The 256,877-nt window shown below is 39.7% G+C and overlaps 5 protein-coding genes across 8 annotated transcripts; 2 read left to right on the top strand and 3 right to left on the bottom strand.

The window, feature by feature from the left end:
- Nucleotides 1–35,483: 35,483 nt before the first annotated feature.
- CIMIP6 (ciliary microtubule inner protein 6) lies at nucleotides 35,484–46,186 on the bottom strand (the record flags this gene model as incomplete). The annotated part of the gene is made up of 5 exons (XM_083378257.1): nucleotides 35,484–36,325; nucleotides 38,019–38,134; nucleotides 43,247–43,400; nucleotides 44,428–44,638; nucleotides 46,182–46,186. 5 exons carry the CDS (start codon nucleotides 46,184–46,186, stop codon nucleotides 35,939–35,941), a joined length of 873 nt encoding a protein of 290 aa, XP_083234383.1. The 3' UTR covers nucleotides 35,484–35,938.
- A 17,525-nt stretch (nucleotides 46,187–63,711) lies between these two features.
- Nucleotides 63,712–138,511, bottom strand: ACYP2 (acylphosphatase 2). Of its 3 annotated transcripts, none has more exons than XM_083363047.1 (5): nucleotides 138,447–138,511; nucleotides 121,354–121,370; nucleotides 116,193–116,302; nucleotides 75,589–75,621; nucleotides 63,712–64,530 (listed from the first exon to the last, which is right to left on the bottom strand). In XM_083363047.1, exons 2-5 carry the CDS (start codon nucleotides 121,354–121,356, stop codon nucleotides 64,416–64,418), a joined length of 261 nt encoding a protein of 86 aa, XP_083219173.1. In that variant the 5' UTR covers nucleotides 121,357–121,370; nucleotides 138,447–138,511; the 3' UTR covers nucleotides 63,712–64,415. The 3 variants fall into 3 exon arrangements, with proteins under 3 accessions (XP_083219173.1, XP_083219171.1, XP_083219172.1); XM_083363045.1 differs by lacking the exon at nucleotides 138,447–138,511 and adding an exon at nucleotides 123,453–123,593; XM_083363046.1 differs by lacking the exons at nucleotides 75,589–75,621; nucleotides 138,447–138,511 and adding an exon at nucleotides 123,453–123,593.
- A 2,205-nt stretch (nucleotides 138,512–140,716) lies between these two features.
- Nucleotides 140,717–236,052, top strand: PSME4 (proteasome activator subunit 4). Of its 2 annotated transcripts, XM_083373171.1 has the most exons (48): nucleotides 140,981–141,230; nucleotides 153,220–153,360; nucleotides 155,179–155,295; nucleotides 156,783–156,842; nucleotides 160,371–160,415; nucleotides 161,189–161,338; nucleotides 163,488–163,551; nucleotides 164,625–164,699; nucleotides 165,883–166,005; nucleotides 168,140–168,232; nucleotides 171,095–171,360; nucleotides 172,387–172,573; nucleotides 174,247–174,336; nucleotides 174,707–174,771; nucleotides 175,508–175,658; nucleotides 180,146–180,244; nucleotides 180,509–180,578; nucleotides 182,095–182,162; nucleotides 184,048–184,263; nucleotides 186,444–186,601; nucleotides 192,484–192,579; nucleotides 193,062–193,117; nucleotides 194,645–194,701; nucleotides 195,137–195,192; nucleotides 195,280–195,378; nucleotides 195,529–195,591; nucleotides 195,697–195,792; nucleotides 197,118–197,249; nucleotides 199,645–199,854; nucleotides 201,579–201,715; nucleotides 202,040–202,093; nucleotides 202,726–202,855; nucleotides 203,639–203,720; nucleotides 205,629–205,782; nucleotides 206,110–206,179; nucleotides 208,036–208,161; nucleotides 210,161–210,313; nucleotides 213,298–213,402; nucleotides 213,975–214,066; nucleotides 216,308–216,439; nucleotides 216,609–216,817; nucleotides 216,971–217,056; nucleotides 218,726–218,854; nucleotides 220,765–220,920; nucleotides 230,790–230,952; nucleotides 231,825–231,958; nucleotides 232,641–232,779; nucleotides 234,847–236,052. In XM_083373171.1, exons 1-47 carry the CDS (start codon nucleotides 141,004–141,006, stop codon nucleotides 232,773–232,775), a joined length of 5,577 nt encoding a protein of 1,858 aa, XP_083229297.1. In that variant the 5' UTR covers nucleotides 140,981–141,003; the 3' UTR covers nucleotides 232,776–232,779; nucleotides 234,847–236,052. The 2 variants fall into 2 exon arrangements, with proteins under 2 accessions (XP_083229298.1, XP_083229297.1); XM_083373172.1 differs by lacking the exon at nucleotides 156,783–156,842 and having other exon boundaries at nucleotides 140,717–141,230; nucleotides 232,641–236,052.
- A 3,365-nt stretch (nucleotides 236,053–239,417) lies between these two features.
- On the top strand, nucleotides 239,418–244,834 carry GPR75 (G protein-coupled receptor 75). The gene is made up of 2 exons (XM_083348376.1): nucleotides 239,418–239,855; nucleotides 242,552–244,834. The coding sequence occupies exon 2, from the start codon at nucleotides 242,624–242,626 to the stop codon at nucleotides 244,268–244,270; it is 1,647 nt and encodes a 548-aa protein (XP_083204502.1). The 5' UTR covers nucleotides 239,418–239,855; nucleotides 242,552–242,623; the 3' UTR covers nucleotides 244,271–244,834.
- A 5,270-nt stretch (nucleotides 244,835–250,104) lies between these two features.
- On the bottom strand, nucleotides 250,105–252,252 carry LOC310649586 (toll-like receptor 2; the record flags this gene model as incomplete). Its single annotated transcript, XM_083378123.1, has 1 exon — nucleotides 250,105–252,252. One exon carries the CDS (start codon nucleotides 252,250–252,252, stop codon nucleotides 250,105–250,107), a length of 2,148 nt encoding a protein of 715 aa, XP_083234249.1.
- Between the last annotated feature and the right edge of the window lie 4,625 nt (nucleotides 252,253–256,877).

Here is a 256,877-nt window from a genome sequence, read left to right as displayed (position 1 = left end):
GAAGTCCCGCAATGCAGCCAACTCGGGCTCCGACATGGAATACAAACGCCCCACTGGGAGAGGCGCATCAGGAACTAGATCAATGGAACAGTCGTAGGGCCTGTGCGGGGGTAATTGGTCCGCCTCTGACTCGCTGAACACATCAGCAAAGTCGGACAGTTCGGGAGGCAAAGAATCCCCTGAGGAACCCTCCACCTGGCCGGCACAGATATGGCGGGTGTGGTCCACGCACTGCAAACTTGGGAAGGTGACCAAGTTCTGAGACCAATAGATCTGTGGATCATGCGCCCGGAGCCATGCCAGTCCCAGGACCACGGGGAAGTGCAGTTCCGAAGTGACGTAGAACTGAATGGCCTCCACATGGGTACTGATGGCCATACACACGGGTTGCGTGGCGGCCGTAATAGGCCCGGACAGGAGCACTCGACCATCGATGGTCTCCACAAGCATGGGCGGATCCACTGGACACTGGGGAACAGCCCATTTGGCCACGAAGGCCGAGTCCATAAAGTTAGTGGTAGCCCCAGAGTCAATTAAGGCATGGACCGGAATCCCCTCTGGCTTGCCAGGAAGGATCAGACGTGCCTCCAAAATCAAATGCCGTGGAGGTTCACAGGCACCGTCAGAACGGCGTCGCTCGGCGTGGTCGTTGTGGGTCGCCCGATCTATCACACCGTCTAAATCGGGCTCGGGCCGTTTCCCGACAGCAAAGTAGAAGACTTTCTCGGGGCAGGCTTGGTCACTGATGCCCGCTGACGCTTCCTCGGGCAAGAAGCAGCCAAATGTCCAGGGTCCCCACAGTAAAAACACAACCCCCCCGATCGTCGTCTGTCCATTTCTGTCACTGAGAGACGGGACCTGGCGGCACCCAGCTCCATTGGCTCCTCCCTCTGGACTGGGGGCACACGCTCAACAGGAGCGGCAGGGGTCTGTGGGGTGGCACGGCGACTCTTTCGCTGCTGCAGCCGGGCATCGATCCACAGACAAAGATGGATCAGCCCATTCAGGTCTGAGGGAATGTCCACGCGGGCCAGCTCATCCAACATCTCCTCTGACAAGCCATCCTGAAAGGCATCCACGAGCGCAGCCTCATTCCAGGCGGAATCCTGGCTAAGCAGCCGGAAATCGCTGATATAGGCCTGTAGGGGGCGCTGACCCTGCCTCAAAGCTTTCAGACGTCGGGTGGCAGTCTGCGCCTTAATCGGGTCCTCGTACATGAGGCGCATATGGTCACAAAACCCCCCAAAGTTATCCAACAAAGGGCTAGGCTGTGCCAACAGAGGCGTGCCCCAACGAGCTGCATCTCCCGACAGAAGGCTCAACACGAATCCCACCTTATCTCGGTCAGTGGGGAAATCAGCTGCTCTCACGCTGATAAAAAGCTGGCATTGTCCCAGGAAGGCAGGAAACAGTTCTGGATTGCCAGCAAATTTATCCGGCATAGCTATCTGACATTTCCTCCTGGGTGGGGGTGCAGCATGTACCTGAGCTTGCAGTTGAGCCACCTGAGCTGCCAGCAAAGTGAGTTGCTGGGTGAGCTGAGCATTCTCGGCAAGAAGCTGCTCCATCGTAGTAGTAAGGGGTGGGAGGCTGAAAGCAAACTGTTCTGAACCAGCCCTCTTCTGGCCTTGTAGTAAGGCAAACCCCTATTCAGATAGAAGAGACTGGAGAGCGTTCAAGGCTAAAAGGCGTCTGCCAAGATTTATTACGCAATTAACAAAAACACTAGAGCTTGTCTCCTCAAGCGGAAGAGTTGCTTTCAGCAACCAGCCCCTCCCCAAACACTCCTTTTATTGAGAGCTCAGGGTGTGGTCTCCCTGTGCCTCCTCCCGAGGAGTCCCACAGCCTTTCTTTGTTTGTTCCTGCTCGACTGCCTCCTGCGTCGGGCGTCCTTGAACAGGGCCAGCTGTGGGTCATCATCCTCCGCACTATCGGGCTCACGCAGCTGAGAAGAGGTCCCCGGCTGAGGGCTCTGCAAAGCCTCCAAACCATCATCAGCCGGTTCGTCTCCCTCCTCCCCCTCATCTGAGTCATCCGATACATCGGAGCCGGCTGTCGGACCCACAGGCTGGCCCTGAGTCACAACACTTTTATTCTTTTGCAATAACACCGCTCCGACTGCCACATCACTGGCGTCTGCCTGAATTATGAAGGACTCCCCTGGGCAAGGGTGCTTTAGGACTGGTTCATCTGCAAATAGTTTTTTTAAATTCTCAAAAGCTTTCTGACAACTCATAGCCTATGCTAGCAGCTGACCAGGTCTCGGTTTTCCCCCTCCCTTGCCTGTTTTGAGTAGTTCTGTAAGAGGTAGAACAATCTTGGCAAAAGAGGGAATAAATTGACGGTAGAAGTTGGCAAACCCTAGGAAGCTCTGGAGCTATTTGCGGGTTTTGGGGTTTTTTACTTTGGCTGGGTCCATTTCGATACCCTCATTGGAGATTCTATAGCCAAGATAATCTAATCGGGTTTAGTGAAATTCACATTTCAACAATTTGACATAAAGTTTGGCATTCAATAGTTTCTTTAACACTTCTCTGACCAGTTTTGTGTGGTCGGTCACATTCGTGTTGTATATCAGGATGTCATCAAGGTATACTAGGACCCCTTTGTATAGGTTTTCATGTAGGACCTCATTGATCAACTGCATAAATACGACTGGGGCCCCCTGCAGTCCAAATGGCATGACTTTGAATTGGTAGCTCCCCAAGGGGCAGTTGAAGGGTGTCTTCCACTCATCCGAGTATTCAATCTCAGCTGACCTGGCTGCTCCAAGGCTCCTGGAGTCTCTGCTGGGCTTAATCCACTCTGACGACCAGACAAATTCTCCTGGTTGTTTGGATCTAGCTCCCAGCTGGGATGATTGCTGAAACTGTTTCCCTGCCGGCTTCTTCACTGGCCCTTCCCCCACTGGGGTGGCTGCTGGTTCCAGGGAGCTGGCTTCAGGCAATTTTACTCCCTCCATTATGGGATCTTCCCCAACTCTTTGCCAGACTGCCTCCGAAGCTTGGAGACAGCGACGGGAGGTCAGGACTCCCTAATTAGTTTAAAAAGTAGTGTGGATTCCAGCTTGATGTCAAGTTTCCAATGTATGGGCTTTTCAAGTGACTCTGAGGCATTGTTTACCTTAAAAGTCCTTTATTAGCCTAATACACTGGCAAATGCTTGCTCAAAAGAAGCTGGAATCTGAAATCTCCGCCCCTTGCACAATATATTAAAACACAATTCTCCACCTTTCTAATTTTGTCATTAATCATATTCTCCAATTAATTTAAAGAATCAGTTTCCCTTCCCACCAAAACCTTATCTTCTTAGTGAGAGAAATAGCCTTGAAAGTGCATTCCTACTCATTCCCCCTCCTAACCTTAAACTAAAGCAATACACTAGTCTTAAAGCAATACACAAGTTTAACATATGAAACGGCTACTTCTTCATCTCTTGTCAAGCAATAACATTAGATGTTAGCAGCGTTGACACCTACCATAGGGAAAAATACAAGTTTTACTTGATGTTACAAAATATCATAAAATTTATGCCACAGAATAAAGTCATGTTTTCATTAATAGATTTTTTTTTCAAAAATGCATGTCACACTTTCCATCAAGAATAAATTTTATTTTAAGGAATTTGTGCAGAGGACAACATTCTTTGGCCATTGAAATATTATTTAAAGGATGAGTGACAACTGCTACGAAGAATGGGATTGTGACTGTAGTTGAGATTTGCTTAGTTTTGGTTTCCACCTGTTGCACTCACAAAAGCCTTTGATCTACGTATTAGTTTTAATGCACACTGGAGATCATGTATGCCTCTAAGACCTCATCCAAGGTCTCTGTAGTCAAGTTGCATTAATTGGTGGATGTTAGTAGGCTTTGGATGAAGTTCATAAATATTCAAGGTCATGTTTGCATGAAATATACAAGCATAGGAGTGCTAAGAATGGAAAATGCCTATTCAGGACTATCAAACTAGGGACAGATAAATAGTTCCATTGACTGGTTCAAAAATTGAAGGGGAAGATTTCTTAAATATTTCAGTATATAATGTATTGTGTGTACCAAATGGCACTTTTACTCTATATTATGAAAGATACTTTTTTGTAAGAATCAGCACAGAGCAAGTAGGATAAAAGGTTACTTTTCCACTTTATGGTTATTGCTGTAACAAGCTTTTATGCTCACATTAAAACTGGGAAGACTTCAGCTGAAATAATAAACAAGCAAATGAATCTGGCAGGATATAGTGGTGATAATTTAAAAATGACATAATTAGATCTAAAAAGAATATGAAAACACAGGAAAAAAGATTATCTCCCACTTTCCACACTTTTAATGGCAGAAATTAATTGCCCGACAGATACCACCTGATTATTTTAAAAAGAATTTGACAGTACTAATGTATTTGTTTGCCCAGCAACATTATTTTGCATAGAACATTTTGACTGCAGTAAATAATGCTGTATAAATGATGTGAACAAAAGGCTGCTTGGTCACATGTTTTGGCAACTGTCTTCATCGTGAAGTTATCCTAGAGAACTTGGCTGGAGATTTATTGATTGCATTGCACGAGGTTGAGCAATGGACTAACTTGGCATTAGGTAATGATTGAGATTTTTTTCAAAATCATAATTAAAGAGCTGCAGTTTTATGTTTGGAGCTTTAACGAAAGGAATCCTGTTTGTAATGGTTTGAGGAATGAGAAAAAAGAATCTATAGATCTTGGTAATTCTCTATGTTTTTTATTTGTGTGCAGGAATAAGAGTTCTAACAACAGTCAAGTAAGGAAGTATTGATATCTCAAGAGAGCATCATGAAGAAATTAACCCCACCTGTGGTATATTACAATGAGATTTTATAATTTAATGCTGAATCATGTGACTCAGAGAGCCCCACTTGTGGCTAGCTTTCTTCTTGGATTCCTGGACTTCATCTGAGATGGATCCTGGCTTGCCAGCAACAAACCAGCTTTTTTTATCAAAGTCAAAGAATTCTTTGCTTTTTTGAAGCAAAAAACACTGTCCACCCCTTGCCTCTGAGACATTGGAGGAATCCTTACCTAACTTCTTCCCTTTTTAGATATTTTGCCAAGCTTCAAATTGAAAGGGGGGGTGATGGGGAGGGAGTTGCAAGCCTGCTGGCGCCAATAATGTCTGTTCCTCTGTATTTGCACACTGTCTCTGGCTACAGGTTCATGGAACAGCCAGTGTTTGTCATTCAGGGAGCAGCTGCTGCCCTGAGCAAGGAAGGAAGCACCAGTCTTGGACTTTGAAGCAATTTTGTTCCCTTACAACTCGGGAAAAGAAGGGCTCTTTCAGCCTGGAACAGGGTTTCAGACTTGATCTTTAGCCAGTCTACTGAGCACAGAGAAGTATTTTAATTCAGATGACTGCATTTTTACCCTTGCTGCCTGCTCCAACTTTTCTACTTCCTTAGCCCTCAAGGTGAAAAAGTCAAGAGCTGAAGTACACATTCAGAATAATTGGCCTTTCATCTTTGCTACAAATTACATAGAACATAGGACAATAGGGTTGGAAGGGAACTTGGAGGTCTTCTAGCCCAACAGATAGTGTCCAATATGGGATGCAACCCCAGTTGCATTAAAATAATGGCCCAAATACACCATGGCAGCAGTTTTATTCTGCAGTATCCCTAGGACCCCAACCCTTTACTGAATCTCATCCACAGCCAGTGAATAAGAAAGAGTTAAATCTTCATTAGCAGTGCCAGTATTAAGTGTTTTCCTCTTATTCTGACATAATAGAAGGGCAATCTCTGTTGACTTCAGTTACCTATTACTTGAAAGAGTACAGGTAGTCCTCAACTTATAACAGTTCATTTTAGTGACCGTTCAAAGTTACACTGAAGAAAGTGATATGACCATTTTGCACACTTAAGACTACCACAGCATCCTTATGGTCACATGATCCAAATTAAAATGCTTGGCAACCGACTCATATTTATGATGGTTACAGTGTCCCGGGGTCATGTGATCACCTTTTGTGATCTTCTGACAAGCAAAGCCAATGAGAAAGCCAGATTCATTTAACAACTGCCTTAATTTATCAACTGCAGTGATTCACTTAACAACTGTGGCAAGAAAGGTCATAAAATGTGGCAAAACTCACTTAACAAATGTCTCTTAGCAACAGTCATGTTGGACTCAATTGTGGTCATAAGTCAAGGACTGCCTGCAACTAACAGTGACTGGAAACAGAAATAATAGAAGCAAGGGACAGCAGTGAGAGCAGCTAATTTCATGATATGATTTTCTACCAATTCAGAGATTGGGATGAAGGGATAGAAATAGATAAACCAAGACAAAGGCATCAGTTCCCTCTCTTCAGTTATTCATTGGATCAGTCAGAAAATGATTTCCATGCCTCTTTATCTTGGCTTATATAAATAAGTCCATGTTAATCTTACCACTACTGTCCTACTGTGTTCCTCCATGATGGTGGTGGTAGATGCTTCTGGGAGGGATGAGTGAAGAATGTCAGGAGTGCAAGCCAAGAGTATACTGTATATTCCAAGCAGGGTCAACCAAGGCATGTCATCTCAGCTGCCCAGCTAAAGCAAGCAAGCATCTATATTGGGAAGCAGCAATATAGGAAGATGTCAGAGGCAGATTATCAATTTTGTGGCAATAGCAAGGACATCAAGTCATAGTAAGCCACTGCTGTATTTTTACCCCCCCAAAAAACCCACATGGATAAAAAATATCACATATATTGACAATAGTCATGGGTGATGGGCTGAGAGAGTGAGCATGATTGCCCAAAGTCACCCAGCCAGCCTTCATGCCTAAGGTAGTATTAGAACTCACAGCCCCCTAGTTTCTAGGCTAGCACATTAATCACTACTTCAAATAGGGCAGGAAAATCAGTCAAGGTTTTAACTAAGCTATGTCAGCAAATCTGGAGAATGACACAGTGGCCCACTGTGAGAGACTTAACAGGGTGTGGAAAATATTATACAATATCCTTAATTTCACATGCTAGTAAAATAATCTAATCATCTAATCTAATCATCTAATGCAGATTAGAGCTCTACATGGAAAAAGAGATGCCAGATGTTCAAGCTGGATTTAGAAAAGGCCGAGGAACACAAGACGTAATTGCTTCTGCATGCTGGATAATTGAAAAAGCTGAAGAATACCAAAAAGAGGTTACTATGTGCTTCACCAATTATAGAAAATTCGTTATGTAGATTACCTCAAACTGTGGAATATGGTCAGAAAAATGAGAATTGCAGAACATCTTATTGTCCTCATGAAAACTTACTATATATATAGGTTAGAAAGACACAGTACAAACAGAACATGGTGGAACATATTGGCTCCAGGTTGGCAAAAGAATGTAACAAGGCTGCATATTCTCCCCTTATTTATTCAACCTGCATGTGAAATACATATGTCGGGTACCTGGATTGGAAGAAAATGAGCATGGTTTTAAAACTGAAAGAAGAAACATCCATAACTTGCACTATGCTGGTGACACTGTCCTGATACCCAAAAATGAAAAGGATCTGCAAGCCCTAAAACTAAAAGTCAAAGAGCTCAGGGAAAAATGTTCACCACCTTGAGTTATTTATAAAAATAATAAAGGTAGGATACAAACAAAGAAATAAAAAATAAATAAAATTAAATATAAGGAAGATTAAATTAAGGACAACAAATAGAACAACCAAGCTTAGAATTGACAATGAAGGTACTGAAGCGATGAATAGTCTTTTAGGAACAACCATCAATAGTAAAGGAACAAGCAATGAAGAAATATGCTGCAGTCTAGCACTTGATAGAGCAGCTATGAAGATCTTAGAAAAGATATTCAAATGCATGGGTCCCAAACCTCCGGTCTATGGAGTGGCACCGGGCCACGGCATGCCAGAAACCAGGCCGTGAAAACAAGCGAAGCCCCATCTGCAAGATGCAGGCAGCACACAAAATCACACCCCCTCAGGTCCGCAGAAAAACCTCTCTCCACGGAACTGGTCCCTGGGGTGCTCAAATATGTTTAGACATACAAAGCTCAGAATCATGCAAGCCATGGTGGCTCAGTGGCTTTAATGACACTGGAGATGTCTCTGTTCCAATGGTTTGAGCCCTAGCACTGCGTGGCAGAGTGAGCTCCCATAACTTGCCTCAGCTTTTGCCCATCTAGCAGTTTGAAAGCATGTTCTATGCAAGTAGATAAATAGGTACCACTTCAGTGGCGAGATGAGCTGTTGCTCCATGCAGACAATCAGATTCTTGCCAGCTTCCCATTTGCAACACCTGTTTGTGAGGAGGCTCTGGTGGAGGAAAGGGTGCCTTGGATGACACTGCAAGAAGATCCGTTCGTCTTTCTTGTGCAAAACTAGCTCACCCTCCTGTGGTACACCTTGGGAAGCTTGCAAGCATGTCCCACAACAGAGTTAGTAAATTGGAGCCAAACTCTGCGTTAATATTGTAGTCTCCTGGCTAATGTAACAATGCCATACACTAATAATATGCAGGCCATGGTATTTCCTGTGACTTCTATGGAAGTGAAAATTAAATTTTAAAGAGGCAGGATAGGAAAAGTATTGATGCTTTTAAATTTTGGTGTTGGAAAGGACTGAGAATATTATGAACAGTCAAGAAAACAAACTGATGGATCAACAAACATCTCAATCCAGAGTTCTCACTTTCAGAACAAATGATGGGACTCAAATTACCCTACTTTGGACACATAATGCGAAGACCCTGATCTCTGGAAAAGGCTCTAATACTGGGAGAGGAAGAAGGAAAGAGAAGAAAGAGGATGAGCAGCAGCAAGCTGGATGGGCTGTTACAGAGGTGATGAATGCACAATTGGGAGACATGAAAGAACAGGTCAGGGGTAGATTATCTTGGAAAAAAAGATGTGGCTACTAGGACAAGAAATAACTTAATAATACATAATCAATTAAATATTAGTCTTTTTAATGAAAGTGTTAATAGATGAAAATATTGTCTGCCCACTGAATTGCAATGCTTGAAGAGAACAAGCCTGTTCTCTGCCCATTAACAAGCTGGAACCCATGTCTACTCTATCAAGGGCTGTTTCCAGGCCAGGGAGTCAAAAGGACACTGGTTTTTTTGTGCAGTAGCAGTGACAAATCCCATTGTCCTCAACTGCTTCTGAAGAGAGATACTTTCATAACTCTTGCCTTGCTACAGTTCGATTGACCAGTTAGTTCCTCTACAGCTGCTTGGTAACCTTGGAGATCTGGAAGTCATATTTCTAGTTAAAGAGGTTATTTAATTAGTTGTTTCTCTTTAGTTTTGGGAAAATATAATTTCTCACAGAAATTGATTTGGTAGCTAGAAATTTATTGTGGCCAGAATGGGAATACTAATTAGCATTTGTTTTTTGGGGGGTACTTTTATTTAAGCTGTAAAGAAAGCTGCAATAAATCTAGTGATTTTTCAAGGGAAAGGAAAGAATTAGTTACACAATGGCTGTTTTCATGCTTACCTATGGTTAATTCTGGTTGCTTAATTAACCAATTTGTATAAACCACAAGGGTTAAGTTTGCAGCATATACTAATCTAAAATGTGGTTATGTACAGTAGCTCTCTGTTCTTTGCATTGTATGGTAGTGTGAAATTTCTGTATAGCAATGTTGGGACTTCAATTCTCAGAAATCCCCAACCACACATGTTGAAGTTGCCAAGTTTGACAAACACGTTTCCATAGAGTATTTGCTTTAAATATGCAACAAGTCCCAGATTCTCTTCTTGGGGTAATAGGTTTCTCACTCTCTTTGCAGTATCACTGATAAAATAGACAATAAAAGCTCATTGGACCAGAGTCCTGGTAATATATGGGATGTTAAAAATCTCTCAGCAATGTTGGTCTTCTCTAAATCAAGAAACTTATTTTCTCTCCTTAGCACTGTATTTGTGTTTAGGCTACCAAATCTGGGCAAAAAGCATTGTATGGCCACTAAATTGCAATAAGGAAAAACAGAAAACTCCAATTCTTTACTGCCATCTGAAGCCATCCAGAGTTTTGCAGCCAAATATGGTAAGCCTGCTCTTGCTAACTTTTATATACATCTGTACAGTCTTGCAAAGTTGTATCTTCAGATAATGCAGCTTTTCTAATACTTCCAGAGGTCTGGAAATAACAATTTCAATCAATATTGTTTGTTTATATATCTAGAAAATTTAAATGCCACCCACTCCCTGAGTCATTTTGAGTGCTTACAAAAATATAGTACAAAAATAAACACAGTAAATTATGAAAACAAGAAAAATAATACAAATTCTTAGCATGAAAACATTAAAACACTCCTGTATTTATAGGCCTGGAATAAGTATTTTCTTAGAGCCTTCCTAAATTGTAGGATTTGTAAATTGTAACAAAGGCTGTTGTAGCAAGACCTGAAGGGGATGTCAAAGTAGGGAAGATGTTTATTGTAGCATCAAAGTCCACGTCCTGCCCCTTTTGAATATGTATTGTTATGATGTCATTCTTGTATGCAGGGGTGGGCTTGGTTCAAAGTGACCATCATCCTGCAGATCCCAATGGGGACTTGCTCCCCTTCCAGAGACAATTCATTCCATAATGTGGGCCCACCACAGAATATCAACATGTTTGGAAGATACCCATTTGAAAGATGCTGGAATAATAGATAAAGATGGAGAAAAGTCATACTAATGAAGAGTTCCTATTGGAATCCACATTATTTGGGATAAGAGATACTGGAAGGGCAACATTTCATAGGGATGAGATATAAAACATAGTAGGTTTATTTATGTATTTACCTTTATTTTGGATGCAATTAATTTGTAACAGTTGGACATGCAGTTGGACACAATCTAATGCAGATATCCCACTGCTAACCCCAGTAGCCAAAGTAAGGCTGAAACAAATTAAAATTTTCAATATTGATAATTGGCCATGTTTAAAGCTTATGTTGGCAGGTTCATACAACCTGTTCAGTTAAAATATTGTTGCCTATTTTTTTTCTCTAAGCATAGTTAACTTAAGATTCAATGTGTTATATAAGAACCCAGCCAATTTTGTTAATTCAGTAAACAATGATTTAATTAACCATGAATTAATAAGTTCCATGAACACTACTTTGAAACCTTAATCTTTGGGAAGCTAAATTTAACTTTTACCCACTTTTGGCAATGTCCAATTGTACACTGTGCTTTACTCAGCATTATATCTGACTCCAATCATCTTCAGCTTGTTTCCCCTTGTTCGACTTTTTCCATGGGCAAGGAACCCTCATAGGAAAAATGTTCTCCACTCCTGCCATAGATAACAACATTCCTGCTCATCCAGAATTTTCCTATTAGGCTAAGGTTATGCTTCCTTCCAGTATTATAACTATGAAGTTAAGATCATTATGACCATACAGTACACAGATTTATGAGATATGACATGGAGAGTCCAGGTAAAGCAATTATATTTCATAGTAGGCAGCTCTGTGTGGTGCCACTCCTTGGAAATGATTTTAGAACCTTTGCATAGAAGCTATAATCCTTGAAACCTCCTCATTCTCTTGAAGTCTTCAGCAATCATGTTATCAGTAGTCAAACTAGTGAGATAACACATCATTTAAGTAAACTCACTTTTAAAGTCAAGTTTAACTTTTGATGACTTCATAGGGACATTCATATGGTGTTCTTGGTAATAATTTTGAAGAATTTTGCTACTGCTGCCTTCTAGGATGCATTTTTCAGCCTCACGATCTAGTCTACAAATCTGGGAATAACTGGTGGATCTTATCCAAGTATTAATCATGGTTGAGTCTGCTTAGCCTTTAGAATTAATGTCATTAACTGAGCTTAGTGATATTTACCCTGTATAAAAGAGGCTCTGTATGCTTCTTCTTGGTAAGTACTGATAACTTCCTTTTGCTTGGTCAAAACTTTTGATTTGCCTTTGAACAAATAAACAAATCAGAGCTTAATGTTGATGTAGAGCCTATAAGCTTGTAATGATAAGTTATATAAGTAGCAGTGACTGCTTTGCTTAGTTGTAAAAAGTCCTAATCCTACTGAAATGAGCAGTTGGAACATTCATATGGGCAGCATTGTCCTTGCTGCATACTGCTGCCTGAATGAGGAAAGTTGAACAGGAAGGAAGACATTAAAGCCTCTCCCATTAACCTAGAGCACAAAATGTCCCCTTTTCTCTCATCCTAGCTTCTTTGAAGAATTTTTTAGTCCACACAGATCAGTAACCCAGCTGGAGAGTTTACTCAGCTGCTTCTGAGGTAATGCCTTTTGTCTGAGTTGCTACAATGCTTTTTAAATGTTAGGAAAAGTCACTGCACATATTGGATAGTGATGTGTAGAGTTCAGGCATCAGACATTGAGGACTTGTCAGAGATTTATTAAAGTGAATTGTTCTAAAATGCCGTGGCATGGCTGGGAGAAATTTCAGTACAGCTCTGAACCCTTCTAGAGGAAAAAAGTAATAATATTGTCTAGTTCTGGCTTATTAAGTCGAACATCTAGTCAGGGAGAAGATTCTTAGTAAAATATAACATATAGGCAGGAAAAACAACATAAAAGAGCCCTTTGTGGTATGAGATCAGGTTACCTGTGGAACTGTCTTGTCGCAATCTGTCTCACCCAATCGGGCAAGGAAGGTATGTTGCAGATGTCACCAGTTAAAGAATTTCAATTGGCAGAATCCAGGAAGGGAGCCTTCTCTGCCATTGCTCCAGCCCTATGGAACATTTTGCCCCCAGAGCTGAAGTGGGCCCCCATTCTTCTGACTTTTCAGAAGAGTTCAAGGCTTGACTCTATCAATTGTCATAAGGGTTTAAGTGTAGTTTGTAGTCCTGAGGGTGATTGATGGCTTTGAGAGTGCTCATACCACCTCTTTAACTTTTACATTTCTAACCTCTATTTTTAACTTTTAATTCTTTTTTAATTTTATATTTTTTATATTTTCTGACATGCAACTAAGTTACTATTTGGCAGTGGTTGCTTTTCACATGGCAAGTATTTAGCAAGAAACAAAATGTGAGTTTTCCTACATTCAGAATCTATCAAAGGAGGAGAAGCATTTTGAGTGCCAGCATCCATGAACTATGGCTTTTTATGAGAGCATTTTAACCATTCACATTCCAAGTGGAAACTCTGAGATACTGTGTATCTCTTTGTTACTAAAAAAAAAAGCCCTGACCAATTTTCTCCAATCTAGTGTCCTCTGGATACATTGCAGAAATTGTAAACCTCTATATTTCAGGGATAACAGAATGCAGAAAGCTCCATCAGCCTCTGGACAATAATACAGGCTTTATTCCAGTTTAATGTCTGTATGCTGCCTCTTTTATTTCTGCTGACAAATAATTTCAGCTGCATCAGCTGTCACACAATTACTTGCATGCCATTGTGCTGGTTGTTGATTTAATTATCCCCCCCTCTCACACACACCCCCCCCAGTTCATAACAGGACACTCCTAGCTGATCCTCAGTTCAGTCACTGGTTAATGCAAGTGGGGGCTTTTTCTTTAAAGATTCCTTTGCATAATAGATTTTTAGAGTTCCTGGAAGATTGCCTCGTACAAACATCCTCCTTAATGTAGTTGAGGGAGCTTTAGTCATGAGAAATGAAGGACAAGATTAATGTTGATGGAAATTAGCAACTAAGTCAGACAAAGGAAGTTCTTCATCTCCAGAGGAATACTCCCCTAGTTACTATTTAGTGGAATACTCAGCTTAGTCACTTTCTTGGACAACTTTCTCCTCTTAATGTTTGCAAGATTTGTTCTGCCCTTTTGTTTCAAGACTGGGAGGAAGCACCCTTCCCCAAATATTTGTTTACATTTATTTGTGCACCATATTGTTTTCAGAAAAACTAAGCGGATTTGTAGTCATCAAGACTTTTAAACAGTTTTCCATGGGAAATATAATCTAGTCTTCATTTGTACTTTTCTCTAATACAAATATTTGTCTTTATTTTCCACAGATACTTTCTTTTTGTTTTGTTTTGTTTCAGAGAAGTTTTTTTTTTTAGTCCAGTTCAGGGAACTGGTTTTTATCTATAAATGGACGTTTTATGACATGAAGACTCATCTTCCAATTAAATCTGCTTAGCCTCCTGAGATTTGTGATGAGTCCTATTTTTAGGGAGCCAATGGTTATCGGGGAAAGTCTGCTGTTGGTCTGCTAAAATTATGGAAACACTGTGCAAAGGCTATCTCCTGCTGCAGCTTCCGTATAAATCTGCCAAATGTTTGGTTAAGTAGCTTCTGAAAATCAGTATTATAGTTGAGCTTTCAAAAGCCAAAATAATTTTTAAAATGATCCAGTTACACACACACACATAAAAAACGACCAGATGTATTTTTAGGGACCCATTTTAACAAAGGTTTATTAATGTGGAAAGACTTCATACACAGAGATTTCTGTTATTTGTATGATTATCATTATGCAAATTATTCTATTTGCTTAAGGGTGTCATTATGCAAATGCCCATATGTCATTTGACTTCATTTATGTCAGTTAAATAATGATGTCACAAACCCAGACATATATGGGATCAGTTATATTAGTGTTTCTTAACCTTGGCAACTTTAAGATATGTGGGCTTCACTCTCAGGATATTAGTTCCCAGGTGGTAGGTTTATTTTTACTTATTCTTACAAGCCTATGTTATCCACTGTACCTAAAATGGCAGACTAGTTTAGGGAACACAGCAGAGATTAATTTGAGAGGCTGACTGGACTGCATGGATTTTAAGCAAGCAAAGGGCAGAACCAAATCGAGCTATTCATTTTTTAAAAATTTCTGAAATCCTTTTGTACACTTATTTTACTTTTTGTATATATAATTTTATTGACAATTTCAAATACAAGAATAAGTCTAATACAAACTAAATGGAATGAAAAAATATAATAGAAAATTGAGAAAACCTGAAGGTGCAAAAAAATAGCAACCAGAAAAATAGAAAAGTAAAAAAAATACACAGAAGAGGCTTCCAATCTCCTATATAGCAGTTATAAGTACAATTATAAATTGTTTCTCTAAAGTTTATTTATTTATTTATTTATAATGAGACTTGTATGCCGCCCTATCTCCCGAAGGACTCAGGGCAGCTAACAACAATAAAATACAAATGAATACAAATATTAAAAAAGAATTAAATTGTGTCAAAGTCCCACTAAAACCAATAAAAACATTTAAAATCATAATTAAAAACCCCATTATCATCTGTCCAGTTCGGCCTGTTGGAAAAGATATGTCTTAAGGTCACAGCAAAAGGACCGAAGGTCTGGGGCCATCCGGAGCTCCCGGGGGAGTTGATTCCACCAAGCAGGTGCCCCTACAGAGAAGGCCCTCCCTCTGGGGGTGGCCAGCCGACATTGTCTGGCCGACAGCACCCAGAGGAGGCCCTCTCTGTGTGAGTGCACAGGACGATGGGAAAATGTTCCTGGCAGCAGACGGTCCTGCAAATATCCCGGGCCTAAGCCATGTAGGGCTTTATAGGTAAGAACCAGCACCTTGAATCTCACCCGGAGAGCAACCGGTAGCCAACGCAGCTCACGCAGGAGGGGTGTAATATGGGAGTATTGGGATGCTCCCATCACAACCCACGTGGCTGCATTCTGCACCAGCTGAAGCCTCCGGGTGGTCTTCAAGGGCAGCCCCATGTAGAGAGCATTGCAGTAATCTACCTGGGAGGTGATTACATTGTGGGTCTCTTCTTTCTATATCTATTTAATCATCAAAACCATTAATCATAAGGGTTTTTTATGCAAAGAGTCCATAAAGAGTTTCTGGTCACTACTAAACATAGATATTATCTTTTTTCTAATGAAACAGGTCACTTTGGCCATTTCTGTGAGTTGTGTCAACTTCAACCATTTGTCTGTTGTAGGGGTTGCCAACTTGTTCCATCTTTGTGTATACAATAATCTTGCTACAGTTAACATGTATAAAAACAATGTTCCATGCCTTTTTTCTAACTGCTTATCTATCAATCCCAAGAGGAAAAGTTGTAGTTTTAGCTGAATGTTAATCTTTGAAATTCTCTGAATGTATGTATTTGAACCCAAAATTTTCTAGGTTTTTTTCCCCCCACTGGCTTTCTGACACCACACAGCAGGCTTGTACAGAATTCTCTTGCCAAAAGTCTGAACTGATTACTTCAGAAATCTTTCAAAATCAGTCTAAGGGCTACACAAAATTAAATTGAGGCAGCTGTTTGCTCATAGACTAATAATAAGGCTGCTTCTGTCCTAAGGGGTCTCTTAAGGTGTCGCCCCCTCCCATCAGCTACTCCTTCCCCCAAAACTATGAGATGATATTGATGGAAGAGAATATTTGATGATATTCTTACTCAAAGTATCATAATATACTTGGATTACTAATCAGATTTAAGAAGGCAAGGGTGGATTGACAGCAAGCTGAGGGAATTATCAGCCAGAAGAATCTATGGCAGCCCTGCTCCCATTGTACCAAAATAACATTACCCAACCCTGAAACCAGCCAATATGAGGACTATTACTTTTAGCATTCTCAGCAACAGTCATCATGGCTGGGGAATTCTGGGAAGTGAAGTCCACACACCTGGCTGATACCCAGATGGGAAGTCTGTGTAAGATTTTCAAGTATGTAAAGTGTTATGTACTGGGCTCTTGTGAAATACCACATGGGTTGCTGGAGCAGCTAACGGCTCTCCAGCAACCCAGACTACAAGTCTCCTGTGCTGCAATTGGCTATCTCCAGGTGGCAATGGTTGATTCAAACCTATTGGCTGCCACCTAGGGGCTAGACTATATATTGTGGCTAGTTGCAGGCATTTTCCCAGTACAGTTCCAGCACGAAATAAACAATGAGTTACCCTGTACTCCGTTCCACATCTTCATTCCTGCGCCAAAAACCCGCTATTTAACAGTGGCAATGAAGGTGGGATCCTGCTTCACTGAGTAAAGAGCTGAAGTCTTCGAGGGAAAGGCAGCACACGCCGGAGGGAAGAGGCATTTCCCCCCCCTCAAGGTCGGCTAGCAACTACACTAGCGACCTCGTGCTCAGTGGACTCATTCCCTGAGCTTGAAGCAGGATCTGGAAGAATGCAGGAACCAGCAAGAAAGAATGCCAAAGGTTGGCAAATTGCGAGAATTCGACGTGAAACACCCGGAGGAATGGCCATCATATTTATCGCAAGTAGAAAACTACCTCAGAGCCAATCAGATCACGGAAGAAGGACCGAAGGCTGCAACGCTACTCTGCGTGTGCGGCCCAGCTACCTTTGATTTAGCCAAGAACCTTTTTGCACTGATGCCAATCGAAGCAGTCTCCTACGCAGATCTCAAAAAGAAGCTAACCAGGCACTTTCAGCCCAAGATGTCTGAAATGGCTTGGCAGTTCAAGTTTGACCAAAGAGTGCAGCTTCCCAGGGAGTCAGTTTCAGAGTTCATAGCGGGCCTAAGGCAGGCCGCACGCCTATGCAAATTTTCAAATTTAGAAGAGCAACCATGAGACTGGCTTGTCTGCGGCTTACAGGACAGAACTCTTCAACAGAGACTATTTGCTAGGCCAAATTTAATGTTTTCTGAAGCACAAGATGAGGTGATGGCCGACAAAGCTGCCGGGGGCACAGTTCAAGCAGTACAGCCCACCAGATCGACAAAGTTCAAAGAAACGGTCCACTGTGAGGACGCCAAATGCACCAAAGAACTCTCTGAGGAAGAAGAACCTGAAATCAACCGACTCCAAAAGCAACCCAACGGGCTGCACTGCAACAGCCATCCGCAAGAGGACAATTACAAGGCAGTCCTTTTACCGAGATGTAAGGGGTGTGGTGGCAACCATCTTCGCGCCAACTGCAGATTTTGTTCAGCCACGTGTAGAGCTTGCGGGAGGACTGGCCACATCGCGGTGGTTTGCAGAGCCCGCCAGAGAGACCGGCCACCCAAACATCAGTCAGAAGAACTGACTAGGAGAGGTACTGGGGCCCAGGGTCCAGTTAGTGTGGGATTTTTCAGAAGCCATAGAAGCGTATGCCACACTGGGGCTTGATGCCCCCTCAAACCCAAACTTAAGCTCATGGTAGAGCTACAAGGAGTTCCATGTAAGATGGAATTGGACACTGGCTCTGCAGTCTCAATCATTTCTCAAGACACTTTTAACTTCGTGTGTAGGCGCAGTAACAATTAGGCCAAACTAAGACACTCAGATATAATCCTAATGGATTTTCAAAATGTTCACGTTAAAGTCAAGGGAGAAGCCACCTTGTTGGTAAAGTTTAAAGGGTTTTTGGGTCACCTGGATGTAATAGTAGTAGGGGGCCAGAGAACGAATCTAATTGGACTCGAGTGGTTTGAAGCCTTAGGTATTCAGATTACTGGCATAAACCAGACACAAACTGCAGACCTTGTGTCAGTGTGCGAGGAATACGCGGATGTTTTTGATTCAACCCTTGGAACATACACAGGCCTGCCTATCTCATTTAAGCTTGATCCCAATGTAGTTCCAATCAGGGTTAAGTCTTGTAGGATCCCCTTTGCCTTAAAACATAAAATTGATTCCAAAATTGATAAGCTTGTAGAGCAGGGTGTGTTATAGCCTGTTGATGGTGGGGAGTGGGAAACTCCTATAGTCACTCCACTTAAAGCTAATGGGGAAATCGCATTTGTGCTGACTATAAATGTACTCTAAATAAAGCCCTCAAGCAAAACACTTACCCGGTTCCAGTGGTCAACCATATTTTAGCCTCCTTGCAAGGGGGGTACTATTTTTGCTAAACTTGATTTAGCACAAGCCTATCAGTAATTGTCGGTTGATGAGGCCACAGCCGCAGCTCAAACGATCGTGACTCACAGGGGGGCTTTCAAAGTTAAACATTTACAGTTTGGAGTCAGTTTGCACCGGGTATTTTTCAGGGAATCATGGAGCGTACACTCAAGGGTATTCAGGGCATCTGCCCTTATTTTGATGATGTTCTTATTGCAGGGGATTCCCCAGAAGTGTTGGCCAGTAGGCTCAGGGCTGTTTCACAGAGGCTTCGTGAAGCAGACCTCAAATTAAAAAAGAACAAGTGTAGTATTGGGGTTTCTTCAACAGAATTCCTGGGTTTCTGAATTGATGCTAACGGCATTCACCCCGCTGATTCTAAAATGAAGGCCATTAAAATGGCTCCTAGGCCCAAATCGAAAGGAGAGCTACAAACATTCTTGGGTCTCCTAAACTTTTATCAAACATTTCTACCTCATAAGGCTGCAATAGCAGAGCCCCTACACAGGCTTCTTGATAAGAAAGCTCCATGGAAATGGACTAACTTACACGAAAAAAGTTTCCAGGAATTGAAAGCACTATTGTCAGAAAAGTCCACTGTAACTCAATACAAAGAGTCTAAACCTGTATGTCTTGCATGTGATGCATCTGCCTATGGGGTGGGGGCAGTTTTAAGTCACATAGAAAAAAATGAGACACAGGTTCCTATAGCATTTTACTCAAGGACATTGTCTTCTGCTGAGCGCAACTATGCTCAGATTGACAAAGAGGCCCCAGCCATCGTTGCTGGAATAAAAAAAATTCCATGACTATTTATATGACAGGGATTTCATGGTCTACACTGACCACAAACCTCTGTTGGGACTTTTTACAATGGACAAACAAACCCCCCACATACTATCTCCAAGAATGTTGAGGTGGTCTATTTTCCTATCTGCATACAATTTTAAATTAATTCACAAACCGGGCAAGGAAATGGGCCATGCTGATGGCCTCAGCAGACTACCACTGCCACTAATGGATCCAGCTCCAGCTCCAGCTCCAGCTCCTGCTGCTAGAATATTGTCCATACAGGACATACCTGAGTTTCCCCTCCATGCAGGGGACATTGCTGCTGAAACTGCCACAGATAAAATACTTAGTAGAGTGTTGTCATGGGTATACACGGGCTGGTTGGAAAAAAGTCCAGGCTCAGAATTTCAAAGCTATTTTGTCAGGAGGCATGAGTTATCTGCACATAAAGAGTGCATTTTATGGGGAAACAGAGTCATAATTCCCACTTCCCTAAGAGTCAGGGTTTTACAATCATTACATGAAGGCCATCCAGGCATTGTCAGAATGAAAGCTTTAGCTAGAAGCTACCTCTGGTGGCTTGGCTTTGATAAGGCCATTGAGGCTCAAGTCCATGGTTGTTATACATGTCAGCAATCTAGGCCTGAAATGCCACAGGCTCCAGTTCACAGGTGGGAAGAAATGCACACTCCCTGGTCTAGGGTTCACGTAGACTACGCTGGGCCCTTTCAGGGGCAGCTCTTCCTGATAGTAGTGGATAGCCACTCAAAATGGCTGGAAGTAATTCCAGTTCCTAATATGACTACTGCTAGGACCATCCAGGTGCTGAAAAAAATCTTTGCCACACATGGGTTGCCTAATGTCTTAGTTTCAGACAATGGGGCCCAATTCACTGCTGCTGAATTTCAGGCCTTTCTTAGAGCTAATCTCACCATACATGCAATGTCTGCGCCTTTTCATCTATCTTCTAATGGTCAAGCTGAACGCATGGTGAGGAGAATGAAGGAAGCACTCAAGCGCATTGTTATAGGTGACTGGCATCACAGATTGGCAGATTTTTTTTTACTCTGCCAGCATTCTAAGCCCTACACTGCTACAGGCAAAAGTCCTGCAGAACTACGTTGGGGGAGGCGTTTGATTACTAAACTGGACAGGTTGCATCCAGATAGAGTGGCAGCAGAAGCCTCTCGACCAAAACCCCTGAGGGGGCTGCAAATGGGCAATTGGGTTTGGGCCAGGAACTATGGTCATGGGAATCTGTGGGTTCCTGGTCAAATCACCAAGGCATCCGGACCCCTATTTTATGAAGTGGGGTTGGAGGGAGGGTGATGTTGTGATTCAGGGTCAGCCTGTGGGTTCGGCAGTTGGGTCGGACGACTCAGAGGAGGAGGGGGGTGTTGAAGACCTTGCTGAGGGGGTTGAAGATCTTGCTGATGAGAGCCCTCAGCCAGGCCCCTCCCACTTGGTCACCACGGAGACCCAGCTGTGTGAGCCTGACAGTGTGGATGAAGATGACCCACAGCTGTCCCTGTTCAAGGACACCCAACGCAGGAGGCAGTCAATTAGGAGTAAACAGAGGAAGGCAATGGGGCTTCTCGGAAGGAGGCACAGAGAAGCCATGCCCTGAACTCTATATAAGGGGAATGTGTGGGAGGGCTGGTTTGCTGAAGGCAACCGCTTGGATAGTTCATGTTTCTTAAAGCTCCTGTTTCTTGGTTTGTCTTGTTCCGTTTGTTTTTGTGGTAATAAATTTGGCAGGCGTAATTCCAGCCTCTTGCCTTCTTGTAAAAGGGGTTGTCCCTGCCTTTTCTGTAGGGCCGGTAGCAGGCTGGTACAGAACAGTTTGCCTTCAGCCTCCCACCCCTTACTATTATTATGGAGCAGCTACGTGCTGAGAATGCCCAGCTCACCCAGCAACTCACTTTGCTGGCAGCTCAGGTGGCTCAACTGCAAGCTCAGGTTCATGCTGCACCCCCACCATCACCCCCACCCAGGAGAAAATGCCAAGTTGCGATGCCGGATAAATTTACAGGCAATCCAGAACTGTTTCCTGCTTTCCTGGGGCAATGGCAGCTCTTTATCAGCGTGAGAGCAGCTGATTTCCCCACTGACCGGGATAAGGTGGGGTTTGTGTTAAGCCTTCTTTCGGGTGATGCAGCTCATTGGGGCACGCCTCTGTTGGCTCAACCTAGCCCATTGTTGGACAACTTTGTGGGGTTTTGTGATCATATGCGTCTGATGTATGAGGATCCTATTAAGACGCAGACTGCTACTCGACGCCTGAAAGCTCTGAGGCAGGGTCAACGCCCCCTACAGGGCTATATCAGTGATTTCCGGCTGCTTAGCCAGGATTCCGCCTGAAATGAGGCTGTGCTGGTGGATGCCTTCCAGGATGGATTGTCGGAGGAGATGTTGGATGAGCTGGCCCGTGTGGATATTCCCTCAGACCTGAATGGGCTGATCCATCTCTGCCTGCGGATCGATGCTCGGTTGCAGCAGCGAAGGAGTCGCCGTGCCACCCCACAGACCCCTGCAGCCCCTGTTGTGCGTGATCCCCCAGTTCAAAGGGAGGAGCCAATGGAGCTGGGTGCCGCCAGGTCTCGTCTATCGGTGACTGAAATGAACAGATGACGATCGGGGGGGTTGTGTTTTTACTGTGGGGACCCTGGGCATTTGGCTGCTTTTTGCCCAAAGAAGCGACAGCGGGCATCAGTGACCGAGTTTGCCCCGAGAAAGTCCCCTACTTTTCTGTCGGGAAATGCCCCGAGCCCGATCTAGATGGTGTGATAGATTGGGCGTCCCACAACAACACTGAGCGACGTCTTTCCGATGCTGCCTGTGGACCTCCACGGCATCTGATATTGGAGGCACATCTGATCCTTCCTGGCAAGCCAGAGGGGATTCCAGTCCATGCCCTAATTGACTCTGGGGCCACCACAAATTTTATGGACTCAGCATTTGTGGCCAAATGGGCTGTTCCCCAGTGCCCGGTGGATCTGCCCATGTTAGTGGAGACTATCGATGGTCGAGTGCTCCTGTCTGGGCCAATTATGGCCACCACGCAACCATTATATATGGCCATCAGTTCCCATGTGGAGGCCATCCAGTTCTATATCACCTCAGATCTGCATTTCCCCGTGGTCTTGGGACTGGCGTGGCTCCGGGCGCATGACCCACAGATCTATTGGTCACAGAACTTGGTCACCTTCCCAAGCTTGCAGTGCGTGGACCACTCCCGCCATATCTGTGCTGGCCAGGTGGAGGGTTCCCCAGGGGTTTCCTTGCCTCCCGAACTGTCCGACTTTGCTGATGTGTTCAGCGAGACAGAGGCGGATCAATTACCCCCGCACAGGCCCTCTGACTGCCCCATTGATTTAGTCCCTGATGCGCCTCTCCCAGTGGGGCGTTTGTACTCCATGTCGGACCCCGAGTTGGCTGCATTGAGGGACTTTCTGGAGAAGAATTTGGCTCGCGGTTTCATCCGGCCCTCGTCCTCGCCAGTGTCTGCACCCGTGCTCTTCGTGAAAAAGAAGTCGGGCAAATTGCGGCTTTGCTGCGATTATAGGAAACTCAACGCCATCACGGTGCGCAATCGTTACCCGCTGCTCCTCATCCCCAAACTCTTGGACCGACTCCGGGAGGCTAAGATCGTCACGAAACTGGACCTGCGTGGAGCTTACAACCTCGTCAGGGTTCGACCGGGTGATGAGTGGAAGACGGCGTTTGGTACTCGCTATGGACATTTCGAGTACACGGTGATGCCGTTTGGCCTGACCAACGCCCCTGCTGTGTTTCAGCATTTCATGAACGACATTTTCCGGGATTTGTTGGATCAGTTTGTAGTGATCTACTTGGATGACATCCTGATTTACACCCCGTCGTGTGAGGTGCACCATCAGCATCTCCATCAGGTCCTGCAGCGACTCCGAGAACATCGGCTGTTTGCCAAGTTGGAGAAGTGCCAGTTCTACCGGGTGACCATCGATTTCCTGGGTCACCGCATTTCTCCTGAGGGCATCGCCATGGAGCTGAGTAAGGTTGAGTCTTTGCAGAGTTGGCAACCCCCGCGTCGCGTGAAGGATGTTCAGCGACTTCTTGGGTTCGCCAACTATTACCGAACTTTCATCCCTGGGTTTGCTGCCTTGACAGCCCCCCTCACCCGGCTCCTGCAAAAGAAGACTCGGTTCCAGTGGAACGCTCCAGAACAACGGGCTTTCCAGACTTTGAAGGAAGCCTTCATGAAGGAGCCCATCTTGAAGCATCCTGACCCGCAACGGCCATTCGTCGTGGAGGCGGACGCCTCCGACATTGCCATTGGGGCGGTGTTACTCCAGGCAACAACGCCCAGCAGTACCCTCTTCCCTTGTGCGTACCATTCACGAAAACTGAACCCTTCAGAACGCAATTATACAATCTGGGAGAAGGAGCTGCTGGCCATCAAAGTGGCATTCGAGGCCTGGAGGCATCATCTGGAGGGAGCGCAGCATCAAATCGAGGTCCGGATGGAGAATTTGGAAAGCCTGCAGACCGCTTGGAATTTGAACCAACACCAGATCCGGTGGTCTCTTTTCTTTGTGAGGTTTGACTTCCGGGTTCGGTACATACCTAGCGGGCACAATCAAAGAGCGGATGCTCTGTCCAGGAAGCCCGAATATTCCTGAGTGGAAGACAAGCTTCTGCCCAGGACAGTGGTCCCTGTCGAGTCTTTTGCAGTGGTGCGGGAGCCGGTTGATATACAGGCTCGGATCCGGGAGGCACAGCAGCAGGAGGTGTGGGTGGCTCAGTGGAAGGAGGAGGTGGGGCCAGATTCTCCTTGGACGGTCACGGATGGACTCTTGTATTATCGTGACCGGCTCTACGTTCTGGGAGGGCCACTCAGGGGACTCATCCTCAGCCAGTGTCACGATAACCCGGCGGCGGGGCATTTTGGCCTGTTAAAGACCCTGAACCTGGTCTCCCGTACCTTCTGGTGGCCCTGAGTCTGACACGACGTCCAGTCCTATGTTACCTCCTGCATCCCATGCCGGCAGGCCAAGTCAGCGACAGGGGCCCCGCCTTGATTACTGCAGCCTTTGCCGACACCCAAAAGACCCTGGGGGGCTGTGTCCATGGACTTTCTGACGGATTTACCCCCATCCTCTGGTTTTACGACAGTGTATGTGGTGGTGGACATGCTGACCAAGATGGCGCACTTCATCCCCTGTTGCGGCTTACCGTCAGCCCGCACCACTAGTCGTATGTTCATTCAGCAGGTGTTTCGGCTGCACGGCCTCCCTGATAGAGTCGTCTCTGATAGGGGGGCCCAGTTTACAGCCTGCTTCTGGCAGGAGTTGATGCATGCATTGGATATCAAGATTTGCCTCTCGTCCGCGCATCATCCTCAAACTGATGGGGGAACCGAGAAGGTCATTGGTATCCTGGAACAATATCTGCGCTGCTACATCAATCTGCAGCAAAACAATTGGGTGGACTATCTGGCCATAGCTGAGTTTGCATTTAACAATTCGCAGCACACCTCTACACAGATGACACCGTTCTTGGCCAATGTGGGATATCACCCCCGGTTTTTCCCCCTTTCTCCCATGGACTCACCGGAGCCGGCAGCGAACGACTTCATGGCAGAGTTACAGGCGATCCATCGATTGGTGTGACGTCAGTTAGAGAAGGCCAAGGCCGATTACAAAAGGTTTGCTGATCGGTCAAGACGGGATTACACCTCCACTATCGGTGGGAGATCGGGTCTGGTTGTCCACCAGGAACCTACTGTCAACACGGCCGGTGAGAAAGTTAGATCACCGATATTTAGGACCGTTCCCAGTCGAGGCTGTCATCAATCCGGTCGCCTATCGCTTAACTCTGCCACGTTCCCTGCGTGTGCACCCAGTCTTTCATTGGTCTCTGTTGGTCCCCGAGCAACAGGCCTGTCCACTCTGCCAAGCGGAAACTCCCCCATCAGGACCTCGTGATGGAGGCAGCACCCCCGAGTACGAGGTCGCCAGTATCAGGGATTCCCGTTGGCTGAAAGGTCGTTTCCAGTACCTGATTGAATGGAAAGGTTACGGACCAGAGGACTTCACCTGGGAAGACGCGACCGCCGTTCATGCCCCTGCGTTGGTGACCGCTTTTCATGAACAATTTCCATCCCGACTGCATCCGGATTGGCAGACCCGGGGGAAGGGCCCTGCGGTGCGGGATAGTGTTGTGATTCAGGGTCAGCCTGTGGGTTCGGCAGTTGGGTCGGACGACTCAGAGGAGGAGGGGGGTGTTGAAGACCTTGCTGAGGGGGTTGAAGATCTTGCTGATGAGACCCCTCAGCCAGGCCCCTCCCACTTGGTCACCACGGAGACCCAGCTGTGTGAGCCTGACAGTGTGGATGAAGATGACCCACAGCTGTCCCTGTTCAAGGACGCCCAACGCAGGAGGCAGTCAATTAGGAGTAAACAGAGGAAGGCAATGGGGCTCCTCGGAAGGAGGCACAGAGAAGCCATGCCCTGAACTCTAAATAAGGGGAATGTGTGGGAGGGCTGGTTTGCTGAAGGCAACCGCTTGGATAGTTCATGTTTCTTAAAGCTCCTGTTTCTTGGTTTGTCTTGTTCCGTTTGTTTTTGTGGTAATAAATATGGCAGGCATAATTCCAGCCTCTTGCCTTCTTGTAAAAGGGGTTGTCCCTGCCTTTTCTGCAGGGCCGGTAGCAGGCTGGTACAGAACAGGTGAGTTGTCAGACGACACATTGATCAGCTCAGGAAACGGTTTCCAGAATGGCCACTAAGTGAGGACTGTGTCATAAGTCCCTCCCAAGGTCCTCAAACTTGCGGCCAAGCCAGCCCTCACATGGACTACCAGGACTTTTCCTTCTTAACTGAGGTGGAACCAGAGGGAGAACTGGGGAGCTCTGGAGTGCAACATGGACCCCCTGAAGGAGCAAGCCAACCGAACTTCAGCAACTGTTGTGCCTACTCTGCCAAACAGTCTGACTTTGGGGTGGGCCAACCTGGAGAGGCCAGCCAGTGCATTGAATCCCCTTGACTCAGGAGCACAAAGGGACACAAGTCTACCGAGCCCACTGGGTAAGCTGGTAGACCACAAAGTGATGGGAACTCCGAGACGTTCCTCTAGGGCATACAAGCCTCCTTCATATCTTGCAGATTACGTTGTAAAATAAAGAGCTATATATTGTTGTAAATCCTGTTGCCACTAGACTACAGAAACTAGTGCTATGATGTAACTGTCTAATAGTGCAAATTGTGAAGCCTGTTCATTGAGACGTTGTTTAATCTCATTGTAACCTACATTATTTTTTTATTATTTTTATTATTATTATCACTTTTACTTTAGTGTGTTGGATAATGAGTCTTGACAATTGTTGAGACTAATTGGTGTTATTATGGTCTGATCTAAGAGGGGAGGGGTGTTATGTACTGGGCTCTTGTGAAATACCACGTGGGTTGCGGGAGCAGCTAACGGCTCTCCAGCAACCCAGACTACAAGTCTCCTGTGCTGCAATTGGCTATCTCCAGGTGGCAATGGTTGATTCAAACCTATTGGCTGCCACCTAGGGGCTAGACTATATATTGCGGCTAGTTGCAGGTATTTCCCCAGTACAGTTCCAGCATGAAATAAACAATGAGTTACCCTGTACTCCATTCCGTGTCTTCATTCCTGTGCCAAAGAACCCGCTATTTAACATAAAGTGTTCCAGTTTATGTATGATGCACCAAGCCAGACTGTTGCTCACCTCCCTGGCCCCGTGTCACATTAGTATTTCTTCAGGCTAAATTTTTCCTATCCTTCCTATATCACATTGCTATAATTGGGGGTTAAATCCGGAACTTTTTGAAGTATCCACTCTTCCCAGTTACCATATCATCTCCATTTTTTGTAGCAGAATAGAACAGGGAATGGAGCAACTAGGCTCTGGCTCTTGGATTCAAAAAATTATTGCAAAGGCTTCAAAGAAAGTTGGGATTTGTATGCCATAAACAAGTTTCTATACCTTGTTGAATAAAAGCATGACTGAAGAATGCAAAACCGATAAATGAATTTATTAATATGTGAATCTGTATGAACTCTGATCTACTATCAAATGGAGATAGAGTTAGTTCTATTAAAAGATATTATCTACTATTTTTGGTTATGGTCCTGATATCTGAAAATGCCTTTTTCTGAAAAGTTCACACAGTGTTGTGACTCAGGGCCAGCCTGTGGGTCCGGCAGCCGGCTCAGATGTATCGGATGACTCAGATGACGGGGAGGAGGAGTGTGTGGGAGACGAACTGGCTGATGATGGCTTGGAGGCTTGGAAGAGCCCCCAGCCGGGGCCCTCTTCTCAGCTGCGTGAGCCCGATAGTGCGGAGGATGATGACCCACAGCTGGCCCTGTTCAAGGACGCCCGACGCAGGAGGCAGTCGAGCAGGACCAAGCAGAGAAAGGCTGCGGGTCTCCTCGGGAGGAGGCAGAGGGAGGCCACGCCCTGAACTCTAAATAAAAGGAGTGTTTGGGGAAGGGCTGGTTGCTGAAAGCAACCCTTCCGTTTGAGGATTCAAGTTCCAGTGTTTTGTTTCTTGTTCCGTTGTTTGAGTAATAAATCTTGGCAGACGCTTTTCAGCCTCAGACGCTCTCCAGTCTCTACTGTTTGAATAGGGGTTTGCCTTATTACAAGGCCGGTAGCAGGCTGGTTCAGAACACACAGCTCTCTTTCTCCTGCTTTTTCAAAGGCAGATTTTTCATTCAATGATGCTTTGAAGCAAACAACTGGTGTAACAGTGTGGCTGTTCTCTGAACTGCTTTACTAATATATTGTTACTGGTTGTTATTAACATTATTACATACATTAAACTGCTTGTTTGTATTATCCTCTGGGACAGCTTAGTGACCTAGTCACTTGTTCCTTTCTGGTAAAGGCCTGGCAGCTTAATCCAATCTCCCAGCATGGGAGAAAGCAAAATCCTAGCCGAGTGAAAATTCAGGATGGAATCAGCAAATGCCGCTTGGGGTGTGTGTGAAAGCCCTAATAAGCAGGCATATACCGTACATAGAATGAAGGCTACTGCTAAGCTTGTAAGCCGCCCTGAGTCTTCGGAGAAGGGCGGGCTATAAATGGAATTAAAAAAAAAATACTCAAACTGTTGTGTATGTAAATAGTTAGCAATAAGCCATGAAAGATATTGCAAACACAGTGCAGCTTTGCAAGGTTTAAAGCGGGAAAATAAGGTGCAATCATTGGACGCCACAACCAAGGAGCGGGAAAACAGACAGTTTGTATTGGTTACAGTTCAAACGCTTTCTCTATAAAAGGGTTGCAACATTTGACATTTGACAGTTGACTTTGTGTATTCAATAAACTCGTTCAGTGTTAACCACTCTGAGTCCTCGTCAATTCGAACCAAACAACTGGCGACGAAGGTGGGATCGACAGAAGACCAGAGATTAGGAAGAATTGTCGTGAAGGCGGCAAAGTCTGAGCGAGTCACAGTCAACCGAGCGGCCGCGGCAGAATAGGAAAAAAAAATTCTCCGAATGGCGCAAATCGGGTCATTGAAGGAATTTGACCCTAACTTCCCCGAAGATTGGGAAGAATATATTGGTCAGGTCGAAGGATTCCTGTTAGTGAACGGAATCACCGACGACCGAAAAAAAGCGGCGGCACTTTTGACAATTTGCGGCACACCGGTCTACAGAGTCGCTGTCGGGCTGTGCCAGCCACAACCAGTCTCCAGCGTGCCCTATGCCGACCTCCTTGCAAAACTAAAGGTGCACTTTACTCCCCGAAGGTCCGAACTTTTTTGGCGGCGCATCTTCGAGAAGAGAAATCAGAGACCGGGGGAATCCATACAGAAATTCGTCGCTGCCGTTAGGGAAGCCGCAGTTCGTTGCAAATACGATAATTTAGAAATTAGGATTCGGGACAGAGTTGTGCTAGGCTTACGCGATGAACAATTACAAAACAGAATAATCGCCAAACCTACTGGCGATTTACAGGAAGTGCTCGACGAACTCCTAACGTATGAGTCTACCGGGTATCGCGACCCCCCCCGCAGTAGCATGGCGACAGCACCTGAAATTAACCAAGAGGGCTATGTGGACTGCGGGGAGGTGGATCAGCAGTGGGAGGAAGAGATCGCCGAAGTCTCCAGGCGATTTGGGAAGATGGCACCCAGACAACTTAGAAGCGAAGGGCCCGAACCCGGCCGCCGGCAACAACCCGCAACACCGCAGAGACCACCGACCGGGGCACAACGACCGTGGCGGGACACCGCAACCAGACCGCGCGACAACGACACCCAGAACCGATGCGGCAGCTGTGGCGGCAACCATCCCCGCGCTTCCTGCCGATTCCGCACCGCCAAGTGCAGGGCTTGTGGCAAGACCGGCCACATCCAGGCCATCTGCAGAAACCGCGTCCGGGACTCCCGTCTGAATGAAGTCGATGTGTGGCCAGAGGGTATGGTAACCCCCAATGCTAGTGGCAAGGAGACCCCTAGATCCCGGGCGAAATTTTCAAACCCAGGGGAGGTGGCCCGAGTCAATCGGAAAAGGCAGGGAAGGGGGCACAATTTTCCGGACGGAAAATTAAAAATCACAGTCCTTCTGCAAGGGGTTCCTTGCAGAATGGAAATCGACTCTGGGGCTTCAGTGTCGATAATTTCCACTGAAACCCTGAAAAAAATTGAACAACTAAGTGGAAAAAGAATTCCACTTAGCCCAACAAATATTCAATTAATGGACTTCCAAAAAAGTCCAATAATCGTAAAGGGAAAGACCAGCCTTAGAGTTAATTTTAAGGGATTTAAGGGGGTCTTAGATGTGGTAGTTACGGAGGGGAATAGGACTAGCTTAATAGGGCTTAATTGGTTTCCTGCCCTGGGAATTTGGATAGGGGGAATAAATTCTGTGATTAAAAATAAGACCCTCGAATCCGTCTGCAAAGAATTTGCAGACGTATTCGATGGATCTCTAGGCAAGTACAAAGGGCCCCCCATTAATTTTAACCTAGACCCCTCAGTAAATCCAATCAGGCTAAAGGCCCGGAGGGTACCTTTTGCCTTAAAAGAAAAAATCGAGGCCGAGCTCGACCGGCTTGTAGGCCTCGGAGTTTTAGAACCCGTTGAGGGCGGTTTATGGGAGACGCCGATCGTCACACCCCTCAAACCCAATGGGGATGTGAGGATCTGCGCCGACTATAAAGCGACCCTCAACATTGGAATGAAAAAGCATGCTTACCCGGTCCCGACGGTGAAGCAGGTCCTCGCCACGATCCAGGACGCCGCCATCTTCGCCAAGCTCGACTTGGCGCATGCGTACTTACAGTTGACTGTTTCCAAAGAGGCTGCAGAGGCGCAAACAATTGTTACCCACAAGGGGGCGTTCCGAGTCCACAGACTGCAATTTGGGATTGCAGCTGCTCCAGGCATCTTCCAAGAAGTGATGGAGAGGACCTTAAAGGGCATACCTGGAGTATGCCCTTACTTTGATGATGTCCTAATAGCTGGTAAAGATGAAGGAATGTTAGTAGAGCGGCTGGAACAGGTACTGGGTAGATTTAGAAAGGCTGGATTAAAATTAAAAAAGGAAAAATGTAGCATAGGGGTTAAATCCACTGATTTTTTGGGGTTCAGGATTGACAAAAGCGGGGTCCACCCTACCCCTGAAAAAATTAAAGCAATAAAAGGGGCTCCTGAACCAAGGAACAAGGCTGAGCTACAGGCCTTCCTAGGCTTGGTAAATTTTTATCACACTTTTGTGCCACATAAGGCTGCCATTGCAGAACCACTGCACAGGCTTTTAGATAAGAAGACCCCTTGGCATTGGCAAGACAAGCACAAAGTGAGTTTCCAGACCTTAAAAGATATCCTTTCCAGTAGCTCAACTGTAACCCACTTTATAGAAAATAGACCAATCTACCTGGCGTGCGATGCTTCGCCTTATGGCGTCGGGGCAGTAATCAGCCATTTAGACACCCAGGGAATGCAAAGACCCATTGCTTACTACTCCCGCACACTAACCAAGGCAGAGCGGAACTATGCTCAAATTGACCGGGAAGCTTTAGCCATAGTGGCAGGAGTTAAAAAGTTCCACGACTACCTGTATGGCAGGAACTTTACAATCCTGACAGACCACAAACCCCTGCTGGGACTGTTTACCACAGATAAACAGACTCCCCAAATTATGTCTCCCAGGATGCTGAGATGGTCCATTTTCCTCTCAGCATATTCATTTTCCCTCCAATACCGACCAGGTAAAGACATGGGTCATGCAGACGCTCTTAGCAGATTGCCCCTTAGCACAACAGAGGAGGACCCTGCCCCAGTGGGACAAGTAATGTCCCTACAAGATATTCCTGATCTGCCCCTAACTGCTAAAGACATAGCGGAGGCAACCAATAAGGACCCCATCTTAAGGAGAGTAATGGCCTGGGTTATGAGCGGTTGGCCCAACGCCAACCCAGACGTAAAATACAGTCCATTTTTCCGAAGGAAGGATGAACTATCAGTTCATATGGGTTGCTTACTTTGGGGAACTCGTGTAGTAATCCCAGGAATCCACAAATCAGCTATTCTATTTGAATTGCATGAAGGACACCCTGGAATAGTAAGGATGAAGGCCTTAGCTAGGAGTCACTTGTGGTGGCCAGGATTGGACCAAGACATTGAGGAATGCGTTGCCAATTGCCATCTGTGCCAACGTTCCAGGCCTGAACAACAACACATCCGCACACATAAATGGGAGTTAGCTAGGAATCCTTGGTCCAGGATTCATATTGACTTCGCTGGACCTTTCCAGGGGTTAACGTTCCTTGTAGTGGTCGACAGCTACTCTAGATGGCTAGAAGTAGTACCGGTCAGTTCAGTAACGGCAGGCAGAACAATACAGGCATTAAGGGGCCTCTTTGCCACTCATGGGTTGCCGGATTTAATAGTGTCTGATAACGGGCCACAATTCACATCTATTGAATTTCAGGATTTCCTCAAGGCCAACTCGATTAAGCATAAGACTTCTGCACCCTTCCACCCCTCCACCAACGGATTGGCTGAAAGGAACGTGAGGACCACGAAGGACGCGCTTAAAAGAATTATTCGAGGTGACTGGCATCAGAGACTAGCTGAGTTCTTGTTGGCCCAACACACAACCCCTTGTTCGGCTACAGGGAAAAGTCCAGCTGAAATGAGGTGGGGAAGAAAAATCTTGACCAAGTTGGACAGACTACACCCCGACCGACTCCAACCAAACATTGAATTTGACATTCCTAACAGAACATTTGAAGTGGGGGACTTGATTTGGGCCAGGAACTACGCCCAAGGGGATAAGTGGATTCCTGGGGTGGTAACTGAAATCTTAGGTCCCTTATCATACATCATTGAGGGGGAAGGGAATAGGGTCTGTAAAAGACACATAGACCAGCTGAGGAAAAGATCTAGTGGGTGTGTGCCAGCTGAGGGGGACCAAAGCTCAGTTAGGGCAAACAGTACAGATAACATTAGGCCTGAAAGTGGTGTAGTGGTGGGGCAAGATGACATATTTCCAGATGCCCATCAACAACAATTCAGTCTAATTGATTGGGAAATACCCCTGCGAAGTAGGCCAGTGACAACTGAATCCCAAACACAACCTAATACACAAGGCAGTACATCTGAAGCCAGTAACCCTGAGCCCAGGTCCAGTAGTAACCAGCATAGTAACCAGCAGCCAAGCAGTCAACCAGGAAAAGGGGCCCCTAGCAGCCAAAGTAACAGATACCCTTCTAGAATACATAGGCCACCAAAATACCTAAAGGACTTTGTAAAGAAATGACACCAACTGGGGGGTAAGGGGTGTTGTGTATGTAAATAGTTAGCAATAAGCCATGAAAGATATTGCAAACACAGTGCAGCTTTGCAAGGTTTAAAGCGGGAAAATAAGGTGCAATCATTGGACGCCACAACCAAGGAGCGGGAAAACAGACAGTTTGTATTGGTTACAGTTCAAACGCTTTCTCTATAAAAGGGTTGCAACATTTGACATTTGACAGTTGACTTTGTGTATTCAATAAACTCGTTCAGTGTTAACCACTCTGAGTCCTCGTCAATTCGAACCAAACACAAACAGCTCTTTCACATTCAGGTTTTAGTTTGCATTTGGCTACTACAAATCCTTGTTCCACTGAGAGGAATTTTGCTTTGTGACCAGGAGTTTTCTTACCTCCACAGAAAACTCCATTGGTCTTCAAATGTATTCCCTGAGATGAGGAAACCAAAGGGAAGAATATTAAATATGGCATTTAGATCTGCATCAAGATGTATTGTGTGTCTTCTGCTGCAAATAGTTTCCACTAACTCAGAGAATCTCTGGATCTGTGTCATAGGTAGTAGTCAATATTCCTGTTATTCTAAACAGCTGTCATCTGTCTTTGTCTGAAGGAGATAGCTTTGTGAAGTGACATTACTGTCAAAGCATCCTATTCTAATAACTTATCAGGAGGAAGGGTTGGCAGAAAGACAGAGCTCCATATGGCTACTAACTCGGGTGATTGTTGCTGAATCATAAATAAATACATAAATAACACAAAATAAGTACAAAGCTACATCTTCTTTCAAATAGTTGAAGGCTCATTTGTAATTTAAAAATATGTGGAAGGATACCTGTCGGATCAAACTACTGAATTCTTTCCTGAACAGACTACTGGTTTGTAGTAGATAGTACAAGATTTTTTTTTAAGATTCTGTATGCTTAACCTTGGCCACCTTATTTTAATTATAGTGTACTCTGGATTTTCAAGGATACCTGATTCCATCCCTTACTGAGCTTCTGCAATTACGAAAATTGCTACCAAGCACAAATATAACTATATCATATTTTTATACAGGAAAATGCTGTTTGGATTAAGATTTGGGTTAACTCTTACCAAGTATATCAATCATACATTGAAAATGATGAAAATGATCAAAGGACATTCCTTTTTTCCTCTATGTGTGTATAAACATAAAATATGCATAACTGTAAGCAGTATTGTAAAGAGACAAATACATACAGAGTATATACATGTAGCATAATGGGCAGTAGAAGCCCTAAGCCTCTGAATTTCTAATAGTGTGCATGAACAAATGAAAGGTATTACTTTTATAGATTATTTATAAACTTTTACAAAGAATTTGTCTGACCACTGTTAATATAATTTTACCTGATCCCAATTAGGTATTTTTAAAGCCCATCTAAAAAGACCACTGGAAAGTTTTTGCAAAAATTGCTAAAAGAATTATATATACTGTTATGTACTGGGCTTTTGGAATATCACCACGTGCATTGCTGGAGAACTAACGGTTCTCCAGCAACTCAGAGACAGGACATCTCCGGTCCTGTAATTGGTCAACTTTGGGCGGCAAACATGGGTTCAGTCCTATTGGTTGCTACCATAGGGTCTGGCTATATATTGAGGCAGGGTGACTCCAATTTCTCAGTACAGTTTCTGCTTAAATAAAGAATGAGTTTTTCTGTACTCATCTGTGTGTCTTCGTTCCTGCTCATCAGAGCCCACAACATAATATATACTATATGGCATCATAGTAAGGTAATGACTGGGATAAATTTATAAATATTTTTAAAACTAGTCTGTTGATGTGACTGGAGATCAAATCCATTTCAGGAAAATATTTTAGCAAATGTAAAGGTTGTTATAAAGATGTTCTTCCTGGCTTCACTGAACAATGGAACATAGCTTTTATTCTTGTGAACTTTAGCTGTCACATTTCCTACAAAAATAGCAGTTGCTTCTATTAATCACAGAATGACACCATCAAGCATCAAAAAAATCATATTTCTTGCACGAAAATATAATAGCCTTGCATTTTTAAGGATATGTAGTTTACAAACATTAGATGGACTCCTAACATGCAACACCTTAATAAACAATCCAGAATGCTATTGCAAAATATGGCAAATATCAAGATTGTTTTCATACCTAACTTTATTAGTGGTTAATGAACTCAGAACTGGAATTCTTAATTAGATATGAAATAATTTTCAAGAAAATAATTTTGCATAAGGGTATGCATAACACCACACCCGTAACTATTTTTGATTAGAAAAACAAAAAAGTCTGGATAGTGGATATTGCAGTACTGTAACTGGAGAAAGAACTGGAGAAAAATCACAAAGTACAAAGACCTGCAAACAAGTAGAGGTATTGTGGCAAAAGAAACAAAGACAGTTTTAATAGTAAAAAGACTTGATAGGTGGATAAAAATGCCAAATCCTATCTATTCATTTGACTGAGTGAGTGACAAACTATAATAATTACACAAGTGGAAGAAAGTAAAAGATTCATAGGGCATATTGTGGACATCTAATTTTTATAGTCATAAAAACAGACTGCATTACAATTATTCTTTTGAACAATTTGCTGGTGTCAGTCTATGTTTGGTAGCATTGAAATTACACCATGCAGACTCCTATCATCCAGAGAATTCTAGACTACTTGAGTGCCAGGTATTGATTGTGCAGCTTCAGAAAGAGGAGGTAACGGGCTCTGTGGTTTACTAAGGGAAATTGTTTTCGATGGGCTACAGGTATCATCCACTTTGTCAGTTTGAGGAAGCTCAGAGCTCTCCTGGTCCATTTCTGGAGTTCTGTGGTCTGCCTTGGTTTCCAAATTCATTGCTGATTTTGATAAGTGTGCATCAGAATGTGACGATATCTTCTGGGCATCTAATGAATCAACATGGGCTGAGGTTACACCATTTTCTACTGGGGCTCCTTTTTCTGATTTGAGGTCCTCCAGTAAGTCTGACTCCTGTATAGAAGGCATTATCTTTCCGTCTGTTTTTTTCTCTGTCAAAACAATTGTGCCCTGTTTCTAAAAAAGAAAAACAATGTAGATATTAACTGGGGGAACCTAAGTGGAGAGGTACAGCTAGAAGCAGAATTAATTTATAAGTTCAAGTTTTGGAACAACATCCTTCTTGTCTCCTCTGGCCTGCACTACATTTTTCTTAGGACTTAAAGCCATTGCATCTTTGGATCTGCAAAATCTGGGAAGGGTAAAACAACATGTGAAAAGAAAAATGCACCTCCCATATTGGACTTTCCTTCTCCTCAGTTCCAGGGTTCTCTTGCTCACAGCATGTGTGGCTCACTTCTTATTTTTGTTGGGCACTAAATTTCATTTTTTGCTATGTCCATATGGATACAATTCTAAACTGTTTGCTTTTGCACAAGGAAAAAATTATGACTGGTTCCCAAAAACTTTGACCATTACAGTCACAGGAGAACAATAGCATTCTTTTTTTAAAAAAAGAAAAGAGAAGAAAAATAGAATAAAAAACTAATAAAAGAAATTGGATTCAACTTCTCATAGATTGCCTCAGATGAAAAATTATTTAAAATGTTGTTGGTTTGAATATTAATCTTCTGATTTGCCTAATTGATTGTTGCCCCTATTTTCTTCAGTTCGATTGAATCTCCCCGATCTTTCTTTCTGGTGACTCTTGACCTCTTTCTTATCTATTTCTTCTTCATCTCAATTTTTGAAATAGTTCCTAGCATACAACCTCCTGATCTATGGTTTTGTATCATACTTCAGTTGTAATCCCGCCATATCAGTCCTGGGTGTTAAATATTATAGGTACCCAGAAGTACATTTCTCAACTTAGTTTTCAGCATTCTGTCACACTTCAGTAAAACCAGTGGGAAAAAAGCCAGGTTAGAAGTATGCAGAGTAGACTGAGCAGGCCTCTTAAAGGCTGGAGTCTTTAGGTGTGACACTCAGATTTAGCACCACTATTGCTTTTTAATGGTCATTTTAAAAAAATCAAGGATGTTTTTATAATATATCCAAAGAAATTATTAGAAATTTGATTTTAAAAGGCAATAGATTTGCTTTAAAAGTCATAAAACTGAATATAAAAACACTTTTATTGGTATTATGTTTTAAAATTAAAGCATGTTTTTAATGCAACTGGAAAATTTTAGATTTAATTGTTTTATAAGCAAAGGATTTATTTCTCTTTAGCTGAAAGGCAAAGTGGTTACACCATTTTGGAAGTTGAATTTTTTTTTAAAAAAAAAGTTTGGAATTGCGGATAGATAGTCCAGTTGGGCAGAGTACTACTGAATTCACTGAGACATGTTTCAGGTAAATGCAGCATTAAGGCATAATGTAATGTGATTCAGACCGATTATTGTTTGATTGGCTGCAAGAGGAATTGGTGTTGCTTTTGAAGCAAAGACAACAAGGGTGGAGACTTGCATGATAGAATTGATTGTTGTCCCCCAGTGTTAGCAACTCCCTATCTTTAGTTTGTTGCTGTTTTGCCCAAGGATCTTGATTAAGGCAATGAAATCACAATACACCAACCTCAGTGCTTGTACTAAAATCATGGGGCCACAGAGACATCAGGTATAGTAATTACAAATGTCCAGATAGCTGTAACGTTAACATGAGTGAATACATTCCCTGGAGCTCAAACAATGTACTGGAGACTTTGGAATAAACACATCCCTATGGTTTCCTGATTAATGTGAATAGCACAGGATGCACATTGCTTTACCTTTCCTTGATAGGGGATGCAGGGAGTTGTTCTGGCATTATAGTTACATTTGAAAGTGAGCTGCTCTTGGAAAATTCTCGGAAGGCGACTCGGCAGTTGAGGAGATGCAAGTGGAACTGTGATTAAAACAACAACCACAGCAGAAAAATCATCACATATATGGTGGGAATTAAATATATCATATAGTTTTAGATAAATGTATAATAACATATATGAGATGCATCAATCACACACAATAGAATAAAGGACCCCCCTGTGTCCTTTCTGATGTTTTGAGGCGGCTCCCATCCTCCTGACTCCTCCTGATTATTGTCGCCAGGAATTCTCTCCGGTGCCCTTGGTCTCAGCTGGTCTAGTTGTCTTCTCCACTGGAGTCCCCCCTCCACCCTTACGACATATGAGAGAGGCCCAGTTTTGTCCACCACCTCCCCAGGTACCCATGGGTGGCCTGCGCTGTAGTTCCTTGCTCATATGGCATCTCCCAGGGTGAAACTTCTGTTATGAGTTTGGGTTCCGACATCTGCTGCCACTCTATCTGGATGCAGTCTGTCTAGAGTGGTTATGAGATGCCTACCCCAACGGAGCTCAGCTGGGCTCTTGCTGGTTGCAGTCCAAGGTGTGGAGTGTTGGTGGAACAGGAATGTGGCCAGCTGATGCTTCCAGTCCCCCTGGATGATGCGTTTGAGGGTGTCCTTCGTGATGCACACAAAATGTTCTGCCAACCCATTACTGGCCGGGTGGAATGGAGCAGAGGTGACATGCCTAATCCCCAAGATCCTCAGGAACACCTGGAAATCCGATGAGGTAAATTGTGTCCCATTATTGGATACTATTACATCGGGGAGACCATGAGTTGCAAAGAGTCCCCTGAGCACCTGGATGGTCCCAGTCGTAGTCATATTCCCCACAGGCACCACCTCTAGCCACTTAGAGTGACTGTCTACCACCACTAGAAATGAATGGCCCTGGAAGGGTCCGGCATAGTCAATATGCACTCTGGACCAGGGTGTGTGTGTCTCCTCCCGTTTGTGGACTGGAGCATGGGGTTGCTCAGATCGTGACCTCTGGCAAGTGTAGCACCCGCCACTAACTCCTCTATTTCTTTATCTAGGCCTGGCCACCAGAGGTAGCTTCTGGCCAGAGCCTTCATCCTTACAATCCCTGGGTGGCCCTCATGCAGCGAGAGCAGAAGCCTTTTCCTTAACCCCTGGGGTATGATTACCTGGCCTCCCCACAATAGGCAGCCCTTGTGGGTAGACAGTTCGTGTCTTCTGGAGAAAAATGCTGAGAACTTCTGGCCTGGTGATTTGTCCTGCCACCCCGTGCTTACCCATGAGTGGACCTGGCTCAGTACCTTGTCTTTGGGTGTCTCTACCGCAATGTCCCTGGCACTGAGGGAACATTCTGGCAGATCATGAATGGCCAATATTTGAGCTGCAGGTGCTGGTTCTGGTTCTGTGTCTTTTAAAGGAAGCCTGCTAAGGCCGTCAGCATGGCCCATTTCCTTGCCGGGCTTATGAACTAATTTGCATGAGTATGCCAATAGGAAGATGGACCAATACAGCATTCTGGGTGACAGAATCTGTGGCGTTTGCTTGTCAGTGGTGAACAGACCAAGCAATGGCTTGTGGTTTGTGAAAATGGTGAAATCCCTCCCATATAGGTAGTCATGGAATTTCTTAACTCCAGCGACTACTGCCAGAGCCTCCTTGTCTATTTGTGCATAGTTCCTTTCAGCTGCTGACAGGGTCCTGGAATAATATGCAATGGGGGCCTGAGTTCCATCCTTTTCTAGGTGACTAAGCACAGCCCCTACCCCATAGGGGGATGCATCACATGCAATGCAGACAGGTTTGGTCTCCACAAAATGTGTGATTGTAGCATTGCTTGCCAATAGGTCTTTCAGTGCTTTGAATGCAACTGTACGTGCCTGAGACCAGCTCCATGGTGTCTGTTTATCTAATAGTCTATGTAGGGGCTCTGCAATTGATGCCTTATGGGGCAAGAAGGCATGATAGAAATTGAGCAGTCCCAGGAAGGCCTGCAATTCTGCCTTATTTTTGGGGGGTGGAGCTTCCTTAATTGCTCTTACCTTGGATGCTGCTGGGTGGACCCCTTTAGCATCAATTCTGAACCCCAGGAATTCAGTTTCAGTCACCCCAATTCTGCATTTGTCCCGCTTTAGTTTTAAGCCAGCAGCCCTGAACCTGCCTAGGACAGCATGCAGCCATTCTGCCAGAACGTCCTCAGAGTCTCCTGCGATGAGGACGTCGTCGAAATATGGGCAAACCCCTGGTATACCCTTAAGGGTTCGCTCCATCACCTCCTGGAAAATCCCAGGAGCTACACTAACGCCAAATTGCAGCCGGTCTACCCAGAACGCCTCCTTGTGGGTTACAGTGGTTTGCGCCTCTGCGGTCTCTGGGTCGACTGGTAATTGTTGATAAGCCTGAGGTAGATCCAATTTTGAAAATATGGAACCACCTTGCAGGGAGGTGAGGCTGCTGCTGACTGTGGGTACTGGGTATGAGTGTGCGCTTAAAGCTTTATTGATTGTTCCCTTGTAGTCTGCGCAGATCCTCACTTCCCCATTTGCCTTGAGAGGCATGACGATGGGGGTCTCCCACTTGGCTCCCTCTACCGGGGTTAATACCCCCTGGTCGTTTATTGGTGTATTCTGGAAATCAGTGAGGGTCAGTCTGGATGCCCTCAAGGGGGCCCTCTGGCCACTCCGACTGCAAACTGCCTTAAACGTTTCGCTGGAGATAATGGATACGGCTGAGCCGGAGTCCAGTTCCATCCTACACAGAACTCCTTGCAACCTCACCACCAGCTTTATTTTGGGGGTGATGGATTGCTGTCCCCGTTTGGCAGATGACCGCCTTGCCCTCTGTGTGACTGATGGAAAGTGCTCGGCGCAGTCCCCCAGTACCTGTTGCTGCCTGGAACTCCGCCTCCACCTCATGTAGGTTGTCCCGGTTCTTGCTTCGGCAAACAGACACTATGTGTCCAGTCTTGCCGCATGCCCAGCACTTGGCTGACTTGAAACGGCAGGTAGACCGGGGGTGATGTCCTCCGCAGCTCAAGCACTGGGTAGACCGGAGACTGCTGGCTCCGCAGCCAGAACACTGGGTAGACCGGGGATGACTGGTTCCGCAGCCGAAGTGCTGGGTAGACTGGGGGTGATTGGCTCTGCAGTTGGAATACTGCATAGACCAGGGGTTGCTGGCTCCGCACCTGCATTCCAGGCATCTTTGTTCCACCATTGTCAGTCGCAGACCCCTCGTGGTGCCTCGCTTAGTGATAGCCGGCAATGTTCTGCGGTGGATCATGTCAACTTCCGTCGCTGATCCCTCGTCCCCGCTGCAACCGCTCACCTGGTGCAGAGCTCCTCTGGGGCTGCTGCTGTGAGTCTCCTTCTGCTCCAGCGTTGATGAAATTTTTGGTGCACGTGGCCGATTGCGGATTTCTTCCGATGCCTATTGCCTCTCAGAACAGGATCCCACCTTCGTCGCCAGTGTTAAGTCATGGGATCGCAGGAATGACGAGACAGCCAGGGCGTGTGTGTAGCAGACCTTTATTTAGCTGGGTGAGTTCCACTGAGGAACGGGTTTACCTGGCATGCTTTTATACCTGCCCAGGTGAATGTCAGCCAATGGATTCAAACCTGGGCTTCCCGCCACTGCAGGTAACCAATCTCTTTAAACCCTGGCTTCCCGCTGGTACGGTTATAGCCCGGAGCTGTCAACCCTGTTTGAACCAGGCTTTCCCGCCAATTGCGGTTATAGCCTGGAGCTGTCCAGCTCCATGCCTCCTGCTGTGCTGTCAGCTCATGTATGTTAGCTGCATACACTACAGTTAGTATTTTAGAATGCCTGAAAACATTTTTATTTCTGCTTGAATTATAATTAATTATTAAGTTGTACTTGAAAAAAATTAGCAGCTACTGATTATTTGAAATATATGCAAAAAGCAGCTAAATATATCCCATCATACAACTTTTTGAAAACTGATGCTGTTTTCTAGTAATGATGAAATTTCAAATGTCTTAGGTTATATGCTTAAAGCTAGGTTTTTGGGAAGGAGCTATATAATAAACTTGTAAAGCTGTTTTACAATGAGGCAGTCTATTACACTGTGTCATATCTGTATCCCAATTAGTCCAGTATTTGGTTCTTTTGGTGGTTGTTCAGATAATCCTGGGAAGCAGGATATGAACATATTTATTGACAGATATAGGATAGCTTTGTTACGCTTGATACATTGTTTTTCTATTTTATACAGTGCACATTTGTACATTCAGAAAGTAATGCCTCTTGAGACTCAATTGGCATGTGTTACAATGATATCACTACCAGTACCATACAGAGTAATTTATTTGAACAACATGGTTCAAAATAAGCTTTATAATATATGATAAAGGAAACAGATGTTTTGCCTGTGAAATGGTGACAGTGGCTAAATGGGAACAGAGGAAGAATATACAGTACAGGACAATGAGCAACTGCTGATTCGATTATGGGAATTTAGCTTTATATACTACTTTTCTTGTTGTTAGTAGCGAAGTTGTGTCCAACCCATTGCGACCTCATGGACAATGTTCCTCCATGCCTTCCTGTCCTCTACCATCTTCTGGAGTCCATTTAAGCTCACGCCTACTGCTTCAGTGACTCCATCCAGTCACCTCATTCTGTCGTCCCTTTCTTCTATTGCCCTCAATCTTTCCCAGCATTAGGCTCTTCTCCAGTAAGTCCTTCCTTTTCATTAGGTGGCCAAAGTATTTGAGTTTCAACTTCAGGATCTGGCCTTCTAAAGAGCAGTCAGGGTTGATCTCCTCTAGGACTGACCGGTTTCATCACCTTGCAGTCCAAGGGACTCACAGGAGTCTTCTCCAGCACCATAGTTCAAAGGCCTCAATTCTTTGGCGCTCAGCCTTTCTTATGGTCCAACTTTCACAGCCATACATTGCAACTAGGAAAACCATGGCCTTGACTATATACACTTTGTTGGCAGGGTGACGTCTCTGTATACTACTCTAGTATACAGCAAATATGTTCAGCAATTGTCAGAAAAAAGAAACCTCTAACAAGCAATATTAAATATCAGCTGGCCATCTTTGATTCTGATCATATCAGGCCAATCTAATTGCTTTCTTTACTTTTCATAATAGTAAAATTACTCTTTTTTGATAACAGTAGAGTCCACTCCTTCTACCACGATAGACTTACCTATTCCATACGAAGGCTGTAACTTAGAGGGATGCTTAACAGGCCGAGACAAAATACAGTTTGGCTTCTGGAAATCATTCCTGTGAGTGCTCTGCTTGTCATAAGGTGGTTTAGGACCCTGAACAGTGGGCTCAAAGGTCGGCCACCAATGAGACTTCACAAGCAATAAAAAGAAATGAGTTAATCAATATCACAGTTACAGAGAAACAAGAGTTGAGATCCCCAGGAAGAAGCTGTTATGTCAATTATTTAAACCAGGTTTGGGGAACAATACTAAAGATTAACTTACCAGTACAGGGTTAAGTGCTCTCCCCTTCTCGCTCCCATCACAGAAAGAGGTAAGATACATTCTTTTTTTCATTTTTAAACTAAGTCAGAATGATTAGAAACTGGGAGACTGTGAGGTCTGCTCCTCCCTTAGGCATGGAAAGTTGCTGAGTAACTTTGGGTCAGTTGCTCTCTCTTTCATCCCAACCACCTCACTGGATTGTTATTCTGAGAGAAAGGAGCATTGTGTACACTGATTTGAGCGAGAAATATAAATGGGAATATAAATTAATAATAGGGATGCGGTGGCTCAGTGGGTTAGGACGCTGAGCTTGTCGATCAGAAGGTCGGCAGTTTGGCGGGTCAAATCCCGAGTGCTGCGTAACAGAGCACCTGTTACTCGTCCCAGCTTCTGCCAACCTAGCAGTTCGAAAGCACGTAAAAAATGCAAGTAGAAAAATAGGGACCACTACGGTGGGAAGGTAACAGCGTTCCGTGCGCCTTTGGCATCTAGTCATGCTGGCCACATGACTCCACGGAGACGTCCGCTGGCTCTTCGGCTTTGAAACGGAGATGAGCACCAGCCCCTAGAGTCGGAAATGACTAGCACGCATGTGCGGGGGAACCTTTACCTTTACCTTTTATAAATTAATAAACAGAAAACTAAAAAACTAAAACAAATTAGAATCAGCAAAGGCTACTTTCACAAATCCTTCTTAAACTTGCCACCATTTGTCCTGATTTGAATGCAATGGCAAATTATGCCTTGTTTTAAATACTGAATGGTTTAAATTTTGTTCTTACAGCTACACTGAAGCATTGAAAGGTGTGTGTGCTGGCGTCCAGGTTTCGCCTGGTATCATTTGTATGAGTTGGGCTTCAATTTCATTTTACAATAGTTAAACAGTGAGCACCTGTTTTGTTTTTGTATCCTCTGTTTCCATATACAATACTGGCTCATTTATAAACTTGGTATGCATTCTAAGTAGCTTTGCATGTTGTGGTTGAGGATTATTGCGCCATTCCAATAAGTATCTTTCTTGTTTCTTTGGTGTACATTCAATCTTGTCTAGAATATTATTTCTTTCTGGGACTTGAAGGTTAAATATTCTGAATGTATCTGGGCTAAAAATAAGAAAATGTGGAAGAAGAAAAAGAGGAGGAAGAAAAGAAAGATGAGAATAAAAGTTAAGGTTAAGGTTCGGGAACGCTTGTTCTCTGATAATAAAGACAATACATTATTCATCTGATGTACACATTTAAGAATGCAGGAAAGTATATACCTTCGCTCCTTCCGACGTGACCTAAAAACATATTTATTTGAACAAGCCGGCCTGGTCTGATGGGTTTAGGGGTATTTTAACGTTTTGTATTAATCTATTGAATTGGGCTATTGTATTTAATATTTCTTTTAATTTTTATATATTGTATTTTATTGTATTGCCCTGTACACCGCCCTGAGTCCTTCGGGAGAAGGGCGGTATAAAAATTAAATTATTATTATTATTATTATTATTATTATTATTATTATTATTATTATTATTAGTAGTAGTAGTAGTAGTAGTAGTAGTAGTAGTATTAGTATTATTATTAGTAATTATTATTATTATTATTATTATTATTATTATTAATTATTATTATATGGAAGGATTAATCAAAGTAACTTCTCCACATTTATCACTGTGTTTGGGAGTTATAGTCAAAAACTTCTAGAGGATACTCAGTACAAAAGACTGTTACCCAAGTCCTTTAATTAGAGATACTGTAGATTTAATCTGGAAGTTCTGCATACTATAGAAATGAATTAATACTAAAGAATGAAATTCAACCTTTTGCTTTTCTTGTTGAATTTCTAGTACTGTAATATACTACGATCCCATGAAAAGCATCAATGTGCAGTCACATGGTCAAGGCAGATTTGGTATGAAAGTTCCCAAAGTGATAATTTCTATTTATTACTTTTTTATTTCTTAAAAGCAGATGAAGTGGTGAAACTGAAATAAAGAAAAGGGCAATCTTTTTTTAAAAAACAGGAAACTTTTGTCCATGCTAGTTCGCTCACTTAAATTACTGCCCTGTTGAAACCGATAATAACTTTTGGCCAGGAAAATACAGATCCAAAAAATGGAATGGGGGAAGGTTTAAAAATAAGCTACTCCCACAGCACTTTAATTCAATTTGGCTCATTGGTATGACTCAAATCATTAGTTCGATACAATCACAGACATCATGCTTTTTAGGCATGCTTCCATAATTACCATGTCATGTTAATTACTGTAGTTGAGTATGAAAAATGTATAGTTGCCCTTTCTCTTTAATAATACCGGTAAAAAAATGTATTGGTTAAATTTCCCAACTGAGAAATTTCCTGACAGTTAGAACAATTAATCAGTAGAATGACTTGCCTCCAGAAATTTTTAGAATCCACAAACAGGATCTGTTTTGGGGCAGTCTAAACTCATCTAGTACCAAACACAATTAAGTACAGAACCAGAGGGGCTCAAAATCCAAAGCCACTCAGTCTTATTAGGATTCAATTGAAGTCTTTTGTTCCCTATCCAGATGCTCACAGACTCCAGACATTGGATAGGACATCCATAGCATTGCTTGATTGGCCAGGGTTGGAGATGTACAATTGGATATCATCAGCATATTCATGATACCTCACCCCATGGTGATGCATGAGTTCATCCAGCGGTCTCATATAGATATTAAATAGAAATCGGAAGACCACCGACCCATGTGGCACCCCACATATCATGGGCTGAGGGTGAAATCTCTTCTCCCCAATCACCATCAACTGGAACCAATCCTGTATAAAGGAGGTGAACCAGCACAGTACAGTACCACCTATCCCCATTTTTCAGTGGAGGTCCAGAAGAATAACACGATCAATAGTATGGAAAGCTGACAGGTCAAGTAATGCAAGGATAGATGCATAGCCACCATCCTGCCCATGCCAGAGATCATCCAAAAGTGCAACCAATACCATTTCCATACGCTATCCAGGTGGTGAACCTTGAGTGAAAAGGATCCAGATAACCTGCTTAATTAGTTATTTAATGAATTGAGTCTCCTGTAATTATTCTAGACCATTTTGGGGGCACATCTCAGAATTCTAGGAGTTGAAGTCTACACATCTTAAAATTTGCCAAGTTAGAAAAACACTGTTCTAGATATAGTCGATAACATTCCCCTGATATCATTGGTACAATCAGAAGTGCCAGCAATGCTAGAGGCAAGGTTTGATGTTAGCAATTTCAAGCCTCATAGCTCTTAGTTATTCACAGTTCCAGTGCACAACTGCCAGCAGGACTGTCACCTTTTGAGCAACAAGATATCAGAAATATCCTTGCGTCATTCATTAGAAGCGGCTGTTCAGAAAATCCTTCTTATAAAATGAGCCTGGCTGTCTCCATTCAACATTCCTCCTCCCTCCCCCGCCCCCATATTTCATATTCCCAAGCTTTTACTCTCTCTGTATCTCCTTCCCTCCCTTTCCTATCAACTACAGCCTCTTACCTCCAGCCTTATTAATGACTTCCTGGGAACATTCCAGACATAACCATCCCCCTACTATTCTTAGACTCATGATCTTATCAACAGCCTCTGACACAGTAGGGCAACTCAGCATCTTCATCAGCTAGGCATATATAGGGTTTGGCCTGACTCTCTTCCTCTAATTGCTTTTATCGCTTCCCAACCAATTCTCCTCAAACACTCTCCCCAACTTTCTTAAGATAAGGTCTGGCATCCATCTCCAGTCCTGATTATCTGAAAGCTCAGATGATCCCTCCCACCTTGCAATGGCTGTTAGTGAGTCCCCCTTTCCTGGCAGCTTCCAGACGTGGTAGACTAGAAATCTGACCAATCCCCCAGCATGACCATGCTGGCTAGGGGCAATAGGTCTTGTAGTCCAGCACCTGCAAAGCACTATGTTAGAAAGTCTACTTTTGATTTATGTATTTTCCATAACACAGGGAAGGCCAATCACAAGGCAATTTGGGGCACTTTCAAAGGAAGAAGCTGAAATGATTTTATGATGAAATTTAGTTATTTTTCCCCCATGACTGTGCCTGCAAAAGCCACTTCACCTGTCTGATTTCTGCCTCACTTGGTTTCCTTTTACCACCAATAAATGCTGCTGTGTTTGGTTTGTTTGATAAAGCAATAAATTGTATTCTGCTGCTTCTCCGCAAACCCAATAAACCTTGGAGAAGTATAGGTTCCCACAAACTAGGATAAAGATCCTGATTTTTCAGAGCACTGTATTTTGAGGCAGAGATACCAGACAACCCACTCACTAATGGTGGTACTTCTGGAAGACCCAAATCAGAACACTTACTATTGGGACAGCGGTGCTCTTTTCCTAAACCTGGTCTCTATCATCCGATTCATGAGGATGGCCCAACAGGGTGGGGGAGAGAGAGATAAGTGGGAGGAAGGGATCCAATATACAGTTCCCTGCAGAATGGCAGGGCCTGTAGTTTCAAATTGTAGCCCCAAGCTTTCACGTTAAGTGGTTGCTTAGTGACCAAGCCCCAATGGGAGGCAGAGAAAGAATGTAAAGGGCGGAGTCTAAGCAACAGACAACCTACCTTGGCCAAGTTTGAATAGTGCCACATGGTTGAAGGAGGAAAGGAATACACAGCTGCTTTGAGTGCACACGCCTCTATTCAACATTAAACTTTAATAGACTAATTTCTGAACAGCTCAACACAGAACTGCAGTGTAACAGGCAGCACAGTGGCACGTATTGTTAGTAGTGGGAGTAAAATAATATTCACTGTGGTTTTCCTGTAATACATCTTTACATTTTTTTCCATAAATGCTTGTTTTATTTTATGTAGGTTAGGTTTTGGATTTTACGACAATATTTGGTTTGAATTGTTTTCAACAGTTTATCAAGAGATGGGATGGGATACAAATCTTATCTGCAAACACATTTGCCTTAGTTTACTGATTTATAAAATCATAAGAGTTGGAAAGGACACTAGTCCAATTCTAGCCCAACCCCATACTCAGTGAGGAATTAGTCCTTGCTTTTTGAATTCCATACTGTTTATGTTGGCCTAAAAACATCCAAGGTTTTAAATACCACAACTGGAATCCCTGCTATGAGGTCCTGTGAAACTCTGAGCTTCTGAATGACTATCACTAAGTGTTGTATTTTATGATTTATGATGATTGTATTTTATGTATTTTATTATTATGATCATGATTTATCAATTGTTGCTTGTATGTATACTGAGAGCTTATGCACTGGAGACAAATTCTTTGTGTGTTCAATCACACTTGGCCAACAAAGAATTCTATTTCTATTTCTATTTCCTGGCCTCTCATTTTTTTCTGATTTCTTGAAGCCAATGGTTGGCTGCATTTTCTGTTCTGAATTTTTGCTACCTTCCCCTTTTGTTGTAGCTTAACACTGTTCTGATGAGACTGGTCAGGTGCTTGTCTGAGGTACCTAAAACATCTGAAAGAAACAATGCATTATAGTATTATACGTAGATGGCATGGAAACAAAGATGAAGTATGAAGAAGACTCAGAAAATCAAACCTTAAATTTTTAGACTAAAACATGCTGAAACTGTTTTTTTTAAAGTATTTATTATGTCTAGTCAGACAGGAATGACTACTTGAAAAAAGAAATGTAGAAAACAAAAAAAGCTTTCAGGTCACTGTAGAAGAAATACGATCTGAGACTTTACCAGAAGAAAAAGGCACATTGTGGTACACAAAACAGGAGAGTGGATCCTGAAAGCAGAGAGAATACAGTATGGCTTTTATCTAAGACAAAACAGACTGTGACTTATTTTTACAAAGAACAAAAAGAAACTTATGCAGGCTGGACCCTTCAAATGTAAAAGTTTGCTGTCTGCTAAAAGGCAATGATCAGAGATGAGACAGAGTAACTAACCTTTGAGGCTCCTGAAATCCTCAACAATTATCATTGCAGGAGCAAGCAATATAGCAAAGTGCCTACCTCAAGCACTGTAACGAGATTTGGGCTCCAAATTTTAAGACAAATTCAGACAAATAAAAATAGCTTCTGAAAAAAGGAACAAGTATGATCAGGGGACAAGAAATTCAGCACTACAAAGGCAGATTGAAGGAACTAGGGCTACTTACCCTTGAGAAGGCTGAGTGGAAGATAATTAGAAGATACAACAGAGAGCCAGGTTTTTTTGTAGTGGTTAAGGAGCAAAATTAGAAAATGAGAGGCCATGAGTTCTAATCCCACCTTAGCCATTAAAACCAGCTTGGGTACCTTGGACTAGTCACTTTCTCTCAGCCTATCTCACCTGACAGGGTTGTTATTGTGAGGAAATAGGAGGAGGAAGATATGTTGGATATGTTCAATGTCTTGAGTTATTTGTACAAATAATAAAGGTGGAATACAAACGAACAAATAAATAGCTAGCACTTTTTGAATATTAGATAGTTGTTACATAGCATTTGTTAAGATCTGTTTTCTATTGTTCTAAATTGCAGGACATCCAGTACTATATTTAAACTACAGAACAGTAGCATAGCAGATTCTGCATGAACATTACAATTTTTTCCATCAATAAAATAAGTTCAATGAAGGAACCAGATATTTAAAGGAGCATGAGCTCTCCCTTATTGGATATATTCAAGCAGATTGAATAGTCATTTGTCGGAGATACTTTACCTTGGAGTTGTGCATTGAGCAAGCAGTTGGACATGAGAGACTAAATACCCTTTCCAACTCTATGATCTGAAACAATTTTTTCCTTCAGAATTTGTTTTTAATTCCCTAGAAGTGGCTCCTAACCTTTTTGGCACCAAGGATGAGTTTTGTGGAAGACAATTTTTCCACAGATGGGGTGGTGGTGGTTAGGGTTAGAGTTGCTTGTTCAGCTGCCGCACACCTCCAACTGTGTGGCCTAGTTCCTAACAAGCCACAGACTAGTATCAATTTATGTCTTGGGGATTGGGGATCCCTGTCCTGAAACATAGTTGCTAATTTTTTCTTGCCTAGGTAATCTCTCCCACTCTCTCTCTCTCTTTTGCATGCCTGGTTGCAGGGATCCCTTTTAGTATTATGCTGTTAGGGAACATATTTATCATATACCAAATGGACTGTGTACACAGAAATCTAGGAAATCCTCAATGCTTAATGGAAATATTGAAGTAATTATATTTATTTGTCACAGCCCCAGCTATAAGTTTCATTGTAGTTAGAAGAATGATTAAAATAAATATGAATACATATTCTCTCTGAGCTACCTTAAAATGAATTTGATTCCTCCTTTAGATATTAGAAGACTATTGAAGCAAGGCAAAGATTGCTGAGTACTTGGCTGAGCTATAAAATGGTCAGTGACATCAGACTTAAAAGAAAGCCTCATAAATCTTCGCCAGACTTGAATAAAAAGAAATCTCAGTATCTTGGTTCACTTTGTTTAAACTTGATTATTTCCACATATACTGTGATCTAAGCATAATTATGATTTATTTTATATTATGGAGCAATAGAAAACTCATTTTCCAAAGTTCAAACAATGTGCAACAATATTGCACCATTCATGCAAATATAGGGCAGTTCTAAACATGGTCAATTGTTGCTCATTGTTGCAACTTGACTGTTGTAATGCTTTCTACATGGGGTGAGGTTAGAAAGAATGTGTATGTTGTATCAGGAAAGCATAACTGAAGTGCCAGGTTTTTCTATGGGCTTTTTTTTGGGCATTGGGTTTATTGTTTTTATTATGCATATGTGGTCTTGTTTTGATTGTAAGCCACCCATAGTTTGGTTTAAGATAAGCGCTGTACACATGTTTTAAATAGATAAATGGGGCCACATTTGAGGGCTGCCCAGAAAATAAGACGGTGAGGCTACTAATAGGTAAACTGTTATTGAGAATTTTGGACAGTGCTTAAAGATCCATCTTAAGTGTTTTCCCCCCTTCATGGATTACTGCCTTGTCGTGGCGAAGGGGCTTGCGTAATTCAATGAAGCTATGAGCTATGCCGTGCAGGGCCACCCAAGACGGACAGGTCATAACAGAGAGTTCTGACAAAACGTGATCCACTGGAGAAGGAAATGGCAAACCACTCCAGTATCTTTGCCATGAAAACCCTATGGACAGTTCCAAAAGGCAAAACGATATGACGCTGGAAGATGAGCCCCTCAGGTCGGAAGGCGTCCAATATGCTACTGGGGAAGAGCAGAGGGCTAGTACTAGTAGCACCAGAAAGAATGAAGCGACTGGGCCAAAGCCGAAAGGACGCTCAGCTGTGGATGTGTCTGGTGGTGAAAGGAAAGTCCGATGCTGTAAAGATTTTTTCTCCATAGGAACCTGGAATGTAAGATCCATGAATCAAGGAAAGCTGGACGTGGTCAAACAAGAGATGACAGGACTAAACATCGACATCTTAGCTATCAGCGAACTAAAATGGACAGGAATGGGTGAATTTAATTCAGATGACCATCAGGTATACTACTGCGGGCAAGAATCCCTCAGAAGAAATGGAGTAGCCTTCATAGTCAATAAAAGAGTAGGAAAAGCAATACTGGGATACAATCCTCAAAATGACAGAATGATCTCAGTTCGAATCCAAGGCAAACCATTCAATATCACAGTAGTCCAAGTGTATGCCCCAACCACCGGTGCTGAAGAGGATGAAATTAACCGGTTCTACGAAGCCCTACAGCACCTTATAGAACTAACACCAAAAAAATGATGTTCTTATCATCATGGGGGATTGGAATGCTAAAGTAGGAAGCCAAAAGATAACCGGAATAACAGGCAAGTTTGGCCTTGGAGTACAAAATGAAGCAGGGCACAGGTTGATAGAATTTTGTCAAGAGAATACGATGGTCATAGCAAACACTCTTTTCCAACAACCCAAGAGACGGCTTTAAACATGGACATCACCAGATGGTCAACACAGAAATCAGATTGACTATATGCTCTGCAGCCAAAGATGGAGAAGCTCTATACAGTCAGTAAAAACAATGCCAGGAGCTGACTGTGGCTCAGACCATGAGCTTCTTGTTGCAAAGTTTAGGCTTAAATTAAAGAAAGTAGGGAAAAGCGCTAGGCCAGTCAGGTATGAATTAAATCATATCCCTGTTGAATATACAGTAGAGGTGACAAATAGATTTAAGGAATTAGATCTGATAGACAGAGTGCCTAAAGAACTATGGACAGAGGTTCGCAACATTGTATAAGAGGTAGCAACCAAAACCATCCCAAAGAAAAAGAAATGCAAGAAAGCAAAATGGCTGTCTGAGGAAGCTTTGCAAATAGCTGAGGAAAGGAGGGAAGCAAAAGGCAAGGGAGAAAAAGAAAGATATGCCCAATTAAATGCAGAATTCCAAAGAATAGCTAGAAGAGATAAGAATGCCTTCTTAAATGAACAATGCAAAGAAATAGAAGAAAACAATAGAATAGGGAGGACCAGAGATCTTTTCAAGAAAATTGGAGAGATGAAGGGAACGTTTCATGCAAAAATGGGCATGATAAAGGACCAAAATGGCAGGGACCTAACAGAGGCGGAAGAGATTAAGAAGAGGTGGCAAAACCACACAGAAGAACTATACAAGAATGAGCTTAACGTCCCTGATAATCACAATGAGGTGGTCACTGACCTCAAGCCAGACATCCTAGAATGTGAAGTGAAGTGGGCCTTAGAAAAGCTGAGCAACAACAAAGCTAGTGGAGGTGACAGTATTCCAGCTGAGCTATTCAAAATCTTAAAAGACGATGCAGTAAAAGTGCTACACTCAATTTGCCAGCAAATTTGGAAAACTCAACAGTGGCCACAGGATTGGAAAAGATCAGTTTACATTCCAATTCCAAAGAAAGGCAGTGCCAAAGAATGTTCAAACTATCGCACCATTGCACTCATTTCTCATGCTAGTAAAGTTATGCTTAAAATCCTACAAGCTAGACTCCAGCAGTATGTGGATCGAGAACTACCAGAAGTACAGGCAGGATTTCGAAGAGGCAGAAGAACTAGAGATCAAATTGCCAACATACGCTTGATCATGGAGAAAGCTAGAGAGTTCCAGAAAAACATCTACTTCTGCTTCATTGACTATGCTAAAGCCTTTGATTGTGTGGATCATAACAAACTGTGGCAAGTCCTTAAAGAGATGGGCGTACTCTTATTTGTCTCTCGAGAAACCTATATGCGGGCCAAGAAGCAACAGTGAGAACTGGACACGGAACCACTGATTGGTTCAAAATTGGGAAAGGAGTCCGGCAAGGCTGTATACTGTCGCCTTGCCTATTTAACTTATATGCAGAGCACATCATGAGAAAGGCAGGGCTAGATGAATCAAAAGTTGGAATTAAGATTGCCGGAAGAAACATCAACAACCTAAGATATGCAGATGATACCACTCTAATGGCAGAAAGTGAAGAGGAACTAAAGTGCCTCTTGTTGCGAGTGAAGAAGGAGAGTGCAAAACTTGGGTTGAAACTAAACATTAAGAAAACCAAGATCATGGCATCTGGCCCTCTCAATTCCTGGCAAATAGATGGGGAAGAAATGGAGGTAGTGACAGATTTTATTTTCCTGGGCTCCAAGATCACTGCAGATGGGGACTGTAGCCAAGAAATTAAAAGACGTTTGCTCCTTGGGAGGAAAGCCATGGCAAATCTAGACAGCACACTAAAAAGCAGAGATATCACCCTGTCAACAAAAGTGCGTATAGTCAAGGCTATGGTCTTCCCAGTTGCAATGTATGGCAGTGAAAGTTGGACCATAAGAAAGGCTGAGCGCCAAAGAATTGAAGCCTTTGAACTATGGTGCTGGAGAAGACTCCTGCGAGTCCCTTGGACTGCAAGGCGATCAAACCGGTCAGTCCTAGAGGAGATCAACCCTGACTGCTCTTTAGAAGGCCAGATCCTGAAGCTAAAACTCAAATACTTTGGCCACCTAATGAGAAGGAAGGACTCACTGGAGAAGAGCCTAATGCTGGGAAAGATTGAGGGCAATAGAAGAAGGGGACGACAGAGAATGAGGTGGCTGGATGGAGTCACTGAAGCAGTAGGCGTGAGCCTAAATGGACTCCAGAAGATGGTAGAGGACAGGAAGGCCTGGAGGAACGTTGTCCATAGGGTCGTGATGGGTCGGACACGACTTCGCAACTAACAACAACAAAAAGTGTTTTCCAAACTTGGCACTTTTAGGGTGTGGACTTCAGCCCCCCAGAACTCCCCAGCCAGCTAGCAGCAACAATTAAGAGGCCCTCCAGCCAATTGTAGAGCTCTGGCACTGGGTTGGGTTGACTTTCCCTCCCCTGATGTTCAGTTGTAATATATTCTCACACCAGTGCTGCTCCCACCTCCCTGAACAGAGAAAATTTTAATGATGGTAGATGCCTCTTCAGAAAAAAACCCTATATAAGGAGTTTTGCTTTACATTTTTGCTTTGCATCACCTGCCAGCTACTTGGCTTCCATGATACTGACATGGTGGCATGGTACAAGAAAGGGGCCTAAATGCCTATTTGCTTGTGTACCAGCATTCATTTACTCACCATGTGTGACAAGCCATCTGTTAACTCTCAATCCCTGTGCTTTGACTTGTAAACCTTACAACCCTAACTTTGAACCTGGATTGACTGGTGAATCCACTACAAGCTTGATCCTTGGACTTCACCTAACTTTCCTCCTATGTGCCACCTTGATTTGGAACACTTGTAAGCCAAACGCTGAATTTTTTGGAGAATCTCATTTCTATATTGTAAGTGTGTGTGCTTGTAAGCCTCATTTAGTAAAAAAGAACAAAACCACACCTTTGTATATTTGTGTATGGTTGGCCTGGAACAGGATACCTGTCTATTTAAGAGTACCTGCTAGTCTAGAAGTATCAGTCCTTCAGGGTAGATCAGACTGAAAAACCAAAGCTATGAATGCTAATACTACTTTTATTACAGGGTAACAGGCACAGAATCTTGCAAATCTGAACATGCTCTCCTAGGGAGGCTCAAGTCCGAGATATTTTCTCAAATTACATTTCTGTTTTGGACTCAAGTTGCTTTTATCTGACCATTGTCTTGGTTGTGGTGCTTCCTCCTATTCTTCACAATTATTCCTACAGTTCAGTCACATAGAGCAATTAAAACCCATCACAGACCAGGCAACACATTTAATTGTTTTACAATTGTCTCCCCTTGTTTTGTTCCTTATTCTCAGTTGGTAGAGTCTCTTCAAGCAACTCTCATCCAACTCTCTAACACACACAATATCCCAACAAAACTCCTCCTTCATTGCCTACAAAACTGATAACCTTTGCCAAACATCATCTGAAAGATAAGAAATGGCAAGAGGAGGGGGGGGTTTGGGGGGAGGGGAGAATAGGACTAGTGCAGGGGTCAGCAACCTGAAACAGTGAACGAGCCACTCGGAACCGGTTCCCTCACAAAAGGAAAAACTGGGTGCAAAAAATGTGTGCGCATGCGTGTACATGCGCGCATGTGCAGAACAGGGTTTGACTGAAGAGTGGAGCCAAGCGAGATATGCACCTACCCTGCATATTTGAATTGATTGGTTGAACGTTTTTAGTCCCACTTTTTTTTTCGGGACTGCACATGGCAGAGGACTGGGAGCCACAGGAGACGGCTGAAAGAGCCGCATGTGGCTCCGGAGCTGCGGGTTGCAGACCTGTGGACTAGTGAAATCCAACGTAGAAGTCTACCAAAACAATAAAAGCCTCCTGGATTACTTTGAGCTACCACCTAACCAGAATTCCCTATTATATTGTGGGCAAAAGTTGGAGGAGAAATGATACATACACCAACCTGAGCTCCTAGAAGAAAGACAAGTAATAAATATAACAAATAATTAAGTAATTAGGACTTTCAGTACAGTTTGTATATTTTTAAATTATCAACCTCTTTTCACCACCTGCTTCCAAATTGCCTGTGGGATCTTGTTGTGTAACAACGGACAAATGTTCATAAACGTGTATACAGGCAAATAGATAAAAGGAGAGGAAAGCCAATATATTTCTATTTCTCCTGTAACAAAAATCAGTTGTTTGTTTAGGCCCAAATCCAGAGGAGCCTGGGGTTATGAATAGGATGAGGACTCAATTATTGATAAGTTTACAATTAGAAGAAAAGAGCCCTGAGTAGCTAATAATTGTCTGTGATCAGCTATTGGATTAAAAACAACTTTCACTGGCTGACACTCCTTGTGAGTCCTAGATTTACAGCCATAGGCATTGCTCAACACCTCTCACTTGATGTCTAAATAGATCTGTAAATAGTAAAAATAGCCCTGATCAATCCCAGGCACATTTTGAAATGGGATGAGAAAGACAGAAAGGCTGGTGTTTTGGAAGACTTCTAAATATCTTTAGGCCTTTACAAACCTATTTTATGCTTTGTTTTGTCAACAAGATTTGTGACTTAGATAGGATAGATTTAATAGAGAGTTTGTAATCTAATTGTTTTCTTGTTTTCTGATGGATTATCACTTATTATCAAAACATTGTTATTAAAAGGTGTATTTTATGGAAATGTCTGGAAATTGTCACTACACTTTTATTCTTTCTTTTAAAAATAAAACAGAATTACAAGAATGCAGTTTTTGTGGAATAATGGTGAGGAAGTGGTGAGTACTTAACCTATTTTAATTTTATGTAAAAATTTGTCTCTTCCAAGATTATTAAAAATACCACTTTTTTCTACCCTGAATTCTATTTATATATTTATAGCAGTAAATATAACAGCTAAATGTTTGTGTGGGAACAGCAACCCAGGAGTGGTTTTAAATGTTCCGCTGGCCTTCAATTCAGAATCATGGCTTTTTTCACTTTGGAAAATATTACATCTCTGCTACATGTAATTGTCCAAGTTGGTTCCTTAAAACAGCCAAATTTTGTGTAGGGTGAGAAATTGATATCATCAAAGAGAAAGGTTTTTTTTAAAAAAAACTGCATTAGTGAAGCCTTATAAAAGTGAAGTGTGTTTTCTCACATTTCTCCAGGGCAGATACAATATATAAAGTAAATATACTACAACAGGCTATAGTGTCTTGAATTTCATGTGATTTTACGCTTTAAATGCCCAGTCTATATGGTTTCAGAAATAGCCTTGAATAGGAATTCCTGAATTTCTGGAGCTAGTAGCACATAGCCACACTTTTATGATTAGCATAACCCAGAGGTCCTGAACCTTTTGGGCACCAGGGACCAGTTCCATGGAGAGAGGTTTTTCCATGGACCGGAGGGTACGTGGTTTTGTGTGCTGCCTGCATCCCGCAGATGGGGCTTTTCTTGTTTGTGTGGACTGGTTGCTGGCATGCCGCGGCCTGGTACTGGTCCATGGACCAGGGGTTGGGGACCCCTGGCATAAGCAACAAAATAGTGAAATAGTAGAAAGTATAAAAATATGTTCTCTATTTTATGAAAATCTGTGAAAATGGAGAACATATTTCCTGCCCACCTAGCAATTTGAAAGCATGCAAATATGAGTAGATAAATAGGTACCACAAAAGTGTCTTCAGACAATGCTGGCTTCCTCGGCTAAAAAACAGAGATGAGCCCTGCTCTCTAGAGTTGGACACCACCAGACAAGGGAAACCTTTTACCTTTAAATGTTTTACCTTTATATTTACTTTTAGAGAACATATGCTTACTTGTTTGTATAGTCTTCAGCATCCATTTCTTTATTTCAAAATATAAACCATTGGACTTTATTATTGTATGAACCTTGAAAATGGGTTGAGATGTGAGACACCTTCTTACAAAATGAAAAGTAAGGTGTGGGTGGGAGTGAATGGCTGCAGCACAATGCATGCTTTGGAAGTGTGCCCACCAGCTCAGAAAAAATAAATTGGTGAGCTGCAGGGTAAAGAACATCCCAAGAAGCCCAAGGAGATAGTGTGGATCAGCTTTTAGAGTTTTCCTGTGCTGCTGGTTGTGGAACTTTAGTATTTATGTCTATAAACTGTCAAGTGTGGTTGGACAAAGGCTTTGCAAGAGGTGCTTTGCCCTCTGCAGAAGAACCAATGAGGCTTCCTTTTTTTAAACTTTCAAAGTAGTCACATCTTTTATTTTCATGCTCACATCTGGGAAAGCACTATTTCTGAATGCCTTACAAACCCACATTGGCCAAAGCATAGTGGCATAATCAGGGCTTTTCAACCAGTGGTACGGGTACCACCTGTGGTACATTGGCACCTGGCAGGTGGTACGTGACCATCCTAGAGAAGTGGTAGCGGAGGGGAGGGGAGGAATGAGTTGAACTGGTGGCAGCACCACACAAGCCTGAGCGAGAGATGGCTGGAGCTGCAGGGCTGTCAGGGCTCAGTGGAAGCGCCAGGATCAGTGCCAGTCTCCACCTGGAGCTCGGCACTGATCCTGGTGCTTCTGCTAAGCCCAGAAGAAGCACCAATCAGCTGGAATGTTGCAGCATCTCCAGGGTCTTGTGATTTACATTCAGATGCTTGGCAACTGATTCATATTTATGATGGTCACAGTGTCCCAGGGTCATGTGAAGTGACCAAAACCTGCTGCAACCAGCCAGGATGAAATCTATGTGAGAATACATGTTTTTCTCACTATAGAAAGCTGAATAACATGTTAAGATCCAGCCAAGCTATTCTGCTGCAATTGAACAAAATTAGTAGATTGACTAGATTTTAAAAAATTAATGTGATGGGTACTAGATTTAAAAATTCAGAGCACACAAGGGAAAGTACAGAAGTTATGGTTACATGTTTTGAACACTTTTAGAAGATTAAACTAGTTTTTTTTCTATCAGCTGTTTCTGGATATGTGAAAAGATTGCAGATTCTCTAACAAATTGCAGAATTTGCTAGCTAAGAAATTTGCAAATAGTAATACAATAGTTCTGCAAAACACCAGGCTGGCAGAGGTTGAGCTTGGTAGACTTTTGTAGGTTAATTCCATCAATTCCATCAGTTATTATCCATGATCACAGCATGGCTTTCTTCTTTGGAAGCATATGCTTCAGTAATGGGAAGCTGTTGGCTCTACACATGGATTACCCATTGTGGCTGGGCAATGCTGGAGACAGATTTGCTGAAGCCATTGAATCCTGGTGGTATTCTTCAGTTGGGTTATATATTCTAAAGCATCACTAAAGATGTTAGGTTAGGACATCTCTGTCATGTAAAAGCTTTGCCTTTAATGTGCGCTAATGTATTTAGCAGCATTAGATAAATGACTGTTTAATTAAATACAATAGCCAACACAGTAAAGGTTGTTGCATAACCATATAGTACTAATCTGTATTACAAACCAAAGCACTATAATAAGGGGGGAGGGGGGAACAATTGCCCATAATATTCTAGAACGAGACTTAATCTTATTACACTCTTTCCACAATGTCAGTATTGGTACAGCTGAGTGATCTTAAAATTATAGGCAAGAGCTCCATAACAAAGGCATCAGGTATTTTAAAAAGTCAAGATGGTGACTATAGCCATACAACTGAAGCCCTGGCCTGTTTTCCCCCCTTTTTATTATATTGTTATAAATCTTTATACATTATATTGTTTCAATAATTACCCTATACTTATTATTGCATTGATGGCATACAGCATTGCAATTCTGACTAAAGAAAATTGTGCAGTTCTATCTATAAAAGCTTTTTTCCAGTGCAGCTTTATATGACTGACAACAATGTTGAATATTATTTCATACATGAGCAATTCCTCCCTGGCTCCCCTTCACTTGGATGTCACTGTTTTTTCAAGAGAGAAAAGGCTAATTGATTGGGATTTTACAATGAAGGTGTCACTGCTGAGGAACCTTTGCTCAAAAGAAATGTAGGTAAAGGTAAAGGTTCCCCCACACATGCATGCTAATCGTTTCCAACTCTAGGGGCCGGTGCTCATCTCAGTTTCAAAGTCGAAGAGCCAGCGTTTGTCCGAGGACTTCTCTGTGGTCATGTGGCCGGCATGACTAGACGCCAAAGGCGCATGGAACGCTGTTACCTTCCCACCATAGTGGTCCCTATTTTTCTACTTGCATTTTTTTATGTGCTTTCGAACTGCTAGGTTGGCAGAAGCTGGGACGAGTAACAGGCGCTCACTGTTACGCGGCACTTGGGATTCGACCTGCCAAACTGCCGACCTTTTGATCAACAAGCTCAGCGTCCTAACCCACTGAGCCACCGCATCCCTTATCAAAAGAAATGTAGCTGGGGTCTAATTTTATACTTTTTAGCAGTAGCTAAAATTTGTGATGACAAATGTTATATTTCTAGGTCTAACTGCATAATTGGCTACTTCTGTTTTCATTTTTAAAAATGTTTTCCTTCAACGTATCACTATATTGAAAGTTTAATAATTTGAAAAAAATATTAAAAGCAAAATTAAAACATTTTAAATCCACAGACATTTATTTCTGCTTATAATAAAAGGTATGTTGGGTATGTTTGCCAGCTTGAGCTATTTCTAAAATAATAAAGGTGAGATACAAATAAATAATAAATTCCAGCATGTGGATAAAGTTTTTATGTGTTTGTTCGTTTTATCATTGATATTCTATTTAAGATTTTAACCTGGCATCAAAACAACCTTTTCAACCATATAACAGATGCATCTAAAATTGCCAGCCTGGTTGGTGGAGTCAGTCCATTGCCTGAAGCAACCACTGTGAAGTTGCTTTCAGTAATGGAGATCAATCATGTAGAGAGGCTGGGCAGAAATGAATCAGCAGCTGATACCTGGCAGGCCTTATTGCTAAACACTGGTTTCCTTTCTCTCCCTGTCCCCATTCCCTATAAATCTAGCATGCTGGCAGTTGGTCCTTATAAATTACAAGTGATCATTTTTCTCTATCATGTTTAACACTGTTTCTCAACATTGGTAAGTTTTAGGATTTCAAGTCCTAAAAATCCCCAGCTGGCATGGGAGTTGATGTCCATAAATATTAAAGTTGTTAAGGTCAAGAAACACTGGTGTATTATAAGACATATTTAAATTATAGAATTATTGGGCAAAATTGTTTTGGGATGTGTTCCACTTACTTACAGTTTACAATAAGAGAGACACAAAGAGTTGTGTGTGTGTGTGTGTGTGTGTGTGTGTGTGTGTGTGTATTGTTAAAAATATAGAGACAAAAGGGAGATTTTTAAAAAAAGTGAAAAGAAGGATAAGACGTAGCCTCTTTCTGCAGAGATTACAAGGAACCAATGCAAAATAATTCTTCTTTGACACTACTGAATAATGCTGAGAGGTCCAACAAAAACAAAAGGGAATTCTCCTTAGTTAATCCCTGGTATAAATCATCCATCAATGCTACTCAGGGTCGTTTATGTCTCTTCATCCAATCTCAAATTAACATTGAAAGGATCCAATTAATCTTCATTATCAAATAAAGCTTGGGGCTTACTTGTTATTAATGATTCTGAAATACTGTTTGGAAAAATACTGTTATTGAATACTGTATTCAATAGACCTTTGGAAGCTTAAGATCGAATTAAACATCCCTGAAGAAAGTACCTATCTCCTATACAGTCTAGTTTTTTTTGTGGCAGATTTTCATCACAATTCACAAGGGTCCAACAAACAAGCAGTTCACCTTACTCCTCCAAGAGATTTATCCTATATTCAGTTAAACAAGAATGAACTCATTCATAAAAACTGAGTAAGTGTCCAACTCATTTACCACTCCAATGAATACACTCTTAATGAATATGAGCTGTTTCATCGGTAAAATGTTTTGGCATATGCCCTGGTCTGCTAGATCTAGGGCATTGACAGTTTTAATCCATTTCTGCATGGATGTTCTGAATGGATCCATTTCTATTCTTGATGTTGGTCTTTGCCTCCCTTTTTCCTGAATCATACATTGATTTCCTATATTACTGCCCATTAATTTTCGTGAAATTTAGCTTCCATGAAATTCTAGCTCTTTACATCATTTTAGAAATTTTTATTCCACTGGTCCCAACCATTTCCTGAAAAACGTTTAGCATCAGGACAGCAGCTTTCTGCATATTGCTTCTTCTGGGTATACTGGATGGGTGGATATTAAACAGGGAGATGCTGTACTAGAATTTCTGATTCATCGGTTTTGAAAGTTTGCTTGGATATGGAATGAGTTTAAATATACAAACATGACAAGTGAAAAAATGAGATCCATAAAATAATCTTCCTGTGTATTTTACCTAACATTTGCAACACAAAGATACCTGTGGGATTCTGCACAAATCTTACATTATCTTTTTATCTCCTATAACAAACAAGCAAAACAGAATGAGGGGGAAAAAACTTTTTTTGAGCAGCTCCGTGTGTCTCTTTATTATTGTTCATATTCATTATGGCCCAAGAGAAAATACAGACTGTTTCCCAGCAGAAACATATTCTGGCTAATGAACAAGACCTACACATGATCTTTGCCATTTTGCATTTCAGATTTACGAGGGTTGTTCTTAAGGAGTTTAACAAAGGATGTTTGTAGATGATCACAAAAGCTGTGTGTGTTTGGAATTATAACAACTTACTAAGCTGGTAAGAACTTGAATAAAAGAACCAATTAAAATTAATCTGGTTATGGAAAAAATACCCATCCTCATACACATGGAAGGCCTTTTCAAGTGCCCATTTGAATTAGCAATGAATTCATGCTTTATTAATGAGTCAGATCAATAGTTTCCTCGGAATATCTGCTTAGATTATAAGTATAAATGTCAGTAGTTTTGCATATTTGCAATTTACCAATATCGTTGGCTCAAGTGAAAATAAAGATCCATTGTTATTCTATTCTGCCTTGATATTTGAAGGAGCAAACCTAGAGTCAATGATCATATACAATGCCATGGAAAATGCTCAGTTTTTATCTCCATCTTTTTTCCATTATCACACTGAGAATACCTCACAGAAGCAACTGGGAAATGCTCCTCTCACTTGGATTAAAAATAATTTTCTCAGACTTTATTTTCCTTTCACTGGGCACATTTAAGTATTTCCTAAGCTGGGGGATGTCAGAGGTTGGCATCACAAGCACTTGTCAAAGCTCACACCTCTTCAAGTAGCTGTTTCTTGACTTTCAGATTATCCTGACTACAGTATCTGTTCTTCTAATCTGCTTTGCCTCAATACAACAGTAAGGCAAAGAAAGGAAGCTCAATAATAATAATAAAAAACATTAGTAAGAAGGCCAAAGGCATGGAATTCCCCCCCCACCCACACACATGTAGACGGTGCCAACCTGAAAACAGAAGAAGCAAGGAGTGGAGCAACACAGAGGAAATAGCTCCACCCTGACAAGAGTTAAACTAATTTTATGGCACTCAAAATTTATTTCAGCACAGCTACCTCATGTGCAAAAATACAACCAACAATCTTTTCAAAATTTAATGTGACAGATTTGGTATTTTCCATCTAGGAATAAAGATGACAGATAGCTTCTGATTGGACTACTGTAGGGAGAGGAAAGCTCATTGGCCAGAGAACTAGATAAGGTTTTTAAAAATGTTTTAATTTGTTGTAAAACATTTGGTTTAGAGTGTCCAGAATTAAATATTTAAGGTTTAATAAATTATTTCACTGAATGTAGTCATATACAGTATATTAGTTTTAAGATGTAAATCATTCCACCCTTACATTTGGGGCAGATCCTTAAAGCTGCAGGCATATATACAGTACAGTATAATTATCTGGACTAACCCTGTTGGATACAGAAAGAGTCACTTCCAAATAAACATGCACATGATAGCAAAACAACATGCCTAATAATACCCAAATTGGTATCTGTAAACTATCTGTAAAGGAAAAAAAAGTTTAACCAAGTAATACTTTTTTCTGCCTTAACACACCACATAAACATTTGGCCAGAATGTAAATATGATAATTGTTATATTTTCCTAATTTGCTTTAGGGAGACTTAGAATGTTTGATGCAATGGTGGAAGTAAGATAATTTTATGATTTGCTTTTATTAGTATCTTGTGGTGAATCCAGAGAATTCAAGTTTTGAAATTTCCTTTTCATTAGAAAAATTTGTCCGGTCAATGCGTGAGCTAGGACTTCCAACGCTGGTCAACCAAGCTTTCCTGCAAAGGGAAAAAATAGTAGAGGAATCAGAGTAATACAATATTGTTCTTGCTTCTGCTGTTGTATTTTGGTATTGTATGTTCTTGAAGGTGTGGCAAAGCAAAGAAAGACAGTGTTGCAGAAAGTCAGAGAGGATTTTCTCCATTTTATGGATGTTGAGGACCAAGGTTCTTAAAAACAAAAAAGAATTCACAGGAATCCTATACAGATATTAGGCTATGTTGATATGGCCTAAGTCAGCAAATGAATTCCATAGCAGCATAAGTTATTGGATTTACTTCTTCATAGTACTTCTAAACGAATTTTTATTTTTGCAATTTGCACGATTTAGAATTATATATGAAAGTTTACGTGACCATGTTTTCTCATTCCCCTTCTATATAATACCTTTTAATCTGTAGTGCTAGTGGCTAGTAAACCTGGAAGTGTACATAATCAGATCCCTAGTATCTATTCACTACCATACTCAGGTTCATATGTAAATTACACTTTATTCCTGAACTGGAATATTAATGACCCTAACTTCTAAAATAAGCCCAATATGTTAATGATGAATCATAATTTTAATGAATCTATGGATTTTATTTTAGGGTTAGCAAAGAAACAAAAGAACAGGAACAAAAACAAATTATTGTTATGATCTGAAATAGTTGGAAGGCTCAGCATGTGATATCTTGATCAAAATGTCAGTAATATTTAAAAACATGTTACCCAGGCTATGAACCAGTACTGGTCGGTGGCTCTTTGGCAACCAGGCTAGGCAAGCAGCGGGCGAGCACGCAAATCTTCATTTGTGCATTTGTGGGAGCTACGATTGCGCATGTGAAACCATCCCCTCCCCCCACTCTTGCCGTTGCTGCCTGTCCGGATGAGCCAGAAAGACTGGGGACCACTGCCTTATGGGAAACACAACTGCTGTATCGTAAACCTGCTACAGTGTTGGTTTAACTATCAATAGAAGGGTTTACCTTTTCAAATTATCTAGATTCATCCATACCTTAGATCAGTGTTTTTAAACCCTGGCAATTTTAAGATGTGTGGACTTCAACTCCCAGAATTCTCAGACTGGGGAATTCCAGGAGTTGAAGTCCATGCATCTTAAAGTTCCAAGGTTGAAAAACCTTGCCTTAGATCAGGGGTGTCAAACTGCCAGCCTGCAGGCCAGATGCGTCATGCAGAAGCCCTGCCCACCTCATTGCCGGCAATGGCAAAACCATCCCGATATGTTGTGCAACGTCTTGTGACGTAGTGAGTTTGACATTTGTGCCTTAGATTTTACCCAAGATTTCAATGCTCTCAAGCCTTGCCAGAATTGTTTGCCCATTTTTAGAGAAGCCTCAAGAAGCAGTTTGAAAGGAATCTGTGCTTACCTGCTAAAGTACAATGTAGGTATAGTATAGGTAGTCCTCTACTTACAATCAAAATCGATCTCAAAATTTGTTGTAAAGTGAGTTTTCCCTCATTTTATGACATTTGTTGCCACGGTTGTTAAGGTAATCACTGAAGTTGTTAAGTCAGTAACACAGATGTTATGTGAATCTGGCTTCACATTGATTTTGTTTGTCAAAAGATTGAAAAGGTCAATCAATCAGAATAGAGTTGGAAGAGGCCTTCAAGGTCTTCTAGTCCAACTGCCTGCTCAATCAGGAGACCCTATACCACTTCAGACAAGTGACTGTCCAGTCTCTTCTTAAAAACCTTCAGTGATTAAGCACCCATAACTTCTGATGGCAAGCTATTCCACTGGTTAATTGTCCTCACTGTTAGGAAGTTTCTCCTTAATTCCAGGTTGCTTTTCTCTTTGATTAGTTTGTATCCATTGTTTCTTGTCTTGCCCTCTGGTGCTTTGGAAAATAAGCTGACCCCCTCCTCTTTGTGGCAATCTCTCAACTACTGCTATCATATCCCCCTAGTCCTTCTTTTCTCTAGACTAGACAAACACAACTCCTGCAACCATTCTTCATATGTTTTTGTCTCCAGGCCCTTAATCATCTTACTTGTTCTTCTTTGCATTTTTCCCCCAAACTCTTAACATCTTTTTTGTAATGTGGTGACCAAAACTGGATGCAGTATTCCAGGGGTGGACTTACTAAGGCTTTATAAAGCGGTACTTTATCTCTGTGCATTCCCACAGAGAGGGCCTCCTCAGGGTGCCTCCATTCAGAGAATGTCGGCTGGTGGCCCCCAGGGGGAGGGCCTTCTCTGTGGGCGCTCCGGCTTTATGGAACCAGCTGCCGGTTGAGCTCCGGACGGCACCAGACCTTCGCTCCTTCCGGCGCGGTCTGAAGACCCATTTATTTGAACAAGCTGGCCTGGCCTGATGGGGGATGTCAGGGTTTTTAATGGGTTTTTATATTGCTACTGTTTTCTCTGGGCGATTATTTAATTCTCTTTTAATTTTTGTATTTTCTATTTATATGTGCCCTGTTCACCGCCCTGAGTCCTTCGGGAGAAGGGCGGTATACAAATTTAATAAATGAAATGAAATGAATGAATACCCCTTCATGGATTATTGCCTTGTCGTGGCGAAGGAGCTTGCGTAATTCAATGAAGCTATGAGCTATGTCATGCAGGGCCACCCAAGATGGACAGGTCATAGCAGAGAGTTCTGACAAAATGTGATCCACTGGAGAAGGAAATGGCAACCCACTCCAGTATCTTTGCCATGAAAACCCTATGGACAGTACCAAAAGGCAAAATGATATGATGCTGGAAGATGAGCCCCTCAGGTTGGAAGGTGTCCAATATGCTACTGGGGAAGAGCAGAGGGCTAGTACTAGTAGCACCAGAAAGAATGAAGCAACTGGGCCAAAGCCGAAAGGATGCTCAGCTGTGGATGTATCTGGTGGTGAAAGGAAAGTCCGATGCTGTAAAGATTTTTTCTCCATAGGAACCTAGAATGTAAGATCCATGAATCAAGGCAAGCTGGATGTGGTCAAACAAGAGATGATAAGACTGAACATTGACATCTTAGGAAACAGCAAACTAAAATGGACAGGAATGGGTGAATTTAATTCAGATGACCATCAGGTATACTACTGCGGGCAAGAATCCCTCAGAAGAAATGGAGTACCCTTCATAGTCAATAAAAGAGTAGGAAAAGGAATACTGGGATACAATCCCCAAAATGACAAAATGATCTCAGTTTGAATTCAAGGCAAACCATTCAATATCACAGTAGTCCAGGTCTATGCCCCAACCACCGGTGCTGAAGAGGATGAAATTGACCGGTTCTATGAAGCCCTACAGCACCTTATAGAACACCAAAAAATTATGTCCTTATCATCATGGGGGACTGGAATGCTAAAGTAGGAAGCCAAAAGATAACCGGAATAACAGGCAAGTTTGGCCTTGGAGTACAAAATGAAGCAGGGCACAGGCTGATAGAATTTTGTCAAGAGAATACGATGGTCATAGCAGAAAAGCACTAGGCCACTCAGGTATGAATTAAATCATACCCCTGTTGAATATATAGTAGAGGTGACAAATAGATTTAATGAATTTGATCTGATAGACAGAGTACCTGAAGAACTATGAACAGAGGTTCGCAACATTGTACAAGAGGTAGCAACTAAAACCATCCCAAAGAAAAAGAAATGCAAGAAAGCAAAATGGCTGTCTGAGGAAGCTTTGCAAATAGCTGAGGAAAGGAGGGAAGCGAAAGGCAAGGGAGAAAAAGAAAGATACGCCCAGTTGAATGCAGAATTCCAGAGAATAGCTAGAAGAGATAAGAATGCCTTCTTAAATGAACAGTGCAAAGAAATAGAAGAAAATAATAGAATAGGGAGGACCAGAGATCTTTTCAAGAAAATTGGAGAGATGAAGGGAACGTTTCATGCAAAAATGGGCATGATAAAGGACCAAAATGGCAGGGACCTAACAGAGGCAGAAGAAGAGGTGGCAAAATTACACAGAAGAACTATACAAGAATGTGCTTAACATCCCTGATAACTACGATGAGGTGGTCACTGACCTTGAGCCAGACATCCTAGAATGTGAAGTGAAGTGGGCCTTAGGAAAACTGAGCAACAACAAAGCTAGTGGAGGTGACAGTATTCCAGCTGAGCTATTCAAAATCTTAAAAGACGATGCAGTAAAAGTGCTACACTCCATTTGCCAGCAAATTTGGAAAACTCAACAGTGGCCACAGGATTGGAAAAGATCAATTTACATTCCAATTCCAAAGAAAGGCAGTGCCAAATAATGCTCAAACTATCACACCATTGCACTCATTTCACATGCTAGTAAAGTTATGCTTAAAATCCTACAAGCTAGACTCCAGCAGTATGTGGATCAAGAACTACCAGAAGTACAGGCAGGATTTTGATGAGGCAGAGGAACTAGAGATCAAATTGCCAACATACGCTTGATCATGGAGAAAGAAAAACATCTACTTCTGCTTCATTGACTATGCTAAAGCCTTTGATTGTGTGGATCACAACAAACTGTGGCAAGTTCTTAAAGAGATGGGAGTACCAGACCATCTTATTTGTCTCTTGAGAAACCTATATGCAGGTCAAGAAGCAACAGTGAGAACTGGACACGGAACCATTGATTGGTTCAAAATTGGGAAAGGAGTCCAGCAAGGCTGTATACTATCGCCCTGCCTGTTTAACTTATTTGCAGAGCACATCATGAGAAAGGCAGGGCTAGATGATCAAAAGTTGGAATTAAGATTTCTGAGTCACAGCAACAACAACAACATAGAACAACAACAACATACCTCACTGCTTATATTAGATTATTATTACAGCCAACCTGTAATCATATGAGAAATTTAGGTAACTGTTTTATTTCAAGTGCCTCTCCTCTAAGCGTCATGTCTGTGCTTGATTCTGCCTGAACTTCCAAGCCCTTGTAAAATTTAAGTAGCTATTGAAGGGAGAGAAGAATTAAATAGCCATGTAAAAGGAAAGAACAGAAAATATACATCCTTTGATTCGCAATATATCCACCCACTATAGGTTCAATATACGTAGATCTATAACATTTTTTGAGAACTTCAGTAAGATTATGCCCTACAGTCAATTATTTCATAATTCTGGAATTTAATTTAGTTTTTATTCAGTCTGAGACAGAGAACAGACCAAGAGTTGAACTTTGGAACTGAAAACATCTGACAGAAAAAGAACAAGGAGTTCATATTCAGGAATCCAGCACTGTGGTATCCTGCGATGCTAGTGAAAAATAAGAAAAACTGAAAGTACTTTTAAAGCATTGAGTAGAATAGAAAAAGAGAAAGCGTATTTAAAACCTCATGCCACATGAAGGAGTTATGCATATTACAAGCTTTGTATAAAAGTTACTCAGATTCCCATGGATAAACTGAGCTATGTTCTTGGTAAATGGATTATAAATGGGTTTGTTTGCTTGCTCCACTTTATTTTCTGCAGTGCAATTCATGTTCTATGATAGAAAATGATTTCTTTTTTTTCAAGATTTGTAATATGTAACCAACACATTCAAGGACTCCTGATGTGATTATTTTAAAAAGGGGAAATAAAATGCATAGCTTTACAAGCCCGTGCTTACAGAAATGTACTGAGTATTGTGTCACACACTCTAGCATACCAGAACATTAACATCCAGGAAGACCAGTTGACAAGCATAGAATATGACTATGTAATTAACTGAATTAAGGAGTAGAAAGGTTCAATCTTTTCACAGAATGTACCACTTTTAGGACATGACAATATTTGAGTACCACCAGTGCTTAGCAGTGGGTTAGGACACTGACCTTGTCGATCAGAAGGTCGGCAGTTTGGCGGGTCGAATCCCGAGTGCCGCGTAACAGAGTGAGCGCCTGTTACTCGTCCCAGCTTCTGCCAACCTAGCAGTTCGAAAGCAGAACTGCAAGTAGAAAAATAGGGACCACTATGGTGGGAAGGTAACAGTGTTCCGTGTGCTTTTGGCGTCTAGTCATGCCGGCCACATGACCACGGAGACGTCCTCGGACAAGCGCTGGCTCTTCGGCTTTGAAACGGAGATGAGCACTGGCCTCTAGAGTTGGAAACGACTAGCACGCATGTGCGGGGGAACCTTTACCTTTACCTTTAGTGCTTAGCAAGTTGTCAAAAACTTGATGACTAAAAAAAAAAAGGGGGGGACTTGGATTTTACTGATTAGATTCATTTGTTGTTATAGAAATGGCTAGTTTATAATGTTATGGAAAAGTAAAAAGTTGAAGTTCGGTGTTAATGCTTCCTTCTACTGCAACAGAGGAAGTCAGAAGTCAATGCCTTTTCTTTTTTCCTTCTCCCCCTCACTTTCCCCCCTTTTCCTCCCCATAGTGTCCTGCTATTTGCTTTTGTATTTTTGTATTTTATTCTGTAATAAAATGTTACAAACTGTAAAATAAGAAAAAGAAAAAATACCAGTTTTAATTTCTTAGGTGGCAGTTCCTTTGATGAATCACTTTCCCTTTGCACTGAAAAATGTATGACAAATTTATCTGTATTTATTAATATGCGCCACTACCTTGGTGGGTAGCTGGCTGGTGGGCCCTCTCTCCCTCTCCTCTCTCTTCTTCTTCCCTGCCTCCCTCCTTCCACAGTGTAGTAAGAATGCACACATCCCCTAGTCCCTTCACTGTACCCCTAAAGACACAGGAATAAGCACAAAGCAAGAAAGACTCACAAAAGCCTCCCAGAATTAAAAAAACACACTAACTCCGGGTTCTTTTTTCTTCAAATTGAATAAACTGATTAACGCCTGAGGCTTTTTTTTAACGATGTTCAGGCTCCGGCAATTGCAAAAAGAGATAACCTTAAATTAAGCATGTTTAGCTTCAAAGAAAACTTGCTGGCCTTTGTGAAACGGACTAAAATATTCCAATAACAAAAGCACACAAATCGAGCCTCTGAATTACAAAACGCTGTAAAAACTGTATAAAAATCTTTATGGTAATCCATTCAAGCTGCCACTGGCTTTTGAAATAAACCAACCTCCGTTCCGACATGCTCGTCTCCCAGCTTTTTATTTCATCAGCGCTGATTGCATTCTCCTGGCTGAAGAAAACAAACCAGGGGACCTTTTCTTCCAGCAACAACTTCTTCCCTGTCTCTTTCCTCTCTGCCTGCTGAGCTCTCCTTCCACAGCTTCTTCTCCATAACCCTTCTCTTTTCCTGCCGCCTTTTTTCCCCTTACCCGCCAAAACCACCTCCTTTTATATCCTCTCCTCTCCCCCACTTCACCTCCAGCTACTGCTTCCAGAAGCACCAATCAGCTGGAGCCCTGCAGCAATCCTGGGGCTTCTGCTGAGCCCCAACAGTCCTGCAGCTCCGGCTGCCTCTCCCTCAGGCTTATGTCACTTCAGCTCATTCCCCTCCCCACTACACTTATCTAGGTGGGTTGCGTACCACCTGCCACTGGTGGTCTGCGTACCACTGGTTGAAAAGCCCTGCTCTAATTATCAGCTAAAACAATGGACAGCTCTTCATAGGTTATGCAATGCATGAGAAAGCTATAGCCACAGTGACAAATGACTACTTGTTTCTTTTTAAAAAGCCCCTGTGTTTTTCTTGCTATATTCATTTGTTGGCTTCTATTTCTCCTTTCTTGCCTCTTCTTTTTTTTGACAGTCTTCAGATATTTGAAATTTTCTTTCACAATTCTCTTGAATTTTTACTTGTTTAGGCTAAACATACTGAGCTAGACTTATCATCATCCTGTTACTTTTCCTGAAACTTTGTTTGTTAATGTCCTTAAAAACATGTTACTTCTTTACTCCAGGTAGAATCTGTCCCTTTTTCACAGGCTAATCAGGAGGTGATGTTGGGGATACCTATTCTTTGGGAAATCAAGTGCCAGGAGATGACTTCCTTAATGGTAGTCCCTCACTATGGAAGAGCTTGTCCCCTGATATTAGATGAGCTCTATCTTTTTATTCTTTAGGAAATTGATTATTTTAAAATGAAGGCACAGAATCACTTAATGGATATAGATCATACTATCTTTAATTTAAGAGATGGCATTTATGCATTTGATTTTTTTTCAGAGACAGACGCCTGGGTGTAATACAGTAATTGAATTTTTAGCATATTATGTTTGCATGTACGTGGACTTGTAAAAATCTATTTCCCTGGAATACCAAGATATTGGTATAAAACTGATATGCCTATTCTTATTCTTCAGCAATAAAAAATACACTATTCTGGGCTATCTCTCTTGAACACTGTTACAAAAATAAAAGCTTATAAAGTATGATCTAAATTTATGTTTGAATTTCAACTACAGTACAAGCTTCTCAACCTCTGACCCTATTTTAAAGCCCAAGGAAGACGTAAAAGAAAAAAAACCCACTTTGGTGTGAAATCTATTTTAAATACTAAGATATTGGAATGAAAATTATATTCTTTAAAGTGGGGGAAGGAGTATGCAAAATACTCTGCTAGATAAACTAAACTCCAGTAAGTTTTATTCTGTTTGAATGGGCCTCGTGGAAAGCTTTTGCAGGAGTTAACTATCAGAAGGAAGAAAAGAAATAAATATTAATCTGCATGTGTTTAGCATGAGTATGTTGGTGAAACAGAGGCATTACTGATATAAAGCAAGCCCCAGCATTTTTCAGTGAAGTCCTGTAATTCAGTAGCAATTTTGCATGAGTATATATGGTTAACTTTCTTGTCCCAGAACTTAAATTCAGGATTCAATTTTAAATGTACAGTATTCAGGAAAAGCATCCTCTATTTACAATTTCTAATGATGACTGGCCAAAGGACAACAGGCATGCTATCCTTTTATTTTATTGGGTTTGATTCTTTTCCATTGGACAGGAAGCCTGCATGCACACAAATAAATAGGGTGGTGGCCTCTAGAATTCTGTGGCCCACAGTGATCAACCTGATACATTTAGTAAGTTCATAAGCATGGACAGCTGATAATTTTCTTCCACTACTGCCCACTGACAGCTAGTATTTAAGACATGGTGATGATGTGGCAGACAATTATCAAAATTGCCAATCACTGATAGCGTAATGTTCCCATTCAGTCCCTTCACAAAACCAGCTAAATTAAGGTACTACCACATCCATTGTCAACGAATTCATAGTTTAATATAAAGATATGCTATCTCACAGAACTAAAAAGGGAAGCAGACAAGGAACATGGTACATTCACATGACTTCCCATGCCTGGTGGGAAAAATTACAACCACAGGAACTGGCAAAGAGCCTGCAGTTAAAAAGAGTTCTCTGGATAAACTTTCAGTGTTGCAGTTTTAATTTAGTACAGTTTTGTTGGGTATGGCTCAAAGGAACAGGGAAGAACTCTGATATTTTTATGTTCTTTAGTCTAAACGTTCTGACCCTTTTACATGCACATCTGCTTTTCTTTATGTTTCATGTTGAATTATTTCAAAGTACTCTGAAGAGTGAGGTCCCCTGGGATTTTTTTTTAAGTGTTTGGATCTGTAGGACTAAAAGTACATAGAAGACATTGCTTTGCCAGAGCTTTTGCTCTGTGGAGTTCAAGCATCAAGCAATTACGCTGAATATATTCCAGGAAGACAAAAGACATAATGTATCCTATATCCAGTGCTTTTTTTGTAAAAGAAAAAGGTGTCGGAACTCACACATATCATACAACCCGCCTTGCCTACTCTACAAGGTTCCATCCAAAAAAGGTGCCAGAACTCCGTTCTGAGTGTTCTATGAGAAAAAAAGCCCTGCCTATATCCTACAAAAACACTAGCCCAGCAGCCATGGGTGATATGAAATAGCATGTTGGTGAATTTAAAATTATTATTCATAAGAGTGAGGACCATCTCAGGTGCCAAAGGCTGACTGGAACAGAAAAAAAAAGAATTATGCATGCTGGGGGAAAAAAACTATATAGGCTGCATTTGCGGTCTTTTGTTCCAAACCTATCTACCACTGTCAAATCCAATCAAGATAACTGTTTCATAAGAAGTATTAAAGTAAGATTCAACTGCCAGTTCAATTATGTTTTGTACATAGAATGGGGAGGTACATCTTGGTCTTCAATTCAGGCAGCTAAATGTCTTTGAGCTGCTTTTGCCAGCAAGTTAATTAGAAATACAGAAAGATTATAAATTTATAGGTTTGTTTACAAGCATGATGCAAATCCATAAAACATCACATTATTAATTGGGCCTCACTGGAAAAGCTAATTCCAATTTTAGTGACTACATAGTTACACAATATTAAGATCAGCATCCACTATGTATGTATTCACTATGTATTCACTATGTATTCACTATGTATGTATGTAAGAAATCGATCACCTATAACAAAAGTTTGTGAACCATCCAGGTTTTCATTCAAGATGAGTGGCTATATACATGTTTTAACTAAGTAAAAAAATATAGAATTGCACCAGAGTAGATACATGGTTTGAAACTCACAAAAGCCTGCACATACTGTGGTAGACTGCAAAAGTAAACAATTTTTAAATTTCATTTCAGCAGAGAGCATAAACTGAAGTGTTCATTTATTTACAAATCTAGAGCAGTCTTCTCCACTGAAGCAAAAATAATGGATATGTTGTCAGGACTGGAAGTAACTAAAACTGGTTTGCAATCTTAACAGATCGCATAAATTGCCTGCTGGCAATCTGATGCTTGCAAAAAGAATGTATGCACCTTGCCATTTATAATCTGCTTAAAGAGAGAATATAAAGCCAGATATTACATCATCATACAACATTAGTATTTGCTCTGGCTTTCAGTGAAGGAGCCAAAACCTATAATTCAATCTTTGAAACTTACTCTTTTTCAAGGAACAGTTAATTCAATATCAATAGGACACAGTTGCACCAGTCAAGCAAGGGGAAGTTTCCATGGAGAAAATGGTACAACTGTGAAGCCAATATGAAGGCAAATGTGTGTCTAAATATATATCTATAGCCACATTGCAATGCTCATCTGGATCCCAATCAGCTGAATAGGTGAATCATTTGCTGTCAATAGGGAAGCATTTTATCCATGTTATGAAGAGAAGAATGAGCATATAATCCAGTTGTCAGGAATGTTGTCAGCTGATGTACATAGTGAACCACTGAATTGCAAGAACAACTTTTTAGTGAAATACATTACTCACCAACTCCAGCATTTCAGGCCACCCTGAGATTTCCTAGGGAGGGAGGAATATTAAATAGCTTTCAGTCTAACGTCTAACCTAAATGTTTTGCTTTTGAACAACAAAAACATTTAGATCTTTGCTATATTTCTGAATCTGTTTGTGGCCTGCACTTGAATTGTCATTTTGGCCTAGTCCTTGACTTGCCTAATGATGTATCTTTTAATTCTAACTTCAGTCCTGGGACTGATTTATCACAAGGCACCTAATTCATCTTAGGCTACTTCTCACAGCTTACCCTGAATGCCAATATATCAATGAAATGCGCAGAGACGCAAAGGAAAAAGATACAATCTTAGCTACTGGATATATATATATACTATATACTGTGTACTGTCAAAATATCAGGAAATAAGTGTTCTTTTGACAATACCAATAGATTGGTACTGATGCTATTATTTCTTTATTATTTTAATCATGCTTATTTTGCTTGCAGGCCTGAGGAAGTCAGCTAAATTGAAGAAATAAATTAGTTGAATTTACTGTGGTGAAGTACATGCGAAGTCTAGTGCTGGATTCCTGGCATTGCAGTGACCACAGATAATGGAAAACCTAGATAAAGTGAACACTATGGCCTGCTCATGCTTTGGAATGAGAAAACAAAACAAACCAAATTTCAAAAAAGGTAAAAGGAGAAAACTGGCAGGTGTCTGAATGGAAAGTTCTTGAAAAGAGTTCAGCGGGTACTCTGGAAACTATCACATCCTTCCTTCCCTGCCATCTCCATTATCTCTCACCAAACAAGCACATAAAGATTGGATATTGATATGGTTAGCCATCTTTCTTCAAAAGCTTAATAAAAAGAGATAGTTGCTCTTGGACATATCTCAAAAATTTCTCTTTTTTCATCCATCCTTGTAAAATTTGTGCAAGAGCAGAAGATTGTGTGAAGCTGAAACACAAAAGTCATTTAGGAAGAGCTCAGAGTGAAAAGGTTGCTTCCTCTCCATACTCTCAGGAGGAGAATACCAAAATTAACAACCAATGCATTGTGTCTGGATGGTTGGGGACTGTCCATCAATGTGACAGGAATACGAACCAGATTTTAGGCTGCATTAACAGAGGGATAGAATCAAGATCATGTGAAGTGTTAACACCACTTTATAATGCCTTGGTAAGATTACACTTGGAATACTGCATCCAGTTTTTGTTACCATATTATAAAAAAGATGTTGAGACTATGGAAAGAGTCTCAACATCTTTTTTATAATATGGTGACAAAAACTGGAAAGAGTACAGAGAGGAGCAACAAAGATGATTAGGGGACTGGAGGCTAAGACATATAAGGAACAGTTGCTGGAATTGGATATCTTTAGTTTAATGAAAAGAAGGACTAAGGGTGACATAGCAGTGTTCCAATATTTAAGAGGCTGACACAAAGAAAAGGGAGTCAACCTATCTTTAAAGCACCTGAAGGCAGGACAAGAAGCAATGGATGGAAACTAATGAATGTGAGAAGCAACCTAGAACTAAGGAGAAATTTCCTGACAGTTAGAACAATTAATCAGGGGAACAACTTGCCTTCAGAAGTTGTAAATGCACCAACACTGCACGTTTTTAAGAAGAGACTTGACAGCCATTTGTCTGACATGGTATAGGGTGTTTTGCTAGAACACCTCCAAGGTTCCTTCCAACTTGTTATTCTGTATTCTGTATTGCTAAGAGCTACTTTTGCTATGAGGTAGGCACTGCCTTGTACTTCCTACCATATTTCTGTATGTTTGTAATTAAATACAATATAAAGAAGCTATAAATATCTGGCATTTTCAGTATTCTTCCCTCAAAAGAAATCATGCTTACTTAAAAAGCCTACCTAGACACTTTTATAGGTCATGACTGCCTTTGAGTTCTTATGCCAACATACGCTGCTCTTCTGTTATATGGGCAACGCTTTACAATGGGTTTAAGAGTTCCTGCTCCAGATACTTTAAGCTAGGACTCATCATTGTAGTCACTCAAAATTTCTGGGGCTGCTGAAATCTAGGATTTTATCTAAGTTGGTAAAATCTAATGACTATAATAATTTGATTAATAATAAAAAATAAATTTGATTATGATATTGTAGAAGATGTTCTTATGCAAGATCTCATGAAGTTTGGAAATAACAATATTTTATGAGAATCTGGTGAGAATTACTAACCTGCTGTCTTCATTTAAAAAAAATTATAGATCTGTTGTTGACTTTTGCCTTAAGCCATTTTTTAACTGAACTCTTTCATTCAGCATTCATTTAAAAAGGAAGAAATAGATAACACAGAGTAAGGTCTCCTTTTTTTTAAATCACCAATTTATTTTACTCTGAACCCTCCTGTAGTGCAGAAATAGTACATTCTATTTTTCACAGTTACTATTTTTCAATCTTTCCATTTTAACTTTTTTTTTGCTTTTTATTAAAGAGCATACAGAAGAAAAAATATATGTAGAACCATCACAGTACCTGCTATTTCAAACAGCCATTCACAATAGCTCCAATCACTGAACTAAACTGAACAAATGTTTCTTGGACCAATTTCAATTCACCTACACAATCAGTGGCTTCAACGCTACTCCATCTCCATTAAGCAGATACTCATTTTGTTTGTTCTTTATTCCTTCAAAAGTCATTGAATTGACTTCAAATTGCTTCATTTTTCCAGGCTCATGTGAAAGCATGAAAAAGGACAGTGCTTCCTTAATGAAGAGCTGTGGTTGTATGAAGTTCAAAGGATTTCCTCTGAATCATTTTGAAAGCAGACAGCTCTATAAAACATATCAATTAAAATATAGCCCCAAGAGTTGTTTCATTGCTTAGTATTGGCCAGAGAATGGGTGCCTGAACTCTCATGAGATTACAGACCCCAGAAACTTTCATTCTTGGCGTGAAAATTGTTTGCAGTATCTGTCTCCTGCTTCTCCTCCCCCCACAACTTCTTTCCACCACCCGCGGAACACTTTTCACCCAGATGGAGAACTGACAGAGACTGGAAACTTGGTCTGCTTGCAAATGGGTGCTTGGAAACAGAGCAATTTGGCCCATTCCTAAGCGCCCCATTTGCAAGCAGACCAAGTTTCCAGTCTCCATCAGTTCTCTGTCCCGGTGAAAAGTGTTCCAATGATGGCAGAAAGGAGTTGGGGGGGAGCAGGAGACAGGCACTACAAACTCTTTTTGCACCCAGGTGCTTCCATCAAATTCTTCTCTCCCTCAAAGGCAAAGAAACAGCGGCAGAAAGGAGATGGATCTTTGCAAGGTGAGTCCGGTGCAGCAGGAAGGAAGGGGGAAGCATGAGGTATCTCAGTGGGTCAGGGAGCCCTTGGGGGCCTGTTCCATCACTAGGCCCTCCCCCTTGGCCTTCCCCACCTTGAGATACCTCATGTGCATTTAACAAATCATGCGTTTGATTAGCGAATACGTGGGCGAAAGCAGGGAATGATCTCTTTCAAGGTATGAGATTCACTCCTATGAATCCTTGAGTTACGAATGGAATAGGCAGGCTCCATTCCATTTGTAACTCAAGGACTACCTGTATTTCCATCAGTTGCCCCGTTCACACATTGTTTTAGTCCATATTTATGCAGCCATGCTGAAATGTGGCAGGAAGAATGAAACAGTCCTTTTGGGAACTGAACCATCTTGTTTTCATTGCTATATATCCCCAAAGGCCCATCAGAATAAAGGATAATATTTCACTGCTAAACAAATGGGGGAAATAAGATTGGCTTGCAGATCCTACTGTTATTCTTTCCAAAAACAATGACCTACATGTTTCCAAGAGACAATCTACCAAAAAATAATTCCAAATAACTTTCACCTTTGATTTGCTTGTATCATGTTCAACTTCTTTAGTAGCTTCAGAAATTTCAGGACATTATTAAAAAGAGTATTTCATTTCATATTAAAGTATTTTTTCTGTAATTTTTAATATTCTTTGCAAATATTTTGTTTCAAATGATGTTGCTATCCTTCATTTGCCTTTTTAATTTTTCCCATTTTATTCTTGAACTCAATTGTTCTCCCTGCTGTAGAATCCAATTGTAGCAAAATCATTCAAGTTTCTCCATGATGCCATGACATAACGTCTGATTTCACAATGCCTCAAAGACATGGAAAGTTTTATTAGATGCTATAACCATCCAGGCCAATTATTATGCAGGCAAGAACAGATGATGGCAGTGAGGAATAAGACAAAAATGGTGCCAAAAATAGCTTCTGCCTGTTTTAGAACATAAAATGACATGAGAGGCTTTTACTGAAATTATCCATAACTTGCAGAAAACTGCTGGGAATCCTATTATGAACAGGTAGGTGGGTGGGTGAATAGGTATGTAAGTAAATAATAGAGGTGTATACAATATTTCTCTTAACGAGCAGAATTATGGAATTAAGGAATTAAGTCTGCTATAGTTCTTACTTAACTAATTTTGATTTACAGGTAGTCTTCAACTTACATTGACAATTGGGGCCAGAATTTCCATTGCTATGGAAGGTGGTTGTTAAGTGAGGTGCAACCAATAAGAATTTGTTTCCACATCTTTGAGGTATCATGAAATCAGATATTATTTTTCCCCATTGGTGATATTTAAATCATTGTATTTAAGTGAATCACACAGTTGTTAAGCAAATCTGGCTTCTCCCACTGACTGCACATGTTAGAAGTCGGCTGGGAAAGTTGCAAATGGTGATCACATGACCCCAGGACACTGCAACCACCATAAAAACATGCCAATTGCCAAGCACTTGGCTTTTGATCATATGACCATGTGGCGATGCTACATCAGATGTACGTGCAAGGACTGGTCATAAGTCACTTGTTTCAGTGCCACTGTAACTTTGAACAATCACTAAAGAAATGACTATAAGTTGAGGACAAACTGTCCTTTTTCTCACAACAACCTTGTGAAGTGGATTGGGCCAAGAGAGTGGCTGGCCCAAAATCATCAAATGCTTTCAAGGCTAAAGCAGTACTTAAAACTCATGGCATTCCATTTTCTAGCCTGATGTCTTTAACCACTAGACCAAACTGGTTCTCATATACTTATGTATTTATAATGTATTTAATAATAATAATAATAATAATAATAATAACAACAACAACAACAACAACAACAACAACAACAATAAATTCAACCTTTATTGTCAGAGTACATGTGTACAATGAGATTAGCTGAGCCTCCCTTCGTACACTACCCCAACACAATGAATCCTACTAACAAACACACAATCTTATTGCACCATGTGAACTTATTGCACAACGTGCCAGCCCCACAAGTCTATCATACTATGTTGACATGAAGTTATTTTCCATTCAGGAGTCTGACAGCCCATGGGTAGAAACTGTTATTCAGCTTGTTGATGCGGCTAGCTATGCTTCTATATCTCCTACCCGATGGTAGGAGAGTGAAGAGGTGCTGACCAGATTGTGAATAAATTAGATGATACAAGCACACAAGCACTCTTATGCCCCAATTCATAATCAAGATGTTATATCAGAGCTAGCATGCATCTTGCTACAACAGTTGTGACAATTTGTTCAATGACCATTCAAAACTATGATGGTGCTGAAAGTTCTTGCTGTTGTAACAGCTGCACAATCATGTGAACAAAATTTAGGTGGCAATCAACTTGACCTTAAGACCATCTGCAGCATCTTACAATCACATGATCACTATTTGCTACCTACCTTGCTGGCTTCCCCCAAGCAAAGTTAATAGGAAGCCAAGAAGAAGTTGCTGGGGTGACACTCTCCCTTCCCCCAACTTTCTTTTTCTACAGTCCAATGTAGAAACATTGACAATAGTGCTCAAGGACCTTCTCTGCCATAACCAAGGAAAGCCAAGGAAGAGTTCAGGATACTCTTTCCCCTGGAAAAGCCTTCAGTGCCATAATTCTAACAATCACTTGTCAGAATTAGATTCTAACAATCTGTTTTGAAATCTTCACTCTATGGAAATAGCACAAGCACTGTTTGTATTACTGATATCAGTGGAAGTTAGAGTACTACTAATCTTACTAGAAGTCAAACCAGGATTTTTCCTCTGCCTATAGTGATCTGCAAAGCCACAATGTGGAGCATCACCTGGAGACTGGAGCACTTACATGTAGCTTCTGATTTTCTTCTCTCACTGAAGTGGTCTCATCTGAATAGGCAAGGTTAAAAAGCTATTTGGGTTTGAGCTGGGACCTTGCCTGGAAACTGTGGTATAACTTACTCTAATGCACTTCATCCTGGTCTTAGATTCTGATTCCTGACTTTCCTTTTCATGGCTATCAAGACGGGTCCTAATCATTTGAAAGATTGAGAGGGAGATATACAGTACAGAACTGGCAAAGTATTATATGATAAAGGATGCTGTCCCAGGGTGAAAAACATTCATCTGTCAGTTCAGTTGTTTTATATCTGGAATGGCCTGAGGATATCATCCTTGCCTCAAGCAGCAAAATAACTCATGCAAGTCCTCAAAATGTCTAATACCCAGATCTGACACTTTTAATTTTAAAGTGTATGATGTTATTCAAAGATCTGCAGAGTTTATGTCATAATCCCCAGTTCCTTTTCATAGAACTACATTTTTCAAAGTTCTCTGAGAAATGGAAATAACTAGTAATAATTTAAGTGATTTAACATGGATTTATGCTTAATAATTTGCAATTTCAAATATATTAGATAAGAGAGATCTTTGTCTTTCTTTTTAAAGATGTGTTACCCACAAAAAATGATACACTACTGTGCTGGTTATATCAGAGAACATGGAGGACGAGCTTGCATATTTGAAATAGAGATGTCATGGTCTTAATTAAATCCAAGTCTTAAGGATTTTTTTAGCATACAATATGATTCTTCCAGGGTTCTTCAAGAAAGGCTATAGATTGGAACAGGTGGAAGCTGGATGGAAGCTGATTCAGCAACAAATAAATTCTGAATTAGGATGACAATCTTAAAAGCTCTAATTAGTCCATTATTTTGTAGATTTTTCAGAAGGCCCTTTCTGATGTTTGTCTGAAGAATTGGATGAAAGAACAATCTAGATTCTAGAATGTGAGAAATATAATACAGCATCTAGTAGACAGTGCTGGAAGACTGACACCTAGTGTGGCAATACAAAACAGCAGGTTTTGGATAAAATAATCTATATTGTTATTTCTTTAAAACAAAAATCACAGAATCACAAATCACAACTAAAAGCAATAATTTTCTTTCATATTTATATTATATAACTACCTTCATTGTTTACTATTGTGCCCTGACTTGGATATTGACTATTGCAATATTTGTTTGGGGACTCATTTTGATTAGAACAATAGGAAAAGAAGTTATGTTATAATCTTAAAAGTATAAATAATCACAACAACCAGAACAACCTCCATATATGGTCACAGTGGCTATTTTCTGCTGAGGTAGAAACTAGTGAAAGCAACGCTATAATAATCCTCTCACTCCATGCAGTTCTAAGGGTCCTTTTTTATATCTGGGAATAATCTCTTAAAGATTATTTAAATTCTAAGCAATTTTTTTTATTCCTATGAATTCCTTTAAGATATCTCATATATTCTAGAAAATAAAAGTGATGAGTAATGGAATCCCCTTCACCATCTTCATCCCACTGCTGAGGTGTGCCCAGCCTAGCCCTATGTGAGGCAGCTGCTAATTATGCTAGGCTTTCTTACCAAATCTGCTCCCGCCATTCTCAAAATAACATGCACTGTTCTCCAAATTGCACACACCATTCTCACAACGCTTTGGAAAACTTTGGAAAACTTTCAGAAAGCTTCTGAGATTCAATGCATTGCATGGCATTCACAATTTGGAAATCAGTGGGTTGAGGCAGCAATTTTCTGTAGTGAGTGAAACTGGGGCTGAAGTAGAGGCAAAGGGTGATTGACTGAGATTATGGAAGTCCCAGGTCTCTAGCCTAGTGATGCTGTCACTCTGCAGGGCAGCCAAAAAGGCATAGATCGGGTGAGGGGGGAGATCTGTGCAGGGGCAGTTGAAGCACTCTATGGTCAAAAAATGTGGGTGGCTGCCAACCATTCAAATGTTGATCTGGTGGCCACAAGGGCACTGCAACCATTGTAGCTTCAGGGACTGGAAGTAAGTACCATTCATTCAATGCCACCGTAACTTTGAATGGTTGCTAAATAAAAGGTGGGTAAACTTAGAACTTCAATTGGGACCACAACTTCCATTGCTAATAATGAGGTTGTTAAGTGAAGTCGTGCCCAACTTTACACCATGTTCACTTTTTTTACCATGGTCATTAAACAAATCATCATGGTTATTAAGCAAATTCAGTTTTCCACATTGACGTTGCTTGTCAGAAGCCTCCTGGAAGGTTACAAATGGCAATCATAGGACCCCAGTATGCTGCAACTGTGATAAATACATACTGGTTCTCAAGCATCTGTGGTGGAATGTAATCTGGAGTCCCAGGAGGGAGAGACTGCTTCCCCGAGGGCAAAGAAGCAACAGAGCTTGGAAAATCTGGTAGGCAGGAAAAGAGCTAAGATGACTCCTTCCTAGTAGTTCACAGAGTATATCTACAGGGAGTGCAGAATTATTAGGCAAGTTGTATTTTTGAGGATTAATTTTATTATTGAACAACAACCATGTTCTCAATGAACCCAAAAAACTCATTAATATCAAAGCTGAATATTTTTGGAAGTAGTTTTTAGTTTGTTTTTAGTTATAGCTATTTTAGGGGGATATCTGTGTGTGCAGGTGACTATTACTGTGCATAATTATTAGGCAACTTAACAAAAAACAAATATATACCCATTTCAATTATTTATTTTTACCAGTGAAACCAATATAACATCTCAACATTCACAAATATACATTTCTGACATTCAAAAACATAACAAAAACAAATCAGTGACCAATATAGCCACCTTTCTTTGCAAGGACACTCAAAAGCCTGCCATCCATGGATTCTGTCAGTGTTTTGATCTGTTCACCATCAACATTGCGTGCAGCAGCAACCACAGCCTCCCAGACACTGTTCAGAGAGGTGTACTGTTTTCCCTCCTTGTAAATCTCACATTTGATGATGGACCACAGGTTCTCAATGGGGTTCAGATCAGGTGAACAAGGAGGCCATGTCATTAGATTTCCTGCTTTTATACCCTTTCTTGCCAGCCACGCTGTGGAGTACTTGGACGCGTGTGATGGAGCATTGTCCTGCATGAAAATCATGTTTTTCTTGAAGGATGCAGACTTCTTCCTGTACCACTGCTTGAAGAAGGTGTCTTCCAGAAACTGGCAGTAGGACTGGGAGTTGAGCTTGACTCCATCCTCAACCCGAAAAGACCCCACAAGCTCATCTTTGATGATACCAGCCCAAACCAGTACTCCACCTCCACCTTGCTGGCGTCTGAGTCGGACTGGAGCTCTCTGCCCTTTACCAATCCAGCCACGGGCCCATCCATCTGGCCCATCAAGACTCACCCTTATTTCATCAGTCCATAAAACCTTAGAAAAATCAGTCTTGAGATATTTCTTGGCCCAGTCTTGACGTTTCAGCTTGTGTGTCTTGTTCAGTGGTGGTCGTCTTTCAGCCTTTCTTACCTTGGCCATGTCTCTGAGTATTGCACACCTTGTGCTTTTGGGCACTCCAGTGATGTTGCAGCTCTGAAATATGGCCAAACTGGTGGCAAGTGGCATCTTGGCAGCTGCACGCTTGACTTTTCTCAGTTCATGGGCAGTTATTTTGCGCCTTGGTTTCTCCACACGCTTCTTGCGACCCTGTTGACTATTTTGAATGAAACGCTTGATTGTTCGATGATCACGCTTCAGAAGCTTTGCAATTTTAAGAGTGCTGCATCCCTCTGCAAGATATCTCACTATTTTTGACTTTTCTGAGCCTGTCAAGTCCTTCTTTTGACCCATTTTGCCAAAGGAAAGGAAGTTGCCTAATAATTATGCACACCTGATACAGGGTGTTGATGTCATTAGACCATCTCATTACAGAGATGCACATCACCTAATATGCTTAATTGGTAGTAGGCTTTCGAGCCTATACAGCTTGGAGTAAGACAACATGCATAAAGAGGATGATGTGGTCAAAATACTCATTTGCCTAATAATTCTGCACTCCCTGTATAGTCATGATGCTTTAGTTTGGCAAGATTCTCTCTGTAGGTCCAAATGATAAAGAACCTACTCAAAAGTAACTCCAAATGTTCTTGGGACATGACATCACCTTAATTTTGATCGTGTGACTACAGGATGCTGCAACAGTCGTAAGTGTGAAGTCTCTTTATAAGTCACCTTTTTCAGGGCTGTCAGAACTTTGAGTGGTCATAAGTCGCGAATTACCTGTACTCTGTGTTCACTGGAAGAACGTGTAGTGCATCTGGGACACTGAACTTTCTTAGATTTCTTTGGCTAAACTGATTTTCACTAATCTGAAATATCTTTCCAGTCATTTTCTTATACCCAGTTATTATTTATTTAGTGTATGATGAGAACATGACATACACTAATACTAATAATTGGATGTAAGAAAATGACTTGAAAGGTATTTCAGATCAGTGAAGGTCAGTTTAGGGTTATATATCCAGTTCCACTGCTTTATTTAAATCTCTAAAATTCCTTCTGCCCAGAATGGGCACCAAGACACACTTTAAAACACAGCTTTGTTTTGATGGATATAAAAGAACTGGACCTCTCTTTTAATCCTTGCATAGCTGAAACTTGTTGTATACACTTTCCTTATATCCAGTTCCACTGCCTGATAAATCTTTGCCACCTGGAAATCTCCAGGATTACTTGTACCACAAGTAGACACTGGTGAGAAGCATTTTAAGAAGCTTGTTATTATGGATGTTTGACAGCAGGTTGCTAAAATTAACTGTAGATTCACATTTGTGCTCATCACAACTAAGAAACAGGCTTCTTAGTCACTATTTATATTCTCTACTGCAGACCTCTAGTTAATGGAAATCAAGGCTTAAGTTGCAACTATGCATTGTATTAAAATAATGTTTAAGTGGGCTTACAGTAAATGAAATAAGCACAAAGTAAGAAGTTTTTGCTGGGAGACATCTTGCTGAATTATATCTTCCAGCTCTAACAAACAGCATGATCACTGATGAACAGTTTGGCAACATCTGAAGAATTATCAGGTCTTGGATTTTTAAAAAATATCTTAATATTGTATGCTATGTTAGTATGTTAATATTGTGTTATACAATATTACAATACTCAATTATTAATTACAGTTGCTTCTTTGTCACCCAAAGGACACTATTTCATCAGCAATATCTATCCATTACTGCTTATGTGAATTCCTGTAAGCTCACCCTTGCATTATCTGTGATAATAAATAGCCATCTTGTTTCCTGTTGGCCTCTTTTTTCCAATTGACTTTGATTTTTCCAAGTATTGGGGGCATTCTTTATGACTCATGCCTTCACATAGTGCCCAAGATATTTAAGCTTTAGTTGCATTATTAGTGCTTACAATGAGCAGGCTACTACTAAATTCTTGTAGCGGTCCAGGTTTTCTTAATAATTTTCTCCATCCCCACAATTGAAAAGCATTCATTTTTGTTTGTTTAGTCTTTCTGATGACTCAATTTTCAAACTCATATTACAACTGGAAAAACAAGGGTTTGATGGTATGTATCTTTGTTATCAGTGTAATATTGCTGTCCTTTAATATTTTATTAAGATCAGCCATAGCTTTTCCTTCAAACAGATGGTTCTTTGTTTCATGGCTACAGTCACCATTATTGAGAATCTTTGAGTTAGGACAACAGAGTCTGTTACCACTACAAAATCACCTTCATCTAATTTTATTATATATGTTTTGGTTTTATATATATAATTTAATGTTTTGGTTTTATATATATAATTTAATTCTTTGTTAGCAATCTAAAAAATTTACACAAATATGAGCTGTCACTGTTGTGACTACTGCCTGTCGATGGCCTTCGGTTAGGCTGAAACAGGAAATAAAGATTTGTCCCATGTTTGGGGCCTAGCAAGGTAATCTAAATAGTTAACAAGCATTTAACACATATATTTAACACATATACAATCATTTACCTCAACTGGTATAGGGTCTCCTGTTTGAGCAGTGGGTTGGACTATAAGACCTCTAAGGCCCCTTTTAACTCTATTATTCTATGTTCTATCTCTTCTTTAACCTTAAAAAGAAATTCTGTGGTAAATAGCTTTTCCAGCAATTTTTGTTCAATTTTTTCTTGCTTTTAATCCAGCATTTTCTATTACAGTCTTTACATACATTAAATAAATACAATGTTGGTGTATTTGTTTCACATTTTGAATCTGCTAGTTTCCTCTATATTCTGTTCTAACTATTGCTTCCGGGTCATCATAACATTTCTTCAATAAGCAAATGAGGTAGCGACCCATAATTTACTGTGATCCACAGACTTAAAAGCCTTGTTTAATCAATAAAGCAAAAAATAATTTCTGTTTGATATTCCTTTGTCTTTCACATTATCCATAAGCACTTAACAATGTAATTTCAGCTATGCCTACCAGTTCTGAATGCTCCTTGTAAAAATACATACATACAGTGGATTCATACATCACACTAAGTCACAATGTGGGTTGATGTTTGGGCTTACTATATTCCTTGAATCTAGTCATAAAGGTTTATGAATTAGTATTATATAAACTGTTAGTTTGTGACTGAGTATTATTATTTGTAAACTAAGCTGTTGTAATATGTTTTATAAACATTTAAAACTATGTTTGATATATGAACCAAGTGATAAATATAAAAAAGATTTTTGTGCAGTATTTCTCCATATGGTTCTATCAGAGGCCATGAAGACTCAATCACCTTTAAATCAAGTTCCTGTGTTTTGAACGAAAGGTGGAAGGCTATACCTACAAAGAACCCCTTAATTATCCAACAAACAAACAAATAAAAAGCCTAAGTGAAAAAGTATCACATGAGATAGCTAAGAAAGATGCCCTTCCTCTGCCAGTAACGTAACCAGAATTATCATGTACACCTCCATTTGTTCACCTTTATAATGGCCAGGCATCTATTTATTAAGTAGCTCATTCTTTGTCTGCCTCTTTATGGTGCCAAACTGGCACTTATATGTGATCAATAATGATTAGTAATTTGGCACCCTTAATGTTATGTATGCAGGCATCTGCATAGCAACAGTCATCAGGGGGCGTGGCCTGGACAGTTTCGGCGGGAAACCTAGGGCCAACTCCATTGGCTGTTAGCTTACCTGGCCAGGTATATAAGGAGGCCAGGTAGCCCTCATTCCTCAGTTCACTTCCCCTTCCAATAAAGAGCTGAACTCACACACCGGCTGGCATCTCTCTTGCGTCGGACCCACTACACAATAGTGGCGACGAAGGTGGGATTGCTGCCGACCAAGAGCTGAAGTCACTGGGGAAACGCTCCGCGAGCTGAAGGGAAAGGCATTTTTCCTTCTTCCCCCCACGACCGCCAGCCGAACCGGCAACGCCAAGCGCCACATCCATGACCAACTGCCGCCATGGCTAGAGCCGGACAACCCCGCAAATTCGAGACCCGCCGCCCCGAAACCTGGACCCGTTACCTGGCTCACGTTGAACTGTACATGCGGTTCAATCAGATATCGGAGGACGGTGCAAAGGCGGCCGCCCTGCTCTGCCTTGGGGGACCAGCGCTGCTGGAAGTCGCCGCGAACCTGTTCCCCCAGGAGGCCATCAACACCGTCGCGTACCGAGACCTCGTGGCCAGGCTCAACGCACATTTCAGGCCCCGGCGCTCCAAGGTGGCCACACGGTCACAATTCGAGAAAAGGGACCAGCACCCCGACGAGACCGGCGCCGACTTCCTCGCCGCCCTACGGGAAGCTGCCGTCGCTTGCAGGTTCACAAATTTGGAGGAGCGACTACGGTACCGGCTGATTTGCGGCCTACGCGACAGGCGGTTGCAGGAGCGCCTGTTCGAAAGAGAGGAGGTCTCTCTCCAGGAAGCTGAGGACGCCATCCTAGCCCACGAAGCGGCCTGCGGGGCCGTCCAAGCCTGCCAGGGAACCCGGCCCGGCAACCAGGCAACCAGCGTCCACCGGCAAGGGGCCACAGAGGAGGACGACCTGAGCATCAACCTCCTCCAGCGGAAGTCGACCCCCGACCAGCGAGCCAGACGCCCAGACAGGCCCAGGCCTCCCAGAAACACTGCCGTTCCCCAGAGGTGCGCAGGGTGTGGTGGGAACCATATGCGCAGCCTCTGCAAGTTCCGGTCCGCCACGTGCCGGGCCTGCAAGAAAACAGGCCACATAGCCACCGTCTGCCGTAGCCGCCGCCCCCGAGAGGAGATCCACGAGCTGCAGCCGGAGGAACCGCCGTTCGAAGGTACTGGGGCCCCCACCAAAACAAAAATTGGCTATGTAGAGAGCCGGCTGGCCATTAACCACACGGGTAGCCGCCGGCTGCTCAAACCCAAAATTAGATTAACAATCCGTTTGCAAGGTGTCCCTTGCAGCATGGAGCTTGACTCCGGATCAGCAGTCTCGATTATTTCGGACGAGACCCTTAACCACATAATTAGCCGGAGCAAGCAACGGATTAAATTACGGCCTACTAAATTAACCCTGACCGATTTTCAGAATTCGCCGGTCAAGGTGAAGGGGGAGGCCCCCATTTCAGTGGGGTTTAAGGGTCGCGAAGGGCACCTGGACGTTGTAGTGGTAGAGGGCCGCAGAGCCAGCCTGGTCGGGCTGGACTGGTTTGAGGCCCTGGGAATCTCAGTATCCGGGATCCATCGGATCCAGGGGGACTCCGTTGAGGCCGTTTGCCGGGAGTTCGCCGACGTCTTCGACGGGTCATTAGGCAAGTACACCGGGGGCCCCATATCGTTCAAGCTTAACTCGAACGTCTCCCCCGTTAGGGTCCGGCCGCGGCGAGTCCCGTTTGCACTCAAACACAAAATCGAGCGCGAACTAGACAAGTTGGTAGCCCAGGGAATCTTAGAGCCTGTAGATGGAGGGGAGTGGGAAACCCCCATCGTGACCCCCCTCAAATCCAATGGGGAAATAAGGATCTGCGCCGACTATAAGTGCTCGGTGAACCGCGCCCTAAACCCGCATGCTTACCCGGTTCCCGCGGTCAGCCACGTTCTCGCTTCCCTCCAAGGCGGCACCATTTTTGCAAGGCTCGATCTTGCACAGGCGTACCAGCAACTCACGGTCACTAGGGAAACAGCTGACATCCAAACCATAGTAACCCATAGGGGGGCGTTCCGGGTGAACAGGCTGCAGTTTGGAGTCAGCGTTGCTCCCGGCATTTTCCAGGAGGTTATGGAAAAGACACTCAAGGGCATTCCAGGAGTCTGCCCGTATTTTGATGACATCCTGATCGCAGGAGCATCAGCAGAGGAACTGGCAGGGAGGCTTAGGGAAGTGCTGGCAAGGCTGCGCACAGCTGGCCTCAAACTCAAAAAGGAAAAATGCAGCATAGGCGTTCCTTCCACAGAATTTTTGGGGTTCAGAGTAGACGCCAGGGGAATCCACCCCACAGAATCCAAGGTGAGGGCCATCAAACTAGCACCCACACCCAAGAACAAAGCAGAGCTTCAGGCATTCCTGGGTCTGCTGAATTTCTACCATACATTCCTCCCACACAAGGCAGCCATCGCTGAACCGCTCCACAGGCTGCTAGACAAACAGGCAACATGGGCCTGGACGGCCACCCATGATCAGAGCTTCAACGCCCTGAAGGCATTGCTGTCGGACAAGTCCACAGTAACCCATTTCATCGAGTCCAAGCCCATTTGTATTGCCTGCGATGCATCCCCTTATGGTGTGGGCGCTGTCCTAAGCCACCTTGAGCCCAATGGGGCACAAGTCCCCATAGCATACTATTCTAGGACACTGTCTGGAGCAGAAAGAAACTATGCCCAAATAGACAAAGAAGCCTGGCAATCGTGGCAGGAATCAAGAAATTCCACGATTACTTATATGGCAGGGAGTTCACTGTCTTCACGGACCACAAACCACTCCTGGGCCTGTTCACCACAGACAGGCAAACCCCCCAGATTCTGTCCCCCAGGATGCTCCGGTGGTCCATCTTCCTTGCAGCATACAATTGCAAGCTGGTACACAAGCCAGGGAAGGAGATGGGCCATGCAGACGGTCTAAGTAGGCTCCCCCTAGACACACACGACCCAGCACCAGCCACACAGATCCTAGCCCTGCAGGAACTACCCGAGTGTCCAGTTCTTGCCAAGGACATTGCCAGCCACACAGCCACAGACAACATCATGGGCAGGGTGCACTCATGGGTTTGCACAGGATGGCAGGACAAATCCCCGGGACCAGAGTTTCAGGCCTATTTCATTAGACGCGATGAAATCTCCACACACAAAGGGTGCCTCCTTTGGGGTAGCAGGGTCATCATTCCACCCGCACTACGCGCCAGGGTATTGGACTCCTTACACGAAGGGCACCCGGGGGTGGTCAGGATGAAGGCACTGGCTAGGAGCTACCTCTGGTGGCCCAGGTTGGACAAGGAGGTTGAGGATCGGGTCAAGGCCTGTTACACGTGCCAGAGATCCAGGCCAGAAGTGCCACATGCACCAGTACACCGGTGGGAGGCCACACACACGCCATGGTCCCGCATTCACATTGACTATGCGGGGCCATTCCAGGGTCAACTATTTTTAGTAGTGGTGGACAGTCACTCCAAGTGGTTAGAGGTAGTCCCTGTCCCCAACATGACCTCGGGGAGGACAATCCAGGTGCTCAGAGTTCTCTTTGCCACACACGGCCTCCCCGACGTAACTGTGTCTGACAATGGGCCTCAGTTTACTGCTGCTGATTTCCAGGCGTTCTTGAAGGCGAACTGGATTAGGCACGCCACCTCTGCGCCTTTCCATCCATCTACCAACGGGCAGGCCGAACGGATGGTAAGGACGACCAAAGATGCACTCCGGCGCATCATCAGCGGGGACTGGCACCACAGACTGGCCAAATTTTTACTAGCCCAACACACACCATGCGTGGCTACCGGCAAGAGCCCAGCAGAACTGCGATGGGGACGGCGCCTCATCACCAAGCTGGACCGCCTACACCCAGACCGGGTAGCAGCCGAAACCGGTAGGGCAACATCACCATCATCACCACCACCATCACTACCATCACCATTGCCATCATCACCCACACACAGGGTCCTCAACCTGGGGGACCTGGTCTGGGCAAGGAACTATGGGGCTGGACATCCTTGGGTTCCGGGGACAGTGGTCGGAAAAACAGGACCCCTTTCGTACATTGTAGGGGTGGAGGGGGACAGACGCATAAGGCGACACATCGATCAGCTCAGAGGAAGAGTCCCTGAGCATGTCACACACGCCCCTGAGCGCGTCACACACGTCCCTGAACTCAACGCACACGATCAACAGGAGGACCACACTCCAGGAGGGGTCAACCCAGCTGAGGACGTCACAGGGAAGGGACCAGAGGAGGAGGACTTCCTGATGCCGGCTCCTTGCAGCCCTGCACAAAGGCCTCAGGAACCCACGGTCCAAGCCCAGGGGCCAAGCACACCCAGACGATCCACCCGTCCACACAGGACACCAGCCTACCTGTCGGACTATGTGTGCAAGTGACCCTCACACAAGGACACCACTGTTTTTTATATATATATAGTCATAGTTATAGTAGTTGCATGTTGTTGTTATGTGGGTCTTCTCTAAGGGGGGAGGGGTGTTATGTATGCAGGCATCTGCATAGCAACAGCCATCAGGGGGCGTGGCCTGGACAGTTTCGGCGGGAAACCTAGGGCCAACCCCATTGGCTGTTAGCTTACCTGGCCAGGTATATAAGGAGGCCAGGTAGCCCTCATTCCTCAGTTCACTTCCCCTTCCAATAAAGAGCTGAACTCACACACCGGCTGGCATCTCTCTTGCGTTGGACCCACTACACAATACTTAATTTGATCGTGCACTCCTTTCTCCTTTTCATGCCATTTTACTTTACTGCCTTTTTACTGAAGCTAGAAGCCAGTTCTAAACAGTGCCCAAACACTTTTGGGTGCCTTTGAGTGTGGGGAAATGACAAGAGAAAGAGGCGCTGCTTTAAGTAAGCTTTTTTCTTAGCATTTCTCCAGCAAGCATCTAAAATGGAAGGAGTAGAAATAGACAAGGCCTACTAACAACAAGAATGTGAAATTACAAATCTGCATTAGTTGTGATAGTTCTAATGGTGGATGCATACATTACCCAAATGCATTTTCAGTGTTGAACTGTTACCACAAAAGACATTTTGTATGTTAGGATTCATGCACGTGACTAAGTGCAACTAAGCAACCTCCTCTCTATGATCAATACAAACCTCTAGGGGCAGAGCATTATAGTATAAACTCCTATTCTGTGAGATACAAAAATACAGACACTGACAGTAATTCTTTTTAAAAGCTATACTCACTCTGCATATTTACATACATAAGCCTTATATCACACCACAATTTTTCAGATATGTTCTTCCAATGGAACAAAACCCATTACATGTCTACTAACAAACATAGGTATGACCCTCCTCATGTCATGCTTATGCCCTGCCCATCTGGAGCCTTGGTGGAGCAGTGGGCTAATGCCTCCTTAAGTAACACCAGCTGCCTGAAATTAGTGCAGGTTCGCATCCCACCAGGCTCAAGGTTGACTCAGCCTTCCATCCTTCCGAGGTAGGTAAAATGAGGACCCAGATTGTTGGGGGCAATAAGCTGACTTTGTAATAATGCCGCTTGGGGGGGGGGCGAAAGCCCTAATAAGCAGGCATATACATAGAATGAAGGCTATTGCTAAGCACATTGGTTTGTGCTTAAATTGTAAGCCGCCCTGAGTCTTCGGAGAAAGGCGGGATATAAATGGGATTAAAATAAATAAATAAATAAATAAATAAATAAATAAATAAATAAATAAATAAATAAAAATAAATCTGGTTAGTCTCTGCATGTTGCATTCTGAAGTATTCCATATTTTGAAGTCACCAAAGAGCCATGAATTTGTTTGATACTTAGGATTAAAAATGAAAACCTTTAAGAGAGTGGTTCTTAGCCTTAAGAGCCATGAAATTACAGGAAATAGCTGTGAAATTTTTAAAGGATGTTTACTACGGTACTCCAGCCTTCAATTCTTCAGCTAAATGGGAAATTAACAGTAGTAATGGGAAACAGAAAGCCTGTGGGTGGATTGAGATGGAAGCCAATGCCTGCAAGAAAAATATTTCAGGATTTTGTTGAGAAGTAATTATTTTTGCTGGGTTTTTCCCCCCAAACAATAGCTATCTATTTCACCCTATGAACTTTAACTTTTACCTATATGTTGCCCTCCACTTCGAGCTATTTTCATCAATTCTTTAAAATAGCGGAATCTACATCTTGCTGTAATTAATGTTCAACTGTTCCAATATTAACTATTCTATTCTTGGAATTATTCATAATGAAAACTAAATGACATAAATTGCTACAATAGCCAGTTAAATATTGTGATTCCAAGATTGCAGTAATAAAATTCAGAAGTTTAAATAATTTGGGAGGCAAAATATAAAAATTACACACAAACGCATACTCATTTTCTTTTTCTATTTTTTTCTCTCCAAATGCTGGTGGTGGCAGGGTAGTGGTGGTATCAGGTTGGAGAAGATCTATTCCCTTTTACATTTACAGACTTTATACCTCAATCCCAGATTGTGATCTAATTGTATAACCACTCTGTCCAGGACATCATTGCCACATTTATAAAAAGTCGAATACACATGAATTATAAATTGCATGATTGGGCTCCTTGGGGAATATAGCATCCTTAGAATCAGAATCATATAGAAGTAATAATATTTAAAGGTATATTTTTCCATTCATAGTTAGAGATGGGATCATTCTTCAGAGTCTGCAAGACCATAACTGCTACTATAAAGTAAGGAAAGTATTTTTGTATAATGAAGTTCCATACAGTAATCTGACCTTCCCCAAGATCTCACTAAAGGGGCTTGGATAATACATTCTCTGGTACTCTTGTCTGTGATGAAACATTCTTTATCTGCAATATCCACCAAATATACAAGTTTATTAGAAATACATTGATTTGATGCTCTTCTTCCTTTAAAGTCCAAAAAGAATTTTAGAGAAGGAATCTATTTTCTGAAAATCATAGATAATTTATCAACGTTTATACTGTCATAAAGGCTAATGTATTTGTACCAACAATGGTTTTTATTTGAAAAGTTTATTTACAGGTCCTGTAACATTAACAAAATAAGCAGAAATAAATTCAGTCAAACTGGATAGCAGTGGCAAATCATGCAAATTATTCTGTAATACAATATATGATTTTTAGAGGCTATACTGTATGTGTACGAAATGAGTACTTCCTGAAGACCTTGGTCTGATTTTAAATCTAAAAATACTAAACAATAAATAGTACATAGTAAAATAGTAAACAGCTAAGATACCAAATAGTAAAATACTAAATATAAAAATACTAAAAAGGAGCCCCTGCAGTCTGTCTATGCTCTGTGCACATTTGCTCATTCCATATTCTGATGCTTGTCATTATGGCTACCTACAAAGTCAGTATCATTAACCAATGGGTCTCTATAAATGAGAATATGTTTATTTTTTTAACTCAACAATTTTATAGGAAATAAAGCTCTTTAAATAGTAATATGTATTATTTCTTTTCAGAATTAAATAAGCCAATGTTATGGTGTTGTTGGAGGGTGGCTCATATCCACTTCATTGAACAGAGCCCTGGCCTTCTGTCCTTGTTACCCCAGTATTTTTATTATTATCATTTTCCCACAGGACAACTCTGGGCAGCTTACAATATTAAAAGGATTAAAATATATAAAACCTGTATACAATACAAATAAAATACTACAAAAACATAAATCACAGTTTTCATGCTATTTTCCAGTCGTGGGGGGCCCTGAGTCAAGTGCATTGATATTTATTTATTTATTTATTTTATTTATTTGTTTTATATACCGCCCTTCTCCCGAGGGACTCGGGGCGGTGTACAGAGCAATGTATGATATGCTTTTCTGAAAAATTAAAGTGTCTAATTCAAAGTTTAATTTTCAATAATATTATTTTATTTGTTTTCAATAATATTGTTTTATTTGCTCATTAAAAATCAGAAACAGTACAGGTGGTCTTCAACCTATAACTATTTGTTCAGTGACCTCTCAAAATTATGATAGCGCTGAAGGGACTTATGACCTGTACCCAAAGGTATGGCTGCTGCAGTGCCCCTGCAGTCAACTGAATAAAATTCAGGTGATTGACAATCCACCCACTCTTATGACCAATGTTTAGGGATCCTTTAGCTGTTCCTACCCACTTCTGTTCTCCCTATTGCACCCTGCTGGGTCCCTTGGGTCTACTTCCCACCTGTTTGGATCCCCACAGGCCTTGGGGCTGTGTTCTGCCTTGCTGGATACCACACCCTTGGACCTCCTCCACTCCATCATGCCTTGCTCCACTTAACTTTTCTGAAGATCACCTTCCTCAAGGAGAAGCAGCCGATGCCCTACATGCCCTTCCTATACAGAAGTCATGTCCTATCATCTTGGAAGTGAGTGCCATTTTATTTATTTATTTTTGGGACTTATATGCCGCCCTATCTCCCGAAGGACTCAGGGCGGCTAACAACAATAAAAGACAATAATACAAATGTTAAAAAAGATTAAACTAAAGCCCCAATGATAAAATATTAAAAACATTTTTGAAATCCCTATTGTCAGTCCAGGTCAGATGGAAAAGAAATGTTTTTAGGCCGTGACGAAAGGACCAGAGGTCCGGGGCCATCCGGAGCTCAAGGGGAAGTTGATTCCATTTGGGAGCAGCTGCAATACTTACCCATCTTTGGAAAAGGTAAGTAGAGCAAAATTGTGCAAGAGGTGCTTCAAGGCTTGGGGTAGGCCCTGAGAGGCCTGGGGCAGGCATGTGTGAGTTGGAGAGATGCTGCGGTGTGGGCGTACGGCAGGCTCCCAGGGCCTCCCATCTAAGGCACTCCATGTTCCACTTAATAACCACAATGGGAAGAACAGGGATTTTGGTGTGTTATTAGTAAATGAATTGGAGAAGGAGCTGTTGAGACATGTTCAGTAAAACACTGCCCTTCACTTCATGGAGATTGCTTAAGAAATAAAACAAGATTTGGTAACCATCAGTTCTGTATGTAAAAAAAAAAACACAGCTTGTCTAACTTAGTTGATCTTTCTGATAGGGTACCCTCAATATTGACCAAGACCCAAAAGACATATACATCTCTCTTTGTGTGCTCACAATGATTTTGCATTTTTTGTAATAAGGACTTTTCCCAACTATTTTCAGTCATTTTATTTTATATTCTTCCACAAGCTGTAGGAAATCCAAAATTCCCTTTCTATCATACACTGAGGGGAAAACACTGAGGGTGGAATGAGAGGAAGGCAGGATGGCTTCTTTATTATTTCAGAGGGGCTTGGATTTAATTGATTTAAATTAAGGAGAATGAAATGTTAGACAATTTCTTTAAAAAAAATGTAATAGTTTGATAATAGTACCAGATTAAAGTATATGGAGTCAAGCAAGCAATTAGAAAGATGGGATTACATTTTCCACATGGGTAAAGCTTTATTGTCCTTTCAGATTGTGCTATCCAGTGTAATTGCTTGTATTTATGAAGAGAATATCTGTTTCCTAGTTGACTAATACTAATACAACATACTTCTTTTGGGTTAAAAATATATCCCTATTTATAAATGGGAATTATTTTAAACCCCAAGGAAAACATACAGTCTGGGCAATCATTAGTACAAATTTCAATTCAACAAGGAAATGTAAGAACAGATTTATTTCTAAATGAGTTTTGAAATGTGGAAATTGCCACAAGCTATCAATAATGTAATCTTCCACATCCCTCAATATTTCTAGCACAGCCAACCAGAATATGCAAATCCATAAAGGCTGCACATTCACTTGTATGTATGTAAGAATCAATGATAAAGTGACCAAATGGAAAAAGGGGCTGGGCTCCTTTGCTTTTGCCTTAACAACTTTCTGAGAATGTGCATCCTGGATCAAGGCCACAATAGCTCGGTAGAACTAAGGATTGAGTGAAAGATCAAACCATTGCTATAAATAGCATCTGTGCTGAAGTCTCTTTCCGTAGTATGTAATCACTTGCTCCATATTCTGGTGCCAGGCATTATATTTTCCATCACTGCTGCTATGCAGTGATATAGAGCAGAAATAGAAAAAGGCACAAAAAGATGATACAGAGGCATGAACCCCAGAACCACAACACAGGCAACCACATTTATTTAGGTTTCAGTGGCCTAGAATGTGGACTTAGAAATACTACATCTCCTAAACAACTGTACCTGAACTATACTGCTCAAAAAAATAAAGGGAACACTTAAACAACACAATGTACTGTATTTAATAGTAGGATGTCTTATCTTGTGTTCCCTTTATTTTTTTGAGCAGTATATTACTGTTCCTCTCATTAGGATGCTTTCAGATTAAGGTATTTCTTTTTTTATTTTTTTAAAATGTAGTTTTATTTTGAAAAATGCTGACAGCAAGCTTCCTTTTTATTACATTTAAAACAATACATGACATAATTTAAGCAAGCATCTACTTTAATCAATCTGCTGCAACCATATTTTCATAATGCGTACAAATCTTTTGTACATGCAGGAGAACTATTTTAGGCATGATGTATGTCAGCTCTGGCCACAGCTGTTGCATCTGCTTGATTAGGTGTAGATTTCCAATTTCCAGATATCCATTTTCCAATTATAGAAAAAAAATATTCATTCTTATTAAGGTAGGATAGTAAGAATTTAAAGATATCTGGCCACGTAAACAAATTAATCAGTAGTAAGGCCAATGACAGGATGCTGAAATGATTCATGAAGTAAAATCAGGAGGGCAGAGATCCGCCCCGAGGTCTCTCATTTGTGGAGTTCCTCAGGGGTCGGTTCTCTCACCTCTCCTGTTCAACATCTACATGAAGCCGCTGGGCGAGATCATTCGTGGTTTTGGGGTGGGGTATCACCAGTATGCTGATGATACCCAACTTTTTCTTTCCACCCCGAACCAACCCAGTGATGCCCTCTCCGTGATGTCCCGGTGCCTGGAGGCGGTTCAGGTCTGGATGGGGAGAAACAGGCTTCGTCTCAATCCCGCCAAGACCGAGTGGCTGTGCGTATCGGCGTCCCGGGTTAACCATGTTATTCCACCTCTAATGATGGGGGGTGAGGTGTTACCCCCCGTTGATAGGGCTCGCAACTTGGGCGTCCTCCTGGATTCACGGCTCAATTTTGAAGATCACATAGGAGCCGTGACCAGGGGGGCTTTTGCACAGGTTCGCCTGGTGCGCCAGTTGCGTCCCTATCTGGACCGGGACGCCCTACGCACAGTCACTCATGCGCTTGTGACCTCCCGTTTGGACTACTGTAACGCTCTCTACATGGGGCTGCCCTTGAAGACCACTCGGAGGCTTCAACTGGTGCAGAATGCGGCCGCGCGAGTTGTAATGGGGGTTTCCCGATACTCCCATGTAACACCTCTACTCCGCGAGCTGCATTGGCTTCCGGTTGCCCTCCGGGTGAAATTCAAGGTGCTGGTTATCACCTATAAAGCCCTACATGGCCTGGGTCCGGGATATTTGAGGGAACACTTGCTGCCGGCATCAAACGCCCTTCGCCCAGTGCGCTCCCACAGGGAGGGTCTGCTCAGGGTTCCGCCGGTGAGAGATTGCCGGCGGGTGACACCCAGGGATAGGGCCTTCTCAGTGGGAGCGCCTGCCCTCTGGAACCAGCTGCCGGTGGAGCTGAGGACTGCCCCCGACCTCCGATCATTCCGCCGGGGCCTGAAGACCTGGCTTTTTCAGCTCTCGGGCCCAGACTGAGGAAGAATTTTTAATTTGGGGTTTTTTAACTGACTACAGGGTTAATTTAATACTTTTTAATTTGTTCTTAATTTTTGTATTTTGGATTTTTAATTCCCTGTAAACCGCCCTGAGTCCTCAGGGAATAGGGCGGTATATAAATATAACTAAATAAAATAAATAAATAAAATAAAATGTAAGAAGTCCTTGGTGCTCAAAGAGCACAGTCAAACTCAGAAAGCATCCAGTTCAATCCTAAACTATACAAAATGGAGACAAAGAATCCATATATCCCTCTGTCAACACTCCTGCCCCAGTACTTGTTTCACATTATGCTGAAGAGTAATCAGTTGTTATTCTTTTTACAAAAAACTCTTGCTGCAGGACAATTGAGCAGAATATGTTTCTGGAGGTTGTGAGAAGATGATGCACAACAGGTTTGTAACAATAAGAGGCAAAGTTGTCCCTTCCTTCTGGAATCATTTTTGTAGGCATTTCAGTTTTGATGGGCTTTTTAAGTTTATAATTCTGTTTTGCTAGTTTGCCAGCAGTGGAAAAAAGGAAAAGAAATTAAGTCTTTCCAAAGCGATTATGAAGATTTTTGCCCGTTGTTCAGCAGTTGAAGCTGTGGACCTTTCCACTGCACAGAGCAGTTGATCCTTGCTCTGCTCTTGCTGCCCTCCACTGCTACTGAGAGCTAAAACTTGACTTAAGAAAATTAAAATGATGAGTTTCCCCATTTTTAAGTCAATATTCTAACCATAGAGTAGTTCCATACTGGCTCCCTTGAGTATTTGATCAATCTAGTCTAATGTCATTATATGCATTAAAGTTGTTATATAGACCCAGACCTATCACATGATTGCAGTAATGTAGCGTTGTTACAAGAAATGGAAATGAGGAACATAATTTGATATTGATTTAAAGCTTTTATCAAAATATTTTTTAAAAAATCAATACAAAGGCACACACAATAACTAAAAGCATACACATATACAAGTATGATTATGGTGCTTTCCCATCACCACATTTATTAAGGAAAGAGAATTCCCAAAATTGTTTTCAGCTGGAGTTGGCAAATGTAGATTCATAAAGTTTGGAAACTGGATTTTGTATAGGACGTTTATCTTTTACAGTTAGAAAAAACCCCATGGCCTTGACAATAATATTACCATTGTTGTCAGTATAATATCTATACAGTACAATCTTCCATTTAGATCTGTCACAGTCTTGCATTCAAGTAGCAGGCATGTCATGGAATAGAGACCATTTAGATTTAGATTTGTTAATTTTATATGCAAGGGAAGCAGGAAATGTCCCAAGCTCTGTCTGGAACCTCTCAGGTCGGTTCCTCCTCCCAGCGGTGGGGGTGGCATACTGAAAGTCTAGCTGGAGGAGAAAATTATCGGACCATGACAGGGGTTGGATGGTTAAATCCCCCCTACCCAGATCATTAATCCACTGCCCAGAGATTAAAACCAGGTCGAGTGTGTGCCCTCCATTATGGGTCAGGTCTTGAATTATTTGAGTCAGGTCCATGGCTGTCATGGAAGCCATGAACTCCTGGGCCAACTCAGACACCTCACCCGCGGAGGGCAGATTGAAATCCCCCAGAACTATAAGCCTGGGGAACTCAATCGCCAACCCGGGCAAGACGTCGAGGAGCTTGGGCAGGGCCGATGACACGCAGCTGGGAGACAGGTACGTAATCAATAGGCCCAACTGAACTCCAGGACCCCACTTCAAAAGGAGAGACTCACACCCGCCTATCTGAGGGACAGTGGCCACTCGCGGACAAAGACTCTCCCTAATAATAACCACCACCACCCCGCCCCTGCCCTGGGCCTGTGGCTGGTGAAGTACCCGGAAGCCCGGTGGGCATAGTTCCGAGAGGGGGACACCCCCCTCTTGGCCCAGCCAGGTCCACGTTCTCCTCCTCAATAAGATCATGTATGAGGGGAGCCTTGTTCACCACTGACCTGGCATTGAAATAAACCAACCTGAGCCCAGGGTCCTGCAATCCTATGCCCCCGGGGGAGCAAGAAGAGCATAGAGGGTGGGAACAGGCAACCGCTTGAAGACAGCGGTGGCCCGTTCCCCAATTGCAATAAAGCCCTCTGCTCCCACACTCTCTGCCCCTCCCAATCACCGTCAAGATGGGAAGACCCTCCTCACTCGGAGCTGAGTCCTCCCCCAAACCCCTACTCCCCCCACGTGACCATCCGATGGTCTGGACTGCTGTCTGGGTCAAACTCCCCCAGGTTCTTTCCGGATCCCTTGGACCACCCACCTCCCGGATTCCCTTAAAATTTTAGTTAAAAATCTTGATAAAAATCCCCTTAAACTCCTCTTTGAAGCATATGGAAAGTATCATCAATCTATTATTGGCTGGCACTGATTATTCAATTATTTTAAATAGTCAGAAAAATCAGACAGGCTTTTATATTGTTTTTCACCTTCACAAGAGATTCCTTAAATCTTCCTTGCTTCTGACCTAAAAGTGATATCATCAGCATGTCTAAAATTATTGATGTTTCTTTCCACAGTTCTAATACCATTTTCATTTTTTCCACATATATAAATAAGTGATAGGATAGAACCTGAGCACATCTCTTTCCCAATTTTGAACCATATAATTCCTTCTGACTCCACTAAAATAGTTGGTTGGTTCCTCATTATATAATCTTTTACCTTTCTTCAACTTTCAGGCAGCTACAGAAGAAGCAGCCAATTCAGTGTACTGCATTGCAGACAAAGAAAAAATTCTATCATCTCCCCAAAGGCACGTGGTTGGCACTTCTTCTACTGTGCTAATCATTTCATGACAACTAATTATTATAAGAATTGTAATTTTAAGAATGAACGTCTGGCCTCCTTCTTCCCCAGACTTGTGTAAGCCTGGGGACGGAATAATCTTACTACTGTCTTGGGGAGACTGTCACAATAAAATTGTGTTAAATTGATAAATACTTTCAGTATCTCTTACATGGAAATTATATTACCTTGTCTAGATTGGAAATTAGTGTGAATGAGGATGTGTTAAATTTACATAATATTTAGAAGTGTTGGAAGTGAAATAGTTAATAATGGATTCTGGATGCACAGAAGTTGAAAATCATGCTGCTATAATTCAGAAAAAAGGAGCAGTGGGGAAGAAGCTAGTATTTGATAAGTTGCAGCATTTCCATTCAAAGTGACCCTAAAAAAACAAGAAAAATGTTGTGATTCAGATTCTTCAAGACACATTCAGAAAATTCTAATTAAAAGATTATGTCAAGTCTTTAGCTGGCATATATCATTTGTCACTTTCATTCAAATGAGGACAAACAGCCGTGGGGGAATATCTGTATCCTGGAATCACAATCTTTATAAGTGTATGCACTGGCTAGAACCATCAGTTCCTGACTGTAAAAATACAGGCAACAAGTATACAGCAGCAAAAAATTATGAAAGAAAGAAAGAAAGAAAGAAAGAAAGAAAGAAAGAAAGAAAGAAAGAAAGAAAGAAAGAAAGAAAGAAAGAGGATCATTTGCTATTCAAAGGACACTGGGATTTTTGCTAAACAGAGAGCACTGTCTGGTTCCAAAATCTGATGCAATTAATGTTAGATCTTAAACTCAGAAGAAGGTTCCAACCTTGAATTGGTATGTTAAAGGGCTCTGATGGGCAGTAACAGATTCAAAGGAGACCAAATAAAGATGGAAGGAGTATACTGAAATACTGTACACTAAGGATAACCACATCCAAGATACCTTAGAAGATATTCCATAATTCAAGAACATCTTAGGTATCAGCGAACTAAAATGGACAGGAATGGGTGAATTTAATTCAGATGACCATCAGGTATAATACTGCAGGCAAGAATCCCTCAGAAGAAACGGACTAGCCTTCATAGTCAATAAAAGAGTAGGAAAAGCAATACTGGGATACAATCCCCAAAATGACAGAATGATCTCAGTTAGAATCCAAGGGAAACCATTCAATATCACAGTAGTCCAAGTCTATGCCCCAACCACCAGTGCTGAAGAGGATGAAATTGACCGGTTCTATGAAGCCCTACAGCACCTTATAGAACTAACACCAAAAAATGATGTCCTTATCATCATGTGGGATTGGAATGCTAAAGTAGAAAGCCAAAAGATAACCGGAATAACAGGCAAGTTTGGCCTTGGAGTACAAAATGAAGCAGGGCACAGGCTGATAGAATTTTGTCAAGAGAATACGATGGTCATAGCAAACACTCTTTTCCAACAACCCAAGAGACGGCTCTACACATGGACATCACCAGACGGTCAACACAGAAATCAGACTGACTATGTGCTCTGCAGCCAAAGATGGAGAAGCTCTATACAGTCAGTAAAAACAAGACAAGGAGCTGACTGTGGCTCAGACCATGAGCTTCTCATTGCAAAGTATAGGCTTAAACTAAAGAAAGTAGGGAACAGCACTAGGCTACTCAGGTATGAATTAAATCATATTCCTGTTGAATATACAGTAGAGGTGACAAATAGATTTAAGGAATTAGATCTGATAGACAGAGTGCCTGAAGAACTATGGACAGAGGTTCGCAACATTGTACAAGAGGTAGCAACCAAAACCATCCCAAAGAAAAAGAAATGCAAGAAAGCAAAATGGCTGTCTGAGGAAGCTTTGCAAATAGCTCAGGAAAGGAGGGAAGCGAAAGGCAAGGGAGAAAAAGAAAGATACACCCAATTGAATGCAGAATTCCAGAGAATAGCTAGAAGAGATGAGAATGCCTTCCTAAATGAACAGTGCAAAGAAATAGAAGAAAATAATAGAATAGGGAAGACCAGAGATCTTTTCAAGAAAATTGGAGAGATGAAGGGAACGTTTAATGCAAAAATGGGCATGATAAAGGACCAAAATGGCAGGGACCTAACAGAGGCAGAAGAGATTAAGAAGAGGTAGCAAAATTACACAGAAGAACTATACAAGAATGAGCTTAATGTCCTTGACAATCACAATGAGGTGGTCACTGACCTTGAGCCAGACATCCTAGAATCTGAAGTGAAGTGGGCCTTAGAAAAGCTGAGCAACAACAAAGGTAGTGGAGGTGACAGTATTCCAGCTGAGCTATTCAAAATCTTAAAAGACGATGCAGTAAAAGTGCTATACTCAATTTGCCAGCAAATTTGGAAAACTCAACAGTGGCCACAGGATTGGAAAAGATCAGTTTACATTCCAATTCCAAAGAAAGGCAGTGCCAAAGAATGTTCAAACTATCGCACAATTGCACTCATTTCTCATCCTAGTAAAGTTATGCTTAAAATCCTACAAGCTAGACTCCAGCAGTATATGGATCGAGAACTACCAGAAGTACAGGCAGGATTTTGAAGAGGCAGAGGAACTAGAGATCAAATTGCCAACATACACTGGATCATGGAGAAAGCTAGAGAGTTCCAGAAAAACATCTACTTCTGCTTCATTGACTATGCTAAAGCCTTTGATTGTGTGGATCACAACTAACTGTGGCAAGTTCTTAAATAGATGGGCGTACCAGACCATCTTATTTGTCTCTTGAGAAACCTATATGTGGGCCACGAAGCAACAGTGAGAACTGGACACGGAACCACTGATTGGTTCAAAATTGGGAAAGGAGTCTGGCAAGGCTGTATACTGTCGCCCTGCCTATTTAACTTATATGCAGAGCACATAATGAGAAAGGCAGGGCTAGATGAATCAAAAGTTGGAATTAAGATTGCCGGAAGAAATATCAACAACCTAAGATATGCAGATGATACCACTCTAATGGCAGAAAGTGAAGAGGAACTAAAGAGCCTCTTGTTGCAGGTGAAGGAGAGTGCAAAACTTGGGTTGAAACTTAATTAAGAAAACCAAGATCATGGCATCCGGCCCTCTCAATTGTTGGCAAATAAATGGGGAAGAAATGGAGGTAGTGACAGATTTTATTTTCCTGGGCTCCAAGATCACTGCAGATGGGGACTGTAGCCAAGAAATTAAAAGACACATGCTACTGTGGAGGAAAGCCATGGCAAATCTAGACAGCACACTAAAAAGCAGAGACATCACCCTGTCAACAAAAGTGCGTATAGTCAAGGCTATGGTCTTCCCAGTTGCAATGTATGGCAGTGAAAGCTGGACGATAAAAAAGGCTGAGCGCCAAAGAATTGAGGCCTTTGAACTATGGTGCTGGAGAAGACTCCTGCGAGTCCCTTGGACTGCAAGGCGACCAAACCGGTCAGTCCTAGAGGAGATCAACCCTGACTGCTCTTTAGAAGGCCAGATCCTGAAGCTAAAACTCAAATACTTTGGCCACCTAATGAGAAGGAAGGACTCACTGGAGAAGAGCCTAATGCTGGGAAAGATTGAGGGCAATAGAAGAAGGGGATGACAGAGAATGAGGTGGCTGGATGGAGTCACTGAAGCAGTAGGCGTGAGCTTAAATGGACTCCAGAAGATGGTAGAGGACAGGAAGGCCTGGAGGAACATTGTCCACAGGGTCACGATGGGTCGGACACGACTTCACAGCTAACAACAACAACACCCAATTCCTTCAGTCCCCCAATCATCTTTGTTGCTCTTCTCTGTACTCTTTCTAGAGTCTCAACATCTTTTTTACATCGTGGTGCCCAAAACTGGATGCAGTATTCCAAGTGTGGCCTTACCAAAGTATTGTAAAGTGGTATTAATACTTCATGTGAACTCGATTCTATCCCTCTGTTAATGCAGCCTAACACTGTGTTGGCTTGTTTGGCAGCTGCAGCACACTACTGGCTCATATCTAAGTGATTGTCCACTAAGACTCCGAGATCCCTCTCACAGTTACTACTATTGAGTAAGGTACCACCTACAGTGATGGCGAACCTTTAAGAGACCGAGTGTCCAAATTGCAACCCAAAACCCACTTATGTATCGTCGGGTGCCAGGTGGGCATGGCCCATTGGGTGGGTGTGGCAAATTGGGTGGGCGTGTCTCATTGGGTGGGCATGGCTGCAGTGGTAATGGTAGACTGGGTGGGACTAAAAAGTTCAATCAATCAATTCCAACTTCGCAAGATCTTTTATTTTTCCCATGAGAAGTTGAAATTGATTGACTGATTGAACTTTTTTTTTGCACACTGCGGTGGAGGCCTAAAGCGAAAAGGTTTTATAAAACCCAGCTGAAGGCCTAGGACTGGGGCGACGGTGCACGTGCCCACAGGGAGGGCTCTGCGTGCCACCTGTGGCACGCGTGCCATAGGTTCACCACCACAGACCTATACTATACCCGTACATTTGGTTTTTCTTGCCTAAATGTAGAACTTTACTTTTTTCACCACTGAATTTCATTTTGTTAGATAGCTCCCAGTGTTCCAGTTTGTTCAGATACTCCTGTATCTTAAGCCTATCTTCTGTGGTGTTGGCTATTCCTGCCAGCTTGGTGTTGTCTGCAACTCTGATGAGTTCCCCATCTATCCCCTCATCCAAATCATTGATGAAGATGTTGGAAGAGCACTGGGCCTAGAACAGAGCCCTGGGGCACCCCACTACACACTTACTTCCATGTAGATGCAGTTCCATTGAGGACCACAGGCTGAGTATGGCTGGTCAGCCAGCTACAAATCTATCTGTTGGTGATGCTGTCTAACCACATTTTTCTATCTTATCAAGTAGTAGGTTGTGATCTTCTTTATCAAATGCCTTACTGAAGTCCAAGTAAATTATATCCCCAGCATTCCTCCGATCCACTAATATTAGCTATGAAACTTATTCTGGCGGCATGAGGAGTGAGAATATTAAGAATGAATGTTTATAAATTGTCAAAAAGTAAAACATTGTTTAAGATACTATTATTGTATTCTTAAATCAGTGTGCTAAAATAAATTGACCTTGGATACTATGTATGGTGTGGTGGAAACAAATATTATTCCCCATGTTTTATATATATTCCTATAAAATATTCATTTAAATATTTATAGTTTCATGTGAACTGCTGAACACAGTGCTCTAGATAAGAACACTGTATGTTTTCTTTTGCTCAAATTTCAATTTAAAAAAAATCAAAAGAGCAGGGAGGAAATAGATTGGTGAGGACTAGTAATCCTTGTTTAATGACCACAACTGGAACCAGAAACTCGGTCATTAAGCTAAGTGAAAAAACACGACTGTGACTGTGCATGCAATCTTACTTCAACTTTCCTTTGCTTTACAGACCTGCTAAGTTTGTAAATGCAGACGTTGGTCACAAGGTTACTTTTTCATCACCTTCATAATTGCATAGTTTCTGTCTGAAGCAGTCACTAAGCAAGGCTGTTAGCATTTGCAGCTCAGTGCTCTGTTTTGAAGCGTCACCAAGCATTCAGAAAGAAAGAGAAACTCAAGCTGGGAGCAGGGATTCTGGGAAGAGCTACATGTTAGGAATAGCATTCCAAAAGACTATGGCAAGGTGGTAGGGACAAGGATGTTCTTTAAAGTGGGCATTTTAGCTTTGGGCTGATTTGTTTGCTTTGTCGTGTTCTTAGTTCTCAGAATGTGGATCTTGCCTCAGCCTTAACTGGTAGAGTGTCTTTCTACGAAGATAATGTAGGAACAAGAGAAAAGGGGTCTCATGTTGAAAAAAAGAGGTAAAGCTCACTCCAGAGCAGTTTAAAACGCATAGGCATCCAAAGAGACTGCAGTTCAGAAATTACTATTATCCATCAAATAGCTCCATCTAGAGATCTGTTAGCAAGTTTAAAAATAAAACCCATAACCCTAAGAGCTCAGTGCATACAGTGCATTTTAATTAACTATATATAGCAATAAACTACTAAATATTTGGGATGCCAAGTACTGTAATAAAACCTAGAATAACGCGTTTAGTGCACAGCTTCATATATGCTTCATATGTATCTACAATATTCAGTTACAAAAACTGCTTCACCTGTGCCATAGGCATAGAAACATAGAAAACTGATGGCAGAAAAAGACCCAGTGATCCATCAGGTCTGCCCTCTGAGGTTTGTCTGTCTATTATTTTTAATTATTAATTTGTATTAATATTTTATTAGCATAATGGTGTGTTGCAGTCAGCCAGATGTTCGGATTGGATTTGGCATTTTTTTTCACCTTCCCAAGGGGCGGGGATGGGCAAATGTTAATATTTTGTGGTTTTAGAGGTATGGTCGCAGGATGTAAGCTTTTCTAAGTAGTGCTGCCTTTTGCAATTTACTGATGGTGAATTTGTTGGATATAAAAATGTCTTCCTGCATTATCATATAATAGAACACCAAATAAATGTTTGTTGCTTTACTCTATAGCTCATGTGTAAACCTTGTCTGAGGCTGATGAAAAAAGGTAAAACCTCTTTGAAATTGGGATCGACTTCTTATGGCCAATGGACATGTCCATGCTATTTTCTTGTTAACAGTATAAGACTGAGTTGTCACTGGTTTTTCTGGGATTTTTTTTAATATGCCCCTCTAGCCTAAGTCCTGGGTTTTCTTAGCAGTTCCCCATCCAAGAATTAACCATGTCTGACTTTTCTATAAGATCAGCCATGGTTGGCTAGGAGCTGCCTCGCTGCTATGAGACCTGAAGCTGATATTACATACCAATTATCATTACTAAGCCATGTTTGCAATGACAGCAAAGAATGCGAAGGGCATGTGTCTGAGAGCATTGCAACTTTGTATCTCAATACCGTTTTCAAGTCTTCATTGATAGAAATGCACAAATCTGACAAGCTCACATCTGAACTATAAAGTGGCGGGAATAGCACTGAAGTGCTCATACTTTACTACTTGTCAGAGGAGTGTTATACAGTGGCCTTGTGTAAGACTGCCTCTTGTTAGAGAGCAAGAAGAGTTGCTGTCTGGTTTTGGTAACTTCTTGTCACAGCATTTTGCTGATATTGACCGTAGTTTTAATATCTCATAAGGTAAATGTAAAGGTTCCCCCGCACATGCGTGCTAGTCGTTTCCGACTCTAGGGGCCAGTGCTCATCTCCGTTTCAAAGCCGAAGAGCCAGCGCTTGTCCGAGGACGTCTCCGTGGTCATGTGGCCGGCATGACTAGACGCCAAAGGTGCACGGAACGCTGTTACCTTCCCACCGTAGTGGTCCCTATTTTTCTACTTGCATTTTTACGTGCTTTCGAACTGCTAGGTTGGCAGAAGCTGGGACGAGTAACAGGCGCTCACTCTGTTACGCGGCACTCAGGATTCGACACGCCAAACTGCCGAACTTCTGACCAACAAGCTCAGCGTCCTAACCCACTGAGCCACCGCGTCCCTTAATACCACATAGACAGAGTCTAAAATGGTGTCAACTCTTGCAGTGTTATATGAGACTCCTTAACCTATAGATTCCAGTGGAGTGTATAGGAGCTACATGTGCTTTCACACTGATGGCTTGAATTCATTCCCATCCAAACACCTTGAGGTGGCTGGGGGTAATAGAGTCTGGAAGGTAATCAATAGTTCTCTGATATAGGGTGATGGCAGTTGCCCTTAAAGAAGTGGTGGTGCCTTGACTCCAACCTTCTTTTTGGGAAAAATAGATGTAGCCAGTTATAGCATATCTTGAAGTCAATCATTTAAACCAGAGGGATCAAATATGCAGTTTACAACATATAGCCTAATGTGGCTCAAGACAGATTTAAATGCAATTGGGGAATATTTAACAAAATAAAGTGAACGTAAATATTACATTTGAAAGCTAAATAATACATTTAGTCATCAATCACCCAAACTCTGAGCTCGTGACTCATGAAGAGTCCTGAACAAGCTTGTTGCCTTAGCTTAATTGCAGCAGCAAAGATTGCTTGGAGCTATCCTGGTCAGGGCTAAGCAGGAGCACCCTGTGACAGAAATTCCCTCTCAGAGGGTCTTAACAATGCTGCCTATACATTGAAAGGTCCAGTTTAAAGTGCTGTTTTAGTCCATAAATTTCAGCATGGCTTGACTTTCAGGATCACATTTTCTTTATGGAAATAATACATCCAATGCATGTTCCCCAACAAATCTCCCTACTGCTGATAGTTTAACAGGGCAGGGATAGTGATTTTTTTCCCCTTCCTCTGTAGCCTCCAAGTTATAGAACAGTCTTCCCAAAAAGTTAGATCAGCACATACACATCCATTGGTTTCCTAGAAACTAGTAAATACAGAACTTTTCCAGAGCCCTTGAGGAATGATGATTATTGCAACGTACTGTTTCTCTGTTCTTTACTATTGCTTTAGTTTTAATAGTTTATTCTGCTAAATGTTTGGAAATCCATGTAGACTATGGTGGCATATAAAAAACAAACATTAATATTCTAGTCCTTTTTGGAAGGCTTAGAATTTTAAGCAATCTTATACTTTCCAGATATATTGGACAAAGTTGACTGGAAACAGTTAAGCTGTTGTCTAACATATCTGAAGAATACCAGACTGGTAAAATATAATTATTCTGATTTCTAATCCTAGCTGTGCATTCCTGGAAAAACCAGTATCTTTAAACCAAATCACCAAATAAGTGTTCACATGAGTTATTACATCAGTGATCCTAGCATAGCTACACCAATTTCCAATGTTGTAACTGCTTCTCATCAGTCTCATAAAACAAAGGGTTGTTTTGATTTATTGTTTTGTTTTCTCAGGGCTTAATGCACTGATTCCTTTCTTTCAAGAACTAGACTAACAAGCCTCCGTTCTGCCCTCATCCATTTGCTCTTGGCAAATGGCCAGATCTAAAATTTGGCTTTTAAAATACTTATATTTGACAAGCATCGTTTACAGTAAAATGTTACAGCGTATTCTCTCCTTTCAGCAAAAAAATGTTTTATTTCAGGGCTATGATAATCATGCCCTATCCAGAATATTATCAAATGTAAAGGGCTCAAGAAGGGTGTGGCCCAATCTATCCTATTTCAAGCTTCTGTGTTTCTTTTCCTATTGACTCAATTCAAATTAGGCTGGATTCCTTCTTGTTGGGTTGGGAGGCTTTGGTTTACATATATGTATGTATATATATATCAGTTAGCAAAAATCTGCTCAGGGACTAACATGATGCTCAAGGTCCAAGTTAAGCAGTTTCCACAGTATGATTTTGAGCATATGTCCATTACTTTCACAGAGAACATTGCAAATTGTTTTGAAGTCCTGAATAGGGAATAAGAACAACTCTTGAATGAAATCAAGTTGTTAATAATGAATGTGAAAAACAACACCACTGAAGATAAACAAAACAAAAAAAGAAAACTAGAAGTTAGAACAAACGGTGGAAACTGCCCAGAAGAGAAGCCGAACTTAGAAAAGAGCAATTGATGTAAAAGTATCAAATATGGAAAAACAAAGGAAGTCTTCCAAAAGTTCTCTGAACTCACAAAGGAAGTTCTAACCTCAGATTAATTTGTTAAAAGATGCTAACGGACAGATTAACTGGCTCAAAGAAGATCAAACAAGGATGGAAGGATTATGTATAGTTAAAGTCTGACAGAAAAGATGTCAACATCCAGGATTCTTAGGAGATATTCCCAACTTTCAAGAAACACTATTACTAGAATATGCAGTTGGATCAGCACTTCAACCATTACCAAACTGGAAAGCAACAGGAACTGACAATACCCTTGGAAATATGGCAAGCAACAGAAGAACTGATAAAGGTTCTAACCAAACTATGCCAGCAAATTTGGAGACCACCACAGTGGCCAATCAATTGAAGAAGTCAACCTACATTCCAATACAAAAGAAGGTGACTTGGAGCATCCAAACTATTATATAACACCCTTAATTTCACATCCTAGCAAAACAATGCTTAGGATCATCCAACCCAAATTAGAGCCCACATGAAAAGGGAAAAGCCAGATGTTCAAACTAGCTTTAGAAAAGGTCAAGCAAGCAATATAAGACATTACTATACATGCTGGATAACTGAGAAATTAATTACCATTAAAGAATACCAAAAAGAAGCCAGCATGTGCTTTGATGATTACAGAAAGACTTTTCATTGTGTCACCCATTATTAATCTGTGGAATATCTTTAGGAAAACCGGAATCCGACAACACATTTTTAATTAGAAATTTTTAATGTAACAAAATACACATAAGAACAAAGATAGAAAATAAGATATAAAGAAGAAATTGAAAACAACAAAAACATATAACTGAACCTTCCGCTATTCATTCTATTAAATAACTGTCATCTTAAACTTTTCCCAACCTTTTCATCTCAGGCATATAAGACAAGCACTTAGGCTTATATACCACTTCACTGTGCTTTACAGCCCTCTCTAAGCAGTTTACAGTCAGCATATTGCCCCCAACAATCTGGGTCCTCATTTTACTGAGGAAGGAAGGAAGGAAGGAAGGAAGGAAGGAAGGAAGGAAGGAAGGAAGGAAGGAAGGAAGGAAGGAAGGAAGGAAGGCTGAATCAACCTTGAATGGGTCAGGATTGATTTCCTGGCAGTGAACTGAATTAGCCTGCAATACTACCTTCTAGAAAGGGACGTGGTGGCTCAGTGGGTTAGGACGCTGAGCTTGTCTATCAGAAAATCGGCAGTTTGGCGGGTCGAATCCCGAGTGCCGTGTAGCAGAGTGAGCGCCTGTTATTCGTCCCAGCTTCTGCCAACCTAGCAGTTCGAAAGCACGTAAAAATGCAAGTAGAAAAATAGGGACCACTACGGTGGGAAGGTAACAGCGTTCCGTGCGCCTTTGGCGTCTAGTCATGCCGGCCACATGACCACAGAGACGTCCTCGGACAAGTGCTGGCTCTTCGGCTTTGAAATGGAGATGAGCACCGGCCCCTAGAGTTGGAAACGACTAGCACGCATGTGCGGGGGAACCTTTACCTTTACCTTACTACTTTCTAACCACTGCGCCACCATGGCTCTACCTCGCTGTCCTCATAGAAAACCTATATCCAGGTCAGGAAATCACAGTACAGTCAGAACATGGCAAAGAAGTGAACAAGGCTGTTTGCTCTCCCCTTATTTATTCTCTTTACGTACTGAGAGGATTCCAATTAACTTATGGTAGAAACTATGAAGCAGAAGGTTGAATGCTTTGATATGTACATAAAGTTATTATACAAAACATATACTTCTAATGTGTTAAACAGTTTTTTCCTAGTCTTCATTTTAAAGCACTGGGAATTCTGTTCCTTTTATTCAGGGCTTATTGTCTTTTTACCTTACATTTAATCCTATACTATCCTCCACTTTTAACAGTTAAGTCCTGCTGAAGTTTGAATTAGCCTTGTGTTTCCTTTTATTGAGTTGCTTCTCCACTTCTCAGTCCTCATTAATTTGTAAGAAGGATAACAATTACTTCATGCTGGCTGACTGTAGCTTGTCTGCATTTCTGGAAAGGTTGGGAGCTTATAAGGCTCTGCTACTACTTTCATAGCTATAATAATTTCAGAGTCTTTTTGCTCACTCCACCAACTACTTTAGTTTCGCCTCTTTCACATACAATTGGCTTTAGTTCTCCAATACAATCATCAGCCCTTCCACGTAAACCAGACAGAAAACACAGCTAGATGAGTTATTACTACTTTACCACAATGTTACAGTGTGTGCAGGTCTGAAGGTACAGGCTTCCCACCTCACTTTTAACTAATAAATAAATAAAATAAACTAATCAGGTAGGGTGCATTTTTTCTCTCTGACCCATTAGGCCACTGGGGGCTCCTTCCTTTCTTGTCTGATTGTTTCTTAGGTAGCTTCTCTTCCCCTGGACACCCAAGGTCATTCACACATTCCATTACAATATTTTCCTTTCTCTCTTCCACCAACAGCACACCCATTGCCTTCAGCATTTCTTTTATCTCCCTTCAGCACAAGTGTGGTCCTTTTCTCTCTTAAAGCAGTTTCCCAACCTGGCTTTGTGGACAGGCGGGAGTGGAGGAGACAGGATGATTCCACATGATTGGAGGGCAAGAAGGCATGCACGCAGCTCCATTTCTGCTGCTCATGCAAATGGAGCACAAGCGCACATGTTCACCCACTGCTCGCGCAAGTGAGGATCTGCACACTCACCCGATACTTCCATGGCCCAATTCTGAATGGCTCAAGGCCTGGTAGTGGGCTGCAGCCCGGGGGCTGGGGAACCCTGTCTTGAAATACAATGGACCACAAACTATAAGGAGGAAAATTCACACCAGCAGCCTTGAGTCGTTCCTTACATATATACAAATACAGTACCTATGTGTATATCTCTGTCTGTCTGTCTGTCTGTCTGTCTATCTATCTATCTATCTATCTATCTATCTATCTATCTATCTATCTATCTATCTTGAGAGAAAGTTGATTAGAAGAGAAGTGTGATTTTAAAATTGGAGGAATAAATATCAGTAACCTGCACTGTATTGATAACACTACTCTGATAGCTGAAAATGCAAAAGATATAAAAGCTCTAATAATAAAAATCAGAAATATAGTAGAAAATATGTGATTAAGATTAAATATAAAGAAAACACAATTGATGACAACAAGTACAGCAACTAGCTGTATTAGAAAAACAGGGTGCCAACAAGGTAGTTGTACTTCCCTTCTGGAAGATTTTAGATAATGATGGAAACCTAAGACCTTTCAATTGAACTGTACTTTAGCTCTCCATTCCTATTAAAGCTTGCTTGAGGTTTCAAGTTCTCATTACCACGATTTGGTTTTCTTCTGAAGAAAGTTTGGTTCAATGAATTGTTTTAAATATCATCATCCCTAGAAAACGTGTTCTTTATTGATTGGCAGCACCATTTGAATCAAACTCAGCAATTAATGAAGCTAGCCAGCACACTAAGGAAAGAGTGTACTTACATCTCATTCACTTTTTCTTCTGGACCCTGCACTTGTCCAGTAACCGTTCCTTGTCTGGTATTTTTAACCCAGCCAACTACACCTGCTTTCCTAGCTTTATCCTCTGTGTACTGGTTTAGAAAACAAACAGAAAAAGAAGATATAGTCAGCATGCATTTAGGATTTAAACTGTGATAATATAGGTGGTGCTTGACTTATGATCACAATTGAGCCAAAATTTCTATTGCTAAATGAAACAGTTGTTAAATGAGTTTTGCCACATTTAACGACCTGTCTTGCCACAGTAGTTGATTACTGCTGTTGTTAAGTTAGTAACATGGTGGTTAAGTGAATCTGACTTTCCCATTGACTCTGCTCATCAGAAGGTTCCAAATGGTGATCACATGACACCAGGACACTGCAATTGTTGTAAATATGCCAAGCATTCAAATTTTGATCATGTGACCACAGGGATTCTGCTATGGTCGTAAATATGAAAAAAAGTTATAAGTCACTTTTTCAGTGCCATTATAACTTCAAATGATCACTTAATGAATGGTTGTAAATTAAGGATTACCTGTACAGTTCAGACTCAAAACTTCAGTTTTATTCAATATGATTTGCTTTTTAATGGTCAAGTCCTCCTCTAAAAGACCAGTAACATCTTAAATTTGTTTCTGCTACTTTAGATTTGGCAGTAGAATTAACCTCATGCTTTCCATTGCACAGCGTTGGAAGGGACCTTGGAGATGTTTGGGGTGGTTTTCTAAAAATTATAGTCAGAGCATTTTCCAAAAATAAGAGATATGATTATGTTAATGAGTCACACAGATATCTGAATAACTTAAAAGGCGAGAATCAAAATAGATTAAAATCAATTTTAACAGAAGCATTAATATAATTAAAATAAAAAATATTAAAATAAAATAGAATTAAGTGGTTGTCAGAATTTTCCCCTAACAATTTGGATTGAAAGCAGTTTACATAAAAACAAGTCTTTCAGAGTACTTATCAATAACATTTATTTAGAAGAAAGGGTACATCACAATATAGGAATTCCAGGGAATACTTTATTTTCCAGGAGAAATCTACATACAAGCTTTCCAATGTAGCAATTCTATAGTCTGTATTCTTTTTTTGGTTTAATTGGTTATTTATTTAAGGAACTGTTAAGTCCTGCAACTAAAAAAATCTGACTGTGGGACAGTATATAACAAAAGTAAACAACAATGAAGATACTATGTATTATAAAGCAAACAAGATATGAAGCATAGAATATAAAATGCCAACAAATTGGATAATTGAACAACCAAGAGGGGACTCCACTCAAATGGGTGCAAATATATGGAGAAACACCCAGGTCTTAATGGCTTTTTTTTAAAGGCAAGCAGAGTTGGGGATCATAACCATATCTTCCTAGGTCCCATAATATAACAGTGTTTAAATTAAGGCCCCTTGAATATGTTGGCAGGTATTTTGGCAGAAAGATGTGTAGAATGTGGGCCAGAGTGTCAGGAGAAAGGAATTCTTTCCAGCAAGCAAAGAGACAAATAAGCTTGGAAACTTTGGTATGCAGAAAGAAAGCGATGGTGGACTCCCCTTAGCATGTTGTAGGCTATATCTAGTAGTTAAGGACATAAATGGTTTAGCCTGGCATGATTGCTGTCTAGAGGCAAGCAACAATCAAGAAATAACTCTGAAGTAACTCCTTGAGCCATTCTTGGTTCTTTGGGCCTAACATAAGCTGTCCCACAAGTACCCTGGTCATGTGCCATGTAGGGTTTTAAAGGTAAAACCAGCACTTCGAATCACATCTGAAACTCTTCTGGGAACCAATGTACTTTAGATCATGTCATATCATATATAAAAGAGTCATGTCATATATAAAAGAGCCTTGGTGGAGCAGTGGGCTAATGCCTCCTTAAGTAACACCAGCTGCCTGCAATTAGTGCAGGTTCACATCCCACCAGGCTCAAGGTTGACTCAGCCTTCCATCCTTCCGAGGTAGGTAAAATGAGGACCCAGATTGTTGGGGGCAATTAAGCTGACTTTGTAATAATGCCGCTTGGGGTGTGTGTGAAAGCCCTAATAAGCAGGCATATACATAGAATGAAGGCTACTGCTAAGCTTGTAAGCCGCCCTGAGTCTTCGGAGAAGGGCGGGATATAAATGGAATTAAAATAAAAAAAATAAATAAATATGTGTAATGACCTGCACACATAACTACCTAAATTGCTGCATTCTGGACAAACTAAAGATTCCAGATAACCTTCAAAGGCCTCATTGAAATAATTCAATCAAGAGGTGACTAAGGCATAAGTGACCCTGAGCAAGGTCCCTTTTATCTGCAACTGGAAGATAAAATTCAATTGTGCAAAGGCCCCTCTGAAAACAGTGCCATCTGCTCTTTGAGCAGGAGCTGAGAGTCTAGGATGACTCCCAGCTTGCACACCAAGAACCAATTATAGAAACACTCCAGTTCCTGGATCTGGAGGACCTAAAATCCATAGCTACTCCATATGCAGGGTTAAGCCTTAACTTGTTCTTCTCTATCCAGACCCTTGAAGCCTCTGCACATCCTGAAAGAATCTCAACAGCTTTACTTGGAAGGCTGGGGACAGAGATATACAATATTGTTTCATTATTGTATTAGTGATAATTCCCTCAGATCAACAGATGATCTTGCCCAGCGGCTTCATGTCTTGTATATATTAAAAAGGAGGCAGGAGAAGGTAGTGCCTTAAGTACATCCTAAAGCTGAGGCCTATTGCTCCATGCTCTCTGCCAAAATGATGGACTGGAATCTGTCCTGAAGAGAGAACTACTGCAAAATGAGGTCTTCCTCTTCCAATAGCAATACAAAAAAATGTCAAGGCCTTAGAAAGAATGCAGATAAGAGCAACAAAGATGATAAGAGTTCTGGAGGCTAAATCATACAATGAACATCTATGGGAACTGGATATGTTTAGCCTAATGAAGAGAAGGTTCGGAGAGATATGATAGCAGTCTTCCAATACTTGTGTGTCACAGGGAAGAGGGCATCAATTTGTTGATGAGGGCACCTGAAAGAAGGACAAGAAGCAATGGCTGGAAGCTCGTCAAAGGAAGATTCAACCTGGAAATAAGGAAGAATTCCTGACAGTGAGAAATATTAATCAATGGAATAGCTTCCATTTGGGGTCAGGTGCCTCATTAGGGCAGGTTTTTAAGAAAAGATTGGACAATTGTTTGTTTAGGATTGTATAAAAACTCCTGCCTTGGAGTAGAAGACCTCCAACATCCCTTCCAGCCCTATAATTCTGGATTCAAATGTTTTATTAGTTTATCAAAATATAAAATACAAAAATACAAAGAAAAATGAAGATAATGGGAAAAGAGAAAAGTGTAGGGCAGGGATGTCAAACTGCCGGCCCACGAGCTAGTTTCATCATACCAAAGCTGTGCCCACCCCATTGCCAGCAATGCAAAGAGAGTTGTGATACGTCGTGACATGTCACATGACATGGTGAGTTTGACACCCGTTGTGTAGGGTAAAGGGGAAAATAAAAAGAAAAGCACTGACTTCTGACTCCTTTTGATGCAGTAGAATAAGGTAATAACATAAGACCTCAACTTTTTACATACAAATTTCTGCAGAAAAACTGAAGCGAGTAAGGGAAAAAACCTCCTACAACATAGAAATTAATACATAGCCTCGCCCCATCTGATAACTGCTTAGAAATATGTCTGCTTGAAAAAAGGTTTTGTGTGTAACATAGCACAGATAACTACTATAAACACTGTTCAGTTTAGGCCATCAAGAATATGACGTCTTTTGCAATTAGGCTCTTCATCTTCTCTAGACGTCCTGCCCCAAAGTCCTCTAATGAAGCATTTCACATGAATGCTGCAAATGTTATGAAGTTTAGGATCTGAGCTATGATTTATACAGTACTTGCTTCAAGATACAATATGTGCCAGGCTTTAAGATAAATTTGTTCTGAGCCTGGCACTATGAGTTTCAAGATAAGACATAAAGGATTTTTTTTGAGATACGAGAGAAGAAATTCATACACCGAACAAATATTCATCTGGATTTATTTTTTTAAGTGAGAACCAAATAACTATACTTTGCACTCTATGCCCCAAAGAATTTGGATTATGTCCATTCAAATGGTTACACTACACTTTATTTATAATGTTTCAAAATTATTTTTTATTTGGGAAAATTAGTTATCTTTTTTGCAGCCAAATCCTGCAGGAACAGTACAACATCACATTCCTCTTGATCTTCTAGCCACTGCAAAACAATTTCTAGTGCAGTATGTACTTCAGGCTCTAAGGATCCAGAAATAATAACAGTGTTATCAATATTTGCACCATTAAAGTTCTCATTTTTGAAATCTCTGAATTTCTGTTTCAGGCACTGAGTACCTGTCTGATGAGCTCATAATTTTTACATAATGAATGCCAAAATGATGAATCCTGTGGAGAAACCTGATTTGTGCTAACCTTCCTCAGCTTCCCTTAAAGTGAGGATTACCATTTAATCATTTCTTGTGCACCAAGACATCTCATTTGGAAAAATCTTGCATAGACACTATTTTCTAATGCTGATTTTTCCCCCACATATCATTGTTTTCCATTTCATTTTTCATTTTCATTCCCCATTGCTGAAAATGCAAGAAGGCATTTTTCCCTTTGGTTGTAAAATTGTAGATTTCCCAATTCAAAACGCCTCTGCTAATATTGTCACTGTTTCACCTTTTCCCAACCTTTCAACAATCTCTACTTTGCTTTGGAAAGTGGACAGAGCCTGCTTGTGTTTCTTGATTATTATGAAAGATGAGTTTTCTCATCTTTCCAGGATGCACAATCTTAGATATGGATAATGGGAAATGCAAGATTTCCATGTAACCTGGGACCCCTGTACAGTGCTTAAATTTGTCCATTTTCATATGTGACTCAATAAAATACTAAACAGATTAGGGTATTTATATATCTAATGGTGATAAAATCAGGGTTCTACTGTAAAAAGATTGTCACTGAAGCACACACTACAGTTATATGATACTTAACTCTCCAGATTAACACAGAAACTTGGTATTGAAGATTTCTGATGTCTCCACATAGGTTTTCTATTTTATTCTCAAAAAAGTTACAGAGAAGTGATGCAAAGATGATGTACTTCGTGCTGCCTTACCATTCTGAAGCAAACCCCTGAGAAAGAATACAAAGAAAATAAAATTATAAATATTTGCTCAAACTAAGGAGCAACATTTCATTTGCATTAACAAAACATTATAACAACCAATCAAATTTTGCTAGACATTTTTAATTTGATAGGTTTTGTAAAATGAAGAGTGATTAAGAGTAACATCTTTTAGGAAACAAATTGATAGAACAATGGATAGATCCAGTGAGATCCAGATGTGCAACATAATTCAGTGGAAGATTGCTTAACTGGCCTCTACTGTTAATGAGATACACATTTGGGTTAAGGAACTGTATTTGGGGCTAAAAGTAATATTGGAAAATAATTCCACAGTATGATATTCAGTTGTTTTTGCTAAAGCTGTTGTATAGTTTCTTATTATGTTCTTTCTTTTGGGATCATAAAGAACTGATAAACAGAGCAAAATAAAACTTATCACAGTTTATCATCTGTGTTTTTATTACACTACTTGGTTGCTGTACTATTGATTTTACTCAGCTATATATAGGGTAGGAAAAATACTTTAATAAAATAATATATTCAATTATCTTTCACTTATGTAAATATGTTTAAAATCAAGTTTTTCACTATATAATCATAACTCAGAAATCGAATATGTCACCTTGGATAGTGAGATGAATGGCATATAAATTAATTACATAAACAAACAAACAAATAATTTAGCAATTAATGGAATTGCAATACAATAAATTTGTCACATAGATAGAAAATATTTAAATCAGAACTATTACATAGATTCATCATATACAAAGAGAGAGTGCATATCATTTTACAAGATGCATCCAAATTGTATAGCAATTTAGAAATACTGATGTATGTAAAGAGAAATATGGCTTTTCTTTTAATGTAGAGACATACTCTCCATTCCACATCTTTTAGATGTGTATCTCAGCTATGTACTTGCTGGATTCCTAACTGTGGTATGTCCTACCTGGAAGCCCAGTTGGTGTCTACGTTTATATTATTTTCCTGACAGGAAAATATTTCATTCTTTTATTATGGTTCTGTTATTGCACTCAATCAATTTTAATCCTCTGCTCTTCATTTCAAATTAGTTGTCATATTTTAACTCTTTTGTTTTAAATTAAGAATATTGCATTTTAGTTCTATTTTTATAATAGCTTTTTTAACTGTTTGCTCCCTACATCAGAGAAGGCCATATTTTGATGGGCAAGGCCACACTGAGCTCTTTTAGAGAGAAAAAGATGTAGGATGAGTTATATAAATAACCATTTCTTTTTTCTTTCCTGGTATATATGTATGTGCAGTCATTTCAGTGACAAATCTACAATTATTTTACCCAGAATGACTGGTTTTGAGCTGAGGAGTTCTATGAAAACAAGCAGAAAATTAAACTCTCCCTGGAAATATGTATCCAAAGCATTGTGGATATGCTCACAATCATCATCCATAATCACTGCTCAAAAACGTAGTTTACAGTGCCTTTCCTGAAGAGAGAACACATATATTAGTCAAGTTGTTGCTGTTCCTTCCTACACCTTTGTATTTCACTAAAGTGTGTTCGTGCAGTTTGGAAAGATGGCTGTGGATAAATCCCTTGTGTATAAAATGTATTAAGAAAAAGACTATTCTGATGACTAGTTTTTGCTTGAAGGAGGGTTTAATAATGCAATCTTTCATTGCGAGTTTAAAATGTTTTATCTGCCCATTTTTTAAAACACATACTAATCCTAGTAAGCAGGTGAACAGCACTCCTGCGAAGATAGCATAGGTGGTAATGGTAACTTGTAACTGGGGCAGCATTAATGCAGCTGGGAACATGGAAACAGCGAATGCCCCTTTTTGCACCTGCCACGCACGTGTATTACATTAAGACCCTTGCCGGCTCTTCAATTCACTTTAAGACAAACTGAGCACAGAACTGTTTTGAGCAAGCACGTCCGGCGTGATCTGGCAATTACATTCGCTTTATATAACGGTTCTCCTTGCCAGCTTTTCTTTGTAACCCGAGAAGGGCAGTTCGTGCACTCTGAAGCTATTTTTGCCAGTGCAGTTCTCGTCCCCTTTCCTAATACTTAGCTTTCGCATCGTTCGCCGCTGCTCACCTTGAACCCGGCCGAATACCTCGTAATCCACCGATTTGAGGATCCGGGACATAATGGTTGCAGTGAAAGAAGTAGAATCTCTCAGGCTGGAAAAGAACTGAAAGCAAGCGCTGACCACCCTGACAAAGAAACTCAGCCGGCAGAGGCCGCGACGGAAACTCACAAGGCTCAAAATTCACTAGGGGGCGTTAATCCAGCCGGCTAACCCAGGCCAATTCGATAGGATGAATCTCTCTCTTTCAACAACAACAACAAAAAGAGGTGGGTGGGTGGTATTTTAGAGGGAACTTTAAAGAGCTTGGCTGGGTGTAACCTATTCCCTTTCTTCAACTGTTAGAATTTGGGGTAAGGAAATGAAATAATCCTTCAAACTAAGAACAATTGAGATGTTGTTCTTTGCAGTGCTTGTATTCCTTCTCCACATTTCCCTTTTGAATGTTACATGTTAAACTGGACGTTTAATACATGTACTATCCATTGTCTTTTTATGTGTAAATCCTTCAAAAATCTGAAGGACTGGATCAAGGCCTAGTTTGTATAAAAGCATTCTGTGACAAATAACGCTGAAAATGTAGAAAACTTTCATGGGGGAGGTTTATAAGGTATAAAAGCCAGGATGGAAGGACAGGAATTCACATAAATTGATGTATTAATAGTAGAATGTGATAGAGAGATGAGACTTAAGAATGGTATCTTTTTCTAATGTTATACTTGCATAAACCATTTAGCTAAGGTCAGTCAAAACAAATTCCCAGGTGATGAGTAACTAAGAGATGTGATGAAAAAGAGCCAAAACATCTATAGAAATATTGTTCTATTAGTTGTTCTGGGCAAAAACTTGTGTATTTTGAAAGTAAATTGGAATTAACCAACATTAAGACATTACCAGCTACACATAAATGAAAATCTTCGAATCAATAAGAATGGTAGAAGTCATGTTCTAGGCCAGGGGTAGGCAACCTCGGCTCTTTTATGACTCATGGACTTCAATTCCCAGAATTCCTGAGCCAGCTGGCTCAGGAATTCTGTAAGTTGAAGTCCATGAGTCATAAAAGAGCCGAGGTTGCCTACCCCTGTTCTAGGCAAAAGTCCATTTGGAAACCATCTAGATACCCACTTCCCAGACAACCCAATCAATAAAATCACACCTACTATTTGTAAAAAATGGTCATTTCCCGTACAGCAACACCAAGTTGCCAATCACACATAATTAATAGCTAACACCTAAAACATTCTGGTAAGATCTGATTATGGCAAGATCTGAAACATTAATGGGAAAAGTTCTGTTTCTTCCTTTAAACGAGGGCAATTTGGAAATAAACCTCCATTTGGTTATCAATGACAGACACTTGCAGATACAGAACCTTTATTATACACATTAGAAAACTACAATATTACATTACATTACTTTTTGGCATAATCATTCAAACTGAGGCACTTGTTAAAACATCTTACGTACAAGGTTTAAATTTCCGTAGTAGTCACTCGGTGCCAAATCTGGGCTACCGGGGAGGTGTGTGTGATGAAAAACATCCCAACAGAATTGCTTCAGAAGTTCTTGGGTGCGTCTAGTGGTATGCAGGCAAGCATTATCGTGAACCAACACCACACCAGAAGTCAGCATGCCCCGATGATGGTTATGGATGGCTTGTCTGAATTGTCATAATGTTTCACAGTAGATTTTTGAAATGATGATCAAATCATACTCCATGAACTTCAGTAGCAGTACTCCTTTGGCATCTTCACATTTGGTGAGATTTTCTATGGCACCACTTCTGGTGTGGTGTTGGTTCACAATAATACCCGCACACTACTAGACACACCAGAGAACTTTTGAAGCAATTCCGTTGGGATGTTTTTGATCACCCCCCCCCATAGCCCAGATTTGGCACCCAGCGACTACTAAGGAATTTCAAACTTTGTAAGACGTTATGACAAGTGCCTCAGTTTGAATGGTGATTATGTCAAAAAGTAATGTTATAGTTTTCTAATGTGTATAATAAAAGTTCTTTTTCTGTGAGTGTCTGTCATTGATAACCAAACGGAGGTTTATTTCTGAATTGCTCTTGTATTATCCTGCTGGTAATTTCATCAAATCAGTAAGAGCTTGAAGATATACGCATTATCATAATGCTATGGTAGAAGTTACAGTTGCAAGAAAAAGTATGTGAACCCTTTGGGATTATGTGGTTTTTTGCATGAATTGGCCATAAAATGCACTCTAAACGTCATGTAAGTCACAATAATAGAAAAACACAGTCTGCTTAAAATAATACTACACAAATATTAGCTGTTGTCATGTTTTAATTGAAGATAAGATGGAAACATTCACAGTGCAGGGTGGAAATAGTATGTGAACCTTTGGACTTAATAACTGGTTGACCCTCCTTTGGCAGCAATAACCTCAACCAAACGTTTCCTGTACTTGCAGATCAGACCTGCACAACGATCTGGAGTAATTTTGATTTCACGTTTGAAGTTTGCAAAAGAGCACCTGGATGTTCCACCGCACTACTGGCAAAATATACTGTGGACAGATGAAACCAAAATTGAGTTGTTTGGGAAAAACACACAACACTATGTGTGGAGAAAAAAAGGCACAGCACACCAACATCAAAACCTCATCCCCACTGTAAAACATGGCGGAGGGAGCATCATGGTTTGGGGCTGCTTTGCTGCCTCAGGGCCTGGACGGATTGTTGTCATTGATGGGAAAATGAATTCCAGAGTTTATCAGGACATTTTGCAGGAAAACGTACAACCATCTGTCCGTCAACTGAAGCTCCGCAGAGGATGGGTGATGCAACAGGACAATGACCCAAAGCATACAAGTAATTCAACAAAACAATGGCTTCAGCAGAACAGAATACGCCTTCTGGAGTGGCCCAGTCAGAGTCCTGACCTCAACCCAATTGAAATGCTGTGGCATGACCTTAAGAGAGCGATTCACACCAGACATCCCAAGAATATTGCTACACTGAAACAGTTTTGTGCAGAGGAGTGGTCCAAAATTACTCCAGATCGTTGTGCAGGTCTGATCTGCAACTACAGGAAACGTTTGGTTGAGGTTATTGCTGCCAAAGGAGGGTCAACCAGTTATTAAGTCCAAAGGTTCACATACTATTTCCACCCTGCACTGTGAATGTTTCCATCTTATCTTCAATTAAAACATGACAACAGCTAATGTTTGTGTAGTATTATTTTAAGCAGACTGTTTTTCTATTGTTGTGACTTACATGATGTTTAGAGCGCATTTTATGGCCAATTCATGCAAAAAGCCACATAATCCCAAAGGGTTCACATACTTTTTCTTGCAACTGTATCTGTACAATGTGCATGTTTTAACTGTTGTGCATGAGACTTTGGTGATAAGAAGAGACTTTATCAAACACGAGTAATTTTTTTAAAATTCAAATTATCTTATAGTATTATTCCTCTCTTGACCCTCAAAATATTTAATTCAAACAAGCAAAAGTTTGCTTGTTCATTTAGAGGAAGTGTAATTTTAACAACCTTCATTTTTAACTTCACTTATACTCAGTGAAACTTGCCTCATTCTTGGCAAGGATGGAAATGAAAAGTGGGACTGTAATGTTTTATTAATCAATTTAATTTTTTTTAGATTATTTAACATAAGATACCTCCAATTAATTACAAAGATTTGGAACTTTTAATAAACATTATAAAATAGGGCAGCAAATATAGTTTAGAAGAGTATTTCCTGTTATCTCACTCTATAAATGCTTTTTCCAAGAGGGCATATGTTAATCAAACATGAATTGTCTAAAAATGAAAGATACAATTTTTAAAATTCTAAACATGTTTGCATATGCAAATTAATAGATTGAAAAATTAACAGATAATTAAAGCTTACATTTCTTTAAATCAGATAATATGCCCATCTAGATAATGTTTCAAAGAGAACAAAGTGATATGTTGAGAAGAAACAGAAGGTCTTAGATAAAATTAGAAGCAAAGCAGAACAAATAACTAACGTGCAAAGAATATTTTAGACATATTGGTGTCTCAAAGGCACTTAGAGGATTGTGCTTTCCAAACTTTCCTAATATCCAGTCAATATCAGTTTCTTCTTGAACAAAATGCAGGGTAATACTCTCTTCTATCTTTCTGAATAGAAAATAATGCCCTGAAGGAAGCCTCCTGCCCCATACAGTTGAAGTGTGAAAGAATGCTCAGACATGTACTGTATATAAATAAATCTTATCCACAGCTTGTTTTATTCAATTTCTGGGTGTAGATTTGCTCTATATTTTTTAAAGTCTGGTGGGGCTGAAGAAGGAGGAATTCTCCAAGGAGCAGCAAACAGTGACGGAAGACAACTACTTTCAATAATATTCTACAGCAGTACCATGTAATTTTGCAACGAGAAGCTCATGGTCTGAGCCACAGTCAGCTCTTGGTCTTGTTTTTACTGACTGTATAGAGCTTCTCCATCTTTGGCTGCAGAGCACATAGTCAATCTGATTTCTGTGTTGACCGTCTGGTGATGTCCATGTGTAGAACCATCTCTTCAGTTGTTGGAAAAGAGTGTTTGCTATGACCATCATATTCTCTTGACAAAATTCTATCAGCCTGTGCCCTGCTTCATTTTGTACTCCAAAGCCAAACTTGCCTGTTATTCCGGTTATCTTTTGGCTTCCTACTTTAGCATTCCAGTCCCCCATGATGATAAGGACATCATTTTTTGGTGTTAGTTCTATAAGGTGTTGTAGGGCTTCATAGAACCGGTCAATTTCATCCTCTTCAGCAGCGGTGGTTGGGGCATAGACTTGGACTACTGTGATATTGAATGGTTTGCCTTGGATTTGAACTGAGATCATTCTGTCATTTTGGGGATTGTATCCCAGTATTGCTTTTCCTACTCTTTTATTGACTATGAAGGCTACTCCATTTCTTCTGAGGGATTCTTGCCCGCAGTAGTATACCTGATGGTCATCTGAGTTAAATTCACCTATTCCTGTCCATTTTAGTTCGCTGATTCCTAAGATGTCGATGTTCAATCTTGTCGTCTCTTGTTTGACCACATCCAGCTTTCCTTGATTCATGGATCTTACATTCCAGGTTCCTATGGAGAAAAAATCCTTACAGCATCGGACTTTCCTTTCAGCACCAGATACATCCACACCTGGGTGTCCTTTCGGCTTTGGCCTAGTCGCTTCATTCTTTCTGGCTCTACTAGTACTAGCCCTCTGCTCTTCCCCAGTAGAATATTGGACGCTTTCCAACCTGAGGGGCTCATCTTCCAGCGTCATATCTTTTTTTCATTTTGGTACCGTCCATGGGGTTTTCATGGCAAAGATACTGGAGTGGGTTGCCATTTCCTTCTCCAGTGGATCACGTTTTGTCAGAACTCTCTGCTATGACCTGTCCATCTTGGGTGGCCCTGCACGGCATAGCTCATAGCTTCATTGAATTACGCAAGCCCCTTTGCCACAAGGCAGTAATCCATGAAGGGGAACTTCATATAGAAACAAGATATTTTATCTCTAGTCCTACCTTTTCCCATTACAAATGGCACGTGGTACTTTTCTGAAATTTGATGCTGTTCTGTAATATCTATTCCCTTTCACCTCTCAATTCTTTCTGCTTGGTTTAGTCTTATAAGGCTGCCTGACTCCATTACAATTCTGTGCAATATACATGTTAAAATAACTCATAAATACAAACAAAAGAACAGGCTTTCCCCCCCACGCTCCCTCCCACAAAGTGCAAGGTATAAAGGGGGCAAAACCACTCTAGATTTTTGGGATTCTTGACTATTATGAATAATCTTTTATTATTAGAACAATTATTTTAAAATATTAAAATATTTTAAAACCCATTTCAAATGCATCTAACAGAAAGAGATTTAAAAATAAGTAGATATAATGTCCCTTACTGACTTTCTTGTTTTTGGTTTTTGGAAAAGTCTTGTTAAGGGATAAAGTATAAAAGCTCTGCTGTAGATTATATTGCAATAGACCAGACATGTCAAACACAAGGCCCGGGGGACGGATTCGGCCCGCGAAGTGGTTTCATGTGGCCCACGACGCCATCCTGGCAACAGTGAGGGAACGGCCCCCACTGCCATGGCCCTGGCCCAGAGACCCTCCTTCTGCCAGAGACCCTCAGATCTGTCCCACTCCTGCCCGGGCCCCCATAGGCACCCTTGATGCGAATGATGTAGAGCTGGCCACGCCCACCCAGTAGGCCATAGGCACTCTAGCCATGCCCACCCAGTAGGCCACGCCCACCCTGGCCATACCCACCCGGCCCCCTGAGGGCAACTGCAATGCTGATGCGGCCCTCAATGAAATTGAGTTTGACACCCCTGCAATAGACTAAACATGATTTATTTAAAATCACTTCGACTGACACTTTGTACTCAAAGTTGTTTCCTAGGAAACGGAGGAATTAATTCTTGCCCTTTTCATCCAATAATGGCAATCATGTGGCTGCCCAAGACCACATGAAAGAATTTAAGCAACAGGGAAGTGTGTGGGTTGTCCTTGACTTGAAATTTGAAGATGGTGATTTGCCATCAATTACATCAACCAAAAGTGTGAATCAGTTTAATGCATTTTCAATAACAACCCACTGTTTCTGACAGCAAAAGAAGCTGTCATTAACAATTCAGGATTCTGAGGAGGTTTTTTTTTTCAAGCAGGCTTTTCAGTTAAATTTTTCTGGATAGATTCACATCACAATCAGATTTCTTTTAAGACAGTTACTTTCATTGGACAATGAGCCAAACATTCAAAGAGCATATATTACCGTATTTTCCGGCGTTTAAGACGACTGGGTGTATAAGACGACCCCCCAACTTTTGAGATGATTTTCAAGATTTTTCGTCTTATACGCCGGAAAATCAGCGAGCCCGGGAAGGCACGCCCTCCCCTCTCACTGTGGAGCAAGCAGGGCAGGCTGGCGTCTGGCGGGAGCCGGCAGGGCAGTCCTGTGCACGCGCACGCTCCCCGGCTGTTAAGGAGCACTCCTTAGCTCCCCAGCTCCTAAGGAGTCCTCGGGGATGCTGCCTCAAGAGGGAAGAGCGTCGGGCGGGAGCCGGCAGGGCAGTCCTGCACACGCACGCACTCCCCGGCTGCTAAGGAGTGCTCCTTAACAGCCGGGGAGCGCGCACGTGCGCAGGACTGCCCTGCCGGCTCCCGCCAGACGCCAGCCTGCCCTGCTTCCTCCACAGTGAGAGGGGAGGGCGTGCCTTCCCGGGCTCGCTGATTTTCCGGCGTATAAGACAACCCCCCAACTTTTGAGATGATTTTCATGGGTTAAAAAGTCATCTTATACGCCGGAAAATATGGTATATCTAACAGAAACAAAGGAAAATTCCTTCACATTTTTCCCCTAAAATTGCCAATGCATACACACTTTTTAGTGCAGATACTCTTCCAGCAACCTGTAATACATATTTATTAGTATTCTAATGAAATTACTTTATCTTTTTCAACATTCTACATTTGTGTTTTTAGTCCTTATTGTCCAGTTACATATTAAGCCACCTCTTATTGGACAGAAGTGATTATAAGATCATCTCAAGTGATCAAAATAAGCCAGTTTAATTTTTATTGTCATTGTAGAGCAGGGGTGTCAAACTGCCTGCCTGCGAGCCTGTTTTATCATACTGAAGCCGCACCCAACCCTTTGCCGGCAATGCAAAAAGAGTTGCAATACATTGCGACACGTCACGTGACGTGGTGAGTTTGACACCTGTGTTGTAGAGATATTCCTCCCACACAGCGTACTGTATATGCTTTCCTCCATTTCTTCTCTGAACCTGGAATTTAGTATTACAGACGTCTAATGTGCAACTAAATTTACATCAAATTAAACACTGACATGTTTTAGAAAACATAATGGATGGTTCATACTTAATTCTTATGCCATAAATTATAATTTAATAACCATAATACAATAAATTAAAAACAAACAAAAGATGCTACAGTTTAGTGTTCTCTAGACACTTTTATTTAACCTTAGTTAATCTCAGGCAAAAAGCCTCACTGCCCTTACTTAAAAACTGATTATGCTGGTGTTAGTTGATTTAAAACAGAAGGCTGTTGGGTGCAAAAGTGCGTCAGCAGTTTGCTGAGTTGATAACCACAGCAGTGGTAATTCTCTTCAATGGAGCAAATGCATTTCTTTCAGTTTTAAAACTTGGATCTCTTCATTTGTTCTCCAGCTGAGTACCAGGAAATGACAGGTGGTAATGGTGCTGTTTTGAATACTATCAGTCAGTATTCCTCCCACTTAACAAGAAAAAGTTAGTGTTACAAGCTGTGCAGATAGAATTTTAGATTCAAGATATTAAAGTACCCATTATGTGAGTCAGGAACCGACTGTGCCTTTTTCACGTTCAATGACAAGTAAAATGTTGCAAAAACTGAACAGATGGATTTAGCTCTGATTCATAGCCTATACATGTTTATTATAAAAGTATTGTCTTTCTGGTTCAATGTTAGAAAGGAGTAAAAAAATTCAATTACGGTATTTCCTTTTTTAGAAACAAAAATGCAGTGCTCACATCAGTGATAGACTGTTGAAATAGTCATTGTGAAAATTCCTCCGTTTTCTTATTCCAAACTTTGCAGGTGGAAATCATCACTCTGAATTGTACAGCAACAAATGCAGCACCTGCAACATTTGTGGTATATGAAAGAAGTGTTTTTTACATACTAGCACCTGGGCTGTTACATTTTATACAAATTGCAGTTTCTGAGTAGATTTCAAAGGATACCCATGCAACATGCTCTTTAGCAATCTAATCAGGAGGTAATAAAAGTGTGAGTCATTGTAACCAGAACCTACTTCCCCCAAAGGACTAGAAATGGCATACCAACCAAACCTAGACAAAATCTCCAAAGCAATATTCCTTGCTTGTCTTTCCAATGGTTGCTTTAAGTTTAGAAGGGTTCCAATCAGTACCCACAGATCTGCTTTTTAAGTCCTACTCCATCTAGACCAGGGGTGTCAAACTGGTGGCCTGTGGGCTGGATGTGTCACATCCAGGCCATGCCCATCCCAGCTCCACAAAGGTAAAAAACATTGCAATACATCATGATACATCATGTGATGTGATCACGTTTGACACCTGTGATTTAGAGTAACAACTAGAGCAGTGAGAGAGAGGGAGGGAGAGAGAGAGAGAGAGAGAGGGAGGGAGGGAGGGAAAGAGAGAGGGGGGAGGGAGAGAGAGAATGAAATATTATTTGGGGAAAAATAATTCGGTTTTGCTGGGATTCCACTTTCTATGTTCTTCCCAGTCTAAATTTTTATAGCCTTTGGACAATGTCAGGATTTCCATCCCTTCTGATATCCTGATCATATGCATATATTGAATTCCACCTGGGCAAGAATAGTGATATGGATAAACAATTATTTTAGAGATGGGTAGCTCATGTAGATACTTGAAAACGTATGGCTCTCCTGATGAAGTTGTAGCACAACTTCTATTATTTCATATCTCAAGCCATTGAGATTCTTTTTTAGACTCTGGATCCCCAGCTAAATTAACCCAACTTTTTAATGAATAACCTCAAAAGAATTTATCTAATCCTGATTTAGGTTGCAGAATAGTCTGTAAGATTCATTGATGGTTAGATGATTCTGCAGACATGAATAGACATTGAATAGTTTGGGATAATATTCCATGTATATAATTCAAACTTTCATCTCCCTGTTTAATTGTTCTCCTAATCATTTAAAAACTAGAGAAACATTTTTGTTCTTTCTTCTCAGTGTGAGAAGGTAATCAGGTATGATATTTTCAAGTGACCAGAGCATTTCTCAATTCTAGAAAGCTAGGGAGTTTAATAGAATTGGTTATTGAGGGTAATAGGAGAATCTTGAAAAGTGAAATGTGCTTTTGACATATTAGTCTAATGAGACTGCCCATTCATATAGATGCTCTGAACTGCAATAAGTCAAAATCTCACCACAAACTGAGAATAAGATCTGTATTTTGATATATGTCAACCAAGTCAATAATCATCGTCGCCAACAGCCATTAAATAGTATCTGAATCTTGGTCACTCTGTGGATCAACACTGTCCATGCTCTTCTGTCTTGCATTGCCTCCTTCAGCTCTGCCATGGTCATCTTGGTGTCATCTTTTATAGTGTACAGCCAGTAGGTACTAGGGCTAAGTCAATAACAGACATTAGAAATAAATATCTATTAAGTGAAATAATAGATTTTACAGGATTGTGTTCAAATGCCTCTGTGAAAATACTGGAAGTTTTCTTTTTTGTATTTCACTTGTTATCCAAAGCATTTTTTGCTTCAAATAGCAACAGCTTATGTTGTGAAAAAACACTTTTGTAAGTAGACTTAAATCAGGAATTTGAATTTGTTTCTTGCTATTATTTTAAAATAAAATTGAGCTGCAGCTGTTGCCTAATCACTAGGTGGTTTTGGAAGAGAATTTCAGTTAAGAACGATATTTAAGAGATAGCTGTAGATAACATCCATCGTTATTATCATCATTTATGATGAACTGAGATTCTTCTATATGAAGTTGGTGTTTCAGCCAGATGTCTTTCAAAAGAAGCAATTTCATCCAATTTAGTTATAGTGGATTCAAATGTAATTATACTTAGAAAATACTGAAATTAATGTGACAGATTAGGTTATAGATTTCTATAGGATATAAATTGGATTAAAGCAATGTACATACATTGTGCTAAACCTTACTGTAATGTGATTTACAGTATTTAATTTTGGAATAGCATGTTGTGATGGGGGTTTCCCGATACTCCCATGTAACACCTCTGCTCCGCGAGCTGCATTGGCTTCCGGTTGCCCTCCGGGTGAGATTCAAGGTGCTGGTGATGAGCTATAAAGCCCTAAATGGCTTGGGTCCGGGATATCTGAGGGAACACCTGCTGCCGGCATCAAGCTCCCTTCGTCCTGTGCGCTCCCACAGGGAGGGTCTTCTCAGGGTACCGCCGGTAAAAGATTGCTGGCAGATAACACCCAGGGGGAGGGCCTTCTCTGTGGGTGCACGTGCACTTTGGAACCAGCTGCCCGTAGAGCTTAGGACTGCCCCTGACCTTCGCTCATTCCGCCGGGACCTGAAGACTTGGCTCTTTGAGCTTTCTGGCCTGGACTGAGAGTATTAATTGGGGTTTTAATTGGATTTTAATTGGGGTTTTATATTTATTCAAGGTTTAAATGTAATCATTTTAACTGTTCTTAATTTTTGTAATTGTTGTATTGTTATTTTAAAAACCTTGTGAACCGCCCTGAGTCCTATGGGAGAAGGGCGGTATATAAGTCTAATAAAGATAAAGATAAAGATGTTATACAAAATCAGATATTGTAAACTATCACTTATAGATTATCACTGTTGTGCACAATTTTTATGATTTAAAAAATTCTTCACTTAACCTTTGACAATGAATTGTCAAAACAGAGCAGCAGTTTTTCTTTTAAAATCTGAATGCCAAGTAAACTAGGTTTGTTAAACCTACCACACATTTAACACATCTATTTTATATATAGAAAACAGGGTTCATAAACTAGCATCCCAATTTCTATCTCCAAATGAGTTGAGAATGACCCTCATATGTAACTCTGGTGCTATTGTAAGACAGCTGCTTAATTCAGATTATAAGCTAAACAAACTAGAACTATGGTTGAGTATCAGCACATATCAATAAACTACTTAATGAATCAAATCAGTCATAATATGGAAAACACAATGTGTGTTTTTGTGTGTTTTAATTCAGTCTAATCCCTAAAGCGCTCTTGGTTATCCACATTATTAGAAAAAAGTCTTATCTGAAAACACTACATTGTAAATAGCAGACTGCAAGACTGCACTTCTGTTTTACCAAATGTCAGGGCAGTGATCAGGTGCTCAGGCAATTGGTTCTTATGGATCCAGAGACAATGAGCACTCCATTAAACAAAGAAATTTTAAGCTTTATTATTAGTTCAAGCTAAGAGTTGAAAGCATAACATAAAAAGCATACATATCAAGTAAGATAATATCCAAATCTTTTATAAGCTGCCAAGAGCTCCTTAATAATGATAGCGGAAATGCCCCATTAGTGGCCAGTTTTCACAGTACTGTTGCTAGGTTCGAAGAAGAAGCTCCCCCTTAGTAACAGTACCAGTTTTTATCAAAACCTGGCACCATGACTTCATGGCCCTGCTATAGTCAGGAGACTGCAAGACCTGACCTTGACTGGCTGGCATATGACTCCGGGATGGGAATTGAAAGTCGGAGATTTTCACAGCTGGAAAAGCTTTGAAGTTATGTGAAGATTTCCCCCTTTCCCCTTTGTTCAACAAGTGGGAGTGAAAAACAAGCAGGCTAGCTCAGAATGAGCTCTGAACTTCTACACTTTTCTTAATGTGAAGGAGAAATCAAAATATGTCACTAACTCCTCAGAATAACAATGGGTCTTCTATATTGCTACTATACCTTCCCACCTCAACATTTAAGACTGTTACAGACATAAAATCCTATATTTACAGTGGAAAGATATCCCAGCTTCTCCTCCTATTTGGGGGTCAGAAAGTTTAAAAACAAGTCAGAAATTGCTGAGCTGAGGAAAGAGGAAAATTTGACTCTTAGATTCTCAGATTAAAGTTTGGAATTTTTGGGGAAAAGTGGTGTCCAGGAAAATTAAAGCAAAGAAAAGGAAGCTTAAGGTACTATTAATGGAAGAACAGGTAACAGATGTAGGAAAGAATTTGCATGTTTCTTTCTCTGCGTTATAGCTATTATTACTCAATTAGAAGTGTAGCAATTATGAGTATTTCAGGCTTTAAAATGTAATTCAGATTGTATATGAGGAAATAATTTCTTTTCACAATCTCCTGAGATCTGGAACAATACTTTTGAAAATCTGCTCCACTCTCTTTGCAATGAATTGTATATTTTTTAAATTGAAACAGGGGAATATCATCTTGTGGTCTACCTGGAGCACTGTATTTTCTATTGTAATTCACTTTTAAAGTTGCCTTGTTTCCTTTTTCAACAGGGAATGTTGACATTTTATCATCTCAAGTACAAAGGAGGTGTTACAGTTTATCTCTTCCTTTAAAAAAAAATATTATGCATCTGTTGCAAGATTCGTCAATTCTCCAAGGAAGATATGAGTCCTTTAGCCACTTCACAATGCTATACAGAGCAGAGGTGGCACTATAAAAACTATTTCTCCCCCACACACACACGTTTTTTTCCGCCTTCTTAATCATCAAAAAGACAAAGTAACTGTGAGAACTCTGTCTCTCATATATAGAGGCTAATGGAGTAGACACCCGTTGAGAAGCTAGGATCATACCAAATAGATAGTAGCAAGAGTCTCCAAACTGCTACCCAAACAAGAGGCAGGAGCAGAATACAAAGACCCAGAGGGAAGAAATAGAGTTTTGAGATCCCAAACTTCTACCATACATGCTCAACCAGTTTCCACTACACCCTATAATAAAGTTATCAGCCAATGAAATTCAAAATAGTCAAAAGAATTCTAATGTTGCATAATTAATACTTTGCAAAATCTTGCAAAACTACTCTCTGCTAAGCAGATTTACAACTTTTTAGTGAAAGGTAGTAAAATTCTCTGCCTGTGGAAATTAGCCAGTTTGCTTACTTTACAGATCATCTATTTCAGACATCATCAAAGGCATATAAAATGAATTCAGACTAAAGAATTGAAGCATAACCAAGTCACTAGTTCATACGCAACTATAAGTGACAACAGAACAGCTCTTAATGGGAAGTTAAGGCTATGGTAATTGCAAAACTTGAATCTGAAATATTAAGGTACATTCATTTAATTAATTTCTTTATTGTGCTCAAGGTAATGTTTGTAATTTATTGTAATCTATTTGATTCTCTTTTTAGATTAAATGTGTGAGGAGGGGCAGCTCAAGGCCACATATCATACAATAAGCTGAATTCTGTTTTTTCCAGTACAATATATTTATGAACAAAATGATCTATAGTGGTGGTAAAATGGGGGCAAATGATAAAAAACCAATCTCCATCCCTTTTGTATGTTTCCAGTTGGGGAGATTTACTAGGTAGCTTATTCATATAATATGAGTCAAATTTCTCTGGACTATCACTGAAATTAATTTGTAAGTGATCCAAGAAAAAAAAGTGTGCTTGTGGATAGTTCTGCTGCTTAAAAAAACATTAGTGCAGATTAGATTTACCCATCACTTGGAAGTAAATCCATTAAGTTCAACAGAACTTATTTCACAAAATCTTAATGCATTACAGATTAATTAATATATAACAGTTTTGGTTCTTTTAAACAGGATACAAGTACCCCAAAGAGCAATTTAACTGGATAAATCTGATTCAGATTAAACCTTCTCCCTTTAATAGAAACAAATCTACTTCTTAATGCCAGGTGTATCTGTAGAATTGCAATCAACTAAATCCAAATTAAAATATTTTTAGATTAGATCTGGTGAGATTTACATGGCATAGCACATTTGGATTTAATTGTAAATAAATAAACCTTACATCACAATGTGTATACTGACTCACAGCTTCTTTCTAGATGCAATTCATAATATTGGTACTCACCTTTAAAGCTTTGAATGCCCAGGATTAGGTCATTTGTGAGTCTTCTCTCTAGATATCTGCCCATTCCACCAGCTTAAATAGGATTGTTGTAGATCTCTTCCCTTAAATGTTGTCTTCTAGTGGAACCTTGGAGCAGTGCCTTCCTCGTAACTGCACCCATCCTTTGGAATAGCTCATCTGATATTCAGAGGGTCTGTACCCTTTTGACTTTCTGAAAAGTGATGAACTGGCTCTTTCCTCAAGTATTAGGATAGGGTGAGGATAAGTAAATATTTTTATAACAAATGGATATTGTGATGCTATGGTGGAAAGCACAATGTTTCTTGTATGGGTGATATGATTATTGCTGATCTTTTGTGGGTTACCTAGGATGACTGTAGCCATATACAGTTTTCAATAAATAAATAAATACTTAAGCCCCAATTACTTACTGAATCATAGAGCATCTGGTTGGGTGACTTTGGGCCAGTCACCTTCAGCAAAACTCATCACACAGATTATTGTGGAGAAAATTGGAGACAAGGCATTAGGTATGCTTGATGGCTTGAGATGACCAAAATATATTTTTAATAAGGATAAAAATATAATAGTAATATTATATTTGCATTGTGTCATGCAAATATTGTCAGACAAGATTTTTCTTCCTGCAACATATGTCAAATGATGGTAGTAATAAGGCTATTTTCTGGAAGGGAGATGAAAAAAAGTGCTGCTGTTTTGTGTAATTTCTTCGCAGCCCATTTTTAAATTGGCGATTTAACGCATTCTTTTTGAATAGTCATAGGGCAAATTACTGAGATTAGTTAATGTGGTTCTATTTGGGATGGAAAACAGCCAGTTGTAGAGCAAAAGACCTTCATCTTCTGTCCTAATGAATCAGACTTCTTATTGTCCATACAATTTGTAGTGTTTGAAACATATTTACCCTTTATGAATTCATAGTGCTTAAAATTTGCCTTTATTCTTCTACAAGTAAATGAGCATTTACTTGTAGAGGATTTACCATTATAAAAATGAATCTGCAGTCACAGCACCACAATAATGTACCATCATCAGTTTTCTTGTGATCAGAAGGAACAAGATGGGGACAGATCATCCTGCTATTATCTATGGAGGTGCTACCAATGGACACAAATTTGATGGCACATAATCAGGTGACTGGGATCTAGTAATAATCCATTTGCTAAACCCAACTAGTAAGACAGCATATTTTATAAATCAGTTGGATTCAATGGAAACAAAAGAAAAAAAATGTATTTCATGCTCAGATTGTTGTATAGATTGGCTTAGCTTAACACTTAACTCATGCTTCATCTCAATGTGTGGTACGAATATGACCGACAATGTCTTATTCAACAAATCATGGTTTAACTAGGTCGATAGCCTCTAAAATAATATCCTGCTTAAACAGTTTATTCAAACTTTAAATTTGCTACATTCATAAAATGAAGCAAACATCAAGTCATTTATGGATTGTGCAATGTGTGAATCACCTTGCATACTCATGAAGGCTTCATATTAAAGCTATGCAGCACTTTAATTCAAGGGGAAAGGGTATTTCAAAGCACATAGGATCTGCCTGCCTCTCTTCAAACTCAATGTGCCTTTTCCTAGGTTTGTATTGCAGCTGCAGAGGACAGGCCCACAATCTTGGGAGAAGAAACAGACGCCTCAGAGAACAGCGGGCTGGTACTACTTAGTGACAGTGCCCCTATCCCAGGGGTAGGCAACCTCGGCTCTTTTATGACTCATGGACTTCAACTCCCAGAATTCCTGAGCCAGCTTGGCTGGCTCAGGAATTCTGGGAGTTGAAGTCCACGAGTCATAAAAGAGCCGAGGTTGCCTACCCCTGCCCTATCCATTTCAAAGTCTTTTTCTCCTTTCCAATCTCTACAAGTTACAGTACCCTCTTTTTCTTCATCATCCCTAATCCAAGTTCTTTGATCCACCAATCCTAGGTTCTCTCCTCATCTCTTTCCAACTAAATAAGCCACATTCTTCTATTCAGCTCTTCCTTACAACGCCCCTTTCTCTGCCCTTTTTCTCTTTGCCTTCTTCCTTCCTCTCTCTATTTCCTGCTTCTCTCGAGCTTCATTTTTTCCCCCCTTCAATAAACATCCCCCCCCCTTGAAGCTGCTCAGTTCTCCCCCTCGCCATTCATCCATCCTCCTACCGATTCGGTTCCGTCAACCTTTCTTTCTCTTTCCTTCTCCTGCCCCGGGGATTCCTTCGTTTGCCTGCTCCACCCGAAGGAAGTTTGGCTGACTTGCCTTTTAAGCGCGTCACCTCAGGCGCCTCATTTTCTCTCGCCTCTCCCCTTCGCGAGTCACACCTAACCACCATCTACACACACACACACACACACACACACACACACACACACACACACACTCCGCTTCCCCTATTACTTCGGCAGTTGAAAGGCGTTTTAAAAACCCCCCGAGCCCCGCGGCCGCTAAGGATGAGCCGGGACCGCTATGTCCGTTGGAGCGGGGAGCTCGAGCTCCTCCTGCCTCCTCAGAGCGCGCGCCGGGGAGGGACGCCGCCGCCCTTCCCCTTCAGGACCCGGGAGGGCCGGCGGCCGCCGCCGCCGCCGCCGCCGCTTTGGCTTCTCGCCGCCGCCCCTCTCTTTCTCTCTCCGGCCTGGCGGCTCTCCTTCCAGGGAACTCATCCTCGTCTCCTCCCCCTCCCTCGCAGCGGAAGTGACCTCCGCGTCGCCCGCCTGCTCTAACCAGCAGCGGCGGGCGGCAGCGGCGGCAGCAGGAGACGGCGACAAGGTCGGCGCTGCTGGGTTCGTTCGCTCTGTTGCTTCCGTCACCAGGAGCCGCTGTGTGACAGACGCTCTCGAGGCAGTCGGGTTCGGTAGCCGGGCGGCCAACAGCCGGGCCGATCCGGCGGGCGAACGCAAAGAAGCCGGCGGCGGCAGCGGAGTCTTCGGGGCGGCGGGAGACCGGCGGTTTATCCAACGGGACAAGGAAGGAGGCGGCCATGGCTAAGGCCGGCGTCGCTGCCGAGCCGCCGCCTCCCCTACCGCCGGCCCTACCGCATCCAGCCGTACAGAAGGAACTGGTGTACAATAAGCTGCTACCCTACGGCGATAAGCTAGAAGCCGAGGCCGGCTACCTCCTTGCCCAGATCAAACTGAACCTCAGCCGGGCTGTTCAGCTTCAGGAGCTTTGGCCCGGCGGCCTCTTCTGGACGAGAAAGCTTTCCACGTGAGCTTGGCTGGAGATGGGGTGGAATGGACTGCAATTTGGGTAGAGCAGGGGTCTTCAAACTTGGCCCTTTTATGACTTGTGGACTTCAACTCCCAGAATTCCTCAGCCAGCTTTGCTGGCTGAGGAATTCTGGGAGTTGAAGTCCACAAGTCATAAAAGGGCCAAGTTTGAAGACCCCTGGGGTAGAGAAAGACGGGGTGATCACAGAAAGGAACCCTTCCCTTCTCTTTTGATTCCGAGTGTGATATTGTGTCGGCTCCTTCTTTTAACTAAGGCTCGGGGGGGGGGGGCAATACTCAGTCAACCTCCCAAAGACCACCCTGGCTTGAAGCCCACCTTAGCCCTCCAACCAACACTTCCTACCCCTCTGAAGTCTGGATTTTTGCATCAAACCAGGATTTTCTTTCCTTCCCCTCTCCCCTCCCCCCCCCTTAGCCAGTCTTCCATTCACAGTAAATAAAAGAGAAGGGAAAGGGGAATTTAGGACATGTCCATTAAATAAGTAATGCTCTCTTAACAGTAATAAAACTAACAAAAGGTCGTGAACGTGGTTTCTTGAGAACAGTTTGAATTTCTATTGAACTAGGTTTCGGATTTAAGATTAAGTATCTGAAGGTACTTCTTACTTTGGTAGGGATGAACATTTACTATCCGTATTGGAAAGAAAATTGCCAAGTGTGCACTGTGCCTGCTTGTGTGTGAAATATATATTTATTACTTTTTGGAGATAAATTGGATGACTTCATTATCACTGTTTTTAAATAAGAGGGTAGGAGAGATTGGTCTGGTACATACTGAACCATTCCACCTTTGGCTATGTTTTGCCAGGACTTGAAATTTAAATTTCTTTCTACTGGAGAGCTTGAGATGGTTTATTTTTTTTAATATTAGTACTTATAATCCTTTCTTTAAGCAAAAGTTTATTTCACAGACACCTTGGGAAATTGTAGTTAAATACTTATAAAAGCAGCTGATCTAAGCAAACGAAAAGTGGGAATGGCCATGGCTGGAAACAGTAACTTTTTGTTGAAGATGGCTCAAAGGATGCTTAATCCTCTCTTTCCAGAACCTCTATTTAGCTTTTGTTTCCCACTGAAAATGCATAACTTAAAATAACATTAATGGACTCTGCCATATTTTGATTATAAAGCTGTATTTCTCTAAACTGAACAAAAATATAATTTGTTTCACATTTGGCACCTAAGGCAATGGGCAGTATATTTTTAATTAGAACAAAATTGTATGACACTGATATTATAGAGCAGGGGTGTCAAACTCAATTTCATTGAGGGCCACATCAGCATTGTGGTTGCCCTCGGGGGGGGGTATGGCCAGGGTGGGCGCGGCCTACTGGGTGGGCACAGCTGGAGTGTGTATGGCCTACTGGGTGGGCATGCCCAGCTCTACATCATTGGCATCAAGGGGGCCTATGGGGGCCTGGGCAGGAGTGGGACAGATCTGGGGGTCTCTGGCAGAAGGAGGGTCTCTGGGCCAGGACCAAGGTAGCAGGGACCGTTCCCTCACTGTTTCCAGGATGGCTTCGGGGACCACATGAAACCACTTCGCGGGCCGGATCTGGCCCCCGGGCCTTGTGTTTGACATGTCTGGTATAGAGCTTCTTGTATTAAGGATTACGTTCTGCTGCTCTTTTTAAGTACAGTAGTGAGCTTCCATGCTTCATGTCCTCTTTTTGTCTGTATTACTCCAGCATCTTAGCTTTGTTTGGTGGTATTTATCCAAGTGACACGATCAACTAGTGGAGAGGTTATAAGTAGTTGTAAGGTTGCAACTTGGCTCTTGAAGTGACCTTCTGACTGGGGCATGTGCTGGAACCTTTTCATGGGAATAAATTGCCATCACCTCAGCATGTGCAACTACTTGGGTGGGCTAATGTTAAGTGTCATCTTTCAATGCTCATTTGGACTTTAGAAGAAAAAGTTTGTTAGCTGACAGTATTAAGTAAATTAATAGTTTATTGCACTTTATAGTACAATACGCAGCTACTGAATCACCCACTACTCAGTATTCTTAAAAATAGATTATTCTCAAGACTGGGGCAGAGGTTTTGTTCAATAACTTCAGAAGATTTATTATGCTTTTTTGAAGCTGCATTATAGGGTGATAATACTACCAGCTCCAAAACAGATATTTCATTTCACTACAGAGAACAATCTAGGAGGTTTTTCTTTTTGTGGCAGTAACAAATGTTTTATTTATAAAAGGTTTATTCAAAGTCAAAATAAGCTCTTTAAATTATCTTAATTATCTTTTGGAGAATGATAAAACGACTATTATGCATCCTTCCTATTGGCAGTAGAAGAGATGAGTTTATAATACTTGCTACTTATGAAGAAAATATTATTTCATTATTTAGTATTCCATAGGCTGTATACATTCCAGTCATGACTGGTTCATGATATAACTGATTTTTGTACTAATTTAATAAAATATATTTATTTAGAAACGCTAGCACTTAGAAAAAACAATTGTCAAGATAGCAATGTTTATTGTACACCTGAACAACAATTTGGAATTACATTCAAAAATTTACAATCTATTGAAAGTCCCAGTATACATTTGGGCATTGCTCTAATATTTTTTTAAAAAAATTAAAAAATCAGTGTTATTAATATTTCATGGCCTATCTAGCACAATAAATGCTAGATAGATTGTATGTAATAGATTGCCATTCTGAATTCTGTTTGCTAGTGCTACAATGATATTTTTCAAACAACGGAAAATACAGGTATGGACAAAAGACTGAATTTATCTATCAAACTAATATGCATTCAAAAGTGTAAAGCTGATGTCTTTAAATGATTGTTCCTAGATAGGCTATTCTGCTTAATCTGTCCAGATAAAAGATTTTAGCCATTACACCAAATGCTTCTGTTCAGGTTTAAGAATAAAGAAAGATGCTTTGAATCTACTTGCCCAAAGTCTAGAAATATGAAATTTTAAAAAATGTTATGAAAGTCGTAAAACATATACGGTACTATACTACTAAAACTCTTATATATGTTTGACACTTTGTAATCTTCAGTTGGGCAAAATGCTGCATCATATGGCAAACTTTTGTGAATTAGGATAGCTTACATAATGTTGAGACCCATTCCCTTTGGAAATTTTTTTGCTGCTTTGCTGCTGCTGTTTAGTGAGATGATCATTTTTAATATTTCTTGACAGCTCCCCATAAGTTTCAAAAGACCCCTCAAAAGATACTTTCAATCCTGTTTTGAAATTACAGCCACTGCAGCATCTCCGTGTCATTTCCCCTTACAACTGGCTACAGGAAAGTTGTAGCATCCCCTACCTATCTCCCCCCACCATCCTATCTTGCCAGGTCCCCACAGGCCTTGGGCCTGTTTTTCCCCCATTGGGCTTGGTCCTCCTCTCCCTCCCATACCTATCACACACTTATCTTTGGAAGGTCTCCTGAGTCTGGACCTCATGTTGGGTAACTAAGGTAGGCCATTCCATTCCTGGGCTACAGAGAGAGCCTCAGTACTGCAGAAACTGTTAAGAAATTGGAGTGGAGTGCTCTGTCCCTGGACTGCTTGGCCCTGTCATGGAAATGGCTGCCATTTGAGTTACATGGCCGCATGGCTCAAGAACATTGAGGGATGGAGTGGGGTGATCTCCTTCCCCAATGTGAGGTCTGGAACTCTGGAGGTCTTCAAAAGATAAATGTGCAGTGGGTAACAGGCAGTGATGGTAAGGAGTCCCAAGCCCCCTGTGGTGAGCTGCTGGAAGGGAAAGGCCTGCAGGGACCTGGTATTGGGTGGAAAGCAGGCAAAATGGTTGTGGGAACCTCAAGTGGCAGGAAGTGGAGCACGGGGTGTCTTGGGGTGGGGAAAATCTTGAGAGCTCAGCTGTTAACCACATCAGCAGGTGTGGGGGTTTTAAGCAAGGAAATCTCACTTAACAGCTGTCACAATATGCAACTGTAATGGGCAGGCTCAAAATAGTCATAGGTCAAGAACTATCTATATTTCATACAGATCAAATAATTGTTTAAAAGCAAGTTATACCATGCTGCCATAATAACCAAATACACAAGGGGGGGGGGTTGTTTGTTGCCTTGGTTAGTTTCTAGTCTACTGTGCTCTTAATAATGGTAAAAAATGGTTAGGGTATGCTTGAGGAGTTAATATTCTATATAAATCTTGAATTTGTCATTGTAAGTGACTTTGTTTACAAGAAAGATTCTTAGAGTTATATTGATAAATATAAAATTACTCACATGGTTGCCTTACAAATATGTTTTGAACTTGAGTAGATGTAGTATGACATTACTTCTCCAGTAACCATGGGTTCTCCCTGACTGTGTTTACAGCAGAATGTGTTTTCATTCTAATATGAGTTATGTACTAATGCTGTCACAACGTGCTGAAGCAATGCCCAGATATTTGGTTTGGCTTCTGAAAAGTCCTGTGACTGTAGAAGATAACCATATTAACACTTCCTAGTATGTTGTAATTATATTTTAGCTGTTATTATGTTTATTAGATTTTTATTTATGTTTCTAAGATGAAATAATGGAATTATTGAATTTTCAGTGTTTGAAAAAATTGTTGAGATATCAGTTTCAATTTCCAATGTCAGTTTGTGGTCAAATATTTGAAATCTGCAGCATAATATTCATGAACTTTAAGTTATGATTATAAAAGTCCTAACTGGTACACAGGCAGTAGAGAACAGCCTGTGGTCAGTAAAGCACTTGTTACAGTTAGTTGGGCAAAGAGAAGTCATGATGCATAGCAAAGAATTGTAAATAAAATGGCTTGGTCAGCATATTTAAATATAGGAGCAGATTCATGAGAGCTTATATAGAATCAGCTTGAATCTACAGGAAGCACATTTCTTAAAGCTACGGTAAGTCTTACAGGACATACAGCTTTTATTTCACATGCTGGCTCCATTGAGAATGGGAACAATAAGTATAGTCTCATTCTCTGCTTCTGTATAGCATTTGGTGCTATACAGATCTCCCATACAGCTTTCCTGACCTGAGGTGTTTTTAATTTCCAATACTGTACTAAAAGCATCAGAACCAAGATTGATGATGCTCTTTTATTGTTCTTTAACGTCCAAAATGATTTGTACTTGTCTTCCTTATTTCAGTTCAGATACTATAAATACTGAAGCTACTATTAAGGTTATTTACTGAATTTAATTATATACAGTACTCTCTATAATATGAATAAGGGGAAATGATAGATTTGTATGACCCTTATGATAAAACTAGTAAGTCCTCTTTAATAGTAATGTGTGCCCCAGATTACCAATTTAGCATCAAATAGTTATTGTATTTTGTTCTTTATCTTCTTTGTGATCAGTGTCAGAGCCCAGTCAGTAGATGGTTTCACAGCGGGTTTATACATCCATCCAGAGCAGGATTGAGTTTTTGTAGGGCTCAGAGAATGCTGCATTACGTTTTGGGGTGCCCCTTCCCTAAGATATAGAACCAAACCTGCATTGCCTGGCTGAAAAGAATGTGTTTAGTGAGGAAACCTGACTGAGTTTGAAGAAAAAGAGACTGGAGGATGGAATCTGGTGGAATGTAGTTTGGATTCCCAGGAGGCAGGGGCTACATTCCAGGGAGCCAAGAGGTGTTTAGATAGATTGATTGGGAGAGAGTTAAGATGGCTTCTATGTAGCAATTGTCAAAGTATATCTTTAATGATGCAAGGAGCTGCTTTAGTTTGGCAAGGTATCTGTCTATAAGTGAGGGACAATAAAGAAACTGCTCAGAAGTAATTCTATTTGCCTTTCTTGGTTCTTGGAGCCTGCAAGAATCCCAGTTCTGTGGAAGCTATAAGTAAATTGGAGAAAATGGTGTATAAGCACCTGAACCCGCCTCCAGAAAAATATTCTGACTGTCCCTGACCAAAGGTAGATCATTGTCAGAACTCAGTCTCACGTTGCCTGGCCAAGCCTTCTATGAGATCCTCTGCGCTGCTCATAGCTAACTTTTAAGCCCGCTTCCAAGCCTTGCTGCTCTAATAGTACATGGGAATGATCTTGAGGGAGGAAGGGAAGAGATGCTGTCTAGGGAAGAGAGGGAGGAACCCACAATTGCTTAATGATAAGAAACTTTGGTAGAACCTGCCCTAAGTTGATCAAGCTGTAAAAAGAGAGGCAGAAGATGTGTACTTTCAGATTTGCCAGATTTTGTTAATATAGGTTTACAGTAAAGTAGAATTAGCTTATCTGGTCATTACAGTAAAGTAGAATTAGCTTATCTGGTCATGTTTCCTATCTGATTTACCAGGGAGGGCTGACAACTGCTTACATTGAATTTGGCTTTATAATGGCCCTGCCAGCTTGCCTCCAGCTCTGCAGCCTGCACAGCCCCCTGCTCACTTTGTGGGCCAGTGATCTGGCTTTGTGATCCCAATTTGCTCATGAGTTTCTAGAGGTTCTTAACTCATAATTAGAAACCTCTTGTCATAGTATATATGAAAGGTGAAGATTCTTTTGGGAAGGGAGATAAAGCCCAACTTCTTACTTCATGGATACATCCATGTAGTTCTCTTGGCAGCATATGGAAATAATTTACTGTTGTATTGTTCAAGCATATTATTACTTACAAATCTCTCTACCTACCTACGTACCTACCTACCCATCCACCTACCCATCTACAGTGAAATCATCCAGTCTGTCCACCCATCCATCTTACCACCTATCACACCTGAGTGACTGGTTGGTTTACAAATATCAGTTTAGGTCCATGATGGCGAACCTATGGCACGGGTGCCACAGGTGGCACGCAGAGCCCTCTCCCAGTCCTAGGCCTTCAGCTGGGTTTTATAAAACCTTTTCGCTTTAGGCCTCCTCCGCTGTGTGCAAAAAACCCCGGTTCAATCAATCAATCAATCATTTTCAACTTCTCGCAGGGAAAAAAAAGATCTCTCAAAGTTGGAATTGATTGATTGGATTTTTTAGTCCCAACAAGTCTGCCATTACCACCACAGCCAAAGGGCCACGCCCACCCAGCACCCGATGATACATAAGTGGGTTTTGGGTTGCAGTTTGGGTACTCGGTCTCTAAAAGGTTCGCCATCACTGTTTTAGGTATATCTTGATTATTAATTCTCATGTATGTAGGTTGAACTGGCACTACTTCAGAAGAGACAGTGTATCTAAATTTTAAAAAAATAAATTTAAGATATCTTTATTTTTAATTATTTTCTTTTTTTAAAAAAAATGACATGCAGTGTTTTTTTATTGTTGAAACTGTATTTAGAAACTACTCAGTCTTGCTCTTCCCATTCACTTTTTGATGTAATAATAATAATAATAATAATAATAATAATAATAATAATAATAATAATAATAATAATAATAATTTTATTTGTATACCGCCCTTCTCCCGAAGGACTCAGGGCAAACATATAAAAATACAAAATACAAAAATTAAAAAGGAATTAAACAAGATGCCCAAGTTGCAACAATAGATTAAAATACATTTAAAACAACAATAAAATCCAAACCCATCCCCCATCAGGCCAGGCCGGCTTGTTTGAACAAATAAGTCTTCAGATTGCGTTGGAAGGAGCGAAGGTCGGGCGCCATCCGGAGCTCAACCGGCAAATGGTTCCACAATTCCGGCGCACCCACAGAGAAGGACCTCCCCCTGGGGGCCACCAGGCGACATTCTCTGATCGGTGGCACCCTGAGGAGGCCCTCTCTGTGGGAACGCACAGGGTGGAGGGAAGTTGACGCCGGCAGCAGGTGATCCCTAAGGTATCTCTAAGATGTGACAGAATAAATAAAAAAAAAATCACTCTGCCTACAGGGAACAGCAATTTGATAGCACATTTGAATGCTGACATTCCTAGTCAACACTTTTGTATAAGAGTTCACTGCTTGTTTAATATAATAATCCCTGAAGGAAAATATTTGCTAGAGAGCGTGCACATAAAGCATTTTATCAACATGATATTAAAAGAAGTTAAAAGCTCAGTCAAATAACATAGATTTAGCATATACTAACTGCAAATAATGAGTATAAAGAACAAAGAAAAGGGCATTTCAAATAGCAGTTCTGTCCATTATCAGTTTCTGAATTAACATTTCTAACCCCTCTGTATTTTGCTAGAGTTCATAACTGTCTCCAAAGATGTACAAAAATGAATACATTAAGCAAGCTTGCTAATTGAAATAGCATGAACTTTCTTATAATAAAAAGTCTAGCTGTATTTTTTTCTTCCGTTATATGTTTAATTCTAATCATGGTTTGGTGAATAAAATATATTAATGTTGGCAAAGATATTTTACTAACTAGAAACACAGATATTATGATATTAGAAAAAATTGCAGATGAATGCAGAGTCAGCTTTTATTGTCTCAGGGATTACAGTAGTGATTTGCAAATCTAAGAGGTTCACAATATTTACTTCACAAACCTGCTGACAAAAAGTTGGTTTCCCATTTTTTGACTTACAAAAATGTCCTTCAAAATGAATCCAGATATTTAGGATAAGTATAAGGTGTTATTTTAAAGCATGTTTTGAAATATTTCATAGTTTTTATGTTAACTTGCAATGAATATAATGGTTCAATTTATTTTTTTTAGACAAGAATATTCAGGATGTTTAATAAGTGCTTCCTTATGGTTTGTCTTCCAAGATTTTTTCATGAGTACTCTTCTGCCTTAGATAGGTGACTGGGAGAATCCCACCCCCCACCTTTTCTGTGACAGCACACTCAGGGATTCATTTGGTGTCCCATCTTTCTGTCACTTAATAAAGATATTATTTGTTCGGTCCTATTGCCAGAGCATCTTGAATGTTTCTCAGTACATTACCATATACCTCCTAATTCATAGGATGTGGATAACATTATTTTGCTTTTGAGGTAGTTTTTAAATTAGGGATCCTAGGTTACATAGAATAATATGACCATTCTTGGAGCAAATGTGGGCTTCTGTTTTTAGGCATACTGACCAACATGTGCTAAAACTGATCAGCACCAATAGTAAAGGAGTTTGTAGCATGGGTATTCTTAAAGCTGGTAACCAGACCACACCTTTCTATTTTATTAAGAAGTGGTACGTGAAAACTTTTATTGACATAACCAAAATGGATGGCTGAGTTCAATAACTATGAGTCCATCCAATGATGACCATGACACATGAAATAATGCCATTTGAAATGTAGGAGTATATAATAATGCTATTGAACAAATTAATAAAATTAAAAAGTATTGTGTAACAGTGAAACTTATACTAAGATGTAATATGTACTAAACCTGGATGAAGGTAATCAATCTCTTGAGAAATGAGATTGATTAATACATCCAGGAAAGTTAAATACACTCTGGAATGTATATGATGTGCTAGACCTGGATGAAGGTAATCAATCTCTTGAGAAATGAAATTAATACACTCTGGAATGTATATGATGTACTAGACTTGGATGAAGGTAACCAATCTCTTGAGAAATAAGCTTGGCTAATACATCCAGGAAAATTAAATACATTCTGGAATGTATATGATCCGGTGTCTTCAGGATTGCTATGATTATGTATGGAAGCAGGAGTTCATAGGTTAGTGATAATTGGCTGTTATACTTTATTGAATGGTGATAACTGGAAAAACCAGGGATGAGTTGTTGGAAATACTATTCAATATTCTGAATTAATGCAATGCAGGATTTGGTTTTGGTGTTGATTAAGTGACATGCAGTACATAAAATGTATTGAACAATTCAGAAACTCAAGGATGAATAAGAATGGTGATTATCTGCTTAGAAAAAATATGTTCATTTCAAGTATATAACAAGCATGTGTGTGTCCATGAGTACAATGGAAAAGGAATGAATCAAAAAGCATGATTAAATGATTATGTGCAATAAAAGAGAATGAATGAGAGTGTGTGTGAGAGGTTCTGGTTATTTATTTAAGGGGGGGACCATTCGTTGGTAGTATCAGGAGTGGATTTAGGGAAGAAAGGGAAAGAATTGAAAGAAACTAGAGTGAAAAACTACAGGTAGTCCTTGACTTATGACCACGATTGGAGCCAGAATTTCAGTCATTGAACAAAGCAGCTATTAAGCAAAACATCATGTGATTGCTTCTCTCAACAACAAGAATCCTGATACTCCCAATTGCAGTTAAGTGGTCTCATAGTTTATTAAGTGGACAGAGTTGCAGGTAAGGAGTGTGCCGTATCTCAGGGTGATGAGAGAAATGCAGGAATAGGGATGGAAAAAGTCTCTCAGAATTGACTCTCACTAGTTCTCTGGGACATAAGGGTAGTGGTGGTGGGAAGTGCTTTCAGATTTGCAAGGTTCTGTTATTGTCACCTTACCATAAAGATAATTTTAGCATTCTTGGTTTTGGTTTCCTGACCTGGACTACTTTGAAGAGCTAACAAAAACCATTGGCTCCAAGGAGGGGCCACTCTTTGTCTCTTTGGAGGCAGGAAGAAGACTGACACCATATGGATTAAACTCTGCGTCCCTTACTTAGCCATTTTTGTCACCCAGGAGTGGCTCAGATCTAAAACATCTGTCCAAATTAACAGCATAGAGAACCCTATCTACTTTCTCAGTAGTCACCAGCTCAGATTCATCCCAGATACTACCAATAGACCATGTCCCAGCCACCTCAGTTCATCCTGCTGAGTCAGAGTCTGAGCTGAAGCAAACCTGAACAGTTTTATCCAACAGATAGCCTGAACAGTCCTTTTGGATCATCAATATTCTGAACTCTTCCCAACTTAATAGGGAACAGTAAACACAACCACTGGACAACTATCAATGGATGAAATATGAAAGGCAACCAGATATTGATCTGTCCATAGCACTGGACTGATGTTAGTGACTTCCACCGTCTGCCACCAAGGAGGTGACCCATAGCCCTCCTTGCTGCCTCCACAATATCTGCACCCTTTGCAGATGCCCGACCTCACACGAGCAATCTCTCTCTTCCCCGACCTCACTTTGTGAACTCCAGCAACCATCAAGACTTTAGATGTACTTAGGGCTTTGCAGTGGGCCAGGGAGCTGATAAGTACTATATTCGACCCCCAAAGTTCTTCCCTGGAGGATTCCCACAACACTGGTGTGGATGAAGGGGGATAAAAAAATCAAATTAACAACAAAACTCAAAGCATCCACACCAGCTCACTCAATACACTGCTCATCTGGTCACTATCTTGACATCTACAAAATACAAGGCATATAGACATTTGATATGTGTATGAATGTGAGAAAGTTTATTATATTTGTTGACTTAAAGAAAGCCGATGATAAAATAGAAAATGTGAATTGTAATGTTTTGCTTGAATATGCAGATCAGTGGCTGGAAACTGAACATGGTAAAAATAGTGCACAATGGAAATAAATCATGCTTAAGAGTTAATGGAATTGCTTAGTGAATGTTTCACCATTGAGCAAGGAGTGAAAGAAGGATATGTGATTTCCCCTTGATTATTTAATATATTTATGAATAAATGCAAAAAGAATACTCATAATTTTAGTGGGTCTGTTGACTACAGATGCAAATGTAAGAAATCATGGTAGACGAAATTGATGAAATCCTCAAAAGAGTTTAAAGAAAAAGCAATATATGGGATGGTGTATAAGCATGGAGAAATAAGAATGGTTTGTGTGTATAGTATAATGTGCATGAATATGAATAACATAATAGATAAAATGAATAACAGTGTAAATTAGATATAGGTATACTTTCTTCTTTCCTCCTTTTTACTTCTTTTGGCTTACTATTATTATTTTTCTGTGGCTTGCATATTGCATAACCCCAAAAGGAATACCATAATAGGTCTGCATTTAGATATGTTTGTAAGTTGTCTTGACCTGAATTCACTATGGATAATTTTATTAAACATAGTATTTGTTTTTTGTACTTTTCCATTTATTTTGATTATATTTACTTTTTTGCATTGCATATACTAACATGAGGATGTTGGTAAAATGAAATACCTTACCTACAGTATTTTAAATTTTCTTTTTTACAGGTATCTCCGGCTCTATGGGAGGAAGTTTAGTAAAGAAGATCATGTTCTTTTCATTAAGCTGTTGTATGAACTAGTAACTATTCCAAAATTGGAGATCAGCATGATGCAAGGTTTTGCTCGACTTTTAATAAACTTGCTAAAGTAAGTTTTGCTTTACCCCATTCTTCTATCTATATTTAATAATGATCCACAGCTGGAGATACGGTGTTAAAACTAAGAGATTCAACAAATTTTGTCAGGTTTGATTGGTATTTTGTTTCTGATGTCATGCTGGCCTTATATAGAAGCCCTATATATCAGAAGTTGCAAAAACCTAGCCAGACTAAAGAAGTAAGTGTCTTTACTTTTTTCCTAAGTTTGAGGAAAGATTAGAGAATTGGTTATATAGCTGTACAGCCTTGCATTTTCAAAATCCATTAAAAATCAACTGCTTTATACCTCTTAATTTTTGCATACAGTATAATAACAACAACAAAACAACAACATAATAATAACAACAACAGTGATACCCATTGTCATTGGGGTACTGGGAACTATGTCCAAAAACTGCAAAATACATCAAGAAATTGCAGCTTCCTGCAATAACTCCAGCAAAGCTACAAAAAACTGCGCTACTCGGAACATCTTACTGTCAAGTTTCCGTCCTATGGGCTTTTCAAGTGACTCTGAGGCATTGTTTGCCTTAAAAGTCCTTTATTAGCCTAATACACCGGCAAATACTTCTCGAAAGAAGCTGGAATCTGAAATCTCCGCCCCTTGCACAATATATTAAAACACAATTCTCCATCTTTCTAATTTTGTCATTAATCATATTCTCCAATTAATTTAAAGAATCAGTTTCCCTTCCGTTAGGCCAAAGCCTTATCTTCTTTAGAGAGACAAATGGCCTTGAAAGTGCATTCCTACTCTTCCCTCCTCCCAACTTTAAACTAAAGCAATACACAAGTCTTGAAGCAATACACAAGTTTAAGGTATGAAATAGCTACTTCTTCATCTCTTGTCAAGCAATAACATTCGATGTTAGTAGCATTGACACTTACATTTTAAGGAGATACTTGGTTGATACCTAGGATGCTGGCAGCAACCTGTGTCAACCATTAGTGCCAGTCAATTTGAGTGTTCAGTTGACTGAGTTTCATGTTTTATGAATAAAAGTTTTATATAATAATAATAATAATAATAATAATAATAATAATAATAATAATAATAATAATAATAATATAATAATAATAATAATAATGTTGGAAGGGACTTGGAGGTCATCTAATCCAACCCTCTGCTCAGGCAGGAAACCCTATACCATTTCAGACAAATGTGTTGGAACATTCACACATGCAGGTTGTTCCACTGATTGATTGTTCTAACTGTCAGGAAATTTCTCCATAGTTTTAGGTTGCTTCTCTCTTTGTTTAGTTTCAATCTGTTGCTTCTTGTCTTGCTTTCATTGGAGAATAGCTTGACTCCCTCTTCTTTGTGGCAACCCCTGAGATATTGGAATACTGCTATCATGTCACCCCCTCGTCCTTCTCTTCATTAAATTTATCATCCTTAGATGTATGTATCCACATTGTAATTTCTATTGTCCAAAATTATACTGGTTTACACTAGTTTAAGGGTAGAAAAGGGTTTTGCTAGGCAAGGATTTATATCAGTGAACATGTTGAATGCCAGTTTTGATGTAATATTGATATCTCAACCAGAAATTTTGTGAACGAATAGTTGGATAATGTTATAGTTTTCTAGCATTACTTTCCGCCACCCCCCATTAGTCATACATAAATCTAGATGATATTAATTTGTTTGAGAATTTGATTAACAGGTAATCCTGATTAAAATAATCTGGTTTATACCATTCTAAGAGTTAGACCTGGATCTATAATTTTAAACAGTTATTCAAAGAGGTTTTCTTAGAGTATTTTAGGTTGTCAGTGAGTAATGATTCTGTGTTTTTTAACTTAGAAAAAAAGAACTTTTGTCAAGAGATGATTTAGAATTGCCCTGGAGACCACTTTATGAAATGCTGGAACGTATATTGTATTCCAAAACAGAACATCTTGGATTAAATTGGTTTCCAAAGTAAGTTTTTAAAGGTTTTGTTTTATTTTCACAATATCCTCACACTATTCTTAGATTGAATTTTGTTGCTTGTAATTTATATAATTTCTTTCATTGATCTGAATCTAAAATATATTTAAAATAATTTCATTTTTCTTTTACAGCAGATGTTCACTTTTATTCTGTTTTTTTTTCTTTTCTTTTTTGTGGTTAACAAGGAACATGGTTATATTTCATTAAAGGAATATGTTATTAAAAATATTTAGTGCTCCCAGATTTGAGTTACAAAAATCCAGGGAGTCATTAATGGCAGTAAAACCTTAAAAAAAGTTCTTTGTGCATTTTTATAGTCCAGATATGATAGCCCTATTTGGGGAAAAATATATTTCAGTTTTTATAAGATGTGAAATGAAAACTGACCATACACTAATAGAAAAGTACATAAGCCCTATGCAAACACTTTGTAGGTTTATTGGAATTTAATGTACTAGGAAATATGGATATGTAAATACTATACCAGCAAATAAAAAAAATCCTTTGTGCTTTTTTTCCATTGTAGATAGGTCATAGATTTGAGGAATGGCAACTTTGAGATATGGGGATGCATTTGGCCATATTCTTTCCCTGCTTTTAGCCCTTGTATGAGTAGATTGAGTGCCTGCACAAAACTATAGTCTATCCACTTTTGGAAACTAATGTTTTAGTAGAGACAAGGCGTATCTTAGCTACGCTGTGCATGTGTGATAACCAGGTTTTAATCTATTGCATTTTTAGGTTACAGCATTATGGATTGTAAGGCTAGAAAAGTCCTTTACTTTTAAGCCTTAGATAGCTGATGCCACTAAAGACGTTACTGAGTTGGTTTTATCTAACATGTAACATTGCTTTTATCTACCTCTATGAGGAAAATTCCTTTCTCAACTTTGAATGGCAGGAGCTTATCCTATACAGTATAGAGTAATTTTACTCTTGAAATATTTAGCTATTTAATGCTAAGGGGTAGTGCTTGAAACAAGTACATTTCTAGCCTTGCAGCTGCTTGCGGTCATTTAAACAGTGACACTAATAATTGAATTTTTAACTTATTTGGCAAGATATGTACTTTCTTCCAAGTTATGTTCTAGGTTAATAATTTTGGCTTCAGTCAGACAAACTGAATTATGAAATGCTTAACAATATTTTTGGTGTTTAGTCTGCCTTTGAAGAACAGATTCCCAGATAAAAACTGAAAAGGGACTAAAGGGAAAGCACCAAATGCCAAAGCAATCTTTCCATTTTTTCAGGCAGGCTGGTTTTGAAATTAAATGGTGCAGTGCGACCTTTTCTTTCATGGTGTTCTGACAACATTGCTTACATATTATATTTCATTTTGGATGAATTTGGAAGAATGAATTAAAATAAAAGGAGTATGAATAATAATTTTTGTGGCTTTAACATTATTTGGTTTAAATGCTACAATTGCTTTTTTCATTATTTTGTTTTAAAATCCTTTTTTTCTTTATGTTCAGTTCATGTCGACCAGGCTTGTCTTCACCTAAAACATTTGTGCTTAATGTTTTACATAGGTGGTAAGGATAATTATTTTGCTTTTATGTAGCTCTGGCCTATGTGTTTTCTTTGTGCATGGCCTGTTCAGTTGTAACATTTGACACATACCTGTAACTTCCTGCATATAAAACTGAAAAATCCAATGTTAACATTACACCACAATTTATGGGAATGTCGCACTGTATTTAAATTTAATTACAATAAAATATATTTTGTGTGAAGTGGCTGAAAATTATAGCTACTTGCTAATGCCTGTTAACAAATAAGTTATAGTTAAGGTGCCTAAAATAAATTATACTTGATTTTAGGCATTATTTGTAGGATGATCTAGAAATGCATGAATTTAATTCAACACATAGGTTGGTAGAATGACTAAAAATATAGGATAAGACTTATCTGAATAATGTTAGTTTATACTTGCAGTTCACTTTGTGATAACAATGCACACTAACTTCAGTACGATGTACATATTATTGTTATTATTATTAGGATTCCAGTCTTAAAATGTAATTAATTGCCATTATATAACAGATTTTTTTGCTGTGATAAAAAAATTAACAGAGAAGTGCTCACCCACTGTATTCACTCAGCTTGCTTAACCTTGTCAGCTACTAACTCAAGTCATATCTTCTTACTTCTGAAATTTGTATGATACAATGACATCACCTGAGTCTAGGATTTGAGAATTCAATGGTATCCAGGAAAATATTGGCAAGGCATCAGTGGTTTCTTCACTATTCAGCAGGGGGTATTGGGTATGACTTGTGTGCTTCAACCAATCATTTGTGGAAGCTTGGCAACAGGTAATATTACGGAGTGCCTTGCATTTTCAGCCACTCACACTCCCTTCCCCCGCAGTATCTTTCCTTGGAAGATTAAGTACCGTAGGTGAGTCTTGAATACAGTCCCTTGATTGACTAGGTTTTGGGAGTTGTACAGTGGTGAACTTGGGAAAAAATAGTGGGATTTAACAATTCCCTTAGGAAAGCAACATGGCTTATTTATCATATACAGGTTGTTGCTTAACATCTGCTCTGTTTAGCAACCATTCAAAATTACACTGGGCTGAAAAATATTTTTATGACCAGTTCTTAAAAGAGTTGCAGCATCACCATAGTAATGTGATCAAAATTTGGATCTTTTGCAACGGTGGGCATTTATGACCATCTCCAGAATCTGCAGTCATTGATCTCAATTAGATCACTTCATAGCTGGCTTCCAATAAGTAGAGTCAATGGGGAATCCAGCAGTGAATTTGCAAGCTGCAGTCATGTGATGATATCTCACTTACAATCCATAGTGCTTCGATTAACAGCAGCAAAAGTAAGGTTTTGTCACATGATGTCTCAATGACCATGTTCCTTAGTGATAAGAGTTGCTGGTCCCAATTGTGATTGTTAAGTGATGACTATCTAAAGGCCCTTGGAATTGCTGATCCTGTATTGTGCTACTTTGGTCATTTTTGAAGAAATACTGTTTAGTCCAAGAATGAGTGATGTAATTCTGCTGTTTCCTGAAGAGATAAATGTACAGCCAGAAAAACTACTTGATCACGTATAATCTTTGGAAGAACTATATTATTTAAAAATGATTAACATCATCTGATTGATCTTTGACTCAGTATGAGGAAGCATGGGAAAAATGAGGTTTTATTAGTTAACAGTAATTATGTATTTTACATTGAGTTTCCCCAATAGTAGGAATAATATTTTGTTGCCATTACAGTTGAGGGGTCAGTAATTTACCCCATTCCCACTATCTTTTCTTTATATGATTCAATAAATATTCTATATCTAGTACATAGAATGAATTAAGTTCCAATATAGCAGAAAAGCTAAATGGAGTGGATTTCCTTCTCTCTCCTGGAAAAATAGGCTTGGCAGGCATCTGGGAAAGCTAGAACAATCAAGCTGCTCTCTTGATTTCTGACTTTTTAATGTTATGATTTGGTACTACAGGCTTAAACATAAGTACTTTGTTTTAGCAATGTTCTGTGACTTCAAAGACAGAACTGCTTTTTGATTTATCGGGTATTTATGGTTTTTTTAAAAAAAGAGGTTAGATAGCAAAGGATTTACAGTTAGCTTTTGTTTAGCTTCTTGCTTCTGTATTTTTGCCTCTTAGGTAATGTAACTCCTAGAATCTTTCTAAGCTATAGGATATTATTTTGTAGGCAGACAACCATTACTGACTTTCTTTTTCAAACAAGCCATTCTGAATGAAAATGGCTTGTATATTGGACAGAATTTAATACTGCTAGAAGTTTCACTGTCCTGAATGCAGTACAGTAGAAATTTGAATATTATTATTATTGTGCCAGGAGAATGTTGCTTATTTTTGTACAGTTACTTAACTCTAGTAAGTCATAGGTATCACTCAGGACTAATATTTTTAAAATAAAAAAGAAATGGCATGTATAAAAATAAAAATAATCTTCTAAAATATGCCACTTTCCTGCTTAAAACCTTAGATTTCATCTTTGCAGAGGTAAACCTATGGTTTACAATAGAACCATAATTTTCCAGAAGCATAAATCCCTATGGCAGAGTCATTCTTATTTGAAGATACATGCTTCTGACACCTCAAAAGATCTGATGGGAGACACTCTGAAATGCATGTGCCATTTTAATATTCTTGACAAAAACAGACTCTACTTAAATGTATTCCTTTCATGCGAATTGCAACACTATACTGTATGAGCTGTCATGTCTGAACTAGATGGAACAATCTGATTGCTACAAGGATGTTGATAATCCCAAATTTCTAGACTTATTTTTCTAATTGCTAGGGTGTTAGAATTCACAGAAAACAAATAAAGCAGCGATGAACTCTGTAGCAAAATTAGTTTGTGAAAAAAAAATCAGATTAGTTCCCCAATACTTTTTGAAACATATGCATCAGATGAGACCAGAATCATGTAAAGCATTTATCTCAGTGTAGGTAACCAGCCCAGAAAACTATTTGAGAGGTTGCAGTGCCAAAAATGCACCAAGAAACAGCTTGAAATAAGACTAGATAATCCGTATTATAGAGCATTTGGAAATAAGCCACTGCTTGAGTGCCCTTGAATGCTTTTGTCAATAAACACAATTGTCCAGGGATAGTTCCTTTGTACATAATAAGATACGGGTTTTAAAAACATGTAGCATCTCAAAACATATTGACAGGGAAAATAATTGGCAAATAAGTTTGCATGTGTGATGCAGTTTACTCAATTATATTTTTCAACCTAATTTACTGTTATGTGACTTTTTGTTTTTAAAAACTGAAATAAACTGAGTGGAGTGTTTGAGATACAAGGAAAAGCATGAACCCTTATGTGGCCGAAGCAGTACTCTAGGGGAAATAGAAACAAAGTTAAAAATCAACTATAATACTTATAACTAAGTCTGTATCTTTAAGTAAAATTAACAGCTGCATGTACATAGGTAATGGGAAACTGAATCAATATCCTCTTAGGCTTTGCATAATTATATCATTATATTCTTCTTATAAAAATAGGGTAATATAATTTATTTACGTTTTTTCCTTTTTTGCTTTTCTTTTAGCTCAGTAGAAAGTGTTTTGAAGACTCTTGTGAAAAATTGTCGACTGTAAGTACAACCATTTTCAATTTTTATGTACTTTTTAAACTTTATTTCAAAGGATTTCAAAGGATTATGCAAAAGACAATGAGAAAGTTTCTATTAAGAAATTAAGAGTTCCAAACTATACAATGCTTTAGATTTTATTTTAGAAAACTGCTCAGAGAACAAGGAATGGGACTTTTTTTTTCTCATTTAATTGTAACAGATCTATAAAAGAGAATATTTGTAGCTCAGGATTGAAATGGGGGACCTTGGTTCTCTCTGAGCTTAGTTATTTTCTTGAAGATGTTTTATTATCCAAGCTAGATAACATTATCACTGAAATGACTGAAAGAAAACCAGGCCTAGAGAGCACCAAGGACTCATTTCAACTCTGAGCTACAAATATTTTCAACAACAACAACAATAATAAAGTTGGAAGGGACTTGGGAGGACTTCTAGTCCAACCCCCTGCTCAGGCAGGAAATTTACCATTTCAGACAACTGGTTGTCCAGTCTCTTCTTAAAAACTTATTGAAGGAGGATTCTCTTAGATATAGAAGTCTAATTATGAAATAAATCCTCTACTGTATGAGACAAAGCTGGCAACTGCAGTGATTTTATTTCAATGCTGTAAATATCTAGCTAGTAGATCTTTGGTCTCAGAAACATGTTTAGTTTGTACTTTTTTAGAATATTATGTTTTATTATTGTTTCTTAATGAATTGTATCTCAGATTTATTGATAGGGATTACTTACAAGTAAGTAATATATGTTGATGCAAAAATTCTTCTTGTTAGTTATTTCCCAGAAAGTGCCACAGCAGAGATGTTAGATGAATGGCGGCCATTAATGTGCCCTTTTGATGTTACCATGCAAAAAGCTATCACGTATTTTGAACTTTTTCTACCTACCACTCTTCCTCCAGAGTGCCATCATAAAGGTTTTAAGTAAGTTGATCTTACTAGTTTGCAGCATTTTGATATGATTTTCTATTTTATTTAAAGCTGATATTTGTGAACTTGAGCTTTACTATCACATGTAATAATTACTGTTGTACTACCTTGATACTTTTGTTTTGAATGCTAAATTTTAAGGGACAAGATTTTACCAGTTTGCCTAAAAATTGTTTCTCTAGATCAGTAGTCTAGTTGGTTTGTTTTTCAGTTAAAATCATTTATTCAGTGAATAGCAGTATCATTCTATCAATATTGTTGCTTAATTCAGTTCTTGATGAAATTCTGTTGCTAGAAATTCTGAAACTTTATTAATTTGTTATACCAAATATAATAAAATCCTGTTCTTAAAGCTGGTAATGACCTACAAAGCCCTTCACGGCATGGGTCTGGAATACCTCAGGGAGCACCTGCGGCCGGCATCAACTTCCCTCCGCCCAGTGCGCTCCCACAGAGAGGGCCTCCTCAGGGTGCCACCGGTCAAAGAATATCGACTGGTGGCCCCCAGGGGGAGGGCGTTCTCTGTGGGCGCGCCGGATTTATGGAACCATCTTCCGGTTGAGCTCCGGATGGCGCCCGACCTTCGCTCCTTCCGGCGCAATCTAAAGACCTACCTGTTCGAACAAGCCGGCCTGGCCTGATGGGTGATGGGTTTGGGTTTTATTGCTTTTTATGTATTTTAACTTATTGTTATACTTTTGGGCATCTTGTTTAATCTCTTTTAACTTTTGTATTCTTGTTTTTTAACATGTATTGCCCTGTTCACCGCCCTGAGTCCTTCGGGAGAAGGGCGGTATACAAATAATAATAATAAAAAAGTAGGATATAGGTCAGGTGTTAGAAACAGCCATGTAGGTTAACATAACTCGAAAAAGCAATTGGAGGAAATTTAGGCTGCAATCTTGAGTACAGACAAATTATGTTGCAATGCCCTGTTAATCTCAAGTTGCAAATGTCTTGAGAAAGAGTTGGAACAAAAGTTATCATGCCTTGTTTACTAATAAATAATCTTAGCTAAACAATATGGTGAAATCAACAGTAGCTTACTTACTTTGATGTGTTTTCTAAATAAATGGAAAAAAGTTCCAAAGTTTTGGCACTATATTCTTCACCAAATACTGAGAATTTCCAAAAGTCCCTACAACTTTATTTTTGTTAGTAAAGTTTGCTTACAGAGACTGGACTGGACTGTATGACAATTGCCCAAGAAAAGTTTGGGATGAGTCTGATGAGGCAATGCAAACTAACATCTAGATTTTTCTCTGCTCTGCAAATTGTGGGAATATCATGGTTGAAAAGGCAGCTGGGTGTGAGATCCAGACTACCAAAAATGTCTCTGGAAGAAATATTGCCCAAAGGTGCTTGAACACCTGATTTTTATGTGTAGCTTGCAGAAATCGATGTTTTGCAGCCACTACTTCAGCTGTGAGTTGTGGGTGCCATCATGCTCTCAGCCATAAATGTACTTTCATGTACTCAAGGTTTGACAAACCTCATCTTTTTAATCACTTCAGAGCTTTACTTTTTTAAATTGCACCTTTAAGATTGAAGTACCTTTGGAACTTCAGTCAGCCTGCAATATTGCATTTTATTTATATATATATATGAAGTAAGAGATGGGATAAAGGAAGAAGAGATCATTTGTTTTATTTTAAGACAAGGTGATAGGTTCCTAAATTTGATTACACTTGTAATAAAGGGTGAAATCATTTCTCTCTATATATTTCTTTTCTTTTTCTTTACTATTTTTTCTATTCTGTTTTTCTTTTTTGCACCTTCTATTTTCTAATTTCTTTTTTTAGTTTCTATTTTTATTTTTAATTATAATTTTTAATAAAATTACTATTAAAAGTTTGTACTGTAAAGATCATTTCCTTTCCCAAATTCTATAACCAGCAGTATGACTGGAGACTTGTCAGTTGGAGGAAGTCTAGTCTGTGTGGCTAATTTTGAGCATTTTTCTTCATTATGCATAATAAAATCACTTTCATAGAATATAGGGTTATTGCAATAAGATATATGTCACACCCACACACACATTGGTTTTGAAATCTATAATGTACTAAGTATGTATTATTAGATATTGGAAACAAATTGTTTTAGCATATTAAAATTCTGTTGGTGGGATTTTATTGTCTTGCAGGCTCTGGCTTGATGAATTTCTAGGCCTTTGGGTTTCAGTTCAAAATCTTCCACAATGGGAAGGGGTAAGTAACGTACCCCACCTATTTTCCCACTTGCTTTTACTAGAAAGATGATATATAGATAATTGTATTAGAAATAATCGTGCCTTGAAAGATTGTGTCGCTACCCCTTCTTGCAGAGAAATATTAATCATTGCCAGAAACCACCTACATGTCACCTGCCGGTTGACAGGAGGAAGAGAATTTCTTCTTTCTCATACTGCTTCTCTGTTTGTATCCTAGGTCTTTGTAAACCTTGGCCTTGGTGAATCTGGTTTTTCCTTTAATAATGGGATAACTAGTAGGTATTTAGCAGTGCAGTATAGAACTCTAACCAAGGCCTAATTGAAATTTGTCTATTGCAAATTTGTCTGGGAGAAATCTGTGAAGAGAATTCATTGTTATTACTTTCTGGTTCTATATTTTTTAGTTTTTGTGAGAAATCTGTGGCATTCTTGATGTTGCAGAATGGTAGCTCCCCACAGCTTCAGTCAGGATTCAGCAACACCTGGAAAGCCACATGTTCATTGTCTTTACCATATTATACTGTCCCAGGATCTACTACTTTAGTTGCCAATTAACCAAAAGGCCTTCCTTTTCATATTATAATTATTCCTTTTATAATATATATATTAACTCACTTCCTGCCTGCTACCTTTTTCAGTCTCTGAATGATTATCTGGGACTATTGTTTTTTTCAGTCCCATTTCTTCTCTGAAGGAAACCAGTTTGCCAATTTAATGGGAATATCTCTTGTTCAGATACCCACCTTACTTTTTATAAGCTTGTATAAAACATGAAAAATACTTATTTGATTAACTGTACTGTTTACTTGTGAAGTTTTAGTGTTACTGCTCTGCATCTGTTCATTGTTCAAACACCCCTTGCAATTTTTGTTGCTATTAAAGTAATTTTATTATGGTCATTGCTTTGCAACTTTTCAGCTACTTTATGATCCCACGGTTCATGACGAATATTCTGAAATGTGTTCCTACTTCTTGAGAAAGCTATAGGAATAAAACAGGAATAAACCTTAATACTATACTGAAAGTTGATGTTGTATCATGAAAATGTGGTCTGTGCTTTTTTCTTTCTAGCATCTAGTCAATCTTTTTGCACGTTTGGCGACTGATAACATAGGCTATATCAACTGGGATCCTTATATTCCAAAGGTAATATTTAATATGAAAATACTACGAATATTAACAAGAAGATCTGCCAAGTGATTTCTCTGTTGACAAAACATGCAGTTTTAATTCATTCTGTTTCTGTCTCTCTGTCTCTCATTATTTTAGTTCAGAAGATAAAAATTGTGTACCCTATCCTAAGTGTATTTATTACATTTAAAATCATTTATCTTGTCAACATTGTTGGAAAGCTGTAATTTATATTTTTTGTGATTAATCTTGAACTTTTTATTAGGAGGGCAGAATTGTTTTTATTCTCTGTCTTGCCCTACCTATTAGACTTCTCTTAACTGTGTTTAAGTCTTAACTATATTTTAAGGATTTTTGTTTATATAAAAGGAAAAAAAACATAAGCAAGTGTGTAAATTTCTACTGATCTATTCCTTTTAAAGTATGGTAAACAAATGTTATCACACTGGGGTCTTAAATTTTAAACTACCATCATGATATTTGCTGGGATTTCTGTTTTTTGCTATAAAGAATAAAACCTTTGAAGAATTAATGTGGTTTCCAGTTGCAAGAATGTGATAGTAATGGGGAAAACAGTGATCTATTATTTTTATAATTTTTAGCAGCCATGGCATCTGTCATATTTTGTAATTTAATTTCTGTGAATTGAAACTAAATCATGCCTTAATTACAACATTTTGTTACAGTTTTAAAATTCATTGGGACTATGATTAACTTCTCTCTTTAACCAGAAATGTTGAGAGCTGGGTCATCAGATTTAGTGTCCAGAGCAGAAATTGATTTTGCAATACTGAATATTTGATTCATTTAAAAGAAAATATCCAGTGGGCTAATTGAATTTCTTCAGAAAGTTATGTAGATACTTTCCCGATGCTTTTGGCATGCATATCTGCCTGCCAACAATTTGTCAAGATGTGAAAGTGGCTACTGTGCAATAGCAAATGTGCATGAACAGAGAGACATCTCAATATAGATTGCTAAAGCAGAAATTTCAGTTTTCTACCATATAAATTTAATTTGAAGAGTTTCCCATTAGTTCTGCGCCAGCAGCAATGCCATCTCCTTTAATCGAGTTTTGTTTATTTTGGAGATAGGGTTTTAAACTTGGAGGGTTCCAATATTCTGGTTAATTTTATAACAAAATTCAAATATTCATGATACAGCTTAGTTATTTAATTTCCCAATTCCTTTTCTGCAGATATTTACTAGAATACTGCGTAGTTTGAATCTTCCAGTTGGAAGCAATCAGATGATGGTTCCACGATTCCTAACAAATGCTTATGACATAGGGCATGCAGTTATGTGGATCACAGCTATGATGGTAGTATCTTTTTTCTTTTTCCAAAGGACATTGAGTAAGCTGTATAGTTATGTAGATATGTAAATAAGTCAACTTATTTGACTCTTAAATTAACTACTACTTTAATGAGCATCAGATTCATGAAAATAACCAAGAGCTCAGATGGATAATTTCCTTTAAAAAAACCTGAATTACAATATTAGCCACTGTCTTTCTACTGTACACAAAATAGCAATAACTGCTTTATAGGAAGCATATGTCCTCAGGACAGCCAGGACAGTAAAGACCTCCAGGACAAATGAGAGAATGTCTCTGTCCCTTCAGTTTTCAAAAGAAAACATTAGAAGAAATGGTCAGCACACCTTAACACATATAGGCTATATTTTAGTAGTACATGGAGTAAATTGTTTATTCTGATTAACAACTTGTTGGTTAAATATTATTGGATAATTGAATTTCAGCTTCTTAGTTATGTGGCTGTTGTTTTCTGTTGTAGATAATTATGAGGCCACAGCCTTTATCCCCTTATCTGCATATGTATAGTATTTACAAAATAGAGGTTGTCTTCACTTATCAACTATTTGTTCAGTAACTGTTCAAAGTTATGATAATGCTGACAAAATAACTTTACAGCCCATTTATGACTTTCACAGCATCCCTTGGTCACATGATTACCATTATAGACAGTACATGTTATCTTGTGCCCAACCTGTATTTTTTTCTCCCTCACCACCCTTACAGAACAGAGAGATTGGAGTAAAGGGGATTGCAAGACAGTAAGCTGTTTGTTCTTCTACACATAGGAATGTGATCATACTTATAGAGGGAAAGGATTGGGCAAAGGAAAGATTGCCTACAGAAGTTCCTTGCTTTTTTTTTTTCTTCCCCCCCCCCTCGTCCCGCCAGAGGGTAGATTAGAGATAGAGGAATTTCCTAAGCCATTTAAATAGTGTACCCATGTCTCACAGTCTAGTTGCCGTAGGTAGTTGCATTGCTATTGATATGTACAAGACAATAGTCAGGCACTTGAGCATTCCTCAGAAGTGGTTAGAAGGGCAATCAAGGTAAGGCCTTGAGGTAAGATGGCCGGCCTATACAATTTACAAATAAATTTTATTTATTTTACAAATAAATAAAAGCAAAAGGTGGAAAACTGAGCAGTCTTGTCTCTTTTCAGCCAGAAAACACAGTTGCTGTCATGTGATTTCCCACTTAGCGAAGCTTTGTTTAAGGCAGAGTTGATGGTCCCAATTAAGTGAGGGCTTCCTGTAATGGCAATCACATGACTGAGGGAAAGTGCAAAAGTTGTATATTCTGGCATTGGTTTTAAAGTTACTTTTTCAAGTTCATTGTAAATTTAAACAGTCACTGAATGAGGCAATCAGTAAGAAAGGTGTATCTATACATTGTATCTATTGTAAAAATCTTTTTCCTGCAGTGAGAACAGGACCCTTTGGGAGCTGAATGCAACAAAATTCATTTTAATGTATGCCAATTAGTGTACATTCAAAGTGACAATAAAAGTTATTATTCTGTTCTATTATTCTACCAACAGCCCACCCAAGCAATAAAAAAGAAAAGGAGGAAACATACTTATCAGAGAAGATGTCATTATTCAACCTTCTCTCATATTTACATCTCCTTAAATTTTGCTTCTCTGAACTTTTCATCTGGCTTGTCCTTCAAAAATTACAAAAGGAACTGTAGGAACTGATATCAGAGGACTTTCTAGCCTGCTTCTGGAATGTGTAGGAGAGAGAATACCTCTTCTCAATTGTAAGGAAATATTTTCACAGTAAATCTAACTGTGATTTACAGAGAAATAAATGGTGCATTATCACAGACCCTAAAGTGGTATATTTTAATTGTCAGTGAAAGAGAACAATCACTGATTTCTAGGAACTGATTAACATGAAAAATTACATGCATTATATTACATTGTAGAGGCTATGATACCTTGTGATAGCTATTTTACAATTAGCTTAAATTACAACTTTGCCTTTCTGGAGTAGAATATCATGCTTCACATATTTCTACATATTAGAATAAGGAGGCCATAACTTTGAAAAAGGTGGGCCCACTAAAACTAAATTTAAAATTGCGCTACAGGTTTGAAATTGTATTAAATAGCTTTGTTAACTCTGTTTTTTGATAGGGCGGACCAAGCAAGCTTGTACAAAAGCATTTGGCTGGATTATTCCAAAGTATTGCATCTTTCTATCATCCCTCAAATAATGGTCGCTGGTTGGTAAGGATATATCTATATTCTCTTTAAAGCTTGATATCAAGACTTTAAACATTGTGTTGGTATAGAATTTTCTCAAACCCATTTTCTTCAGGCACTAATTTCAACAAATATGTATGCAAAATATGATTTTTCAAACATAAGATCAGCAGCAACTCTTTCTCCTCTGTAGTACCAACAGTATATATAATGCTTATAGGAAATAGAGTTAACTCATTTGCTTTTCCAGAGACGTTATAATCTAGAAATGGATGCAGAACTATAAAAAAGATGGGGTGTAGAAGCTGGGGCAGTTAGGACAAGGATTTGTACCTGTTTTTATAAAATTAAACAGGGAAAATATAAATATTAAAGGTTGGAAGTGAGAAAGAGGTGTTGTCACAGTAGTATTCTATTTCCAGATATGAGCTATATCAAAGATGAAAGGACCAGAAATGTCAGAAATTTAATTTATAAAGAATGTTATAGTTATCAAAATCAGAGTTCAATTCTATTACCCCTTGTGTAATGGGTAATAAGAGCTAGATGAGAATATATAAGTATATTAACCATGTGAAAGGCTAATGAAGATACAATACAGTTGTTTACTGAGCCTGAAGTATCATTATTAGCAATATTGAACAGTCCTAATCAGGCTTTCCTTTCACTATAGCTCAAAATAATAATAATAATAATAATAATAATAATAATAATAATAATAATAATAATAATAATAATAATAATAATAATAATTTTATTTATATACCGCCCTTCTCCCGAAGGACTCAGGGCGGTGAACAGGGCAAATGTATAAAATACAAAAATACAAAAGTTAAAAGGAATTAAACATAATGCCCAAGGTAAAAACAATAAATACAAATATTAAGAACAATAAAAAACCCAACCCATCCCCCATCAGGCCAAGCCGGCTTGTTCAAATAAATACGTTTTCAGATTGCGTCGGAAGGAGCGGAGGTCGGGCGCCATCTGGAGCTCAACCAGCAACCGATTCCATAATTCCAGGGCGCCCACAGAGAAGGACCTCCCCCTGGGGGCCACCAAACGACATTCTCTGATCGGTGGCACCCTGAGGAGGCCCTCTCTGTGAGAACGCACAGGGCGGAGGGAAGTTGATGCCGGCAGCAGGTGCTCCCTAAGGTACTCTGGACCCATGCCATGTAGGGCCTTGAACACCATTACCAGTACCTTGAATCATGTATGAACCAAGCATAGTAGATCTATATAGACAAGGAGCCTTGGTGGAGCAGTGGGCTAATGCCTCCATAAGTAACACCAGCTGCCTGCAATTAGTGCAGGTTCGCATCCCACCAGGCTCAAGGTTGACTCAGCCTTCCATCCTTCCGAGGTAGGTAAAATGAGGACCCAGATTGTTGGGGGCAATAAGCTGACTTTGTAATAATGCCGCTTGGGGTGTGTGTGAAAGCCCTAATAAGCAGGCATATACATAGAATGAAGGCTACTGCTAAGCTTGTAAGCCGCCCTGAGTCTTTGGAGAAGGGCGGGATATAAATGGGATTTAAAAAAAAAACAATAGCAAATTGAAAGGAATTAACTTATGGCAGACATGTGAAACTTGCAACATCACGTGACGTTGCGCAATGTATCGGGACCATTTTGCCATTGCCGGCAATGGGTGGGTGCGGCTTCTGGATGATGCGTCCGGCCCACGGGCCAGCAGTTTGACACCCCTGCCTTATGGCTTCTTTCTGGTGCTGTGAACTGTATTAAAAACTGAATAGCATTATGCCTGATCCAAATTTTTTTTAAAAAAAAATTCAAAATCTGTACAGTGTCCATTTAAGTGAATTTTTAGTTGGTGATAAATTAATGAAATTGTTTAAAAAATAAAAAAATAAGTGAGTTAAATGTATTTTCTTTTCTACAAAAATTGCCTTGGAATTTATATAAGTAAATAGTAGTAAGGTACAGGGAAAGAAAACAAAAGGCTAGTCTTTTCATGAGATGCATCATTCATAAAAGTTCAAGATACAAGAGTAGTTCCTGCACTCAAAGTTGTCATACTGCTTCAGCTACTGATGCCATCTAGGCTCAGAGAGATCATCTGTGGATCAAGTACATAGTTGTTCTGCTTTTAGATAGGGATTGGAACTGCCTTGATGCTTAATACCAATCTGCTTGTCATAATGCCAAGATTGAAGTAGGGAATATGTAAAATAAAATTACTTCAAAATGCAGCAAAGCATCAGCTCTGCCTTTCCCTCCATTTAGTAGCACCACTGCCTGCCTGCCAGTTTGTTCATCTGTTATTCATCCTAATGAGCTCTCCCATTGTTTTTTAGTGGAAAACGATTCAAAACTATACATCACCCTCTGTAGTATTAAACTGGATTAAACTTCTGTATTCTGATATCTTTCAATTGTATTGAAACCAGAACTATTAGATTCCTGGAACCTAGTTGCCAGAACTAAACACCTGCTTAGCTTCCATTCAGAATTGCTGTTGCTGTCAGTAGATGAATTTTATTTAATGAATGAGTTTCGGGATGTGGACAATAGGTATCACTGGACTGAGGAAGGAAGAGAAAGCAAACTGCTTCTCCCTGGAGATAACTATCTACCATAAGATAGCACCAAGAAAAGAATGGAAGAATATTGTTGTTCTGCTGTGTTATCAGAAGGATACTACTATGCCCACAACCTCCCTGACATCAAATCCAAACTCTTTACTAAAGGTTCTGGTCCATCTCCCATTCTGCCCAATGCATAAAATATTTTCAAAACAGACAGACATAGCTGACTGCTGAATAAGGGTCTAGATTTACAGAATGTAAAAATCAAAATAGTTTTGGCTCTTTTCCTTGCTTCTAATTACTTGGAATGAATTTTGTTGCCTTTCTCTGGTAGAATAAGTTAATGAAGCTACTTCAGCGTCTACCCAGTAATATAGTCAGAAGACTGCATCGTGAGCGCTATAAGAAGATGAGCTGGCTAAATCCTGTGCCTGATAGCCATAAGCTTACTGATCAGGACATAACAGAATTTGTAGAATGCATTATACAACCTGTCCTGCTGGCAATGTTTAGCAAAACTGGAAGTTTAGAGGCAGCCCAAGCTCTACAGAATCTTGCACTAATGCGTCCTGAATTGGTAATCCCACCAGTACTTGAAAAGTGAGTACTATCTAAAAGCCAGAAAAAGTTTATCTACTTTACATAACCGGGAAATGTTATTCTAAGTCAGCATTTTTCCAAACCTTAAACCAGTATTTCCCCAGTGTATGGATTTCAGTTTCCAAAACTCTTAATCATGGCCGTATTAGCCGTGGAATTCTGGGAGTTGAAGTCCAAATACCTCAAAATTATCTGTTTTAAATCATTGTCTTTTTTGGGGTAATTTTAACACTCAGAATGACAAGAGAATCTAGATTTATTGTTTGTGCCTCTGCATGTTTGTATGAGTTGTATGCTTTAGTTTACACCACAATCTTTTACTACTTATTTTATGAGTTTATTTTTTTAAAAATATTCATGCTGCCATTTCTAACAGAACACAGTTTAAGAACTTGTGACAAGATCAAGGTTTAGCTATAAAATCCCTCATTTTTTAAACTTCTACCCTTCCATTTTTATTGGTTTAAACAAGAGCAAATATCATTTAAGAGGTGGAAAAAATGTAGCTTTGACAGCATATCTTCTCTGCTCCCTAGAGTTCCTCAAGAATGCATATGGTCAAACATTTTGGGTCCTTTTTGAAATGGACATGTTAAAGAAAAATGGGTTTCTTTTGCAGGTCCTTAAAAGACCCATTTTATATTTTAAAACTCCTGAAATTCCTTCTTCAACTGCTCCCTTTTTTTAGAATGGAGTCTTCCACATATCCCACAAAGCTTGTTGAGTCAGCAGAAGTTAAGAGACCTACAAGCTAATTTCATGTTGTTGTTTCTTAATGTTGCATAGTAGAAAATGTATTTGAAATCCTATCTTATTCTGGGTTTTTCTTAGATTTCCTAAAGCTGAGTCATCAAAACATACTATTGGTTAGAATTTCTTCAAGCAGAGTAATGTAATATTAAAACTGGAAAAGTTAGAAAAATGGTTTGGAGCGGCCTGAATGTAGCCCATGCCTGGCTTATCTTATTAGCAATTGCAAGTAAAACATTAGAACTGGTAAAAATCTTATATATTTTTTTTTCATAGAACATATCCTGCACTAGAGACATTAACAGAACCTCATCAGCTCACAGCTACATTAAGTTGTGTAATTGGTGTAGCTCGTAGCCTGGTATCTGGGGGCAAGTCATTTCCTGAAGGTCCAACACATATGTTGCCTCTGTTGATGAGAGCATTGCCTGGTGTGGATCCAAATGATTTTAGCAAATGTATGGTGAGTGTAATAATTATGATTTTAGCAAATGCATGTTGAGTGTAATAATTTCACAGGGTGTTATGTTGCAGTCAGATCTCTCTTATGTCACCTAAGACATGACTACAGTTTTCCATGAATTTCTTTCTTTCGTATTTCAGCCACTGCTTATTTTTTGAGTGTCTATTTGGCTGCCCCTATTTCTTCCTCCTTTCATTTGCAGGGGTAGAACGTACAACAGGAGGAGCAAATAAGACATAAGCTAACCATGGTCTTTTCCAGTTTCTGTGCTTTGTGCTAAATCATAGTTGAGAATGAGTTTGCTCAGCGTAATTTATTTATTTATTTTATTTATTTAGTTAGTTACATTTATATACCGCCCTTTCCCTGAGGACTCAGGGCGGTTTACAGGGAATTAAAAAATCCACCATACAAAAGTTAAAAACCAAATTAAAAAATATTAAATTGACCTTGTACACTTAAAACCCCAATTAAAAATTTCTCCTCAGCCTGGGCCAGAGAGCTCGAAGAGCCAGGTCTTCAGGCCCTGGCGGAATGATCGGAGGTCGGGAGCAGTCCTCAGCTCCACCGGCAGCTGGTTCCAGAGGGCAGGCGCTCCCACTGAGAAGGCCCTATCCCTGGGTGTCACCCGCCGGCGATCTCTCACCGGCGGAACCCTGAGCTCCCTGTGGGAGCGCACTGGGCGAAGGGCGTTTGATGCCGGCAGCAGGTGTTCCCTCAAATACCCCGGACCCAGGCCATGTAGGGCTTTATAGGTGATAACCAGCACCTTGAATTTACATTTCCCTTAGCACCGTCTGGCTTCTTTGCTACCGCTGATGTTTAAAATCATTTTTAAACTATGACATGCTGCAAAATAAAGTAGAATTTTTATTTTCAATAATAACTGTGGACCTTATATGGGAAAAATGTTTCGATACAATTAAAACATTTTGTATGGCTAAAAATTTCAGCATTTTGATGTATGCCCAGCTGCATCTGTGCAGGACTCTAGTGACTTGCAGAGATTGTAGGGAAGCCCCCTGTCCCTCCCCCTGCTGTGAATGTGTTTTGGTTTTCAGTGTTAGTATGTTTAGCTATGGGATCTTTTGCCTGGTGAGCTGTTCATTGGATTTAAGCTTTGTTAAGGTGGATTCATGGTTAGCAGTTAGAATACAAATCCCTTCTCTTGTTTTATATTCGGTTCCCAGGTCACAGTTTGCCTATAGATAGGAATAAACAATGGGACATAAAACCATGGGTTCAGAATTGTTTAGATATCACCTTTGCCCTACATCTTGTGGTCTTAAAAAACCCCTGCCAGTTTGTTTGCCTTCTGGAAAATGTGTATTTATAACAAGCTATGCCTGTCGTGACAAATGCTTTCCGAATGGGGACTCTCTTCTTCCAACAGCTGTCAGATAATGAAAGCATAATTTTTTCTCAAAATTCTGTTCCCCGAAAGAGGTTGACAACCTCTGCTGTAGTGTGTATGGAAATATGAATAGTAGAAACTAAACACAGTTGAGTTTTATACTAGGTGTAATCTGGGTACCTGAGATGTGGAAATATGAGTTTTCCCTATGTATAGAGATTTGTCATACAATGTTTCAGATATTTGAAGTGATTTATGTTCCTTTTCATATTAAAATGTATACTTACTGCACATTAAAACTTTTTTGCATGCTTATTAGATCACATTCCAGTTTTTTGCAACATTTTCTACTCTGGTGCCTTTGGTGGATTGTTCGTCAATGCTACAAGAGAGAAATGATCTCACAGAGGTATCAGTTTAAAAGTTATTTGCTAAATTAAACTGCTTATGAAAATGTTCAAGTACTGATATTAGTATCTAGAATGTAAAAGAATATTAAAACATATATTTTGCTGTTTGTACTTTGTAACTATAAAATTAAGGTTTTCAGTTTAGAAGGAAACAAACTATATTGTCTAAATTTACTAATTTAGTAATTTGCTTTGCTTTTATTCATGTTCCTTTGATTTTGACCTTGGTTTTTTGAATATTTACAGAAACTGAGATTTGTATGTTTTAAATAATACAGGAATTGTGTCAAGAATTAAATAAAATTTGGAAATTACATCATGATTTACATGCAGTAGAAAAAAAAACTTTTCTTATATTTGAAATTGTAGATAGAGAGAGAACTGTGCTCTGCTACTGCTGAATTTGAAGATTTTGTACTGCAGTTTATGGACAGGCAAGTAGTAATGGGAAGCAGAGCATGCTGGTGATGTGACAACCCTATGTAATGGCTTGCACACTGCAGTTTTGTGTTTCATACTAATCTATATTTCTAGTTTGAAAGCTATTCTGACGGAAAAATTTAAATATAAGAGTCAAAAGTTGATACAGAGGTGGATAAGTAGTTTGATACCTTTGCAACAAAGTTTATATGCAACAGTATTTTTTATTAGAGCATCTAATGATAGTCATGTGGCTGTTTTATTTTATTTGTAATGGCCAAATACAATTAATTTCCCTCTCTCACACCTTTATGATATAAAAGGCCACATTTGAGGTGTTTAAACATCTTAAGAATGAAGCAATTTCTCCTCTGTGCAGTTTTATAGTCTGACTAATTTATTTTGTTTTCTTGAATTTTTGTGGGAGGATTGAAAATCACTTAAAACACTAATTTCAGTCTATGAAATAAAAATAATGATGAAGATGATAAATATTGAATAAATAAAGAGCTCGCAAACTTTTTATTAGACCTCAAGTCCCTATGCTTACGAGTCGGTAAAGAAAATTTAAAGAAATGAATTTTTTCTGGTCTTCCAAAATTTGTTGCCAGAAATGATTGAGGGAACATATGCAAATTTTATAGCATTAAAAAAATAATATTTTACTTCAGCCCATACAAACAATAAAATAGCTTGCACTGGTTTCTTGTTTTACTAATTCTGTTACTTGACCTTTGTTTTTGTGTATAGATGTTTTGGACTTATAGAAAGCAGCACATTGGAGCAAACAAGAGAGGAGACTGAAACAGAAAAGATGACTCATTTAGAGAGCTTAGTGGAATTAGGACTATCTTCTACATTTAACACAATCCTCACACAGTGCTCAAAAGAGATATTTAAGGTATTTTTCATCAAGGGGAGCGAATATAAAAGTCATATTGTTTGCTTTCTATCTTAATTTCCATAAACCCAAAGCTTCTGAAACTCTTTTAATTCCAATTTTAATTAAAGATTAATTAAAGATTAATCTTTAATCTTTAATTCCAATTTTAATCTTCTTGTTTGGAATTTGACCAAATAAATATAATTTAATAAATATAATTTAAGCTGCATTCGTGGATGTTCGTGCCGGCATCCCGGGAAATTCAGATTACTCCATCTCTTGCCATGGGGGGTGAGTTATTACACCCCGTAGATAGGGTGCGCAACTTGGGGGTCCTCCTAGACTCACAGCTCTCTTTAGAAGAGCATATTGGAGCTGTGACTAGGGAGGCCTTTGCCCAGGTTCGCCTGGTGCGCCAGTTGCGGCCCTATCTGGACCAGGATGCCTTGCGTACAGTCACTCATGCGCTCGTGACCTCTCGTCTGGACTACTGTAATGCTCTATACATGGGGCTGCCCTTGAAGACCACTCGGAGGCTCCAACTGGTGCAGAATGCAGCCGCGCAAGTTGTGTTGGGAGTCTCCCGATACTCCCATGTTACACCTCTGCTCCGCGAGCTGCATTGGCTGCCGGTTGTCCTCCGGATGAGATTCAAGGTGTTGGTAATGACTTACAAAGCCCTACATGGCATGGGTCCGGATTACCTATGGCAACACCTGCGGCCGGCGTCAACTTCCCTCCGTCCAGTGCGCTCCCACAGACAGGGCCTCCTCAGGGTGCCTCCGATCAAAGAATGTTGATTGGTGGCCCCTAGGGGGAGGGCGTTCTCTGTGGGTACGCCAGACCTGTGGAACAGCTTGCCGGTCGAGCTCCGGATAGCCCCCGACCTTCGCTCCTTCTGGTGGGATCTAAAAACTTATTTATTTGAGCAATCCGGCCTGGTCTGATGGGTTGAGGGTTGGGGTTTTAATATGGTTTTTAATTACTGTTTATATTGGGCATAATATTTAATTGTTTTTTAACTTTTGTATTTCGTTTTTAATATTTATTGCCCTGTACACCGCCCTGAGTCCTTCGGGAGAAGGGCGGTATAAAAATTTAATTAATTAATAAATAAATAAATAAATAAATAAATAAATAGATAGATAAATTGCACAGTGAAAATAAGTATAGTGATCTGGGATTCAAAGAACTTTTTCAGTTAAACCCAAAGACCTGGGCATGCCTAATAGATTTCTTTCTTTTATTTTGTTTTGTTTTAAAATGTCTCTAAGCCAACATTGACTGATCTTGAAAAAATCAGTAAGATTAATATTTAGATGGGAGATTGCCAGATCTTAAAGCTGTAGGCTAGACTGGGAAGGAAAATTTCTGGAAGAAGACAGTTGTAAACAATTTCCTTTTTCTTTTCTTTTCTTTTTTTTTTGCCAACAAGATAATGTGACTGTATCTGTATAGTCACCAATGTCAGTAAAAAGGAGTTTTTACCTTTAGTTTTGTCAGAATCTGTGAAGGTTGTCCCAGATTTAGAACTGAGTTGGAAAATAGCATAGCTGACTTGGTACTAAGGCTAAAATCTCCTGCAGAACACAAAGCTATGCACATGGATTGTTTTTTGCAATCAGTACTAGCCCATTTAACTTTTGTAATGGAAAATCTATATCTGGACCAGTGGTAGAACTTTTATATATATATATATATATATATATATATATATATATATATATATATATATATATATATATATATATATATATATATATATATATATATATATATATATATATATATATATATATATATATATATATATATATTCTGAGGTTTTCGCGGGTGCCTGTATGTGGATCCTTGGTTTTTCGGGTTTTTCCCCGCGTAGAATTAAAGGTGTAGGCGCAACGTTTCGACGGAATCCCATCCGTCATCATCAGGCTTCTGCTTCCTTCTTCTGGGAGAAGCATGTGGCTCTTGCTCTTTGTTCCTCTTTTTTAAACTGCCAGAGGGGGTGTGTTCTGTGGAGGTGTGCTCTGATTGGGTAGGGGACCAAGTGTGTTCTGATTGGGTGGGAGTGTGTTTTGAATGGTGGGTGTGTTCTGATTGGGTGGGGGTGTGTTCTGAGTGGATGGGCTGGTCTCAGCTGCCAGCTCCAGAACTGAGCTGGTGAGTTGTGCTGCTTTTGTTCGGCTTCGTGTTTGTGGTGGTGCCATGTTTTTATAGTGGGTGTCAGTTTGCTTATTGTGTGGTTTGGAGGGGTTTAAAGTGCAAGAGCCACATGCTTCTCCCAGAAGAAGGAAGCAGAAGCCTGATGATGACGGATGGGATTCCGTCGAAACGTTGCGCCTACACCTTTAATTCTACGCGGGGAAAAACCCGAAAAACCAAGAATCCATATATATATATATATATATATATATATATATATATATATATACACACACACACACACACACAGTAGTCTTAAATAGAACCCATCCCTGTGACCACGTGATCCTAATTTGGTCTCTTGCCAACTGGCTTGCAGTTATAATGTTGCAACTTTCTGTAGTCATATGATTTTCAACCTTCACTGCCGGCCTCCAACAAGCGTAGAATTGGGGAAGCCAGCAGGAAGACACACATGGTGATTACATGCCATTTGTGCCTGATGACTTTGCAGAATTCATCTAATGATGGATTCTGAAACTGCTGTCATAAGTCATGTAGTCACATGCCATCACACTATAAGATCGCATGGCTTAGTGATGGAGTTCATGGTTTTAATTATTACTGTTAACCAAGGACTATCTGTATCAAGTGTAATTGTTGCTTCTCAATATAGATTGCAAGTTGGCAAAGTTTAGTAGTAAAATATATTTTCTCTGTTTTCCCATAAGCTTAGTTTGATGTATAGTATTTTTTGTTCCTCTGTAAACAGCTAATTAAAATGTAACCGATGCCTATGTTCTGCTATAGAAAATAGCACAGTTCAAAGCCAATCCTTTTTCATCTTAGCCTGTCCATTAATGCAGTAATATAATGTGCTGCATAATATTTTGAAAAATGGATGTAAATAGTAAAGGATAGGACAGAGTCAGCCTGAATCCAGGAAAATAGATGCTTAGTAGGTTCCTTTAAATTGTTGCCTCACACCTGACTGGTTCATAGGCCACAAACTAGATTGGAGCCATGGTGGCACAGAGGTTAGAATGCAGCTAAATCAGTATTAGATTCTGACTGGCTCAAGGTTGACTCAGCCTTCCATCCTTCTGAAATTGGTGAAATGAGGACTCAGATTATTGGGGGCAATATGCTAATTCTGTAAACCACTTAGAGAGGGCTGTAAAGCACTATGAAGTGGTATATAGGTCTAAGTGCTATTGTTATCACTTTTTTATAACTTGGTTTCTAGATGGTTTATGTGCAACTGCAATTAATATCAGTTCTTGTCAATGTACATAACAATCCCCAATCCTTGGAAATCATCTAGTATATCATGATGAATAGTATCAAATCCTCTGAGGGATCTAGCAGTATCAGGTTGAACCTGGATAGCCTCACAAATCTCTGTCATTTCTGTTGGATTTCCCCAGCCTGTATCCAATGTTCAATTCTATATAAAGATGAATGATTTTATCCCTCAGATGTTTTACAAATATATGTTAACAGCCTCATCATTGATCTTCCATCTCATTCTTCCCTACAAGAACATCTTAAATAAAGTTGACTATCCACAGATAAATGTAGAATTGTATTGGCATTGTACCAAATGTTTGGTTATATTTGCACTTCACAGTCTGCCAGCATTGTTCCAGGTGTTTCTTTTGCTGTTTCAATATATTAAAGAGTACCTTCTGATCAGCAGATAAGAAGAGGCCATCATGACAAATAGTTGAAGCCGCCACCTTATTCTAAAGACTGAATAGGGTCATGACAGATTTGATTATGACAAGGGATTAATGCTAATGTCCCTTACTCTCAGATCATATCACAGTTGTTCCAATAGGAAAAAAAATGATCTAACACGTGGCCTTGTAGTCTGCTAGGCCCATTATGACCTGGACTGAAGAAGCAAGTTGAAGTCCCTCTTTATCCTAACAAAATCTACAACCAATTCAGTGGTGAAATTTCAGCAGTTTGGGCCTGGATACCACTGTGCAATATAGAGGGCAATACAATAGTAGCTGTCTCAACTTGTTCTTCAAGCTCATCCTCATAATGATTCTTTTCATAGAGTTGCCTGTGTCTCAGAATGGTACTTCCTGGTTCCTTGGGTATGACCGATAGAATTCATGCCAAAAATGTTTACCTATCACTGGTTTAAAAATGGTTAAATGCTATCTTTTCTAACATGTTTTCCTTGTGATAGCCATGCATAAACCTAAGATAGGAATAATGTAATTAGCAGTATTGATGAATCCTGGTTTAATATCATAATTTATATCCTTTAAATTAGGATTCATAATTTGCCCGTGGCTCAATATTTTAGGTTTGGTCATTGCACACATTTTCTTTCTGTTTTTGTATAGGTTGCCTTGGAGAAGGTTTTCAATTTTGCTGTCTCAAATATTTTTGAGACAAGAGTGTCTGGTCGAATGGTGGCTGATATGTGCCGAGCTGCAGTGAAAGTAAGACTTTATTTTTCTTCTTCTCTCCCTTCTTAGTTAAAATCTAACAATAACGTCTCTGTTTTGTTGAGACTAGAATGTTTTGCCAGTTCATCAGCTCTCTCCCTCTCCCGCACAGATAGAATATTCTTTATTTAGTTCTTAGTATTTTTTCCTTTGCTGAATCAAGGCCATTAGTAGAAAAGATATGTTATGTATGTTTGCTGTGCAATGTTCATTATTTTGTCAAAATAAGGTATTATTTGGTTCTTTCTGATATTTCAGTGCTGTCCAGAGAAGTCTTTGAAGCTTTTTGTACCCCATTGTTGCAGTGTTATAACACATCTTACTCTTAGTAAGTTTCAATGATGTAATGTTGTAATTTGTTTATATATGTAGGAGTATACTGCCTGTTGAAAATTTGAAATATTTTATTTGTATTTATGTGCAAAATATTCTAGTCTGGAGAAGGAATATTTTGCGGAATTCTAGAATTTACTACTCTTCCTCCAAACCGCATCAATCCGGCTATTCTACCAAAGGCCCAGAAGTTTTTTGGAAGAAAATTTATAGAACTGAAAGTAGCTTTTAGCATTCTGAGCATGTTCTTCCAACAGCTAAAGATAGTGTATACAATATTCTGATATATAATAGACAGAGTTTTTATTCTCAAGAGATGGAGATTGGTTGGAAACCACTAAATAAATTTCCATGTATCAATATGTATTTGAATCTGGTCCTATTTCACCATGCTAACTACTATACCACAGTAACTTTGATGGATTAGGATAAGAGAAGAGATTGGCACAAGATCATTCAGTTACTAATTCAATGATTAAGTAGTATCCCTATTCCCAATTTTCACCATTATATTACATTAATATAATACATCAGTGCAACAGGCTAGGTATACTACGTGCAACTGAAGGCACAAAGTGCATCCTTGTCTTTTGAAATTAAGAGAATGTTAAGAGAGATTATGTTTAAGACCTGAATGCTGATTTTGAAACAATCATAAATGGGCTCAAAAGGACAAACTTGTCTGTTGTGCTGTTCTTGCCTTAAACAGTTTCCTTTTTCTTCACAATTGGAATCATTTACCATCTTGCAAGAAATTAATGGGTAAAATAGCCCTTATTTTCTGATTTAAAAATTTCTACTCTTTCATGACACATGTTGGAAAAGAACAGGAGAGCTCCTGTGATCCATCTAGCCAGACGTCACGTGACATCATGCAACGTATTGGGACTGTTTTGCCATTGCCGGCAATGGGGTGGGCGCAGCTTCTGCGTGACACATCCAGCCTGTGGGCCGGCAGTTTGACACCCCTGATCTAGGAGGAGTGAAATATATCAATGAGCATTATTTTAAAGACAATGTGCAATATAAAGTAATAAGCTATTCATATGTTTATTACTTGTAACAATTGAAGAATGTTCACTTCACATATGAATTTGAAGGGCTAACCTGCTGGTGAGAATCGCACAAAGCTATCTGCAAACATTTGTAAGCAACCATATATCTCACCTAAACTCCTTGTATGTTTTTTGCTTAAATAATAAGATTTCTCAGAAATCAAAATGGGAAACAATTGAAAAAAATGTTTGTAAACAATGTAGATATAGGTATAAGAAACAAGTAAAACAGAGATATTTTATGTGTTTGTCATCCTATAACAAGAATCCTATGAGCATATAATGTGTTTATACATTTATATTATTTTTGCATTTTCTAATTAAATCATAAAAACATTTCATAGCAAAGCTTGTATCACGAGTAGCCTAAATAAGACTCTTCAGAATTGTAAATTTGTTATTACCTACGCATGCTGCATCATAGTAACATTGAGGAATAATATATTTCATATTTAGATGATGATGTCTTACATGATGAAGAGTTAGATAAAGAACTCCTCTGGAATCTTCAACTTTTATCAGAGGTATTTATGAGAAATTCTAGCTTTAATTTTCAATATATTTGGTTCATGTTTTAGCTTTAATATACAAAATAACAAACAGAAATGTCCTTATGAGGATCATGTTTAAGGCACAAACTACTTAGCTAGACTTGCTCCTATAGAGAAGAACAGTGAGAGAAAATATAACAGCTTGAAGTTCTAAAACTATTAGTGAAAAATAGAAGTGTTGTTCTCAAGTGTGTATGTGTGTCTCTACTTGGGAATTAATTCATAGAATCATAATGTTGAAATGGATCTTGGAGTTCTTCAAGTCCAGTCATTTCCAGGACATGAATCCTGATATCATCTAAAACAAATGCTCAATGTTTGCTTGAAAATCTCCAATGATAGCGCACCCATGATTATGTCACTGCTATGCCACTGCTTAATAGCTCTAATGTTGAGGAAATTCCTCTTTCTTTATTTCCATTTTGGATTTTCCTAAAATCTATGTTTTGGGGTTTTGTCCTGCACTTAAGGAATTATGAGAAATAAATCCATACCCTCTTTCCTGAAAATAGTCCTTCAAGTATTGGAAGAATATTCTTATCTCCCTCTCTTATTTGGCTAGATATAGTTTCTTTAGCTGTTCTTCATGGGATTCAGCCTTCAAGCCATTCATCATCATTGCTGCTTTTGTTTTCACTCTTTCTTTTTGATCTTCATTTCTCTTTTCACTTCCCCTCCCAATGGTTTGGCGTTTGACAGGTTGGACCACTTTTTCCATCTTGCCATCTTCTGCTTCCTTAAATTTTCGCTGTTTTGCACATATCCAAAGAACAGTTTTCCTTACTTTTTGCATCCATTGCAAGCCTCAGCATATTCTGAGCTTTCTTGACATTATCCTTATTAATATGAGCTGTTCCCTGATGCTCCGTTTTTGTTCTACACCCCTTTCCATTCTATGAACTTAAGCTTTCTTTCTCAGGTTATTAGCTCTTTATACAGCCACACTGGTTTCATTAGGTGTCTCCTATTTTTTCTTTCTCTTTGGTAGGTCAGATTTGGTAGGTTGAGTTTGGGCCTTAAGATTTCCTAACCCTCCCTTCCTAGCTCCTAATATCCCACAGAGCTTTCAGTATTGCAAGATACTGAGATAATTTAGAACTCTCTGTATTTAAATATGTTTTATAGAAAGCTTTTATTTTCCATTTCATTTCCTTCAGTTAATAATGGCATGTTTCTTTTAGAAATGTGAGTCACTCATTTTGCTGTTCAATTATTGATAATACCCATTTAGTTGGATCAGTTGGATCAGCAACTCTTGTCACTAAGTTAAACAAACATCATGTGATCATGACTTGTGAATTTACTGCCGGCTTCTCCATTGACTCTGTGGTTGGAAGCTAGGTGTAAAGCTGGCAAATGATCAAGTCCCTCCTGGATGTTGCAGTTGTCGTAAATGCTGCTGGTTGTGATGTGCCCAAATCTTGATCACATGAGTGCAGGCATGCTGCAGCAGTTGTAAGTGTGAGGACCGGTCCTAGAGTTATTTTTTCAGAGCTATGATAATTTCAAAATGGTCCCTAAACAAAGCTATTGTTAAGTAAGGATTACCTATATTCCTATTTTCAAGATCTTGTTCCACTGTTGGTGTATTTGACAGTTAGGGATGATCTCAGGGTTGGATGATGAGATATGTAGAGGGCTTCAGGAAGATTGGATTTGTCTGTAGTGCCTGCCACATATAAGACAAGTGTGAATAAAATTTTAAAAGTTGGCAAACTAGAAAAGAAAACCATCCTATTAGATGGCCAACCTGATAGGTTGCATATTAAAAGGAAAAAATAGATCAAATGTCTCTTCTGAACTATACAGTCACATAAATTCTGTTTGTATTTGTTTCTGATATTATGACTTTTGTTAGATCACTCGTGTGGATGGGAAGAAGTTGCTGCCATACAGGGAGCAGCTTTTGAAGATTCTACAACGAACCCTCCATTTAACCTGTAAGCAGGGTTACATTCTGTCTTGTAACCTACTGCGCCATCTTCTTCGGTCTACTACGCTTATCTACCCCACAGAATACTGCAGTGTGCCAGGTGGTTTTGACAAGCCTCTTTCTGAATACTTTGCTATCAAGGCAAGGATTTTAATTTACTTAGGACTAGAGAATTTGACTGCATTTTTCAAAATAAAAGTAATAAATAATTACCCTGTTGTATTTCCCCAATGATTTTTCCAGCTCAAAGCTATAGAAAGTGTAAGTGAAAGATGCTGTACGACTAAAAATATGTAATGTTGATTTTATCATCAATGTATTATTATTATTATTTTATTTGGATGCTAGCAGATACCATCGTGAAGGGATGGGTCATGAAAACCAAAATTAAATACATTGTAGTTAATAGTTAAACAACTGCAGGCTAGCTTAACATGACATGAAATCATTAGGTTTATGTTTTTTCTAGTAACATTCCCTATCCTTCTAAATAATACATTTGAGATATTCCTTATTTCATAGGTAGTATTTCTCCATTTTATTTTTAAAAGATATTTTAACATATTACAGGATAAATTAGTCTATACAATAAACCTGTTAATTCTGTAACATGAGGAATGGTCTTAGTCAGGTTGCTATATAGTTATAGATACACAAATACAATTAACAAATATTATGCTAAAGACATATGTAATACATGTTATATTTTTATAGTTTAAAATATAAAATATTAAAAGGCAAGATGATATTAAGTATGTAATAAAAAGTAATTGTAGAGAAAGAAGTAGCAGAACCTGAAGGTGAAATTAAAAGATCAACCTAGAATCTCAACTTAGCCCTAGGTCAGGGGTCAGCAACCTGAAACAGTGAAAGAGCCACTCGGAACCGGTTCCCTCACAAAAGGAAAAACTGGGAGCCGCAAAAAATGTGTGCACATGCGCGTACATGCGCGCATGCGCAGAACAGGGTTTGACTGAATAGTGGAGCCAAGGCGAGATACGCACCTACCCTGCATATTTGAATTGATTGGTTGAACTTTTTTAGTCCCGCTTTTTTTTTTTTTTGGACTGCACATGGCAGAGGACTGGGAGCCACAGGAGATGGCTGAAAGAGCCGCGTGCAGCTCTGGAGCTGCGGGTTGCAGACCTGTGCCCTAGGTGAACCAAGTCCAGCCCCTTTGAATTCTCTTGACCCTTATCTAACTCCTAGCAGGTGCTAACCATGCATGGGCATGAGTAGCAATAAATCAGTTTAACTGGACCTTCACTTGTGGACCTGATTTTCCTGCCTGACATTAATGTTTAAATGAAATTGCCTTGTTCTTAACTTTATTTGGAAATTCAAACAAAGAAAGGAAACTGTTTTCAATGAGAGGAATTCATTAGATACGATCAGAAAATATAGTTTTAAAAATCCAAATAATTCATATTGTACATCATAAAAATGGATTTTGCCAAATATTACTGTTATGCAAGAATTAATATGCTAAATTTTATGGTATGTATCATGTAAGTAAAGAAAAATAATCAGAATACTGACTAATGAAGAAATGGACGTATTCTGTTTTTTGGAACAGATTGCCCGAGGCAGGAGAAAGTCCAAGTTCAGGTTTCTATAGAAGAGAAGACTAGATTAGAAAACATGAATTTAAAATCCTGTTGTTTGCATATCATTTTGGATAAACTCCTTGAAATTGGTACATAGAGTACCATCTATCAAGTTTTACGGTTGCTATTTATAGCTACCTTTTTTGTGGCCTACTTAAAGAACTATGTTACTCTGATTACTTTTCCAAGCACAACTAAAAGTGCTTTTCTTGACTTCAAAAGCAATGAGTGGAATGCAACCAGTGTGTTTAACATATGATTCTCCACCCACTCCATCTGAATTTATGTGCCTTCTTTTGCTTAATGAATTTGAAGAGGGCTTTTGTAAGCGGCTCTCTCTATCATGAAACTCTTTCTGTCCTTTGTATAGTTATATCTTTGGAACTTCTCTAGCTTTATTTAAAAAATGTTTTGATTTTATGAAATCATTTTTTTGCTTTTTATACAATAACGTTTCAATCTAAATTAAAAAAGTGTTGTTTGTAAAAACAAAACAAAACATAAATTTAACGCTTTAAAAAAAAAGTCTAACTGGTAACCTGAATAGGTTACTGTTAACTGAGTGTTAACGTTCTTTTAATTCATCTCTTACCAAGTCAAGTGTTTTAAGATCCTTTTGTCTGGAATAATAAAAATATCCATTGTTAAATGTTGTGACTTATAATTATTTTCTAATTTCACTAAAGGCAGAATGCACACCCTTGTTTTTTACAGGATTGGGGTAAACCTGGTGATCTACAGAAACTTGATATTCAGTGGCATGTTCCTTCAGCCGAAGAAATTGCTTTTTCTTTTGAATTGTTGGATACTTTTCTCCAGCCGGAGCTTGACAAACTGGAGCGGTATTCAGATGGAAATCTTGAAATGTCCAGGTTAGATAGATTCATTACTGACTGAATTGTTTTTTTCAAGTTTAAGTAAATGAATATAACTAAATTCCTGGGTAAACTGATGAGATTTACTCAAGTAGAGGAATCAGGAGTACATTACATATCTGTTTATTTATTTGGAATATTTGTATATGAAGAAAGCATTATCAGAAAGATTTGCTTTATTTTATGGTTTTCTGTTTATTTTCTGATATACCGTAGATGCTATTCAATAATAGATAGTTAACAATAAATCACAACAGTGTGAACGGAAAGAAAAAGTTAAAACACATATATTTAGTGTGAACTGCTGAGGCTCATTTTGATTATGGTTACATAGGAATATGTTTAATAATATAAATAATAATTACTAGTTAATGTTATAGTATAATTTTCATTCAATTAATCCTTGGTTAAGGTTTGTTCAGTGACTGTTTGAAAGTTACAGTGGTAACTTACAGCCAGTCCTTGGAAGTTTGGACTACTGCAATGCTCTCTACATGGGGCTGCCCTTGAGGACCACTCAGAGGCTTCAACTGGTGCAGAATGCAGCCGCGCGAGTGGTGTTGGGGGTCTCCCGATACTCCCATGTTACACCTCTGCTCCGCGAGCTGCATTGGCTGCCAGTTGCCCTCCGGGTGAGATTCAAGGTGCTGGTAATGACCTATAAAGCCCTACATGGCATGGGTCCAGATTACCTACGGCAGCACCTGCTGCCGGCATCAACCTCCCTCCGTCCAGTGTGCTCCCACAGAGTGGGCCTCCTCAGGGTGCCTCCGATCAGAGAATGTCGATTGGTGGCCCCCAGGGGGAGGGCGTTCTCTGTGGGCGCACCAGACCTATGGAACTGCTTGCCGGTTGAGCTCCGGATGGCCCCTGACCTTCGCTCCTTCCGGCGGGATTTAAAAACTTATTTATTTGAACAATCTGGCCTGGTTTGATGGGTTTGGGGTTGGATCTAATTTTAACATAGTTTTAATCATTGTATTATATTGGGCATGATTATTTAATTCTTTTAACTTCTTTTAACTTTTGTATTTATATTCTGATATTTATTGCCCTGTACACCGCCCTGAGTCCTTCGGGAGAAGGGCGGTATAAAAATTTAATAAAACTAAAAAACTAAAATATTGCAGCATCCCATGGTCATATGATTGTAATTTAGGCACTTGGTAACTGGCTTGCAATTGCAAACATTGCAGCACCCCACAATCACGTGACTGCCATTTGTGACCTTCATTGCTGGCTTCTGACGAGCAAAGTCAGTGGGGAAACCATCAGGAAAGTGCAAATGGGGATTACATAACATTGCACCTAATGACTGCACATAATTTGTCTAACAACCACAACTAGAACTGCCAAAACTGATATTGTTAGTCAGCACAATCATTTGATTTTTCAGTTAATGACCATATTGATATGAAATCATTAGGTTTATGTTTTTTCTAGTAACATTCCCTATCCTACTAAATAATACATTGAGATATTCCTTTTTTTATAGGTAGTATTTCTCCATTTTATTTTTAAAGATATTTTAACATATTACAGGATACTACATATTAGTCTATACAATAAACCTGTTAATTCTGTAACATAAGGAACGTAGTTTTAGCCATCAGACCAAACACAGATAATACCTCATTTTGAGCCTCTACAGTAGCAATAGGAGTTATGAAAGAATGGTATTTCTTAATTTTTATTGAAATCCTGGATTGCTGGCCAGAGAATATTTTTATACTGACAGGCCTTATTAGCCAAAGGATGAGCTGGAATATTTGGTTATTATGAGGAATTTTTTGAGGCATTTGAAGGATTGCTGAACCTGATGAGATGGCTAAAACTACATTTTACAAAGTTATCTGGGATGAGTCCTGAAGAAGTGAACAGGATTTTTTGTGAGGTTGTGCTGTGGATTCATGCCATTCCTGGTTGATAAAAACTTCCAGGAAGGTGCTAGGATTTGAGGCAGGGACTTATTACGGTAGATATATTCTTGAGAGAGAGGTTGATCCCTACTGACTTGAAATACATGGTGGTATAGCCCCTTTTCATAAAACTACTTGACCTGGAAATTGTGGATAATTATTGGCCAATCTTCAACCATCTTCCTTTTTGAGGGAAGGTTTATGGGAATGTGGTGGAGCTGAATTGCATAGAATCTGGGGAAAATATATTACACGTAATCCTCAATTTACCAACAGTACATTTAGTGACCATTTAAAGTTATAAAGGCACTGAAAAAGTGACTTATTTTTCACACAACTGTTGCAACATCCCCATGGTTACATGATCAAAATTCAGACATTGGCAACTGACTCATATTTATGCCAAGTGCAATATCAGTGATCACCTTTTGCAACTTTCTGACAAGCAAAGTCAATGGGGAAAGCTAGATTCACTTAACAACTGTGCTTTAGAGGTGCTATTGTGTCTTAGAGAAGTGGCCAAATCTGTGGAAACTTTTTGGGAAAAGTGTACATTTGAGGTTTGATGGCTAATAACACCACTTTGTTTGGAGTAGTACCATAGAATTATATGTTAATGGAAAGATAATTTAATCAAGAATGTAATGCAACAAAGTTTGTTCAATTATCTGTATTCTATGAAATGTTATAGCCAAATAACCAGAAAAAGGAAGCACAACTTGCTTAGGTTGATATCAGGTAGCTTTCCTTCATCTGAGTGTAGCCAGTGAGCATGAGTGTTTAGAGAACCAATCAGGTATCATCTTGTTTTGGCAATGAGCCAATCAGATCACAGTAGGATTCAGTTATTGATGTCGTGTATTGAAGCTGAGAGGAGGACATTGGTCAGTGTGTTTTGTGATTGCTATCAAGTTGGTTGGTTTTTTGTGTGTGTTCTTTTCATTTAGTGAGCTTGTAAAATGTAATAAAATTAAAATAATGGTGCAAAGAGTTGACTGGTCACCCAGAAAACAATGTAAAATAGTATTATTAAGTGAACAAGGCTACAGTTATAAAGAAATTAGAAGAAAAATTGGTGGAAATGTAACCAAAGGTGGCATTTCTAAGTTTTTGAAGAAGTATAAGGAGACTCAGTCATTACAAAACCACACTGGTAAAGGCAGGAAAAGATGCACAACAAGAAGTGATTAAAGAAGAATTAAGAGACTGCCTACAGAAGAAAATCATCTGGGTGTATGCAAGATGAAATGGCACAATGCAATATGAAGTTGAGTGCAAGGACTGTTTGGAGCAGATTGAAGGAATTTGGCCTGAAATCTAGAATTCCACAAAAAAAGCCATTTTTTATCTCTCAAACAAAGGTTGAAAAGACTAAACTGGGCTAAAAACCATGTTACCTGGACAGAGGAACAATGGGACATTATTATTTGGAGTGATGAGACCAAGATCTCTGTTTGGTAGTGATGACATAAAATACGTAAGGAGAAGAATAGGAGAAGATTTGCATCCTGATTGCATTACATGTACCGTGAAACATCCAGTCAGTGTTATGATCTGGGGTTGTATGACATCAAAAGGTGTGGGCAGAATTTGTGTGATTAATGGGAATATAAATGGCCAAAAATACATTAATGAAATACTTGAGCCGAAACTGAAGCCTTCCGCACATGATCTTTTTCCAAGACAATGAAGCATTTATATTTCAGCAGGATTCAGCTCCATGTGTTGCTGCTGTGTGCAAAAAGTGGTTTCAAGAGAATCATATTCCACTGCTGGAATGGCCTGGGAATAGCCCAGACCTTAACCCAATTAAAAATCCATGGAGCTGACTAAAGAAACTTGTTAGTCAGAAGCAATCCAGCAATAAAACCCTGTTAATAGAAGCTATCATTCAATCTTGGTTTCACATTATAACAGCTGCAGAACTAAAGGACTTGGTTCACTCCATGGGAAGACGTTATAAGGCCGTAATTCATGCTAAAGGTTACCCAGCTAAGTATTAACTGACATAGTGATAATTTTTGTATATCTCATTTTTTCTATGGTGATAATTTTTGTATATCTTTTTTTCTACGTGTTTCACTTTTCTTCTTTATAACTCCTATTCTAATAGCAAATCCTTCCTAATAGTTATTGCATTTCATTCTTGATTAAATTATCTTTCCATTGATATATAATTTTATGGTACTACTCCAAAAAATTGGTGTTATTAGCCATCAAACCTCAAACGTACATTTTTCACAAACGGTTTCCACAATTTTGGCCACTACTGTATGTTCCTCCATTTTATGGCATCACAAGACTCAGTCTTTCTTCTACTTGAATTTGACATTTACTGAAGACATTTGATGAAGTCAAACATGAGCATAGGGTCAGAATCCTATGGGACTGTTGTGATTCAGGGTCAGCCTGTGGGTTCGGCAGTTGGGTCGGATGACTCAGATGAGGGGGAGGAGGGGGGTGTTGAAGACCTTGCTGATGATAGCCCTCAGGCAGGCCCCTCCCACTTGGTCACCATGGAGACCCAGCTGTGTGAGCCTGACAGTGTGGATGAAGATGACCCACAGCTGGCCCTGTTCAAGGACGCCCGATGCAGGAGGCAGTCAAGTAGGAGTAAGCAGAGGAAGGCAATGGGGCTTCTCGGAAGGAGGGAGAGAGAAGCCACGCCCTGAACTCTTTATAAAGGACTTGTTTGGGGATGGCTGGTTTGCTGAAAGCAACCGCTCAGATAGTGTTTCAAAGCTCCTGTATCTTGGTATGTGTCTTGTTTGTTTTTTGTAGTAATAAATTTGGCAGACGTCATTCCAACCTCTTGCCGTTTATAAAGGGGTTGCCTTTTCTGCAGGGCCGGTAGCAGGCTGGTACAGAACAGGGACTGCCTATTCCCAATTGTTTTTGTCTTTCCAATTAGATATGGTAGTGCATATAGGGGCGCGGTGGCTCAGTGGGTTAGGACGCTGAGCCTGTCGATCAGATGGTCGGCAGTTTGGCGGGTCGAATCCCGAGTGCCGCGTAACAGAGTGAGCGCCTGTTACTCGTCCCAGCTTCTGCCAACCTAGCAGTTCAAAAGCACGTAAAAATGCAAGTAGGAAAATAGGGACCACTCTGGTGGGAAGGTAACAGCGCTCCGTGCGCCTTTGGCGTCTAGTCATGCCGGCCATGTGACCACGGAGACGTCCTCGGACAAGCGCTGGCTCTTTGGCTTTGAAACAGAGATGAGCACCGGCCCCTAGAGTCGGAAACGACTAGCACGCACGTGCGGGGGAACCTATGGTAGTGCATGGTTTCTCTATAACCTTTTTTGAGCAAATGTCATAAGCAGGGTTCACGGAAATTAACATTCTGAATTACTACCCTTCTGCCAAAAAGCATTCCCCTGGAAATTCAAATTATTCCCACTCTGTTGCTTTTTAGGAAGGCCATTAAAACTTTCTATTCCAGGGATTGACAATTTAATATTGTTCCCCTATGGCTTTGGAGTATTTATCTAATTATGTAGGCGTACTTTAAATTTTATATTGTGATTTTTATTACTTTTAATCTTATTTATAGATGTCAGTTTTAACAGAATAACAGAGTTGGAAGGGACCTTGGAGCTCTTATAGTACAACTCCCTGCTCAAGCAGGAAAAAAGGTTTTTTACGATGCTCAGAATTTCCAGAGGTGATAGTATAATATAGACAGACAGATAATTGTTTATTATTCAGTGCAATCAGTCAATCAAATAGGTTTGATTGTTTTTATTTAATTAACTGCTGGCAAAAGCATTATATGACTATTTAATGATTTGGCCTCTGAAATAGTGGCTTGTTTGAACTGCCAGATAAAATTATTCAGCATGACTATTTAATAGGATTTCTTTCTAATATTGTTATGGAGGTCAGTTTTAAAAGTTCTTTTGAATGCTTTTTAATAAAGTAAAAAATATTTCACCTAAACATATTTAACATTTATTTTCAGAGATGATGTTCAGCAGTGTCTTACTATAGTACACAATTGCCTTACTGGATCTGGAAACATGTTGCCACCTCTGAAAGGAGAAAAAGTGGCTCACATGTAAGTAAAATTTGCTTTATGTAGATTATAAATGGGACTATTTAGATAAAAACATCAGAAATTGTTTTGTGCCTCACTTAGGATTCTTAAAATATGCATTGAGAATTATTCATCTGATATTGTACCTAATAAAAACCATAAATTAGCTGGTTTTTTTTTTTTACTTTCCAATGACCTTGAAATTCCCTGATGGTCTCCCAAGTAATAAATCAGGTTTGGTTCTGCTTATAATTTTAAAGCCCACACAACATCACTTGTTAGCAATCCTAAGTACAATAGTAATCAAGAAGTTATACAGCTTCATTGTTTTTGAAATTCTGTCTTCATTTTCCTCAAAATGTAGAAAAAAATAGAAATTAAAAGATATCAAATTATAACTCTTAATCTTTAGGAATTGTAACAGTAATTGCTGTTTTATGAAATTAAATTCACTGCATCAAGATTTCTGTTTAAAGAATATGTATGTATTATATATCGTGCAGGGTTCCAAGTCTAGTGTCATTGGAAGAGATCAAACTTTATACCGGTGTTGAATATGGTAAGTTAATGCCATAGCATAAATGGTGGAAAAAATTTGCTGTTACTTAATTCATGACAACGCCAATCTATTATTGAAAGAAAGTAACTAACTTCTTATTGATGTTTTTTCTGTGAATCTTTAAGGGGAAAAGATGATAATAATTTCATAATTTTGCTGAGTTTAATATTGCATGCTACCAGACTCAACAACTCTGGGCAGCTAACAACAATCAACAATGAAATTCAATATAATAAAATCAATAAAAGCTAAAGGTAAAATATGGAAAATATATACTGTATATGAGCTGGCCAAAGCAGGACATGAAAGCTGTCAATATGAAGAAGTTCCTTACAATGTGCAGAGGTTTCCACCCCAAGTCCAATACCCAGGGACTAGCCTGGAAGAGATTGGACAGGGTCCTATGAGTGTCAACGTTCCTGCCCTGTACAAAACAGAACATCTAGGAGTACATCAGTAAAATGGCACCCAAAGATGACCTACTGAGAGAATACCTGAGGCAGCAGCAACAGACATTGGAGAAAGTTCAAGCAGAGGAAGTGCCACGGCAAGATAGTACTGTGCACGGGATGTTCCACTGACAGATAGATAGCTGAGGTGACATGCAATGGGAAATACTACTAGTGACTGAAAAGGGCTAATCTAAAAGACAACACTGTGGCAATGATCATGGTTGCACAAAAACAGGCACTAAGCACTAGATCCATAGAAGCAGGAGTCTATCATATTAGGCAAGACCCACAGTGCAGACTATGCACAGAGGCCTCAAGAGACAGTACAACATGTAGTGCCAAGGTGTAAGATGCAGGCAGGAACAGAATACACTGAACAGCACGACCAAGTGGCTGGCATTGTGCACAGGAACATCTGTAAAGTATATGGGCTAGACCTTCCCAAGTCCAGAGAAGGTTGTGGAGAATAAGAAGGCTAAAATCCTGTGGGACTTCCTGATCCAGACAGACAGGCAGATACTAGCCAATCAACCAGACTTCATGGTCCTAGGCAAGGACAGAAGACAGCAGTAGTGATAGATCTGGCAGTGCTCAGTGATTGCAACATCAGGATGAGCAATAATGAAAAGCTGGAGAACTACCAGGACTTGAAAGGGGAACTAGAGAGGGCATGTAAAGTAAAGACCAAGGTGTTCCCAGTGGTGGTAAGGAGCACTTGAGAGTATGACTCCTAAGGTGGGAGAGTATCTCCAACAGATCCTAGGAATAACATCAGAGCTCTTTGTCCAGAGGAGTGCAGAAATAAGAACAGCTAAGATACTGTGCAAAACCCTCAAACTTATCTCTGAAATAAAACAAGGATGTTTTGGATTATATACAAACCTTATGGGTGCATGCATATCTTAGGTGTGCAGTTATATGTGTGTATGGTCCATGCAAATCTTTTCACATATTTGCACAGCTATGCTGGAGAGAAACCTATTCCTTTGTTTTTATTTTTAATGTTTCTGCACCTTTTGACATCTCCTTGCTACACACTGTAATTTATAGATAATGAATGGTCTTACTTGTTTAGATTTGTCGAAAGAGAATTACAGGGAAAGAATCTGCAAAGTGACAAGAAAACTCCTACGTAAGTGTTCTTTTAGTTATTCCATTTGCTCTCATTTTCACTGAATTTGTAGAGTAGTTCAAAAGACTTATACAAATCAGATGGTAAATCAGATATGAAGCAAAGTACTTTCTTCTTCACTTTAAGTGAATGAAGGGTGTTTGATTTTTATGTCTTGAGATTCAATATTTTTTTAATGGATCTCAGGTCACAGTTGGTAAGATGGAATGTGGGACAATGGATGGAGCTTCCTAGAGTCTTTCATTTTGGGTTAGGAGACTAGATTTTTTTATGTGGTGGATGAAAGCTGAAGACTGTCCTTTTTTCCTACTAAAAACAGTAAGAAAGTGTATTATTGTTCCTTGGCAGCTTTCCATCAATATGACAAGAGTGCTTTAACTACAAACAATTAATTTGTATTGCTTTATTTAACTATTTTTTTCTTTATTGTGATAGACTTTGTACTTGACAACTCGGAGGATGATACTAAGTCTTTGTTCCTAATCATTAAGGTATAGTTGCCATTTCTAGTGTGATTTCTAAAACATTAAGTTGGATGGATGGCTTTTTTTTGTAAAACTCAAATTCTTATTTTACAGATCATTGGGGACCTCTTACATTTCCAAGGTTCACATAAGCATGAATTTGATTCACGGTGGAAAAGTTTTAACTTGGTGAAGAAATCAATGGAGAATAGGGTTCGTATTTATTATGTAATATATTTACATGATTAAGACTTTAAGGAATCTAGGGGGAGTTAATGTTCATAGTTAATGAAATAAAAGGAATCACAGGTAGCTCTGAATAAAGTTTTTCCACATAAAAATAATTGATTTGCTTATTTACAGCTTCAAGGCAAGAAACAGCATATTAGAGCACTGCTCATTGACAGAGTCATGTTGCAGCATGAGGTAAATATATATCTTTTTAACCACTGTGGGCTGCCTCTGAATCTGTAGTATCTATAACTTTCATTTATAAAATTAAAAAAATCTAATTTGTTCTTTTTTCTTTAGCTCAGAACGCTCACTGTTGAAGGCTGTGAATATAAAAAAGTACATCAGAACTTGATCAGGGACCTTCTTCGTTTATCTACAAGTTCATATGGCCAGGTAAGCCATATGCCCCCTCTCATTTCATACAAGCAGAATATTAATTGCAGAGCTGAGTTTTGAAAAAGATATTTGCAAGGAATGGAGTGCTATTGCATAGTTCATTTGAAATTTCGGAGAACTCTTTCTGTGTCAGCTTTAATCTTTGGGATGTTATCCTGCATAGGTAATCCTTGACTTACAAGGATTACAAGTTCATTTAGTGACAATTCAAAGTTACAACAGTACTGAAAAAAGTGACTTGTGACTGTTTTTCACACTTATGACCATTGAGATATCCCCATGGTCACGTCATCAAAATTTGGATGCTTGGCAACTGGTTCATATTTATAATGGTTACAGTGTCCCAGGGTCACTTTTTGTGACCTTCTTACAAGCAAAGTCAACTGCAGTGATTCACTTAGCAACTGTAGCAAGGTTGGTTGTAAAGTGAGGCAAAATTCACTTAACAAATGTTTTGCTTAACAACAGAAATTTGGGGCTCGGTTGTGGTTTTAATTGAGGACTACCTGTACATCTTTATTTTAAGAGCTTGTTAACATTTCCTAAATGGCATTTGGTTATGCCACAGTGCCTCACAATATCCTGCCATGTAATTACTTTCAGCCTATGCAGAAGCTATACTTCTAACTGCCACTGGGTGGGTGCCTGGAAGGGTTAATAGCAATAGCAATAAGACTTATTATATATTGTACAGCACTCTTTGAGCTGTTTACAACATCAGCACATTGCCCCCAACAATCTGGGTCCTCCAAAGGATGGAAGTCTGAGTCATCCTTGAGCCCTGTCAGGATCAAACTCCAGGCTGTGGGCAGAATTAGCCTGCAATACTGCATTCTAACCACTGCGCCACTTATCTCTGTGGAGATAAGACAATACTGACTTGAATAGTTTAGAAAAAGCTGGGTAGAGAAGTCTGTGGACCAACTAACATAGCTCTAATCTGCAGCAGCAACACATATTTTTTAGAATTCATTTTCTGCTCATCAGTTGTGGGTTTCTACTCACAGAAGCAAGCCAATAAAATTATTAAGCTCTGTCCAGGTGATTTGCAATTTAGAGTTGCCTCAAAATTGAGTTCCATGCAGAATGTATTCCTTCTAATACTAGGAATCAGACCAAAAAACAAGCAGATGCAGAACAAGATTCTTAATTTCTTAACATATTTCACAAAAGTTGTTTTGGTGCCTTATAAGAAAATTATATACAATGCATAGATGCTTTTCTAGATTATAAGACTGTTTAGAACCAATCACCATATAAAGTAAAGCTTATTTGTCCTCTGTTTAGCTTTTGTACAAATTTCTATGGTATTTTTACCCTAGGTCAGGAACAAAGCTCAACAAGCCTTTTTCACAGCTTTGGGGACTTACAACTTTTGTTGCAGAGACATCATTCCTTTGGTTTTGGAGTTTTTGAGGCCAGATGGGTACAGTGTCACCCAGCAACAATTTAAAGTAAGGAATTTATTAATTTTCTTTAAGGCCATTGATGGGGGAGGTGTAATCTCCAGCCAAAGAGACTATTTTCATCCCCTTAGAGTTCCAAAATAAATTGGCAAAATTCATTACCCAAATGACCTATTTTGGGTGTGGTAATATTTATGTCTCTCAAAGTGAAAGTGCAAAAGGGATCGGGAGGTCTGTGGATGATAATCTCTCCTCCTTCCTCACTGTGTGAAAGAATGATGTTGGAATCCAGCATTTTGCAGTCAAGATTTTGGTGGCGTGATTTCAGGTTGCTTTTCAGACTTTGGGTGGAAATAGGAATAGGGTTTATTTCCTAGAGGCCCCATAGCACCCTTGCTTCACAATAGAAAAAAGGTTTTAAAATTAAAGTCCTCTCCTTCCAATAACATCTGCAGTTGTCTGGTCAGGAAACAGTTACCACTGCTGATTCAGGAGACCTTAAATAAGTGATAAAATTTAACTTTCAATGTTATATATTATGTAAATAACAGGATGATGATGATTATATGAAAAGCAGATATTAAGACTAGTAGATCTAAGACTTGTTTCCTTCTCAATTCTTCTGATAAGTTTTAAAAAGATTTTGAAAGTGTAAATTTTAATACTTTTAATACAGTACGGGTGATTGGGTGATTTGTTTTTAATTGACATATTTCATTGGCAGTTGAAACACTGACTCTGGACAGCTTTATGAAGCAAAATAAGTTTTTTTGGCTTTCAGTTGTTGTTGCTGTTGTTAGATGCGAAGTCATGTCCGACCCATCGCGACCCCATGGACAACGTTCCTCCAGGCCTTCCTGTCCTCTACCATCTTCTGGAGTCCATTTAAGCTCACACCTACTGCTTCAGTGACTCCATCCAGCCACCTCATTATCTGTCGTCCTCTTCTTCTATTGCCCTCAATCTTTCCCAGCATTAGGCTCTTCTCCAGTCCTTCCTTCTCATTAGGTGGCCAAAGTATTTGAGTTTTAACTTGAGGATCTGGCCTTGTAAGGAGCAGTCAGGGTTGATCTCCTCTAGGAATGACCGGTTTGGTCGCCTTGCAGTCCAAGGGACTCGCAGGAGTCTTCTCCAGCACCATAGTTCAAAGGCCTCAATTCTTTGGCGCTCAGCCTTTCTTATGGTCCAACTTTCACTGCCATACATTGCAACTGGGAAGACCATAGCCTTGACTATATGCACTATATTTCCTCCCCAGGAGCAAGCGTCTTTTAATTTCTTGGCTACAGTCCCCATTTGCAGTGAACTTGGAGCCCAGGAAAATAAAATCTGTCACTACCTCCATTTCTTCCCCTTCTATTTGCCAGGAATTGAGAGGGCAGGATGCCATGATCTTGGTTTTCTTAATGTTAAGTTTCAACCCAACTTTTGCACTCTCCTTCTTCACCTGCAACAAAAGGCTCTTTAGTTCTTCTTCACTTTCTGCCATTAGAGTGGTATCATCTGCAGTTTTCAGTTATCATCATGTTATTTGTCAGTGTGATTCATATGGCATCCATCTTACCTCATCGGGTTTGGCAGACCAACAACAATTTAAATCATAATACTAATACATAAACCAGAATACATATAATAACAACCATGATGAAAAACCTCAATCTGCTGCAAATCAAACCCCATGCCTGGAAACACATCATTATCTTCATAACATTCTGTGAGATTTTACAAAATTATTGTGATCTTTTAAAAACTGGCAATATGTGAGATTTTAGCAGTTAAAAAGAAACATACTGTTTGGGAGAGAGAAGCAGCAGACACTCTTGCTGGAGCTAATGAAAATTCTGGCACATGCAAGTATTGAAAATCTCTGTTCTAAAATACCATAAAATAGATCTGCTTTTGTTGTTAGTTGTTAAGTCAGTAGGCTGATGTGCTTGATTACTTGCTTAAAGAATGTAGTAATTGAAAATTTTAGATTTTATATGTTTATTCTTTAATTCATAGGGTGTTTTGACTATATTACTTAGAAGCTTGTAAGTTTTAAGAAATGTGAAATTTCCTGACTTTGTATTACTTAGAGACTTGTAAGTTTGAGAAATGTGAAATTACAAGTATTTCCTTCCTTTTCATCCTTTTATTTAGGAATAAATTATAGCCCTATTAAAAAGCAATAAAGCTTAAAAGAATATTCAACAGCTTTTTTGCAACCTCTGTATATAGTATTGTGGGAAATGGTTCTCTGATGGGTTGATTTTAAGATATGATATGTGAAGCCCTTAGGTTGTGGGCATTAATGGCCAGTCCTGAGTAGAACCACTATAGAAATAACTTCATTTTATGTTTCACAGACTATTATTATAAACAAAGAGACAAAAGACTACTGTAATTGCAGAAGAATTCCAACTGTACATCAATAATTCTTTCTAAAATTTCTTTTCCATAGGGTGCCTTGTATTGCCTTCTTGGAAATCATAGTGGAGTATGTCTGGCAAATCTTCATGATTGGGACTGCATTGTCCAAACCTGGCCTGCAATTGTCTCTTCTGGACTTAGCAAAGCAATGTCTCTGGAAAAGCCATCCATAGTTAGACTCTTTGATGACCTTGCAGAGAAAATCCATCGGCAGTATGAAACAATAGGACTGGATTTTATTGTAAGTGTGAAATAATTACATCCCTTTCAGTTGTTTAGGAGTGGGGCCTGGTTACTTAGGGACCATTTAGTATCTGTGCAGCCAGTTTGATTTGATGGTTTTGGTATGCTCTGGCATTGATAAATATAAATATGTTGCTTAAATTTGGATGATAGCTGGGGATCTAGCACTTAGTTCTATATGTCTTCTACAGGAAGGTGGGGAAGTAGATGCCAGTGCCAGTGAGTTTGGATTAATGGCAGGGTTTTGCATTAGCTCTTGCTTGAGACAATACACTTGGCAATCTGATTATAAACTAGAATGTAAAAATTTCAGTATAACAAAGAATTGGGATACCAGAATTTCCACATACTTGGAAATAATACAAGTCTAAAACAATATGGCAGTATTAATAGCAGCTACCTTTTATCAAGCAGCTGGATGGCCTAGAGTTGGAGCTGTCTCCTCACAATCAGGAGGCTGTGAGTTTGATCCTAGGTAGTGGCAGATATTTCATTCTCTGGGAGCAAAGAAAAAATATCTGCTGTGAGCTCCTCGTAGGCATCAGGAAAGGCATCTGGCCAGTAAATGGTCAGCTCCATTCAGTTGCCCCTACATTTTCTTTTTGTTAAAAGAAAAAGAAAAAAAATAGTAGTTGCTTTTCATAAATTATCTGTTCTGGCCTCATCCAGTTGTAGCTTTTCTGAATTACTATGACACCAGAATAATGTATGAAAAGCCAAATAGAGATGTGACAAAAAGTATTGATACCCCTCCAAAGGTAGTTCTCAACTTATGACTGGTCACTTAGCGACTGTTCGAAGTTGCGATGGACCCTCCCTAGAGATACTTAGAACCTGGTTCCGATGTTCTGACAGACACCCCCCACCCCCTGCAGTCAGTAATTGCATTTTGGGCACTTTGCAACTGGCTGTTTGCAGCATCTCATCATATGACCACAATTTGCAATGTTTTTCAGCGTTTATTTCTAGTTTTCAGCAAAGCCACCCCATAGCAAAGAATGGGTTTGCTTAACAACCACTGCAAAAAAGGTCATAAAATGAGACTGGTTGCATGGGTGACCTGCATTATGACCATCACAACTTACAAATATAATTGACAGCCTCCATTGTGGTCATAAGTCGTTGACTGCCTATACTTTTTCCCAAAGAATCCCAATTTTCTGTTAAATAAATTGAAACCGACACAAGTAAATGGCATCCACCATTTTGTATTCCATAGTCCATAGAGTAAGCATTTTGCTTTGCTTATTTATAATTGGTTTTATTTTTGTAAATAGAACAAATGAAAGTGGCATGGACATAATTATTGGTAACCATTAGCAGTTAAAATATGTTAATTGGATTTTGGTGCTAACTCAAGCAGACATTTTGCTTCAGTTTTATCATGGGTGCCTTTGCTCCCATAAACAATCACTCAGCAAATTGGGATGGGGGAAATGGAAGGAGGGTACTGATACTCTTGACTGTATCTATGTTTTAGAATATTGAAAGGGATGAGATGACATCATTGAAAAGGACAAGACCAATTTTGAAGGGCTTTGTGGGAAAATAATTTATCAATAACAATAAGAGCAGAAAGTAAAAGTGTAAATACACTACTTTGGTATACTAGTTTGTGATGCTTTTGAATTTTTGTAACTGTACATTTTGTAAATGTATCCTTCCTTGGGAATAATCACTTGTTGTATCAGAATCTTTCTTTATGTCTCCCTATTTCTCCAGGTCCCAGAGACATGTACTGAAGTTGCAGTCCTCCTGCAGAAATCACTGGGTCAAAACAGTGAATGTACAAGCCTTAGTTCAAAAGAGATTGAGCTGGGAATTCAGCGACAGAAAGAAAGGAATGCCGAGGCTTCTCAGTAAGTGCAAACTCTCCAACAATTTCATTTTTTATACATGAAATCAAAGTCATTTGTGACAGTAAGGTTTTTAAAACTTTTTTTGAATCAGAGAGAAAATCCAATTATTACCTTTTTGTCTAACATGATTGTTAAAATACAACATGATTATAAACCTCTTCAAACAAATTATATTCATTTGAAATGCTCCATGTACAGCATTTTTAGAGAAGTTTCTCCTGTCTGCTGATTGCTTTAAAAAGTGCATTCTATATATGACCCACAGATGATATCCTGTCTTTTGCTGAGATGTGTTAATACATAAATGTTCTTTTTCATTTTCAGAAATTATGAAAATTTGGTAAATAAGCTTCTAGATTGCGTGAATCAAAGAAATCTGTAAGTATGAGAATATCTTTCTCAAAATGTGGTTCATATGCTTTTTTCTGGGCTGTGAGTTGGCAACCATTGAGAAATTGGTAGTCACCATTCAGCTTTGTAGCTGCAAGAAGCTTTCCAGAGATGAGATGACATCATTGAAGAGGACAGGACCAATTTTGAAGGGCTTTATGGAGAAAGAATTTATTAATAACAATAAGAACAGAAAGCATTTAGGAAAAGAACCATGTTTATTTTTAAACCCCCACCCATGCCCTGAAAAATAAATTATATTATACTGCTTATATTCTGTTGCAAAATGGCTGACTTTCTGAAGTATGGCTTTATGCTAGGCGAGATAGAACAGTGTTAAAGATGGACAAGAAAGTGATTTGACTCCAAAACCCCTCTGTTTCCTATGATCACTTTTGAGAGCAAAAGTAAAACAAAAAACATGGTGCTACAAATATGGTGCCATTTTGTTGCTGAATTTTGGGTGTTTATGGTACCTCCCAGGCAGTGAGTTGCCCATCCCAGGATCATACCATATTCCAATCCTCACCAGGTTCAGTGAAAATTCAGTGCTAGATTTAAAACTTATGCCTTCTAGATTTTATTTTGTATAATTTGGAATCCTTTTTTCTTCCTTCCAGCCCTTGGAAGTTTGAGCACATTGGCATTGGTTTTCTCTCCCTACTTTTAAGGGATGACAGAGTGCTACCTGTAAGAGCCATAAATTTTTTTGTGGAATGTCTCAATCATGATGTCTTGGTGGTTCGCAAGGTAAAAGGTTAAGTGGTTTAATTATAGTAAAACTGGTTTGCTGATATTGATTCCATTATTCATTCCTTAGAGTAGATTAATATCTGCTTTCTTCACATATCAAAGTATTTGTTTTTGATCTTATGAATGAATTTCAGTGCTTCCAGAGGACCATTTTTCTTTTTAAGTAGAGTTTGCTTGATATGTGTAGACTTTTCCAGAGATGTGCAGGCTGGCACAGTTGCCCAATTCACACAGAGAAAGTCTTCAGTGAAATGCCACTCATTATGCAAGCAGAAATCATACTATTTGTCTATGGTACATAGCTTGCAATCTTTGATAGACATTAGATTTCCAATCTTAGGCAAGGGATTTGTTTATTATCAGCTATTTAATCCTGAAGCTTTCTATATGTGCAGTGAATAGGCTTTGCCACCAAGTTAAAAACCCTTCCTTAAAAGACCTTTAATCTGTCTATTAATACCTAAGACAACTGTTAAAAAACTTTTAACATATTGAATTCCACAAATTTATAAATATTTTTAGGATTATAAAGATCTAAATGCTTATACATAAACACTGTAGAGATTAGAGAACCCAAATCTTTACCTTGTTCTACCCTAAAAAACCCCTAAATGAAATAAAAAATAATTTACCCCAGTTAATTTTATATGCTGACTACTTCAACACATAGTTGAACCTTACATATAAAGTTTTTATATGTAGGAGGAAAGTTATGAGAAGAGTGTTTCTCCTTTCATTTGTTTTAAATTAAAGTGAGCTAATTCTCATTTTTCTGTGCAGATGGCAATCTCTGCTGTGGCTGGCATCCTTAAGCAGCTGAAAAGACCCCACAAAAAGATGGTCATCTGTCCTTTCCAAATCAGTAAGTGCGCTAAAGAACAACAACTATCTTTCAGTAATGACAATTTGAATTAGTGAATGTTAAGGGCAATATGAGCTATTACATCTGTTAATTTGCAGTCTTTGTATCTGCCATCAATTTCTTCTGCCTAATGTTTCAACTACGTTATATCTTTTTTAACTGGTCACCATATCTACTGCAAGTTTAGTTGATTTTCATAGGTAATAACATTAAATTTTCCATTGGCGTTAAAATATTGAAGTACTGCATCTTGAAGCATTCTATTGATTGGGGAGAGAAATAGTGGAATCGTTGGTGCTCTCTGAGCTTGATCGTTTGCTTGCAGACATTTTATGATTTATCTCTATATGCCTATTGATGGCTGATTTGTCAGAATGCCAAGTTTCCAGGAGTTCCATAGCATTTTTGGGTTGGTGTTTGTCTGCTACTGTGATGCCATTTGGTTTTAATAATGTTGGTTGTTTCAGAGATGCTTTTGATGTATAATATTGTTATCCTTTTCCAAATTTATCTGATTCTAAATCAGAAACAACCAACAGATTTACATCCACATGGCACCACCATAGCACACAAACCAATCAACTCCTCCTTCAAGAAGAAAAAAACAGATATAATCTGCAGCATATAATGTGAGGATTATAATAGCCACTATGTAAGACAGGCAGACAGCAGTATGTCCATGAACATCAGCTAGCAGTTAGAAGACATGATGAAAACTACTTGCTTATAACACATAGATAGACTCAACCACAATTTCAACTAGGAAACTGAACATCTTAGACCAACTCCAAAAACTCTAGAGAATTCCTGGACACTTGGCATTCAGACAAATCTGCCATCAATAGACACATAAAGATAAACTACATCTACATACAATTCAGGAGACAATTAAAAAAAGCTAAAAAGGAAACAAAAAGACCAGAACACATCCTCTCCAGCAGCCAACACCCAGATAAGTAGGGGTTAACACTAGACAAACTAGCAGAAAACAAAACACTAATCAAGGAACTACCAAGGAGAAAACCACATCCTCACTAACATTGGCAGGGTACTCTACTGTATACAAACAGGAAGCAAACTCCACACTTACTTGCAATGATGTTATATACTTGGGCAATGAAACATTTACAAACAAGCAGCCAAGCTCGGAGCGCACCAAGGATTCCACAGTTCCATCCTGAGCTACATATATTTCTTCTATTGGAGATATTGAATAGTCTTATGATTTGTTTTACTTAAATTTGCCAGGGTGCGAGTTTGATTGTAAGTTATTTTAGTGTCCTGTTCCTCAAGTCTTACTAAAGTCCTCAGCATTTATGTGTGAATTTTCGATTCAGATGTTAATCCACTGCTTGTCAGCTAACTGACTTTCAGGATCCTGCAATCTGTTTTCTAAACTGATGACATATTTTCATAATTTTAGTTTTAGAAAAAATGCTGATGAAATAAGAATTAAACACTTTTTATAGGATTGAAATCATTTTTATTGTTATCCTTGAGTACCAAAATGGCTATTAAAATTTTTCCTACAGATTACCTGCCAAATCTGAGTTCCCCATCTTTCTAGGTGTTTATCTTATACCAAGGAGGGATGAACAAACTAGCTTACAGCAACTAATTTGTAGAAAAATGACTGTTTTAATGGGTATTTTATTGTGGTACTTGTTTTAGTTTTAAGAATATTGGTTAACATATTTTAGTTCCTAGTGTGGCTGTACTAGTTATGTTGCTATTTGAAACAGATGCTTCATGGTTTCTGTTTTTTTTTAAATATAATTATTCAGAATTGTGTGATTTAGTGACAGCTGGCAGTAACTGTGGGGATCAATATGTACTGAATGAAAGTAGAAATATCAAGCATCTGCTGATAAATTTAAGAAGAAAAGCATTTTTCTCTTTTACAAACAGGTGGATCCCCACGGCCTTCTAATATCCAGGCAGGTGACAGATCTGATAACCAATGGCTGCATTATGAGAGTGCTAGTTTACCAAAGACTAAAGAAACTTGGGAAGCCTGCCATTTTGTGGAAAAAACACATTGGGGATACTACACTTGGCCTCAGTAAGTATTGGCTTCTGTCCTTCTGCCCTCTTCTATAATGTGAAAGTCAGTAGAGTCACTACATAGCTTCCATTCAAGTTGCCTTACTGATGCAAACCTTGTCCTGCTTATACTTGGTTTGCTAGAGCAGTCATTCATTTCTTCCATATATTAAGTCCTTTAGGCTTTCTATATTTGATAATATAAAGATTAAAAGACATGAATCTGAATTTGTACTTGCTAAATTGTGACTCAGAAACAGTGAACCAGGAAGTGGTGTAAGTACTTTCTATTTTGCCATTCAATATTGTTTTAAGTTGTCTCACTTTTACCCCTTACAATTTCTAGAAATATGGAAATCTATGCTTCTGCAGAAGAGCAACCAAAACTTGGGAGGAGTAGAAAGGAACTTTCAGAGGTGATGTTATATTTTAAAAATATGCTCACAATTTCTCTTGGTCTGATATTTCACTTTCAGCATATACATTTTTTCCTTTCATTTTATAACAGTTTTAACTTGAGAGGGACTTAAATGATTCAAAGTTATCTCAATTCCAGAGTATTGAAATTCAAATGCGCATAATATGTTAATAGAATCAATTATGTGCTTGGATCACACAGCCCTAGTGCTTATATCAAAATACAGTATGAAGAAATTCTTATGGGAGTCATCGTAGATGTAACTTCTGACTACAGGAAATATATAGTGATATTTTCTGTTTGCCTGGAATCTGTTCGCACATTTAACAGGCAGTTAAAAGTAACCATGTCTGGAGAAATCATGTGGTTTTGCATACATATGTCAGGAGTGTACCTTAGGAAAAAGGAAATTACGTGATTTTTTTAAGTGAGAGTTAAATATATTAAGCACCAGTATAATACTAAACTATTTGTCCATTTACCACAGCAGTGATTTCTTTGAAACAGGTGATTGCCAATTACCCAAATTTCTAAGCCAGATATTTTTCTTGCTACCTTTTATATATGGAAGATTTTCGATTCTTTCCAGAAGGTTTTGTTTTGTTTGGGGGGGGGGGGAAGTATTCAATTTATCATAATGTCACACTGATTTTTGCAGCATATTAATAAATCCCTTCTCAGGTCAGAAAATCTTTGACTTGGGAGGAGGAAGATGAGATATAAAAATAATCAACTTTAGATTTTTATAGAAAATGAGATCATTTCACAATTGCAAAAGTGTCTAACTTATTTGGGCCATGTCATGCAGGGGACACTGGAGAAAGTAATTATATTTGGAAGAGTTAGTGATAAAAGGAAACCCGCCCCAAAGAACACAGTGACTGGACATCATTAAAGCTGATACCAGCCAGAGCATAGAAAAACAAAGAAGTAGTCACTTAAATATGAGCCAGCAGTAATCACTTAAATATGCAGCTGCCAAAAAAGCCAACATGGTGCTAGGATGCATTAACAGTGGGATAGAATGAAGATCATGTGAAGTGTTAATACCACTTTACAATGCCTTGGTAAGGCCACACTTGGAATACTGCATCCAGTTTTGGTCACCATGATGTAAAAAAGATGTTGAGACTCTAGAAAGAGTACAGAGAAGAGCAACAAAGATGATTAGGGGACTGGAGGCTAAAACATATAAAGAACGATTGCTGGAATTGGGTATGTCTAGTTTAGTGAAGAGAAGGACGAGGGGTGACATGATAGCAGTGTTCCAATATCTCAGGGGTTGTCACAAGGAAGAGGGAGTCAAGCTATTCTCCAAAGCACCTGAAGGCAGGACAAGAAGTAATGGATGGAAACTAACCAAAGAGAGAAGCAACCTAGAATTAAGGAGAAATTTCCTGACAGTTAGAACAATTGATCAGTGGAACCACCTGCCTCTGGAGGCTGTGAATGCTCCAACACTGGAAATTTTTAAGAAGAGACTAGACAGCCATTTGTCTGAAATGGTATAGGGTTTTCTGCCTGAGCAGGGGGTTGGACTAGATGACCTCCAAGGTCCCTTCCAACTTTATTACTATTACTAGTCCAAGATCAGAAGATGTGGAGAGACCTGGCCCAAAGAATCCCCAGGAATGTATAACATCCTCATCATAGAAAATGATTGCATAAAGAGTTCTAAGGCTGACCATTAGAGAATAACTTGTTTTTGCAAGAATATATCAGTTAAACATTTTTCAGGTCGTCTGCTCTAAAGATCTAATTATCTAATTATGGGGACCCTACATATTTTTCCCAACATAGATATGGTAAGCAGTTTTTAGTTCTATTTATATTATTGTTTATTTTATTTTACAGGCGGAGAAAGTCATTTATGATCACTTTTCTGATCCTAATTTTGTTGAGCAGTTAATCAAGTTTCTTTCTTTAGAAGACAGAAAAGGAAAAGATAAATTTAATCCTCGTAGGTTTTGCCTCTTTAAGGTAAATGATTATCTAGTATTTTCCTTCTTTTCTAGGAAATATGTTGAGCTATGTGTAAAGCTGTTTAACAAAAAATCCATGCAGTTAAACCTTTGTGATTGTTCTATCACATATATTGCTCTGATTTAATCAAATCATAATTTATTAAAAAGTTCTGCCTCAAGTGCCCTTCTTTACACACTGTTCTTTCTGGCTTCTATACTGCCAGAGTTTTCCATTCGTTCAGGACTGGAGAAATTTAGTTTAATGGTAGATAAGACAAGATAATAAAGTGTGATGAACTGCCAAGCTACTGGAACTAATCCATCATATTCAGTATATCACCTTCTGTAAGACTTTCATAACAAGAGAGCCATTTAAAATGGCTGCAAAACTAACATGAAAAACTACCTTCTTACATACAGGTAATCCTCGAGTTATGGATGCAATGGAGCCTGCCCATTCCATTCGTAACTCGAAAATTTGTGGGAGTGAATCTTGTACCTCAAATGAGATAACTCCCTGCTCGTTAAGACGCAGGCGGCTTGTTAAGTGCACATGAGTAGCTCAGGTTGGAAGACCATGGGAGGGCCTAGTGATGGAACAGGCCCCCAAGGCCTCCCCCACCCACTAAGATACCTCATGCTTCACCCTCCCTTCCTGCCACGCCAGACTCACTTACCTTGCAAAAATCCTCTCTGTTGCATTTTCTTTCCCTTTGAGGGAGAGGAGAGTCAGCTTGGAAATGATTTTCATGCTGATAATGGAAGCTCCTATGTGCTGTAATATCAAGCAAGTTCAAAAGAGATCCTGGCCCCCAGAAGCTTCCATTTGCTTCATTTGCTTGCCTATGGGGCAAAGTGTGGAATCGGAGTCAGCCCGGCATTGATTTGCTGTGTTTTCAAGTGTTGCATTTGCCCACATACGGAGCTCCCCATCTCCCCAAGGTCTCTGTTCAGATAAAAGGTGTTTGAGCGCCTGTGGGACCCTTGGAAACACAGCAATTCGCTGCATTTTCAAGCATTGCATTTACACACAGACGGAGCTCCCCATCTCCCCAAGGTCTCCATTCAGATGAACAGTGTTGTGGTGGTAGTGGAAAGGAGTTGGGGGGAGCAGGAGACAAGCACAGAGTTTGCGCCGAAAATAAAAGTTTCTGGGGTCCATGATCTTATGAGAGTTCAGGTAGTCATTCTCAGCAAAAGAGGATGGGTGCCTGAACTTTGTGATATTATGGCTTCCAGGAGCTTCCATTGACTCTCTTCTCCCTCAAAGTCAAAAATGTGGCAGAGAGGATACAGATCTTCTCAAGGTGAGTCCGGCACAGCAGGAAGGGAAGGAGAAGCAGTTGTGGGGAGCAGGTGGGGAGATAGAGTGAATGTTGCAGAGCCTCTGCAGTCATTCATAACGGCGAACAACTGTGGTGATGCAACATTCGTAATCTTGGGATTTTCTCATAATCACTAGGGGGCGCTTATCGTGCAATTTAGAACAAATGTTAAGTAAACGAACGCTTATAACTTGGGGATTACTTGTATAACATGCAGGCACACTCATTTGTTCATTTACACTACATTCCATTTAGCTTGTGTTAAGGCAGTGAAGTTTTCTGGTATAGTTTCATTGCTTTACAGTTTTCCCCACAGCACAATAATCAAATTTTCAAACTTATGTGGAATTGTGCAAATGTGGTTTCCAGGATTATAATTTAGGAACAATAGCAAAATGTGCTACTACTTTCTAAAGCTCTTCAGTGCTTTCCTCTTAATAATGGCTTGTATATCATTTAGTTCTGAAAATGGTAGCCCAATTACTGTTTATGGTAAATTGCAATAAAAAGGCATTAAATATATGCTAAACATTTGGGGCTTGGAAAAATTCCTTCCCCTCTAGATATTACTGATATTTAACATTTTTAAATATATTTATCATTTTAGAACAATTAAATTAGGTTTAGCCCTTTTTGTGAATGCAATAAGAAGTATTAAGGCTTAAAGTCAAATGTGTGTGTTTTCCCTAGGGTCTGTTTAGAAACTTTGATGATACCTTCTTACCTGTATTGAAACCACACTTAGAACGCCTTGCTGAAGATTCCCATGAAAGTACTCAACGCTGTGTGGCTGAAATTATAGCTGGTTTGATAAGAGGGTCTAAACACTGGACATTTGAAAAGGTATATCACATTTCTATGAATTTTGCAAATATATTTGATTCAGATCTCCTTATATACACCAAAATTATTTGGAATCACTGAAGAAAATTATATATGTGTGTGTATATATATGTGTGTATATATGTGTGTGTGTGTGTGTGTAAATTTTTTGGCTTGCTAACAAAGAATAAAGGGAGACCTTTATTTAGCAAGCCAAAAAAATTACACAAATATGAGCTGCCACTGCTGTGGCTACTGCCTGTAGATGGCCTTGGGCTAGGCTGAAACAGGAAATAAGATTTGTCTGTGTCTGGGACTAAGCAAGTGTATTCTGAATGCTTAACAAACATTTTTCACACACACACACACACACACACACACATATGTATATATATTGTATGTGTGTGTGTAATTTTCTTATGTGTGTATGTACATATATACAGTTGCAAGAAAAAGTATCTGAACCCTTTACATGGATTACATGGAGTTTTGCATGAACTGGCCATAAAATGCGCTCTAAACGTCATGTAAGTCACAACAATAGAAAAACACACTCTGCTTAAAATAATACTACACAAACATTAGCTGTTGCCATGTTTTAATTGAACATAAGATGGAAACATTCACAGTGCAGGGTGGAAAAAGTATGTGAACCCCTAGTCCAGGGGTAGGCAATCTCGGCTCTTTTATGACTCATGGACTTCAACTCCCAGAATTCCTGAGTCAGCTAAGAATTCCTGAGTCAGCTAAGAGCCGAGGTTGCCTACCCCTGCCCTAGCCTAATGACTTCTCCAAGAGCTAATTGGAGGCAAGAGTGAGCCAACCTTGACTCCAATCAGTGTGATGACATTGGATGTGTTGCTGACAGCTGTCCTGCCCTTTAAAAACACACACCTGTTTTGGGTTTACTGGTCTCAAGAAGCACTATCTGATGTGAACCATGCCTCACAGAAAAGAGCTCTCAGAAGACCTACGATCAAGAATTGTTGACTTGAATGAAGCTGGAAAGGGTTACAAAATTATCTCCAAAAGCCTTGATGTTCATGTGTCCACGTTAAGACAGACTGTCTACAAATGGAGAAAGTTTAGCACTGTTGCTACTCTCCCTAGGCATGGTCGTCCTGTAAAAATGACTGCAAGAGCACAGCGCATAATGCTTAATGAGGTAAAGAAGAATCCTAGAGTGTCAGCTAAAGACCTACAGAAATCTCTGGCACATGCTAACATTTTTGTTGACTCATCTACAATAAGGAAAACATTAAACAAGAATGGAGTACATGGGAGGACACCACGGAGGAAGCCATTGCTGTCCAAAAAAAATATTGCAGCACGTTTGAAGTTTGCAAAAGAGCACCTGGATGTTCCACAGCATTTCTGTGGACAGATGAAACCAAAATTGAGTTGTTTGGGGAAAAAACACAACACTATGTGTGGAGAAAAAAAGGCACAGCACACCAACATCAAAACCTCATCCCCACTGTAAAACATGGCGGAGGGAGCATCATGGTTTGGGGATGCTTTGCTGCCTCAGGGCCTGGATGGATTGTTGTCATTGATGGAAAAATGAATTCCAGAGTTTATCAGGACAATTTGCAGGAAAACGTACGACCATCTGTCCGCCAACTGAAGCTCCGCAGAGAATGGGTGATGCAACAGGACAATGACCCAAAGCATACAAATAATTCAACAAAACAATGGCTTCAACAGAACAGAATACGCCTTCTGGAGTGGCCCAGTCAGAGTCCTGACCTCAACCCGATTGAAATGCTGTGGCTACACTGAAACAGTTTTGTGAAGAGGAGTGGTCCAAAATTACTCCAGATCGTTGTGCAGGTCTGATCTGCAACTACAGGAAACGTTTGGTTGAGGTTATTGCTGCCAAAGGAGGGTCAACCAGTTATTAAGTCCAAAGGTTCACATACTTTTTCCACCCTGCACTGTGAATGTTTCCTTCTTATGTTCAATTAAAACATGACAACAGCTAATGTTTGTGTAGTATTATTTTAAGCAGACTGTGTTTTTCTATTGTTGTGACTTACATGACGTTTAGAGTGCATTTTATGGCCAATTCATGCAAAACTCCACGTAATCCCAAAGGGTTCACATACTTTTTCTTGCAACTGTGTGTGTATATATGTGTGTGTGTGTGTGTGTGTGTGTGTGTAATCTCTCTCTCTCTCTCTCTCTCTCTCTCTCTCTCTCTCACACACACACACACACACACACACACACACAGACACAAACAGACCTGTGTGTTTGAGAGAAAGTGATCATGTGTTCAATCATAATTTCAAAGATGGGTCATGAGTAACTTTTTTTTCAAATCTGTTGTAACTTCAAGCAGTCATTAAGCAACCATATATTTAATGTGGATGTTTCTATTGTTTTTATTAAAATATTTTTGACATTTTAACTGCAATAGTTTTTTTGAATTGTAGGCTGCCCAGAGTCATTGATTGAGATGGGCAGCTATAGAAATTAGACAAACAAACCAATCATAAGTTACTCTCTTTCTCAGTCCCAGGAAGCAGGCAGTGGCAATGTCACTTCCAAGAAAACTGCGGGGACTTTTCTAGGAGTGAAGATTGATTGAAGGCACACACACATATGAATAATTAGTTTGAAATTAGGGATGGTTAAACATGGAACAGATATTCCTATCTTGCTTTCTGAACTACAGCATTAACAGTCTACCTATGCTTTCAGTATGTGCTGTGTTTTTGCTTCCTCTAAAACTAAGCTACATGAATTCTGACAGAAATAGACTTTGCCTATATGTGTTTCCAGTGCTTTTTTTGTAAAAGAAAAAGGTGCCGGAACTCACACATGTCATACAACCCGCCTTGCCTACCCTACAAGGTTCCATCCAAAAAAGGAGCCGGAACTCCGTTCTGAGTGTTCTATGAGAAAAAAAGCCCTGTGTGTTTCACTCAAATAAAAAGAGAATTGTTTGGAATTACAGATGCCATGTATTAATACATTGTTTTTTACATCATTATGTACAGGTGGAGAATCTCTGGAAAGTTCTCTGTCCACTTCTCAGAACAGCTTTATCCAATATTACAGTAGAAACCTACAATGACTGGGGAACATGTATAGCAACATCATGTGTAAGCCTTGTACATTTTGTTCACTCTGCCATATTATGAAAGCATTCTGAATTCTTCTAACATTCATCTTTGAACATGGGGAAAATAGCTTATACTGAAAGGAGATTATAGCTTTTGACTATTCTAATTTTAGTTTTTATCTAGAAAGAGGAATGGTAATTCTTTTATGATGACTTGTTACATTATTATATACCTGTATGTTCAGATTTCTAATACTGTAGAGCAGACATGTCAAACTCGTGATGTCATGTGACATATTGGGACTGTTTTGCCATTACTGGTAATGGGGTGGGCACGGCTTCCACATGATGTGTCCGGCCTGCGGGCCGGCAGTTTGACACCCTGCTGTAGAGGCTTTATAATTTCTATACAATTCTGAAGAGTTTTTTCTTGGATTTTTTGGTGGAATTTGTTCAGAAAGCATAGTTATGTTATAAAATGCACTGTATAATACAGAATCAATGTTTGATGTTGAATTGTCTCTCAGCAAGTTACATTAAGATTTATGTTGTCAGGAAATGGTTTTGCTCCCTTTTCCTTTAATATATATATATATATATATATATAAACAGGAGAGCAGAGATCCCAGGAAATTGTACTGGTTGTTTGAATTGTTACTGGAGTCTCCACTGAATGGTGAAGGAGGATCATTTGTTGATGCATGGTAAGGGGAAAACAATTCTCATTAGCCAAAGCATAGATGAAAATAGAACATTTATTTGTGCTTGCTTTGCTTTTAACCATATGATAATCATCAGAATAGCAGTTGAGTGGCCTTGCATACAGTTTTTTAAAAAGTAAACAAATATATAAATATATAGCTTTTTTAGAGAGACTGGATAGCCACATTTCATTTTAATATATAACAGTGTACATTCAAAGTGACAAAAAGTTATTATTCTATTCTATTCTGTTCTGTTTTGTTCTATTATTTGTCTGAAATAATACAGGGTTTCCAACATTGGACACTATGTATCAAAATAAAATTTAACGGTGCAAAAAGTAAGCTTCCACATTTAGGCAAGAAAAAACAAATGCACAGGTATAGTAAAGGTGGTACCTGGGTCAATAATAATATCTGTGAGAGGGATAACAACAACAACAATAATAATGTTGGAAAGGACCTTGGAGGTCATCTAGTCCAACCCCCAGCTCAAGCACAAAACCCTATACCATTTCAGACAAGTGCCTGTCCAGTCTCTTCTTAAAAACTTCCAGTGTTGGAGCATTCACAGCTTCTGGAGGCAGGTTGTTCCACTGATTAACTGTTCTGTCAGAAAATCTCTCCTTAGTTCTAGGTTGCTTCTCTCCTTGATTAGTTTCCATCCATTGCTTCTTGTCCTGCCTTCAGGTGCTTTGGAGAATAGCTTGATTCCCTCTTCTTTGTGGCAGCCCCTGAGATATTGGAACACTGCTATCATGTCTTGGAGTCCTAGAGAACAATTATTTAAATATGAGCCCGCAGTTTGCTGCCAAAAAAGCTAATGCAGTCCTAGGCTGCATTAACAGAGGGATAGAATCAGTGTCATGTGAAGTATTAATATCACTTTATAATGCCTTGGTAAGACCACTGCATCCAGCTTTTGTCGCCACAATGTAAAAAAGATGTTGAGACTCTAGAAAGAGAGCAACAAAGAAAAGCAACAAAGATGATGAGGGAACTTGAGTCTAAAACATATAAGGAACAATTGCTGGAATTGGGTATGTCTAGTTTAATGAAAAGAAGAACTAGGGGTGACATGGTAGCCATATTCCAATATCTAAGGAGCTGTTACAAAGAAGAGGGAGTCAACCTATTTTGCAAAGTACTTGAAGGCAGGACAAGAAGCAGTACATGGAAACTAATCAAAGAGAGAAGTAACCTAGAACTAAGAAGAAATTTCCTGACAGGTAGAACAGTTACTCAGTGGAACAATTTGCTTCCAGAAATTGTGAATACTCCCAACAGTGGAAGTTTCTAAGAAGAGACTGGAGAAGCATTTGTCTGATATAGTATAAGATTTTCTGCCTGAGCAGGGAGTTGGACTAGAAAACCTGCAAGGTCCTTTCCAACTCTGTTATTCTGTTGTAAGTGATTATAGCATGCTATTTAGCTGGCTATGGAAAAAAATTTTTTAATTTTAATTCCATTTATATCCCGCCCTTCTCCGAAGACTCAGGGCGGCTTACAACCTTAGCAGTAGCCTTCATTCTATGTATATGCCTGCTTATTAGGGCTTTCACACACACCCCAAGCGGCATTATTACAAAGTCAGCTTAATTGCCCCCAACAATCTGGGTCCTCATTTTACCTACCTCGGAAGGATGGAAGGCTGAGTCAACCTTGAGCCTGGTGGGATGCGAACCTGCACTAATTGCAGGCAGCTGGTGTTACTTAAGGAGGCATTAGCCCACTGCTCCACCAAGGCTCTTAATATGCTTAAATATGCTTAAATCTTACTAATTTGCTTAGCAACATTTCATTGTCCTGAAATTTTTATATTTGTATCTCTTGGTAACCGTCTGAATATAGATGCTAAAAATCAGCGAGATCTCTCAGAAAACCAGGATAAATAGTTAAGCATTTACAGTTACTGTTATATCAGGAGGTAGAGATTTCTTCTCTTAAGTGTACAATACAGTGACAGAGTTCTATGTATTTACATTTTATGTGCATGCAAAAATTATAATGCTACGTACATAACAAATACTAATATAGATTAGAACCCAAAATTGAATAGTTCATTTGCTTGATATAAGTTCTGATATGAACAACTTTTTAAAAACTCATGGCATAGTGGCTAATTAGCCCTCTCACCACTAGCTAAACATAGAATTAACTGTCTTTTATGAACAAGAGCAGAAGATGGAAGTACACTTTTGTAAGTCATCACCTCACTAACTTTTTCTTCTTTTTACCTTTTAGTCGCCTGTATGTTTTGCAAGGGGGTCTTGCACAACAAGAGTGGCGAGTGCCAGAACTGCTGCACAGATTGCTGAAATACCTAGAGCCTAAGCTCACCCAAGTTTATAAAAATGTCAGAGAGAGGATAGGAAGGTTAGTATTAAGGCTATACTGTGACATGTTTTTCAACCTTTAGATATTCCAGAAAATTGTCATTTTGTTTATAGATACTCCAGAAATAAGGAAAAGTTATTTGGTTAGTTTGAATTCAGTCTTTAAGACATGAAACTAAATTAAAAACGTGTTCTTGTATTTTATGCAGTGTTTTGACATACATCTTCATGATAGATATTTCTTTACCAAATACTGCACTAACAAAGTCTCCCCGTGTCCATGACTTCACTTCTCGAATACTTGAAAAACTCAAACCCCTTATGGAAGTGGATGAAGAAATTCAGAATCACGTTATGGAAGAAAATGGAGTTGGAGATGAAGATGAACGAACTCAGGGCATTAAACTACTGAAAACTAGTAGGTGCTTGTGTTAAATGTGTGAGAATCTAATTAAATATTCACTTGTAGTGAAATGCCATTTAAAGGGAATAATGTGTAGAAGAGCTGAAGTTGTGTTTTGTTCTTTGTCTTTGAATTGAGAAGTATGCTTGTCTTTCTTTTACTTGACAGTTCTAAAGTGGTTGATGGCAAGTGCAGGGAGAGCTTTTTCTACAGCTGTTACAGAACAGCTTCAGCTTTTGCCATTGTTTTTCAAGGTATGTAGTTTGATATACAGCTTGATCTGTTTAGATGACAGTAACACTTAACATTTTAACAATGTATGGATGAGGCTTCATTTAAATAAATAGGATGTACGGAAAGTCAGGCCACATAGACAGCCCATTTATACAAATTACATTCAATGTTTGAATTGGTTGCTATTTCTTCTAAACGTTTCCTTATTCAACTGATGCATAACCTTTGAAAACACTGCAGGGAAATCTTTTTAAAGATTGCCACTTTAGGATGCAGACTTTCAGCTCTTAGTCCTGTTCACATCTTGTTTTACTTTCAGGGCTATGCAAAAAGGTTGCTTGCTATGGAGATTTCAAAACATCCCAGACATAAAAAACATGCTATTTGAGAATGCATGTCTGAAATAAGATGTTTTCCTCATTATTATTATTATTATAGAGCCTTGGTGGAGCAGTGGGCGAATGCCTCCTTAAGTAACACCAGCTGCCTGCAATTATTGCAGGTTCGCATCCCACCAGGCTCAAGGTTGACTCAGCCTTCCATCCTTCCGAGGTAGGTAAAATGAGGACCCAGATTGTTGGGGGCAATTAAGCTGACTTTGTAATAATGCCGCTTGGGGTGTGTGTGAAAGCCCTAATAAGCAGGCATATACATAGAATGAAGGCTACTGCTAAGATTGTAAGCTGCCCTGAGTCTTCGGAGAAGGGCGGGATATAAATGGAATTAAAATAAATAAAAATAAAATAAAAATAAATTATTATTATTATTATTATTATTATTATTATTATTATTATTATTATTATTATTATTGTCATCCTTGCTTTTTAAATCTCTTCTCATGTAATTATGCTTCTCTTCTTTTGATTGGATATTTTCATTTTGACAGACACCTGTGTTAATTATCTATTTTGAAAAGGGGTAGGCAACCTTGGCTCTTTTATGACTCGTGGACTTCAACTCCTAGAATTCTTGAGTCAGCTGTGCTGACTCAGGAATTCTGGGAGTTGAAGTCCACGAGTCATAAAAGAGCCAAGGTTGCCTATCCCTGATTTAGAGTCACTACAGTTAAAAACCTTTTAGCTATATTTTAATGACATAAGAGTTTGAATTGCTTTCTGCATATTGCATGCACTTTATATTTTAATCCATCCCAGTACAGGTAGACCTGGACAACAGTTCATTTAGTGACCGTTTGAAATTACAATGGCACTGGAAAAGTGACTTATGACTGTTTTTAACACTTACAACCATTGCAGCATCCCCATGGTCATGTGATTAAAATTCAGATGCTTGGCAACTGACTCATATTTATGACAGTTGCAGTGTTCTGGGGTCATGCGATCACCTTTTGCAACCTTCTCACAAGCAAAGTCAATGGAAAAGCCAGATTCAATTAACAACCATGTTATTAACCTAACAATTGCAATGAGTCAATTAACAACTGTGTCAAGAAAGGTCATAAAATGGGGCAAAACTCAATTATCTTAGCAACAGAAATTTTGTGCTGAATTGTGGTTGTAAGTTGAGGACTTCCTGTATAGCTTTTAGGAGTTTCAGCTTCTGTATTAATTATATTAGTTTTCTAAGAGAGGTTGAATTGCAGTTTCTCGATGTGCCTTGCATTTATTCAGTTTTAAGGATCAAGACTTCACTAGTTGCTACTAACTTTTCATCTACTTGTTTCCACAGATTGCGCCTGTAGAAAATGATCATAGCTATGATGAATTGAAGAGAGATGCTAAAATGTGCTTATTATTAATGTCTCAGGGATTACTGTATCCTCAACAAGTGCCTTTGGTACTTCAGGTGCTAAAACAAGTATGTGATGCTTTTTAAACTGATACTTTTAAACAGCATAATTACATGTATTTAATCTTGTGTTAGTACTTTTTTGATATCAATGCTGAAAAACTGATAGCAAATATATTTGATCTGAATACACAAGAGACTGCAAAAATTTAAGTTTATATTGATTATCATAATACCTGAATTATAATAGAATATTGTACAGAGAAAACGTAACTATGGCATATATTCTCTGGGTTTTATTGCATTTCAGCTAGATATACAAAAATAGAGATCTATAGTCCAATTCATCTTGTCTGATTTCATAGGATCCCTGTGATAATGAGATTGTCACTTAGTGAATAGTTTGGGACATTATAATTATATTATTCTACTATTATAATTCCTTGTGTGTCCAATCACACTTGGCCAATAAAGAATTATGTCATATTCACATGAGTAACCCAATGTAAAATTATTAACGTTTTCTGACAGGAATGAAACTGTTCACTTAGTTGAATTATAACAAAGGACAAACATATCCCTATTGAAGTGTCAAAACTGTTTTGGGAAAAGGGTTGTCCTCAGCTGTTTTTAACAAATTATTTAATTATTTATTTTAGAAAAGTATGAGGCCTGTTAAACCCTGTTAAATGCCTAGGATATTCCTTACAGCAGCCCTGTAGATGATCCTGAGACATCCTTCCACAGCAGGAAATAGGTCACTTTAAACAAACCCATAGACAACTATTTATCACAGGTGTGATAAGAATGGAAAAATAACCATGCTTTGACATTCAGATCGCCATGATGTAGTCCCCAAAATGGGTTCTTGTGTTCAATTGGATTTGCTCTTTGATATACTCCAACAACCCTTTAGGCATGTCTTTCTTGCATTTCATCTCCCTGGACTTCCTCAGAAGACCAAGGATCCAGAATCAACATACAGTGAGAAGCCATGTAGGAGCAATCCAGTCTAACTTATCCATTCTATTACTTGCCCATTCTAGAAAATGGCTAAAGCATCATTTTGACCCCATCCAATCAGATCCTTAAGAAAATCCCCAGTGACCTCAGAGTTCTAGTTTTTTGGAACAGAACAATCTAATAAGTCTATTTTTAAGCGATACAGATAGTCCTTGCTTACTAACTGCTCCTTCAGCAATCATCTGAAGTTGTGACAGTGCTGGAAAAGGAGATTTAAGACCCCACAGTCATCTGATCACAATTCTGGTGCATTGCAACTGTCATGGATTTATGACGGTCATGGTGTTCCACGGTCACATGATCGCCATTTGCGACCTTCACAGCAAGTTTCTGAAATGGGAAAGCTGACAGAAAGTCATAGGTCACAGTCACATGATGTTATACTTAATGACCATGGGTGATTCACTTAAAGACTGCAGCCAGAATTGACATTATAAGACATTGTGGTAATGTGACATCTTTATGACTGCATCACAGTTGAAACTGCGTTGCCAGATCCAGTTGCAGCTTGTTGGTGTGGACTACTTGTATAAGAAATATTTCTTAATAGATTAGCCAAAGGAGGGGTGAAATGTGTTGAAAGACATGAAAGTAAACTGTAATTTATATGTCTTGAGGGATGTACTTTTTACACAGTAGCAGGTTAAGGACTGATGTAGAACAGAGGTGTGCAACTTTTTTTGTGTTGAAGTTACACTTAGCCCTTGAGTGGGGAGGGAAAACAAGTAGAGAAGAAAGATATTAAAAGCAATCTGAAATGAAAAATTAGTTGGAATTTCAAGCATATTAATTACAACATATTTTAAAATCATCAACTATTACAGATGAATTCTGAAATATGATTTTGGAAAGTTTTCTGCATACATGGTCAACAGTTTGATTTAGGCTTTATTGTATTTTATTTTTCTAATTTCTGTGGTTTTATTATTTTAGCCTCTTCTTTTTTCTTTTTATAGATTGCAAAGAGTAATTCCTGGCATGCTAGATATACTGTGCTAATCTACCTCCAGACTATGGTATTTTATAATCTTTTTATCTTCTTAAACAATGAAGAAGCTGTGAACAACATCAGATGGCTGGTTATAAAACTATTAGAAGATGAACAGCTTGAGGTAAACACATTCTTGTGCTCCTACTTTTTTTTTTGACAGTTTGTGAAAAATCTATTTGTGGAATAAATGTGGAACCATAGGCTTGGACATGATATGTGCGCTTGGTGAGCAAATTAAACACTCTATGGCTATAGCATTCCAATATTTTCTTATTATTACTCTTCCTAAATGATAGTTCATCACAATTTTAACTAGGAATCTCTCCATTGCTCAGTAAAAGTTTTTCAGTACGGACTATACATTTATTCCTTAATGATCCATTCGATTTCAGATTTTAAAAAATATTTTTTGCTAGTACTAAGACTTAGATGAAATATATGTTTAACTCTAACTTAGTGGGAATTGGAAACAGTTGGCTGAAGATGCTTAACACTGAGTATATAATACTCTTGTTCTGGTATGCTTTGCACTAGTATCAAATATATTTCTTAATTATTATATAGTTAGATGAAATCCCTTGCTGACCACATTCCACCTGCTGATACCTGATAATAAAATGTTGTATGAAATAGGTATTAGAGATATAACAGTTTTCTCAATGCAGTCCCTTTAGAAGGGGCTCAGTCAAAATTCCAAAGGATGCTACTTCTTTGTACCCAGATGTGTAGAAGATTCCTTTTGTTGCCCCAGTTGTGTTCAAAATTCAACTGCTTGGCAGCCCACCTGTGCTTACAACCACAGGAACACTTCAATGTCCCCATCAATCACTCACCCATATCATTCCCCTTTTGAGTGCCATGCAGTCTTCTGCCAACCCTGCTGCCCCTGCCACTGACCCCCATCTGACCTTCACTATTTTCTCCTTCCTCCTGCTGGTCTAGGATTCATGTTCTGGTTGAGGGTACAGCCCCAGGATATGCTTGGCAAGCTCAGCAGAATGAAGCTCATCTAATGAAGGAAACCTGCTGGGCTCAGCTGGCTAGGAGGCAGCAGGATGGAACAGGTGGTGGTGGTGGCAGTCTGGCATTTCAGGGGGAAGTGCTCGGTCTTCTGCCACCCAGCGTGAGGAGTGATAGCCTGCAGACCATGGAGGGCTTACCAGACCAGTGAGATGCAACAATGGCTCCCTGAGTGAAGTTTGGGACTTGTAGGAAACATTGTTTGGGGTCATGGTAGAACAGGAAGAAACAGAGGGATAAGGACTTCCTAACAGAGTAGCACACTCTCTGCAACCTGTGTTGGAACTGCTTCTGGAGAACTGCTCCTTCTTGAGGCTTTGTAGAGCAAAGTTAGGCCAAGTAAGCAGAGAACCTGCTGTTGGCACTAGGTTTGTATCCACCCATTATTGAAGCCTGCAGGCTGGTTCTCTAGAAGTGTGTCCAATGTGAGATGCAAAACTATCCTTAAAATAGCCTGTGGGCTGTTCTTCTTGCCCTAGTGATGGGAAACAAGGCTTCTCCTCTGACTCCCTTCTGCTGCCTCCTCCCTGGTTAGGCCCAGCAAGCCCCTTTTCATCAGACAAGGCTTTACCATGCTGCTGTGTTGCCATGTGCCTCCCAAGACTGCACCCTTACCCAGTACATGGATCCTGGGCTAGCAGAAGGAGGAAGAAGACTATTAAGATCAGCTGTGGGCAGTAGTGACAGAGTATAGGACAGCCAAATTGGCAGAGATGGAGGGGAGATAGGGAAGTTTAAGGACTTGAAGCAATGGTGAGCAGGACAAGATACAAGACACGTGAGATCTTTGCTTAATGATAGCATGATCCTGGCCTAATGACTTCAACTGGGACTACTGGAATCACTGTTGCTAAGAGTGTAGGCATATAATGTTTCACCTAACAATGTTTTACCTTCACTTAGTGCTGAAAATTCTCATCCAAATTAGGGTTATTAAGCAAGGACTGCCTGTATTCATTCCATTACCGTGCAATGATAACCACTAGTACAAATTTAACAGCCTAATCTGCTCATTAGGGGCATGGTAAATTCTTGAAATAAATGTAAAATGGTCAAAATACTTGCTTTTGTGTAACATCTTAATAATCACATTGCCATAGGAACCTCTGTATTGCAGAAGTTGTAATTTTTCTTTATTTTTAGACAAGATCTAATATGAATGATGATTCACTGCCCTCGTATTGTGTGTCTGTTATTTTGTATATAAATTAGAGGTTTTTGTCTCAATTGTAGGGTGTAAATCCTTCCTAGGCTGATCTTGCCACTTACCCATCCATTTATTTGGGTTTTTTTATATTTTGAAGTTAAATCTTCTCAATCACCTTCTTAGATCTTTGGATTTTGGATGACTGAGCAATGATGTAAATGCAGAGTCTTATATATGAGAGAAGAAAGACTCTCAGAGAGATGTGTAGATATTTAAATTTCATAAACATTAAATATGTTGTCTTCTAATCTCAATAATGTTCCTTACTGTCACTGTAAAGATATATTAAAAAAACAAGTTACCTTAAGGAAAGCTAAATAACTCTGAATTAAAGCTGCTGCTCTCTTGCTATGTTATCTGGACCTTAGAACCATAACATATTTGTAAATGGTGTGATAAAACATGTTCGAAATTTTTTGTTATTAAAAAATAGGGCGTTATAAGAGCTAGCACTTTATAGTTCCTGGCTGGATTTATATGTAGTTAGTAGAATTGCTCCAAGATGGCAACTTACCTCTGTATCCTTATCCTTTATGTAAGCATTAATTCAGGTAGTCCCAATGTACAACTACAGTTGGGACTGAGAATGCCGTCATAGTTTGATGCAATTCTAAAGCAAGGCCATGAGACTTAAGATGACAAACTAATACTCCCTGTTGTAGTTGTTAACTAAGAATCTCAAGTTAGTAAGCAAATACCTACCCTATCCAAATCTAACACATCCTGGACTTAGTCTCTCCCAGCCTTGGCTTCAGTAAAGTAAAGGACTGCCTCCAAATCTCCCATCTGCATATCTCTACCCTTTAGTTGCTTTGCATCCTGGCTTGCGAGTTGCCAAACAGTCCCAGAAGCATGTGGCTCTGGGGTTCCTTACAATGCCCCAGAAAGTTCTAGTCATCCTAGCCTAGTCCTAGCCACAGTCACCCTTATCACCCTGCACTCTGAGATCCCTGCTGCCTTATGCTCCCAGTTCACCTTTGTTGTTTTTTGCTTCCACTGCTAATAAGGTGTCCCCAGGCTAGTGATTTGAACTCGTCTAGGCTGGACAGGTGGCTCACTTACCATTTTCTTGCCTATCTTAACTTGTGTTTCTATTCTGTTTTTTATGGCACTGTTTTTGACAGATTGGACTTTGTTTCCCCTTTATGTAAAGACAGATGCAAAAAACGAGTTAAATAGTTCTGCTTTCTCCCTGTTCCTTGTCACATTCTTTCCCCCACTAATAGACCAATCATTTCCTTAACTTTTTTCTTATTTTTTACAAGTTGAAAGAAGCTTTTTTGTTATTTTTTACTTTGGTCGCAAGCCTTAGTTCATTTTGAGCCTTAGCTTTCCTCACTTCATCTTTTCAGGGATGGGCTATTTGCTGATATTCTGCCTTAGTTATGTGCCCCTCTATCCACTTTTTACCCTTGTTCTTTTTATCTTTCAATTTATCAGAGAGTTCTTTATGCAGCCATACTGGTTTCTTTTGAGAGCTGTTATTTTTCTTCTTTGCTGGTATAGTGCTAGACTGGACTTTTATTATCTCACTTTTCAAAATTTCCCAAGCTTCCTGAGTTGTTTTCCCCTTTAGGATTCTCATCCATGGAATCCTTCCCAAGCTCTCTCTACGTTTATTGAAATTAGCTCTTTTAAATTCCAAGACTCTAGTTTGACTGTGTTCTATTGCTTGTGCTTCTATAATGTTGAATTCCAATATTGCATGATCACTTCCTCCCAAGGTTCCTGTGGCTTCAACACCTTCTATCATTTCATCTCTGTTAGTGAGAAATAAGTCCAATATGGCTGATCCCCTAGTTCCCATCTCTACTTTTTGGGAGGCAAAGTTGTCTCCTAGGCTTGTCAGGAATCTGTTTGATCTTCCACTTGGTACAGAGTTCACCTCCCAGTTGATGTCAGGGTAATTAAAGTCCCACATTACTATTGTGATGTGCTTCCTACATACCTTAATTAGCTGACCAGCAAAAAGTTCATCTATTTCCTTTGGTTGGTTGGGCGGCCTATAGTATACACCTATGGCAATATCATTTTTCTCCCCTTTTATATTGACCCAAATGCATTCAAGACAGTTTTCATCATTGTGTGCTTTATTTCTGTAGAGATATAGTTATTTCTTATATAGAGAGCAACTCCTCTTTTGTCTGGTCTGTTTCTTTTAAATAATTTAAATCCCTGTAGCTGTGTGTTCTATTTGTGGGTTTCATCCCACCATGTTTCCATAATGGCAACAATATCATATCTGTCCTCATTTACCTGAATTTCTAGTTCACCCTGCTTACTGTTCATACTCTGTGCATTGGTGTATAGACATTTGAGTCCTTTATGACTGACCCTGTGTTTACTTTCTACATAACCTGTGTGGTGCCAGAGTTCCCCTATTTTCTTACCACCTGTTTGGTTAGTGCACTTTGTGTGGTACTCACTGTTAAAAGCTTGATTTTGCTTGACAGCAAGGTTGATATTGTCCCTATAATTTTTCGATTGCCGGGGACAGGGATGTTCTGTATCAATTTAATTCACTGTCCCCATTGTTTAGTTTAAATATTCCTCCAAAAAATCTGTGAATTTATTGCCAAGTAACTCAGTCCCTTTCTTGATTGGATGCAAACCATCTCTTTTGTACATTTTTTCATTGGACCAGCTACAGACATCGTGACTAATATAACCAAAGCCTTCCCCTTTACCCCACTCCTTTAGCCACATATTAAATTCTGCTATACGCTGGCCTTTTCCATTTTGCTCCTTAAAGGTAAAGGTAAAGGTTCCCCCGCACATGTGTGCTAGTCATTTCCAACTCTAGGGGCTGGTGCTCATCTCCGTTTCAAAGCCGAAGAGCCAGCGCTTGTCCGAGGACGTCTCTGTGGTCATGTGGCCGGCATGACTAGACGCCAAAGGCACATGGAACGCTGTTACCTTCCCACCGTAGTGGTCCCTATTTTTCTACTTGCATTTTTACATGCGTTCGAACTGCTAGGTTGGCAGAAGCTGGGACGAGTAACAGGCGCTGACTCTGTTACGCAGCACTCAGGATTCGACCCGCCAAACTGCCGACCTTCTGATCGACAAGCTCAGCGTCCTAACCCACTGAGCCACCGCATCCCTTTTTGCTCCTTATACACTGGTAAAACCTCTGAAAAAGTGAGTCTACAGCCTATCCTGCTGAGTTCCTGCCCCAAGCTCTGGAAATCATTCTCCACACAGAGTACATCTTTTTGGGAGAGATCTTTAGTGCACAGATATACAGTAGCATCCACATCACAGTCCTTGCTGGTGTTCTTGACTATTTTAAAAATACTATTCTATCAGTCTTTGTTGAGCCAGCTTATCACTGCCCTGATTCTTCATCCGCAGCTGTCAGAAAAGGAACAAAGAGCCCTAACAATTTTTCAAACTAAAGCAAATTTTATTTTGTGCATCTTCCATCCTACGTATATTGGTCTGGAAAAGATTACTTCAGAGCATCTTACCCTTCAATCACCTGAGCTAACCTTGGCTTCTATTCTTTTTCCTCACTCCTGATGCCAAGGACTTACGCTTTCCCATGCTTGCACTTTATCCACTATGAGGTTGCATCCAGAAGTCAAGAAAACAGAGTATAACAAGAGGGAAGAGAAACATGTTGGAGATTAACTCTTGTCCTGCCAAAATCTACCTAGTCTCCCATTTGCTTGCAGGGGCAGTTTTATTTTCACTATCTTCCTCTTCCCATTTTGGGAAGAGGGCTGGTCTTTACGAGTATGGAAAAGGGGGTGTTTTGGCACAGTACACTCTAGGAGCTTTTTGCAGACAGATGTTTCAGTGTGCTGCTTTTCAGGACTACTTTTGGCTTTTTCTCCCCCCACAGCATGCCTTATCAGCAATGAGAGCAAAAAAAATGGTGAAGTTGAGCTGGGGTGGCAGAATGCAGGCTGGTAGAGGTCTAGGAATGCAGGATGGCAAGAGCAACTGCAGTTGGAACTAAGCTGGAATGCTGTGGTTTCCCAGGGCATTGCAAGCAGTCCCAGAGTTGTGTGGTTCTGGGCTGCTTGCCTCCCCACAAATGCAGGATAGCAAGAGAGGGTGGAGAGAGAGGTGGTTAGGGGAATTGGAGCACATGTATGATTGTACAGGTGAAACTCGAAAAATTAGAATATCGTGCAAAAGTTCATTTATTTCAGTAATGCAACTTAAAAGGGGAAACTAATATATGAGATAGACTCATTACATGCAAAGCAAGATAGTTCAAGCCGTGATTTGTCATAATTGTGATCAGGGCTTTTTTCCTCATAGAACGCTCAGAACGGAGTTCTGGCACCTTTTTTGGATGGTGGGTTGTATGACATGTGTGAGTTCCGGCACCTTTTTCTTTTACAAAAAAAAGCACTGATTGTGGTGATTATGGCTTACAGCTAATGAAAACCCCAAATCCACAATCTCAGAAAATTAAATATTGTGAAAAGGTGCAATATTCTAGGCTCAAAGTGTCCCACTCTAATCAGCTAATTAAGCCATAACACCTGCAGAGTGTTCCTGAGCCTTTAAATGGTCTCTCAGTCTGGTTCAGTAGGAATTACAATCATGGGGAAGACTGCTGACCTGACAGTTGTGCAGAAAACCATCACTGACACCCTCCATAAGGAGGGAAAGCCTCAAAAGGTAATTGCAAAAAAAGTTGGATGTTCCCAAAGTGCTGTATCAAAGCACATTAATAGAAAGTTATGTGGAAGGGAAAAGTGTGGAAGAAAAAGATGCGCAAGCAGCAGGGATGACCACAGCCTGGAGAGGATTGTCAGGAAAAGGCCATTCAAAAGTGTTGGGGACTTTCACAAGGAGTGGACTGAGGCTGGAGTCAGTGCATCAAGAGCCACCACACCTGGACATGGGCTTCAAATGTCATATTCCTCTTGTCAAACTGCTCCTGAACAACAAACGTCAGAAGCGTCTTACCTGGGCTAAAGAAAAACAGACCTTGTCTGTTGCTCAGTGGTCCAAAGTCCTCTTTTGTGATGAGAGCAACTTTTGCATCTCATTTGGAAACCAAGGACCCAGAGTCTGGAGGAAGAATGGAGAGGCACACACTGCAAGATGCTTGAAGTCCAGTGTGAAGTTTCCCCAGTCTGTGTTGATTTGGGAAGCCATGTCATCTGCTGGTGTTGGTCCACTGTGCTTCATTAAGTCCAGGGTCAACCCAGCCATCTACCAGGAGATTTTGGAGCACTTCATGCTTCCTTCCGCAGACGAGCTTTATGGGGATGCTGACTTTATTTTCCAGAAGGACTTGGCACCTGCCCACACTGCCAAAAGCACCAAAACCTGGTTCAATGACTGTGGGATTACTGTGCTTGATTGGCCAGCAAACTCACCTGACCTGAACCCCATAGAGATCTATGGGGCATTGCCAAGAGAAAGATGAGAGACATGAGACCAAACAATGCAGAAGAGCTGAAGGCCGCTATTGAAGCATCCTGGTCTTCCGTAACACCTCAGCAGTGCCACAGGCTGATAGCTTCCATGCCACGCCACATTGAGGCAGTAATTGCTGCAAAAGGGACCCAAACCAAGTACTGAGTACATATGCATGCTTATACTTTTCAGAGGTCCGATATTGTTCTGCGTACATTCCTTGTTTTATTGATTGCATGTAATATTCTAATTTTCTGAGATTGTGGATTTGGGGTTTTCATGAGCTGTACGCCATAATCATCACAATTATGACAAATCATGGCTTGAACTATCTTGCTTTGCATGTAATGAGTCTATCTCATATATTAGTTTCCCCTTTTAAGTTGTATTACTGAAATAAATGAACTTTTGCACGATATTCTAATTTTTCAAGTTTCACCTGTAAGTGCCGGTTGGCTGCCAAGTGTCCAAGTTTTGTTCACATAACCATGGGGGCTCTGCAACAGTCCTAAATTCAGGTATAGGTTGTAAGTCCATTTTTTCCAGCACCGTCGTACGTTTCAAAGGTCACTGTATAGTCAGAAGTTGAATATCTGTTTGGGAAAATACATTCTTATTTATTAAATAATTTATGCATTATAATTTATATGGCTACTCATGTCACTGAAGTGACTCTGAGTAGTGGACAGAGATTAACAACCTAACATTTAAAAACAAAAACCTAGCATAATGTTGGTGCTCTCTGAGCTTAGTTGTTTTCTTGTAGACGTTTTATTGCTCAAAGTAGGTAATAAAATGTATACAAGAACACAACCAAGCTCAGAGAGCACCAACAACCTTCATTTCAATCCTGAGCTACAAGTAGGCCAGCCATCTTCCCTGAAAAGGGGAAAATATAGAGAAAATGTAATACTATCAGGGAAGGAACTCAAGCAGTTGACCTTCCTTTGAGATAGAAGATAGGAGGAGATTTGCAAAAACCTAACAGAATCTAATCTACACTATCTGTTTTCCCAAAGGACTTTTATGTGACTTCTTCAGCATTTCTGTATCCTAGTGTCAATGAACTCTAGGAGAGTTCACAAGATAAGAATTTTAAGTGTACTTCAGTTTATCAAGATATTGTAACTTATCTCATTGCTTGAGAATATATTACAGGTTTAGAAACACAAGCAGTTAGTCAATGTTTGAGTACATAATAAAACCAAGCCATTTGGACAATGTCCTAATAACTGAGAATCAGAAATTTGGAGTCCAAATTTACTGCCTCTCTTTGAAATATGTTTCAGTGTTCTACTCAGCAAATTATAAAATTATATCCTTGAACATAATCCACTTGAATTCCTTAGAATTAAAATTTAAAACCCTATAACGAATTATCAGAAATTAACTGGCTCCTTAAATCCATTTCCTGTAGTATTCAAATATACGAATATTGTACTATTTAAGTAGTTACAAGGCTTTTGAAATGAAGAAGATTGTACAGCTTATTAACATATTTTTGATGCAGCTAAAAGTTGAACTGCTAATAAATTCCAGGATTAGATTACTTGACAATGGAATAAACACAGACTTATTTTATTTTCTATAATAGCTCTGTATTCTGTAATGCCATTTTAATGCCATAATAATAAATCATAGTCACTGGGAACAAATGCCAGGATGCAACCAAATTTCTGTGATCATAAGCTATTATGGGATCATTCAGAAGACATCACAGTGCTATAAATACTCGTGTGTAAGTTACACTAAAGCCCAGTCTGTTCCTTCTTTTGAGCACTTGGGGTTCAACAGGCCACGCGATAGCTTTGCCCTGTGTGACTGCTCAGAATCTCAAATCTAGACCCTGTCCAGCTAAATGCTAAGATCCTAATTCTTGCCTTGGGCCTCCTGCCACAGGTAGAGGGTTGGACTAGAAAAACTCCAAGATCCCTTCCAACCCTATTGTTCTATGTTTAACATAATAACTTTTTCTATTCCCTGGAATTTAAATAAAACTCTTCTTGTGATCCTGAAGCTACTGCCTCATGGAAGACAAATTGTCTCATGAAGAGAAACTTTCCGCAGACTCTTTACTGCTTAATACAGTGAACACCAACTTTGCAAATGACGTTTACATAAAAAGTACATGTGACAATCCCAGGGTACAATGCTGTCACCCTCTTTCTCACATTTAGAACAGTGTTTTCCAGTTTTAGCAAATTTAAGATGTGTGGACTTCAGCTTCCAGAATTCTCCAGCAACACAGGTGTTAGGGAATTCTTGGAACTGAAGTCCACACATCTTAAAAGTTGTTGAAGTTGAGAAATGCTGATTCAGAGTATAGTGCAAAGAGAGCTGCCCTTATTGTAATTACTGATGCTATTATTTGATCCTAGGTGAGAGAGATGGCTGCTACCACTCTGGGTGGTTTGCTCCAGTGCCACTTCTTGGAGATTGATAGCCCTATGCAGACTCATTTTGAGCAGCTCTGTAAAATGAGACTTCCAAAGAAAAGAAAACGAGACCTCAGTACTGTAGTGGATACCATTCCCCCTGCAGGTAAGGAGGAGGTTTCTTCAGGAAGGTGTAAATCATGCTGAACGGATTGTCAGTGGTCTTATTCCAGCTTTCTGTTTCTGATTACTTATTTTCCACCTTTCCATGCATAACATTTGAACATTTGAAAAATATCTGCTCTTCCAAAAGTGAGTCAGCCAGGTATTTCTGACATTCAGTATAGTCTAGTTCACAGGAAAGGGAGACCTGCATGAGAGGTTGTCATTCGGAACAGCAGAGCAATCTGAAGTTCCCTAAATAATGGAATTTCAGAATGACAGTTCAAAGAGCTGCATTGAATTTAGTGCAAACCACAAGAGAAGAGTGGATTCTGCAAGGGAACCGAGTCATATGGCAGAAATAGCATATTGTGGGCAATACAGCACATCTGCGTTGGATTAGATTACAAAAATTTTACATGCACAATTTTTAACCTATGTTTTAGAAATTACAGGTAGTCCTCTACAATTTAACCATGGTTAAAAGCCACGACAGCCTCAGAAAAGTGACTAATGGCTTGTCCTCAAAGTAATGATCCTTGTACCACTCCTGTGATCACTTGATCACATTGGGTAATTTGCAAGCCGCTCGCATTTATAATGGTTGCAGCGTCTTGCAGTCATGTAATTGTGATTTGCGACCTTCTCTTTTCATCCCTTTAGAGTCCCCAAAATCTGCTCAATGAAATTTAGAGAAAACCATGTAAATGTGTGTGCATGACAGTGGTTTAAAGAGCTTCAGAAAGAAAAGAGAACTGGTAAAAATCCACTCTTCCATACCATTTCCCCATAGATAGATGGAACTTGTCTGTTATTTGTGCCAATTGAAGATTCCTATGCTGTCCCATGGAAGAATTACCAACTTCTTTCTTGCAGATTTAGTTAAACGCCATGCTGGCGTGCTTGGACTTAGTGCGTGTATTTTGTCCAGTCCATATGATGTGCCCACATGGATGCCTCAACTTTTGATGGATCTTAGTGCGCATCTGAATGATCCTCAGCCTATTGAGGTATGATTCATGTTATCAGTTGTTGGAATTCTTATGCTGAAGCTTGGCCTCTTAAGTGACTTCCTTAAGCTGTTTAGTCTAGTGCTTAGAAAATTTCTGTTACACGTACTGGCTATTTGGGCTATTTTATTTTAACCAAATGTTAGTAATAAAGATCAAAACTAATTATTTAATAGTACCTTTTTAAATGGCTTTTTAGCTAGTTAACAAAGATAGTCATTTACAGAGCCAGTTTGGTCTGATTCTGATAACAGTTTCTTAGTTTTATTTTATGCAAAAAAGGGGGTGAGGAATAGGAATAATCCTCTCACATAAAACAACACATTACGTATGCACTAAACAAAAATTAATTGTACATATCCATTAAACTTTTGTACAATTAAACTGTGATTTAACAATCCATTGAATAGGATAAAAAAGAAATGTGTACGGTAATATACACAATTCTTAAATCATTATATATAAATAATGCTACTTTTCAAATTTAGGGTAATAGTAGCAAGTGTTTCAAATTATATTTTGAAATTATTGATTGGTAGTCCCTCTATAACCTAAAACATTTGAACAAAATCCTGAATAATATATTTACACTTAGAAAGCTGGGCCACAGCCTTAAGATCAAGACAGTTGATGGTTATTTTAAATACATTGCCTAGATCCCTCTCTGTTTTTCTCCACACAGATGACAGTAAAAAAAACATTGTCCAATTTCCGGAGAACTCACCATGATAACTGGAAGCAGCATAAGCAACAATTCACTGATGACCAGCTGCTTGTCCTTACAGATCTTTTGGTATCACCATGCTATTATGCATAAAAGAGTGAGACTGTGTTGTAAAATCTGTACCCTTGGGCTATTTCGGAATGTTCCTCTTGATATCCAGCTTGACATAGCAAAATGTCACCTTTCAAACAGTGCCTTGTAATTTTTAGACTCATTAAATGAAACCAATACTGTCTGGCCTTTTCCTTCCTTCATGTAAGAATCTCTTTAGAATTCTCATTTAAAAATATAAAATTAGAATTTATTACCCTTTTTAAATTGAAAGAAAATAATCAAATACAGATGGGGCATGTATTGAATATGGTGTCAAAGACATTGAAATATAATTTTTGCTATCCCAAAGGTGGTTTTCAAAAAGCAAGTGGACTTTCTTGTGTTTTTTTCCCCTTGAAAACATTTCACTTCTTGTCCTAGAAGCTTCTTTAGTTCCGACAATGGTGGGGAATAGAAGGATTTATATTCTTTGCTGTCATCTGGTCCTTAGCCCTCCAAGAGTTGCTGAGGCCACTTGCAGATTTATCTGTACCCTCAGGGTCACCTGAATCAGCGTGCAAATGGATGTGGAACCTTCCTGGGACTGCTGAAAGAAAAACCCAAGAAAGTCCAGTTGTCTTTTGAAAAGCACCTCTGGGTAGCCATGATCTGGATGATTGAGAATCTCCATAAACAATTTTTGCTAGTTTTCCAGTATATTATCTTGAAATCAGTTTACATTCATATTGCATTATATTTATCTTATGTGATGATAAAATGGGGTTCACACCACATTTACACTTTATGTCAGACTAGTATGGACAATATTTTGACAGCACTGGGTGGTGTTTGCATGTGGTAGTAAACAGGATGTGACCCTGACATAATGAAGAACAACTGCACAGGATTTTACTGGCAGTCTGGTTCACTTGTTATTCTCTTAATGCAGAGGTTCTCAACTCAAATACAGTCCCACAGGGGTCTCAAGCAACATGGAAAGGGGTAAGTTTTTAAAAAAGATTTGCATAGCTAAAGTCAGGAGAAAAGGCCCAGGTAGCATTAGGAAGATGGCAAAACCTGAGAATCTAGTAATCTGGAAAAGGGATGCATCAATCAGAAGAGTTTTATTTAACTCATTATTTTAATTCATGAATGAGGTTGAATTTGATTATCATTCAAGGGATTATGGTATTGCCAAGTGCAAGTAAAATATTTTCACTGTTCAGAAGAGGAACAAGAGCCTCATATGAGGTCAGGAACTGGAGCATGCTTGCTTTCATGATCTTTGAATTAAACTGGTTTATAATCATGATAAAATTTATTATTTTAGTAAATAAATCACAATTAAGTTGGTTTGTAAATACATACACTCATATGTTATTGTTTATTATTTATTTTCAAGGTTTATAGGTTGTTCCAGTCAACGAGCCACTAGCATAAAACATAACTTGGGTATAATAAATATATAATAGACAAAAATTAAAATCTAAAATATAGAGTAGAAATATGTGCCCAAGGAATCAAACTGCTTAAGAAGACTATTTAAAATAATTGCTCATTCAAAGATAGTTAACTCTGTCTTGTGAAATACCCAAAACTTCACCAACTTTCTGAAGAACAGGAAAGATCGATAATCTTCCTTGGCAATTGGGAAGTGAAACAGTATATAGTACAGTATATAGATTATTTTGATGTCAGATTTCCATTCCAGACTGCTTAAGAGAGGCAAATTTTGCCCTTGTTCTTGCTAAAGATAGATTGGGTTTTGTGACTGTCAAGTTATCTGTCTCTTTCAGGGTCTCAGAAAATAAGAGACTGCTTCATTTCTGTAAAGATAAAGGAAATTTTAATTTTAATTTATTGAATATAGAACCCTTTCAGATTGGGTAATTCAGAGGCTTATAGTTGGAATCCTTTTTAAAAGCGCATATAGTATGTTCCTTGAAGAAGATTAGATTTCTGTTTAACTGAAGAAAAAAGCTCTGGCATAGTAACTAGTCTCTGCATGAATAAGAGAATTGTAATTTTATTTTTCATACATCCATGCAAGTGTCTTGTATTTAAGATAAATTCTACCTTATAGAATGGCTAATATCTCAATTTCTCTTTTTCCTTTTCTTATAATTTTCAGAGTTGGATCATTTCTTATACATATGGATTGTTTGTTGATATGAGATGAATAACTGGGTACCCAACCTATAAGAATATGCATGCCCAACACTTCATTGTACCTTTGGGTATAAGTGTAGGTAGTAATACCATCCCAATTTTTAAAAAGAGATTTGTTTTCTTTTTAGCTCACATGCAAAACCAAGCTATGCAGTGCTTTGTGCTCAGTTCTCTTTAAAATCTTACCTTCTAAATGTATACTGTTAATCTTTGTTTCATGGCCAGATTTCCAATAAGATCCTTCATCCAGGTACTGAACTTTAACTTTCCCTGGTTTTGTAAGTGGCAACTTACATTTTTCCAATTTAGTAGAGCCCATGAACAATAACAGGTATTTGCTATTGTTTTATTTTATGTATATATGTTAATACTGAGTGGTTAAAGTCTTTTAAAATAAAATGTTCTGTACTGATACTCCCACCTTTCCTCATTCACTCTTTGTCTCCATGCTGGAACAGTTACTTAAGTTGCATTAAAATACAGAAGTACTGTATCTGTCCCCACCAAATTCCTTTTTGATCTGTAACTCTGGTGGCTATTGACTCACTACTTCAAAAACATGTCCAATACATGTTACATAAATGTAAAAGATTGTATAAATTGTAGGGGCATTGCATCGACAAAGTACTGTATAGTTTGCAAAAGTTTTACATAATCCATTTGTGAGATTATCTTGTAAAGAATCACACTTTTCAGTGTTAAAATACTGTTTTAGCTTTTGTATCCAATTCAAATGCCACTTTCTTCTGGTTTATAATACTGCTGATTCTCATTAATGAAGTTATTTTGTTTTGGGTTTAATATTCATTTATCATTAGTGAATGAATTGATTTTTTTTACCAATATTTTTCTCTTGCTACTATCCTAAGTAATAGTATATTTTAATGTATGGTAAATAAGAGAATTGAAATCTCTCTCCCATTTAAGAAAACAAAAACAACACAAACTTGAAAAACACACACTCTGTATTTTTTTCTTTGTGAAAACAGGAATATAATATGCTTTTAAATCATCTGCCTGTTGGGAAAGCAAATACGGCAGTGTAACCTGGACAGCGTGTCCTAAGAGTAAGTGAAGAAATAACATGTATAGGGTAGTGCCAAATGCATCTTCTTACTTTCAGTTGTGTACTTAGTTTAAAGCTGAATAAATTATTTGTAAAAATTTGGGTATGCATACCATGTTTATCCTTCAGTGTATTCTCTCAAGTAAGTGTTTTCATTTAGGATAGGAGCTAACAATGTCTAACAAGGATATTTGGGATTTAATCGGTCTCTTGAATATAAATGATGGGTTGTTTGCTTTTAGTTCTGAAATTACATTAAGTCTTGGTATTAGAGAAATAGATCCAGTACTTTAAAAGTTGTATTGGTACTTTCATAAAAGTAATTCAATTAAGAGAAGTTAAGAGAAGCTATCACGTGTCTTATGATATAAAAATGCTTATTTGAATTATTCACATTTTACAAATCTTGTCAGCTTTAGGTTTAGAATTAAAATACACACATATAAATTATATTCTTTTAAAATGAGATATTTTTAGAGGAAAAATCTGTAAAAATATTTACTGCTGTTTTCTCCCTAATCTTAGCACACAAATTTGATTTTGGTAACTTGGCTCTCCAAGGAAGAAGAGCAGGATAGCTTCCAATCACAAAAAGGTGATTGAATTGTGCCAATTATTGTTGCCAAGGAGATCTTTCTAGCTAATTCATCCTAGTTCTAGTTCATCCTCTTCCCTTTCCTTGTGGAAAGCAAATTAGTTCTAATTTATGCCCTGTGCAAAAATAATCAAAAGAGTTGGTAAGGAAGTGTGTACACAAATCTTGTTATTTCTGATCTTATTTTTGTGAATGTTATATTCATCTGTAGTCTGGTAAACTCCTGTTGGAATTATTACAATCCCTCATCTATAAAAATAATGTGGAAATTTTGGTTGGTAAGTTAGCAAGAATTAACACTGCTTACTTGAATGTCTTACAAATTTAAAGAAGCTTTGCTGGTTGTCACTTTGTTCTGGGAAAACAATTCAAAATGTTGAAAGCTTATTTTCCAAAGTCATGGTATTATAATAAAGTAAGAAAGCAAAGGGGTAGCTCTGCTGTCATTATGAAGAAAAATCCATACTTGGGGGGAGGGGTTGAATATCACTAGCTGCTTGCACCCTCCTCCAGGCAGCATTTCACTGATACCACTTTAAGATTTGTCTTAGTGAGAGAAAATATTAATTCTAGAGTGGTATCGTATGTTTATATGATTTTCAGTGACACCGTACATGTCTGATTGAGAAACAATATAGCTTTTGCAAAGATACAAAAACAAATTATGTGACTCAAACTTTTTTAAAAGGCTATGCAAAACCGCCATAATAACTGAGTTAATTGCAATCTATGCACAAAAGGATATAAATCAAGATTTAACATCTCCCTCCTGCTTTTTAAAAAAATCAGCTTTGTCTATCATTCCAGAGATTTTACCTCTGACCAAAACATTTTCAGTTATCTGAAATGGTAGCTGCAGTTCAATTTGTAAGCAAAAAAGGGAGAAAATGAGGGACTTCAGAAATATTTCATATTTTTTTCTGTTCTCCCCATTCCCATATAAATGGCAATAGAACTGGATTAACACTATATGGTAGTAAGAGTACAACATTATTTTGGCTCCTGTGTATTTCTGACTGGGAACAAAAGGGAAGGTTAATTTGCTACTAGTCTCAGATGAATGTGTTATTATATGATGCTTACTTCTCCCTCATGCTTCTCTACAACACGTAGCAAGATCCCACTGAAAAACATTTTACTAGATGATGTGTCATTCATTCTAATATATAATATACCTCCTTTTCTGTTTAGAGCTGCCTCTTCTAAATTGCAAGTTTATGGATAGTGATACCTAGAGGACACTTTTTGTGTTGAACACCTGCTCGTGATCTGAATAATGTTTAGGAAATTTCAAACTATGCATTATTTCCCATCCAAAGGAATGTTGGAAAGAAAGGAAAAAAGGCTCTATCTGTTATCAGGATAACTGTCTAGCAGTTGAACAAGAACAGAACCAGATTTGGTGCAAGGGAGAACCTGGCAAAAACAGGTCAACTTTGAAAAGAAGATGGATCTGGTCAAAGTTGCAAAGAAAGCCCAAATTTCACCCAAGTCACCCTATGGGAGAGGGAAGTGGGGAGCAGCTCATATGTTGGCACCTGCTCTTAAGTCCTGCCTGGTCACATGACCAGAGGTGGAATGACACACTACATTCTTCCATATGCTACTTTCAATAATCAGAGATGCACATGAAAGAAGAACACCCATACCTGCTCATGCAACACATTACCTTGTTGTACATAAGAAAATATAAATGGCTTCTATGGCTGCCACTTCCACTACTAGAACACCCTACCCAATTTATGTCTGATGCTGGTTTCCTAGTACATGGTACCTAGCTTTACTAAGAAAAAGATACCTAGATTTGACTTGTGTCTCTTTTCCTTCAGCTAGAATCTCCCACAGGATGGACAGTTTTGACTTGAACAGGTATATCTTATATATCATAAAAATAAAGAAAAAAGCCTGGTCTCCCCAGAAAGCTTTGGAAGAGCTGTCATGGCTGATGTCACCATGCATCTAATAAGTATCTAGAAGCCCTCCCTCCCAGTACGCCAGCTGAGAAAGTAACCTGCAATAGACACAGCTGGAACGGCACATCTCTCCCCCACTTCTTTTTTTTTTCTCCCTAACCTTCCTTAATGAAGAATATTTAGGCCAGCGTTTCCCAACCTTAGGAACTTGAAGATGCGTGGACTTCAACTCCCAGAATTCCCCAGCCAGCTGGCTGGGGAATTCTGGGAGTTGAAGTCCACGCATCTTCAAGTTCCTAAGGTTGGAAAGCGCTGATTTAGGCGATTATGACCACTTTGTAAAGTTGCAGCTGATTTAATAAGGGCATTACTTCTACACAGACAGGTTTCTTATCGTCATCACTACCGCTTTTTTTTTTTAAAAAAAATGTTTTAGGGAATATACATAGAATGAAGGCTACTGCTAAGCTTGTAAGCCGCCCTGAGTCTTCGGAGAAGGGCGGGATATAAATGGAATTAAAATAAATAAATAAATAAAAAACTTCCAAGAATAATGCGTTTATCGTGCACTCGTTTTTGTGAATTGAAATCGTGCTAGTTTTGGGTGAGTATCGGCCGGACCTGGCGTGTGCCATTCAAAATGCTCGACAATTCGCACTCTTTGAGATAGAATGGGGGCGGAAAAAGGCACGCTCGTCTTGCGTTGTTCTGGATATTTCATAGGCACGTTCGCCGGCAAATGGTACTTTTCAGCAGCACCTGCTACTACCTCTTTACACCTGCTACAATTTCAAAGCAGGTTCCCCGAAAGGAAAGAAAGGGGGGGAAGGGACTGAGCCAGCTGCTTTTATCGGAGAGAGAGAGACGGGTACCGCACACCGACTGCGGCGATGTTTCTGTGAGGCGCAGGGCTCTAACGCGCCCTTCCAGGCCAGGCGCTTGCGGGAGTGTGCCATTGGCGTGCGTCCCGCTCTTGGAAAACCGCTCGCCCGCTCGCTCAGGGGCGAGACGCCAGAGGGGTTTCGGTGTCGCTGAGGACGCGGGAAAGGCCCCCGGAGCAACGCGAGGAAACCTCTCGGAGGGGAGACTCCTCTGAGCCAGCCGTCGTCCCTGAACGGCGCCTTGCAAAAAGAAGCGCGACGTCATTTCAGCAGGCGCGCGCGGCGAGGCGAGGCGAGGCTTGCCGGGCTTGCAGCGCCGCCCCCCCCCCCGCTCCCTCCTTTTCCTCAGGCCCAAATGCAGGAGGGAGACGGCGGAGGAGGTCGAACCGCTCCCTCCCGCCGACGATGACTTCACCCTCCGCCGGCCGCAGCCCCGACTGCAACTGCCTTCTGCCCCTGGTGCGGACGGACGCGCGAGGCGCGGGGCCCCGGCTGCCTCCACGGAGCCCGCGCTTGGTAAGGACAGGCCGGTCCGCCGATGGACGGAGGGCTTGGTTCCGGCGGGTCGGTGGGTGGGTGGACGGAAAGCGGAGCGCCTGGGTCGCCCTAGCCCAGGGGTAGGCAACCTCGGCTCTTTTATGACTCATGGACTTCAACTCCCAGAATTCCTGAGCCAGCTTGGCTGGCTCAGGAATTCTGGGAGTTGAAGTCCATGAGTCATAAAAGAGCCGAGGTTGCCTACCCCTGCCCTAGCCTGGACGGTGAAGAAGGCCGCGTCGCGCACCTGAGCCCGCTCGGCTAAGCTCGAGCTCGACAGGTCCAGCCGTATTCGAAAATCGCCCGCCCTTCTGGTTAGGCCCCGCGCTTTTCTTACGAGCCCTAGGGAAGAGGAAAAGGAAGGACATAAGGAAGGAAGGACAAGAAAGAAGGTTATTGCCTTCTTTCTCAAAACTCTCAAAAGGCCGGAAAGGTACTTCTGAGAATTTTGACCCGACTGAATCCCATTTAAATCAGGGCAGCTGTATGTATAGTTTACTTATAAAGCATAGATTTTTTTTAAAAAAAAAAGCAATATAGGAGAATTATGATGTTATCTAGTCAGAGAATTAAATGTTGGCAAACGAACAAGCTCAGGAAGGACCAAGGACTCCTCAGAAAAAAGAAAACAAGACTAGTAGGGGATAAAAAAAACGAATGAGCTGAGCTGCTTTATGTGGTCTTTTTTGCCATGTTATTTTTAAAAATTAAATGATCACTCCTTTCGGTCAGGCTGAGGATGGGAATGACTGAGATAAAATGCCAGGTCTGGGACTGAAATGATGGCCTTCAAACAAGCCAAGAATTGAGATGATGGCCATGATTTTCAGTCAAAGACATTCATTTCTCTGCCCAGAGACAATTTTTCCAGTTCCCATGATCATGCTTGGTTCCTTACATCCTAGTCCAGGAGACATCCTGGCCCCATATGCATGCTTTAGCCCTTTCAGTCCCAGCCCTGTCATTCCAGTCTCACACCTTCCTTCTGTTCCTACCACCAACATGTCAGTTATCAGTTTGGAAGCTGCTGTTCCAGTCCTTGGTCTGCGATTTCAATTACAGTCTTGGTCTGGGCTTGAATCCAATGGTCTGTCTTTAGAGTATTATGGAGAAAGAAGCACCCTCACCAATCTCATTTCATTGCAAGTCTAAAATGGAACGTTCTTGTACTTCATTTTAGAACAATGTATATTTATATATAAAGTCTAGGAAGATCTTAGCACCACTCTTATTTGGTGTGCCAGTTATACCTTTTACAAGTTTGGGAGGGTCCTTCAGAGAATTACTCATGACCTAGTCACCTTGTGCAACAGGTTCTACATGGGACTGCCCTTGAAGACCACCCAGAAGCTTCAACTGGTCCAGAATGTTGCACATGAACAGTAATGGGCATGCCCCAGTATATGCCCATGTAACACCTTTATTCCATAGGCTCCACTGGTTTTTGGTTTGCTTCTGGATGCAATTCAGGGTGCTGGTTGTTACCTATATAGCCCTACATGACATACGGCCTGTTACTTTAACTTCTGTCTCCTATAATATCTTCCTTGCCCATTGTATACTGCAGGGTTGGCACATTCAGGGTTCCTTCAATTTGGCAGAGTGTGAAACCTCTCACTTGCCATCTTTATCTTTTATTGATTTTATTGCAATTGCTTTAACTATTATGAACCATAGAGTCAGTGAGAGTCATTATTATTGCTATTATTATATTATTAGAGTGAATGCTGGTTGTAAATAAACGACAGTAAATTATTTCTTGTTGAATTCATTATTTCTGAATTTTTTGCTGATAGGAGAAGCTCACATGGGATTTCTGCCTCAAGTGCCAAAATGCCATGTACATGGATTTTGAGTGCTGTTTGTTCCCTGCCTCTCTTTGTATCCAGGTCATTGGTTTTCCAGTATGGCCACAGTTCGTTCATTCTTTATTTATTTATTTATCTATTTATTTATTTAATGGGACTTATATGCCGCCCTATCTCCCGAAGGACTCAGGGCGGCTAACAACAGTAAAATACAAGTAAAAATACAAATATTAAAAATTAAACTATATAGCCCCAACTACAACCCTTAAAACCTTAAAACCATATTAAAAACCCCTTATCATTTCCAAACTAATGCATGAGAGATATGTTTGACTTTTTCATCTTTTCTGATAATGTATTCTTAAATTTAAATGAGTTGTCACAAAATCTCCATGTGGTTTGAGGGAGGCAACACTCTTCTAACCATAAATTATCTAAAGTTGTCAGAAATTGAACCCAGATCTTCTATATCCTTTAATGCAATAATACAAATAATTCTTTGCCCCTGAAAAAAGAATTGGGAGGCACCGTTTCTGTGATGGTATAAATGGGCAGTGAGGGATTCTTTTTACCACATGACTCCAGCTTCAAGTAATATTATTTGAGTGGGAAAACAGCATATACTAAATCCAGTGTCATTAATGTGTGCATAGGTGTGCTTGCAGTAGGATATGAGACCTAATCCATTTTCTGTAAAGTTACCAAATGTCAAACTCTTCTATATATTTAAGGGCTAACTTGAAATAGTGGAATTGTCAGACTTATTTCAGCCCAGCTATTGATATACACTCTTTAAGACAAACTAAGAATTCTTGTAATGTTTATTAACTAATTTTTGGTATTGGGGGCTTGTATTTGTACCCATAGGTCTCACCAAGTATGCACCTCAAACAACCAATGCCAGGTTCACAATTTTGAAGTGCCAGAACAGCAGCTGTGATGATGAACCAGACGGAGTGGGCCGAAACAAAGTGGACAGATTGCTCAAATTCCTCAGCACAACTGCCTTCATCTTGGGGAAGCAATGACTCCTTTTCTTTCCAAGGGGATCTCCAGGAGATAATCCACACAGCCACTTTAGTTACATGTACCTTCTTGCTGGCTGTCATTTTCTGCTTAGGTTCTTATGGCAACCTTATTGTTTTTTTGTCCTTCTTTGACCCAGCTTTCCGGAAGTTCAGGACCAACTTTGATTTTATGATCCTCAATCTATCCTTCTGTGACCTTTTCATCTGTGGAGTGACTGCCCCCATGTTCACCTTTGCTCTCTTTTTGGATTCTGCAGCTGGTATCCCTGATGCTTTTTGCTTTACCTTCCACCTTACCAGCTCTGGGTTTATCATCATGTCCCTCAAGACAGTGGCTGTTATTGCCCTTCACCGATTAAGCATGGTGTTAGGGAAGCAACCCAATCGAACTGCCTCCTTCCCTTGCACTCTATTGCTTACCCTGCTCCTCTGGGCCACAAGCTTTACCCTGGCCACTCTAGCCACCATGAGGACCCATAAATCTCATCTTTGCCTTCCTATTTCCAGCTTGATTAGTGGTGAAGGAAAGATCATCCCTTATTTGTATGTTATTGATTTCATCTGCTGTGTGACCTTAGTTTCAGTCTCTTATATCATGATAGCCCAAGCATTGAGGAAAAATGCCCAAGTGAGAAAATGTCCCCCCATCATCACAGTTGATGCCTCCAGGCCTCAACCTTTTGCTGGAACACTTGCTACTGGTTGTGCTGAAGGGGTACGGTGCACTGTGCCAGCTCTGTATAGAAACCAAGACTATAACAAGCTGCAACATATCCAAACACATGCATACATGAAGAACTTTGGCCAGCTGTCTGCATCTGCAGCCAGCAGATTTCAGTTGGTGTCCATGATTAACTTGTCCACGGCCAAGGACTCTAAAGCTGTGGTGACTTGCATTATTATTGTTCTTTCTGTTTTAATTTGCTGCCTTCCGTTGGGCATATCTTTGATACAGGATGTTTTGTCCAGGAACAATGGCATTGTGCTTTATCAATTTGAACTATGTGGATTTACGCTCTTTTTTTTAAAGTCTGGATTGAATCCTTTTATATATTCCCGTAACAGTGCTGGTTTAAGAAGGAGGGTCCTTTGGTTTATACAATACTTGGCCTTTGTTTTTTTCTGTTGTAAACAGAAAACACGGCTTCAAGCTGTGGGCAAAGGAGGTCTGGAGGCCAACAGAAATAAATCATCTCATCATGAGACCAACTCAGCTTATATGCTATCTCCAAAGCCTCCGAAAAAGTTTGTGGACCAAGCGTGTGGCCCTAGTCGCTCTAAAGAAAGTGTGCTGAGTCCTAAGGCTTCTGTTGGCCATCATCATTATGGAGGAGGGCAGAGTAGTTCCACCCCCATGAATACCCGCATTGAACCTTATTATAGTATTTATAACAGCTGCCCTTCTCAGGAAGTGAGCACTCCCAACAGTTTGCAACCAACAAATTCTCCATTCAGATATGCCAACTCCTACATTGCTATGCATTATCACCCAACAAATGACTTAGTGCGGGATTATGACAGTACTTCTGCTAAGCAGATACCAGTCCCCTCGGCGTAGCTGGTGGGAGCCGGCAGTGTCCAATGTTCTACCACAATGGTGGCAATCATATCTTGGCAAGTTGTGCCATGAGTCATCCATATGATGTAACATTATTGCATGTGCATGAATGTTCAGTCCCTCCACACATTAAGTTGATTTTACTTTAGTCAGGCAGCAGCTGGGCTAGGAAAGATAGGACTGCAAGCTTCATTTCTTAGCCAGGCTTCTATGTTCTCCTGTATGCGTCTTGCAAATTACTATTCTATATTCCACCATTTCATTAGTGGTGTTTCTCCTTTTTAAAGAGTTCTTTGTGTGTACAGTATTATAACCCCAGAAGATTTCTTCTGGACTCCAGCAAAGATCAATCTTTTTTAAAAATGTCTGCTACCACAAATCACCGTTTTGTGTTTTATAACTGAATTGCTTTCTTGTTTATATGGTGAGTGCTTGAAAATGTGTTTTACAAAGTTGCTTTTTAAAACATTTCTATCAGAGTTATGTCTATTATTGATTTACCATGGAACATTTTTTGCAGATGACAGTTATGTACAAAGATAAAAATAAGTTATAAAATCTAGTGTCCAGTTCAGAAGTGTGGGATTTCTTTTGTGGTTCCCTCTCATTCTATTGACATTTGCTCAGCTGATCACTTTTGACTCAAAAGCACAAACTGAATCTGCAGCCCTTCAGTCTTAGGTCTTTTCCTACTACAATAAGACATTTAAGACTAAGGTAACTAAGACACTTCTTGCAATAACTTTTTTTCCTGTTCTGTCCTTATGATGTTGCCTTCATCTCATCTCATCTCCAACTACCTTCTTAGCAGTTGTTCCAGTATTAGTTTACTATTTTTCCTTTAAGCAGGCAAAACCATGGCAGTTTTGCTATGAGTGCAATCTGATGTGCTTCATTTGATTGGTGTCAAAGTCAGGTGAATGCTAATGGGTTGGGATCAACCCCAGACTGAGTGGCCAGTTTAGGCTAATGCTGGCACTCTTTCAGTTCTTGGGCATTCACTTACAGAGACAATCTGCTTTAGTTATCAGCTTAAAATCTCGAGTAGCTACAAAGCAACTAGACTTCCTGTGACTTTCAGCTTTTCAGTATGGATTTAGCCCTTTTGTAACAGCATTAAACCCGTGCCCAAAGAAAACTTCACCTAGTAGCCAGGTTGGTATTGGTCATGAGTTAAATATTATTCCAGAAGATCACACTAGTCCAAAACATTTGTGCAAAAACAAAGCAAGGTTTTAGAGATGCCTAAACCAGTGGGTTTCATCTGTTAAAACTTGTCTTCTCCCCATCCCATGTTAGAAGTGTGTGATCGATGTTTTGGCTGGTGATATTATGTCATCAAATCTGTCCGGAGTGTGCCTTTTACAATATAAATAAAGATGATTTGTCAGTGTCATGCCTATGTCAGGTTAAAGATAACTAATAAGAGCAGTAAATTTTATGGCACTATAGTTTTCTAGCATCCCAAAGACTGACGGGAAGCAAGGACTCAGCCATGAGGAAGAGCACTTAGGCGGTAACAGTTATCTTGGCCAATTCTGTGATTGAGATGCAGGGATTGTATCTAGAACCTTTCCTGTGTAAAGTATATTCACTGAGCTAGAGCTCTTTTTTTCTTGGAAGTTTGAGATCTATCACACAAAATAGTTTTAGTAATTTTTGCAACCTTTTTTGCCCCATTTTGCTAAATCAAAATTGTAGGTTGGAAGCATGTTCTTTCCCATAATGTATGCCCTATGCATTTAAAATGTGCATGTGTGCATGTTTGATTTACAGGGCAAGAAAGATGATAGCCTTGAGCCATTCCACTAATATTTAGTTGCACATATACTGGGACCATGTTCCATATGCTACAATTTTGAATTTCAAACTCACCCTTAGGATTATGTGCAAATTTTTCACAATCTGCATTTACAATGCATCTAAAATAAATATCCAAATTGTTCCAGAGTTACAAAGGTCTTCAAGACCTATGAGATAGTATTAGAATTGATTTTGGATATTCCAGTTAAGAACAAGTATACTGTATAGGGAAGTTTTTACCTTAGCTTCATGTCTGACATCTTACATTTTTATATAGAATTTTTTATGGGGAAAACTATATCAGTTAATCCTATTTCCAACAATACGACTACACTGAGAAACAGGAATAATAGTCTGAGCTGTTATCCCAAAATCCTGTGTCTGCCCCTGAATTGATCATTTTCCCCCATTGAATTTGTCTTCTAGGAATAGGCTCAAGAAAAATAGTTCTTTTTCAAAAATTAATGGAATCTGAAGAATATTTGATTTGAATAATATGAATGGATTTGAATTTGAATAAATCACACAAAATGTGGGAAGCTTCTATAAGAGGTATTTCAATATAGGAGGAATTGGTACTCATTTGGGGATTATAAATTTAACGAGAGGCTACACTATTTTTTTTTCATGACATTAATCATACTCCAAAAAACAATGTTCTGGGCCCCAACACTGTCAGTCAAAGAAATAGAAATTTTCCCAATATATGGAGATAACAGCTCAATTTTAATGACACGAGTTTCAGTCATTTCTTCATTTTAGATAGAAAAATGAATGAAAAGACTCCATGGCACAGTTATACAAAAATGTAAACAAGAACTGAAATTCTTTTAATACAAATAGGACACCAGGGATCTCCCACATTACTATGTGGGATACAAGTAAAGCATATACAAAGCACTTTCTAATTAAATTAGCTGCAAAATGAAAAAAACACAACAAATGAAAAATACAGTTAAAAGCCAAAATAAGAAAATTTGAAGCATGAAACTAACTCAAGATACAATTGATTAAAGAATTGCAAGACACTAAACTGCAATTAAGTCTATTAGTAAGAAGAAAATAAAATGTACCAAACAAAAACTGAGTAAACAAACCGTGAAAAGTATTAGCTTATCAACTTGTAAAAAAAGAAACACAATATCAGCAATAAAGGGTCCAAATTACTATATTCAAGATAGAATTAGAATATAGTAGAATAGAACAGAATAGAATAGAAAGGTTTCTATAAATACTTCTATTCAAAAACTAAATTGATAAAGCTCTTATGAATAAATATATTGAAAAGTTGGTTATCAAAGAATGTACGGTAATAGAAAAGAATATATTTAGCTGAAGTTAGAGCCTTGGTGGAGCAGTGAGCTAATGCCTCCTTAAGTAACACCAGCTGCCTGCAATTAGTGCAGGTTCGCATCCCCAGTGGCGTAGCGTGGGTTGTCAGCACCCGGGGCAAGGCAAGTAATTTGCGCCCCCTAACCCGTGGATTTTAGCACTCGAGTCTGCCTCAGGGAGCCCCGCATCCTGGGCGTCCGCCGCACCCCCCACCCACGCCTCCCCCGGGAAAAGGGGGAAGGTCCGGCATCCCCTCCCTCACGTGCAGCAGAAGCGCCGGGACCCGAGGCCGTGCCAGGAGGCGGGCGGCGCAGCGGAGGATATACAGAACATTCAAATAGAAGGAAAATATGTGCATCAATAAGACAAAACCAGATTTACATATATTATTCCCCTCCACTTGAATATTCATAAATATATTGGAGCAATATTACTTTCCTTCCTTTACGAAGTAGGCCCAAAATTTATGAAGTTCTACTTCTATTTACAACCAATTTGACCTTAATCTACTTGGTAGATAGAGAGGCAAAGTAGTTAACAGGTGAACCAACAGCAAAGTTAAAATGTCAAAGCACTTTGTTAATAATCTATATTCTATTTTACTTCTATAAAGCCTCAAACAGCTTCTTATTTACAGTAAGTTACACAGTGCCTGCTCATTTCTGTATCTGTCAACTGCCCCACTCTGATAGTCAACAAGAGAAACTCCTGGGTTTATTTTTTCCTCCAAGAGAATACGGTACTGAAAAGCCATGTGGGTACAGAAGTGGGAAATCCAGTTCTAACATTTTGCTTGTAAAAGTCATAAAACAAATTCCTCCTTTCTTCCCTGGATCTCCCACTGTCCTTTCAACATCAATCAGTTGCATTTGAGTTGTTTTGAGAACGATCTCAGAGAAGTGGAGGCAATTAGAGCTCCCAGACCTGTCACTTGACCTAAAATTATTTTATTTCCTCCGAACATGGGAACGGGGGTGCCCAACCTTCCGGGAAACACCAGGATCTCCCAGGCGGGGAGCCGGGCTGCGCCAAGAGGTGGGGCTGCGGGGCAGGAGGGGGTCTTGGGGGAAGGATCTGAAGGGGATCGGAGAGCCGTTCGTGGAAGCCGCAACCCAGGAGGAGGAGAAGCGAAGGCGCAGCGCTTCCCACGGAGCAGAAAAACTCACGAGGAAAGGCGGAGACTCGGAAGGGGAGGGGGCGCAACTGGGGGAAACCCACCTGGCTCTCCCAGGAATCCCTCCTCCCCTTCCCGCCCCTCCTATTCCCTCCCCCTCTCGCGGCATCCTTGCCCACCTGGCGCCCCTCCCCCGCCACAGGAATCCCTCCTCCCCTTCCCCCCCCGGGGATTCCCCCCTCCTGATTGCCCTCCCCCTCTTGGAGCCTCCTTGCCCACCTGGTGCCCCTCCCCCACCAGGGGAACCTCCGCAGCCCTGGCGTAAGAGGCGTCGAGAGACCAGGAAGGGGAGATGGAGGGGCAGGAAGCTGGATTCCCAGCCCCTCTTTCTCCTCTCTAGGCGCAAAAACTCTGCGCTTAACTCCTCCGCTGAAGCGCTGCGGGGAGGGGGCAACTGGGGCGCCGCCGAGCAATGCTAAAGTGCTCCAAGCGGGAACAGCAAAGGACCGTCACCCTTCATGCAAAGCCCCAAGACCAAAAACTAGGATCCAGATTGAAAAGGAAAGTTGCGTGTGCCAATCTGCACCTCTAAATGCAAATTAGGAATTCGTCGCCGAGCGCGCCCCCCCCCCAGATGTTGCGCCCGGTGCGGCCGGCCCCCCCTGCACCCCCCACGCTACGCCACTGCGCATCCCACCAGGCTCAAGGTTGACTCAGCCTTCCATCCTTCCGAGGTAGGTAAAATGAGGACCCAGATTGTTGGGGGCAATTAAGCTGACTTTGTAATAATGCTGCTTGGGGTGTGTGTGAAAGCCCTAATAAGCAGGCATATACATAGAATGAAGGCTACTGCTAAGGTTGTAAGCCGCCCTGAGTCTTCGGAGAAGGGCGGGATATAAATGGAATTAAAAAAAAAAGTTGAACAGTGGAATCCTTGGTACTCTGAGTTTAGATGTTTGCTTGTTGTCATTTCATTATCTGACTAGATAATATTCTTTAAGATAGTCATTTTTTAAAATGTCCTCTGACTGCTGATTAATGTTTATGGTTCCATTCTGCTAGCTTTCTGCCTGTCTGTCCTATATAGTGAGTGGCTTTCACTGTGTGTTGTAGTTTGCTCCTGTTTTTATTTCTTGAGCTATTGGGTCTTTTGATTTACTGAAAAAGATTTGGAGGGCTTTTTAGTTGGTTCATGTGCTGCGCTGATGCTGTGGAACTGTAACAGCCTGTTGATTTTTTTGAGATGTTTTTGATGTATGGAAGTGTTATTCTTAAAGGAGATTGTGCTGTGGTAGGTTGAGTGTTCTTGTAGTTTTCCACAAAGTTTTGTGGATATCGATTATGTTGGAAGATATTTATAAGTGGTTTCTTTTCTTTTTATGAAGTTCTGGGTTGCTGCAGTATGTTTGTACTTATATAATGAACAGTTTCCCTGGTTTTAAGAGGTCACTTTTCTAGAATAGTAACTTAAAACATGACTTTGGTTCCTTATTCTAATAATTGTATCTTTCAGCTGATGGCAATTCAAGAAGTATTTGATTTTTTTAATACTCCAAATATTCCAATACTTCATCAGCATTGCTTCTCATTCAGTTGAATCTGTCTGCTTCCTAATGCAGCTTTTCCTCTGTGTTCTTAGCATTGGCTCATTCATAGTTTTCAACACAGTAGTCAACTGGTGCCAGAAAAGCTTTTGTTTATGTTCCTCAGGACTCCATTTCAAATAGGTTTTTCTTTTTAATAGTTTTCTAAGCTTGCTGAATTTCTTTGGAATGCTGTTGGCTGGCAGATCTTCCAATACAACCATAATGAGGGAATCTTGGTTTTCAGCGAGAACCCGGTGTTCAGCAAAATACAGCTCATACTGGCACCAACAGCTGTGGACAAAGCTGGGTGATAGCACAAAAAGAACTTTATGGCTATTCTCGATACAGTAAAAAATGTTTCCAAGAACTGGATGCCCTGGCATGAAATCCCTTTCATGATAACATACTTTAAATCCACTTGCTTCCACTTTTTTTAATAGAATTTCTTTAGTCCAAGAAGCATCATTTTCACTGTATGAAATGAAAGCATCATATATTTTGTGTTCTGGTCTCTTCTCATATTGTTTCCTTTTAGCCTTGCACCAATACCAACCCATCTTTAAATACCATGGAACATCAAAATGCCAGCATAATACAGAAATGATGGACATAATCAAAATGACCATAACAACTGTAATTCCAATTTGAAGACCAAGAGAACAATACAACATTGTTAGATGACTGTTTTGCAACAAAAGACCTCGCTTTTTCTGTGGAAAACCACAGAAAAGTCTTTCTTGGCCATTTATTTGCATTTGTGGATTAGCAAGGTATGTGTTTGCAAACCAGTATAATTCACAGTTACAGAAAAAATGTTTCCCTTGAATGGTTAAAATTTTCAAGTTGGTCAAGTGGAGGAACATGTCTTTCATAAGAATGGCAATGGCATTATTGCTAATATCCAACTCAACCAAGGATTTAGGGAAAGACCCAGGTTGCAGAAAAAATATTTTATTTTCTGACAAATTCAGATATTTCAGCTCAGGCAGAAATGTCCCCATGTGACCCAGCAGATTTGTAATTAAATTATGGCTTACATCTAGATTATTTAGGGTAAGGTACAAAGTGTTCACATTCAGTTGTTTTAAAAGATTTCTAGAAAGATTGAGTAATTTTAAACTTTGCTCTGCCCCATGGAAAGGGAAATTACGTATCTTATTTTTACTAACATCACATTCCTCTAATGAGTCTGGGAGATATGGTGACATTTTTTTTATTTTATTATTTTGAATTTTATACACAGTTAAATTTGGGAAAAGATTAGGGCTAGCTATTCCTTGTAAGTTACAGTTACTTAAATCAAAATGACGCAAAGATTTTGGTAAGTAGTGGAAATTGTGTACGGGTTTATTGCTAAGGTCAAGAAAAATATATGGTTTTGTGTTTTGAAACCCTGCCAAAAGTTCTTCAGTGAAACAGCGTAACATTATTTGATGAATTGTGGATTGTGGAAGATTTGTATATGAAATGCTTCCATTAAAGAAATGCTTTTGATTTCTCATTTTAAGTACAGGATTAAAATTAGATATAAGTGCTTTAGCGTTGTATATAAATTGATTCCCCTGAAGAAATACCTCTTCTATTTGAGAAAGTATTTCAATGAATTCTTTTGGTATTTGGTTAATTTGTGTGAAAGATAAATCAATGCTCTTGAGACCTCTTGGTAGAATGAGGTTTTTCACAGTTTTAAGGGGATTGTGACTGAGATTTAAAAACAGAAGATTGTTGTGCTCCACATGATAGCTCTCTTTTGCAGATTTGGTATTTATAAATATTTTGTTATAACTCACATCAATTAAATACACACTCTTCATTTCAAGGAATAATGGAATTAGGGTTGCGATATCTGTCTCAAGGTTGTTGAGACTTGCATTAAACTTTTTAATTTGGTCTAGTGTAGTTTTGCAGAAAATGGGATCCATTTTTCCCCTCAATTCATTCTCAGTTAGTTTTCTGTTTGATAGATCAAATGTGCCATTTGCTGGGATTCCACAGCTTGCACTAATTTTTAATGTTGAGGATGAAAATCTTGTTCCCTTTTTGTTGTATTGTTCATCACCAAGAAGATTCCACTTTGATACTGAATTGTGATTTAAAAGGCTTTCAGCTTCTTGTTGCTTCTCTGCTGGCTTAGGAGATAGTGTCATGCTCCTTAGAGATGAGTCAGTCAATGAATCATTTATTATTCCATCAGTTTGCGAGAATTTATGAGATGACCTATACTGTGGTTGGCTATTAGATAAAACAATTGTTGGATCAACTTGGAAACTATAATTGTGTCGCATATTTAAAATGTTAAGTATATTGAAGCCTGCTCTCTTTTTTGTAGTCTTTGTCCTTACATTATGTAAAAAGCTGAGGCCTCTCCTTGGAATATGAGATTCAGGGAATGAAGAAGGACTTGACGAGGATTTGGACAGAAGACTCTTATTGTCTGAATGCTGAAATTGCTCATCTCCACTACAAAAGAGAATGATGAGATAAAAATGCAAGGTTTTGATGAAGAATCCCATCCTAAAGAAAAAATAAAAACAGCAAATGTAACATAAATTCAGTTTTACAACTTCACAAATCAGAAACTTTTTAGTTGACAAAATTATATTCATATTTATCCCATGTTTTCAATATTTTCAGCCTTAGCTTTTTTAACAGAGATAACATTTTAACCATTCTTTAACTTTCATTTGGAAGAGCCATGGTGGCACAATGGTTAGAATGCAGTATTGCAGGCTAATTCTGCTGGTGAGTTCAGTTGTCACCGGCTCAAGGTTTGACTCAGCCTTCCATCCTTCTGAAGTTGGTAAAATGTAAAAAGTAAAAAGACTTGGTAAACCCCTTAGAGAGGACTGTAAAGCATCATGAAGCAATATATAAGTTTAAGTGCTATTGCTAAGTGCTATTTATCACCTTTTCTATTCCTTGCGTTCCTACTCTACATAGTTCTTTCAGAAGGAGTCCAATATGTTGGTGGGCTATGAGTCTCAATTCAGTTTGTTGTTTATAGCTTCATATGTAGAAAATGAATTATGCTTTGGCGCCATTAAAGCACCCCTTTGCTTTCTATGATCAGTGAATGGTGAAATCAGGTTTTATATGTGATCGATAAGAGCTATGAACACAATTCATATTTACAGAGGAAAATGTTTTAAAATAACAGTTTTCTAAATATTGTAGGAAGGGATAGTGGTTCTAAGAATTTATTGGGTGATTATAGATTATCTGTTTGAGTTAAAAAAAAATCTTGAATGACAGTTTGCTATCACCATTTACCTTCTCATATTAATTAGAATTGCAGTAAAAATGTTTGATATGTTGCAAGTTACAGTTCTCTTCAGCAATTTGGAGACGTGAGGTCTGTACAAATAGTTTGTATGACATATTTTTCCATTCAAGAAAATGCCCAATTACTTTTACAAATCATGCAGTAAATAAGTCAACATGAGAACTCAGAAAGTGGATGAATTTGAGGATAGGACTCAGGGCGGTTTACAGGGCAAATTAAAACAGTGCAATGTACAAATTAAAATAAAATTAAATTAATAGCCCCAAAAGAGTTTAAAATTAAAATTTTAAAACCTTAAACCCCCTCAGTCCAGACCGGCTAACTCAAATAGCCAGGTTTTTAGGTCCCGGTGAAACAAGCGAAGGTCGGGGGCGATCCGGAGTTCCACAGGCAGTTGATTCCATAGGGCAGGCGCGCCCACCGAGAATGCTCTCCCCCTGGGGATCGCCCGCCGGCACTGCCTGACCGGCGGGACCCTGAGGAGGCCCTCCCTGTGGGCGCGCACAGGACGATGGGAAGTTGATGCTGGCAGCAGGTGCTCCCTAAGATAATCCGGACCCATGCCATTTAGGGCTTTATAGGTCATCACCAGCACCTTGAATCTCACCTGGAGGGCAACTGGAAGCCAATGCAGCTCGCGGAGAACAGGCGTTACATGGGAGTATCGGGAGACCCCCATCACTCTAATGGCAGAAAGTGAAGAAGAACTAAAGAGCCTCTTGTTGCGGGTGAAGAAGGAGAGTGCAAAAGTTGGGTTGAAACTTAACATTAAGAAAACCAAGATCATGGCATCTACATTTTCTTTCATATAATCAATTTTCTGCACCTGCAGTATTTTTGTCTTTTTCTAACAATCCTCCCATTTCAGCTTGTTCTCTTTTTGTGCTTCTGGATTGTGGAATATAAAATATGCTACAGCTAAAAAAAGTAGAAACAGAACCCCTGTTTTGAGTAATTTAAAGTTTTGTGTGCCATTGTCTGGCAAGCACTAGGGGGCGCCCTCAGTCTACTTTTTTTTTAAACAGCTGTCCTAGTCATGAAGACAATAGGTAGATTCTACCAGGGATAAATATCATTGGGCTTTATTGCTTCAGGTAACAGTAACATCAAGATATGCAGATGATACCACTCTAATGGCAGAAAGTGAAGAAGAACTAAAGAGCCTCTTTTTGTGGGTGAAGAAGGAGAGTGCAAAACTTGGGTTGAAACTTAACATTAAGAAAACCAAGATCATGGCATCTGGCCCTCTCAATTCCTGGCAAATAGATGGGGAAGAAATGGAGGTAGTGACAGATTTTATTTTCCTGGGCTCCAAGATCACTGCAGATGGGGACTGTAGCCAAGAAATTAAAAGACACTTGCTCCTCGGGAGAAAAGCCATGGCAAATCTAGACAGTACACTAAAAAGCAGAGACATCACCCTGCCAACAAAAGTGTGTATAGTCAAGGCTATGGTCTTCCCAGTTGCAATGTATGGCTGTGAAAACTGGACCATAAAAAAGACTGAGTGCCAAAGAATTGAGGCTTTTGAACTATGGTGCTAGAGAAGACTCCTGCGAGTCCCTTGGACTGCAAGGCGATCAAACCGGTCAGTCCTAGAGGAGATCAACCCTGACTGCTCTTTAGAAGGCCAGATCCTGAAGCTAAAACTCAAATACTTTGGCCACCTAATGAGAAGGAAGGACTCACTGGAGAAGAGCCTAATGCTGGGAAAGATTGAGGGCAATAAAAGAAGGGGACGACAGAGAATGAGGTGGCTAGATGGAGTCACTGAAGCAGTAGGCATGAGCTTAAATGGACTCCACAAGATGGTAGAGGACAGGAAGGCCTGGAGGAACGTTGTCCATAGGGTCGTGATGGGTCGGACACGACTTCGCAGCTAACAACAACAACAAATTCATTTAATATGTCTAAAAATAACTTAAATCCCCTCCCAATTTTTCTGCTTTCAGAGCAATGTATTGTTTTATTTCCTAATTGCTTTACCCTTCTGAGATTAATTTTCTCTTTGCCAATAACATGTCACTTTTACTAATATAAATGTGTCCCTACCCTAAAAGGTAGTTGCTGCTAATTTCCCCAAAAGGTTAATTAAGGGCTTTAATTAAAACTCAGCTGGCAACCTTTCATGGTTAACATAATCTTGGTGTTCTGTTTGGTGTCTTCTACTCTTCTTCTTCCAGGCATCTGCACTGGAGAGAAAAATCCCTTGCTGTACTTTTCTCTTCCCTGCATAATGATTTCGGTGCCGTCTTCTCTTTGGGGATCTTGAACAATCCAGGAATCTTGAGCCGCTAAGGCTGCTTAGGTCCAATTTTGCCTGGAAGGCATTTTATCCTTTCCTCTCATTCCAACTGCAGTTGCTTCCTACTAGATTACAACCCTATCTCTGTGCGAGAGACACTGTATGTAATAAATCTAGTTTGGTTTTATTTTCCTCAGCTTTTTTTCCAGGCTCATCTGATCAGCACAGTGCAGTTTGTATGTCTAGAAAATTGTCAGGAAAAGAATGTCCAGAGGCTGTTTATGCCTATCTTCTCCATTTTGTCACATATATTTTGTGGGAAATAACTTTCACTCTTAAATTATTCTCATTCGTACTACAGAGAATTGGGCATATATAGGTGTCAAGCATTAGAACACCCATTCTGAGTTCCAAATGAAACCTCTCTTGAGTTCATAATGCTTTTCTGCATATGAATAGGGAAAGGGAGAGGGAATAGTTAACTTAAATCTTAACGAAAACAATATATGAGTTGGAAATGAATGTATTGCATACATTTTTTTACTATCCCAAGAGCTTATAATCTCATGATATTCAATTTTAATGCATGTTTCAAAATAAAACTAGAATTTTGCAATACAGAAAGTGAATTATCAGATGGAGTAGAGGGAATTATTTAAGCAATGCTGCCTGTCAGACTAGAATAAATACTAATCACTCTAGTTCTTATGGTGACCAATCTATTTCTGGGCCTTACAACTTGGGGCCTGAACTATATAAGTACAGCAGGCTGTGTAATTTCAATCTTGTTAATTTGCATATTTTGTACAAATAATTGTAAAACTGTTGTAAAGAAATCTCATCACGCAGCTAACAACAACAAATCAGCACTCCAGTTGACTGACAAGGAGCCTGTTTCCCAGGCTTCAATAACTTCCCTGGCTGTTTTTGTGCCTGCTCGTCCAACAATTTTAGTAGCTGCAAAATTGAATGTGCGTCCTTGTTCATTGCAGTGTGAGGCTACCAATGACTACATCTTGCAAGACTACAGTACATCTTGCAACATCTTGAATCCCCTATGCATGGATAACCTTTGCAGAGTTCAGCTTGGTATTCAGTGCCATCGTTCCAGAAATTCTTCACTCTGAATTGATTCAGCTCACTGTGGCTGTTCCTACTTGTAGGTGGATCATAAGCTTTTTCACAGATAGGAACCAACAGGTGAAGCTAGGGACAGTTTCATCTAGTACTCGGGCAATTAGCAC

The sequence above is a fragment of the Vipera ursinii genome (assembly GCF_947247035.1).
Source record: "Vipera ursinii genome assembly, chromosome: 1".
NCBI classification, from domain to species: domain Eukaryota; kingdom Metazoa; phylum Chordata; class Lepidosauria; order Squamata; family Viperidae; genus Vipera; species Vipera ursinii.
The sequence above is the reverse complement of the archived record's forward strand: the minus strand, read 5'-3'. Positions and strand labels throughout refer to the sequence as shown.

Bases quoted from the DNA above. Each gene is read 5' to 3' on its own strand.
- ACYP2 (XM_083363045.1), bottom strand. From the start codon at position 123,504: ATGTCCCGGATCCTCAAATCGGTGGATTACGAGGTATTCGGCCGGGTT. The intron at 75,622-116,192 runs GTAAGTACACTC...CTCCCTCCCTAG, and splicing joins GAAGAAAAAGTGAATGAGAT to GAAATCTCAGGGTGGCCTGA. The intron at 64,531-75,588 runs GTGAGTAATGTA...TTCCCTTTGCAG, and splicing joins GGCCTGAAATGCTGGAGTTG to GAAAGCTTGGTTGACCAGCG.
- PSME4 (XM_083373171.1), top strand. From the start codon at position 141,004: ATGGCTAAGGCCGGCGTCGCTGCCGAGCCGCCGCCTCCCCTACCGCCG. The intron at 174,772-175,507 runs GCAAGTAGTAAT...TTTTGTGTATAG, and splicing joins GTACTGCAGTTTATGGACAG to ATGTTTTGGACTTATAGAAA. The intron at 195,793-197,117 runs GTAAGCCATATG...TTTTTACCCTAG, and splicing joins CTACAAGTTCATATGGCCAG to GTCAGGAACAAAGCTCAACA.
- GPR75 (XM_083348376.1), top strand. From the start codon at position 242,624: ATGATGAACCAGACGGAGTGGGCCGAAACAAAGTGGACAGATTGCTCA.